General features: G+C 42.6%; 1 protein-coding gene and 1 pseudogene across 2 annotated transcripts; both read right to left on the bottom strand.

Moving 5' to 3' along the window:
- Window positions 1-95,890: 95,890 nt before the first annotated feature.
- On the bottom strand, window positions 95,891-277,206 carry runx1 (RUNX family transcription factor 1). Of its 2 annotated transcripts, XM_052013880.1 has the most exons (8): window positions 277,061-277,206; window positions 276,780-276,881; window positions 141,151-141,395; window positions 140,227-140,383; window positions 139,034-139,138; window positions 115,563-115,754; window positions 103,846-104,007; window positions 95,891-98,512 (listed from the first exon to the last, which is right to left on the bottom strand). In XM_052013880.1, exons 2-8 carry the CDS (start codon window positions 276,835-276,837, stop codon window positions 98,004-98,006), a joined length of 1,428 nt encoding a protein of 475 aa, XP_051869840.1. In that variant the 5' UTR covers window positions 276,838-276,881; window positions 277,061-277,206; the 3' UTR covers window positions 95,891-98,003. The 2 variants fall into 2 exon arrangements, with proteins under 2 accessions (XP_051869840.1, XP_051869841.1); XM_052013881.1 differs by lacking the exon at window positions 115,563-115,754.
- On the bottom strand, window positions 212,425-212,525 carry LOC127570097 (uncharacterized; annotated as a pseudogene).
- Window positions 277,207-288,358: the final 11,152 nt, after the last annotated feature.

Below are 288,358 nucleotides of genomic sequence, written 5' to 3'. Positions count from 1 at the left end.
AACTCTGAGACTCCAAGTGGACATCGCAACACTCCAAGAGACACGTCTCGCAGGATCAGACCCCTATGTGAGAGAGACTATACCTTCTTCTGGCAGGGCAAGGGCTCAGATGAGACCGGAGAGCATGGTGTCGGTTTTGCAGTGAAGAACTCACAGATGAAGATTTTGGAGCCTAGCGAGAAAGGGACAGAGCGGATTTTCTCTCTACGACTCCACACATCCGACGGGCCTGTCAACCTTGTCAGCGTCTATGCCCCGACCCTCTACTCTACACAAGACATGAAGGACAAGTTCTATGATCAGCTCTCAATGACAATACAGGAAATCCCAAGTCAGGAACAATTGCTGCTACTTGGCGACTTCAATGCCAAAGTGGGCGCCGACCACGACTCCTGGCCAAGCTGCCTGGGGCGGTATGGGTTTGGCAACATGAACGATAATGGGCAACGACTGCTCGAACTTTGCATGCTCCACGAATTGTGTGTCACTGACACCTACTTCCAGACCAAAGCTCAGCATAAAGTGTCTTGGAGACATCCCCGCTCGAAACATTGGCAGCAGCTAGACCTGATAATCACAAGATGCCGCCACCTGAGAAACGTGCTCATGACTCACTCCTTTCAGAGTGCCGACTATGACATGGACCACTCTCTGGTTTGCTGCAAGATCAGACTTCAGCCAAAGAAGATGCACTATGTCAAGCCTCCAGGCAAGCAGCGCATTGATGCTAGTAAGACCCAACACCCAGACAAAGCGGCAGAGTTCATCAAATCACTGGAGGATGCTCTCCTTGCAGACCCACCAGAAGGGGATGCTCTGCAGAGATGGGAATCTCTCAGGGAGACTATCCACAGCACTGCACTCAAGGCCTTCGGGAAGAAATGGGGCAAAACACAAGACTGGTTCGAAGCGAGCTCAAGTAAGCTCACCACTGTCATCGAGGCAAAGTGTGTTGCATTACGAGAGCACAAATGCCACCCCACCCAGGCAACAATGCAAGCGCTAAGGACAGCAAGAAACAAGGCTCAGAAAACAGCCAGACACTGTGCAAATGACTACTGACTACAACTCTGCGAAAGCATCCAGTTATCATTTGACACAGGCAACATCCATGGAATGTACGAGGGGATCAACCCAGAGCAAGTCAGTACCACTGAAAACCAAAACAGGCGAGACCATCAAAGACAAAGGAAGGCAAATGGAGAGATGGTTGGAGCATTACTCTGAACTCTCCTCCAGGGAAAACAGCATCTCGGACAGCGTGCTAGACACCTTGGAACCCCTCCCCATCATGGAGGAACTGGATGCATTGCCGACTGCCGAAGAGCTGAGTAAAGCCATTGACAGCCTGCCTACTGGAAAGGCACCTGGATTGAATGGCCATCAAGTGTGTAAAGGGTGTCCTACTAAACCACCTGCACAAACTACTCTGCCAGTGCTGGAAAGAGGGAGCAGTGCCGCAGGACATGAGAGACTGCAACATTGTCACCCTATATAAGAACAAAGGGGACAGAAGAGACTGTAACAACTACAGGGGGATCTCTTTGCTGAGCATCGTCGGGAAAGTTTTCGCCCGTGTGGTCCTGAACAGACTGCAGAAAATCGCAGAAAGGGTATATCCCGAATCTCAGTGTGGCTTCAGGTCAGAACGCTCTACAATCGACATGACCTTCTCACTTCAACAGCTACAAGAGAAATGCAGAGAGCAAAGACAACCGCTCTACCTCGCTTTCATTGACCTCATGAAGGCCTTCGACCTTGTGAGCAGAGACGGCCTGTTTACAATCCTCACCAGGATTGCTTGTCCCTCAAGGCTCCTCAGGATAGTTCAGTCATTCCACACAGACATGAAAGGCATGGTTCAGTTTGACGGCTCCTCTTCAGAGGCCTTCAACATCTGCAGCGGTGTGAAGCAGGGCTGTCTGCTTGCCCCCACCCTGTTCGGCATCTTCTTCGCAGTCATGCTGAAGCACGCCTTTGGAACATCAACAGATAGGGTCTACCTCCACACCGGATTGGACGGGAGGCTGTTCAGTCTGTCCCAGCTAAGGGCGAAAACCAAGGTTCGTGAAGTACTCATCAGGGACATGTTGTTTGCAGACGACGCGGCACTGGCAACACACTCTGAAGAGCAACTGCCAAACATAAGACAAAGAATGGTAGCATCCGTTAATCTCGCGAGACCATGGATCTGCGCATGGAGAGTCTTGCTTCAGTCGGTAGTGGTAGAGCAGCGTCTGTTGTGACTGTAGAGGCCTACACGGGAGTGACAGTCTCGGCTGCAACTCTGAAAAGCCTGCCAGGACTTTAGGTTGACCATCAGCCTGAAGAAGACGAACGTTTTGGGTCAAGATGTTGTGCACCCCCCTGCCATTACCATCAACAACTACGAGCTGGAGGTAGTCCATGAGTTCACATATCTTGGTTCCACCATCACGGACGGTCTCCCCCTAGACTCCAAGATCAACAGACGGATCAGATGAGCAGCCTTAACATTCGCCAGGTTGGCAAAGTGAGTGTCTGGGAGAACAGAAAGCTGACAACATGCACCAAGGTTGCAGTCTACAGGGCCTGCGTCCTCAGCACGCTGCTTTACGGCAGCGAGACCTGGAGGCTCTACTCCAGACAGGAGTGGCGTCTTAATGCCTTCCACCTTCATAGCCTGAGACGCATCCTGGACATCAAGTGGACTGACCGAGTCACCAACAACGAGGTCCTGACATGTGCTCAGATACCCAACCTCTTCACCCTGCTTCAACAACGTCGTCTCCGCTGGCTGGGCCATGTACATCGCATGCCAGATGGGAGGATCCCGAAAGACCTGCTGTACAAGGAGCTGGCCTCCGGCAAGAGAGCGCAAGGACGGCCCCATCTTCACTTCAAAGATGTCTGTAAGAGAGATATGAAGTCACTGAACATGAATGTCGAGAGGTGGGAAGAAATTGCAAGTGATCGCTCTCACTGGAGGCTGGAACTACACAGAGGTCTGAAATGAGGAGAAGAGAAGCTGAGACTAGCTGCTGAAGAAAAGCGCACTCGCCAGAAAAACAGCACCAAAGCAACAAAGGGGGACAGCGCCTTCAAGTGCAGTTGCTGCAGCCGAGACTGTCACTCCCGTGTAGGCCTCTACAGTCACAACAGACGCTGCTCTACCACTACCGACTGAAGCAAGACTCTCCATGCGCAGATCCATGGTCTCGCGAGATTAACGGATGCTACCATTCTTTGTCTTATGTTTGGCTGATGCAGACAAGAACATCCCATGGTCAAAGAGTCATAGATTCAAAGAGCATAGAAACAGGCCCTTCAGCCCAACTGGTCCTTGCCGACCAAGATGCCCATCCAAGCTGGTCCCATTTGCCAGCGTTTGGCCTTTAACTTTCTAAACCTTTGCTCTCCATGTACCTGTCCAATTGTCTTTTAAGAGGTGTTATAGTACCTGCCTCTACCACTTCCTCTGGCAGCTCATACTACCCTCTGTGTAAAAATGTTGCCTGTCAAGTTCCTATTAAATCTTTCCCTTCTCACCTTAAACCTATGCTCTTTAGTTCTTGATTCCCCAACACTGGGAAAAAGACTGAGTGCATTCATCCTATCTACTGTATGTCCCTCAAGATTTTATACACCTCAAGAAGATCACCCCTCAGTCTCCTACCCTCCAAGGAAGTAAGTCCCAGGCTCAAGTCCTGGCGGCATCCTTGTAAATCTTTTCTGCACTCTTTTCAGTTTAATAACACCTTTCTTATAGCAGGGTGACCAAAACTGAACACAATACTCCAAGTGTGGCCTCACCAGTGTCTTGTACAATCGCACAGTGACCTCCCAACTTCTATTCTCAATGTCCTGACTGATGAAGGCCACCTTCTTCACCACTTTGTCCACCTGTGATGTCACTTTTAAGGAACCATGTACCTGAACTCCAAGGTCCCGCTGTTCTACAGCACTCCCCAGGACCCTACTGTTCACTTTGAAAGTCCGGCCTTGATTAGACTTTCAAAAAGGCAACACCTTGCACTTACCTGAATTAAACTCCATTTGCCACTCCTCAGCCCACTTACTCAGCTGATCCCTGTAGTTTTTGATAACCTTCTTCACTCTCCACTATACTACCTACATATATTAGTATCATCTGCTAACTTACTAACCATGCCTTGTACATTCTTATCCAAATCGTTGATATAGATGACAAACAACAATGGGCCCAGCACCAACCCCTGAGGCACACCACTAGTCATGTGACATCAGTCTGAGAAACAACCTTCCACCATCACCCTCTGCTATCTACCATCAAGCCAATTGTGCATCCAATTAGCCAGCTCTCCCTGGATTCCATGCGATCTAACCTTCCAGAGCAGCCAAGTGTTAGTTTACAAACCATATCTCTTGAGCAGCCAGCCTCCTGCTGTGGACCAGTAGCCTGTGCTCTGTAGACATCTTTTAATTTCAGAACTGATTACTGCTTGTAGTTTACATTTCAATAGGTTTTTTGAGGACTGGTTGGTTCTTGTTTGTATTAATACTTGCTACCTCTGTTCTATAACCTCTAAAAGATGTCCCATGTCTGACAATTCCCTCATAGAGGCATCAGAACCACCCACAATGTAATCAGGGCAATGATTAGAATGTAATTAAGCCGCACCCACAAAACTGCTGAGGAAAACATTGATGGGTAGCCTGTCAAATGAAATAAATTAAAATAAAACTAAATTACCTAATACTTGAAATACATTCAAATTGTGATAATGCCTTATTTTTCTTCCTCACTATTGCAAGACATCAGATCGGCCTTCCTGAGAGTGAACCCATAGAAAATGAAAGGGCTGGATGGAGTCCTTGGCCATGTCCTCAGATTCTGTGTGGACCAGCTGGTGGCAGTATTCACAGACACTTTTAACCTCTTTCTACTCCAATCTGAGGTCTTTGCCTGTTTAAGGAGACGACTATCATCCTGGTACCAAAGAAAAATAAGGTAACGTGCCTTAATGACTACTGCCTGGTTGCTCTGACATCCATCATCATGAAGTGCTTCAAGAGGCTGGTCATGGTACACATCAACTCCAGCCTCCCAGACAACCTCGACCCGCTGCAATTTGCCTACTGCCGAAACAGGTCCGTGACTGATTCCATCTCTCTGACCCTAAATGCATCTCTGGTACATCTGGATAACAAAGACACCTACGTCAGACTCCTATTTATTCAATATAGTTCTGCCTTCAATACCATAATTCCAAACAAGTTCATCTGCAAACTTCTAGACCTAGGACTCTGCACCCCCCTCTGCAACTGGATCCTTGATTCCCTGATAAATCAGTAGGGATAGGCGATAACACCTCCTCCACGGTTATCCTCAACACTAGTGCCCTGCAAGGCTGCATTCTCAAATCCTTTCTATACACTAATACATTCATGACTGTATGGCCAAATTCTGCTCTAACTCCATTTATAAGTTTGCAGATGAGACCACTGTATTGGGCTGGATCTCAAACAAGAATGAGACAGAGTACAGGAAGGGGATAGGGAGCCTAGTGGTATGGTGTCAAGACAACGACCTTTCCCTCAATGTCAGCAAAATGAAGGAACTGGTCATTGACTTCAGGAAGCAGGGTGGAGTACATGCCCCTGTCTGTCTCAATGGCACTAAGGTGGAGATGATTGAGAGCTTCAAATTCCTAGGTATAAATATAGAACATTGAACATAGAACATAGAACAGTACAGCTCAGTACGGGCCCTTCAGCCCACGATGTTGTACCAACCTATATAAACCTTATCTACATTCTATCTATCTCCCTCACTACTTCACCTCCCATAACCCTCTTTCATCCATGTGCTTATCTAAGAGTCTCTTAAATGACCCTATCATATCAGCCCCTACCACCTCCCCAGATCCCGCCGGCAGTGCATTCTAGGTACTCACCACTCTCTGTGTAAAAAACCTACCTCTGACATCCCTCTTGAACTTTCCTCCATGCACCCTAAATGGGTGACCCCTAGTATTGACCATTACCGCCCTGGGGAAAAGATGCTGGCTGTCCACTCTTTCTATGCCTCTCATAATCTTATATACATCTATCAACTCTCCTCTCATCCTCCGTCTCTCCAAGGAGAAAAGCCCTAACCTGCTCAGCCTCTCCTCATAAGAATGTTCTCCAATCCAGGCAGCATTCTTGTAAACCCTCTCCAAATCCTCCACTTTCTTCTTATAATGTGGCGACCAGAACGGAACACAATATTCCAGATGTGGTCTAACCAGGGTCTTATGGAGCTGCAACATTATCTCTTGGCTCTTGCACTCAATCCTCTGGCCAATGAGGGCAGCACACCATACACCTTTTTAACCACCCTATCAACTTGCACAGCAACTTTGAGGGATCATTAAACTTTATTTATACAGCATGGTAACGGGCCCTTCTGGCCCAATGAGCCTACACTCATGTTAACCTACTAACCTGTACGTCTTTGGAATGTTGGAGGAAACTGGAGCACCCGGAGGAAACCCAATCAGTTATGGGGAGAACGTACAAATTCCTTACAGACAGCGGTGGGAATTGCACCCCGATTGCTGGTGCTGTAATAGCGTTACGTTATCTGCTACTCTACCATGCCGTGATGTACTAGAACCCTAAGATCCTTCTGTTCCTCCACACTGCTAAGAATTCTGTCATTAACCATGTACTCTGCCGTCGAGTTAGATCTTACAAAGTGTATCACTTCATACTTCTCTGGATTGAACTCCATCTGCCACTTCTCTGCCCAGCTCTGCATCCTGTCAATATCCCGTTGCAACCTATGACAACCTTCTGCACCATCTACTACACCACCAACCTTCGTGTCATCTGCAAACTTACCAACCCATCCTTCCACTTTCTTCAAGTCATTTATAAAAATCACAAAGAGCAGGGGTGTCAGAACAGATCCCTGCAGAACGCCACTAGTCACTGACCTCCAGGTTGAATACTCCCCTTCTACAACCACTCTCTGCCTTCTGTGGGCAAGCCAATTCTGAATCCACACAGCCAATTTTCCTTCCCCCTACTCCCTCCCTCCTTATCTTTTTTTGAAACTCCAACAATCTCCAACAGTTTGTCCTGGTCCAGCCACTTTGATGCTACGGTCAAGAAAGCACACTAGCACCTCTACTTCCTCAGAAGATGAATGAAATTCAGCATGTTTCCAGTGACTTTCACCAATTTTTACAGATGCACCATAGAAAACATCCTATCCAGATGCATCACAGCTCAACATAGCAACTGCTCTGCCCAAGACCACAAGAAATTTCAGAGAGTTGTGAATGTAGCTCAGTACACCATGAAAACCAACTTCCTCTCCATTGACTCTGTCTACATTTCCTGCTGCCTCGGGAAAGCAGCCAATATAATCACTCTCCCGCTCTGGTCATTCTCTCTTCCACTCCCTCCATTTGGGCAGAAGATCCAAAAGCCTGAGAGCGGGTACCACTAGACTCAAGGACAACTTCTATCCTGTCGTTATCAGACTCTTCAATGGACCTTTCATATGCTAAAGATGAATCCTTGATCTCCCAAACTACTTCGTTATGGCCCTTTCCCTTTATTTGTGTACCTGCACTGCATCTTCTTTGTAAATTTTCTTTGTACACTAAATTCTGCGTTCGGTTTTCTTTTACTATCTCAATATACTTATGTATGGCATGATCTGCCTGGTTGGCATGCAAACAAAAGTTTTTGACTGCATCTTGGCACACATGTCAATAATAAACCAATCACTAATACCAAGACCCTGGGCTTGCAGATCCTGCAGTGGATCATGACCCGACACAGATTCCCCAGTGTGAGCATTAGGGAATGATAGCAAAGTTATGCTATGCTGTTTAAGAGCACAGACACGGTGATAGATTAATTGGCTGGAACCTGTCATAAAGTTTGGGACTCTTGCATTTGGATCCAATTGCCAAAGTCTCAAACTTTGCTGTAAAACTGTCAACATTTATGACAAGATTTGGTCTAGTAAATAATTGTAAACAAGCATTCATTTCCTATTAAGACTCTAAGGATACATTCCACATGACAGCTGTTGCACAACTTAGAAACAGTCCATAGTTAACTTTAAACACTGATGATAATTACTGGGAAAAACAGAGAGATCTTCCACTTTAGTGGTGTTGTTAATGATCTCAGAATGTCTCAGAGGAGGTCTCCAGCCAATGAACTAGTTTTGAAATATAAAAACCAATGAAATATATTGGAAATGTGATATTAAGTTTACAAATAGTAAGATCCCACAATCAGATCCTATATCTGTTGCTTGAGTATTGAATTTTATCCTGGTCACCAGAAGGAATGCTCTGCTCTCCTTTGAAATGATGACTCAGAATCTTGAGAGAGTTCACAGGGCCTTGGTATGAAACCTCCACCTGAAAGATTGTACATCCCACAGTAAAGCACCCTTTTAGTACTTCACTCTGGCATCATCCTAGGCAATGGTCTCTAATCTCTGGAATGAAGCTTAAACCCACAGATGCCTTGGCTGATACTCTGCCACATTAGATCTGTACTTCCCCAGACTTTGCATACATTTGGAGTCTAATTTACTTGGGGTTGGTTGGTTGGTAGATAGGTATGTAGGTAGGTAGGTATGTAGGTAGGTAGGTATGTAGGTAGGTAGGTAGGTAGGTAGGTAGGTCGGTCGGTCGGTTGGTAGGTAGGTGGGAATTTTATTAGTCACATGTACATCGAAACACACTGTGAAATGTATCTTTTGCGTAGAGTGTTCTAGGGCAGACAGCAAGTGTCACCACGCTTCTGGCGCCAACATAGCATGCCCACAACTTCCTAACCCGTATGTCTTTGGAATGTGGGAGGAAACCGGAACACCCGGAGGAAACCCATGCTGTCACAGGGAGAACGTACAAACTCCTTACAGACAGCAGTGGCAATTGAACCTGGGTCACTGGCGCTGTAATAGTGTTATGCTAACCACTACACTACCATGCCTGCCAGCTATAAAAGAACTCTGCTCAACCCAAATACAAGCAACACCTGTCAGACAGTGGAGTCACAGCACTAAGGGGTCAACAAACTCCTTGGTAAACATTAGTGTGAGTTTGCTCAAAGTGTATGGCATAGGTAGTGAAAAGGTTAACTATTGTTTTAAGGCTTCTGGCTTTTAAAGAACAGTGTCAGGCGATTGACTGCTCTCTGGGTTGCAACTTTATTTGTAGTAACCTCCAGCACCAGTCTTAAGGAGTCATGGGTAAAAAGGCTCAGGCTTGTTGGACATCCTTAGTGAGTTTGTTCAATACTTCATACTATAACCGATCATAGAACTCATATACTACAAAATGCATAAAGACATGGGCTGTGTGTGTATTTAGATATAATGACAAACTTGCATTGCCGATAATGTTCCATTAACATTGATTAAACACACAATTATACGAGGACTATAACCTGACCCTACTCCTGTGCATCATCCAAAGCTTCTCCACTGAGACGAAAGGAACTCATGCAAAATTAGTTTGGGGAATTCTCCTTGCAACACCTAGGTGGTAGCAGCTTGTTGATCATCCATACTGATAATAGCCCTGACGAAGTTATATTACCTTACTAGTAAGGGGGTGATTTCCTACTGTTTTTAATTGTACTAAAAATGTCAAATTTTTTCCCTTTGGTTGATGTGCCTTTCATTGATCAGGACCTTATGTCAAACAGAACTGAAAAGCAGTGTGCAACCAGGAAATTCATTTCATTTGATTGTACAACATCGAACATGGAACAGTACAGCACTGAAACAGGCCCTTCGGCCCACAATGTTGTGCCGAATGAATAAAACAAGTAATTTAGTGCCTAATTAAACTAATCATTTCTGCCTCCACAATGTCCCTATCCCTGCATTCTCTGCACATTCATCTATCTTATAGCCTCATAAATGCCTCTATCATATTTGCCTCCACCACCACCCCTGGCAGCACATTCCGGGCACCCACCACTCTCTGTGTAAAAAACTTGTCCCACACATCTCCTTTGAACTTATCCCCCCTCACCTTAAATGCATGCCCCTGGTATTAAGACATTTCAACCCTGGGAGAAAGGTACTGGCTGTCTACTCTATCTATGCCTTGCATAATCTGATAAACTTCTATCAGGTCTCCCCTCAGCCTCCGCCGCTCCAGGGAAAGCAAACCAAGTTTGTCCAACCTCTCCTCAAAGCACATGCCCTCTAATCCAGGCAGCATCCTGGTAAACCTCTTCTGCACCCTTTCCAAAGCCTACACATCCACATCCTTCTTATAATGGAATGACCAGAATTAATGCAATACTCCAGATGCAGTCTAACCAGAGTTTTAAAAAGCTGCAACATAAATTCTCGACTCTTGAACTCAATGCCTCAACTAATAAAGGCAGGCATGCCATATACCTTCTTTACCATCCTATCAACCTGTGCAGCCACTTTGATGTACACAGGGACCTCAAGATCCCTCTGTACATCAACTCTGTTAAGGGTTGATAGGCTGATCCAAGAACCGGAAACCTTGTCCCCTACACCAGCTCCTCAGCCACACATTCATCTGTTCTATTTTTCTATTCCTACTCTAACACATGGCACTGGGAGTAATCCAGAAATTATTACCTTTGAGATCCTGCTTTTCAGACTCTTTCCTAACTCCCTCTATTCACTGCGCAGGACCTCATCCCCCTTTCTACCTATGTCGTTGGTGCCAATGTGCACCACGACCTCTGGTTCTCCCCCTCCCCCTTGAGAATGTTCTGCAGCTGCTCCAAGATATCCTCTACCCTGGCACTTGGGAGGCAACACACCATCCTGGCGTCTCTTGCGCAGCCGCAGAATCTCCTGCCTGAACCCCTAACCATCGAGTCTCCTATCACTATTGCTGTGCCTGACTTTGCAAAGAATGTGGAACATATTTGCTGATTAACTTTGTAAACCGTACGGACAAACCGTATGGAGAACGTGGCAGATGCGGCGAATGCACATGTGCGCATGCCGGTCAGTTGATCATCCAGCAGATCGATGGCAGTACGCATGCACGTGCCTATATGCACGTGTGTACTGGCTGGCTGATCGCTCGGCGGAGTGACGACGTTCTCTGGTGTGCGCAACTTCACTTTTGGAGCGGGACTTCGGGGACTCCCGCACGTTTAGGTCTCCACAGACCTCTTCGTGGATCTACAATTGTAATTTGCTCAGTATCTGTATTTTGATTAATATGAATCAGTAAAGACGTTTATTCTGCCGTACCATTGTTGTTCTTGCTGCGCATATGTAACAATTAAGAATGGCTTCTCTGCTTCAAGTACCCAATCCACTTTGGACCTCAACTATGGCAAAACCAATCCCAGAAACCTGGCTACAATGGAAGTAAACCTTCCAGGACTACATCGAACTTCTACCAGTTTTAACACCAATGGTGGAGCTGGAGGAAGCTACCAAACTCAAGCTGCTTCACATGCACTTGGGAGAACTCAGGCAGAAATACTTCGACGCTGTGCACTTACAGAACAAGGCTGAATTGGCCAGTGCGTTTGCGGCTTCAGACAACATTTGGGGGATGCAGGACAATGTCTTTACGGCACACTTCAGGTTCTCACAGCTGCAACAGACCCTCAATGAGAACGGAGATGATTTTATCACAAGATTAATTCTGGCTGTGCAAGAATGCAAATACAAAGACATCCAACCGAACAAATTCGAAGAAGCGATGCTTATCCAAGCGTTGATTATTGGAGTCTATGATGAGAAGACACGTGAGAACCTCCTGTCCAAAAAGCACGTCTTGTCCTGGGACAAAGTACAGGTCAGTGATCACAAGGAAAATGGTTGAAAAGAACTTGGCAGGATTTAGGAATGAGACAGTGGTATTTTGAAAGACCTTAAGGTTATGGAGGATAGAACAAGGGAGGATTCCCAAGTGAACACTGGAATAGTTCAGTCAGGAGGTAAAAAGGACTTACAACAGGGGACATGCAAAGGCAGAAGTGGAGATAGCCCATGTTGAGAAATGGAAATATGTGGCCTTAGTGATCACAAAGTGGTCCAAAGATCAACCAAGCACCATGATTGTGAACATTCAAGCTGGGTCAAATATGACAACGTCTTGTTCAGTTTGATAGATGCCAGAAAGAAGGATAGAGTCAGTGGTTAGGGAATGGTTTCAACATGGTTTTGCTGCCACACCATAATGTCCCCATTTTAATTTGTTGCACTCTAGTCTCTTTCTCTGCAAATAAACATTGATATAAATCTATATTTTTTAGAGTGAAGGCCTGGTTAACTGTTCTTCAAATGTAGGCACAATGAAGGGGGGGGGGTTGCATTATTAATAAATAATTTGATGATTAATCAACATTATGACATGAAGGCAGAAGGGCACAGTTCTCCTTTGACCTGGTGTTTATGTATTAGAATTGGAATAGGTTTGAACTTTTATGTCTGACATTGAACTTGAAAAGGATTTCAATTGTGTTCAGAAAGACTGGGGACACAGCAATTAGCTTTGGCAATTATCAGACAACATATTGACATCATTATTAGTGATGCAGTAAAACTCTGTTAATCAGGCACACTTGAGATTTTGGAGGAGTTGGACTAGCAGATTTCCTGGATTATCGGATGGCATTCTTTTTAATATTCCCAGACATTTTTAATTCATTTTTATTTTTAGATGTTACACAGTAGAATAATAGATCTTCCAGTGAACTCAGGCAGGTTTAAAGGAAGCACTGGAAACAGAGCCAGATGAGTTTCAACAGAGTGAAGAAACCAGGGTCCCAGTGAGGTTCAAAGGAGCATGTGAACTGGGGCCCCAGTGAGTTTAAAGGGAAGTGGTAATGGGGCCTCAGTTAATTTAAAGAGAGCATGGGAATCACGTCTCGGATGAATGAGGGGCCGTGCAGGAAGAAGGGCTCTTGTCAGTTTAGAGAAGTGCAGGAATCAGGGCCCCAGTATGTGGAAGGGAGCATAGGAACCCGGGCCTTGGTGAATGAAAGGGAGGTGCAGGTATTGAGACCTCAGTGTGTGAAAGGGAGTGCTGGAACCTGGGGCCTTCCATGTGGAAGGGAATGTGGGAATCAGAGCCCCAGTGTGTGGAAGAGAGTTTGGGATCTGGGGTCCTGGAGAGTTGAAGGGAGCACAGGAACTAAGGCCCCAGCGTGCCAAAGGGTGCGCTGGAATCTGGGTACAGTTTGTGAAAGGATGCACAGGAACTGGGATCCTGGTGTGCGAAAAGGGACATGGGAAGCAGCCGGTGAGCCAGATGCCAAACTGTTGGGATTTCCAAATGGTCAGATAGCCAATTATCAGAGCTTCACCATATTGGCATTCAGTGAGCCAAATGAAGAGCTTTAAACTTCCAGTGTAACATCCACCAATCTGTCTCATAAAAAGGCCTATCTGGTCCCTAGCTAATACGTAACCACTAACTTTGAAGTTCCACCTTCTATGTGGCTAAACGTGTACCATCAACATAGCTAAGTTGTTTCAGGAGTTTGAAGCCAGCTCCAGCAGATTTGTGCACTTTTCTGGGGTAAAAGATTATCTTTGACTGAAAATACTTGGGATTTCACAAGAAAGGAAATAATTGTAGAGCCAAAAGCAAAATACATTCCCGATTGTGATATCCCTTTTGTCTTGTTTTAACAAACTTTCATTAGAGTGATTGCTGTGGCTCAGAAATGTTCTGGAATCATTTCCCAATGCAGCAACTTAAGCACATAAATCTAGGCCAGCTCTTTAGTGCAAGACTGAAGGAGTGCTGTACCATCAGAGGTGCCTTTGCCTGAATGAGATTTTAAACCATGCCCCCCCTCTTCTCTTATGAAGATATTAAAGATCCAGTAGAATACTTCTGAAGAAGAGTGTGGGAGTTATCCATGACATCCTGGTCAATATTTATCTCTTACTTCACACTGCCTAAAATGAAGACTATTTGATCAATATCACATTAATGTACAAATTTACTATTGCATATTATCTATTACTTATTATGTTTCAAAAGTACTTAATTGAGAAGGGCTTTGGGAAATCCTGAAAGGGCTGTGGAAGGCTCAAACTTAGAAAGTTGAATTGAGGTGTACCATAACACCGTAAGATATTGGAGCAGAATTAGGCCATTCGGCCCATTGAGTCTGCCCTGCCTTTCACTCATGGTGGATTTTTTCAACCCCACTGTCCCTCCTTCCCCCCATAACCCTTAATCCCCTAACCAATCAAGAACCTATCAATCTCTGCCTTTGTGGGTGAATGCTTAGAAAAAGAACAATTGGCTGAATGGTCTACTGAGTGGATTCTGTCCTGTTGCTTGATTGAATCTCTGCTCTGTTCCACAGGGGTTCAATGTAGGATCATATTTATCTGCTTACATTCTCATGCTGGTCTATAGATGTGGTCTCATATAACTTCAATTGTGTAAAAGCACAATGCAGATGTAAGATCTTAATCTTCCTACACAAATGTGAGGGAAGTGACTGAAAAATTAGGAACTACTGAGGTTTTAGTAGCAGCTTCCTCTTTTTCAATTATGTATTGAAAATCAGGAATTGCTGGAAATACTCAGCTGGTCAGGTAACATCCATGGAGAGTGTAACAGGGTCAACATTTTGGGTCAATCATCTTTCACCAGAAATGGAATATGGTTTTCAATGAGCACCATGAAAGGCAAAGGTGAAAGGGAAGAATGAGCAAAAGGGAAGGCCTGAGGTACGATGATTCTGTTTCTCTCTCCAAAGACCAGCCCTTCTGGTATTTTGAGTATTTTATGGTTTGTTCTCAGATTTTCATGAACTGCAGTATCCTATTTCTATTAGCAATTTTTGAAAGAGTCTGGGAACAAAAGTAATGTTTTAATTTGGTGGTGGATGAGTAAGCAGTGGATGAGTTACAGCGATAGATAACACAAAGATCCAAGGTTGAACCACCAGTCCACAGTAGCTTGGCCGGTCTGAGATGGAGCAGTGGCATGGTTGCTACACATGAGGCTGCAGGGAAGGTTGTGCAATGGCACAAGAGAAGAGCCAATATTTGGGTTTCACAGGGAAACCAGTGTTTGCTTCACTAGTCTGAGAACTGGTTTGTTAGCTGTTAAGAAAAATATGAAAAAAATAGTTCTTTCCTCTACCTGCTGTCAATGTCAACAAAAAATATGCTTTTGGAATACTAGTCATGCAAAGCCGATTGCTACTATGCGTATTGAATAGGTGGCTCTTTGTTGCAGTTCTTAAATGTCATCAAAGATGTTTAAGGTCACAATTTATGGAATTTTTAGTTCATGCCAAATTCAGTTGTAATGATTGATTCTTCTATAATTGGAGGTGACATCAGTATTAAAAACAATTGTTAAAGTTTAAATAATGTCATCGACAATTGATGCCCTGATGGCTATGTTACTGGGCTAGTCTTTAGAGCCTGGCCTGTCAATCCTGCCATGTCAACTGAGGAATTTAAATTCAAGTAATTAGGGAATAAAAAGCCAGTATCTATAATGAGAATCATAAAACTATCAAAAAAAGCCATCTGGTTCACTACAGTCCTTCAGGTAAGGTAATCTAGCATTCTCGTAGCTTCAGGTTGCTCTTTGAAATGGCCGAGCAAGTCTTTGCAATTATCTAATTAAATTACACTGGGTATGATAGGATAGTTGCAGGGATGGTGTTTCCCTTGGTGTCTGGAATGATGGGTCACAGTCTCAGAATGAGCTTGACTGTTCAGTGCTGGCTTGAGAAGAAAATTACTCACTCAGAAGATGGTGAATATTTAGAATTCTCCACTCCTCGATGTGGTGGAGGCTAGGTTGCTGAGTAAATACAGGACAAGAGATAGGTTTTTGGATATTAAGTGAATGAAAGATTATAGGGTTAATGAAGGAAGGGGACATGAGGTAAATGATCAGCTATGATGCTACTGAATTGTGAAGCAGGTACAAGAAGTTGAATGGTCTACACCTGCTTCTATTCTTATTTTCTTAACTATGCCACTCAGTTCGAAGGCAATTAGAAATGGAGAATAAATATTGGCATTACCAATAATGTCCATTACAAGCATAGCATATGTCGTATTGGTTGGTGCCAGTTTAAGTATCATGTGACCAATTGCTGTCTATGTTGTTGCAACATTGGTTACAGTGGAGCTTGCCTGATAACCTGCCTCACCCTGCAGAAGAAAGCTCTGCTGTCTTCCATGAAGTTTTTCTCTCGTTTAACAAAATACTCTTGTTGCTTGTTGAAACTACTGGCTATTTTTCCAGTATTTTAAAAAGTGACACTGAGGTTTGATGTCTAGAGTAGAAGTGACAAAACTGAATATCAAGCACCAGACCTGATCCCTCCCAAACACGATAATATGCATGATGGGCTGAACGGCCTCTTTCTGTGCAGTATGACTCAATGATTGCACTTGGTCAAGTGTCAAGGAACCCTGTGCTGTGTGATTCAGCTGCCACAGAACAAATAGAACAAATAAAGCAACCTCAAGCTGCTGCATTTCCAGGAGAATAACCTGTCTACTTCTTCCCCAGGTTACGAATGCTTGAGTCATGTACATCCCGTACATAGGGATGAGCATTTGGGAGACTGGCGGGATGGATTTCCTAGCTACTTTGGGGCTGCAGGCATCTTCTGCCGCGTGGGAACTTGGTTCGCGGCCACATTTCCAACTTGCAAACTGTCTGGGTTATGAACAGTTCACAGACACGAACCCTGCAGTAACCTGGGGAGGGCCTGTACAGCAACAGAAACAAATGGAAGCAAGAGATCACATTGTATATCGATTGTATATAAACCAGAGGTGACCAAAGTAAAGTTGTTATTGTGTTTGATTGGTCACAATGGGAGAGAACTGTACCATATCATAAAACCCTCAAATGACACTGTAGAGAATGCATCAGATGTTTCACAAGCATATTCCAACCACCAAGAAATGAAACAGATTCCCATTACCACTTCTTTACATGTAACTAGGAGCATGGAGAGAGCTTTTCTGCTTTCAGAATCAGAATCAGAATCAAGTTTATTATCACTAACTTACATGACATGAAATTTATTGCTTTGTGGCAATGGTATGTAAAATTACTATGAATTACAAAATAAATAAACAGTGCAAAATGAAAGGAATAATGAGGAAATGATCATGGGTTCATGGACTGTTCAGAAATCTGATGCTGGGGGGGAGGAAGCTGTTCCTAAATCGTGGATTTCCAGGCTTCTGTATCTCCTTCCCAATGGTAGTAACGAGAAGAGGGCACACACCAGATGGTGGAGGATTCTCCTCACTGGAGCTCAGACTGTTAGCTGATAATTGCTCTTTCATAGACATGATGGATTCACTTTTCAAACAATGAATTATTTGTGGAATCCAAGAGATCAGCCCAAGGGAATTCTGTAGCTATTTTGTTATGATGGATATTCAATGTCCAGGCCCTGGATGCTAATTGCTAACCTCGGCATTTTAGCATAGCAGAAGCAACTGTCCAGGGTTCAAGATGCTCATCGTTAAATAGTTTAAATTTCTAACTGGTACTCTTTGCTCATTCTTTTGACCTAATCCATATCAACCTGATCCATGCAATATGAAACATTACTTGCAGATGAGTTTGTAATGAGATGATTGTTTAAAAAAAGCAACATAAATATTAGAAGGCAGCAAGGGTTGTTAGGAGTTACAGAGATGAAGATACAGAATCCACTCCTCAGCCTTGGTCCAAGAAGGATCTCTTCCCAGAGCCGTCTTTCTGTGATGGACGTCTTGTTTGTCTGCAACTCATTGGTATGTTTTTCTAGTTTATAAGAACTATACCTGTGTTTTGAAAATCCTTCTCAGAATTATAATCTCTGTTAGAACTTACTTCTCAATATAAAATGTGCTCCATTTAAAATAACTGTGTCAATCTGCCTTGTTAGCTGGAAGTATCTCCTCCTTGGTTGGGATGGGACACCCACCACTCGAAATAGTGATTCTTGACAGCTAAACCCCTTCAGAAAAGAGACTAAAGTAGTAAAGTAAATCAGTCTTTGAAATATGTTGATACAGTATAATCTCCCTAAAGTGAGGGTACTAGTAGACACATAGAACTGATAAGACTTAAGTTCTTGACTTAAGTTTAGGACTCTAGAACGGGTACACTCAAAATCATTATACTGTAAGAAAAATAATAACTGTAGAAACGCACACACTGATATGCAAAGCTGAAGAGCGAATCAAACCAGGGCAATAATGGTGGATGACTATCAGAAAGAACTACATGTAGTGAAATGTGGACTGAAAGGCTGCACAGAGAAAGTACAGCTCAAGTGCAGAAGCGTTGCAAATGTCGTCAGTGGCAACAAAAGCAGCTGAAAAAGAAATGCTATCAGAGAAAATATGCATAAAGTGGATTGAAAAATAACTATGACAACCAATGCACGATGAAGTGGACATTGAAAGCCTGTGGACTGGATAATATGAGACATGTGGAGACAGGGTCTTCTTCAGAATACCCAGATGAATACAATGTACCTGGTCTGGGTGCCAAACAAAATCAGCTTTATCTGCTCCTACTGTTGGTGCGAGGGCAAGCAGTGACATTTCAGAACAAAAACAGAAAATGTTGGAAGTGCACAGCATGTTGGGCGGCATCACTGGGGAGAGAGGCAGAGTTGACCTTTCAATTCAAGGGTCCTTCATCCAACTGGACAAAGTGAGAAGACATGCCTGTATGAAGTTGCAGAGAAGTGGAGAGAACAGTAGAAATTTACCTGACAGGATGCAGGTCAAAGCTGTCAATGTAACAACTACTTTAAAAAAACTAAACTCAAAGTGTGCGTGTGGCAAATTCCCAAACCCCAAGTCTAGGAATAGTTCTCAAAGTTCAGTTCAGCAAGTCATAAAGTGAAACGTGAGCAAATCCTTTTGCAAAACCACCGTTGACTGAAGAGAAAATGTAGAGAGAATACAGAGAGAAATTATGAAATCCACATGTTCAACAATGGAACCCACACGACACCTCAATCTCTGATGGTCTCCACTGCCTTGTTCTGAAGTATCTGCCACCCCGAAGGCATTTGATACATGGCCGCCCACAGAAATACCTGTTTTCCAGTACAGGTTAACGACAAAGTGGACTCCACTTGATTGCTCCAAAAATCCATACATGGATTGTAGTGACAGACACAGCTATTTTTCTTTATCGATACAGAGACCAGCAGTCAGTATCTCTCTCTCTCTCTTCTCATTGACTCACTGAGCAAAACTGCCAGCACGTTGTTATCGTTTTGCTGTCTTGATAACACCACACACACAAGAACACTACTCTACTGTCCAGGTGCCTTAAAGGGACATTTACCAAATAACAACCTGGCTCGTAACAGTTTGGAGACAGGAAATGAAAAAATGCATTTCACTGTGTGCTTCGATGTACATCTGACTAATAAAGATATCTTACCTTATCTTATAAATAAGAAGCAAATTGAAACAGAAAGGTGCAGCCACATTCGTGGAGAGGTAAAAAAAAGGGAATAACAGTGTTACTTAAAATTGTTAAATTCAGTATTTTGTCCCAAGAGTTAACATCCTCAGATAAAAGATGGTAAATTGGTAAGTTGGTTTATTGTTGTTACATGTACTGAGGTAGAGTGAAAAACTTGTCTTGCATACTGTCCATACAGATCATCTCATTGCACAGTGCATTAAAGTAGTACAAGGTAGAACAATACAGAATGCAAAGTGTTATAGCTACAGAAAAAGTACAGTGCAGGTAGACAATAAGGTGCAAGGTCATAATGAGGTAGATTGTGAGATCAAGAGTCCACCTTGTTGTAACAGGGACCCATTCAATAGTCTTATAACAGTGGGATAGAAGCTGTCCTTGAGCCTGGTGGTACGTGATTTCAGGCTTTTATATCTTCTGCCCGATGGGAGAGGGGAGAAGAGAGAATGTCCAGGGTGTATGGGGTCTTTGATTATGTTGTCTGCTTAACCGAGGCAGCGAGAAGTATAGACAGAACCCATGGAGGAGAGGCTTGTTTCTGAGATATGCTGAACTCTGTCCACAACTCTCTGAGGTTTCTTGTGGTCACGGGCAGAGCAGTTGTTATACCAAGCAGTGATGCATCTGGAAAGGATGCTTTCTATGGTGCATCAATAGAAATTTGGTGAGGGTCAAAGGGGACATGTCAAATTTCTTTAGCCTCCTGAGGAAGTAGAGGCACTGGTGAGCTTTCTTGGTCATGGCGTCTACATGGTTGGACCAGAACAGGTTATTGGTGATGCTCACTCCAAGGAACTTGAAGATCTCAACCCTCTTGACCTCAGCACCATTGATGTAGACAGGAGCATGTGCACTGCCCCCCCCTTCCTGAAGTCAATGACCAGATGAGGTGCTCCTGCTCAAGCTAATGCTGGCCACCATTAGAGCAAGAGGTCAAAGTAGGAGTGGAAGTGGGACAGAGAATTAAAATAACATGAGGTTGGGAGCTCAGGTTGACACTGCAAACTGAGCAGAGGTATTCTACAAAGCAGTCACCTCATCAGTCTTGACCTGCGTCCTATCGCGGTCATTTCCTTCTGTGCTCTCCATTCCTCTCTGCAACTTAAAACTAACATGTCTTCTCACTTTTCCAGTTCTGATGAAGATTCTTTCACTTGAAACATTGACTCTGTTTCTCTCCCCTCAGATGCTACATTTCTCGTTTTGTTTCAGATTTCCAGCATCCGCAGTTTTTTTTTGTTCCAGTCACATTTCAACATGATTTTGAAGCAAGTAATGTCCTCCCAAAACAAGCCATGAATCTTGGGGTGGTGCAGATAAAACTAACAAGTCTTTCGTTGATGGTGTGTACCAAGACTACATAGAAGCCTGATGGGAGATGCTCTTTGAAGGTGCTGATGTTAAAGAATCAGAAATATGGCATGGATTTCTCCATAGCAGATCAGAAGAAAATTACATGCACACTTGCAGAAGCTGGGAATTAAAAAGGTATACTATGGCAGGATTTTGCAGATTGCTTCAATGCAAAACAACTACTTCAACCACGCAACTCTTAGATGAATATGGAGATTTCTTTTCCATGGAACAAGGAAACAAGAAGTACAAAAAATGCAGGAAGCCTTGGATGCAAGCAAAAGAAGACAACATCTTCTACACTCAGAGTTGGGGGCACTTGTAAATGAAGCCCACATCAGATCATCAAACATGGGAGAGGACAGTGATAACATGCACCATGCTTCAGATCATGTGAGGTCACAACCAAGGACAGCATCCCAGAATAGAGGAGGAACAAGCACCATCTCATGAAGATTGCCATAGAAGCTTTTTTGACGGAAGCATTGATGGAGAAACTAAAGGTTGGTCATTTAACCCTGGAGCACGAAGACACCATAGACTTGACAATAGGCTCCAGGAGAACCACCACCAGGTCTGGAAGGACAGCCAGTCAATACACGTATCTGGAAATCTTTGCTTAAAAGTAAATCATATGGAGACTGAATAATTAGTTTGGACATGTTTTATTAAAGGAAGTTTTCAAATATGTGGTGTCGTGTAAAGTTGGCTGAAATCATTTTAAGAACTGTACTGCGTGAATAGCTCCCTGCATTGCTGCTGCAATGCTCAGCTGGCAATCTGCAGGAGAACCTGCCTGCCTGTGAAGAAGAAGGCCCTGTTGTTATGACATTGTAAGGTTTCAAATTACTGAACATGTTTCTAATACATTTTGTGAATAAATAAATAAAAATTCCAGCAAATTCCAGCATTAGAATATAATTGTGTTTGGAAATCTAGGAACAAATAAATGCACAGACAGTAGTTGAAAGGCATTTCTTCTGAATATTCACAATCCAAGTCATACTGTAAGGGATTAATATTACTGAGCTTTGTCAAACAATGACATCCTGGTAGGACTGCAATGACTGAAAACAGCTGATGCTGAGTTTCAGTTTACACGCTGCTTTAGTGGCAGTGGCCTGATAATCAGAAAGTTTTGGTTCTCTATCAGACAGTTAATGTGAGTCATGTGCTCACTGTAAAAGAAGCACAGATTTTTGTTTCCTGCTTGTACAATCGACCATAACATCAGCATCATGTGAAGTGAACAAATGACGTTTACCTGAACAGGCTGGCCGTAATAATATTTTGCCTATAGCTAATTAACTTTGCTGTATTTACGTGTAATTGTTTCGGCATTGGTCCAGCGATGAAGAGGCACATGATTAAACCTGGGTATTCAGAGTTTGCTCTCCAAATTGGACCACTCCAATATTAACTTAAACCACACCCTACCTCCTGCCAATACAGGAACCTGATCCATTTGTTCATTAACTGTCTAAATAACTCATCTTAGAAAGTTGCTGCATTAACTTTAAATAGAGCTGCACAATGTCCAGCTCTGCAGTTGATAGGGGGTTAGGTTTTAATTGTAGTTAACTGTACTTTAACACTGTGATAAAAGCTATTAAATTGTGCAAAATAAGCAGCCTTCTTAATAAGGTGTAAAATTTCAACTATGTAACTTCTTAGGCACTCCCTTGGGGTTAGGGATAACTTGCTTCTACTCCAGTTCTATTGGTTCAGGGATGGCTGCTGAGCCTGACGTGGACTTGGCAGGACTTGTGGGTTGAAGGTTTGGGAGACATGCACTCCTCCTGCATTGATGTCCTGCAAATTCTTTCTTCGTGTTGTGTTCACATGGCACTTCCCATGAGTTGGTAAGATTGTCCTTAAATCCTCTCCTGCTGCAATGGTGGGGCATGGAAAAGTGTGCCTACTTCAGCCATCTGATGTCCATCATGCATACAATGTGGCCTGCCCTTCAGACCCCAATGAGTGTCATTAGTGCCTCAGTGCTGGAGATGCAGGGCTGGGAGAGGAAGTGCCAACTGCATAACTGCCAGCCACAGAACAATATAATGGATACCATGAAAAACACAATGATGCTGGAGGAACTCAGCAGGCCATGCAGCATCTGTGGAGAAAAGCAGGCAGTCAACGTTTCCAGTCAGGACCCTTCTTTAGATCCCATTCTGAAGAACGGTCCTGACCCAAAACATTGACCACCTGCTTTTCTCCACGGATGCTGCCTGGCCTGCTGTGTTCCTCCAGCATCATCGTGGTTTTCATCTAGATTCCAGCATCTGCAGTCCTTTGTTTCTCTAGTATAACTGATACAATGGTAATGCAAATGAACAACAAATAGACAGGTAACTTAGCTAAAAAGGAAAGGAAAGTGGCTGTAAAAATATCCCGTTTTCTTGAAAGGCCATTAGTTTTACAGTAATTCTGCCTGCTTCCGTTCTTCTGAATACATAAGCCTGCAAATTAAAAACAGCTTCATATAATCATGGAAGCATGACCAAAACATGGAAATCATGCTCTTTTGGGGAAGTTTTTAATCTTTGACAGACCAGAAAATGAGATTTCTGTTTACTAGCCAATCGCCACTTAGAACATAGAACATTACAGCACAGTACAGGCCATTCGGCCCGTGATGTTGTGCGACCTTTAACCTACTCCAAGATCAATGTAACCCTTCCCTCCCACATACCCCTCCACTTTTCTATCATCCATGTGCCAATCTAAGAGTTTCTTAAATGTCCCTAATGTATCTGCCTCTACCAGCACCCCTGGCAGCGTGTTCCAAGTGCCCACCACTCTCAGTGTAAAAAACTTACCTCTGATATCCCCCCTGTACTTTGCTCCAATCACCTTAAAATTATGCCCCCTCGTGTTAGCCATTTCTACCCTGGGAAAAAGTCTCTGGCTGTTCACTCCATCTATGCCTCTTATCATCTTGTACACCTCTGTCAGGTCACCTCTCATCCTCCTTCTCTCCAAAAAGAAAAACCCGAGCTCGCTCAACCTATCCTCATAAGGCATGTTCTCCAATCTAGGCAGCATCCTGGTAAATATCCCACATGCTTCCTATAGTGAGGTAACCAGAACGGAATACAATATTCTAAGTGTGGTCTGACCAGGGTTTTATAGAGCTACAACATTACCTCGCGGCTCTTGAACCCAACCCCCCGACTAATGAAGGCCAACACGCCATACGCCTTCTTAACAACTCTATCAACCTGTGCAGCAACTTTGAGAGATATATTGACGACTGCATTTTACCCAGGCAGAACTCGACACTTTCATAAATTTCGCCACAATTTTCACCCTGCTCTCCAATTCACTTGGACTATCTCTGACACCTCTCTCTCCTTCCTTGATCTCTCCGTTTCCATCTCAGGAGATTCCTTATTCACTGACATCTTCTACAAACCCATGGGTGCCCACAGCTACCTCGATTACAGGTCCTTCCATCCTATTTCTCGCAAGGACGCTATCCATTTTTCTCAATTTCTCCACCTCGCCGCATCTGCTCCCATGATGAAGCTTTCCACTCCAGGACATCCGAGATGTCCAACTTCTTTTCCAACTGGGGCTTCCCCCAGACTGTGGTCGAGAGAGCTCAGTCTCACATCTCTGCCATTTCTCACCCCCACCCCTCCCAGACCCAACAGGGGTAGGGACCCCTTGTCCTCACATTTCATCCCACCAGCCTAAGTATCCAACATATCATTCTCTGCCACTTCAGCCATCTCCAACGGGACCCCACCAACAAATATATCTTCCCCTCCCCACCCCTCTCTGCCTTTTGCAGGGACCACTCTCTCCACGACTCCCTAGTTCACTCCCCCCCCCCCCCACCCCACCCATCCCGCTCCCACCCTGGGAACTTTCCATTGCTCCCGCCATAGGTGCAACACCTGCCCCGACACCACCTCCATCACCTCCATCCAGGGACCCAAACAGTCCTTTCAGGTTGGACAGAGATTCACCTGCACCTCCCTTAATATTATCTACTGCATTCGGTGCTCCAAGTGTGGCCTCCTCTACATTGGTGAGACCAAACGCAGACTAGGTGACCATTTCGCAGAACACCTGCGCTCTGACCGTAACCATGACCTGCACCTCCCCGTTGCCAGTCACTTCAACTTCCCCTCCCACTCCATCACAGATATGTCATTCCTCGGCCTCCTCCACTGCCAGGAGAATTCCAAGCACTAACTGGAGGAACAGCACCTCATTTTCCATCGTGGAACCTTGCAGCCTAACAGCATGAACATTGAATTCTCCCACTTTAGGTAATCCCCAACCCCCTTCACCACAACCCACCCCCCCACCATGCTTCTTCTCTTCTTCCCTAACCTCCCTTTTTTCCTCTCTCTCTTCTTACCTTTGACCCATCCCCTGGTGGATCTGCTCTCCCCTCCTCCCCTGCACCTGCCTATCACTATCTCTTACCTGCATCTACCTATCACCACCTTGTGCCCACCCCGCCTCCCCTCTTTTGTCCACCTATCACTGCTCTGTTTTTCCCTCCTATATATTGGGCTTCCCCTTTTCCTATCTTCAGTACTGAAGAAGGGTCCTGACCTGAAACGTTGACCGCCTGCTTTTCCCCACGGATGCTGCCTGGCCTGCTGAGTTTCTCCAGCATCATTGTATTTTTCAACCTTGAGGGATCTATGGACGTAGACCCCAAGATCCCTCTGTTCCTCCACACTGCTAAGAATCCTACCATTAACCCTGTACTGTCTTCAAATTCGACCTTCCAAAGTGAACCACTTCTTGTCACTCCAGTAATAAAACAGGTTCTGCTTGTCTGTATGACGCATTAAGTAATCTCTGCAAAAGATCTCTTACCCTTTCAAATATGAGTTTATAATTAAGCTTTAAAGTGTGGGAAGTCAGTAACTGAAGGTGTTTCACTGGCACTATGCAGCCTGGATGGAATTTCCACTTTTTTCTCATTGTTGCATGTTTAGGTAAGTCTTCAAATTTTGCTTGTATGGTTATGTCACATTGAGCTCCCATGTGGTATTATATCTTAGTATTTATCACTGAAATATCAAATAAGTGGTATGTTTACAGGAGGGAGAGAGAAGCTGAGTTGGATGTCACTGCAAAGCTGCTACTAACAAACTGTGAACTAGTTTGTTACAAGTTTGGAATGATGTAAGAAAATGCTGAAAAATAATCAGATGCAAATATTAAAGCTACAAGAAGAGAGGAGGAAATCTGAGGGAGAGCAGGAGAAGCTTTATAGTATCATACTAGGCAATAAGCTATATGAGGCTACATTTACTAGTTAGAACAAAACCAACGGCAGATATGCAAGTGTATGGAGCAATTTCATAGTAGGGAATGAAGGAACAGCAGGGCTAACAACTGGCCTCAATTTTTGCTGAGGAAATGAACATTGTATTTCTGAAACTACTTGAAGTAAATGTGAAACGGTGAAAGTTATTATGAAAGAGATGGTTGCAAGGAAGAAACTAAAACATAAATTAAGTTAACCATTGGGAGCTAATCCATTGCATCAGTCAATTTTGAGGGAAGCTAAGGAATAATATAACTGTATCTCTGGTTTTCATCTTACATCTTCTGTGGAAGAAAATAATACCAAGCATTGAAGTACAAAAAAAATGAGGTGCAAAATGTGCATCTGTCAATCTTATTTCACTTATTCTAAACTATTCTCAGGTTCAAATTATATAGTACTTTAAAAAGCATGATTTTATCGCAGCTTTCCATGGGTTTCTAAACACCTGTCATGGTTGGTTAATTTTTTCTTCAGTAAATACGAAGATATGTAAACGAAGTGATTTTTGTGGCATTTCAGAAAGCGATAAAGACTCGTAGAATTAAGAAGAGCATGATCTTATCGTTTAGGTAAAGGGTAGGGGCAATGTGAAGGGAAATTTCTTGACCTGGCAAGATAGGTGAATAGTGTTCCCGAAGACTCAGTATTGGATTGGTTCTTCTTTATTGCAGATGTAAGGGACCTGAATTACATTTATCAACTGCCTCTTCCTTATAGGTTGCTTGTCTGGTGTTGGTTTTACTCATAGTACAAACTGTGCTAATTTATAATTTGTTTCTGCTTATGATACTAAAAGATGTCTCCAGCTGCCTCTCTGGCTTCCTTTTCTCTTTTTAATTGTGCTGTGATTATTTTTAGCACCCTTTCACATCTTCCAAAAGAGGTGGCTATAAAGTCGATGGATGTTCTCTTTACATCTTTGAGAATTCCTTAAGATTTTGATGCACCTTGTGGATTGAAAGCTGGAAAATTTAACTGTTCAAGAAAGGAAGGGTGAGAGAGCAGAGGCCTGATAGCTAAGCATTGTTGGGAAAATGCCACTCAGTGGGGATGTGATTAAAGAGCACATAGAAGTTCAGGATTTAACTGTATGATTGCTTTTGTTACATTAATGGCCAAACGATCCATTTTGCTTAAGTGGAAGGATCCAATACCCCCTACTACTTTTCAATGGTTTTCTCAAACTATATCAAGTTTAAACTTGGAAAAAATTAGGAGTGGCACTGTCGATCCTTCGCTTAAACTTGAGGAAGTTTGGAGTCCATTTATTTAATATTTTCACATGATGTAGATCCCCTTATAATAACCCTTCAATTTAGAGGAACGGAGTTGACGACATAGTATTGCTCTGTTTCTACTGAGAAATTTTAGCCCAATTTTTTTTTCTTTTTTTTTGTTTGTTTTTTTTTGTAATTTTTTGTGTTTAGTTTATATTGTTTACAATTTTTCTTATTGATTTGGGTTTTTTAAAAATTTATATAATAAATCATTTTCTTTCCTTTCTTTTATATTATATTCATTTACTAAGATCGTTAGATCTACAGGTTTTTTTTATATTTTACTGTTCTTTATGATTAGCTATGCTATGATTGTTATCCTGATCTCTTTGTATTACATGTATAAATATTGATGCTATATATCAATCTGTATTAAGTTGAAAACTAATAAAAAGATTGAAAAAGGTCAGGATGGTCTGCATTTTGCAGTCAGCAGTGAAGTGAAGGCACTTGCTCCTGATCTTGTTGAAAGCTGCCAGTGAATTCTAATGAAGGGTCTCAGCCCAAAACGTCGACTGTTTATTTCCCTCCATAGATGCTGCCTGACCTGCTGAGTTCCACCAGCAGTTTTTGTGTATTGCTCCAGATTCCAGCATCTGCAGAAATTTTTGTGTCTCCGGTGAATTCTGTGGCAGGGAATTCCTCTTTTCCAACTGAATTACCATGAAGTAGCAGCTCACGGCGATCTCTGGCACTCAGCAGTCAGGAAGTCAACAAATTAATGGATAATAATTCACAGAGAGAGCAAACCAAGAAGTGAAAAACAATATTATAATTATTATTTGAGAAAAATAGGACAGAAAAGAAAATAAAGAACAGAACATACAGTAATTATTTGCATAATATAGAAACTAAAATGTTATCTTCTTAGAACAAATTTTTATCATAAAATCCATTATATTTTGATATACTTGGTGCAATGTCTGTCCACATACATAAAATTATGTGTTCAGGAAGAGAGTTTGCTGAGCAGGAATTACGGCAAACATCAGAGAATTTCACTCGTCATCGTTACAAACGCTTCATGCTTTGAATGCCAGCTTCATATCTAGAGGCACAGAGCCGTAGAAATGTACAGCAGAGAAACAGACCCTTCGGCCTGATTTATCCATGCTGACCAAGGTGTCTTTCTCAGCTAGTTCCATCTGTCTGCATTTGGCCCATATCCTTCTAAACCTTTCCTATTCATGAACCTGTCCAAAGGTCTTTCAAAAATTATAATTGTGACCACCTCTGCCACTTCTTCTGGAAGCATGTTCCATTTTCCAATACACTCTGTGTGAAAAACCTGCCCCTCAGGGCCCCTTTCATTCTTTGCTCTCTCACCTCAAACCTGCACCAACTAGTTTTAAGCAGCCCTAACCGATCAATGCCTCTCACTCACCTATGTTAAAAGTTATAATTTTGTAAACTTCTGTAAGGTCACGCTTCACCCTCCAGTAAAACAATCCCAGTCTGTCGAGTCACTCCTTAAAACAAGCCCTGCAAGACCTGCTAACTTTCTTCTGAATCTTTTCTACACCTTCTCAAGCATCATCATATCCTTCCTAAACTATGGCGGGCAGAAGAGCACACAGCATTCTGGTGCAGTCTTACCAACGACTTGTACAGCTGAAACATGACAATCCAACTTTTGTGCTCTAATAGTATAGGACAAACATATAAGGTGAGAGGGGGAAAATTCAAAGGAACTGTGCGGAGCAAGATTTTTAATGCAAGTTTTTAACCCTCAAGAAGTTTTTTTGGAAGAATAGGAAGGCAAAAATTGGTATTGGTATTGGTTTATTATTGTCACTTGTACCAAGGTACAGTGAAAAGCTTGTCTTACAAATGATTGTACAGGTCAATTCATTACACAGTGCAGTTACATTGAGTCAGTACAGAGTGCATTGATGCAGTACAGGTAAAAACAATAACAGTACAGAGTAAAGTGTCACAGCTACAGAGAAAATGCAGAGCAATAAGGTACGAGGTCACAACAAGGTAAGTCGTGAGGTCATAGTCCATCTCATTGTATAAGGGAACTGTTCAATAGTCTTATCACAGTGGGGTAGAAGCTGTCCTTAAGTCTGGTGGTACGTGCCTTCAGGCTCCTGTACCTTCTACCCGATGGAAGAGGGGAGAAGAGAGAATGTCCCGGGTGGGTGGGGTCTTTGATTATGCTGGCTGCTTCACCAAGACAACGAAAGGTAAAGACAGAGTCCAAGGAGGGGAAGCTGGTGTCTGTGATGCGCTGGGCTGTGTCCACAACTCTCTGGAGTCTCTTGCAGTCCTGGGCAGAGCAGTTGCCATACCAAGCAGTGATACATCCAGATGGGATGCTTTCTATGGTACATCTGTAAAAGTTTGTGAGAGTCAAAGGGGACAAACCAAATTTCTTAGATACCTGAGGAAGTAGAGGTGCGAGTGTGCTTTCTTGGACATGGCTTCTACATGATTTGACGAGGACAGGCTGTTGGTGATATTCACTCCCAGGAACTTGAAGGTCAATACACTCTCGACCTCAGCACCATTAAAATAACAAGAGAACAAAAGATTTCTTTGAGACTTTAATACAATGTGATACAATTGTGTCTCCTTCAACTCTTTTTACAGTGACAAGACCAGAAAGCGCAGCAGCAGAATCCAGTACCACAACAGAACCCACCACAGGAACAACTGGATCAACATCCAGTGCAACAACGGAATCCACCACAGGAACAGCTGCATCAACGTCCAGTGCAACAACTGAATCAACCACAGGAACAGATGTACCAGCATCAAGTGTAACAACAGAATCCACCACAGGAACAAAAGGATCAACATCGAGTGAAACCTCTGAATACACCACAGGAACAGCTGGATCAACACAAAGTGCAACAACTGAATCCACAACAGGAACAGATGTACTAACATCCAGTGCAACAACGGAATCCATCACAGGAGCAGCTGGGTCAACATCCAGTGCAACAACAGAATCCACAACAGGAGCAGATGGGTCAACATCCACTGCAACAACTGATTCCAACACAGGAACAGTGGGATCAACATCCAGTGCAACAACTGAAGACACAACAGGGACAGCTGTACCAACATCCAGTGCAACAACTGAATCCACCACAGGAACAGCTGGATCAACATCCAGTGCAATAACTGAAGCCACCACAGGGACAGCTGTACTAACATCCAGTGGAACAACAGAATCAACCACAGAAACAGCTGCATCAATATCCAGTGAAATATCTAAATCCACCACAGGTACAGCTGGAAAAACATCCAGGGTAACAACTGAAACCACCATAGCAACAGCTGTACCAACATCCAGTGTAACAACAGAATCCACCACAGGAACAGCTGGATCAACATCCAGTGAAACATCTGAATCCACCACAGGAACAGCTGGATCGACAAAAAGTGCAGCAACTGAATCCACCACAGGAACAGCTGGATCAACATCCAGTGAAACATCTGAATCCACCACAGGAACAGCTGGATCGACAAAAAGTGCAGCAACTGAATCCACCACAGGAACAGCTGGATCAACATCCAGTGCAACATATGAAACCACCATAGGAACAGATGTACCAACATCAAGTGCAACAACTGAGTCCACTACTGGAGCAGTGGGACCAACATCCAGTGCAACAACGGAATCAACGACAGGAACAGCAATACCAACGTCAAGTGGAACAACTGAATCCACGACAGGAACAGCTGGATCAACATCCAGTGCAACTACTGAATCCACCACAGGAGCAGTGGGATCAACATCCATCGCAATAACTGAAGCCACCACAGGGACAGTTGTACCAACATCAAATGCAACACCTGAATCCACCACACGAACAGAGGGATCAACATCCAGTGCAACAACTGAATCCACGACAGGAACAGCAGGATCAACATCCAGTGCAACAACTGAATCAACCACAGGAACAGCTCGATCAACATCCACTGCAACAACTGAATCCACCACAGGAACAGCGGGATCAACATCCAGCGCAATAACTGAAGACACCACAGGGACAGTTGTACCAACATCAAGTGCAACACCTAAATCCACCACACGAACAGAGGGATCTACATACAGTGCAACAACTGAATCCACCACAGGGACAGCTGGATCAACATCAAGTGCAACAACTGAATCCACCACAGGAACAGAGGGATCAACATCCAGTGCAACAACTGAATCCACGACAGGAACAGCAGGATCAACATCCAGTGCAACAACTGAATCAACCACAGGAACAGCTCGATCAACATCCACTGCAACAACTGAATCCACCACAGGAACAGCGGGATCAACATCCAGCGCAATAACTGAAGACACCACAGGGACAGTTGTACCAACATCAAGTGCAACACCTAAATCCACCACACAAACAGAGGGATCTACATACAGTGCAACAACTGAATCCACCACAGGGACAGCTGGATCAACATCAAGTGCAACAACTGAATCCACCACAGGAACAGCTGGATCAACATCCAGTGCAACATATGAAACCACCATAGGAACAGATGTACCAGCATCAAGTGTAACAACAGAATCCATCACAGGAACAGTAGGATCAACATCGAGTGAAACCTCTGAATACACCACAGGAACAGCTGGATCAACATCCAGTGCAACAACTGAGTCCACCACAGGAACAGCTGGATCAACACAAAGTGCAACAACTGAATCCACCGCAGGAACAGCTGGATCAACATCCAGTGCAATAACTGAAGCCACCACAGGGACAGCCGGATCAACATCAATTGCAACAACTGAATCCACTACAGGAACAGCTGGATTAACATCCAGTGCAATGACTGAATCCACCACAGGAACAGCTGGATCAACATCCAGTGAAACCATTGAATCCACCACAAGAACAGCTGGATCAACACAAAGTGCAACAACTGAATCCACCACAGGAACAGCTGGATCAACATCCAGTGCAACATATGAAACCACCATAGGAACAGCAATACCAACATCAAGTGGAACAACTGAATCCACGACAGGAACAGCTGGATCAATATCCAGTGCAACTACTGAATCCACCACAGGAAGAGCTGGATCAACATCCAGTGCAACAACGGAATCAACCACAGGAACAGCTGGATCAACATCCACTGCAACAACTGAATCCACCACAGGACCAGCTGCATCAACATCCAGTGCAACAACTGAATCCAGCACAGGAACAGCGGGATCGACATCCAGTGCAACAACGGAAACCACCACAGGGACAGCTGGATCAGCACAAAGTGCAACAACTGAATCCACCGCAGGAACAGCTGGATCAACATCCAGTGCAATAACTGAAGCCACCACAGGGACAGCCGGATCAACATCAATTGCAACAACTGAATCCACTACAGGAACAGCTGGATTAACATCCAGTGCAATGACTGAATCCACCACAGGAACAGCTGGATCAACATCCAGTGCAACATATGAAACCACCATAGGAACAGCAATACCAACATCAAGTGGAACAACTGAATCCACGACAGGAACAGCTGGATCAATATCCAGTGCAACTACTGAATCCACCACAGGAAGAGCTGGATCAACATCCAGTGCAACAACGGAATCAACCACAGGAACAGCTGGATCAACATCCACTGCAACAACTGAATCCACCACAGGACCAGCTGCATCAACATCCAGTGCAACAACTGAATCCAGCACAGGAACAGCGGGATCGACATCCAGTGCAACAACGGAAACCACCACAGGGACAGCTGTACCAACATCCAGTGCAACAACTGAATCCACCACAGGAACAGCTGGATCAACATCCACTGCAACAACTGAATCCAACACAGAAGCAGCTGGGTCAACATCCAGTGCAACAACTGAATCCTCCACAGGAACAGCTGTACCAACATCAAGTGCAACAACTGAATCCACTACAGGAACAGCTGGATCAAAATCCAGTGCAACATATGAAACCACCATAGGAACAGATGTACCAGCATCAAGTGTAACAACAGAATCCACCACAGGAACAAAAGGATCAACATTGAGTGAAACCTCTGAATACACCACAGGAACAGCTGGATCAACACAAAGTGCAACAACTGAATCCAACACAGGAACAGCTGGATCAACATCCAGTGCAATAACTGAAGCCACCACAGGGACAGCTGTACTAACATCCAGTGGAACAACAGAATCAACCACAGAAACAGCTGCATCAATATCCAGTGAAATATCTAAATCCACCACAGGTACAGCTGGAAAAACATCCAGGGTAACAACTGAAACCACCATAGCAACAGCTGTACCAACATCCAGTGTAACAACAGAATCCACCACAGGAACAGCTGGATCAACATCCAGTGAAACATCTGAATCCACCACAGGAACAGCTGGATCGACAAAAAGTGCAGCAACTGAATCCACCACAGGAACAGCTGGATCAACATCCAGTGAAACATCTGAATCCACCACAGGAACAGCTGGATCGACAAAAAGTGCAGCAACTGAATCCACCACAGGAACAGCTGGATCAACATCCAGTGCAACATATGAAACCACCATAGGAACAGATGTACCAACATCAAGTGCAACAACTGAGTCCACTACTGGAGCAGTGGGACCAACATCCAGTGCAACAACGGAATCAACGACAGGAACAGCAATACCAACGTCAAGTGGAACAACTGAATCCACGACAGGAACAGCTGGATCAACATCCAGTGCAACTACTGAATCCACCACAGGAGCAGTGGGATCAACATCCATCGCAATAACTGAAGCCACCACAGGGACAGTTGTACCAACATCAAATGCAACACCTGAATCCACCACACGAACAGAGGGATCAACATCCAGTGCAACAACTGAATCCACGACAGGAACAGCAGGATCAACATCCAGTGCAACAACTGAATCAACCACAGGAACAGCTCGATCAACATCCACTGCAACAACTGAATCCACCACAGGAACAGCGGGATCAACATCCAGCGCAATAACTGAAGACACCACAGGGACAGTTGTACCAACATCAAGTGCAACACCTAAATCCACCACACGAACAGAGGGATCTACATACAGTGCAACAACTGAATCCACCACAGGGACAGCTGGATCAACATCAAGTGCAACAACTGAATCCACCACAGGAACAGAGGGATCAACATCCAGTGCAACAACTGAATCCACGACAGGAACAGCAGGATCAACATCCAGTGCAACAACTGAATCAACCACAGGAACAGCTCGATCAACATCCACTGCAACAACTGAATCCACCACAGGAACAGCGGGATCAACATCCAGCGCAATAACTGAAGACACCACAGGGACAGTTGTACCAACATCAAGTGCAACACCTAAATCCACCACACAAACAGAGGGATCTACATACAGTGCAACAACTGAATCCACCACAGGGACAGCTGGATCAACATCAAGTGCAACAACTGAATCCACCACAGGAACAGCTGGATCAACATCCAGTGCAACATATGAAACCACCATAGGAACAGATGTACCAGCATCAAGTGTAACAACAGAATCCATCACAGGAACAGTAGGATCAACATCGAGTGAAACCTCTGAATACACCACAGGAACAGCTGGATCAACATCCAGTGCAACAACTGAGTCCACCACAGGAACAGCTGGATCAACACAAAGTGCAACAACTGAATCCACCGCAGGAACAGCTGGATCAACATCCAGTGCAATAACTGAAGCCACCACAGGGACAGCCGGATCAACATCAATTGCAACAACTGAATCCACTACAGGAACAGCTGGATTAACATCCAGTGCAATGACTGAATCCACCACAGGAACAGCTGGATCAACATCCAGTGAAACCATTGAATCCACCACAAGAACAGCTGGATCAACACAAAGTGCAACAACTGAATCCACCACAGGAACAGCTGGATCAACATCCAGTGCAACATATGAAACCACCATAGGAACAGCAATACCAACATCAAGTGGAACAACTGAATCCACGACAGGAACAGCTGGATCAATATCCAGTGCAACTACTGAATCCACCACAGGAAGAGCTGGATCAACATCCAGTGCAACAACGGAATCAACCACAGGAACAGCTGGATCAACATCCACTGCAACAACTGAATCCACCACAGGACCAGCTGCATCAACATCCAGTGCAACAACTGAATCCAGCACAGGAACAGCGGGATCGACATCCAGTGCAACAACGGAAACCACCACAGGGACAGCTGGATCAGCACAAAGTGCAACAACTGAATCCACCGCAGGAACAGCTGGATCAACATCCAGTGCAATAACTGAAGCCACCACAGGGACAGCCGGATCAACATCAATTGCAACAACTGAATCCACTACAGGAACAGCTGGATTAACATCCAGTGCAATGACTGAATCCACCACAGGAACAGCTGGATCAACATCCAGTGCAACATATGAAACCACCATAGGAACAGCAATACCAACATCAAGTGGAACAACTGAATCCACGACAGGAACAGCTGGATCAATATCCAGTGCAACTACTGAATCCACCACAGGAAGAGCTGGATCAACATCCAGTGCAACAACGGAATCAACCACAGGAACAGCTGGATCAACATCCACTGCAACAACTGAATCCACCACAGGACCAGCTGCATCAACATCCAGTGCAACAACTGAATCCAGCACAGGAACAGCGGGATCGACATCCAGTGCAACAACGGAAACCACCACAGGGACAGCTGTACCAACATCCAGTGCAACAACTGAATCCACCACAGGAACAGCTGGATCAACATCCACTGCAACAACTGAATCCAACACAGAAGCAGCTGGGTCAACATCCAGTGCAACAACTGAATCCTCCACAGGAACAGCTGTACCAACATCAAGTGCAACAACTGAATCCACTACAGGAACAGCTGGATCAAAATCCAGTGCAACATATGAAACCACCATAGGAACAGATGTACCAGCATCAAGTGTAACAACAGAATCCACCACAGGAACAAAAGGATCAACATTGAGTGAAACCTCTGAATACACCACAGGAACAGCTGGATCAACACAAAGTGCAACAACTGAATCCACCACAGGAACAGCTGGATCAACATCCAGCACAATAACTGAAGCCACCACAGGGACAGCGGTATCAACATCAATTGCAACAACTGAATCCACTACAGGAACAGCTGGATCAACATCCAGTGCAACGACTGAATCCACCACAGGAACAGCTGGATCAACATCCAGTGAAACCACTGAATCCACCACAGAAACAGCTGGATCAACATCCATTGCAATAACTGAAGCCACCACAGGGACAGCTGTAGTAATATCCAGTGCAACAACAGAATCAACCACAGAAACAGCTGCATCAATATCCAGTGAAATATCTAAATCCACCACAGGAACAGCTGGATCAACATCCAGGGTAACAACTGAAACCACCATAGCAACAGCTGTACCAACATCCAGTGTAACAACAGAATCCACCACAGGAACAGCTGGATCAACATCCAGTGAAACATCAGAATCCACCACAGGAACAGCTGGATCGACAAAAAGTGCAGCAACTGAATCCACCACAGGAACAGCTGGATCAACATCCAGTGCAACATATGAAACCACCATAGGAACAGATGTACCAACATCAAGTGCAACAACTGAGTCCACTACTGGAGCAGTGGGACCAACATCCAGTGCAACAACGGAATCAACGACAGGAACAGCAATACCAACGTCAAGTGGAACAACTGAATCCACGACAGGAACAGCTGGATCAACATCCAGTGCAACTACTGAATCCACCACAGGAGCAGCTGCATCAACAACCACTGCAACAACTGACTCCACCACAGGAACAGCGGGATCAACATCCATCGCAATAACTGAAGCCACCACAGGGACAGTTGTACCAACATCAAGTGCAACACCTGAATCCACCACACGAACAGAGGGTTCAACATCCAGTGCAACAACTGAATCCACCACAGCAACAGCAGGATCAACATCCAGTGCAACAACTGAATCCACCACAGGAACAGATGTACCAACATCCAGTGTCACAACAGAATCCACCACAGGAACAGCTGGATCAACATCCAGTACTGAATCCACCTCAGGAACAGCTGGATCAAAATCCAGTGCAATAACTGAAGCCACCACAGGGACAGCGGTATCAACATCAATTGCAACAACTGAATCCACTACAGGAACAGCTGGATCAACATCCAGTGAAACCACTGAATCCACCACAGGAACAGCTGCATCAACATCCAGTACAAGTACTGAATCCACGACAGGAACAGCTGGATCAACATCCAATGCAAAAACTGAAACCACCACAGGGCCAGCTGTAACAACATCAAGTGCAACAACTGAATCCACTACAGGAGCAGTGGGATCAACATCCAGTGCAACAACGGAATCAACGACAGGAACAGCTATACAAACATCAAGTGGAACAACTGAATCCACCACAGGAACATCTGGATCAATGTCCAGTGCAACAACTGAATCCACCACAGGAACAGATGTACCTACATCCAGTGCAACAACGGAATACACCACAGGAACAGCTGCATCAACATCCAGTGCAACAACGGAATCCACCACAGGAACAGCTGCATCAACATCCAGTGCAACAACTGAATCCACCACAGGAACAGTGGGATCGACATCCAGTGCAATAACTGAAACCACCACAGGGACAGCTGTACCAACATCAAGTGCAACAACTGAATCCACCACAGGAACAGAAGGATCAACATCGAGTGAAACCTCTGAATACGCCACAGGAACAGCTGGATCAACAACCAGTGCAACAACTGAATCCACAACAGGAACAGATGTACTAACATCCAGTGCAAGAACGGAATCCACCACAGGAGCAGCTGGGTCAACATCCAGTGAAACAACAGAATCCACGACAGGAGCAGATGGGTCAACATCCACTGCAACAACTGATTCCACCACAGGAACAGCGGGATCAACATCCAGTGCAACAACCGAAGACACAACAGGGACAGCTGTACCAACATCCAGTGCAACAACTGAATCAACCACAGGAACAGCTGCATCAATATCCAGTGAAATATCTAAATCCACCACAGGAACAGCTGGATCAACATCCAGGGTAACAACTGAAACCACCATAGCAACAGCTGTACCAACATCCAGTGTAACAACAGAATCCACCACAGGAACAACTGGATCAACATCCAGTGCAACATATGAAACCACCATAGGAACAGATGTACCAACATCAAGAGCAACAACTGAGTCCACTACTGGAGCAGTGGGATCAACATCCAGTGCAACAACGGAATCAACGACAGGAACAGCTCGATCAACATCCACTGCAACAACTGAATTCACCACAGGAACAGTGGGATCAACATCCAGCGCAATAACTGAAGCCACCACAGGGACAGTTGTACTAACATCAAGTGCAACACCTGAATCCACCACACGAACAGAGGGATCTACATACAGTGCAACAACTGAATCCACCACAGCAACAGCAGGATCAACATCCAGTGCAACAACTGAATCCACCACAGCAACAGCTGGATCAACATCAAGTGCAACAACTGAAACCACCACAGGGACAGCTGGATCAACATCCAGTGCAACAACTGAATCCACGACAGGAACAGCGGGATTAACATCAAGTGCAACATATGAAACCACCATAGGAACAGATGTACCAGCATCAAGTGCAACAACAGAATCCACCACAGGAACAGTAGGATCAACATCGAGTGAAACCTCTGAATACACCACAGGAACAGCTGGATCGACACAAAGTGCAACAACTGAATCCACCGCAGGAAGAGCTGGATCAACATCCAGTGCAATAACTGAATCAACCACACGAACAGCTGGATCAACATCCAGTGCAACAACAGAATCCACCACAGGAGCAGATGTACCAACATCCAGTGCAACAACGGAATCCAACACAGGAACAGCGGGATCGACATCCAGTGCAACAACTGAAACCACCACAGGGACAGCTGGATCAACATCCAGTGCAACAACTGAATCCACCACAGGAACAGCTGGATCAACATCAAGTGCAACAACTGAAACCACCACAGGGACAGCTGGATCAACATCCAGTGTAACAACTGAATCCACCACAGGAACAGCTGTACCAACATCAAGTGCAACAACTGAATCCACTAAAGGAACAGCTGGATCAACATCCAGTGCAACATATGAAACCACCATAGGAACAGATGTACCAGCATCAAGTGTAACAACAGAATCCACCACAGGAACAGTAGGATCAACATCGAGTGAAACCTCTGAATACACCACAGGAACAGCTGGATCAACACAAAGTGCAACAACTGAATCCACCGCAGGAACAGCTGAATCAACATCCAGTGCAATAACTGAAGCCACCACAGGGACAGCTGGATCAACATCAATTGCAACAACTGAATCCACTACAGGAACAGCTGGATTAACATCCAGTGAAACCATTGAATCCACCACAAGAACAGCTGGATCAACACAAAGTGCAACAACTGAATCCACCACAGGAACAGCTGGATCAACATCCAGTGCAACATATGAAACCACCATAGGAACAGATGTACCAACATCAAGTGCAACACCTAAATCCACCACACGAACAGAGGGATCTACATACAGTGCAACAACTGAATCCACCACAGGGACAGCTGGATCAACATCCAGTGCAACAACTGAATCCACCACAAGAACAGCTGGATCAACACAAAGTGCAACAACTGAATCCACCACAGGAACAGCTGGATCAACATCCAGTGCAACATATGAAACCACCATAGGAACAGATGTACCAACATCAAGTGCAACACCTAAATCCACCACACGAACAGAGGGATCTACATACAGTGCAACAACTGAATCCACCACAGGGACAGCTGGATCAACATCCAGTGCAACAACTGAATCCACCACAAGAACAGCTGGATCAACACAAAGTGCAACAACTGAATCCACCACAGGAACAGCTGGATCAACATCCAGTGCAACATATGAAACCACCATAGGAACAGATGTACCAACATCAAGTGCAACACCTAAATCCACCACACGAACAGAGGGATCTACATACAGTGCAACAACTGAATCCACCACAGGGACAGCTGGATCAACATCCAGTGCAACAACTGAATCCACCACAAGAACAGCTGGATCAACACAAAGTGCAACAACTGAATCCACCACAGGAACAGCTGGATCAACATCCAGTGCAACATATGAAACCACCATAGGAACAGATGTACCAACATCAAGTGCAATACCTAAATCCACCACACGAACAGAGGGATCTACATACAGTGCAACAACTGAAACCACCACAGGGACAGCTGGATCAACATCCAGTGCAACAACTGAATCCACCACAGCAACAGCTGGATCAACATCAAGTGCAACAACTGAAACCACCACAGGGACAGCTGGATCAACATCCAGTGCAACAACTGAATCCACCACAGGAACAGCTGGATCAACATCCAGTGCAACATATGAAACCACCATAGGACCAGACGTACCAACGTCAAGTGCAACAACTGAATCCACTACTGGATCAGTGGGATCAACATCCAGTGCAACAACACAATCAACGACAGGAACCGCAATACCAACATCAAGTGGAACAACTGAATCCATGACAGGAACAGCTGGATCAACATCAAGTGCAAAAACTGAAGCCACTACAGGAACAGTTCGATCAACATCCAGTGCAACAGAATCCACCACAGCAACAGATGTACCAACATCCAGAGCAACAATAGAATCCACCACAGGAACAGCTGGATCAACATCCAGTGCAACAACAGAATCCACCACAGGAACAGCTGGATCAACATCCAGTGCAACAACTGAATCCACCGCAGGAACAGCTGGATCAACATCAAGTGCAAAAACTGAAGCCACTACTGGAGCAGTGGGATCAACATCCAGTGCAACAACGGAATCAACCACAGGAACAGCAATACCAACATCAAGTGGAACAACTGAATCCATAACAGGAACTTCTGGATCAACATCCACTGCAACAACTGAATCCACCACAGGAACAGTTCGATCAACATCCAGTGCAACAGAATCCACCACAGCAACAGATGTACCAACATCCAGAGCAACAATAGAATCCACCACAGGAACAGCTGGATCAACATCTAGTGAAACCTCTGAATCCACCAAAGGAACATCTGGATCAACATCCAATGCAACATATGAAACCACCATAGGAACAGATGTATCAACATCAAGTGCAACAACTGAATCCACTACAGGAGCAGTGGGATCAACATCCAGAGCAACAACGGAATCAACGACAGGAACAGCAATACCAACATCAAGTGGAACAACTGAATTCATAACAGGAACATCTGGATCAACATCCAGTGCAACAACAGAATCCACCACAGGAGAAGATGTACCAACATCCATTGCAGCAACGGAATCCACCACAGGAACAGCTGGATCAACATCCAGTGCAATAACGGAAGCCACCACAGGGACAGCTGTACCATCATCCAGAGCAACAACAGAATCAACGACAGGAACAGGAATAGCAACATCAAGTGGAACAACTGAATCCACGACAGGAACATCTGGATCAATATCCAGTGCAACTACTGAATCCACCACAGGAACAGCTGCAGCAACATCCAGTGCAACAACAGAATCCACCACAGGAGCAGATGTACCAACATCCAGTGCAACAACGGAATCCACCACAGGAACAGCGGGATCAACATCCAGTGCAACAACTGAATCCACCACAGCAACAGCAGGATCAACATCCAGTGCAACAACTGAATCCACCACAGCAACAGCTGGATCAACATCCAGTGCAACAACTGAATCCTCCACAGGAACAGATGTACCAACATCAAGTGCAACAACTGAATCCACTACAGGAACAGCTGGATCAACATCCAGTGCAACATATGAAACCACCATAGGAATAGATGTACCAGCATCAAGTGTAACAACAGAATCCACCACAGGAACAGTAGGATCAACATCGAGTGAAACCTCTGAATACACCACAGGAACAGCTGGATCAACACAAAGTGCAACAACTGAATCCACCGCAGGAACAGCTGGATCAACATCCAGTGCAATAACTGAAGCCACCACAGGGACAGCTGGATCAACATCAATTGCAACAACTGAATCCACTACAGGAACAGCTGGATTAACATCCAGTGCAACGACTGAATCCACCACAGGAACAGCTGGATCAACATCCAGTGAAACCATTGAATCCACCACAAGAACAGCTGGATCAACACAAAGTGCAACAACTGAATCCACCACAGGAACAGCTGGATCAACATCCAGTGCAACATATGAAACCACCATAGGAACAGATGTACCAACATCAAGTGCAACACCTAAATCCACCACACGAACAGAGGGATCTACATACAGTGCAACAACTGAATCCACCACAGGGACAGCTGGATCAACATCCAGTGCAACAACTGAATCCACCACAAGAACAGCTGGATCAACACAAAGTGCAACAACTGAATCCACCACAGGAACAGCTGGATCAACATCCAGTGCAACATATGAAACCACCATAGGAACAGATGTACCAACATCAAGTGCAATACCTAAATCCACCACACGAACAGAGGGATCTACATACAGTGCAACAACTGAAACCACCACAGGGACAGCTGGATCAACATCCAGTGCAACAACTGAATCCACCACAGCAACAGCTGGATCAACATCAAGTGCAACAACTGAAACCACCACAGGGACAGCTGGATCAACATCCAGTGCAACAACTGAATCCACCACAGGAACAGCTGGATCAACATCCAGTGCAACATATGAAACCACCATAGGAACAGACGTACCAACGTCAAGTGCAACAACTGAATCCACTACTGGATCAGTGGGATCAACATCCAGTGCAACAACACAATCAACGACAGGAACCGCAATACCAACATCAAGTGGAACAACTGAATCCATGACAGGAACAGCTGGATCAACATCAAGTGCAAAAACTGAAGCCACTACAGGAACAGTTCGATCAACATCCAGTGCAACAGAATCCACCACAGCAACAGATGTACCAACATCCAGAGCAACAATAGAATCCACCACAGGAACAGCTGGATCAACATCCAGTGCAACAACAGAATCCACCACAGGAACAGCTGGATCAACATCCAGTGCAACAACTGAATCCACCGCAGGAACAGCTGGATCAACATCAAGTGCAAAAACTGAAGCCACTACTGGAGCAGTGGGATCAACATCCAGTGCAACAACGGAATCAACCACAGGAACAGCAATACCAACATCAAGTGGAACAACTGAATCCATAACAGGAACTTCTGGATCAACATCCACTGCAACAACTGAATCCACCACAGGAACAGTTCGATCAACATCCAGTGCAACAGAATCCACCACAGCAACAGATGTACCAACATCCAGAGCAACAATAGAATCCACCACAGGAACAGCTGGATCAACATCTAGTGAAACCTCTGAATCCACCAAAGGAACATCTGGATCAACATCCAATGCAACATATGAAACCACCATAGGAACAGATGTATCAACATCAAGTGCAACAACTGAATCCACTACAGGAGCAGTGGGATCAACATCCAGAGCAACAACGGAATCAACGACAGGAACAGCAATACCAACATCAAGTGGAACAACTGAATTCATAACAGGAACATCTGGATCAACATCCAGTGCAACAACAGAATCCACCACAGGAGAAGATGTACCAACATCCATTGCAGCAACGGAATCCACCACAGGAACAGCTGGATCAACATCCAGTGCAATAACGGAAGCCACCACAGGGACAGCTGTACCATCATCCAGAGCAACAACAGAATCAACGACAGGAACAGGAATAGCAACATCAAGTGGAACAACTGAATCCACGACAGGAACATCTGGATCAATATCCAGTGCAACTACTGAATCCACCACAGGAACAGCTGCAGCAACATCCAGTGCAACAACAGAATCCACCACAGGAGCAGATGTACCAACATCCAGTGCAACAACGGAATCCACAACAGGAACAGCTGGATCAACATCCAGTGCAACAACGGAATCAACCACAGGAACAGCTGGATCAACATCCAGTGCAACGTATGAAACCACCATAGGAACAGATGTACCAACATTAAGTGCAACAACTGAATCCACTTCTGGAGCAGTGGGATCAACATCCAGTGCAACAACGGAATCAACGACAGGAACAGCAATACCAACATCAAGTGCAACAACTGAATCCGTAACAGGAACATCTGGATCAATATCCAGTGCAACTACTGAATCCACAACAGGAACAGATGTACCAACATCCAGTGCAACAACAGAATCCACCACAGGAACAGCTGCATCAACATCCAGTGTAACAACTGAAGATACAACATGGGCAGCTGGATCAACATCCAGTGCAATAATGGAATCCACCACTGGAACAGCTGGATCAGCTTCCAGTGCAACAACTGACTCCACCACAGGAACAGCTGTACCAATATCCAGTCCAACAACTGAGGCCACCACAGGGTCAGCTGGATCAACATCTGGTGCAACAACTGAAACCACCACAGGAACAGCTGGACCAACAGCTAGTGCAACAACTGAATCCACCACAGGAACACATGTACCAACATCCAGTGCAACAACAGAATCCACCACAGGAACAGCTGGATCAACATCCGGTGCAATAATGGAATCCACCACTGGAACAGCTGGATCAGCTTCCAGTGCAACAACTGAATCCACCACAGGAACAGCGGGATTAACATCCAGTGCAACAACTGAAGACACAACATGGACAGCTGTACCAACATCAAGTGCAACAACTGAATTCACGACAGGAACAGCTGGATCAACATCCAGTTCAACAACTGAATCCACCACAGGTACAGCTGGATCAATATCCAGTGAAACATTTGAATCCTCCTCAGGAACATCTGGATCAACATCCAGTGCAACAACTGAATCCACCACAGGAACAGCTGGATTAATATCCAGAGCAGCTCCTGAATCTACCACCGGAACGGCTGGATCAACATCCAGTGTAACCACTGAATCCACCACATTATCAGCTATACCAACATACAGTGTAAGAACAGAATCCACCATTGGGACAACTATACCAATGTCAAGTGCAACAAATGAATCCAGCACAGGAACAGCTGTATCAACATCCAGTGCAACAACTGAGTCCACCACTGGAGCAGCTATACCAACATCCAGAGGAACAACGGAATCCACCACAGGAAGAGCTGGAAGAACACCCAGTGGAACAAATGAATCAAGCACTGGAACAGTTGGATCAACACCCAGTGCAGGAACTGACTCGACTTCTTCTTCTGCAAATGTACTTTTAACCACTGTCAGTACCAACTTGTTAACCACCCCAGCCATAACCACTATCACAGACTCTGTAAGCACTGCAACATATGTTACTTTTGCTCCTTCTACCAACACTACCACTTCTAACATCAGCAACAGAAGTACCATCACAACAGCCTCTGCTGCAAATGGTAATTCCATCACAATCTCTACATCCTCTAATACCATCAGCACACCCACCACCACTCCGACAACCACCACTCCTGCAACAACCACATCTACCACTATCTCTACAACAACCACAACCACCACCAATCCTACAACAACCACCATCACCACCACTCCTACCACAACCACCATCACCACCACTCCTACAACCATCACTCCTACCACAACCACCATCACCACCACTCCTACAACCACCACTCCTACCACAACCACCATCACCACCACTCCTACCACAACCACCATCACCACCACTCCTACAACCACCACTCCTACAACAACCACCATCACCACCACTCCTACAACCACCACCATCACCACCACTCCTACAACCACCACTCCTACCACAACCACCATCACCACCACTCCTACAACCACCACTCCTACAACAACCACCATCACCACCACTCCTACAACCACCACCATCACCACCACTCCTACAACCACCACTCCTACCACAACCACCATCACCACCACTCCTACAACCACCACTCCTACAACAACCACCATCACCACCACTCCTACAACCACCACCATCACCACCACTCCTACAACCACCACTCCTACCACAACCACCATCACCACCACTCCTACAACCACCACAACCACCACCACTCCTACAACCACCATCACAAGCGGTTCAACAACAGTCACAACCACTGCGCCAATGAAATGCGGTAAGTTGCTTGCTTATTATTGCCACCACTTCCCCAATATGTAATGACTCTTCATTATTTGCTGGGAAACTCTAACCTTGCATTAAAAGACTACATTTATATCATGGTTTGATACAACCACTGCAATTCTATATAAATACTGCAATCAGTGATGTTTTCTGGTAATAGTCATGAGAATATAGTCTAATCGATTGGGCCTTTCTGAACTTTAAGAGTGAACACATACATTAGATTTACTTTTTATGAACCATTGCCACCACTTTTAATTCATGCCAGACAGGAAATCTTATCTTCAATTTGATGTTTTAATGGCTTTTGTTGTTCTTTTAAAGAATATCAAGAAGCAATTTTAATGGTGAAACCAAGTACAATAGGATTTATGCCAAATGTGGTACCAAAATTTAATGGAGATGCACAAAAAGATAATTAACTTTAACATAGTAGGAAAATTCAGTACAATGTCTGTTCTGAATTATGTATCCAACCCATTGGTTGTTGGTTCCTTCACTCCAGATCTTCCTACCAGCAAGGTGATATGTAGAGTAATGTCAATGCATTTAAAAGAGAGTTGTTCAGGATTGGAGTGATTAAGATGATGATGCTTGATTACAAGGATGCTTTATTTTCCTCAGACCAGTTTATGCTTGAATCGGTGGGAAGTCAAACAATTGTCTTTACCTTGGTTACCAGCAATACCGCTAAACAGGCCCGTTATAATGTCAGTTTATGGAAGGACAATGAACTAATAAGTACATCTCTCAACGTGCAAAGAACAACAACCTTTACTAAACTTGAAGTTGCTACTTTTTATGTGATTAATGCATCGATATTTACTTCTGGTCAACTGGTTCAATGTCCAAGCCACATCAGGACAGGTATGTTTCACAAGTGCAATATCAATATTATGCTTCCTAGGGTATAGTAGCTGGATCAACAGGGGACAGAACACTGGTGCAATAATGTTCTGTCCCCTGAAATGCATAGTCGGTCATTTTATGTAAGTTGGTTGCTTTGGAAGTTCAAACCGAAGTGAATTCTTTGTTTAAGAATGAGGTATATATTCTACTGCCTTACACCTATTAATTGCTGCAAATTATGCTGACTGGAGTGATGCACATGATAAAGCAAGTTGAGTGAATAAGAACATAACAACAGAATATAACATGGATAAATGTGAGCTCAACCACTTTGATGAACATAGTATTTATTAAGTGGTGAGAGATTGGTATGGTGTTGATGTTCAAAGAGACCTTGATTTGCTTCTACACAAGTCACTAAAGGCAGATTAGAAGGGCAAATTATATGTTAACCTTTATTCCAAGAGGAGACACAAGAGACTGCAGATGCTGCAATCTGGAGCAACAAACAATCTGCTGGAGGAACTCAACAGGTCGAGCAGCACCTCTGGGGGTAAGGAACTGTCGACATTCGGGTCGAAACCCTGCATCGGTCCTGAGATGGTGCTTGACCCGCTGAGATGTTCCAGCAGGTTGTTTGTTGTTTTATTACAAGAGGGTTTGATTATAGACTCAGTATAATTGTATAAGGCCTTGGTGAGACCACACATATTGCGTAACATATTGGTCTTCTTAACTGAAAAAGGATGTTCTTGCCATAAAAGGAGTACAGTAAAGAATGCTTATGGCTATTGTATAAGACCTTCATGAGACCACATCTGGAATATTGTGTACAGTTTTAGCTTCTTGCCAGAGAGGGAGTACAGTGAAGATTATTAGACTGGTTCCAGGAATGGCAGGTTTTGCCATATGAGGAGAGATTGTGTAGACTGGTACTGTATTCTCTAAAGTTTAACAAAATGAGAGATCTCATGGAAGCTTCCAAAATTCTTAAATGGCTTGACAGCCTAAATACAGGGAGGATGATTTCCCTGATGGAGGAGTCTAGGAACAGGGGGCACAGTTTGAGAGTAAGGGGTAAGCTATTTAGGACTGAACTGAGGAGAAATTTCTTCATTCAAAGAGTGTTGAATCTTTGACATTTCTAACCTAGATGTCCGAAGAAACTCTTTCATATTCTGTCAAGTCACAGACTAATACATTTCTAGATATGAAGGGAATCAAGGGAAATGGGAATAAGTTTTGGAAAATGGTGCTGAGGTAGAAGACCAGCCATGAGTGGTGGCGCAGACTTTAAGGGCTTCTTAATTCATATGTTCTTCTGTATTCAAACATGGGCTGCTGAAGGAGTCGGCTTGATGGATTGAATGGCTGTTTCAGATTTTTTTTTAACATTGTTGTCTCTTATTGAAATGCAGATGAAGCTCTTATTCCAATAGCTGCCTGATTATCCTGAAACTTTCAATTCAACAACGGCATGACTTAGATGTAGTTTTATCCTTCTCCAGCATTCACATAGTTGAATTCTGTCTCAAACCATGTGCAGCAAAATTCCCACTTTCAGGTAGAGAAGGGTTACTCCCCTAAGGCTTGCAGAACTGATTTCCTCAATTGAACAGCTCAAGTTGCATTGCTTAAATTGTTATTCTGCACTAAAACCAAAGCAATATGAACAAAATTTCTGAATCATATGTCATCTCTGAGTAATTGACTTTTCTCTCCAAAGCCGGCAAGTTACTGCAAGCGAGGACAGCAATTACAAATTTCAACTACAGAGAAGCATTTCAAGACAAAAATAGCAGAGAATTCAAAGAGTTGGAACAGAACCTCACTGAGGAAGTAAGTCAGTTCATTGTGCGGTGAGACAGATGTTAGAGGACGGAGTGCTAAAGATCAAATAAACTGTGCTCTGCAGATATTCTGAGCTACTTCTGTCATGTGTATAATTTTCAGGTCTACATTAAAAGCCCTTTAATGTGCTGACGGTGAGTATTTGAATATTGGCCAGCTGCCCTCAAAATCACTCCCCCTCTTCTATTGCCTGATTACATTTCCCTTCTGCCAGCTTCAGCAAGCCAATTATTAATCCTGATCTCAGGTGCTGTCTGTGTAGGGTTTAGTCTCCCTGTGACCATATGGGTTTCCCCTTGGTTCTCCAGTTTTCTTCCACACCACAAAGGTGTGTGGGTTGGTAGGTTAATTGGCCTCTGTAAACTTCCCCTCATGTACAGGTGAGTGATAGAATCTGGGGGGATCTGATGGGAGAACAAAAATAGGATTAGTGTAAATGACTGCTTGATGGTCAGCATAGACTTGTTGGAACGAAGAATCTGTTTCTGTGCAGTCTGACTTTATATAACTGTATAGCAGCACAGTTGTAGTGGATAAATCATTGGCATTCTGGAAAATCTTCACTTTCCTCTCATAATCCACCCTCAGTTCATGTTCACTTCAATGAATGTGGAAAATCAAGTTTCAGTTAGAACATTAGGAGAGTAAGGCACAGCTAATTCTATCTGTAAAGGAAATTGAAATGATTACATACGTTGCATTTACTTTTGATTCTCTAATTCTTCTATGATGAGTGGCACGAAAGGTAATCAACTGAATTCTTCAAACATCCATCGGTTTACCCTGTCAGGACTTTGCGTTACAAAGGCCTGGAGGGAGTGAACGTACTTTAGGGAAAATGTATGGAGTATGCAGGAATGTTGTCTTTCAAGGAAGAGGGAGATGAACTCAGGTCTCCTGTAGCACAGAGCCTCAGTGACCTCCTCAACCTAGCAATATAAAGAACTTTGTGAGATATCATATATGTCTATAGCTGGAGCCCAGAATGAACTGATGGCAAAGAAATTCAGGACAAGATGTTTAGGCCCAGTCCTGTGGCTGCAGTTATGCCTGCAGCACATGGCAGATCTCTGTTTCTGAATTCTTCACAATGTGGAGTCCCCTGAAACATTGTTCCTCACTTAGGTGCATGTGTGAGAACTGATGCCTAAAAGACCTGTGGATTGGGCTTCTTGTTGAGGACATTTGTCCACCTCTAATCTCTTCAGCAAAGTTGGCCTACTTAGCTGGGTTGTTTTTCATTCCTTCTTACTAAGTTGCTACATTGGCACAGGCTTTAAAACTCCGTACTTGTTATCCACAGGGAATGGCAGAAGGCTCTGATGAATTGATCCTTAAAAGAACAAGGTTACGGGGAAGAGCTGGTGGGATGGATGCTGCTTCCAGGTGTTTATGACTTTAACGCAGTGTGTTGGTTGGATGGATGCAGACCAATTTATGTTAAAAAAGGGATAGGCACTATCGAGTGCCTTGTTTCCATACTTGCTTACGGAGCTGGTGCTTCAGCTTCCAAAGCGCTGGCCAGGTGTATGAGTAACTCTGGAACCAAAATGGAGGCACGATGTCATCGGGTGCCACTATATAAAAGAATTGCTCTTATGTAACCCAATTCCTTGGCCATACATCTTTTACTGATTCTCACGTACCCCTGAGAAATATTAGACTAATGTTTGAAATGGATTTATGTTTAATATATGTGAATTTCTGTTTGCTCTTGCAGCTGGGAAAGGGATTCAATAGAACTCTGCAGATTGCCCTGAAAAATGGAGGACTCCGAATTGAAGTTATTAAAGTTTCAAATGGGAGCCTGATTGTGGATTTCACTATTGCAGTTTCAACAAACCTAACGGTCAGTACAGCAACAGTCCAAAATGAATTTGTTGAATCCTTAAACAAGAGTCAACTGTTCGATGTAGATCTTCAAAGAACAAGTATTATAGGTAAGGAACTCCAGCACTAGCATTTCAACCACTGGTTTCACTGTGCTTTGCAAATATTTGAAAAATATATTTTGTATTGAATTAAAAACAAGACACAACTATGGTAACAGAAACAGAATGGAGTCAAACGTTGTCTATGTTTGGGTGGTGCTAGGAGGGGGTTTTAAAACCCTGGAAATGCCAAGGGCAAAGAAAAATGGAAGGAAGCAAAAAGTCCTTCAGGTTTGGATAAGAAATGATCCAAGAAGACTTGATTCAAAGAAAGTGAATTTGTGGACACGAGGGTACAAGGTTTGACTCACATTGAGTTTGGTGGCCAAATTTTTTAAAGTTCAAATGAAAAGAGCCTGATTCTCAGATGAAAACCCAATATCATAACACAGCTGCATCACTTGGATCAGATCAAAGGTTTAGCGTTGGTTGGAATGGATGGTCTGTGGCATGCAAGGCTCAAATATTCAGTTAAAAAATATCTTAAAAGGTAAAATCAGCAAGTATTATACAAGATGAAAAGTCACTATTTAAATGTAAGGTTTTATTTCATATCATACTCTCTCTGAATGCTGGCACTTTCTAACATCAGTTAATTGAATGTAAATGTCACTAAATAGGTTCTGTAAACTTTCCCTCACTTAGGGAAGTTATTTAGCACTTACTATTTTCCAAAAAGGCTGGGTATAGAGACAGATTCATACAATATGGAAACAGGCCCTTCAGACTACTGTGTCTGAACCGATCATCATCCACCCATTTACACTAATGCTACGCCAGTCCTAGGTTATACTCCCCACAGTCCCATCAACTTCTCTCAAATTCTTCCACTCACATGCACACTAGGGGTAAAGCCTCATACCTTTAGGATGTGGGAAGAAACCAGAGCACCCAGAGGAAACCCATGTGGTCACAGGGAGAATGTGCAGACCCCATGTGGACAACACGGGAGGTGTTGCTCCAGTGGTGTTCTGCAGGGGTTGATGCTGGTGCCTCTGTTGTTTGTGTTATATATAAATGACTTGGATGAAAATGTAGATGGGTGGGTTAGTAAGTTTGAAAATGACACAAAGATTGGAGGAGCTGTGGACAGTGTAGAGGGCTGTCAAAGGATACAGCAGAACATAGATCAGTTACAGATTTGCGTTGAGAAATGACAGATGGAGTTTTATCCACGCAAGTATGATGAGTTGCACGTTGGAAGGTCAACTGCAAAGGGAAAGCATGCAGTTAATGGCAGGACCCTTAAAAGCAGTGATGTACAGAGGGATCTTGGGGTCCAAGTTCATGGCTCACAAAAAGCAACCGTGCAAGTAGATAGGGTGGTAAACAAGGCATATGGCATTATTGGTAGGGGCATTGAGTATATGAATAAGGAAGTAATGTTGCTGTTTTATAAAACTTTGGTTAAGCTTCACATGGAGTATTGTGTGCACTTCCGAATGCCCCATTACAGGAAGGATGTGGAGGCTTTAGAAAGGGCGCAGAAGAGGTTTACCAGGATGTTGCCTGGATTAGAGGGTATAAGGAGAGGTTGGAAAAACTTGGGTTGTTTTCTCTGGAGTGTTAGAGACTGACGGGATATGGATCATGTACAGGGAGAAGAGATTTAGTTTAATTCGGTGTCGTGCTCAGTGCAGACATAGTGGGCTGAAGGGCCTGTTCCTATGCTGTACTGTTCTATGTTAAGTACTCAGGCAGCAGCTCAACCAACTGTGTCACTGTGCCACCTGAAAGACTGGCTTTTTGGATGCTCCACAATGCTGAAATGTGTCTTTGCCAAGTGCCATTCCAAAGAATTAATGTCACCTTTTCACACATTATTTTCATAGTTTCTCGGAATGAAAGTCCCATATTCAGATTAGCTTACCTACACAGCAACCGGAAAGTGGATTGTAACAAGAGTCATAGTCATACAGTACGGACTGCCAAAACAGATTTCCTTTTAAGGTCTTGCAACCCAAAGAGAGAGTGGAGGATCTGCTAGCCCAGAACTAAAACTCAAGGATGCAATTGCTGAAAGTGTTATGATGCTGTTTTGGCCATTTATCACCCATAACCTGAAGAAAGCCCTTGTTTTATATAACGCATTCACGTCATAAGGCTAAACTAAGATGTTTCCTTGAGTTCATTTTCTATTGTTTAGAAGACAAATGGAGTAGCTGCTGTGCACATGGAAACATCTTTCAGATGGCATTTTATTAAATGATCAGACAGTCTCTTTCATTTGTGCTGGTTGCACAGGCAACACTAAACTCCAACTCACTATTGCCTGCCTTACATAGGCTTCTGATGAAGAATAGCTCGATTCTCAAATTCTCACACTTGATTTCAAATTCCTCCGTGGCTTCACCCCTCCCTGTTTCTGCAATCTTCTCCAGTCCTACAATCCTCTGAGGTCGACGGAGCTTCTCCAGATTTGGCCCTTTGTGCACCTCTGTATTTAATTGGCCATGCTTTCAATTGCCAAGGCTCTATCCTCGGAAATCCCTCCCATTGCCCCTCCACCTTGATATCTTTCTCTAAGATGCTCCTTAAACCCTGACTCTTTGGAAAACTATAAAGCTCTGGTCTAAATGGCTCATTGTCATGTTTTATTTGAAGATGCTCCTGTCTTGAGCCATGTTTCTATGTTGCAGGTATGCTAAGCTGTTGTTGTTGCTCTGGTTCTATAACTTTCCATTCCTTCTCCCCTCATTTATTTATCTAACTTTCCTTTCAATACAATAGTATCAAGTATGAGATTTGGGATGTCCTTTCACAGCAGTACAAGACATTGGTGAGACCACATCTGGAATATTGTGTGCATTTCTGGTTGCCATACTACAGGAAGGATGTGATGAAGTTACAAAGGACACAGAAAAGATTTATAAGGATGTTGCCGGGATTGAAGAGACTGGATAGGCTGGGACTGTTTTCCCTGGAGCAAAGGAAGCTGAGGGGTGACCTTATAGAGGTTTTCAAAATCATAAGGGGCATAGATAGGGGACATAATCACAGTCTTTTTTTTTCCATGGTAGGGAAGTCTAAAAATAGAGAGTACAGGTTTAAGGTGAGAGGGAAAAGATTTAAAGGGGACCTGAGGGGCAAGTTTTTCTCCACACAGAGGGTAGTTGGAAAATGGAATGAGCTGCCAGCGGAAGTGGTAGAGATAGGTGCAATAATGACATTTAAAAAACATTTGGACACGTACAAACATAGGAAAGGGTTAGAGGGATGTGTGCCAAATGGGACAAGCTCAGGAAGGCATCTTGGTTGGCATGGATGGTCATGCTGATCGGCCTGTTTCTATGCTGTGTAACTCTATGACTCTATCTTGTGCCTTCATCTACTCTCCATGATAACATCTTCCATACTCCAACCATTCTCTGGTGCTTTCTTTAGACTGAATGCATTACTGACTATTTTGTATTTAAGACCTTTAGACTTGTTCCTGCCCCACTCCCTACCCCACCATATTTTCCCCAGCCTGGTAGAAATACTACTACATCAAATCCTTTCCTGGAAAGGACCCCAGTCTTACCTAAATGTATGAATTATTTCTGCATCCACTCTAGCAGCTCTGTATCCTTCTAACAATGAACTAATTTCTTTGCGGTACACAAGTTAACCAAAATAAGTATCCATTTTGATCTTCAGTTCTACATCACAAGAAATTACCCTGCATATTTTTTGTTGTGCATTTTTAATAACCTGGTTACTATTGCATCTCAAATATCAGCAATGACATTGGGTGACAATTTGCTCTTCTCTGAACAGTGTCATGAGATTTTTGTTTTAAATTGAAAAGGGAATTTGATTGAACCTCTTTTCTGGAAGTTTCCACCTCTGACAAATAAGCACTCCTTCCGCCCTGCACCAAAGTGTTAAACCACATAAAGTGACATAATGTGGACTCAGATACATAATCTGCTGATTCTGGGTGGGAGTCCAAATTTCAAACAGAATCCAGTTTTTAACATTTCTCTGTCCTTGTCATTACAGAGGCAGACAGCTGCCAATCTGGGCTGAATGACTGTTCAGATGATGGAATTTGTATCAGGAACAATGCAACATATATCTGCCAGTGCAATTCTGGATTCACAGACCAAAATCCCAATCTTCCAGGACGAATATGTCAAGGTAGGGCTATGACTGAGCTTAACTCCACTTTAACACTGCATGAAGGTGGCTTTTGCCCCAAATGATTGCTTTAATCTAATTCTCATTCCAGATGTGGACGAGTGTCAGACAGGCAACAACACGTGCTCTGATTTCGCTCACTGTACGAACAACCCAGGCAACTTCTCATGTAGCTGCTTCCAGGGAATTAGAGATACCAATCCAACAAACCCAGGAACACAGTGCAGAGGTAAACATCTGAATTGTTTAAACCTGGGGCCACGGGACTGGAAAGGACCAGAACCAGGATCGGTTCAAAATTATCCTTGGCAAGACAAGAGACCACATATGCTGGAATCTGGAGCACAAAACAAGCTGCTGGAGGAACTCAGTGGGTTGTTCAGCATCTGTGGAGGCAAATGGATAATTGATGTTTTGGGTTGAGACCTGCAACGCCAACTACCCCTATGCCTCCACAGATGCTGCCTGACCCATTTAATTCCTCCAGTGGTTTGTTTTTAACTCAGACTTATCCTTACCAATGTTAAGTGATAAATTTCCCTGCTCATGTACCTCACACCCCTATTCTCACCCCAGTATTATCTGTTGGAAATAAACAAATTAATAACTGCTTAAACTGCTCGAGAAATTCTAATAGCAATAAAATCTGCTAATGCACATCTCATTCTTGACAATTTTGATGTTTGTTAATGATATCAATATGAGAGACAGTTGCTTACAAATTGTTATTAATGTTGTTATGGAGTTATAGAGCAATACAGCAGGGATACAGGCCCTTCGGCTCAACAAGTCCATGCTGACCATGGTGCCCACCCAGCTAGTCCCAATTTTCAGCCCATGTCTCTCTAAACCCTGCCCCTGCATTTACCTACCCAAGTCCTTCTTAAATGATACTATTGTAGCTGCTTCAACTACTTCCTCTGGCAGCTTGTTCCATATACTCACCACCCTCTGCGTGAAGAAGTTGCCCTTCAGGTCTCTTCTAAATCTTTCCCCTCTCACCCTAAACCTATGTTCCTGAGTTTCGGACTCCCCTACCCCGGGGAAAAGACTGTTATAGTCCACCCTATCTCTGCCTCTCATAATTTTAAACTTTTCTATAAGGTCACCCCTATTTGTTCTATTCAAACGTGAAGCAGTAAGTACCAAATACTATAAAACATTACACTGGCAAGGTATAATTTTCTAATATACAGGCATGAACATTTATGAAGGTGGAAGGTTGGTTGGAGTTAAGGGAATGGGAATTTTGGAAGGGAACATCCAGAGATCTAGGTGCTGTGATGCTGTAACTTCACTGCATGGGACTTTTGACTTGATGGATTCCCTGCCCAGAAATCAGCCTGATTTATACGCTTGGCATCTTTTGGTGGAGAGAGCTCAGAATCAGAATCAGAATCAGGTTTATTATCACTGACGTATGTCATGAAAGTTGTTGTTTTGCGGCAGCAAGAATAAAAATTACTATAAGCTACAAAAATAAATAAATAGTGCAAAAGAGGAATAATGAGGTAGGTATCATGGGTATTGGTATTAGTTTATTATTGTCACTTATACGGAGGTACAGTGAAAAACTTGTCTTGCATACCAATCGTACAGGTCAATTCATTACACAGTACAGTTATATTGAGTTAGTACAGAGTGCATTGAGATAGTACAGGTAAAAACAATAACTACAGAGTAAAGTGTCATGGCTACAGAGGAAGTGCAGTGCAGGTAGACAATAAGGTGCAAGGTCACAACAAGGTAGATTGTGAGGTCAAGAGTCCATCTCATCGGGTTCATGGATTGTTCAGAAATCTGATGGCGGAGGGTAAGAAGCTGTTCCTGAAATGTTGGGTGTGGGTCTTCAGACTCCTGTACATCCTCCCCAATGGTAGTAACGTGAAGAGGGCATGTCCCGGATGGTGTGGGTCCTCGATGGTAGGGAGGGTTGTGCCCGTGATGGAGCTGGCTGACTTTGGAGAAGCTTTGGAGAAGACCTCAGAAGCAGGAAGATCCTAACAATAGCCCTGGAGAAGATAGGGGGTGGACGGTTTGAAAGAGTCTGATCCATGATCCTGGTGTACTGTGAGCAACTGTTTGGTGAATGGAGTTTGGAGGGTAAGGACGGGCAGAGAGGCAGCGATGCGGATGGAGGGGAGGTATAGTGAGGTGCATGGCTGAGGAGAACTCCTGCCCTACTGTGCCTTCCCTACAAAGTGGGCCTTGCGTCTCTTCATCCGTATATTTTTAAGAAATCCAGACACTTCAAAACTTGCAAAATTGGTTAAGTAAAAATTTGCCACCATCATTACACTCTCCAAATTGCCAGCCCTGGAGCAGGTTGGCCCTTTACCCCTTAACCCATCTCCATTAAACATTGGAAATGTTGACATCTGACCTGAATTCATCACAAAAATTTCAATTAAGATGTGATTTTTTTCTCCCCAAGAAATTCAACACATTACTGACTGAATCTCTTTCTTTCTACTTGCAGATCCAAGTAGCTGTTTCACATCTGCTGATAACTGTAACGTGTTTCAATGTCTGACGATGGAAATCAACTGCCCCTGTAAGTAATTTTACCTTCCCTGACCTTCGTTTATGATGAAGTCTAGCTATTTTGACCAGTGACCTTGGGAATATAGGACCAGTCCAGTGGTTCACTGGACAGCAATGATCCCTGCCCTCCTATACAGTATTCTTCTGAGACCTGGACTACCTACAACAGGCATTTCAAGTTTGGCTGGTCTGCTTATCCAGGGAAAGCACTATTATATTCCCTTTCTGTGTCTCTCCAGATTTACATTCAATGGCTTATTGAACTTGCAAATAACATCACAACTCCCAGCCCCTGTATGGGAAGCCATCCACCATCTTCTATGTAAAGTAGATAACTCTAGACTGCCATTTCAACCTCCCTTAGAAAGCTTATCAGGTCAAATCAAGTCAATTTTATTGTCATATGCACAAGTACATGTATGCACAGGTGTAATGAAAAAGAGTCCTGAAGAAGGGTTCTGACCTGAAACATTGACCGCCTGCTTTTCTCCACGGATGCTGCCTGACCTGCTGAGTTCCTCCAGCATCATAGTGTTTTTCATCCAGATTCCAGTATCTGAAGTCCTTTGTTTCGTTTCTTCATAATGAAAAACTTGCTTGCAGCAGCATCTCAGGCACATAGCATTAGAGACTTCTTGTAGAATGCGTGGCCTGGCCAAGGCATTATTTTTCCTGCCTGTGTCTTCTGATTCTCAACCATTATGCCAATGATTACCTCTTATTTCTGGTAATTTCTGCAAAATCTAAATACTGCAGGTGAGGGAAGTCTAAAATAAAACAGAGAATATTGTAAATGATGGGCAGGTCAGACAGCTTTTGTGGAGAGAGAAAAGGAATTAATGTTACAAGTTAGTAAATTTTCATCAGAACTCTTCATCAATTCTTTTGAAAGATTACCAACTTGAAACATTAACTCTGTTGCTGCAACACAGATGCTGAATCACCTCCTGAGCATTTCTAGGTTTATTACCTTCCTTTCTCAAATTCATGAAAAGAAGCAATCTCAGTCTGAGAGAGATTATATTTTATAATTATACTGTGAAAGCCTTTGGCCCAACAATTCAGGGTCTCCTGATAAATTCATGTATTCCAACATGTATTATGTGAAAGTGGGAAGACTAACAATTGGTTTGTCATTGTACCTACAGCTAATAAGTTATTCAAGGGGAATATAACATTAAAGTCCAAAACATTCAGCAATGAGTTAAAAAATCCTGCAAGTGAAACTTACAAGAACTTAGTAAACGAAATTAGAACTGCGGTAAGTGAAATGTCTTTTGTTTACTTGGGGAAAAGAAAACTGATCAATTAACAATTAGAGTTGGGGGAAATTTTAACCTCATCTCACCCACCCTGGGAAGCTGGAAGAAGCCCAGGGGTTAGAGTGTTAAAAATTGGTATATGAAAACCAAGCTAATGTGAATGAGGCTGTTTCCAGTTTAACTAAGAGTGTTGGAGATCAGGTTGGGAACACATTCTCATGAGCTGGGCCAATATTTAAGAGGAAGTGCTGGCAGTCTTGTGGCGCATAGAAGTGGATAAAGGCTGGTGGCCTGATCAATTGTATCCTATGACATTGTGGGAAGCAAGGGAAGAAAGTGCTGTGGCCCTAGCAGGGGTATTTTGTATCACCGGTTAGCCATGGCTGGAGTACCAGAAGACTGGAAGGTGGCTAATATTGTGCCTTCATTTAAGAAGGGCTGCAAGGACAAGCCAGGGAACTATAGGCTGGTGAGCCTAACATCAGTGGTGGGAAGGTTACTGGGGGGGGGGGGGGGGACTCTAAGAGACAGGATCTATCTTTATTTGGAAAGGAAAAGACTGATTAGGCATAGTCAATTTGGCTTTGTGTGTGGTAGACATCATCTCTATGGACTTTAGTAAGGCTGTTGACAAAGTCCCACATGGTAGGCTTGTCCGGAACGTGAGATCACATGGGACTGAGGGTAAGCTAGCCAACAGGATAAAAAAATTGGCCTGCTGGAAGAGGTCAGAGGGTAGTAAGTAGAGGGTTGTTTTTCAGATTGGAGGCCTGTGACCAGTGGTGTGCCACAGGGACTGGTGCTGGGTTCCCTGTTGTTTGTCATCTATATTAATGATTTGGATGAGAATGTAGGTAGCTTGATTAGTAAGTTTGTGGGGTGACACCAAAATGGTGTGGTGAATAGGAAAAAAGGTTGTCTAAGGTTATAACAGGATCTAAGATCAACTGGGAAACTGGGCAAACTTGGCTTCTTCTACTACTTCCTCTGGCAGATGGAATTTAACTCAGACAAGTGTGAAGTGATGCATTTTAGGAGGTTAAACCAGGGCAGAACTTACACAGTGAATGACAGGGCCCTGGGGAGTGCTGTAGAACATAAAGGTACAAGTACATAGTTCCCTGACAGTGGTGACACAGGTAGACAAGGTGGTGAAGAAGGTGCATGGCATACTTGCCCTCATCAGATAGGGCACTGATTACATGAATAGGGTCATCATGTTACAGCTGTAAAAGACACTGGTGGGACTGCCCCTGGAATATTGTTTGCCGTTCCAGTCACCATACTGTAGGAAGGATGGGATGAAGCTAGAGAAGGTGCAGAAAAGTTTCACAAGGATGTTGCCAGGACTGAAGGGCTTGAGTTATTAGGTGAGACTGGATAGACTGGGACTGTTTTCCTTGGAGTGAAGGAGGCTGAGGGGGACCTTATGGATGTTTATAAAAACATGAGGGATATTAATAAGGTGGATGGTCACTGGCTTTCTCCCAGTGCAGGGGAGTCTAAAACTAGAGGGCACAGGTTTCAGGTGAGAGGGGAAACATTTAAAGGGGACCTGAGGAGCAACGTTTTCACACAACGGGTGGTGGGTATGTGGAATGAGCTGCAGGAAGTGGTAGAGGTGGAGACAATTACAGTGTTTAAAGGACATTTGAATAGGTTCGTGGATAAGAAAGGTTTAGAGGGATATGAACCAAATGCAGGCAAGTAGGACTAGCTCAGGTAGGCACCTTGGTTGGCATGGATGAGTTGGACTTAAGGGTCTGTTTCTGTGCTGTATAACTCTATGATTCTATAACTCTATACATTTCTTTTTAGGTTGTCCCAACCGTGCAAAGAAGACTGAATAATAGCAGCTTTAACCTCACCATTGGTGGTTTTCAAAATGGAAGTGTGGTTGTACATATCTTGATTTTCCTGGACATAAACTCAAATGTCACCGCTGCCACTTTGCAAGAAGCTATCGGTGAAGCAATTAAAAGCATTGACAGTCAAAGCACTGTGAACATAGCAGGTAAGATCAGCCACACCTTGGGCAATTTAGCTATTGTTTCAAACAATGGATGAAAATTTTTAAAAAGCTGCAGATGCCAGAAATCCAGAACAATAAGATAAAATGCTGGAAACACACAGCAGGTCAGGCAGCATCCTTGGAAAAAGAAACAGTCAATATTTCAGGTCTGAGGCCCTTTGTATTTAAACAATAACACTGTTTCGTTGGTCAAACAATTTACAGGCGGAATATAGAAATTAGAACAGAACATGGGACCAATGGATTGGCTTGGTTAATGTTTAAGTTGATTCTACCAAAACAAATGAGGCAACAGCTTTGGTGGTGTTGCACGTTGGAGAGAGGGCATCTGGTGCATTCTTCATCATATGCTCTGATCTCAGCCAATGGTCTTGGGTAAGGAGGCAAACCGAATGGAGGAACATCACATTAACTTCTTCTGTGCACCCAGTGATAGCTAGTTTTGAATATGACTGTAAAATAGTTGGGTCATTTGGCTTTTCCTTTGGATACTCTATGGCATCAATAATGAGAGAGAGGTGAAGTTTCCGTTTTGCGTCATAATTTGCAGAACTTGTACCATCGGTATATCTTGCTGATTTTGTTTCATTTATATGCCATCAATCCCCAACAACAATCTAATTGAACACTGGTACTGAAATACTCTTGGTTTTTTGATTTTAATAAAATCTCATTTTATGCAGATTTAGATGCCGCACCCTCCCAGATTGTCCCAACAGAGGAGATTCCAATAGAAAACACTGGATTCAAAGTGGCGGTGATAGTGTTGGGAGTTGTACTGGGTGTGGCCCTGCTGGTGATCCTAGCAATAACTCTGGCAATGGTCTTCATTAAGAAGAGAACTGGACAGTATTTCTTTGAATCCACAAGCATACTCCAGAAGTTCAATTATTCCAACATTTAGTGTGTTGCATGAAATTTGACACTGGGCACTTTTTAACTTTTGGAATAAATATTTTTGCATAATGTAAACTTGGATGATAAGCAATATTGGAAAGCAGATGTGGATTAATTATGTTTTCAGTCTGGCACAGTTTTGTTGTAAATATCTCCATGAATGGGAAACTAAATGGGATTGTATTTATTTTACTAATTAATAAGTAAAATATTGTGATACTCATGCATCTATGATTGGGAACACAAATTTACCTCTTTAGCCAAGTTTTTGGTCATCTGCCCTCATATCCCTTTACGTAGCTCGATGTCAAATATTGATTGTTTGACACTTCTGTGCTGCAGCCTGGGTTGTTTTGCTACATTCAGGGTACTATAAAAATACCAGCTATTATAGTCAAATGGACAACCATAGACCTGCAATTGTCAATGCCCTATCTGTTGAAATGAGTAGCATTTACACTACTATCCAAAAGTTCTATGTAGACCTTATAACCAGTTCCCTTTTGCACAGTCAAATGTGGGGAAATTGAATGGAAATCTTGCTAACTGTAATTATTGAATATTTTCTATTTCATGAGAACTTTTAAAATTCCTAAAGAAACGAACAAAGAAAGACCTCGTAGTTATTTAGAACCTATTGCAACCTCAAGTGCCAAGGCAGCATTGACATGAAGGAAAATGAAGTGTGCAATGCACACGCAAAGTTCTGCAACAATATAGTCTATATTGGAGACACAATAAATTCTGCCGATGCTGGAATCTGGAACAATTCACAAAAAGTGCTGGAGGAACTCAGCAGGTCAAGCAGCATCCATGGAGGGAAATAAACAGTCGACGTTTCAGTCCGAGACCCTTCATCAGGACTGGAAAGGAAGAGGGCAGAAGCCAGAATAAGAAGATGGGGGGGGGAGGGGGAAGAGCACACACAGGCAGGGGATAGGTGAGTTCAGGTGATAGGTGAGTCCAGGTGAGAGGGGGAAGGTAGGTGGATGAGAGGGGGTAGGTAGGTGAGTGAGAGGGGGGAAGATAGGTGGGTCGGGGAGGGGGAGAAGATGTAAGAAGCTGAGAGATGATAGGTAGAAGAGGCAAAGGGCTGAAGAAGAAAGGTATTATCTGTTTTGATGTCGGTTGCACTGTTTGCAAGGTCTTGCTGATCTTTAAATCCGTACTAGAAGACAGACAGAGCCTCAATTATACCTCTGGTCTACCTGTAAGGTCCTCTCTCAGGAGTACACTGAAGGGTCAGCTTAAGTTATATGTTGAAATCTTTGGAATGGGACTTTAACGCACAATCTTCTATACTATAGTCTGAGCCAAGGCTAACCGGCCACATGTAGTCCAATATAAATGAACTCTTAAAAAGGTTCTTTAAAAGAAAGCCTTGAAACATTAGGTTTCTGTTAATTTCCTACTGTCCTGAAACATTTGATGGATGATTCTAAGCCTGATGTATTTGGAGGGACAGTTTGCAGAAACTCTGGCGCCAGGGCACTAATGCTCAATACAAGAGGGCACGGCTTTAAAACAATGGGTGGGAAGCTCAAGGGAGATATCAGAGGAAGGTTTTTTTTACCCAGAGAGTGGCTGGGATATGGAATGCGCTACCTGGGGCGGTGGTGGAGGCAGGTACATTGGTCAAATTCAAGAGATTATTAGATAAGCATATGGAGGAATTTAAAATGGGAGGAAGGGGTTAGATAGTCTTAGGCAAGGTTTAAAGGTCGGCACAACATTGTGGGCCAAAGGGCCTGTATTGTGCTGTACTGTTCTATGTTCTATATATGGGGGCATTTTATTTCTATAGGCTTGTCACCTGCACAGAAGCTAATCTATTCAGTTGCATTGTGACATGACTTCTGGGGCAGATGAAGAACAAAATCAACTCTAGGGTTTTGAGTCTCTGAATGCTGTAAAGCCTCAGGCATGTCAAGTGCAGCTGATGATTTCTAAACTGCTTAAATTTACATATTTCTCAATGCTTAGTGTCAGGGTCAAGTGAGAAGAATGGCTACAGTCTAGTGAAGTTCTGTACCTGAGCATTTTATGAACATCTCAGTATACTAATTGAACACAAATGTTACTTTGGGTTGTTCACAAACTTGTTTTTTCCACTGTATCTGATGTTCTTAATGTATTGTAAAAGCATAAGCCTGATAATGACACAAATAATTAAGTGATGAGGTTCATTAAGCTGTTGCTATTTGATTGTTGAAAGCTGCTGAAGATATCTTATTTAATAATGCATGTTGTAAATTATTATACCATTTAGTTTCTAATATATATTTTGTTTAATTTATATTTGGTACCCATTTCAGTTGGATTATAATACTGTACAAATAGATTGTCTGTGACAGGTAGAAGGGTAGAAGTTAATGACAGATGGAAAGTGATCGTGACATGAGCACGCATTCTTAACATACTTATTGACATTCAAGTTTTTAAGAAGACTCATTTTACTAGATTTGAAAACTTGTCTGCAGTCAGGAGTACAAATCTCCACTTGTGTACTCGATCTCCAGCTCCTTTGTGTGTTGCTACACAATCTCTATGCATGCTACACCTGGGAATCCAAATACCAGATGACCTGCTCCAATACCATTTGGAGTACGTGTGCCATTTTCGACTGTCACTGGTTCCGCATTACACCATACACCACAAGTTGTATTCTGCTGAATCGCTTCCTAATGCTAGTTATTTGTCTTTAAGTATTATTTTTGGTCTACACAAGTTGGCTGCTGCTCGTTTAGTGTGAAACTGTGAATCAGTCACACATAGCCCAGCAAAGTCCACACAAAGCCATCCACTGAAATGTTTTACTCAGGATTGAATTTCCTGCTTGAAGTAAGCTTATTTTCAGCAGTCAATGCATTCATGTATGCAGATCTGCACTGGTGGTTCTTTTTTGCATCAAAGCCTTCTGACGTAACAGTTTAATGGCTTAATTGCTAAACCGCTCAATCTGGTGTTTTTTTATTTGATATTACAAAAGGAAAGAAGCTGTTCTGACTCCTGGGAGACAGTTTGTCTAAAATATTCCTCAGATAATCCATCCTTCCCTTTGTTTTAGTTAAACTCAATATTCACAATTAACTTACTGGGAAATCCATTGGTCCTTGCCTGTTGAGAATCAGGAACCTCAATTTTATGGGATCATAGAACTGTTGCAACACGGGACACCATTTGATCTGTTGAAAATATGTTGGGTTCTGATAGACCAAGCTCATGGGCAACATTCCCCTACTCCTTCCTCAAAGTTCAACAAATCGTGCAGGCCCCAATGGAGTACCCAGCAGGTTACTGAAAATCTGTGCTGACCAACTGGCTGGAGTGTTCAAGGACATCTTTAAGATCTCACTGCTGCAGTTGGGAGGTTCCTACCTGGTTCAAAAGGGGATTAATCATACTGGTGCCCAAGAAGAGCAGGGTGAGCTGCCTCAATGACTATTGCGCGGTAGCACTCACATCTTCTGTGATGAAGTGTGTTGAGAGGTTGATCATGGCTAGAATTAACTCCTGCCTGAGCAAGGACCTGGACCTGTTGCAATTTTCCTACTGCCACAACAGGTCTACAGAGGACACAAATCTCACTGGCTCTCCACTCGGCTTTGGAGCGCCTAGACAACAGCAAAACATATGTCAGGCTTCTGTTTATCGACTACAGCTTGGTGTTCAACATCATCATTCCCTCAGTGCTACTTAACAAGCTTCAAAACCTGGGCCTCTGCACCTCCATCTGCAACTGGATCCTCTCCTAACTGGGAGATCACAGTCAGTATGGATCGGTAGTAACATCTCCTCCTCACTGGCAAACAACACAGGCGTACCTCAAGGATGTGTGCTTCACCCACAGCTCTAGTCTCTCTATATTCATGACTGTGTGGCTAATGTTACGGACTCAGTGAATGTCCCTTTAAGATCGAGAGTGTGTGTGTATGTGTGTGTGTGGCGTGCTTATGTCAATAGAAGATAAAGGACGTAATGACGTGGAAGAAGAAGAAGAAGAAGAAGAAGAAGAGAGAGAGAAGGGAGAGAGACACCAGTCTGCTAGTGTTCTCTATCGATGGATGAGAAACAATAACTGTGTCTGCCACTGAAATCCATGTATAGAAGTTGGAAGTAATCCGGTGGAGTTCACTTTGTTGCTGACCTGTAGAAGGAAACAGGTATTTGTGTGTGGACGACCACGATTCGGATGCTTTTCGGGGTGAGGAAGTCACTACCGAGTAAACACTGAAGTGTCGTTTGGGTTCCATCATGGAACATTTGGATTTCGTATTTACTCTCTCTATGTTTCCCTACATCTACGTCTTATCTTCTGACAACGGTGGTTGTTGAAGAAGCCCTTGCTCATGTTTCACCTTATGGCTTGCGGAACTGAACTTTAAGAACCATTCCGGAACTTGGAGTTTGGGACTTTATCACACACACACACGACGAGTTTAGTTTTGGGGTTAACGTTCGAGGTTTAACATTTTTGAATTCTAACATACTAACATTTTTACTTTTATTTTACGTATTATCATAAGTAGTAATTAATAAAATAGTTTTTAACACTGAATCATGCTCAGTGTGTTTCTTTTGTTGCTGGTTCGTGACACTAAGCACAGCTCAAACACCATCTATAAATTTGCTGATAACACCACTATTGTTGGCAGAATCTCAGATGGTGATGAGGAGGCATCAGGATGAGATAGATCAGCTGGTTGAGTGGTATTGCAACAACAACCTTGCACTCAACATCAGTGAGACCAGGGAATTGATTGTGTACTTCAAGAAGGGGAAGTTGGGAGAACACACACCAGTCTTCACTGAGGGGTCAGCGGTGGAAAGGGTGAGAAGCTTCAAGTTCCTGGGCATCAACATCTCAGAGGATCTAACTTGGGCCCAACACATTGATGCAATCACAAAGAATGCATGCCAGTGTCTCTACTTTATTAGGAGTTTGAGGAGATTTGGTATGTCACCAAAGACTCTTGCAAAATTCTACAGATGTACGGTGGAGAGCATTCTGACTGGTTGCATCACCGCTTGGTATGGAGGCTCCAATGCTTATGATCAAAAGAGGCTACAGAGGGTTATAGACTCAGCCAGCTCCATTACGGGCACAATCCTCCCAGCCATCGAGGACAACTTCAAGAGGTGGTGCCTCAAGAAGGTGGCATCTATCATTAAGGACCCTCACCATCCAGGACATGCCCTCTTCATGTTACTACCATCGGAGAGGAAATACAGAAGCCTGAAGACCCACACTCAACATTTCAGGAACAGCTTCTTTCCCTCCACCATCAGATTTCCGGATGGTCCATAAACCCATGAACACTACCTCGTTATTCCTCTTTTGCACTATTTAATTATTTGTGTAACTTATAGTAATTTTTATATCTTGCACTGTACTGCTGCTGCAAAATAATACATTTCATGACATACGTCAGTGGCAATAAACCTGATTCTGATTCTCAACTGCCTATCCAACTCCCTTTTCGAAAGCCCTGATTCATTCTGTTTCTACCATCCTTATAGGAAGTGAGTTCCAGATCATAACTCTGTACTTCCTGTATAACAATGTCTTTTTTTGCTTGCAACACATTTCTATCTTTTGGCCGAAACTTTAATTCTGTGCTTCCAAGCTCTTCAATCATCTGCTCATGAGATCACCTTCCTTCTGTTTACCCTGTATAAACCAACCATGATCCTGTTCATCTCTGTCAAATCCCCTCTCAACCTTCATTGCTCCAAAGAGAAAAACCTCAACTTTTCCAGTCAGATCATGTAGCTGAAGTCCAAGTTCATTGAAACCATTCCAGTTAACTCTTTTCTGCACCTTCTCTAGAGCCTTCACATTCTTCCTAAAGTGAGGTGTCCAAAATTGAATGCAGTTCTCAACTATGGGCTAACCAATGTTTTATACAGGTTCAACATAACCTCCCAGCTTTTGAGGTCTTTAGGACTCATTGAAATCTATCTGTTTTACCATCCACTATGTCACCATGCCTTGCTACTAAGTAATTGGGAAGCTCTTTAACGGGCCAGTATCTATGCACAACAAAGAGATACCATGTTTCTGGTAGGTCCAATAATATATGGTTAAATTCCAATAATCCACTATCTGATTGTTTGGAAATCCTAATGGCTTTGCAGCAGGCTCACATGTGCAGATGCCCACACTCCCTTCAAGACATCAGGGCCCAGGTTTCCCACATCCCCCTCAACATACTGGGGCCTGCAATTCCTACACCCCTTAAGTACACCAGGGTTTGCAGTTGCCGCACTCCCTTCAAACTCACCAGAGGCCTGTTACCGATACTCCCATGCAGCTCACCTGGTTCTGCTTCCCGTGGTCCCTTGAAACTCACTGGGGTCCTGTTTCCACTCTCTGTTGAAACTCATAGGGGCCCTGTTTCCAGGATCCATTGAAACTCACTGGGGCCCTGTTTCCAGGCTCCATTGAAACACATTGGGACCCTGTTTCCAGGCTCCATTGAAATTCACTGGGACTCTGTTTCCCATGTTCCCTTTAACACTGCATTGGCTGGAAAATTTATTCTACTCTTGTGTACCATCTAAAAAAAAGAATTGGAAGTGTGTTGGAGCATTCATTAGAACACCATGCAATAGTCCAAAGCATCTTGCTGGACTGGCACCAAAGTCTCAACCATGCTGGATTAATGGAGTTTTACTGAATCCAGCTGCTTCTTACTTCTTCTGCACCTGTGAATATGTGATATCCTTCTGATAACTTTCCATTACATGCACTTTAACTCTTAAACCTTCACTATTAATCCTTTACTATCAAAGGTTTTTTTTGTTCAGGTATCTATTACTTAAGGTTCATTTTAAAGTGACACAGTTATCAATTTTCACATGCTGCCACTCTACAAGATATATTATTCCACGGCTATTCCTTTGCATTCATTTATAGGAATGGGAGCACTGCTGGCAAGTTGGTGTCCATAGCCGCAAACTAATTGTCCTTGTGAGGGTGGTGGACAGCAGCTGCTTTCCTCCTGTGAAGATAACCCTGGAATGCTATTGTGCAGAGATTTTCAGGATATAGATGCAGCGCTGATGGGTGAATGGCAAAATATTTTAAAGTCAAGGTACATGACTTGAAGGGAAACCTGCAGGTGGTGACAGCTCCTGCCCTAGTCTTTCCTGGTGGTAGAGGTTACAGGTTTGGGAGGCATCATTGAGAGTATCTACATGAGGAACTGCCTCAAGAAGGTGGCTTCTGTCATCAAAAATCCCCACTATTTGGGTCATGCCATCTTCTCACAGCTGTCATTGGGCAGGAGGTACAGAAGCCTGAAGTCCCACCACCAGGTTCAAGAACAGCTACTTCCCTTCAACCATTCAGTTCTTGAACTAACCTGCAAAATCCTAATCATTACCTCAGTATAGCAACACGATGACCACTTTGCACTATGGTGGACTTTGTTTTTTGTTCTAATTGTGTTCTTTCTTGTATAATTTATGTTTAACATGTTTCTCTTGTGAATGTTGTGCCTCTAATACTATGTATCTGTGATGCTGCTGCAAGTAGGTTTTTCATTGCACCTGTGCATACAGGTACTGGTGCATATGACAACAAACTCAATTTGATTTGCTGTCAGGACAGCCAAACTGCAATGTTGCAGATAGTATACGTTGCAGCCACTGTGCACAGGTGGTGGAAGGAATGAATGTTTTGGATAATGGATGGAGCGCCAATCAAACGGGATGCCTTATCCTGGATACTGTTCAGCTTCTTGAGTGAAGTTGGAACAGCACTCATTCAGACAAGTGAAAGCTATTCCATTATGTTTGTGACCTGTGCTTTGCAGATGGTGGTGGGGCTTTGTGGAGACAAGAAGCAACCTAGTTGCTGCAGAACATGTGCTCTTGTGGCCACGGTTCTTATTGGCCTGTCCAGTTTCTGGTTAATGGGTGTGGATCATAGAGTACACAGTAAAATTAGTGCCATTGATGGCCATTGGTGGTTAGACTCTCTCTGGTTGGAGAGGGCCAATTTCTATCATGTGGCTGATATTAATATTAACTTGCTGTTTATCCTGAAGTTAAAGCAACTACCCATCATTTACTGTTGGACTCTACACTACTTCACCACTGATTTCAGTGGAGGAAACGACTGTGATGGATTAAGGTATTACATAATTTAAATGTAATTGTTTGAATATATTTAAATACTTAAGCATTTTAGGAGTTTTTATGTAATTAGGCCTTTTAAATTTAGTTTGTTTGTAAAACATTTTAACAGCTTTTAACAGTTTCATATAGTCTTGTATGTTCTTAAATATCAAAAATAGTTAATGTTTTTGACAACTTTGAAAGCCAACTATCCTGTTTAGATCCTTAAAGGATGACCTCACATTTGCCTGTGTTGAAATCAGTCATTCATGGCCCCGGCATTGATTAATACTCTCTACCAATGTTCTGCTTTTAATCCCCAAATCATTCTCTCTTCAGAAACAAATCAATTTCTCATAGTCATTAATACTATCTCTCTTTCTTGGAAACTTATTTCACATCCATTTTGTTTTGGTAAACATTTAACCAGTTTTCCTTCTTAATCTATTTTTCTCCACTTTAACATCCTGACAATTTGCACCTCTTGCAAAAGTGATGACAATGAATTAATTAATAATAGTAAAAACTTGCTGTAAACACTGAGCAATTCATGTAGCATCTCAGAAAATTAGTTAACATTTCCAGTTTGTAGCCATTCAAGGGATTTGTTCTGTTATGAACACTTGAAGGACCAAATCAGACTACTTCAAAGTTTACCAAGGCAGTTCTTGTAGGGCAGATATTCACCCTTATGCTTTGATTCAGACAATAGTGTTTGAAATATTCATCAGCTGTTCCAGAAGATGACAAATAGACTTCTGTGCAAACTTCACAAACCAATAAATGAACAATAAGCAACAGTATGTGGAATGCAATTACTTCCCATATTGTTAACATGTTTCAAAGCTTGAACGTTTTTGCAAAGATGCATAGAAAATCACATTAATTTATATGGCGATATGATGTTATTATTTACAACCTGGCACAATGACAAATATTTTGTTGGCAAATGTACTCTAGTTCCAATGAAAGGAAGTTAGTCAACATTTATGTAGAAGAAAACAACAAAGACAGGAGCTGTTTAAATATAAAACAGGAACTTATGCATGGAATCAAATTTCACTGTTTGTCATTTTGACAAAGGTTTGCTTTAAATAGATTATTTTCTCAAATTTTGGAGGATGCTGATGTTAGTTCTGATGCTGATATCATCTCACTGTGGGAAGGATGTGGAAGCTTTAGAGAGGGTGCAGAGGAGATTTAACAGGATGCTGCCTGGATTAGAGAGCATGTCTTATGAGGATAGGTTGAGTGAGCTAGGGCTTTTCTCTTTGGAGTGAAGGAGGATGAGAGGTCACTTGATAGAGGTATATAAGATGAGAAGAGGCATAGATCAAATGGACAGCTAACACGAGGGGCATACTTTTAAGATGATTGGAGAAAAGTACAGGGGGCGATATCAGAGGTAAGTTTTTTTCACAGAGAGTGGTGGGTGCATGGAATGTACCACCAGGGGTGCTGGTGGAGGCAAATACATTGGGGACATTTAAGAGACACTTAGATAGGCACATGGATGATGGAAAAATGGAGGGGTATGTGGGAGGGAATGGTTAGATTGATCTTACAGTAGTTTAAAAGGTTGACACAACATCATGGGCCAAAGGGCCTGTACTGTGCTGTAATGTTCTATGTTCCATGTTATAGTTGACCAGTGCCCAGAGATACCAGATGCATGTAGACCAGGTCTCAAAAGCATTGTGTTCAGTTCTGGTCGCCTCATTATAAAAAGGATGTGGAAGCTTTAGAGAGGGTGCAGATGAGATTTGCCGGAATGTTGCCTGGATTGGAGAGCATGTCTTATGAGGATAGGTTGAGCGAGCTAGGGCTTTTCTCATTGGAGAGAAGAAGGATGAGAGGGGACTTGGTAGAGGTGTACAAGGTGATAAGAGGCACAGATCGAGTGGACAGTCACAGACTTTTTCCCAGGGCCACAATGGCTAACATGAGGGGACATAGTTTTAAGGTGATTGGAGGAAGGTATAAGGGGGATGTCAGGGGTAAGTTTTTTACACAGAGAGTGGTGGGTGTGTGGAACACACTGCCTGCAGAGGTTGTGAGGGCAGATACATTAGGGATATTTAAGAGACTCTTAGATAGCCACATGAATGATAGAGCGATGGGGGCGATGTGGGAGGGAAGGGTTAGATAGATCTTAGAGCAGGATAAGATGACAGCACAACATTGTGGGCCGAAGGGCCTGTACTGTGCGGTAATGTTCTATGTTCTATAGGAGGCAGGGATCACTGCTGCTCGGTAGACCTTGAGTTTTGTGCCAGGTCTGTGATTTTGATCTTCAGACGCCCTTTTCCTCAATCAAACAAAGTTTGTGCTGCTGCATTGAAAGTGGTGAATTTGTCTGCATTGAAAGTGTGAATGGTCCACACTTCCATGGTGAACTTTAATTGTCAGAGGGCAGTGTGGTGCAGTGAGGGCAGGTTGGTAGAGGAACTTTGTATTGTGGACGTTGAGCAGAAGGCCCATCCTTTTGTCTGCTTTGGAGAACTGGACACTGATGCTTTGGAGCTCCCGCCTGCACAAATGCAAGTGTCACCTGCATACTGAAGCTCAGTGACTGAAGTTTGGATGACCTTGGTTCTGGAGTGCAGTTGCTGAATAGTTTCTCGTTAGTTCTGAAGGTTAGCTCCATTCCCTCAGAAAGTTTGTTGGAGGTAGCTGGAACAATATGCTGAGAAAGACTGAAAAGTGTTAGGGTAATGACACAGCTTGGTTTGACACCAGTTTTGAATGAGATTGATCCTGTCTAGACTGGTTGGTTAATATTGTGGATTGCCTGCCATCATGGAGCAAGGGTAAGATGGAGATGAATTTCAGTGGGCAGCCAAATTTGAGGGACAACTTCCACAGTTCCTCCCAACTGATGAAAAAGACTTCAGTCACATCAAGGGTGGCCATGTCTCGTGTCCAACAATTTTCCTTGTTGTTGTACAGTGAAGATTATGTCCACAGTGTCTGTGGACGGACGAGGCAGACCTTGGTAATAACTTTCCCTGTGGCAGACAGCAGGTACAGCCCTCTGTGATCACCATGTTGGTGTGCCTCCTTTCTTGAAGATGGTCATAATTATGGCATCGCTGAGGCCCCCTGTTACAACATCCTCTTCCCAGATGGGGGACGATGAGATTGATGATTTTTTTCTGAAGTTTTTCACTACCAACTTTTAGGATTTCAGCAGGAATGCCATCTGTTCCCAAGGCCTTATTATTTTTGAGTTGGGATATGAGCATCTCAACTGCTTATTGATCAGGAATGACTGCAAGGCTGGTCCAAATAGGCTGCTGTGGGATGGAGTCCAGGGCACTCATATCAAATTTACAGGCCCAGCTGAAGAGGTCTTCAAAGTGTTTCTTTCTGCTGCCCTTGTCTACCTCTCTGTCCTTAATGAATTCACCCTCATTCTTGGCTCTCAGAAGGGTGAATCCTTGGGTGCTTGGGTCGTAGATGGCTTTCACATCACTGAAGAACTCACAGATGCAACTCTGAGCATTCCTAATGCAGGATCGCGACCTAAAATGTCAATTATCCCTTTGCCTCCACGGATGCTGCCTGATCCATTGAGTTCCTCGAGCTGTTCATTTTTTTGCTCTAGATTCCAGCATCTGCAGTCTCTTGCGTTTCCGTGTACTCTAACCTTGTTGATCAACCTCCTGCATGGGATCTTACAAAAGCCTTCTGAAAATCTCGAGATTGCAGATGCTGGAATCTGGAGCAACACAAAAAGCACTGGAGAAACTCAGTGGGTCAGGAAGCATCTATGGAGGGAAATGGACAGTCGACATTTAGGGTCAAGGCCCTTCACCAGTACAATGAAACATCAACTGTCCATTTCCCTCCATGGATGCTGCCTGACCCGCTGAATTCCTCCAGTGCTTTTTGTGTTAAATCTAGAACATAGAACATAGAACACTACAGCACAGTACAGGCCCTTCGGCCCACAATGTTGTACCAACATTTTATCCTGCTCTAAAATCTATCTAACCCTTCCCTCCCACATAGCTCCCCATTTCTCTATCATTCATGTGGCTATCTAAGAGTCTCTTAAATGTCCCTAATGTATCTACCCCCACAACCTCTGCAGGCAGTGTGTTCCATGCACCCACCACTCTCTGTGTAAAAAACTTACCCCTGACATCCCCCTTATACCTTCCCCCAGTCACCTTAAAATTATGCCCCCTCGTGTTAGCCATTGTCGCCCTGGGAAAAAGTCTGTAACTGTCCACTCGATCTGTGCCTCTTATCATCTTGTTCACCTCTATCAAGTCCCCTCTCATCCTCCTTCTCTCCAATGAGAAAAGCCCGAGCTCACTCAACCTATATCCACTGCTTTCCCATTGTCCATTAAAACTAGTCACACACTTAAGGAGTAGTCAAACATGATTTCCTTTTGATAAATCCATGCTCTATATCCTATTATTTGTTTCTGTGTTCAGTTATCACACCCTTCATTTTCGGCTCCAGCATTTTCTTCACTGCTGGGGTTAGACTGACAGGTCGGTAGTTAACCTGTTTTCACTTTCCCTCCTTTCATTGATAACGTGGGTACATTTGTAATCTGCAGGAACTATTCCAGAATCTATAGAATTTTAAAAGATGAGAAACCAACACACCACTATCTCTGCAGCCACCTTTAATCACAGCTGACTCTATGTTGCAAGGTCATCTTTCCCATTCAGTTCCCATACATTCTGATGAAGAAAAAGATAACTAGTCAGAGCCTTGACCTTACAACATGACCAAACATCGCAGCCCTCTTCAATCTCTCTGCATAAAGAGATTTCTCCTCATCTCTGTCCTAAATGGGTAGACAAGATAAAGGGAGATGATGAGCTGAAGAGCAATAGCTGGAGGCTTCAGCTGTTGAGCCAAAAGTTCTGCAGCTGTGCGGTAAATACCTTCAACTCGCTGGAGTGGGATTGAAAGGCCCCATCTTGTTCCTTTGCTTTGCAACAGTGCGAAGAAATACATGTTTGAAATCGGAAATCAGAAGGTAATGCGATGGAGTTAATCAGCTGGCCAGTTATCAACAATGGAACCTTATTGCTTTTGATACATGACCCTTCATTGCTGCTGAAGCTGAGGGGACAGTTTTAGATATTTGGCCAGGTGTGGATGGCAGGGCATTGCCATTGCTTTATTATTGTCACGTGAAATACAATTAAAAGTTCTTGTTTGTGTTCCGTCTAGACAGATAATGCCATATGCAAGTACACTGAGGTAGTAAAAAGAAAAACAGAATGCAGAATATAGTGTTGCAGTTACAGAGAAAGTGCATTGTAGGTAGACAAATAAAGTGCAAGGGCCAAGGCAAGGTAGATTGGGAGATCAAGAGTTCGTCTTCTAGCGTATGAGAGGTCCGTTTCAAGAGCTTGATAACAGTGGGATAGAAGCTGTCCTTGAGTCTGGTGGTTCATGCTCTCAGGCTTTTGTATCTTTGCAGAGATAACATTCATGAACTGAATGCCCTCTAAATTGGTTCATAAACAACTGCAAGGGAAACAGTCTGTAATGAGAGAAATTCACAGGGGTTAAGTGCTCACACAAAAGACAGTAGGACTTCAAATTGCCCAATGCTACAACATTTCTGTTGCAACATAGCTATAGCCTGACTCCCATGATCTTCAAGAATATTGTTTTAGAATAGCTTATATTAAATGCAAAAGGGTCACACCCTATAGTGCATCTTTAGCACCAAACTTATTATTGATAATAGTGCCATCAGGCAGAAGCTCAATTGGTCTACAAAAGATCAAGTGTCTTATTTATATCAACTGCCAAAGGTTGACAAAAGTAATACATTTCTATCAGTGACGAGGTATCTAAACAATGTGCCATTGGCTGCAGAATTAACATGCCAATTGCCCTTGTTTACTTGCCTTTCTCCTGGAGATGGTGATTCAGGGTAATACTACGCCATTTCCTTTCCTCCAGTCATTAATTTTCCCTGACAGATTGTCCCTGTGGGCCTTGTTATGTACCAGCAACAAAAGAAACACACAGAGTCATGTATAAGTGTTAGAAACTATTTTATTAATAATTACTTATGATAATAAGAAAAGTAAAAATGTTAGATATTAAACATTAACCCCAAAAACTAAACCTGAAGTGTATGTGTGGCAAATTCCCAAACTCCAAGTCCAGGAATAGTTCTCAAAGTTCAGTTCAGCAAGTCATAAGGTGAAACGTGAGCAAAGGCTTTTGCAAAACCACCATTGACTGAAGAGAAAATGTAGAGAGAAAATAGAGAGAAATTATGAAATCCAAATGTTCCACAATAGAACCTATACGACACCTCAGTCACTGATGATCGTCACTGCTTTGTTCCGAAGTATCTGCCACCCCGAAAGGCATTTGAGACGTGGTCATCCACAGAAATACCTGTTTCCCTCTACAGGTTAACGACAAAGTGGACTCCACTGGATTATTCCAAAAATCCATACGTGGATTGTAGAGACAGACACGGTTATTGTTTTTCATCCATCGATCCACTCCAGCCCTCCTGCCACCCTTCCGCATTTAGAGGTGTCACCAAATTTGCTATCACTTTCTTCCTCATCAGCTTTCCTTGAAACATGCATACAACGTTCACTTCAACCATTCCTTATGGCCATATGTTCAACATTTTGATGATTTTCTGAATTGAGAAGTTTCTCCTCAATTTCCTATTGAATTTATTGGTGATTACGTTTTATTTATGACTCGTAGTTTTGACCTACCACACACGTGGAAACATCTTATCTGCATCTATCTGGTCCTACCCTTCTGTTATCTTGAAGACCCTTATAAGGTTACCCCTCACCAATCCCCTTGTAGCCATCACACCTATGCCCCACTCCTCCATTTTCCTTCCTAGAACCTGGTCATCCCTCTTAGTGCTGGTATCCCTCTGCGTAAATCTTCCTCATACATTTTCTCTCATCTCAATAACTATTCAACTATTTAATAAAATGGATTGCAGGACCAATAGCTTTACTTATGTAAAGAGTGGATATCAGATTGCCTTGGGAAGTCCAAAGAATTTCACAAGACAATTTACAGCCGAATAAATACCTCTGAACTCTGCTATCAAAATATAGTTAAAGGACTTAAAATGTTCCAAATTAAATGTCACCAAGTAAATTTTCTTGTATCCACGAACCCTGTTGCCAAAAAGCAACCATTCACAATAGTTCATAGGCTCCTCCATTACTGCAGTTTGTTCATGTGCTTAATAGACTGTAATACTCAATCCTACTTTTCCATTTACTCATTTGTTGAGACATTTTGGTTTACCTGTGGTCTCACAGTGATTTTCAGCTTTTCCCCGGAGCTTCTAAATTTAGAATTGGGGGTTTACTTTAAAGCTGGGGATTAGACCGGGCCAGTCACATTACATGTTGAGTGATTGAACATACTGACATCTTTCTTTAGCTGTAAATCACTCATTGTTCTCTGCGTGATATGAAATGCTTACACACATTTTCCTTGGAAATTAAGCTGAGCACCTTCATTGTTATATATGCAATTGATCATATCATCACCTTGCACAGTGCATATTTCTGACTGACTGAAATTGGATCAAAACATTGATTTATATGATCTTCACTTTTCACTCACAGTAAAAAGGGGAGTAAAACAGGTCAGGAAACATAAGCGATCCAAATGGTTCCTGCTGGAACATTAAGTTTGCTGACTTCCCTAAATTCATTTCCACGTGGTCCGCTTTTGCACACAGATAGCACTGAGGAAGATCTCTGCACATAGACCTCAGTGCACACTGCTGCATTCTGCGCCCCTATTGTTCCCAGTGACAGTAGCTTCATCATGGAATGGGATCCCATCAGGAGACTAGTGCACAGTTTCACCCCACTTGCTGTTCCTCCTCAGACATCCCCCCCTCCTCTGTTTCTCCCCCCTCAGCTTCATGGCAGCCTGTGCACTCACCAATGGAGAGATCATTAACAGTACTGACCTACTTCCCAGCAGGCAGTACATGCATGACACGGCAGCTACAAGTTCAGAAGAGAGCTGCCATCTGAGGACACATAGGCCATCTGCTCCACTTCTCCATATGCCTATAAATTCACAATGTGAGGATGTTGTCATTTCATGATATTTTTTCTTACCCCTGCATTAGCATGACAGGAACATGACAATATGAAAAAGGGGAATAGGCTAAAGAATTGCCATGTCCCCTTTGACCTTCAACAACTTTTATAGATGCACCAAAAAAAGCATCCTATCCGGATGCATCACAGCTCTGTTCTGCTCTGTCCAAGACCGCAAGAAACTGCAGAGAGTTGTGGACACAGCTCAGCACATCACGGAAACCAGCCTCCCCTCCATGGACTCTGTCTACACTTCTTGCTGTCTCAGTAAAGCAGCCAGCATAATAAAAGATCTCACCCACCCTGGACATTCTCTCTTCTCCCCCCTCCCATCAGGTAGAAGATACAAAAGTATGTACCACTGGGCTCAAGGACATCTTCTTCGCTGTTATAAGCCTATTGCACAGTCGCCTAGTACAATAAGATGGACTCTTGACCTTACAATCTACCCCGTTATGAACTTGCACCTTATTGTCTAGCTGCACTGCACTTTCTCTGTAGCTGTTACACTTTATTCTGCATTCTGTTATTGGTTTACCTTGTACTACCTCAATGCACTGTGTAATGAATTAACCTGTATGAACAGATTGCAAGATGAGTTTTTCATTGTACCTCGGTACATGTGACAATAATAAACCAATTTACAATAAATTCAACTAGACTTGAATTGGAAAATGCAACATTCATCTAATGTGACAGAAGTGGGTGTAATCCAATACCTTGGCTTCAGTTCCTATCTACATGTGTTGAGAGTCAAAGGCATGCTGCCAAGGCCTTTTCAAATGTGATAAACATTCCTCCAGAGACGTTACTTGGAGTTGCAGCAAACTGACTAGCAACTAGGTTTCATCAACTTCAAGTTGCTTGAACTTCAGAAAGATCTCATTCTCTCAGCACTTTGTCATTTCTTTCTGCCAAACTTTTAGTAGCAAACTCCTGCTGGCATAAGGGTCCTGGAAATGTACCTAGGCTTCAGAAGTTAGAAGGTGCCTCAGATGTTTTTGACCATGCATCAGAAGAATACAATCATCCCCCCATATCAAAGAAACACTTTCACAGATTGAGATTGTGTTTGCAGATATCATGCTGCCTTCTCTAAGAAGAGCTCTCATGTGCTGGGTCTACAAGTCATGCTATATCCGTGGCCTCCTTCGATGCTCTTGTCTCAGTTCCCTACCAATTCTGTGCTGGAGATGTATTAAAGGGATCACGAGCTGCATTGGATAAATACACAAGGCAATTAATGGCTGGTTTGCAAGGGGTTTGACTTTTCTAAATGAACTTCACAGGGAATGAATGAACAAGCACTCACATTCTGGCCTCAGGAATCAGATGCCATCAATTGGACACATGCCATTTGAAGCTTCAAAGCTACCAGCTTTTATCAACCTCAAGAATTATTAATACATCAGTGCATATCCTGTGCATTACCACAAGAACAGGTTAAATGAACCCTGTCCCAGAATCCCTGGAAGCTCTCAAGTCACTTCCATATTATGGCAGACTTGACTGCCTCATTGCTGGAAGCACTCTATTATTTTATTATTAAAGTGCTTTGCAAACAATATATTGACATTATGAAGCAAAGACAGATAGAGTCCGACAGGGTATTCAAAAAGCTAGACACAGGCACTGTGAGTGGAATGGCGTCTCCTGTGCTATTTCATTGCAGAAGACATTTCACTAACAGGATGTGTGTATCTGGAACCAGTTTTTCTACAGTTTATGCCAAATGAACAATTCAGACTGCACCAAGATAATCTGCATTGTAACAAGAATATTTGGCTGTTGATCGTCTAACCACAAGAATCTCAGCAACTGCTGAAAACCTCGTTAATTAGATTATCATTTCCAAAATGAAAACATTCAGCAGGACAGGTTGTGAAGAGAGAAATGGTTAATGTTTGGGGGTCAAAAACCCTTCATCAGCACTGGGAAAGTAGTTTTAAGTTACAGAGAAGTTAGGGGAGGGATGTATAGGAAAATGGATAGAACATTGAAAGAACAAAGGAAATATCTCTGACAGGCTGAGGTCAAGGTTGCCCTTGGAGATACACTGTTTACAAAGCTATCTGTTTGGTAGGTTAATGAGAGAAATTGACTGAGCTGCCTTCAGCCTTGTGGTTGAATTTTGTGCCCTTGGTAGTGTTTGTAAGTGAATTCTCCAGGATCAATATTCTCTATTTATTACATTCAGTCTTCTGTCTCTTCAACCAGAGCCCCCAAGCACTGGAAACTTCTAACAGGTCTGCTACTACTGTTACTGCAAATTCTGAGCCAAAGATTTAGTCTCTGGGCCATCAACAACTTCCTCCTGAACACCTCTTCTAGCCAGCTGCACTGTTGTTGAGGAGCAGACATATTTAAATGTGTGTATAGTGACACCAAATCTGTCCTATTGTGGCCAGAATGATTAATAGAAATTGTGCAGAAATCAACTCTAATAGTTCTTATCTTCAAAGGTCAAAGTTTTGTTTTATTTAATAATAAACTTAATTTAATATTGGACACATCCTAGAACATGCACACCCACTGATCCAGGGTGTTCAAGTTTTCATTGGTTACCATTCTGAAATGTTCATTGTGCACTGCAAAATAAGATGATAGCTTTATTAGTCACATGTACGTTGAAACACACCGTGAAAGGCATCTTTTGCATAGAGTGTTCTGGGGGCAGCCCGCAAGTGTTGCCATGCTTCCGACGCCAACATAGCATGCCCACAACTTCCTAACCCGTACATCTTTGGAATGTGGGAGGAAACCGGAGCACCCGAAAGAAACCCATGCAGACACGGGGAGAATGTACAAACTCCTTACAGACAGCGGCCGGAATTGAACCCAGGTTGCTGGTGCTGTAATAGCGTTACACTAACCGCTACACTACCATGCCTGCCACTGCAAGAAACCATTAAATGTTAGAATATTTGTTTTATTCTACTTATGGATGCAAGGAGCTGATCAAGATGAAACAAGAGTTCCCTCATATCACTGGGAGTGACCATATCATAGCCAGGACGCTGCTGGCAGTGAAGAACAACATTCACTGGCAGCGATGATTTGGAAAGCACTCGCCCAAAGTGACTAGTTTCCCAAATATATAAAACATCTCCTTACCAGCATTCTCTACAGGTCCAACTCCAAGCTAGAAACAACGCATCAGGCAATCAGAATGTTTCCCCTCATTATTATTTCAAGCCTCACGAGAGGTTACTACAGGCAAAAGGGCAATGTAGCCTTCAGAGGTAGAACATGTGTGACATCAGTTCAGTTATATTAAATACCTCCGGGTTTTCTCTCAGGAACTCCTTGCCTGGATACATTCCTGGCCAGGTGAATATACAGTGCATTGTTCAGCAGGAAAAGACCAGAAGAAAATAGGCTCTGAGATTTGAGCTCAGTGAAAGCGTCACTGAATTTGGACCTCTCCAAAGATGCTGCCAAGCTCCTGGCTATTCTGAGTCTGCCTTTAATATCAGTGCATTTTATCCATAGAGATGGCAAAACCAGCCATTGATCATGACCAAAAGGCCTGCTTTATCATATAACACCACCCCTTCCACCCGAAACTATGTACCACTCAACGCGTCCCCCTCCGTACACCATGAATCATCCTCCCATCTAGTGAGAAAGTTGCTGGGGCCCGGCAGAGGTTTCTGTATCATCATCAGCCATGAGTGAGGTAATGGAAGATGAGAGAGTGGTTAATGTTGTGCCTCTATTTAAGAAGGGCTGCAAGGACAAGCCAGGGAACTATAGGCTGCTGAGTCTAACATCAGTGGTGGGAAAGTTACTGGAGGGGTTTTGAGAGACAGAGTATACCTGCATTTAGAAAGGCAAGGACTGATTAGGGAGAGTCAGCATGGCTTTGTGTGTGGGAAATTGGTCTCAAAGTTTTTCTGAAGAGGTGACCAAGAGGATTGACAAGGGCAGGGTAGTAGACATTGTCTACATGGACTTTAGCAAGGCCTTTGACAAGGTGCCACATGGTAGGCTGGTCTGGAAAGTTAGATCACATGGGATCCAGGGTGAGCTACCCAATTCGATACAAAGTTGGCTTGGTGCTAGCAGTCAGAGGGTGGTAGTAGATGGTTGTTTTCAGATTGGAGGCCTGTGACCTGTGGTGTGCCATAGGAATCGGTGCTGGGTTCCCTGTTGTTTGCCATTTATATCAACAATTTGGATGAGAGCGCAGTAGGCTTGGTTAGCAAGTTTGTGGATGATGCCAAAGTTGGTGGTATAGTGGCAGTGAAGTAGTTTATCTGTGTAGAACATACTGTAGAACAGTACAGCAGAGGAACAGGCCCTTTGGCCCACAATGTCTGTGCTGAACACGATGCTGAATTAAACTGAATCTTTTCTGCCTGCACATGATCCATATCCCTCCATTCCCTGCATATTCACATGTCTACCTAACAGCCACTAATGTATCTGATGATACGATAAGATTACAACATCATCTAGTCAGGACATTATGTTGCAGATGTATAAGTCGTTGGCAAGGCCGCACTTGGAGTACTGTGTACAGTTTTGGTCACACTGTTATAGGAAAGACGTGGTTAAACTGGAAAGAGCCCAGAAAAGATTTCCGAGGATGTTGCCAGGACTAGAGGGCCCGAGTTATAGGGAGAGGTTGGCCAGGCTAGGTCCTTATTCCTTAGAACATAGCAGAATGAGGGGCGACCTTACAGAGGTGTTTAAAATTAAGAGGGGCATAGATAAGGTGGACGGTAACAGTCTTTTCCCAGGTTAGGGGAGTCCAAAACTAGGGGGCATAGGTTTAGGGTGAGAGGGGAAAGATTTAAAAGGGACCTGAGGGGCAACTTTTTCACGCAGAGGGTGGTGAGTATATGTCTGTGCGAGCCATCAAGTATCTATACTAATCCTGTTTTCCGGCAGTCAGTCTGCAGCCTTTCAAGTATGGCACTCCAAGTGCCAAATCATCCCATCAGGCAGTGAGTTCCAGGTTTCAATCACCCTCTGGCTGAAAAAAAATTCTTTCTCTGCAGCCCTATAAATCTCCTATCCCAAACATATGCACTCTGGTTATAAACACCTCTGCTGGGAGGACAAGTTTCTCACGATCCACTATATGTATGCCCTTCGTCATTCTGTACAACTCAATTAGGACTCCTCTCAGTCTCCTCCACTCCAAAGACAACAAACCACAGCCAATCCAGTCTCACTGAGATGCTCCATCCCAGAACACATGTTGGGGAATCCGCTCTGCCACCACGCCATTCCGAAAGTGTGTTGACCTGGGATTTTCCTTAATCTTGCCTGCAAATGCTACCTTGTGCCCCCTTTTGCCTTCCCAGTTACTTTTTCCTGTACACTCTTGATACTCCTGTTGGGCCACTCCTGTTTTCAGTTCTCTAAACCTGCCATAAGCCACCTTTTATTTTCTTTATCCAACCTTCGCCATTCCTTCACATCCAGGGCTGCTTGGATTTGATGGCCTCATCTTTCCCCATTGCAGGAACATGTTGGCCCTGAATGCTTGGTATTTCATTTCTTAATGACTCACAGTGGTCACATGTAGACTTGCCTGCAAGGAGCTGCTCCCAGCCAACTTTTTCTAGGACCTGCTTTATCATATTGACACCAAATTTCTCTCCAACCCAGGACCTTAATTTCCTGTCTGCCTTGGTCCTTCTCCATAACAACCTTAATACATCCAGATTTATAGTCACTTTCTCTGAAATGTTCTCCCACTAACACTCCTGCCTGGCTACATTCCTAAAGATCATGTCCCGCACCTCCCATTCGCTTGTAGGATTATCAATGTCACAGCTCAAAAACTCTCCTGGACATATTTTAGAAATGTTAATCTCCCCTAAGCCTTTCAAACTATGGTGACGCCATTTAATATTGGGGATGTTGAAACTCCCTACTATGATTACTCTATTATTTTCACACTTTTTGGCACTTTGCCTGCCTATTTGCTCCTCTGTCTCCCACTGACTGTTAGAGGCCTGGAGTATATCCTCAGCAAAGTGATGACCCTCTTTCTCTTTCTAGGGTCTTCTCATATGGCCTTCTTGGAAATCCTCCCTCCCTATTGCAGGAATGGATTCCTAGGTAAATATCTTCATGCCACCATCCGGGACATGCCCTCTTCTCATTACTACCATCGGGGAGGAGGTACAGGAGCCTGAAGACCCACACTCAACAATTCAGGAACAGCTTCTTCCCCTCCGCCGTCAGATTCCTAAATGGTCCATGAACCCATGAACACTACCCCGTTATTCCTTTTTTTTGCACTATTTATTTATTTTTGTAATTTATAGTAATTTTAGGTCTTTGGTAACCAGGTAATTTTAGGTACTGCTGCCACTAAACAACAAATTTCATGTCATCTAAGTCAGTGATAATAAATCTGGTCAGATCTGTAAGTTCTGTTGAGTTGCCAGTCCTGCCCTTCATTCAACTATGTGTCAATCAACACTATTATTGCTCTGCTTTTCCCTCCTATATATTGGGCTTCCCCTTTTCCTACCTTCAGTCCTGAGGAAGGGTCCTGACCCGAAACATTGACCGCCTGCTTTTCTCCACGGATGCTGCCTGGCCTGCTGAGTTCCTCCAGCATCATCATGTTTTTCATCTAGACTCCAGCATCTGCAGTCCTTTGTTTCTCTATTTCATCTGCCTTATTTGTCAGATTCCTTGCATCAAGAAAGATGTAATCCACCCTTGCATTCCTCCACGTGCCTTATCAGATCTATGTATGCTCTGCCTACAGGGCTGACTTACGTTTTCTTCTAAATTTCATTGTTCCCTTGTACACACCCTACTGTACTCTACTCTTATTCTGTATCCCATTCCCCTGCCAAATTAGTTTAAACCCTCCCCAACAACACAAGCAAACTCTCACTCATGAAGTTGGACGCATTCTCGTTCAGAAGCAATCCATCCCACTGGCACGGATCGTATCTTCCCCAGAAATCACTTCCTGCACTCATGACTGTGTGGCCAGATTCTGCTCTAACTCCATCTACAAGTTTGCAGATGATACCACCATAGTGGGCCGTATCTCAAATAATGATGAGTTGGAGTATGGGAAGGAGAGAGAGAGCCGAATGAAATAGTGTCATAACAACAACCTTTCCCTCAATGTCAACAAAACAAAAGAGCTGGTCATTGACTTCAGGAAAGGGGGCGGTGTACATGCACCTGTCTACATCAATGGTGCTGAGGTCAAGAGGGTTGAGAGCTTCAAGTTCCTGGGAGTGAATATCACCAAAAGCCTGTCTTGGTCCAAACACATAGATGCCATGGCCAAGGAAGCTCACTACTGCCTCTACTTCCTCAGGAGGCTAAAGAAATTTGGCATGACCCCTTTGACACTCACCAATTCTTATCAATGCACTATAAAAAGCATCCTATCTGGATGCATCACAGCTTGGTATGGCAACTGCTCTGCCCAGGACCAGAAGAAACCTCAGAGAGTTGTGGACACAGCTCAGCACATCACGCCAACCAGCCTCTCCCCCCGGGACTCCATCTATACTTCTCGCCGCCTTGGTAAAGCAGCCAACATAATCAAAGACACCACCCACCCCGGACATTCTCTCTTTCTCCCCTCTCCCATCAGGCAGAAGACACAAAAGCCTGAAAGCACGTACCACCAGGCTCAAGGACAGCTTCTATCCCGCTGATATAAGACTATTGAACAGTTCCCTAGTACAATAAGGTGGACTCTTAACCTCACAATCTACCTCGTTATGGCCTTGCACCTTATGGTCTACCTGCACTACACTTTCTCTGTAGCTGTTACACTTTATTCTGCACTCTGTTATTGTTTTACCATGTACTGCCTCAATGTACTGTGTAATAAATTAATCTGCACGAACAGTATGCAACACAAGTTTTTCACTATACCTTGGTATAAGTGACAATAATAAACCAATTCCAATTCCAAATGGTGCCAGTGATCCAAAAGTCTGAAGCCTTCCCTCCTGAACTATCTCTTCAAACATGCATTCATCTGACCTACCTTTGCTATTCCTACACTCACTAGCACTTAGCCAAGGATTACAACCTTAGAGTTCTTTCCTTTTTTAAGCCGCCACCTAACTCTTTAAATTCAAGCTACAGGACCACATCCTGCATCTTACCAATATCCATGGTATCGATGTGAACCGTGACTCTGGTTGATTACCCTCCACTTTTAGAAGACCTTGGAACCATTCTGTGACATCCTTGACCCTGACATCAGTGGGGCAACTAACATCCTGGATTCACACCCACATCGACACAAGTACCTGTCCACCCCCCTCACTATCGAGTCTCCTCACTCTACTACCCACGGACTCTTGCTCCTCCACCGACAGTTTTTAAGTGACCAGATTCTGGGAGCAGATGCTAATGTATCAAGGGTTTCCGCCCTGCCTCTGACCTTCCCTTAACTGACACTACTCCAAGGAGGAATCTATCGTGGCCAATGCTTGCTAATTGTAACATTGGCGCCATCCAGTGGCGAGAATAGAGATTAACAGAACAAAATGGATTTGAATTGGTTATCAAGCCCTCAGGTATTCTGTGTGAGACTATCACCAGGCATTGGAATTCAAAGATTCAGCATTGACAGTGAACCTGATGAGGAATCAGTTGTTCTATGGTGCCTGTAAGTAAGCTTGTTGGTAGGAATCTGAAAGTTAGATTTTATTATTGAAACTGGTCATTATACCTGCACAGAATACCATTGTGTATCTATACCAGGCACAAAGCCTTTTGCATGCTGGGTTTAAAAAAAACATTTGTTTTCCAAATTACCAATGCCATCCATTCGGTTGGAGTGGCTTGATGAGCCTGTCTGGAGACATGAGTCGCAATAAGCTCTCTGGTGTCCGCCCTTTGTAATGTGCTTCTACTTCTCCCTAGTGGATTAAGAAATATTGCAAGTAAACGTAGCTTCCCCTTAGAACATAGTCATCTTTAACAAAAACCTTTCAATCTTTAACCATGCAAAAAGGTAGCAGCGAACATCACTGGAACATTAGCAAATGAAAAAAAAATGATGCCCAACCTCATAAGGCAGAGCTAGGTTTTAATGAATGTTTTAAAGAAAGGAAGATCGAGAATGAAAGAGAGTTATGAACATTCACACTAGGAGCAGTAGGCCATCAGTCCTTTGAGCTTGCTCTGCTATTCAATAAGATCAAGGCTGATCTGACTGTAGCCTTAACTCCACACTTCCACCTTTCAATCCCCTTCCTTACCAAGGATCTATCTGCCTCTGCCTTAAAAATGTTCAGACTCTATTTCCACCTGCCATTGAGGTTTCCAAAGTCTCATAAACATCTCATTTCTATCTTTACTGGGTGACCCCTAAATCTAGAAATCCCCTCTCAGTATCCACTCTGTCAATCTCCCTCAGAATATGATGTTTCAATAAGATCATCTCTTCTTCATACATCAACCTCTTCATCCCTGTAATCAATCCTCTTTTATCTTCCTAATTAGTCGCTGTAGCTCTTTGCAAATCACACACTAAGACACCCAGATCCCTCTGCATCTCAGAGCTCATCATTCAGATAATGTGCTTCTTCTTTTATTTTTCCTATCAAATTGAACACTGTTACATTTTGCACATTATACTTCACTTTTCAGATCTTTGCCCTCTCAACATTACCTATCTATATCTCATTGTCGCCCACTTAAGTTCTTTCATAACTTACTTTCCGACGTATCTTACTAGCAAACTTAGCAACCATAATGTTTTAATCCATGTTGTTTATATAAGTTGTAAAATACTGAGGCCCCAGCACCAGGCACATCACTCCTGACATCTCACTAACCAGATGCCCACTCTCTGCTTTCTCTTACACAGTCAGTTTTGTATCTGTCCTGCACGCTACCTCCAACAGCAGGAGTTTTAATTTTCTGCAATAACCTTTGATGCGGCACCTTATCAACTGTGTTCTGGAAATCTTAGGATGTTCATGAATTCCCCTTTATCCACAATTACTTCCTCAAAGAATTCCACTGACGGAGTGTCTGGGGGAATTCCAGAGCTGGAAACTTTGGTACAGTCCCCATGGCAACTGAACAACAGCAACATACACTATAGCTGCCTCTGAGGAGAGAAGCTGCAGGAGACAGGGAAGGAGCCCTTATGTTTAAAGAGAGAGACAAGGACATTCTCATCAGTGAAATAAATGCCAAGATGGAGATCTGGTGTGCTGGGGTTGGTGGGGAGGAAGGTGTGGAGTGCAGTAAATCTGCTAGTGTCAACATGATAAGAAGGTGGCTCTAGAAGTCTCCTCTGAGTGTGAGATTCTTCATAATAAATTTCTTGTCCTCACAAAAGATGATCTGCAGATCAGTGAGAACAATTGTAGGCAAGTCATTTCAATACTTGCATCAGGGACTCATTTATTGGTGTCTTGTGACCAGGGCAGGTGGATCTGCAAAACAGCTTGTGAGGGATTGTTTGGTGTCATCCAGTTTCCCCTGCCTGACTACCACTGTGGTTGATAAGGAGTGTGGGTAACTGGGTTTGCTTTGGAGATTGCGATTTTGTAAGCCCCTGATGCGAAGGGCTTTTCTCTGCATTGAGTGCCGCTTGAAAACACTGTTGACAACACATTCTGTTATTGTACAGATGAATCAGAAAAGACTGATTGGGCAGTAATGAGCCACATTTGATTTGTTCTGCTTTAGTGAACAGGGCATATTGGATGATTTTCCACATTGCTGGGTAGATGTCAGTGCTGCAATTGTACTACAACAGCTTGGCTATAGGCCCAGCTGGTTCGAGCGAGCGGGTTTCCAGTGCTATGGTCAGGATGTTGTCAAGTCCTGTAGCCTTAGCTGTATCCAGTGCTCTCAGTGAATTGAATTGACTGAATAGCTTCTGCAATGGTGGGGAACTCAGGAGGAAGCTGAGAAGGCTCGCCTACTCATCACCTTTGGATGAGCATGGTTACACCTGCTTCAAGCATGTCTTTAGCATTCCTGTCACTAAGTGTGGGCATGGTTGTGAGTACCTCCTCTCCCCAGGAAAGATATGTGCGATGAAAAACACTAGGATGCTGGAGGAACTCAGCAGGCCAGGCAGCATCCGTGGAGAAAAGCAGGCGGTCAACGTTTCAGGTCAGGACCTTTCTAGGACTGAAGATAGGAAAAGGGGAAGCCCAATGTATAGGAGGGAAAAACAGAGCAGTGATAGGTGGACAAAAGAGGGGAGGCAGGGTGGGTACAGGGTGGTGATATGTAGATGCAGGTAAGAGATAGTGGTAGGCAGGTGCAGGGGAGGGGAGGAGAGCAGATCCACTGGGGGATGGGTCAAAGGTGAGGAGAGAAAGGAGAGAGAAAGGAAAAACAAAGGTAGAAACAAAGAGGCTAGGAAAGGGAAGAAGGGAAGAAGCATTGTGGGGGTGGGGGTGGTGGTGGGGGGTGTGGGGGTTATACTGGCTTTGGAGGCAGTACAGAGGAGGTTCACCAGGTTGATTCTGAAGATGAAGGGGTTAGCCTACGAGGAGAGATTGAGTCTTCTGGGACTATACTCGCTGGAATTCAGAAGAATGAGAGGGGATCTTATCGAAACATATAAAATTATGAAAGGGATGGATAAGATAGAGGCAGGAAGGTTGTTTCCACTGGTAGGTGAGACTAGAACTAGGGGACATAGCCTCAAGACTCGAGGGAGTAGATTTAGGATGGAGATGAGGAGAAACTGCTTTTCCCAGAGAGTAGTAGATCTGTGGAATTCTCTGCCCAGGGAAGCAGCAGAGGCTCCCTCATTACATATATTTAAGGCACAGTTGGATAGATTTTTGCATAGTAGGGGAATTAAGGGTTATGGGGGAAAGGCAGGTAGGTGGAGCTGAGTCCGCGGCCAGATCAGCCGTGATCTCATTTAATGGCGGAGCAGGCTCGATGGGCCAGATGGCCTACTTCTGCTCCTATTTCTTATGTTCTTATTAGCTGTTTAATTGTCCACCACCGTTCGCCATTAGATGTGGAGATTTCATCTGATCAGTTAGTCATGAGATTGCTTAGCTCTGTCCAATGCATGCTACTTTTGCTGTTTAAGATAAAATTCACTGAGATAAAGGGCGGTCAGTTTCATCTCCATACAAGGTGATGATGTTTATAACCATGAGGGGCAGTTCAGAGAAGGTCCACGAGGATGATCCTGGCTGTGGAGGGTTTGTCTTATGAGGAAGGGTTGAGCAAGTTGGTGTTCAAAGAACAGAGTCAGTGAAAATGCCCTTCAGCCCATCGCATCTGTGCCAGCCATCAAGTACCTATCTATACCAATCCCATTTTCCAGTACTCAGTCCTTCTCTTTCTCAATAACAACCTTAAAACATACCGAGTTACAGGCCTGAACTGATGGGTGGCAAAGTAACATTCCCACCACACAAGTTCCAGGCAATGATGATGTCCAACAAGAGGAAATCCAGCCATCACCCCCTGACATTCAGTGGCATTACCATCACTGAATCCCCCACTGTCATTATCCTGAGGGCTACCATTGATCAGAAACTGGACTTGGAGGAGCCATATACACAATGTGGCTACAACAGCAGGTCAGAGGCTGGGAATCCTGTGGTGAGTCACTCACTTCCTAGCTCCCCAAAGCCTGAACACCATCTGCAAGGCTCAAGTCCAGAGTGTGATGGAGTACTCTCCACTCGCCTGGATGAGTGCAGCTTCAATAACTCTCCAGAAGCTTGACACTGTACAGGACAAAGGAGCCCACTTGCTGGGCACCCCATCCACACCCATTCACTCGCTCCAACACCGACACACTGCAGCAGCAGTTTGTACCACCTACAGGGTGCACTGCAGCAACTCACCAAGACGACACCTTCCAAACCCAGGAGCTTTACCAGCTGGAAGGACAAGGGCAGCAAAAGCACGGGGACACCACCCCCTGGAAGTTGCCCTCCAAGCCGCACATCATCCTGGCTTGGAAATATATCGCCGTTCCTTCACCGTCTGTTGTGAGAAATCCACATGGCTGTCACGTGACAGTAACGACACTGACCCCCGCTGACCGGAGGACAGCATTGCTCCTCTGATCCGAAGTGATACTACTGTCAATCAAGGTGCGGCTTCACCCACCCCTCAGGTGCGAGAGTACCTTTTGCATCTGAACCTGCCTGACCAGTATCCTTTGTCTCTGAACCTGCCTGACCATTGGCTGTGACAGGAACCTTTGTCTTTGACTTCCACACCATTGGCTCATTTAAATCATAACAGTGAGTCTCCACCCAGCCTCCTAGCACCATAAAGAGGGCTGTCTCCCCTAGCCCTTCCTCTTTCGACGACCCCAGGAGTAGTGAGACAACGCTGCAGAGATCATTGGTAAGAGTGCATCACCACATGGTCAGGGAGCATTTCACTCAGACTCAGGGAGCGTTAAGGGCCAATGCTAGTGTGGGACGGGCATTGAAGTGTTATATCCTGAAGTTGTACATTGTTATTGTGTGCTTGTTTGTATCAGTGTGTGCGTGAGAGTATTTTACCCCAGCTGCGATTTCCCTCTTGTGTTTGTGGTATCCTGTGCGTGAGTGAGCGTGTGTCTGTTCCTATCCATTCTGTCCCGCGTTTGCCTTTGTGATTAAACTAGTTTTGGTCTACAAAGCTCGAGTCCAGAGTCCTTGATCCTTAAAGACAGTTAAAAGAACAATTTCACACAACGCCGTCGCTGGGTCAAAATCCTGGAACTCCCTCCCCACCAGCACTGTAGGGATACCCACGCCTCAGGGACTGCAGCGGTTCAAGAAGGCAGCTCACCACCACCTTCTCAACGGCATCTAGGAATGAGCAATTAAATGCTGGCACAGACTGCAAAGCCCATGTCCCTATAATGAATATATATACACAAAAAAAGCAGTTTGCATCACTATTTCTGAAACATTTTCCCACTGACACTCCCTCCACTTACCTGGCTACAATTTTAAACATTAGATCTAATATTATCCCTTCTCTAGTAGGACAATGTACTGACTCAAAAAGCTCTTCTGGATGTACTTTAAATATTCTGCAGCCCCGTAAGCCTTTCACACTGTGATCTCAGCTAATATTGGGAAAGTTAAAATCCACAACCATTATTACCCTATTATTTTTATACTTTTCTGTGATTGGTCTACATATCTGCTCCTCTATCTCCCTCTGTCTATTTGGTGATTGAAACATACAAGATTCTGAGATGAATTGCCAGGGTAATTGAGTTTTGTCCTCATGGGAGAATCCTGAACCTGGTCTCAGAAAAAAGGGGTGCCTATCAACTACTGAGATGAGGTAGATTTGCCTACCTGAGCACCAACAGATTCATTCCCATGGAGGGCAGGCAAGGTAGTGTAGTGGTTAGAGTAATGCTATTACAGTGCCAGCAAGCCGGGTTCAATTCCAGCCACCGTCTGTAAGGAGTTTGTACGTTCTCCCCGTGTCAGCGTGGGTTTCCTCCGGGTGCTCCGGTTTCCTCCCACATTCCAAAGACGTATGGGTTAGGAAGTTGTAGTCACGCTATGTTGGCACCGGAAGCATGGCGACACTTGCGGGCTGCCCCCAGAACACTCTACATAAAGAGATGCATTTCACTGTGTGTTTCAATGTACATATGACTAATAAAAATATCTTATCTTATTTATTTGCTTCTCTGAATAGATTTTGAATTTCCTTGCCTCAGAAAACTGTGAAGGCCAAGTCATTGAATATATGCAAGCTAAGTAGGATAGATTTTTAATCAGTAAAGGAATCAAGAGTTATGGGGAAGGGGCAGGGATGACACATGATGTGTGTCAGCACTGTGCCACTGCCTCGCAGCGTTGGGGTTGCACGTTCAATCCTGATCTCAGATGCTGTCTTGCCAGGTTTCTCCCTTCTTTATATGAATGTGTGGGTTTTCTCTGGCTGGTCGGATTTTCTGTCGCATCCTAACGTTGTATTCGCAGGTTAATCGGCCACTCTAAATTTCCCCTTAAATTAGGCTAACTGCAAAAAGAATCATGGCTGGGAATTGATGGGCATGTGTGCAAAATAATACGTTGCAGAGATAAGTGGAAATAAGTAAAGGTAAAATGAGATGAATGGGATTGCTCCCTGGGAGACGGCATGGACCCGACACGCCGAATGGATTCCTCCTGTGTCGTTACGAGTATAAAATGTTATTGAATATCGAGACAGGCTCCAGCTACCCAATGGAGGCGCAAGAGACTGCAGATGCTGGAATCTGGAGCAACACAAAAAGCGCTGGAGGAACTCAGCGGTTCAGGCAGCATCTGTGGAGGGAAATGGACAGACTGTCCCTTTCTCCCCACAGAATGTCGCCCGCCGGACTCAGCTACTCCAGCGCTTTTTATGCTGCTCCAGGTACCCAATGATTTACCCCTGCACCTCTTCTTATGGTCTTGTTACTAATTTGCTCCTGCGTTACAGCGAAGGAGATGTACCTGTCCTCTGTTATCACTCTGACCCGACTGGGGATAAACTTCAATCAGACAGCGATGGCGGACGTGTCTTCCCACAATGCACAAGGACGTAGAAAAAGTCCTATCGGATGGCTGGACCCGAGCGTCATTGCACGGCGAGGGATAGTCACGTGATGCTCAGGCGGGGCATTCAGTGACGACACCAATCGCGCCAACGCCATTGGCGATCACTTTCGGTGGGCGGGGTCATAACAAATGGCCACTGCGCCCTCTAGCGAAACGCCACGCAATAGGCAGCTGAATCAACATCAACAGGTTCCTGGGACACTTCAACCTGCACCTGGCTCAGAGCCATGGTCCGGGGATCAACCTTTGAGGCTGTGCACCATGTAAAGGTGAGCATCAGCATCCATCAACAGCACTGAACAGGTACTTGGACAGGTACATGGATAGGAAAGGCTTAGAGGGACGTGGGCCAAACATGGGCAAATGCAACCAGCTTAGATGGGAATCTTGGTCGGCATGGACTAGTTGGGCTGAACAGCCTGTTTCTGTGCTGACTCCATGATTCCATAACTATAAATGCTTTAAAACACTGTGCGCAGTTTCAAAGCATTTTGCAATGTTCTTCAACATTTCCACCAAATGCAATGAGATGCCACCACCAGCCACATCTTCTCCCCACCCCTTTCTGTCTTCCGCAGGGACCACTGTCTCCGTGTCTCCCTGGTTCCCTCATCCCTCCCCACCCATCCCTCCCTGACCCCTGGCACTTTCTCCTGCCCTCGCGGTAGATCTAACACTTGTCCTTGCACCTCCTCCCTCACCACCATACAGAGTCCTGAACAGTCCTTCCAGGTGAGGCAAAGGTTCATGAGCACCTCCTCCAACCTTATCTGCTGCATTCGGTGCTCCCGATGTGGCCTCCTCTACGTCGGCGAGACCAAGCATAGGCTCGGCGACCATTTTGCAGAACACCTATGCTCAGTCCCCTGTGGCCATCCCGAGCTCCCAGTTGCAGACCATTTCAATTCCCCTTCCCATTCCCACACTGACTTGTTTAGCCTCAGCCTCTTCTTCTGCCAGGATGAGGCTCGATGCAAACTGGAGGAACAACACCTCATATTCTACCTGAGCAGTCTCCAACCCACTGGCATGAACATTTGAGCTTTCCAACCTTTCCGTCTAGTGGGTTGTCTTTTTCTCTCTCTGCCCCACACCCCTCTTCTGATCCTCCTCAGTTCCTCCCATTTTTTTCCCCTTTCCCTCATAACCCCCCCCCCCAGCCCCCCTCCACCCATCTTCGTCCTCCTCCCCCCCCCCCCCCGGTTCCATCCACCCACTACGCATACACAGCTCACACAAGGCCATCCAACCCCCCCCCCCCCCCCCCAAATCTGGCTCCAACTACCGTTCACCTCTCCCCTAATGGTTCCCATTCTCACATCCTTTACTTATCCAAGTCCAGCACCGGGAGCCCTTTGTGTTCCTGCTTATCTCCCTCCGGCAGCCGTCTCCCATCTTCACACTCCCCTCCCTCCACCTGCCTCTCTGTTTTATTTCTCTCTCTCTCTCTCTCTGTCTGCCTCCAGCTATCATTCACCTGCCACTGTCTCCCAACTCCGCCACGGCTCCCCTCCCCGACCTGGCCCAACCTGCCTGTCATCTTCCACCCCTCCTCAGTCCACCAATCGCCTCGGGCTCCCGTCTCAACCACTTCCCCTTCACCTCTTTATACCGGCCATCTCCCCTCTCCACTCTCGGTCCTGATGCAGGGTTTCGACCCAAAACGTCGACAATTCCTTTCCTCCCGCAGAAGCTGCCCGAACCGCTGAGTTCTTCCAGCAAATTGCTGGTTGCTGTGCCAGTACGTTCTAGGTCTGATGTCACGGGTGGGCTTCTTGAACTGGCTTTTAAGGTGCTGCAGAACGTAGCCCACAACTGTGTTCCTCTCTATGTGAGGAGAGGGGGCTCCACAACACTCAGCAATGTACTCAATAGCAGACTGGGGACTGGAGGAGGGTAGAAACCACAGGGGGGAGTCAAAGGGAAGAGAAAGGCCGAAGGAGAGAGAGAGAGATGGAAGGGCATGAGGGGGAAGGAGACGAGGAAAGATCAAGTGCCAGAACGATAATAAACAGATGCAAGTCAATACTTGTCCAACAAACTAATTTATTAGCCAGCGACAGAACTATGAAATTGTTCAACAAACTTTGGTACAAAGAGTATGAATGTCAACACGTCCGTCAGATAACCTGCAGCAGTCCAGCCGCTCTGGGTATCATTCACCGCTGTAGTCATCTGCCGTTCTGGAAGAAAAGGCGTCTAATAGTTGGACTGCAGTGAACAGGAAGAGCTTTCTTAATGCATGTGATTCTACACCTACAACATCCAGGTACGGAAAACGAGAAAAAAAACTAGAGTTTTGCGAATGTCATTGAAAATTCTTTGACCAAAAGGTGATATTTGAAAGCGGTCTGGAGCGGAGTGATGTTTGTACACTTACTTGCCATGAGGAGCTGGAGGATTTCTTTAAAAAAAACTCTTGCTTATTTACAAATATAGGTACAATAATAAGCTTGACTCAAGAAACTGATAATATTTATAGTTCATCGGAATTGCGTAAATGATCCAGTCTTGTGTCAACACACTGCACACATGTTTAAGACAGATGACATATCTTGACGTTATAAGGTAGCAAATAGACGTAGGTGCACCTTATATATTGTTTTAAAGAATAAACAACGAATTCTTGAAAACACAAGCTTTAAATAACAAATCCAGCTAGTTTGCCGCCAGCAGCCCTACCCCTTCCCCTTTCCAATCATGTTCCACGCTTTGAAACACTGATTTAAAGTCCCGCTTTGCCATCATCTTTCTGTTGACCAGCAAATGAAACAACACTCACAATGCAAATTAAATAACATTTAACCAAATAACTATAAAAAAGCCGCGACTTTTTGGAAGTTGGCTCCGGTAACTGGGCAGAAATGCGCATGGCCCCGAGATGTCTGCCCAATGGCTGGCTTGCTGTGGTGCCTGACACATCTGGAACCGTTTGATGTTGCAGTGTTATCTGTCCATCCTTCCCCCCCCCCCCCCCCCCCCCTTCATATACACGTCTGCAAGTCGACTGTCATTCAACCAGGGGAACCATCTGGAAATGCTATTTTCTCGACTCCGCCGGCAGGGTTAGAACCATCTGTTGCATGCACAGCTCAATAACGCGCGGTGCCTCTTTGGGTGAACAACGCGGCTGAGGAAGGGTCAAAGCCACTGACGTTACCGCCATGAGATGGACCAGCGTCGGAGCTGCCGCACTTTCCATCAACACACTTACTGCCAGCTCCGCCCAAACCTGTAAACGAGCCGTGTCAGCTTTGAGACTCTCCATTCTCTCCCCTGGTGGTCTCACTTGGGTAAGTCTGCTCTGTATCGAACAGGCATGAAGCGACCCTAGGTAAAATGTGCGTGTGATTTTTCTACGCGTCGGCGAGGACTGCGCCCAGCAGGGTGCAAAGAGACTTTCGTGCGTCTCAAATCTCCGCAGGTGTTGCTCCACCTGGCCGGGCTCTCTCAGTGGGAAGTAGTCAACATTTTAATTTAGAAAGATGCTTGGAAAACATACAAAAATACACGTTTAACGTTAGTGCTCTTGGCCGTGCCAAGCGGTGGCTGTCTGTCCGAATGTGACGAGCGAGTAGAAGAAGATCACTAACTGACGTTCGGCTGTGACCCAGAAACTTGCCACAGTTCAGATTTGCTTCATTTCATTCACTGAAGTGAGTTCAGTCTGGTTTCTTCTTCTCTCTCCCCCCAAATGGTAATTTATGTTTTACTAACAAAATCTCTACGCTGCTTTTCCGTGACCGGCTGCACTGTGGTAACTATGACCGTTAGCCAAAGGCTTTACTCCGGGAGGAGAACAGACACCGGCAGGAGGGTTGGCTGAGAATTGCCTTCCGACTTGAAAACAAAGACCTCAATTTATTTCCTCGGCGCCAAATCCAAAGGGTGGGTGGGTGAGTGGGAGGGCGAATACAATTTAGGCTGAAATAAACATGAAATGTTTGCTTCAAGATAAGGTGCACGACAAAAAGATGTTTTGCCAGTAAACGAGAAACGACTCAGGGGAATATGAAAAGACAAAAAATCGTTGAGGGTGGCCAAGCAAAACGCAGTGACTTCCTTTCACAGTCAAAGCTCTCGGTGCGTCCCCAGATCCATCTGGGGATTTCGCCGATGGGGCGGGTTTTGTGGGTCGAAGGTGCTTGCTGATTTAATACGGTCTCCACACCGCTTCTTCCAATCTCGCCGTGGTGCTGATGTTCGTCGGGGAGTTGCTGTGGCTCCCATCCGCGTCCACCACGTCGCTCTGGCTGGGCAGGTTGGGGTTGAGGAGGCTGGATCCCGTGGATGCGTTGGTGCAGGCGGGGAGGATGCGGGGCGGCGACCGCTCCCCGCCGGTCATCATGGAGAACTGGTAGGAGCCAGTGGAGGTACCGTAGTAGAGATGATAAGGAGAGGAGCTGGTCTGGAAGGGTCCCGCCTGCCCCTGGGCAGAGCCTGGGTAGGGGGGAGGCAGGTAAGTGTGGTAGCGCGCTGCAGTTGTCATGGCAGACATGCCGATTCCGATGCCGGTGGTGACCGGTGTGGGCGTATATGCAAAAGCTCCCGGGTAGTGCATTCGGGGGTCTGGGAAGCGGCCGTCGGAGAGAGAAGGAAGAGCCGAGAACTGACGGTCGATCCCCATTCTTGGGTCCCCAAATGCCGTGAGATCGGAGGCTCCTGCAAGAAAGCACAGGTCCAGTTAGCTCGCTAACGCATGGACTTGGGACACTAACCTTCAGCCCGCAACAACAGGCACCTTCTCCCCAAAGTGCTCAATGTGGAAGGATGTGGAAGCTTTAGAGAGGGTGCAGAGGAGACTTACCAGCATGTTGCCTGGATTGGAGAGCATGTCTTATGAGGATTGGTTGAGTGAGCTAGGGCTGATCTCTTTGGAGAGGAGGAAGATGTACAAGATGATAAGAGGCATAGATTGAGTGGACAGTCAGAGACCTTTTCCCAGGGCGAAAATAGATAGCACAAGGGGGCATAATTTTAAGATGATTGGAGAAAGGTATAAGGGGGATGTCAGGGGTAAGTTTTTTTACACAGAGAGTGGTGGGTGCATGGAATGCACTGCCAGCAGAGGTTGTGGGGGCAGATACATTAGGGACATTTAAGAGACACTTAGATAGACACATGAATGATGGAAAAATATAGGGCTATGTGGGAGGGAAGGGTTAGATAGATCTTAGAGCAGGATAAAATGTCGGCACAACATCGTGGGCCGAAGGGCCTGTGCTGTGCTGCAGTGTTCTATGTTCTAAGGCTTGTGGCACTGGCCACCAGTCGGGGCAGTGAATACAAGGGTTGGGGGGGGGGGGGGGTGGTCATGTTACCGCTGTAGAGGACGCTGGTGAGACAAACCTTGTGTGCAGTTCTGCTTGCCTGGCTATAGGAAGGATGTGATTGAGCTGCAGAAGGCTCAGAAAAAAAATTGACAAGGGTGTTGCCAGGACTGGGAGTGGCACGAGTTACAAGGAGAGACTGGACAGTTTGGTTCTGGAGTGAAGGAGGCTGAGGGGTGAGCTTCTGGAGGTGTATAGAATCACGAGGGGTGTAGATAAAGTGGGAGGCTAAAAGTGGAGGGCATAGGTTTAAGGTGAGGGGGGTAATATTTAAAGGGGACATGAAGGGCAACCTTTAAACAAAGAAGGTGCTGCATACATGGAATAAGCCACTAGAGCAAGTGGTGGCAGTACAATTATACAGTTTTAAAGACATTTGGACAGGTGGATGGATAGGAAATGTTTAGAGGGACATGGACCAAATGCAGGCAAATGGGACTGGCTCAGAGAGGCATCTTGGTCAGCATGGACAAGTTGGGCCGAAGGGCCTGTTTCCCTCTGACCAAACAGGAAAAGGCCTTTTTTATTTTGCTTTCTCAATGTGCTGCACTCATTGCAGAGAAGTGACAGAAACCAGGCGGCTGCAGCATGCGGACAACTCAAAGCTGAATCCGGCCGAGCAGAGAACAGGGATTAACTTTTGCTCAGAACCAACCTCAGTGGAACAAAGAACTTGTACAAGAAACAGTTACGCTGCATAAGTCTGCCGATTGTTAAGTAAAGCATGTTGAAAGTATCCTTGACTGGTTGCACCTTGGCCTGGTGCAGCAATTCCAACACAGAAGAATGCAAGAGGCTGCAGAAAGGAGTGGACACAGCCCGATCTGTCATAGATACAGCCCTCCCCATCACACTGACAGAATCTACAGGAGGTGCTGCCTCAAGAAGGTGGGGAGGGCTGTATCAAGGGCCCCCGCCATCTGAGACATGCCCTCTTCTCACTGCTACTGTCAGGCAGGAGGTACAGAAGCCTGAAGTCCCACACCACCAGGTTCAGGAACAGCTTCTTTCCCACAACCATCAGGTTCTTGAACCGATCCACACAACCCTGACCCTACCTCAGCTATGGAACACTGCGGACCACCTCTTGCACCACCGTGGACTTGTCTCTGGTTGTGTCTTTTATTTTGCACTGTTTTTGCAGTCTCTCTCTCTCTCTCTCTCTCTCTCTCTCTCCTTCTCTCCCTCTCTCCCTCTCTCTCCCCCCCCCCCCCCCCCATCTTGTGTAATTTATGTTCTGTGTGTTGTTGTCTGTAGCTAGGTGCCTATGATGCTGCTGCAAGCAAGTTTTTCATTGTACCTGTACCTCACCCTACTTGTGCACATGACAATAAACTCGTCGTGGCTTGAAATGCCTCATGCAGTCCGCAAATGCACAGCCTGGGGGGGGGGGGGTGGTTTCCTCTTTGTTTATATCAAGTGGGGGGGGGGGGGTGAGAAAACAAACAGGTCGAAATTGGATTGTGTGGCATCAGTAACAATGATGTTCAGGCATTTTTTTATAGAAAGAAAGTCCCTACTTGTCTTAACAATGACGATGTGTATTTATAAAGCAGCAGCAACGTAGCAAACAAAAACCTCCAAAGTGCCTCATGACAGCTGTGTCAAACAAAGTGGCACAAGCCACCGAACAGGAAGTTGAGGTCGATGACAAGACCTGATCAGAGTGGGGAGGGGAGTTTAAGGGTGGGAGAGAGCAGTACGGGAGGCTGTAGGTAAGGCCCACTGATGATGGGGAGGTTCAATTCAAGAACAGACTGCGCAGAGCATGCCAACTGTGTATTGGGTGTTTTCCATTTGCATGCAGTCTGGGTTAGATTTCTTTTTAGGACAGAGCAATTCTGGATGGTAGTGAACTCCCTGGAGTTTTACCAGAATCAAGCAGGTTTCATAGCTATTTATCATGGTGCCAGACCAAGGATAATCAGAATTTGCTGTGGTTGTGATGGGATTTCAAATAATGAAACTCTGTGTGGCCAGTCAATGACAACCACATGAAACCACATCCCTCAGCCACAAAGTGACCACATCCATGCGGGCTGCCTGCACTATACAGAGAGGCAATTGTCAACCACAAACTGCATTCTAATGCAAACGTTGATAAACTCACAACATTTTACAAAGATCTCATTCTTTCATCGACTGCCCAGTAAACTAAAATATCCACAATCTCGTTGTTGCTTAACTTTTGCTTCAGGAACTTTCCCTCGGTCTACATGGAGTTAAAAACATGGTCTGCATGCACTTTGGTTCTTGCACAATCCACTGAAGCATACAGTGACCGAACTGGCTGACTCACTTTGTAGATTTGCCATGTTTGGGAATAACCATTTCTTTGCTGAAGATACAATGTTGAGATGATGTATTGAATAATAAAAACTAAGGAATACGGTTAGAGGGCTTTGTGTGTGTGTGTGTGTGTGTGTGTGTGTGTGTGTGTGTGTGTGTGTGTGAGAGAGAGAGAGAGAGAGAGAGAGAGAGAGAGTGTGGGTGGGTGAGAATCTTACGCTAAATACCAAACTCTGAGCCATTCTACAGCAGCTGTTATAACCTGCTCTGGGGTCGCTGTAGCCCACATTAGTGTAACTGAGACTAATGTACACTCAGTTAGTTTGTCATTGTTCATCTTGGTACATTTTCTGGGCCACATGCGTTGACTTGTTCGCATCAGCTACCAGCACTAATGACAAGCTTTGGCGTAGCGTTCAGTCCAAGTGGCATGATGAGCTTGCTTCCTATCGACATGAAACTCTCTCTGTCATTGACTGGGGTTGACCATTCAACTGGCACTGGGGGTCACCTGTGCTCTAAGCACTGAATGCCTTAGGACGCTCGAGACACTTCAGTTTTCTCATGGTGTCCCAGACCTGAAACATTAACTCTGTTCCTCTTTCCACAGATGCTGCCTGACCTGCTGAGAGTTTCCAACATTCTCTGATGTTATTTTAGATTTCCAGCAGCTGCAGTTTTTTTTTCATTTACTGTCTGCCTGAAGCTGCCAGTTAGACAGAACGTCAACGTGTCTCAAATTAAAGTGAACTGCCACAATGATGTTTTGGCAGGAAGCTGGAAATATTACACAGGTGACAAGTCATGACAACGTCTGCCAGACAAGGTGTGGCAGGTTTGTGAGAGAGACCAGACTGTGGAAACAGACACAGGATGAGGAGCCAAAGTATGACGTGCTCAGCAATATCTGGCACACCGGCATGGTCTGTAAGGAGTGTATTATTTTAGAGATAAAGGTAACAATTCTCTTCTGGGGAATGGGTGGGTGGGTAAACCTTGTTGTTTCCAACCTGTCTCGGTTTATATGGGGACAGTACAGTTGCCTCCTCTGAACGTCTTTGGGCATTCCATTTCACTAAGGTTTCCGATTTTGCAATGACTTTGCTGCCTGGGGCTTGATAAACATTTGGGGTTGGCTACACTGTGCAGGGGAAGTTCCCGCACCCTGTTCTACCCCAGCAGTGAGGGACAATGTGAAATAATTCTGCTTTTTTTTAAACTTTTGTACTACCTCGAGGTACTTGTGTAAGGAATGGTCTGTTTGGATGACACACAAACAAAAGCTTTTCACTGTATGTACTTCAGTACATGTGACAATAATAAACAAATTACCAATGTAGATGGCAACCTGCTCCAGCCCTCCAGCACCACCCCCATACTGTCTCGCTGCCACTTACTTGATGTACATACATCCTGATACCCCCATCTCTGCCTCTCTTTCTGCCTCTTTAAGCCTGTACAATGTGCTTCAGCACAACCGTCTGCATTAAAGGGACTACTGTACACAAAAGCAAACTGTTGTTTGTGCCAATTAGGATCTCACCGAAATTCCAGCTCTGGGACCTAATGTGTACAGTGCCCCAGGTTAACTCCATTAACGGTTGAATGTGTAATTCCTTAAGGACCACAGTCCCTTTATTCTCTACCCTGGACGCGCACACACTCAACATCTGATGAGAGATCCACTCCACATCCCCAAACGTGTCACTTTCCTGTAGCCTCTGCTCACACCTCACTGTGTCTCCCTTGAGCATGGGACATTCCCTGTTTAGTCTTGCTTATAATCTGGATTTTCTAAAGCAATAAGGTTCTATACACTGGAGTCTTCCACAGTCTTCTAACTGGATTGGCTTCTTCTGTTAATAAGGTGTCTGATTTTCACTGTGATAACTCGCAGAAGAAGTACATTCTCAAAAATTAGAATTCAAATGTGCATATCGGTCATGTTGCTATTAGCTCGACAAATAAGGACAAAAATGTTTTTTCTTCTCATTAAGATGGAAGTTCGTCTCCTTCAACGACTAATTTATCAGTCTATTTCAGACTTAAAGGCTATTCTGAGCTGACTCAAGTTATTTTATCTTTAAGGTACCATCCTGCCGTCATGAATTAGAGCATAAAAATTAGAATAGGAACCTATCATGTCGATTACTGCTTGTGAGAGTGGTACAAGAACTACAGTACCTCTGTGCTGTCAGAAATAAGTGTAGACTTTAATCTGGCGCGTTCTCCCGTGATAATTCCCCTTAAATATACAACCTGTAATACCCGCAGTCAGCTCCGGGGGGCAGCCTCGGCCAACTCTTTCGCAACTGCTGCTCTATTTTTTATTTCTAAAGGTCACTCCGGGCTAATCTCTTAAGATTTGTGGCTCACCTGAAAGCCTACTGGAAATTTCTGCTGTGATTGTTGGCATGCCACTTGCTCGGCTGGGGGATATGGGAGTTGCAGGGTGAACAGAGGGTGTTGTTATCTGCCCAAGGTAGGGGTAGGACTGATCGTAGGTCCATGGCGGAGAAGGCTGAACGTGCCTGGTATCTGTGAAGGAAGAGAGGATAATAGAAAATGTTGGTTTGTTTTACAACTGAATCTTTGTAAAATAAAAAAACAAGCGAACAAAACTTTGGAATGGCAGCAAGCATCAAAACAAACTCAGAGGTTTGGTGTGACATTACTTCCAGGCAGAAGATAGATCTTCCACTGAGCTATTTTTCCCTGGCTGATGCATTTCATAACAGTTCATTCACAGCAAGAGAGCTGTGGTAAACGATTTCAGCAACCATGCAAACGCCTCTCAACCCTGAAAGCCCCAATAAGCCCTGATTAGATCTATTGACCCCACCAGCAGAATTGCTGTTATGTTAAGGAAAGATGTGATTAAGAGGGTATAGAAGTAAAATTCGCAAGGATGTTGCCGGGACTGGAGGGCTTGAGTTATGAGGAGAGACTGGATAGGTTGGGACTGTTTATTCCCGGAGCGAAGGAGGCTGAGGCAATTTTTAGGGCAAATAGAGGGCAACGGGGGGGGGGGGGTGTGGGGCAATGTTTTCACACATATGGAACGAGCCGCCAGAGGAAGTGGCAGAGGTGGGTACAATTATTTTTAAAGGGCATTTGGGCAGGTACATGCAAAGGAAAACTTCAGAGGGATATGGGCCAAACGCAAGGAAATGGGACTAGCTCAGGTAGGCACCTTGGTCGGCATGGACGAGAAGGGCCGAAAGGCCCGTCTCTGTGAGGGTGCAACTCTCTGAGCCTAAAACCCAGCGACCGAGGGAGCGCTGCAGTGGGAGTGGGAGGCTTGGGGCGGCTGTGAGTCCCTCGCACAATTGTTCGTGTACATTGAATAGAAAACGCACTGCGCGTTTTTTTTAAGAGGCATCTTTAAGAGGCTTTTTTTTACACGTCTCCTGGTAGCAGTTTACACAAGTAACACCGAATGTAAAAGTCATGTTACTGAGCCCCCCCAAGTCAGAGGAATAGAGCCCCAGTCTCTCACCAGCCATGAGGCTAATGCGCGAATCCAGTGCACTAGATCTCAGAGACCTTCCTCACATTACGTGCCCCATATATCAACACACATTTGAACATAACATCAAACAGCTTGTGTTTGGGACGGGATGGAAAGAGACCAACGAGAACTTCATATATACTGTCTAAATGAAGTTCCCTGCTGGATCAGGCAACACTGACAGCCCTTGACAGCCACTGACAGAACTTCATAGACTGTATAGATGAAGTTCTCTGCTGGTTCAAACAAGGGCTGTCAGTGTTGGGGGGGGGGGGGGGAGTTGTGGGGGCAGACGTTAAGCGTTTGTAGACTGGATGTTGTGCGGTGCCGTGCAGTAGGGCTCCTCAACACCACTCTGGAGTGTGTCCGCCCTCCAGCTGTACCACGATGTGCCATTCACCAAACCCTTCGGTCCGTCCGAAGTGCATTCCTAAGATGAAAGATTGGATCGAATGCGCACTCTCTCTGCGCAAACCTGAATGAACCGAGTTAACACAGGACAGAGCATGATGAAAATTATTTCCGGATGAAATTGCGCCCAATACGACATCCACAGTTTCCCCCGACGATTCCAGCATCACACGCTCTCGTTGCACAGTTGACGTTAACAACAGAGGGGGGACTTGGTGATGCCATGCACACCATTTGCACCCTAACGGACATACCCTGCGGTCCGTTGTTGAGCAGTCACGGCGCAGCTAGGAGCTAAATCCCTGTTGCAATTATCGCCATGGAAAGGGCCAACTCTCTGTCATCAGGGGACGTGGCTGGGCGACCTCAGAGCCCGCTGCTCGGACACCCTCCGGGTCCACAACCGACAGCCAGTCATTTCTCCGGCACTTGGGTGCTGCAATACTCATTCAACGCGTGTCTTTCGGCGGTGGCACGGTGTCTGCAGGGGTTTGACTGGAGGCGTCTGTTATGGCAATGGCTGGCGAGGCAGGCCGGGTCAGAGACCACGGCGCAGGCAATGGCAAACTCCCAGGAAGCCTCGTGAGATACCACACCCTCCCTGATGAAGGATGTATTCACAGGCTTGAGTCTCCACATTCTTGTGTCTGGACACTTCTCCATGGAGGTCAAGGTCATGTTGACTCTCAGCTGCCTCCCCAAAGGTTTTTTGTTTCCAAAACAGCCGCTAATATTGTCTGTCACTTCTAACCACAGAGTTCACCGAGGCTCTCTGCTCCTGGAGAAATGATTTCACCTGCTGAGGTGACATTGTTGACTTTTCACACAGTTGCATTGACAGCACACTAGCCCACCAGGGCTCCCATTCAGAACATAGCACTTCCCGTCAACAGGAAAGGTTCCCCACTCCCTCAGTCCGGGGGGCGCACACGACACATTCATCTTCAGAGATTGGGATTGGGATTGGTTTATTATTGTCACTTGCACCAAGGTGCAGTGAAAAACTTGTCTTGCATACCGATCGTACAGGTCAATTCATTCTGCTGGAGGTTTTCTGGAGCACTCCCCAGGGGAATGGATCCTGGGGGACAAGGGCAACCCCCCCAGCTCCCTGACCCCACGCACCAAGTTGCACCCCAGCACAGCTGCTGGGCGCTGGTACAACGGGGTCCAAGTGAGTGCTTGAGTCACAGTGGAAGAGGCCATGGATTTGAAGAGGATAAGAAAGGCTCCAGACCCAAAACATTGATGGTTTCTCCCTCCACAGATGCTACCTGACCTGCCGAGTGCTTCCATCATTTTCTGCTTCGAATCTGGTGCCTGTGTCTGTCCAGGAGGGGACTGGGCAGCAAGTGCCCAGTCAGAGCAGAGACTTGTCCACTGTATAACCTGGCTCTTCTGTAGACAGCTGCTTGTGCCAGAGGAAGAGCACCTTCTAGAACCAGGACCTGAGGTTCCAGAGCTGCAGACTGAAGGGTAGCAGGAGCGAGAGTCACTTTTAGCACAGAAACAGGCCCTTCGGCCCAACTGGTCCATGCTGACCATCATGCCCATCTAAGCTAGTCCCATTTGCCCGCGTTCCGCCCATATTCCCTCTAAACCTTTCCTGTCCATGTACCTGCCCAAGTGTCTTTTAAATGTTGTTCACGTATCTGCATCAACCACTTCCTCTGGCCACTCATTCCATATATGGACCACCCCTCTGGGTGAAAAAGTTACCCCTCGGATTCCTATTAAATCTCTCCCCTCTCACCTATGCCCTCTGGTTCTCGATTCCCCAACCCTGGGGAAAAGACTGTGTGCGTTCACACTATCTATGTCCCCCCATGATTTTATATGCCTCTGTAAGATAGCCTCTCATTCTCCTACGAGAAGCAGGAGGATGAGGAAAGTCACTGGCGGGAGTCCCAGGAGGAAGGGATGGGACACACGGACAGCAAGGTGCTCCCTAAAAGAAAGACTGTTTTCTTAAGGAACCTTAATCATAATCTCCAACTCTCTCCACTCTCTCATCCGTAGCACCAATGCAGCCCACAGTAATGAGGCAAAAGACCCCCATGTGACTCATTATAATCCCCCACATCCTTGCTTGCTGGACCATCTACACTAGTTAGAACCCATCAATGAATCAATCCCTGATCCCCTTGTTGAAATGATTCACTGCAACTAGTTACAGTGGTGTGGAGGACATAACGTTTCTTTGTGCATTGCTCCAGTCACCAGCTGTTTTCTCTCTGCTGGAGACAAATGTGGTCTCTTCCTGCTGGGCCTTTCTAATGGTGGCCCTGCTGGTCTCCAAGTTTCCCAGCACACTGGACCTCCCTCCTGATATGTATCTCATTGACCAGGACTTCCATGTCCCATTGAGTGAATTTAGGAACCAACTCTCTCTCTCCTGTCTCCCCCTCCGCAGTCAGAGTGTGTGTTGCTACATCTCCCTACCAAGGCCAGTGTGTCTTTGAGGGCCCACTGCCCTTCTCAGATTGGTGAGCAGCACATTGTTGGAGTTCAATTAAGCTGGTCCCTTCTGGAACAATGCAGATCGCACTTTAGCACAAGTCACTGGGTGTAAACCGGTTTCAGTGTCTTTTTAGGGATCCAGTTGAACATTGGTGCTCCACACAATGAAGGTTCGGCATAACAAAAAAAGTGAAATCCATCTTCTAGGCTGCTTTGTGAATTGCTGACAGCCAGCACCAAGATGTTCCCCACATTTCACATCTGCAGTAAGAACCAAACCCTAGTATTTTCGAAGTATGTATTCACCGGTCCAAGCATAAGATACCAAACAGTTTAAAAACATCATCTGTTGCCAAAACGGAGATATAACTGTGCCTGGGGCAAAGTGTTTAATCTTTGTAATCCAGTAAAATACCACACCTAGATTCTGGCATTAAATAACTACAGAACAGACCCAAAGAAACATTCTCATGTACCGTGTGAGAATTTCTATGTATCTATCACTGATCCTTTCTGATGTTACTCCTTATCAGAGCTCTGCTCCTGAGTTCTGGCATGCCGGGTTACTCTGTACATTAGCTGCTAGATTGAGTTTCTGTTTGTCAAATGAAGTTCAGAATTTTGAAAGCTGACTAATGTTCTCATGTGTCCCACCAAAGGCCTGATTCGGAAAATTTTAACAGACTGGTGATAAGTAGCAGAGACTCTGTATTTGTACAGTCCATTATCAAAGGGGCTCATTTCTGGAGACCTTTCAGATAATGAGCTACAACTCAGGGGTGCAAGGTGTCCCAAGCTTGGTTGGGTGGGTTCATGTCTTAAACCATTGGTGATGCCACAATGGAAGGATTATCTCTGCCATCGTTCACTGAGGGATCCTGCGGTGACTCAGTAACTCAATCTTAGACACAGGCCCAAGCACAATAATTGCAGGTGTCTTGCTGAGGAGCTGCCTGCTGGCTGTCCTTTCCTTTCAACCCTCTTTTCAACTTTAAGGGAAAGGTATTTTTCTTCCTATTGGATGAAGTTTTAATGCACTGGTTATCTGGGGTGATGGACTAAAGGGATAACAATAGGAATGAAGATGGGGAGAGTGTTTGGTGGACGGTGGCATTTATACCACAGATTTAACACAAGTCAAAATAACCCCTGGGACTCCTATCTCCGCTCCCTTCCCTTGGGATCATTGCTCACAATGTTAGTTGTTGCCTCCTCAATTCCTTGGGTCAACACATTTACATCCAATTTCTTGGCTGGTACAGTTCACCATGTGAAGAGAATGCAGACTCACTGACTTCCTTGGGCCTGCTTAGAGTCATAGAATCATAAAGTCATAGAGTAATACAGCTTGGAAACAGGCCCTTCGGCCCAACTGGTCCATGCCAACCAAGATGTCCATCTAAGCTAGTCCCATTTGCCCATGTTTGGCTGATACCCCCTTTAAACTTTTCCTTTCCTCGTACCTGCCCAAGTGCTTCTGGATGAAGCAGCCATCAGCTGTTAGGAGATGAGGTACTCCAAGGCTTTCAGAGCTGGAGTATTTTTCATCATGTGGGGAGGGAATTCCTGGATCTTGCTTTCTGAAATTGGCTTGGGTATTTATTAGCTTTTTTAGCTCACTCAGATCACACAATTTTCGGTGAGGCGGAGAGAGTGGAACAAGCTGGACCGTCCCATTTGCCTTAACATGGTGCATTTATGGGACCTCTGCACCGCAGATGGAGGGTGGCACCAGGAAGTCCTCATCTCCGAGGCCCCGACACAAACCGAGTGGCCCGCATTGGTGCCTTACTTTCTCACCTTTACAACTAGAACTGAGCCCTGCCAGGAAGCCCCCAGGCAGGCAAATAACCCTGGGCATGTAGACTGGTAGCGCTGTTACTACCATCCAGTATCAGGGTGTGTGTGAAACGAAGGAATCTGTCTCCTCACAAGAGAAATATTACCAATTCAAAGACTGTGTGGGTTGCCTTCTGGCGCCTGTGATTCTCCAGGATGCAATTTCCAGGAAATATTAGAAATATTTTTATCTTAATTTGTGGTTAAAATTCTTTTAAAACTAATTTAACAACACCCACTATTTTAGTGAGAGACTGCGGTATACCCAAAGGGTTATTTAGTAACTGCAAAGAAATCCCTAACCCATTGCTTGAGGCACAGGAACAATCATACCTGACTCCCTGACCAGCATGGATGACAAGTCAGACGCATCTCGAGGGGAAACCCCACCAGAGACATCCTGTGGTTGGCAGCAAACAACCTGAATGTAATGTGGTCAGGTCACATGGCAATCTTGTGTTTATGACACTTCCCAGAAATTCCCGGGACCACCACACATACAGTGAATGACTCTGAAATGCAGTGACACTTGGTGACCATTTGTGCATGTCTACAAGCTGCAGTAATGAGCGGCTAAAGAACTGACTTCTGGGGTTAAGGAAGCTTGTACAGAATCATGAGCATTCGGACCAATGAACACAATGGCTAGCTACTTCTGGTGCCCAGAGAACAACTAAATGGTTTTCTAGGTTAGAACAGGCTTTCTTCACATCTCAGATTCCATGTTGAATATGAAGCAGTGTTATGAGGTTTACCTCAAAATATACTGCCAGCTACCTTAAAATTTTTCTTTTGAATCCCCTTTTTCTTTAGCTTCCAAATATGACCCCCATGACACAGGCAGCTAACAAGCTGCTCATTGTCTCAGACAGGTGTTAGGTTTGAGTTGATTCAGAGCCAAGACATGGATCTCAGCCAAATCTCTGAGCAAAAACATGTACCAGCCATCCGGTGCTGTTGCTGCAGCAAGCTGGGGAGTCGGCAGTTCAATGCTCATCTCTCTCTCTCTCTCACACACACACACACACACACACATCTCTCTCTCTCTCACACACACACACATCTCTCTCTCTCTCACACACACACACATCTCTCTCTCACACACACACACACATCTCTCTCTCTCACACACACACACCTCTCTCACACACGCAATCTCTCTCTCTCACACACACACCTCTCTCACACACACATCTCTCTCTCTCACACACACACACATCTCTCTCTCTCTCACACACACACCTCTCTCACACACACATCTCTCTCTCACACACACATCTCTCTCTCACACACACACACATCTCTCTCTCTCTCTCACACACACACACACACACCTCTCTCTCTCTCACACACACACACACCTCTCTCACACACACATCTCTCTCTCTCACACACACACATCTCTCTCTCTCACACACACACATCTCTCTCTCTCACACACACACACACATCTCTCTCTCTCACACACACACACACACACACACACACACACATCTCTCTCTCTCTCACACACACACACACATCTCTCTCTCACACACGCACCTCTCTCACACACGCAATCTCTCTCTTTCACACACACACACACATCTCTCTCTCTCTCACACACACACACATCTCTCTCTCTCACACACACACCTCTCTCACACACGCAATCTCTCTCTTTCACACACACACACACACACACATCTCTCTCTCTCACACACACACCTCTCTCACACATGCAATCTCTCTCTTTCACACACACACACACACACACACACACACACACACACACACACACACACAGAAACAGTACCAGTCAACAGCCAACTCTTGGGTTAATCTCTGCAGACTATCTGTAAAAATCAGACCATGCTTGTTTGGCTTCACCTCACCTTGCAAGTCATAGAAATGCCCCCCGAAGCCCAATAGTAAATTGCATTGATAAAAATCTCAGCATAAGGTTTACCAAAACCTCTGATTTGAAATAGTAAGGGGTAGAAATTTGTCACCACACTCAATGTGCATTGGACCACTTCTCTGAAATTTGGTTCCACTGCTGTCAGCAGCTGAATTTCTGAAGCAGAGAGCCAAATGCATACAATACGTCATGTGTTTAGTGCAGACAACAGCAAACAATTCTTTATTTGGATTAAGTTATGTTTTTGCACTGAAAATCAAAAACAGGAACATCAAACTCAATGAAGGAGCTGGCCCTATGACTTTTCAAGCCTGAGGCTCCATTCAGCAAGGTCGTGCCTGGTTTTGTATCTTGTCCATTTTCCCAGTCAATTCCCATTTCCTCTGCTACCCTTAATGTATTGATATTACCCTTGAATATACTCAAGATCAAACAATGGAGTGGGTAGGTGAGTGTGGGTTTGTGCTGCACTGTAGCCTCAATGCTTCTGTGCTGACAGGGGTTAAAAAAAATGCACTCTCCCAGTCCAGGCTGCACTCCAAACTTCTTCTGGGGAACATATGTGTGGACAGGATTAGACTCGGCTATGATGTCCTCTGTGATAAAACAGCCCGCCAACCTTCACTGATGTTTGAGAAATGACATTTGGAAGTGGTCTCTGAGGACAGTCAGAACCAGAAAACCACACCCTGGCAAAGGTCATCTCCGTTGGGAGATAAGGGGAGAAAAGAATTGGGAAGAAAACTATTTCTGAAGACAGCATGCGTTCAGATACACCCTCCTATCCTTATCTCTCGAAGAAACAATGTGCAGCATTGCAGTAAGCATTAAGATACAGTGCAATTATACACACTGCTATAAAAACTCATCAAAAGACAAACACTGTTAAACATGGATTTCCTGTAATTCTGAAGCTGTAGTGTGATTATTCTTAATCAGCAAATATACAACTTGTGGAAGTAGTTTGCATTAGTGTAGCTTGCTATTGAAGGTCCATTCATAAAAAGACAATACTGGTTTGATAACAAATCTGCTTCCATTTGTCTTTTTACATGTGATTTAAATTATCAAATTTGAAGTCAGTCCAGGGAAAAAGCTTTGCTTCAAAAACTGCTTTTCCGGTTTAAACAGAAAAGTATCCCTGCAGATAAAATCTGAATGATTTTATGAAGACATTTTTAAAATATTTTTAAAAACTCAAAACACATTGATTTTGGATAAGTCAAAGAAAAGAACGGTGTGAATATTATTTTTATTGAAATTAAAATAAGTATGTTATTTCCAAGTTTTCCCTCCTCTCCTAAAGGTGCAAAGTCTGGCTAGTTTATGATTTGATCTGGCCTTTGAGTCCCTGCCCAAATGATCATCCCTTATGGAACACGTTGACAAGATAAATATGGATGAAAAGTCAATTTTGAACATCTTAGCTTAATTAGCAACCACTCTCACTCCCAGTTCCCCATCTGTGGACGTGAATGGCCCACTAAGGTTATTTAACTAATCCTGTTCCCTCAGAGTCAATTGGATCAAAGTTAGATTAATGCCATGCTAAAGATGCACTTCCAATATGAAATATTGCAGACTAGGAATGTAAGACTGGGCCATCCAAAAACACGAGAGGAGAAGCAACAAGATGCTTGGAACATGAGTTACATGTGAGAACAAGAAGATGACTCAAAATAAAGAAGGTAGTGGATTGTGTAGAATGGAAAACACTGCAATAAGTACGTTGGATCTGAACACATTTCTTTCTAATCTCTTGCCACTACATATAACAGCTTTAATCTGTACTTAATGAAGATTCTACCATTCACAATATTCACATATGTATCAATGAATATAAACAACTAGACAGACACATGGCAACTTGTCAATGACTGGCTTTTGTAAATTTGAAATCGTCCCGACAATACCAATTATGGAATATCAACTCATTTTGGAAGTCACAACATCATTGTACAATAAAGGAAGATACACAAACAAGTGCCTGTCAAACCCAGTGATGGAGAATATATATTGCGTTGCCTTAACTTGTGGCAGCAAAACCAACACTTTGATTTTAATGCCACATACCTCGTGGAATCAGGTCTGGGGCAATTAAAATACAGAAGTGTCTTAACTGGGCTCTCTGGCACTCAATAATCTCACCTGGCTTCCCTGCACAATAAAATCAGGGCTTCAATGACATCAAATGGGTGGAAACATGTGACTTCACTCTCTGCAGAATTGGGACGGGGATCAGTTTCACAACAGGACGGAATGTCCTCAAGTTTCCCAGTCACTGCGGTATTCAACAAACCCCTCTTCAACTTTTCTTTATGAATAATGTTAAAACTGTAATCATAAGGCAGGATGGGAACCTGGTTAAGTAAGTTGAGGTTAATGAATTGTGTAGTTAGTATGTATACTATTCGGGTGGTGTTGTTTCAGTTACTGTGATAAAGATCTTTAATTTTGTAGCCACATTAGGAGATAGTGCAGAAGTGAGATAATGTGTAAATACCCCTTCATCAAAGTAGTCATTCCGTGCAGTAACTGTTAGTGCAAGCAATTGCCTGTTTGGTATTTAGAAAGATTACAAAGAAAGATGAGTCAGACCAAAATTACATGGTCATTAAGCTGGCAGAGACAAGGGGGTATGAGCAATTGTTCATGAGACTGGAGTTGTACAGGAAGAAGGGGACGGGGGCAGATATGAATGCAGCATTGGAAAAGTAGAAACTATTCAACAGAGACAGGGGAAAGCAAAGAAATGATGAACTGTCACATGAACTCCACATGAGATTTGCACCGAGTGGAATCAAGGCATCTGAGATGACAGCTTATGGTCAAGGGAACACAATAAGAAAATAACTGTTCTAGAGGAGTTTGGAAGCACAGATACAGGTGCAGAGCTTCACTGATAACTAGCGCAATTGTTAAGCATTTTCTTTCTATACTCCAGAAGAACTTAATGAACCTCAGCTTAATGTGAAATCTGAGCCTGTACCCGTAAAATCTAAATTGACAAGAACCCACATGTTCACTTGAATGGGTATGTTGATAAATTGAAGAAATATTAAACAGCCTGAGCAATGTGACACAGGGCTTCATTGGAAGGTGCCCACTTTAGTCCAGCAAAATGAGGTATCAAATTAAATCACATAATTGTGATGAAAAGAAAGTGTTTGTGTGGATCTGGAACAAAGGTGACCTTTCATCTGCCCGCTTGTGTGATGTGGTGACAACTGGGGCCAGAACCAGGTAACAACTTGTTTAGGTGACTTACTGAATGAACAGGTGCTTTCACTTCAACGGATTAGAAGAAACAAAAGGTTGGCATTTAGTGCAGGGATCATTTGCCTGAGCATGTATCAATCAAAGACTATATTTTGCATGTGAGCTTTGTCCTGTTGTTACTCCACAGTGCTTTATTAGAATAATAAAATCAATGGTTTGGTTAGACATTAACGATAAATGGTTTTGAGTTGAAAAATAAATGCTGGTTTTGAATATAGATTTCAAAACTATCAACGTTCAGACCACTGTGTTTTCCCCTCTTCTACACAGGTGCTTAATCTTATACTAAAGGCTGAATTATACACATCTATGTTAGACTGGATGTTGGACAATGAATCTGATGGTTAAGCTGTCATATGTGTGTACAAGTTGTGGAACAGAGTCTGCCCACTACAAGGACAGGTATTATCATGTATCCACTGTCTGATCATGCCTTGATATTACTGAAGGATTAAATAAACTGAAGGATATTGTTATTTGAAAACAACAACAAATTCATCTCTGATTAGTAATGGCACAGTCTAAGCCACCTTTCATGAAATATGGTAAGCTAGATACATCAAAAAAGCTGCAGATACCATAACAGATTGCAAAGCTACTTTAAAAAAAATTGTTCAACATAGTACTCAAAAGAAAATTAGCAGAGATGCTAGACTTGCCGTGCCTCCTTCTGCATAGCTCTTGTGTACCTACCTTGAATTTGGGTCTGTGCCTGAGGGTTAAAGGCGGCTGTGGGGTTCAGTGAGGGCCGTGGGTTGGGAGCGGTAGTGGGGTGATGAGGGCTGAGCCTCATGGCCGACCGACGTAGCTGCTCTAATTCACTGAGCCGTTCTGAGAAGGCCAGGCCGGCACTCTTACTCTGCTCTTCCAACTTCTGTCTATGTCCTGCAGGACACAGGAAAACATTCGGTCTTACTTCAAAGGAAAAGGAAAGAACGTCTCGATCATTTGTGCTGCAGGGTTAGAACTTCAAGTCAAGATTTTGCTGAAAAATTAGTTCTCTTTTTTCCCTTTAAACCCTTTGATTCTCTCACTTCTCACCAGAAAGGATGAGTTGACACCTGTGGATTTGTCTGAAAGAATTTGCACTAAGTACCTGCCTGATGCTTTCAAACTTAAAAGGAAGAGTTACTCCTAATTTTTTATATCAGGACATGATAAAAGCTAAATCATAACCCACGTCGCTGCAATCTTGATTGACCCCACCCCCACCACGCCCCTTTCCCACTGCTGCCTGAAACCAAGGAGACAGGCTGGTGTCACAAGATGAGAAGGGGAATGCACTGATTGATAGCCCAGACAGTTTACACAGGTGTCAGAGTTCAGGTGTTCTTCTAGACAATCACCAAATCAGAAACAAGTGAAAAAAAAACCTCTCATCAGTATTTAGTCTGGCTTGATACAAATCAACTTCAGATCTAAACATCTGGTTCCCAGTCAAGGGAGAAGTTTGTCAGATATTCTTATCTTTCCATTGCAATTTTATACAGGCCAGACTTCCATTCACTGCCAAATTTGGATGTATTCTCGGAGACACAAGAGACTGCAAATGCTGGGATCTGGAGGAAGAACAAACTGCTGGAGGAAATGAATGGGTCAATCGGCATCCATGGAGGCAAAGGGATGGTCGGAGTTTCGGGTCGGGACCCTGAAGCAGGACTGAGAGTGGAGAGTGAAGATCTCCCCTCCCCACTCAGTTCCTCTGACAGGTTGTTGTTTTGGAGTGTTTTCTCAGTGGGGAATGGTTTCTGCTTGACTCTTATTCCAGGATTGCAGCCACTTAAATTTATCAGCTGAACTGAGCAGCAAAGTCTTTTAAGGTCTCCTGGGTTGAGGGAAAAGCTGTAGTGAGAGGTTTGTACATTGTCTAGAGAAGAGTTGCTGCAGCAGGGGATGCTTGCTGCAATTCAGAAACAAAATGATGAATTATGCAGGCAAAAATGGACAATACATCCAAGGACCTATTTCTGTCACTTGCATTGCATTCCAATAGACCTGTCCATGTAGCAGAGTCTGGTATGGATCCAATCCATATCCAGTATGCCAAACCCCTCCTCCTTGTGAGACCCAGACCTCCCAACATCACACACTTTACCCTTTCCTATTCTTATTTCTCCATCTTTGGCCAACCAGTTTGGTGCAAGGTTCAGAGATGGTACCTCACTTTCACTCGAGGTACTTTTCAAATATCTCATCCAGTGTGAAGTTTAAAAGTACATCAAACTGTTGGCCTTCACTGCCTGGTGGCCTCTTGTAGGACTTCTAACAAAAATATGATAGGAAGGTAGTTGAATTTGTGATGTGTAACACTAGTAGCGCATTGGTTGAAGTCTGATGGAGAAATTGCCCTTAGGTTGCTGGTGCTAAATGCCTGTGAGAGCTTCAGTAACCATTTGTCCCCACACCTGCACATTCAGTTACACTGATGCCATCAGAGGCCACTACATGGAGATGAGTGTCTCTGAAGGCTGGTACTCTCTCTCTAACAGGTAAAGGCAGATTTCTCCTCCTCTCTGGCTCCACGTGCCAATTTATGATGAGGAACCCAGTGAACCTCAAGAGAAAAATCTGTCTCAACACACTGAGTGCGTACTTCCTGTCGATCACATTCCAATTTTGGGGTTATCCTTCAAATAACTGACAAAGATACAAAAGCAGATATACTTTTCAGAAACCACAGCCACAAACATTTGCAGCCTCTTAAATGACTTTTCCCAAAACAAGGTCAGGATCCTTATTGCCATCCTGAATTGCAACTATTCCTTCAGTCAACTCACCCAATGTCCACCCGATGTAAATTAGACTTGCTAGCCTACATCAGTGATTTGGATGAGGGGAGCAAATGAAATATACCCAAGTTTACTGAAGATACAAAGCCCGATGGGCTGTGAAAGAGGTGAAGGGTGACTTCAAGGGTAAATAGATAGGGTAAGTGAATGGGCGCAGATATGGCTGATGTGGAAACGTGAGGTAACCCACTTTGGTAGAAAAATATAAATGCAGAGTACTTTTTACATGGTGAGCATTTGAAAGGTGTTAGAGTTCAAAGCGACCGGAGTGTTGTTGTAAAGAAATTACTGGAAGTTAACTTGCATGTAGACATCCCTGTGAGACTGCATCTGAAATACTGTATACAGGTTCAATCTCCCTATCTAAAGCCTGTATAATGATAGAGGGTGTGCACCATAGGTTAACTAGATTGACTCCTGATATGATGGGTTTGTTATACACAGAAGGATTACGCAAACTGGGCTTAAACTCTCCAGAATTTAGAAGAGTGAGAGGTGATCTAATTGAAATGTGCACAATTCTTATGGGACTTGACAGGATAAATGTGTAGAGTACATTTCCCCAGGCTGGATTCTCTACAACCTGGGGTCACAGTCTCAATTTCAGGGTTCAACCATTCAGGGCAGAGATGAGAAGAATTTTCTTCATCCAGAGGGTAGTAAGCCTTCTGAATTCTTTACCCAATAAGGCTGCAGAGGCTCAGTTGCTGAGAATATTCAAGACAGACCAATAGCTTAAGGGAATCAAGGGATTTGAGGATAGCGTAGGAAAGTGGCACTGAGGTAAATGAGCAGGCATGAGACGCCAACTGGCCTACTCCTGCTTCTATTTCTTATTTTCTTATGTTCTCTTAAAGGAATACCTTAGCAACAGAATAACATTGCATAGTAGAATGCTCCTCTGTTTTGAGAGAAGAGTGATGAACATAGAACACTACAGCACAGTACAGGCCCTTTGGCCCACAGTGTTGTGCCGACATTTTATCCTGCTCTAAGATATATCTAACCCTTCCCTCCCACATAGTGCCCCATCTCTCTATCATTCACGTGTCTATCTAAGAGTCTCTTAAATGTCCTTAATGTATCTGCCCCCACAACCTCTGCAGGCAGTGCATTCCATGTATCCACCACTCTCTGTGTAAAAAACTTACCCCTGACATCCCCCTTATACCTTCCTCCAATCACCTTAAAATTATATCCCTTCATGTTAGTAGAACAAATGCTTGTGGTTGTCTGGTTGCACACAGCAGAGCATGCTGCAAATCATCTCTAAGTATAATAATTTGCAACTCAAAAAGGCAAAGAATGTCTGTGGGCAACTGCATGAACAATGAATGGACAGTACTCTTCCTTTGATGTTCTTGTTAAAATTCAAGACATCAATCTTCACAGTCAAACTGTACCCCAGAGTCATAAAATGTGATACTCCTCATTAAGCCAGGTAGTTGTGCACCAATCCTGCCCATGAAGAAATCTTCCTGCTTCATCAACAACAGATGGCGATAGCCATGGAGAATACCCTGTCTCAGGCTTATCCTCCCCTCCCAGAAGAAAGAGAAAATAAAGATCAGTGATGATAGAAACTCCACCCAAAAAGTGGAAATTCCCTAAAGGATTTTCTGCATCACTTAATCACAGGGACGCTATTTTTTACAAAGCCAGTTGGGATCATTACTTTGTGCAAGATCTGTCTTTTAGTGAGGGGTTCGTGAGTCAACAAAATCTGTGGCTCACTCTGGCGTCCAACAACGATGAACAGACTTGCCCTTCTTGCAGCTGGAATGTAAACTCTGAGGAATTAGTTGGTCCGGAAGTGAATCAGCACTACCCACTACAGTAAAATGCACATCATATGAGCAACCAGCAGAAAGTAAGCTCTTTATTGGATTCACTGATGGCCAAGTATTTAACAGAACTGCCATTTTTGCATTGGTAGGACTGAGATTTTAAACTCACTCAATATTAAAGTTGGCAGCTCAATTGCATCCAGTAAGAACCATGAGCATATTGAACATCAGTGATGTGAAACCTTTATGGGGAACATTATCTCATATCAATCTGATTTTTATTTAGGGGAATACATAATTACCTATGTTTGCTCTATCAGCCACAAGGTTTATAAGATACATTTTCCTTAACAGTTTCCTCAGTCAATCTGAATAAAATTCTGTGCAAGTTGCCTCTCATTCTGTCACACTTGAATAGGTGTTTCAGGAAAGTTTCCCAATATAACACAGATTATTGAACAAACAAGTATCAAGTTTCCTCTTTGGAAAGTCTCAATTCATTTAAATACTATCCCACAATGCTGTGAGGCTCTTAGTCTTCTCTCTAACTTTGTTATTATTGTAAATGATCCATGCCCCAAGTCTGAAACAAGCTGGTGTAAGCTTCCTAACTCTGTATTGCACCATCAGTAATAACTTTTAACCAATAGCTTGCACTTTAAGCAAGCTGCTGATGTTAAATCTTCCATAATCATTATGGTATTAATAATTATTTCGAAGCAGTTACAGGGATTAACGTGTGTTAAATATTGTTCTGTCGTTGGAGCCAACTGAAACTCTCATTTTGACAAGAAGCGCTGTGTTGATGAGGTATCCAATGTCCAGAGACTGAAGGATGGCTAGTGAATGATGGCGTAGCTAAGAGTGGGTGTGGACAGCAGAAGAGGAACAGATAAACAGAAAAGAAACAATTATGATGGAGAGAGGGAATAATGGTAAGGAATGGATGGATAACCAGGAAATGTGATGACTAGAGTGGGAATGGGGAAAAGGATCAGAAAGAAGGCACAGTAGAATATGAGAAAGGGAAAACGTGATTACACAACGTTTAGTTCCATTCACATCTTCTCAAAGAATGAAGAATTACACAGCTACAAGCAGCAAGAGCCAAACAGCATTCAGACTGGCTGATAAGTGGCAAGTAATATTTGTTCCACACAAGTGCCAAGCAAAGGTCATCTCCCACAAGACAGGGACATTCAGTGACATCATCATCACAGAGCCCCTCTTCTTGACCGTCCTGAGAGTCACCACTGACCAGAAATTTAACTGAACCAACCATATAAATACTGTGGCCATAAGAGCAGGTGAAAGGTTGGGTGACCTGTGGCGAGTGACTCACCTCTTGAGATCCCATCTACAAAGTACATCAGGAATGTGATAGAATACTCTCCACTTGCCTGTGTGAGTGCATTTTCACCTACAGTCAACAATTTTGACACCATCCAGAAAGAAGTAGTTTGCTTAGTTGCAACAAACCATTTGCCACTCTACACATTTACTATTTCCCACCAGTGCACACGGGATTCAATGTGTGCTACTTACAATTATTCACCAAGGCTTCTTCCAAAGCAGCCCCAAAACCCTCAAGTTATGTCACCAAGGAGGACATAGGCACTCAGGAACATAACCGCTTGTAGGTTGCCCTGCCAAGTTGCACAACATCCTTACTTGGGAATCAATCATCATTGCTGGGTCTATATCCTGGATCTCCCTAACCAACAATACTATGGGAGTACCTTCACCAGAAGGATTGCAGCAGTTCAAGAAGGTGGCTCATCACTCCTTCTCAAGGGCTATTAGAAGTGGGGAACAACAGCTGGCCTCACCTCCTGTAAATGGATAAATAAGAGAAAAGAAAACGACCTGGCAAGAATAAAAAGCAAAAAGAGTTAAAAATAAAAAAGAAATAAGGAGCTGAAGAACATATGAAGAGAATGAACAGCGAAATGAAAACAAATGAAAACGATTGAAGGAAGTCTCACAGTTGGTTGGTGTCAGTCCAACTTCCTTTTTCTGTTACTCATTTTCATAACCTTTGTGGGAAACACATTTGTGGGGAATGCTGTTGAAATTCATCATCAAAGAATACAAAATGAGTTTAAAATTGGTGAAGGCTAGAAGGGCTTGTGTGGACAGGCAAACCAGGTTTAGTTTCCAAGCCTGGCCTTGAGCTCGAATTCAGATCAGATTACCTCGTGTAGTTCTCTCTGCTCATGTTAGAGTGAGGGGCAGTACACAGTATGTGAGCTCTTGAATAAATTTAGAGCCAAGACTGGAAAACTGAAGAGGCAGACAATACCTACTTCAGCAATCTCCTCAACTGACACTCTAGCTTTAATGTGACGGTCCTCGACTCCATTCCACAGCACAGTATCTGCCGCAATATGAAAACAGCTGCAACCTGGCAATAGCTTGAAGAAGACATCGGGCAGATGAAAAACAATAAGGCCTTTGGAGCAGGTGAAACCTCTGCTGAGGTACTGAAGCATGGTGAAGTACTTCCAATCCAAATTTATGGCCTCACTGAAGAAGAGAAGGCCAGGAGATGTCAGACATATTGCAGTCATGACCACCGTCAAGAAAGGTGTCTCTTTGCTATTTGCCAGAAGTACAGTAATTACTAGAATCTTCTCAACTGTCTCCTCCCAGTGGGCAGAGAGGCCCTCCCCAGAGCTGCAGTGTAGATGCTTTACATGTAGGAGAACAATGGATGTGACTTTCATTGTGTAATGCTCAAGTAAAGTATGCAGGGCAGCACCAACCATAGTATTTGGCCTCACAGTATCCTTCATTAGCTGAGAAGGATAATGGAGAATCCATCACAAATACAACTTTCCTCAGAAATTCAATATCATGATGAATGATGACATCCAGCCATGATTTTAACCAGTGGGCCCACCACAGACTCAATCACAGTGCAAACTAGGATCAAGCAAGACTGTGTCATCTTACTAATCTCTTCTCAATCATCCTTATCACAATACTGCACATCACCTCCAATCACCTTTCCACTGGACTGGAGATACTCTATAGGATGAGCAAGAAGCTGTTAGGGGCTATTCCAACCTCAGTCATCGTATTACAGTGTATTGATGTTGCTTGTATACATGCACACTTGGAGACTGAGCTCCAATACGTCACTGACCCCTTCATTTGAGTGTACTAGGACTGGCTTTACAATACACATTCAGAGTGCAAAGGTCCCCTTCCAACCTGCCCATGCCAAACAACACAGCGCTGCTGACAATTAAGATCTCTGCTGTGACCCTAGGAGAGTTTTCAAGTTTCCAGAGCCACCACTTAGCAAGCACAAAAATTGATGACAAAATTCACCACTGCCTCCAACACACCAGCAAACCCTCTGGCTGACTGAAAAAATAAGTGTTCAAAGTCCAAGACCTCTTACCCATGGCTGCAGGGAGCACTGATCCTCATTTTCCTCTACCCTTCACAATTACCATCAACATTAAAGCACTGGAGAAGTGTCACCAATGCTGTCTACACGAAGTTATCCAAATCCATTGGCAGAAGAGCTGACCCAATGTCAGCTTCCTCTTCTCAGCATCGAGACTCTGATTGTGCTTAAACCAGCTTAACCAGACTGTATCATACACATGGCTAACCACATATACAAGTGCATTATTTTGAGCTCTGTCCTTGCAAGAAGTTGCCAGGAGGACAAAGAAAATGCTTCAAGAATATTTACAATAGTTTCACTGAAAGAGTGTAAGACCCTCACTGACACATGAGAATCTTTGTCCCATGGCCACTCAAAATGGGAAGGCCCAGAGCACTTTGAGTCTTTTTGACAGGAAAGTACAGAGGCCATGTACTGACAGCAGGAGTGCACAACCTCCCACCCACTCACCCACATTATCAAACACAGTCTGCAGAAAAGGTTTACGAGGATATTGCCAGGACTCAAGGGACCGAGTTATAGGGAGAGGTTGGATAGGCTAGGATTTTATTCATTGGAGTATAGGAGAATGAGGGATGACCTTAAAGGAGGTGTAGAAAATGATGAGAGGCCTAGATAGGGTGAATGCACACAGTCTTTTTCCCAGGGTTGGGGAATCAAGAACAAGCAGACATAGGTTTAAGCTCAGAGGGGGGGAGATTGAATAGGAACCTGAGGGACAAGTTTTACACCCATAGGGTGGTCTGTATATGAAATGAGCTGCTAGAGGAAATGGTTGAGGCAGGTATATCAATAACATTTAAAAGACACTTGGACAGGTACGTGGATAGGAAAGGTTTAGAGGGATATGGGCCAACTGTGGGCAAATGGGACTGGCTTAGACTGGCACCTTGGTTGGCATGGACTGGTTGTCCCAAAGGGCCTGTTTCTGTGCCCGACTCTATCCCACATAAGACTGTTCAGCTACCTCAAACCCACAGAAGTGAAGTGGAAGCAAATCATCCCCAAGGCAGTGCCTAGGAAGAAGGAGGGAACCCAGGCAACAACAAACTATTGGAATGTTTATTCACAACTACACACTGCATTGATACAATTGCAGTTCATTTTCAAAATTAACACCCGGGATATAAAGCAATAGCTAAGAACATTCCATTTTTGGAAAGAATGCCAGGGTGGTACCCCGAATATATTCTTTCCTATGTGTCACAGTAATTACTTTGTTCTGTACCAAGCACTGAACATGAGCACAGAAGTATGCAAGTATCAACACTTATGCAGACATGTCACTTACCAGTTATCCGTGATGTATGCATTGAGTGACTTGCATATAATACAACAGGAAACAACTGCATTGACATCTTCCCATCTAAGACAAACTGGAGCTTAGCAGTACATATTTGCAATAATTATGACTAGATTTGGTATTTCCTAAAACAGTAAAAAATGTTTGATTTGGGGAAGAGACTTTGGTCTCACAAATCAAACCGACTTGGTGGCCTCCTCCACATTGGTGAGACCAAATGCAGACTAGGTGACCATTTCGCAGAACACCTGCGCTCTGTCCATAACCACGACCTGCATCTCCCCATTGCCAGTCACTTCAACTCCCCCTCCCACACTATCACTGATATGACAGTCCTCGGCCTCCTCCACTCCCAGGAGAATTCCAAGCGCAAACTGGAGGCACAGTACCTTATTTTCTGTCTTGAACCTTGCAGCCTAATAGCATGAACATTGAATTCTCTCACTTGAGATAATCCCCACCCTCCTTCCCCCCAAGCCACCCATCTCCCCACTATACTTCTTCTTTTCCCTTTCCTAGCCTTTTTTTCCTCTCTTTTCTTACCTTTGACCCATGCCCGGTGGATCTGCTCTCCCCTCCTCCCCCGCACCTGCCTACCACTATCTCTTACCTGCATCTACCTATCACCAGCTTGTGCCCACCCCACCTCCCCTCTTTTATCCATCTATCACTGCTCTGCTTTTCCCTCCTATATATTGGGCTTCTGCTGAAGAAGGGTCCTGAACCGAAACGTTGACCATCTGCTTTTCTCCACGGATGCTGCCTGGCCTGCTGAGTTCCTCCAGCATCATCGTGTTTTTCATCTAGATTCCAGCATCTGCAGTCCTTTGTTTCTCCAAAATGTTTGATTTCCTCAGTTATTAAAATATTTACAATTTGCTCTTTGAGCTCCTGGGGATCAGCTGGTGAAATAAACCTTTGTTCTTAATGAAAATGAATACATTGATAGATTAACCCCTTCACACTAGGAGGGAAATAACCCACTTTTCCCTACTCGGCAAAAAGCAGTGCATGCAAGGATCTAAATGCCAGACACAAAAGATAATGTGTCCATTACACAGCCCACTGAACTGCCCAGACAGTTCAGTTAGTGAATAGAGTAAACTACATTAAGCACCTGTGCTTAATATTCTGATACATGCTCTCAGTAATTGCTGGCAGCACAAGAGCAGAAGATTATCTTAAATATTAATTTTCTTATCCTCTGGCTACCTTTGTTAAAACCTCTGAAATGCTCTTCTATGAGGTGGGTATGACTGCGGGGGACACCGTATATTTGAGCTAAGGACAGCTCATTTACATTGTTGCGGCAACGGTTATCAAAATACGGTTACACTAAAGCATCCAGTGTGAAGTTCCTCTTTTCACTATTCCAACTATGTGCTCACTATGGGTTTAAACCAAAACTGCAAGAGGAGCAATCTGTCTTAGATCAGGAGTACTAAATGTGTGTGGTGGTGTTACCCACAGGTTATACTGAGCTTCACACAGTTAGTTCCATTGAAGGCCACAGAATCAAATGTGTGGATGCTAGTGCAGCCCACAGCCAATGCTCCCCCACACACTTAGTACTACTGAGCAGCAGCAAATCTCTCTGCTGCAGACATGAACCATTGATGCACAATGCAGATTAATCCCTCAAGATATTCCTTCTGTTGAAGTAAAAGTAACAAATAAGTGACCACCAGAGGGCAGGCCAGACAATAAAGGCCAACCGCTCTACATTATTGTATTCTTTAATATTTACTGAGACCTCACAAGGTAGGAGAGTTGTAATGTGCCTAGAATAAAGTTCTTTTTCTAAAGTTTACACTGTAAACAAGATCACAGTCCTCAAGAATCATAAAGGAAGCAACATAAGAAAATTCAAGAACTTGAGGTCATTTCTGCAGTTGAGTCTGCAAACCTGTGACTCGTTCAAGAGATTAATTATAGTCTGAAATCTGAAAATTCTAAGTCACAGACATACATTGAGTTGGACAAAGATTAGGAAGTGAAAATGGGAATAGGAAGATGTAGTAAAGTGTGAGACCAAGGGAGGAAGTGGGCCGTGCTTGTAAGCAGAGCAGAGGGGGTCGGCAGATATGTGAACTGGATCCATTGACATCCAGTGAGGGAGTGGATGCCAAGTGTGAAGTCCATCTCTATCAGAGGGTTCTCTGTCTGTTGTTCTTTTCCAAGACGGGTGCATCGACTGACTGCTTTCACCACATCCTGTTTTCATATCAGACCCGGTACTTCTCCTCCCTTTTACATCATCTTTGTTATTTGCACAATCTTGCTTTTCTAATGACCTGCATTGCTTAACAGAGATGATCTTTCACATCATTTAACATGTTCCTGCTTCTCCATTAAGCTGCTTGTGGCCCACTTAACCCACTAATACCCACCCTGTGAAAGAATGAGCTCTTCTTGGTGGAAACGGTTCAGGGACAGGCATTGCTTCAGACACCAAGGGAGCTACTTAGTCTTTGAATTATGTTCTGTTATCCTTTTGAGTCTATGGAGAAACCAGGTGATTTGATGGTTTAATGCCTGATTTGAAACAAAACATCTCTGGCAATGTGTCAATCCCTCAGTACAATCCAATGATTATGCATTCAGCTATCAGGACAACTAGAATAAGAGACAGCTGCCGTAGAGAGCTCTGACGAGAATATACGTTCTTATGCATTTTGTGTAAAGACATCATGATGTCTGATACAATAACTCCCTCATCAAATAGCCTTCCAAGGACATGAGTAGTGGATGAGGTAACGAAGCATTTCTTCCCTTTTGGAACTGAAGCCTATAATAGTTCAGTTCCTTTGGGAGACTTACATAGTACTGCACAGACGGTGGCGATTCAGCCTGTTGGTTCCATACTCCCTCACAACTGACAATCCTGTCAGTCCCATTCCGTCTTTCATTTCCTCTCACTTCAACTCCCTTTCCGATTCTTTTGCACATTAGCTAGCTTGGGGTAATTTACAGTCGCCAACTAACCTACCAGCACACCTTTGGGATGTGGAGGAAAACAAAGCAGAAATTAGAAACCCACATGATCACAGGGAGCATGTACAAACTCCACACAGGCAGCACCCGAGGTGAGGATTGACCCCGGGTCCCTGGATCTATGAGGTTGCAGCACTGACTGCTGTGCCACTGTGTTGATGAGACAGATAAGGCACAGTCCTTGAGAATGTTTAAAGGGAACAGCACAAGGATATCCAAAGAGTCTGAGACCAATTCTATAGTTGCATCTGCATACCTGTGACTGACTTGTTCAAAAGATTAATAATAGTGTGAAATCTGAAGCTTCTCAGCCCCAGCGCACAGTTTCAGTTTTCAAACTTTATTTGAGTAATACTTGGTTTTGAGATTTAAATACAATTTGCACAGAGTTAATTTTGTAAAATATCCCAGGGGTGTTATGAAACAAAATTTGACACGAAGCCATATAAACAGATACCAGGACAGGTGAAAGGAGTACCTTTTAGACAGTATCTTAATGAAAAGGAAAGAGGTAGAGAGTCAGACGTACCTAGGGTGAGAATTCCAGAGGTTAGCATATATCCAGCTGAAGGTACAGCTGCCAGTGGTGGGATGATAGATGTAGTCTGGTGTTGGACAGGCAAATGACATGGCCACCATATACCAGACTCTAGACTCCTGAAACAGGCACTGTTATTCCAAGCTCTGTCATAGGAGGAGGTTACCAGGTAGATAGAGGAACATATTCAAGGATGTGCTCAAAGATTCCCTGAAGAAGTGGAATCAATGCCCCCCCAGACTTCTGGGACCCTCTGCCGTATGAGCTCTCTAAGTGAAGAAGGAGCATTCAGAAAGGTACTGAGAACCAGGAGTTGATGAATCAGGAGCACACACAGAAGGAGCAGACACCACACAAGTTACGCCAGCCTCATCAGCCACCTCCTGTGGAGGAGTCTGTGGGTCTCCTATTGGCCTCAGTGGTCAGCTCAGAACCCACAAAGTCAGAGTAGAAGCAAATCATCCCTGAAAGACTGCCTAGGAAGAGGGGATTAACATACAAACTAGGAGCATGAGTAGACTGTGTGACCTCTTCAGCCACTTCTACTGGTCCATAAGACCAAGGCTAATCTGATCTGCTCTCAACTCCTTTTTGCTTGTTCCCCATAGCCCTCGATTCCCCTACAGTCCAAAAATCGATCTTTGTTAACCTTGAATTTATTCAGTGATCTGGACTCCACAGCTCTTTGGGTTGGGGAATTCCAAAGGTTGCTGACATTCTGAGGGAAGAAATTCCTTCTTACCGCCCTCCACACTAAGTAGATGGCACAGTGGTGTGGCAGTGCCAGTGATCTGGGTTCAGTCCTGACCTCTGCTACTGTCTGTGTGGAGTTTGCACATTCTCCCTGTACACGTGAGTGTTTCTCGAGTGCTCCAGTTTCCGCTCATTTCACAAAGACGTGTGGGTTGGCAGGTTAACTGGCCACTGTGTGTTGCCCCCAAGGTGGAGGTGAGAGGTAGAATCTGAGGGAGGGGAGAAGTTGAGGGAAATGTGGGGAGTATAAAAGAACAGGATTGGTGTAGGATTAGTGTAAATGGGTGCTTGACGGTTGGCACAGACTCATTGAGCCAAAGTATGTATGATTCTCTGACTCTATAAATAGGTGACTCCTTACTCTGAAGGCCCTCCCCCTACCCCCCAGTTCTAGATTCCCCAAAGATGGTTGGAGTGCAGAGGTCCCAGAGGGCTGTTCAGATGGTGGAGGTTTTGCAGAAATAGGGAAGGGAAGGCCAAGACAGACTTGGGGGGAAAAATATGTATTTTAAAATCAAGGCATGCATGGGCCAGTGACCACTGTAAAACACTGAGCTCAAGGCTGATGGGTGAGTGAGATGTTCTGAGTCAGGACACGGGCAGAGCATTCTGCACAAGGCTGTGCATGGCTGCAGAGTGATGCTGGCTTTGTGTCAATAGCAATGTGCAGAAAAACCTGCTGGAGCCAAACATGTGTCAGTTCAGGATTTAAGTTCAGCTGTAGGACCACCTCAAGGAAGCAGTATCATATAACACAGCCTTCGCACCAGCTGTGCTGTAGCTGCAAAGCCAACCTTGAAGGATAAAACGAGAGTTCATGAAGTTCCCAGCCAGCCCACCTTTACATTGTCAATGCTAGAACTGTCCTGTTGCCACAGATGAGATTCCCTTCACTGACATCAGACAACTTGCAGTGTCCATATATGTGTCCACAGGCAAACTAGGCTACTCTCTCATGACTGGAGAGCATTGCAGATTTGTTAGTCTAACTCACTCCTTCCCAGACTCCAAAATTAGCTTGAAGCAGATGCTCAGTCCATTCCAAAGAAAGGATGGCATAGTTTGTCATTTGGATGTGGAAAATGCTGTTCAAGCTAACTGGAACACAGTCATCAATTCAGGCATAAACATACTTGCTTCGCACAACCTACGCACATAACCTACCTTAATGTCTATAATCTTCAATCCAGGCATTTGCTTTAAGTATGACAAAACTAAAGATGTGGCTTGTGTGAGAACGAAGTATGGTCACCATTGTAGTAGAGATACATTACAAGAAAGAGCTGGAAGTGTTTAAATCATGATAGAATAATGAATCTCATCAATTTAGTAAGAATGTATCATATTGCTTGGATGGACTCCAGTTGGCTTTGCAGCCAGAACCAGATGAATCTATGTCGCTGTATAATTCTCGACATTAACCTTGTGAGAACTGAGCAAGTTTGTGAGAACCAAACAAAACTGCTCATCTGTTTGTTTACCCTTTCTGCTTTCATAAACACCCACACACCACACACAGTCACGTATGCCCACACACAGACACTTACACAGAGACACAGACAGATACACACACACACACACACACACAAAGCCACACATACACAAGCACACGCACACGCACACACGCACACACACACACACACGCAAACACATGCAGCACATCTGTCGCATACTATCCCCAACCCTCACACCCCCGCACACACACAGCACATTTGTTCACACACACACACAGATACATAACCATATTCACACATCTGCTCCACACACAAACACATGCACGTCTGCATATGCTCACATCTGGTCACACACAAAAAGATTGGCACTTGAATAGGCAAGGCATAGAACGATACAGACCTAATGTGGGCAAATGGGATTAGGCAAAACAGTTGGCATGGACATGTTGGGCCGAAGGGCCAATTTCTGTGTCTACAACCCTATGGCTCTCTATGAATTTAAACACATGCATAACCAAACACACACATGCGCACACACATACACATATACACATATGACAACACAGACACACCCACACATTTATGAATATCTGTCCACACATATAGCCACACCAAATAGATCAATATATATGTACTTCCAAACACATAAATGCTTTCAATCCATGAAAAACACTAAAATTCTTTGTGTCTTTGCTGTGGAAGCATTCTTGCTGCTGAATCAGGAGATTGTGGGTTGAAGTCTGATGCCAGATATTTGAACACAAAAATGCAAGACAGCTTGAGGGAATGCTGCACTGCCGCTGCACTGCCAGAGGGGAGGTATTAAAGCGTGACACCATCAAGTAATTGTCAAAAGATCCCATGACACTGCCTCAAAATGTCGGAGGGCTACTCTCAATGACCTGGCCAACATTTATTCCTCAATCAACATCACTTAGTGTTGTTCATAGGAACTTTCTATGCATAAATTGGCTGTTATATTTCCTACATTAGAACAGAGCCTGCTCTTCAAAAAATAGTCTTTAATTGGTGATGAAGATTTTTAAGCTATTGTGAAGTGCTGTCTTTACTCTCCTACAAAACAGGTAGGATAGCTAGAAAAGAGCTCAAAGCCCCAAATAAACTACTTATGTCTGAAAGACTTTAATTCATAAGCCCTCCATATAACCAGTCATAAAGATTGTTCAGTCTGATAATGCCAAATACTCAAGCCAGCCAGGTTTCTGCCCAAGTTTTAACTGTTAAAAACTTTTGTTAGTGTTTCCATCCACATGACTCTTTCAAACCTTTTGTGCCTTAACTAGACAGAGCAAAACTAAAATACTGTAAGATTCTTGACATTATAAGTTAATTTATAATATTAGTACAAAAGTATTTAACATATCTGTAACATTGTGAACTGTACTTTTCTGGTCAAGAGGCTCGTGACGTAAGTATTCTATAATTGCAAATCTATTAATTAATGCTGCTGATACTGGCAAACAAACAGTCAAGGGTATATTTTGGCAGTGATGTTGTAAGCCATTTCTTGGTTCACTACTTTTATGGATATTTATCTATATATTTTAAATAAATGAATGTTTCTGTTGGAATGGCAAAATGATATTAGCCAGTATCGGAAATGGTATGTTTTAGGTGGTAGAATATTTCCATTGAGCTTAATATGTGTTATTCCCTAATCACTATTTTAACAGAGACCTTGCTTATTTCAAATGGTTTTATGGCAGAGACAAGTCATACAAAGGTGCTAAGTATCTGTGTGCTTATTAGAAACAGTAATTTCTTGGCTTGTGTTACCAATAGATCTACATAGAGGTAAACCAGGTCAGTCACTGTGTGGAAATTCTTCTAGGAATTTTAGCTCAGTAGATATATATTTCTCTTTGCGTGCGCACGTGTGTGTGTGTGTGTGTGTGTGTGTGTGTGTGTGTGTGTATATAATATAATCTGATTCAAACAAATCTCATTTAAAAGTGGCATTGGATTGACCAATGGCATCATTCCTGCAGAGCATACTAATACAGGCTGCCTAATATTATCTCATTCATTGATGCCTTTTTGGCAGTAATGTGCCTGACAGTTTGTACAGAAATGAATAATACTCCTGACACTATAAATATATTTGTACATTTAACTGATGTTGACTGGATTCTTCAAGTAATACACACATAGTGCAATGGTTTCAAGACAAAATGCAATGGGCCAGACACTAATATGCCAATTTCATTTGGTTACAATCACAGAATGGGTACTAAATCCAAATCCAATTTTTCCCGCAAGTTATTTGTCATTTTTTTAAAAATTGCAGAAGTCAGATGAAGGAAAAATTGCTTGGGGTTTTGAAAGCTTAGCAAAAAGATTCAATGGTGCATTTTTATTTTCCTTGCTTTCATGATATGAAGTCGACAATACTAGTGTGCAATATGTACATAATGTGGCTAACTTTGATTGTTTTAAGAGCTGGTGAAACTATTCACACTGGTAAGGGTACCTATTAGTTATATATTGTAATATAAAATGATACATTTATCCAAGATTACCATGAAATAAGCAATGTTTATTTTCACTTGCCTCCTAATCTGTGATACACTACAGTGAATTTCAGATCCAATTATATAACGAAACCTTGAGGTCTTTTTTCTGGAGATGATACACATGGTGAAGAAATAGGCAAAGTGGAACGAGAGAAATGTATTGGGGAAGGTATCTGTTCTCCACCTGGATGCTTGTGTTTAATTTGGTCTGTTTGACAACTGGTGAAGATTCAAATGAAAATACCTCCACGTCCACAGAGGCAGAGAGATACAGTATGGAAATAGGCCCATCGAATCCCCACTGACCATCACCGCCCAGTTACATTAATCCCATTTTATTCTTCCAGCATTCTCATCAACTCCTCCAAGGTTCTGCCACCCACCCAAACACTAGGGACAATTTAGAGTGGCTAATTAACATACCAACCCACATGTCTTTGGGAAGTGGGAAGAAACCAGAGCATTTGGAGGAAACCCATGTGGTCACAGGGAGAATGTGCAAACTTAACACAGATACTACTGGAGGCCAGCATTGGATCCATGTCTTTGGTACTGTGAGGCAGTGGCTCTACTAGTGGCACCCTCTTATTTAATCAAACACCCTTTTTTTTTGCTCTAATCCTATCCCAGCCCATTTACTCTCCCCACATTCCAGTCAACTCCCTGTAAATTCTACCTCTCATCCACTAGGGACAATTTACGTGGCCAATTAATCCACCAACTTGCATGTTTTTGGGATGTGGGAGGGAACCAGAGCAGCCGGGGAAACCCACGCAGTCACCGGGAGAACACACACACAGACATCACCGGAGGTTAGGATTGAACCAGGGTCACTGGAGCTGTGAGGCAGCAGCTCCACCAGCTGCACTGTGGTACTGCCCTATCTGAGTGGATTGTTGTCTGCTTGGTACTTTCGGTGCAATGATATGATCATGGGAAAGTACTTTATTTCCAGGGAATGACTTCATAATACTGAAAAAAGTAATTTTTCAAGATATTATCTAACCATTTTGTGAAACAGAATTCCTAAAAATCTGTGATGTTATAATTTTTCTACTAATAGCTAATTTTGTGGACAGAACTGTCAAATGACCTATGAAGCTCATCATCCAGTCATCATAAATAACCGTGTGCCACCAATGCATGAAACTGCTCTATAAGATAATAATAATCAGAAAACTGTCCAAAATGCAACTAACTGCTAAATACAGCAAGTCGCTACCTATCAGCATTGTGGCACCAATTCTACTGAAGAACATTCAGTTGAAAGAGTCAGTTTGCTCCAAAGATGAGACTTGTAAATAAATGTCATAAGATGCACATATCTGAGATATAAACCAATACTAATTCCATAGATGAATTTCCAGGTTTCATGGAAGAAATTGAGTGGGCACAACAAGTGGCAAAGTCAATATGGAGAATGTTCTGTCCCCAACAGAACCTTTTTTTGGGATATGGGTATTTTTTGATCATCTTTTACTGCCCTCAAACAGATAATGGTGAGAAGTTGTTTTGAAATGAAAAACACTGTGATGCTGGAGGAACTCAGCAGGCCAGGCAGCATCCATGGAGAAAAGCAGGCGGTCAATGTTTCTCGAGTCCTGAAGAAGGGTCCCGACCTGAAATGTTGACCGCCTGCTTTTCTCCAAGGATGCTGCCTGGCCTGCTGAGTTCCTCCAGCATCATTGTGTTTTTCATCTAGATTCTAGCATCTGCAGTCCCTTGTTTCTCTAGTCGTTTTGAAATGTTTGCAATCATCATAGTAAAGATTTGTTACAATGTTGTAGAGCAAAAAGACATCCGGGAATTTGATCCAGCAGTGATGAAATAACAAGCAAGTATTTCCAAGTCAGAAGTGTGTGTGACTTAGAAGGAAGATTAGAAGTGGTGATGTTTCTACACACTTGCCTTCTTTAGAGTGATGAGCTCGATGGCTATTTCTGAAGCTGGCTTAGTAGGTTGTTGCATGGCAAAATATGCTGTAGTCTTAGCATGTTAGATGCTTAAGGCAATGAATGAAGTGCTGATCAAACCAATAGCTTTTTCTGCTTTAGTGTGGAGTGTCTTTGTAATTACACACTAATAGGCAAGTGAAAAGAATTGCATTACAGATCTGATTTGAAGATAATGGAGAAGCTTCAATGAGTCAACAGGTAAACAGACCATTCATCACAGGATATCCAACCTGATCTAGAAGTAACAGCATCCCCTCATATGTTCAATGGTCACCACTCCAGAGTGTTGATAATGAGAGCAATAATAATCCCGATGAACAGTATGAGGAGTTGAACCTGCGATCCTGTCCTGAGGAACTCTGGCAGCAATGTCCTAAGACTCAGATGGCTTGCTCCAACAACTATAACTACCTGATAACAGTTCAGTAACCTGAAATATTAACTCAGTTTCCCTGTCTGCAGGTGCCTCCTGACCTGCTTAGGATTTCCAACATTCTTTTTAAATCATAAGCATTTCCCTTTGTCGCAAATATGACTCCAGCCAGTGCAGAACTTCATGCCCTCCCACTCCCAGTTCTCACTGACTTCAGGCTTACTGAAGCTGCCAAAGTGTCTTTGAAAAATTCCAAATTTTGATGTCTACACAGGTAGGGGAGAACACAGACGTGTTCAAGCTCAGCTGCAGACAAACACACTGCCAAAAACACACGCTGATAACTTACATATGTAAAGTTACCATTTGAATGAACTGCCCAAGACTAAATTAACACATAAAGCTGTGGAAATTATATATAAAATATGATAAATAGAAATTTGACAAATGGCACTTAAATAATTCACAGCATTTGAGCTAATAAATCAAATAATATCAAAAGATATAAAATAGTTTTCTAAATTTTGTCATGTGTAAGAGTGCCAAATACTGATATAGTCCTTGAATCATTTCAGATTTATACAAGCTTGTGCAGCAGAAGTACATCATCAGTAGACTCTTTGGATCTCACAATGTTCAGAATATGATAAAAATCCCAGGGATCAAGAGCTAAATATTACCAATACCAGTAATTTTAAATATTGTACTTAATACTGAATTTGGAAAAAGCTGTGGCTTAAACATCAAAATGAAAAGAAAATGCATTGCCTTTAAACTTGCTTGCAATTCTTGTGCTTCTCACATATTCCAGCTTGTCAGGTTTAAAATGAACCTATGTATTCACAGACCATAGTTACTATCCAATTTGTGTTTGAAATTGGCTTCTGCCATCAACAGGAGCAATTTTAAAAGATAACATAAGCAAAATATTATTGTTATCCTTTCAAGAGAACTTACATTTTGGAATATTTGAATCTGATTTTGATTAATATCTACATGTAGAGTTTCAACAGTAATTTCTGTTAAAATATCTAGACGCTTCGCAGTAAGATACTTATACTTGAAGCTGTGGCTTCCCACTTGCAAGTGTCATTCTTTATCACAGCACTGTGAAATCTGGCAAGGCGTAGTAAAAATTTCAGCATGTCCTGCTGTTATTGTAAGGGATTTGGTGTGATATGACCTCCTGCAAATTTCTTCACTTACCTGTATAACCATAAGCTACTCCCCAAACAAACCAATTTTACATGAAAAGACCCAAAGGCAGCAAAATGCTGGCTTCTGTGCAAATCTGAATGACATGAAGCCACTTGCCCTAACTACTCTTTATATCACTTCTGTTTTCACCGTTTTTAAAGCATTTTGTGCATAAAACAATTGTTTAGGAAGTGAAATAGTTAACAAAATGCAGTCCTACATGTAAAATTCTCTCTTGAAAATATCCTGCAATGAACATAATTTTCAAATGGAAGATCTCTTAATATAATAACAATATTAACTTATAATATTGGATATCAAATGATAATTTCCTCTGCAATCATTTATTAAGTTCTGGATAGCTGATCAGGTATGCAAACTGATGGCATATTGTTAATGAATCTATCACAGCTCCGGTATATAGAGAGCACTTTGACTCAACTCTGTGGTTTGGCGATGAAGTGAGATGAATCTTTATCTGAAATCTGTTGGTTTCTCTGATGTTTACCAAACACGAGATCAAAGGTAATTCTGTGGTTTGGACGAATGGGTGAAAGGATAATCTGCTATTCATAAATAAAAAGACTAATGCCATATCCACCCTCCAAAAAATCTGAACTGTGTTTCATATTTTATTGTAATCCCATGTAGATATAGAAACATTATATTCAGATCATGTTGAAGTACTTTTTATTCTTGAAGAGATTATTTTTAGAGTTAAGCCTGATTTATATTTTACACTACCAAATTTACACTGCAAATACAGATAATAAATTGTCATTTACTAATAATTACTACCAAGAAGAGTAACTTGAAATGTAAATATTTATATTTAAACAGTATGAAAATTAATTATTTGCATTGTAAGCAAAATTGATACTTGCTGAGAAAACTAAATCTTTTCATATTCTTTTAATCATAAAATCATCATCACTACCCACTGGATATCCAAACCACATAAATAATCTCAAAGCTTCTAGATGGCCAAGATTAAATACTTCTGACTGAATATAATGTGCTGGCAAAGAGAGATAGAATTTTTAAAAAAGTATTAAGTTTGAAGGGAAGGATCAGTGGGAATTAATAATGTCTTCTTTTTGAACCAAGGCAAAGCAAACCATTTCAAGCTTTTGTTGATTCATTTTGTTTGGTATATCTAGTGTAGCCAAAGATTGACATTAAAGTCAGAGCAAAACAAGATATTTTAAGGATTGGTATTTGTGATGGTTGAAAATACTAAATATTAATTTACCAATGTATCAGATAAGCATTTTAAAAGCAGAAACTATAAAGAAACACAGTGAAATTAATAATAAATAATACGCTTTGTATTTTAGTTAGAATCATTGTGTCAAAGCATCTCAAAAATGACCGTACTGTTTGAGCCATTGCTCTGTATTCCCTTGTAACTGTGCCATCCTTACTGTTTACTACTGCTAATCTCCTAAAACTGTCATTTGTGACCATTTTGAATGTCACATCTTTGTAAAATGCTTAGAAATAACGTTACATTAAAAGCTATAGTTTTATATCGTATATTGCAAAAAAATGTAAGCACCTACAAATAAGTTCAATAATTATTGAAATATTAAAGCAGTTATTGTGTTTAGTTTATTCTAGCATTCTACAACTAACTTTATTCATTTTTCAAATATATACTATTATATCAGTGTTAGTTTTGTTTATTCACCTTGAGTAAATACCTACTCCATGTTGCCCGTGGAAGAATCAAATGATCTTTATCAGATAAAAAACTAGGCATTTTTCGTTGATACACTGATTTGCTTGAGTACTATTGAATCTTAGCATCACGTTTCTTTAATAACAAGCATCAGTGTTTTTTGGGAGAATGATGTGTACAAATAATTCAAAATATTCTATTTATGTTATTTGTTAGATATTTATTTACCTTATCAGGTGATAATAGTTGGTATTTTTGTAAAATATTAATAGTTGTAATTGTTATTAATTCATATGTAAGAAGATACCGTTGCTATGGCCTGACAATGTTTAAAATTTGACATAATATTAATTATATGTGACTGACTTACAATGCATTTTTCAACAATTGCTATTACCTCCGAACTGAGCCAAATGAGCCAAAGGTGCTTAAAGTGAACTATACATTAGGCTGCTTGTTGTTAACAGGTCCGCGTTCCTTAATAATTTATTACTGGACCTGCTTTTACAAATGAACACAACATAGAAAATTCCCGATGCCTGCAATTTATAAAGTGCCATAAAATCTTCCGATAGACAGCCGTATTAAGGATCCCAGTGAGATGTCTTTCATTATTTTAAGGAATATAATTCCACAACAATTTTTGAGTGCTTAAATAGAAAGACCATTTGGTTTAATTTATGTGGTCATTATACATATAGCGAATGTAATGTTCTTTTAAACGGCCAATGACGTGTGAAGATGATTTAATAAATGCATGGCTTTCACTTAATTTTAAAAGTCTCGTACGATTATGTTTTACATATTAATACCATGAACATTTCTTCATAGGAATTAATGAATAAAACGTTTTTTTGACAATAGTACGTTAAACTGGCCACCAGACAGTCTCACAGAATCATGAAAATCATACTAATGGCAGGTTGAGAATCTTTCGGCGGGTAAGGAATTTCATTCATCTGATGAGGAAATTATTTAAAATACTCGATGTACGTTGGATTACGGTTTGTTAAACACATTCACTTGAACGTTATTTGTTCAACATGCGGATTTTTTTTCGCTTCCGCAACCATATACACCCCCTCTACGCACTGCAAAACTATCGGTGTGAATCAAGACCCTTTGTTGCTTTATAAAACATTTGGTTTGTCCTTAAAATAAACGGAAGTCACCTGTCTGTTGGAATCTGTCAGCTGTGCCCAAGCAGCAGATAGTTTCTGGTGCATTTGCGCAATTTAACATTTGAACGATTCATGGCGACTCAGAACATAGAAAACAGTTCTGGCATTTCCCCATCTTACAGCATCATTGTGGAAATATTGTACAGGACACAACGCTTAAATCCCGCCCGTTCGGAAAAAAGCAAGGACAATTCGGGTACTCACTCCTGGGTTCTCTGGGTCCGTCCACGGTAATCTTGATGGCCCTGTGGTAAGTGGCGACTTGAGGAGGGTTTGTAAACACTGTGATGGTCAACGTAAAACTCTTCCCTGAAACAGGGGGCACAGCAACCAATGAGCAGGTTATAGAGACATGTAGGGTTTAAAAATAATGGGAATATGTTACCCGTGTTAACAAAGATTTAAAATCAGACCGAAATCAACACTTTTACTGTTAACTCCATTGCAGATCTAAATACTTTACAGAATGATTGTCACAGCATGCCATCATCACATTTCCCGTTCTTAGTTTCTTTATATGTGTTAACTTTTTTCCCGTTAATAGAATTTAATCATTGCAAATTTTCTGTGATATTAGATTACATTTCAATTTGTAGCATAACAACAGCAAATGTTTCACTGAAGTTATTGAGTATCCTTCACCAATATGTTTTAAAAGATTGCTTAAACTCAGCTTTTGTCCATTAAAACTACTTTATTTTTAACAAGTGCAGTTCTTTTTTTTAAAAAAACAATGTTTTTATCTAGACATAGCAGTAAAGTATAGACCAGTATATCTGGCATTTTATGTGGCTTAAATTGATTTTACAATGGGTTGTAAATTCAGCTGCTAACATTGTGGTCTGATTTAGCCAGGCTAATGTGACCTGATAAGTTGGTCTAAATATTTGGAGTAACCCCGAGAGGTTTCAGGACAGTTCAGGCCACTGGTAAGTCCCAAGCGGGCATGGGGTAGAGGGTGATGGAGCCAGAGAATCGAAACGGATCTCCTGAAATTGTGACCGTGCAGATTAAATGCCCGTTTGGTTTCTGTAGAGATCCCGGTGTTCCCCCACCTCCTTCCTCACCCCACCCCGCCCACTCCAAAACCGCCTCCCCAAATAATAACAATCTCCGACCAAAATAATATCAAGACCCTCCGCAGATTGTCAACAGCCCCAGATATTGTGCAGGCAGCTCCATCTGACAATGTAGAATCAACAAAACCTGATATAATCTACATTTAGCAGAATATTTTCGAGTCTGCTTATCAGGCCCAGATGACTTTGCTACTTGATACATTCTGGGCGAGCATTTACGTTGAAGGGAGGATTATAACAACATGATCAGGGAAGCAACAGCGAAGGTCGGAGAAACTCCCGGCCCGATGAGTTTTGCTTTAGTTTTGCTTTGACTACCTCGTCCACTCCGGCCGACGAATCGCAGGTCGTTAAAGCGGGCGACTTGGTTCTTCATGACGGCCGTGGCGTTGCGCAGCTCGGCCGAGTAGTTCTCGTCGTTGCCTGCCAGGACCGTGACCAGAGTCCCATCAGGAACATCTCCCAGGGCGACCACCTGCATCCGGGAGAGGAGCACAGGTCAGGCACAGAGGGGTCAGAGCGAGAAAGGGAATCAGGCAGCACCCACTCTAAATCCTCAACCCGCTTCATCGCCAAACCTAACCCTCCAAATATCTCTTCCCCACCCCCCCCCCTTGTCTGGAAGCAAAGCTTCCCCCATGTTCTGACTCCTTCAGAACAACGTTGCACAGCTGCGCCTAACAAGTGAACTAAGGGTTATGAGTTAGAGCAGGAAAGTCCCCTTCCGAATTAACACAGCAGGCGTGAATGGCGGAACAAACACGAGGGGCCGAATGGCCTACTCTTACTTATATTTCTGATGTTCTTCTAAAAACACCCTTTTTTTTAGGGTATGCAATTTCCCTGTATGATCTCGGTCAAAACTGTGGGAAAAGGCCCGCGTGTGTGGGTGGGAAAGGGGAGGGTGTGCGGGGGAGGAAAGACCGGCGTAATTTATAATCCAATTTGTAAGAAAACTGAAGTTATCGAAGAGCCCTATAACGCTAGTCTGGGAGTACGTTCATCAGAGGGGGTCAGCCCTAAAAATAGGTCACCTTGACCTGTCACCTCTGCATATCGGTTTTAAATTGTTTGATTCACCTTTCTCCTTTTATTGATCGGCACCAGATAGTATAATTAAAATACACTGCAGCAATGCAAAGTTTTTGCTCTTGAAACTGGACTACAAGACCTATCAAAGGTTCAGTTACAGCCACTGTCGGCACCAATGGGTTTCACCGAAGTATTTCACACTGGGTTTACCTTAAATGCGATGGGAAGGGTCTTGTTACATCTCCAGTGAGTCGGCAGGACGGAGCAGAGGAAGTTTGGACTGTCAGTCCGGACCAGCTCTCCGGGATGATCGGCTAACACGTCGACCATGCTGCGATCCGCCGGCCGCAGTTTGCCCATAGCGCTGTCCGGCGGCGCCAGCGGGAGGGAGTCACCCATCTTCGCCGTGCTCAGCGTTGTCGAAGGCGGCGTGAACCGGCGGCTAGTGTTGGTATCTACAGGGATACGCATCACAACAAAGCTTAGCAATCTCAAAGACAAAAATTCTCAACACCGGGCAGCTACAGAAACTTGGCCTGTGCGAGGGTCTCTCTCTCTCTGTCTCTCTCTGTCCCCTTCCCTCAATCCACCTGCGACCCAGTGCAGACCCCGGAGTCTCTGGAGAGATGAAGCCTTCGCTCGAGTGTCTGGCGAGTTTCAGCCGCAAGCACCAGGCGTAGGTGGGGTTTGCGATCGGTTCGAGTCAGTCACGGGTTAAAGTAACGAACTGTCCACCTGTAGACGTTCTGTTGTTGAGCCCCCTTTCACTTTTCCAGTCCCACACCACGGTTCTGGTTGCCGGCTGCCCTCCCGCAGCATATCGAGAGGATGTTAGCAGAAATTGACGCCCCGATCGTGCAGAATACCGATTACACTCAAAAGCAACGAAGAGGCAACTTTCTTCTTTCTTTTTAAAAAAAGGCACGGTGATTTTATCCAGCAGTTGAAGAGACCACAGTTCGCTCTGCTCAAATAAAATAGTTCCAAGTTACTTTTTTTTCCCTTCTCTCTACGACCACAGCCACGGTTTAATTCTCGCAGCTTTCGCTTTCTAGATCTTTATTGGGGGGCAGCGTGGTTTTGCAGCTCGGTTAGACTTGTGGCTCTTCTGTGGTTTGAGACGTGCAAACACCACATATATAATCCCCTGACCAAAATTCAGAGCGCACAGAAAGAGAGAGACCTTCAGTCCAACGTGAACTTCATACAATAGACACCCGCCCTGTGGATGCCTCTGCGCCAAATAACGCAAAAAAACCTTTAAAGTTTTTTTTTAAAAGCTTAAAAAAATTAAACTGGAGAAACCTAAAGAAGAAATTGACTTCGTCACTCATAAGTAACTTGCTTCCCTTTTCTGCATGGGCATTCCTCCTCTTAAGGTGCTGTCCTTTTTTGTTGTAAAATAAAATTATTTGAACACTACGCTGGCAGGAACACTTCAGCGCTTTATGAATGAGCCTCTCTCTCTCTCTCCTTTATGATTTAAGGTGAATGTCTCGGAATTTCTGCACAAAACCCCTGGCGATTTCTTTCTGTCGGCAGGAAACCCGGGCGGATTTGCATATCCCGTGAACCGACCAATCCGCAGCGCGTTCTAGAATCCGGGCCCGGGCAGGAAGGAGGGACGAGGCGGGTCTTTTGGACGGCTTCCAGCCAATCGGAGAAGGAGCCTTTGTGCTTTCGAAAGCGCCCCGGGAGCGCGCGGTTCCGGGACGCGGCTCGCGCCGGGGACGTGCGCGCGTGCACGAGCAAGCGCCGCTTCCATCAATGGGATTCCTGCACCTCACCCTCACATCATCTCGCAATGCAAACCAATCTCGAGCGCCTTCAATCTTTTGCACCTCATTTATTTGCACAGGATTAAAAGTTATTTTCAAAATCCAAAATGTATGCACTATCCTTTGTTCCAAGTCCACCGAGCAAAGAAAGAAAGCAGAAACCTGTGAGAAACCTCTTTTATTTCACGGATTTTCTTCCAAAAAGTGCAATGTTTTAAGCGAGCAGATAACCAGAAAAAAACCCAGAAAGTATTTAGTTTATTCAGTCCCTATTGGTGACCTTTTTCTTCTTGACTGCGTTGTTTATATACTGACAACTAAATATTTACACATAAATTCGATTTGGAGTTTATATCAGTGATTTTTTAGCTCTTTTATTTCTAAATATTATGTTATTTTAGGATTTCAGGTTTTCAATGTTATCTCCACAACGTTAGCACACAAACACACATGTAGTGTCGGGAGTGAGCAGAGAGCGGACATGCCTACTGGACTCCTAAGTCTGAGCATTAGTTTACATAAGTTTATGTCCGAGATAAATATATGTTTTTGTATCTTAAAGCTGCAGAAACTATAAAATCTATGTCGACTGGAGGAAACCATAACCCATATAGTGCGAAACATGACATCAGTACACACGCCCTGCGGTAGATCGAAATAAAAGCAGCTTAAAGGTCTGGTCTACTTTTTAAAATTTAATTATAAAGTTTTAAATGTGTTCAAGCACGAGGATTAAGAAACTCTACACGAAGTTCTATGCTTTCCACTCCGATCTCCTACTGAGGATACAGCCACTTCCTGGTGCCTGTGTATTTTTGATTATGACATTAATGGTCTGGCCGCCGGCAGATAATCACACAGGTATGATTTCAATTCCACACAGTCCGTGGTTTGTGACCCTTTGGAAACCGCAGGAATCCAGCTACTGTCTGCGACACTGCGGCAAGAATGGGCGGTTAAAACAACGTGAGACGAACGGCGACCGATTCGCGAGGCAATGGGCCGAAACCTCGCTCGTTTCCTGTCATGGTGGAAAATTTAATAAATAAACCAGATGAGAGATAAAAAAACAACCCACGCATCTTTAGTTTTCTTCGATACTGCAAACTGCGGCTCGGGAGCAGCAATCCCCAATGATGAACTCCAGGGGGCAGCAATGGACCTTCAAGCGGCGCTGTTTCTCTGCACAAGTCTGGCACCCGAGCAAAAGCTGGAGTTCTGTTTTTGGCTGTTAAATTATTTTTTTGCAGGGCAAGCAATACCTCTTTTTGAAAGAAAACAGAATGTGTGTGTTAACCCCATCCACATCGTAGGCGAGTTTATCTTCTGACAGATTAAACACTACACTAACTGTATATTTTTTATTCCACGTGTCAGACATATCATGTGAGCGAACCACCCCCTGCGCGATGTCTACATGTCTTGGCAGTACATTTTAGTTTCTGTAACTAAACAGGAAGAGTCCCAATAAAGATATGAGTATTAAGAAAAATGCTGCGGCAGCCTTTTTTAAAGAAAAAAAGATTTTCCAGTCGATTTCACAGAATATAACTCTTTGAGGACTACGTTGCTGGATGTCCAAAATAACAAGACAATTAGAATTATTGATTTTATTTAACTTCGGAGATTCACATGAATTAAATTATGTTCATAAGATTGAATTATTATTTGGCAAAATGCACAAGGCGGCAGGATAAATGTCTACTGACAAAATTGTAATAGATTTTTTTGCAATGCCCAGCCAACCTTTAAAATGCAATGATTTTAAATTGAGTCTCCGGCTTATTCCTTCCCCTTTTCATCCGGCATTAACTAAAATCATCCTCTGTGTGGATTTAAACATTCTTTTCATCTAAAGCCTTGTAGGGAGCGGCGTTTGTGACTTGATTGTCATTTTTATCTCCTATTTAGAGTATCTCCAAAGGCGTTTTAATTTAAACGCGCTATTTTTCTAATGGGCGACTTGCATGTTACATTGTCTCTGTAATGCAATTGCTTCAGTGTTTCGTCCAAGTAAACATAACAGTCAAGCAATTACTTAACACACACATAGTAACGTTAAGATTTTTGTTTACCCATAGTTATACATGGAGTTGCGATTTAAATGACTGCCCAATTAATCTATCGTTTCAGCGGGTATTTAAAGGTACCCACAAAAACCACATATCAATACTCAACTACCAAATACGTTTTCTCCCGGCCTTAAAGCAAGTGTTGGTGTTACTGCTGGCTGGGTGTCATCAACACAAATGCCCTTCACTGTTATTGGTCAAGTTCAGGATAACAGGGCACCAATGTTGTTGATTTATTAAGAACTAGTCAATCCTGGGCCAAAATAATAACAATAGTAAGGCTACCAGAAACAATAGCCCGGAAGGTTACAGCCGATATCAAAAGCAAGTAGCAGCATCGCGTGAAGCCAGGGGTGTTAAATTAATTGAAACCGTAGCCAAAAATAACGAAAACAGCGAAGAACTTAAGCTTGGATAGGGGTAATCACTAGGAAACGGGGAGGTGACGTTTAATAAAGAGAATAATTTTGGGTGGTGGTTTGAGAATCAGCAGAAATAGATCCATTTTAATACACCTGAAAAGCCAAAGGGCTGTCGATATCACTGATTGGTTGCCTAATTCATCGTTTCCCTTCCAGCGTTTCCCCGAAGCTTTAAAGGTTTATTGATAACAATATACCCCGCATGACTTTAGCAATGTACCTGAATCAGTTGCACGTAGACACGTCCGGTGACAGAGACTGACCCTTCAATTCGTGTTACCTGCTCTCACAAGATGTGTGGGTTAAATGGCGTGTGTAGAATCTAAGGAACGGTTAAAATTTACCTGTGTAGGTGTGTTATTTTGGTAAACTGGACTCGTGTATATACTCACATATGTTATAGAAACTTATGATCTCGGTGGGAACTGCTTATAAACGATAATCTAGAAATGTGTTGTCAATAAATAATGTTTCTTTTAGTGATTCTGTTCTCCTCTGCACTCATGTGGATTAATGTTGCTTAAAGACAAATATTATAATACATCAAGTGCATTGCAGGAAATCATTTAGGGTGTGTAATGATTGATTTGACTAAAAACAATGTAAAAAAACACAAAATAAACTTATTTATCGTGCCTGGTGTAGAACTTTACCGCCTCTACGTGTCTCTTATGTAAATATGGTCACTAAGGCCTTGTTATCTTAATGAGGAGTCTGTTTTTCCTCGGGATTATGAAATGTTTCCAGGTCACATGGTAAATGTAAATATTTGATTAAATTGCCCGGGTCCCTCTCTCGTCTTCAGGTAGGGAGAGTGGAGGAACTACCCGACGGTCCAACTTCGCTTTATCGATTGTCAATGTCCTTCAATAATCCCATTGTCTACAATGGTTTCACATTTTTACGGAGCAGTCAAATAACAATGCGGGTAAAATCGAACGGGCAAAGCCAACATCGTTAAAAGTTCAAACCACAAACATACTCTGGAAATCTGAAAATGTATTTAAGTAGATTTTCTCATATGCAACATACCTCAGCTCCATCTTTCAAAATAGACCATCGAGTTTGCTAATTTTAAAACTATTCTCTGTTTACAATACTGACCACTCATAATTATCCTGGAACCAATGATCAGTCGAACGTACATGAAATGTAAATTTCCTCCTCCCGAACGGACAGGGCAGTTGTCAGAATGAAAAATAATTTAAATATGTTTCAATCTAAAAGGATAGACGGTGACTATTAAAGATATAGTTAACATGGAATTCCCAGTGGCTCTCGTTTGTTGAACAAGAAAATGCTTATTGCAGAGCCTTCCGAAGGTTTTCTAGTGGAACTTACAATAGGAGTTGTTTTGTTAGTACATTTGGCCGATAAATTGCAAAGGGCTCCAATCGGTTAACAGCCATAGTTACCACACCTATTACTGATGCCAACAATCCTTTTTTCATCCTGCACTCAAATCTGGAACCCTATTTCAAATGTAAAGTTGCCTTCTGCTTTCTCGTCATTAGAAATCTCGCATACCTTCCATTAGTAACTAACTGGAGTTAACCACCTTAACATTCCATTCCTGTTCTCAAGCTCCGTTTAATTTGCAATTTACCTGACCGTTACCGGCGAGATTGAAAAGATTATTACCTTTTACAACGGTTTACAAACTTTTAAACACTTAATAACTATGTTAACTGTGTAATACCGGATCACTACTGTTAAATCTTCGCAAAGCTTCTATCTGTGTGGGATGTCCAATATTTGGAAAGCGATAATCCAGCTGTTAGACAATGACATTATGCACTCTCATTTGGACAATTATAAACACGTTTTTGCGTTGAAATCTTTTGTTTTGAAATCAGTGGGAGAAAGGTGCACGTTGTATTTTAAATTTGCTTTCTGTATAATACCTGGAGACCTGTCGTGCTTCTGATTCGGGTTAGAGACCGATTTAAAGATCACAACCCTTCGCGCCCAGAAACCAGGACTCCACAAGCACCGTGAATTAAATGAACCACGTCTAAAAGAATGCTGGGTGCGATTTTCTACAACAGTAAATGGTTGGGGAAATCACTATTGTGAATGGTTTTACAAACACCTCATTGATTTTAAGGGGACACTCTTAAGGAGGAGCTTTGAACACGGCTCGCAAGAAACAATAATTATTATTATAAGAGGTTATTGCATAGCCAGCAATCGCTTCACCGCATTCCGTTAATCTCCTGCACCCAACGTTTCGCTGACCATGGTGCTTATGGTGTTTCCGCACGATGTTACCGAATCCATTAAATATATGAAGCTCGTATTTGCTTTTGAGTAGCGAATTAAATTTAACGGCATCTGGGGCGTTTGTTGGAGGGAATCACAGGACAGGGAGGATTTTCAGCTCATCGAGAGAGATACTTGGAGTGGGGATTTGTTTTATTTTTTGGGTGGCGCTCGTTGTTGGTGTAGCATGAGCCCAGAGATGAGAGTTCAACCACACAGGATGCTGTTGACCTTAGTCAAATGTACTGTCCTGGTGCAATGCATCACACCTCACTCGTGGGCCGTCTTACAACACGTGTTTCATGCTGATGGTTAGATTACTCCATTGTACCGTGTCTGTTAACGTGGGTGTGATAACATGAAGCTAATTTATCTCCTTAAAATACACAAAAAACACACAAAACGTCAGCTAATTGTACAGATACGCAACCTGATCTCTGCAATATTCGTCAATTTCCCGCAGTCACGGAAAATAAAATAATGGAAATATATGTTTGAAGGGTGACGAACATCAAATCCCTTAGGAAACATTTTTCGTTCCAGACTTCGAAAGAGGTCTTGTCCTGAATCTCCATTAGGTATATTTCTATGGTTACTAACTATAGTTATGACCACAGTTTCCGGGTTTGGACTTCGTTAGCTGTTGCATATTCTACCGATTTCTGCTTGCATACCTGAATTTTTTCCATTTGTCACCTCCCACTCTAAACCGCTTGTGTTTGTCTGAGGGTGTGCTTAAACAGTAGCTTTTTATACACCTCTTTAACATGAATACGTCACATTTGTTTTCGTACGTTTGTAGCCACCCTGTCAGTCCCAGTATAATTTCAATTAACTTCCACACATTGCTTAGTAACGGTAAGGGGAAAGGATGACTGTAGGTTGATCCAAGAAGCACAGTCACAAGCCGAGTGTAACCATAGTTTGCTCTGTCAAACAGCGCCGTTTAAATTCCTTAATCCATGCAGGCTTTCCTATTTAATTCAGTTTGCCAGTCATTGTGAGAGTTACTGTATAGCGCCATTGAGAGCTCGAGTATTCAAATAATTCCTAAACCTCACACAAATAAATAATCGATTGCCTTGCCAAAACTAGAGCTTGTGGCCGTCAGTCTGGTTACTCCTACAACCCCAAAAGCAAATATTTAATACCAATGCAAGGAAGTTGCTTTCGCAGTTTCTTCCGATATGAACTTGAGTTACACATCTTATCTTGCTCCTGAACTGCACAGTGTGGTGAAGGCATGTCCTCACCAACAGCTGCCTATTATTTCACAGTGCCTTTTGTTCCTATTGCTGGGTCTACAAGACATCACAGACGTGTCAGTACATTAGTAAACAGACTGTTTCAATACCAGAGTGCGTTGTAGTGGTACCTGCTGCAATATGTTATTTTAGTGAACAAACTATCTTGACATCTGTATTTAGCTCGCCGGGGCACCTAGAACTGCATGTGTGAAATACCGTTGTCTCATCTGATTGAACGGGGAGTCCAGATGAAGTGGAAAGGCCCTTTAACCACGACCAGCTCTGCTAAAGCATCATCACAGCCACAGTTAAAGCCACAACTTAAGCTCATAAACTCTTCTTTCCACTTAACAGGCCGATTGCAAGGCCTTTCAAGAAAATCGTTTTTGATTGTAGCCTAGCCATTGAAAGATTACAGCTGCTCTTAGATGATGATAAACTCAGTCACTTTTTGTGTGCACGCACGGAAAATATTTAAGAATAAAAAAACAATCCGCATTTCTAGAACCGAACCTGAAGTTGCTCGAGAGATACCATAAACAAAACCAACTGTTTGGCACGAAGTGACATCCCGCGCATTTCTTCACCGATGATGCGTGTGACCACTTACTTCACAAGAATCGCATAGAAAACAAGGAAAATCTAGTTTTTAAGCAGATTTGTGTTGAAGTAAATCACACTCCCGGAATTATGACAAATGCACTTTAAATCACGTTCAATAAAAATAAACTTCATGACTAAATTGTTGTACCAGGCATACATTACCAAATTTAAACAAAGTTGTTTTATGTTGTTCATGCTTTATAATTGAGAAAATCACGTGCCATTAATCTTGATAGTTAGAAATTTAAGACATGCAAAGAAAGTAGTGTGTAACACGAATGAAATTCCACGCTACCGAAGATGTTGGTTGAAGCTCTTCCGTCTCGCATCAGGTACATAGCCCAGGAGAAGGGAGGGGATAAACCAAACTGCCCCTTGTTCATTGTCAAAGTTGGCAAACGCAGAAGTGGTGAGTGGCAGTGAGGCACCAGCTGCGAATGCACGGTGCTGGGGCAAGGTGTTTGCTTTTACTTGGACTTAATCTACCCTAGAGATTATTAAATACTGGCAAATTGGAAAATGACATGCAGTCATGCTTAATAAGTTTTTCACTTACCAAACTCGCCAGAGAATTTGATTCATTTTTGCCTGAGGCATTTAAAACCCAGTAATTTCAATTAGACACTGAAATGATGTTCACCTTTTCCATCATGTTATTTAAACTTGAGTTGCAAGAAGAACTTCATTTTTGCTCACAATAAAAGAAGAACCTATTTTGAGAATTATTCCATGTTGTATAAGGATGAGTACGTTAGAATGGTGCTCATTGCTTTAACATAGATGTTAGCCCAGTTGGAATGAATGGGTTGATCCAAACAGGAATATCCTAAAATGTGCTAACGATTCACTAACTTTTACTTGAACAACAACATCTAAAATAAACCAGCAAATGCTGGAAAGAGTAGGTCAGGCAACATCTGTGGAGAAAGTGAGGGTATTAACATTTTTAAGTCAAATCATCTTTCATCAGAATCGATCTGATGATAGGTCATTGACCCGAACGTCAACTCGTTTCTCTCTCGACAGGTGCCACCTGACTTCTTCATCTTTTCAGCATTTTCTGTTTTATTACAGTTTTCCTGCAACTGCAGGACATTATCTTTGAACATTTTCTAAAATGTGATTAACAACATTGTTGATGATATAAAGGTGAAGCAGTCAAAAAATTATTGGCAATTTTTTTGAAGGGTCAGAATCTTTACAGATGATGAATTGAGGGACTAATTGGCCCGTGGGTTTTGAAAGAAGAAAAATAATTTATACATCACCTTTCACATACTCAGGCTTGGCCAAATCTGTTTATAGCTGGTAAGTAGCAATTCTTCACTACAGTCACTGTTGTAATACCGAAATCAAATTAACAAAATAAAGACAAGAAACGAGGAAAAGAAATCAGGCAGCATGCTTATCGTGTAGGAAGAAAAAAATAATTTTATTTAGAGGCAATGAGTAGTTTGGTCTCATAAAATGGACAGCACCAGGGAATATTCAGAGAGGTCCCCAGTGGATGTCTGTTTATGCGGGATTCCTCCCCCTTTACATTGGGAACCTGGGGTGGAAAGTATTGCACAGAGCAGTACCGTGTAACAGATTCTTAGGTCGGTTTACGGATTCCCCAGCTGCCTGTCATTTCTGTGGACAGGCGGTGAATCATGTACATACGGAGTGTGAGAGGTTGCAGCCTCTATTTGAGTATCTGAAGGGGCTGCTCCTCGAGTTTTGGCTGCATTCCAGCCCCATGCTCCTGATCTTTGGTCACCTGGTACAGAGGGGAGGGTGGGTCACTCGGGGGATCTCCTGGTCTGTTTGCTCCTGGGCCTGGCCAAGGTGGCCATTCACAGGTCTGGGCAGTGGGCAGTCGAGGGTTCTGCCTGAGCCAATTTCCGGCCCCTCTTCCAGGGTTACCTCCATGCCTGGGTGTCCCTGGAGAAGGAGCACGCAGTATCCACGGGTACAATGGGGGATTTCCAGGACTGGTGGGCACCTCAGGGGCTCAAGTGTGTGTTGGATCGTGTTGACCATGTTATAATTTGAAACTGTAAATAGTGTGTATCATGAAGTACTGCAATATTGTATTAATATGATCCTGTAATCACTGAATAAACCACCTTTGGAAAAGGAAATAAAAGGAATATTCAGATGGCGAGAAAAGACTGGTGATGCATAACAACCACATACTCTTTGCCCCTCAAAAAGAAATCTGGAAGAAATGGAGTCTGAAAATACAGTAGTACCATCAGGATACTACTTTTATCATTCAGACATAAAACTATTACAAAAAGGCCAAAGAAAGAGAAGAAAGGTAAATGTTACATCCCTAACCAATTGCCTTCCCCATTCTCTTGGCTGATATTGAAGTTGGGTTGCTCAGTGATTCCAGGGTTTGCCCATCTCATATTTTCTTTGGACTTGTATGGCATTGGCTGCTTTCTAACACAGAATAGGTGCAAACTTGGAGAGTAATATTTGATGTAACTGGAGGCAGAGGAGAAATTGCAATGGCTCCCCACCATTTTTCCAAGATTCTTGGCAGGAAGAGAGTCACCTTCCCTTCACCAGGTGGGAGGAAGATAGCAAACAAGCTGGGCAATAAGAATGTGCAGGAATGGCAGCCCAGGTAAGTGCCAGATATCTGACCCATCTGCCCAAGCCCTGGCAATGCCTCTCTCTCCCTAGCTACCAGCAATCTGCTCTCATTCCTGCAGCACACTTTGCTCCAGGTCTTCTTGCTCCCACTGCAGCATGTTTCATCTGCTACACTATCCCTTGCCTTCTCACGTTTTCCATCTTTAACACACTGCAATACTGTTACAGCCTGATGTGTGTGCCCAAAACTTCTAACGCTGACCCTAATCCATTCTTTGTTGCAGCGTCAGCTTTCATTTGAAGAGTGGAGAGTGAAAAGTGGAAATCTACTCATCCTCATGAAGACAACATTGTGGTCAATTGGATGGTGCTTGTCAAAGCGAGGGAACAAGTTCCCCAGGGTATTTTATCATCCTCACTTTAATCTTACCCTCACACGCTATGTGGGGTAAAAGTTGCTTACCTAAATTTCAAAATGCTAAGTCTTGTCCTGTTTTAGGTCCAGAGGTGCTACACATCTGGAGCGGTAGACAAGGGTAGCTCAGCTAAAGAGGAAGTTTCACTCAACCTTACACTTGCAGACACCAGTTCAGAGACTAACAATGAACATGGTTCATACACCACCAGAAATGTATCTCTGAAGTTAAACAGAGGAACAAGTCTGGAGGGATTGGTAGAATAGCCAGGAAGGCAGCTATGCGTTCACAGTCTACAATACCCTGGAAACCAACAATGTGGGGAAATCTCAGTGCTTTTCCCTTTGCTTGCCAACCTTCAAGGGAAGTTAACAAACTGCTAGCCTTTCATTAGTGTGGTGTAAGTGACTTGCCAAATTGCTATCTGTACAGGAAACATGTTAATGTTCCTCATGTCACCAAAAACAGTTTGGAATGAGCCAGAGGGAGTGTAGTTTAGAGCCACTGTGGCTTTTAGTGCATTGGGCCATGCAGTATGTATCCCGGTGCTGAGCTGCAGTTTTCCCTGCAGTGGGAGGGAGAATTGCAGCCTGATGCTAACTTACACACCACCTGCAGAAAAATAGTCACCGAATACACTGCTTCTCTATGCTGTCCAGGTGTGGTATAATGCTTTGGAAGGTCCCTTGTGCCCTTAACTTAATTGGAGCTCTCAGTGGTTTTTATATTGTTGCTCTTCACACTAATTTGACAGCCCTGGCAGTAACCTCAGCAAACTAATTACTGCCTAATCAGTCAACTCTCAGCCATCAGCCAAGTGGGAAAGGTGACATTGATAGTGCTATCAAGCAGCATTTACTCACAAATGCCTAGTACGGACTGTACTGGTGACAGTCAGCTCCAATCCTCATTGCAGCCTTGGTCCAAACACAAACTGAAGAGCTGAATTCCAGAGACAAGTGTGGGTGATTGCTCTTGAATTCAAAGGCAGTGGTTAATCATGTGTGGCTTTAAGGAGCCCTGGTAAAACTAAAGGCCATGGGTGCTAAGGGGAAAACACTCCAGTGGTTGGAATCCAACCTTGCACAAAGGAAGTTGGCTGTAGTTATTGGAGTCTAAACAACCCAGCACCTAGCATCACTGCAGGAGTGCCTCAAGACAATGATTTAGGTCCAAACAGATTCAATTGCTTCACCAGTGACTTTCCTTCCATTGTAAGATCAGAGGAAGGCATGTCAGTTGATGACTGCATAATGTTCAAATCCATTTAGAAAATAAAGAAGATCATGCCCACAGGCAGCAAGAGCGGGACCTCATTCAGATCAGCGCTGATAAGTAGATCCATGCCACAGAGCCTCCAGAGAATAACCACCTAACACTTAACCTTGACAGCCAATGACATTACCGCCACTGAGACCCCACATCAAAATCCCAGTGGTCACCATCAACCAGGTTCTCAACTGGACGGGATACACAAATACTATGGCTGCAAGAGCAAGTCAGAGGCTGAGTATCCTGTGGAGAGTGGCTCACCTCCTGACACCCAAAACCTTTCCAACATTTACAAGCCACAAGTCAGGAGTGTGATGGAATACTCCTCTGGAGGAGTACAGCTTCAATATCATCCAAGAAGCTCAACATTATCCAGGCCAAACAGACAGCTTGAAAGGGTCTCCATCTATGATCATAAATGTTCATTCTTTCATTACAGATGGTGCAGTGTATGCCTTCTGTGAAAAGCACTGCACTTAGTTGCCTAAATTACTCTGACGGCATTTCTCAGCCCTGTAGCCCCTAGAATCAAGGGCAGCAGGTGCGTGGCAACATCACCATCTGCATTTTCCCTTTCAAGCTGCACATTGACCTGACTTAGAAAGATATAGCTAGTCCTTCACCATTGCTGGGTCTACATCCTGGAACTCCCTCCCCAGTGGGATTACCTTCACAAGGGATACCTTAACCATTCAGTAAGGCTAGCTCAGGTAGGCCATTTGGTCGGCATGGATGAATTGGGCCGAAAGGCCTGTTTGTGTGCTGCATATCTCAAGGTGGCTCACCACCACCTTCTCAGGAGCAGCTAGAAATGGGCAATAACTACTGACCCTGCCAGCAATGCCAGCGTCACAAATAAAGAAGAAACAAAGGTCCCCCTCATATCCATTAATTGCAAGGAAGCAAATCCTGACAAAGTGTTCAGTGAAGTTTGTATGTTGCGAGAATGAGAGACATTTACAGAGAGCCTATTTCAGCACTACTTTGTTTATTTGCTGCCTCCTTACTGCCTCCAGTTCCTGCTGATGTACTGTTTATTCAAGTCTCCTATTTAGTTAGAAGTTTATTTGGAAGTGAGAATAGAAGATTAGAACCAGGATTGATAAAAGGCCATTCAGCCCATCCAGCTCACCCACTCATCTCAGGTAACATTCTGGACCGGAACAGATTATTTGATTTTCATTGCTGCCAAATTCATATCCCTTTATTGCTTGTTGAATTAGGAATATGTCCAGTTCTTGGTTCAATGCTTCATTTATTTAAATATTAATAAATATAACTAGCTATATGCCAGTTACACATAGTCAAGGCCTAGAAGTTATAGCAGCATTTATACAGAATGTATTGGATTATATTGCGTGGGTTAAAGCCTTTACACCAAGGGGAAGTTATTCTGTAGTTAGAGATTAAAGAGCAAAACAACTTTAAAGGTACAAATACTTCACAAAGCTATCTTTTAAGTGGAGCTGTTGCATATTGGGTGTGCAGTTAAAATTTGGCTAAATAAAGGGTTATGTTTATAGACTGGCCTCATTCACATGAAACAGGAATAGCATTAGAGGTTACACCATGGTGCTTACCTCATAACTTGCTTTGTGGTCAGTTTTGGGCATTTTTTTTTAAATGCTGTACTCAGTTTCGCATCTCTGAACTTTGCAGTGGTTCTGCTCCATTGGAATCTTTGCACATCAGATCTATTGCATGACGTTTGCAGTGTCCCACTCATCTGCAGCTGTGTTACCATAGCTTCTTCTGAAATGGGGCTGGTGTGAACCAATGGGAACATACTTGGGGTAGTGACAACTTGTCCACACCTTTGTCTTGGTCTACAGTGATTTGAAGGAAGATAGAACTCCTGGTTCATTTAGCCATTGTCACCTCACCACAGAATTGAGAGTAGGAGCCAACAAGTAGCAAAATCATTTCGACTAAATGTTCGTGATCAGACTCCAGTGACAACCACTGGATAAAAATATGAGCATCGAATTGGACTGAACTTCAAAGTGTGGAGAGCTTACTGGCACTTACTGCCTAGGTTTAAGACTGAGGACTAACCACTTTGGTGTCAGTCTCAGGGTTTGCTGAATCTTGGTGGTCAGTGGTGATAGTCACTTCTTGTTTAATACTTTATTGGCAGATAGGACCCCTGGAACTAAAGACAAAGTTTGCAAGTTCAGAAAGGAAACTGGGGGAAGAGGTTAAAATAAACACAAGAGGGTAATGACAAAAAAAAACAACCTACAAAAACTAAAATCAACATCTCACTTGGCTGCTCAAACCCATCATAAACAGATGACGTCCTACTCATTTACTCTTGTAATACAGCTCTTCATCCAATATTAATAGACAACTTGTACCTCACAAGTTAATTTATTAAGAAACAAGCCACACATAAATTAGAACTGCACCAAGGGAATGGCTGACTAGATGGACTAAAGGCCTTGTCTTGCCTGAAACTATTACTGTTACTGAGCAGTAACTTAATAAGCCTAGCAACAATAAGTTACAGTAGTTTGCACCCTCGTGCACAATGTTTCACAATCTTTTCCCTTTAATCTAATGGGTGAGGCAATATTATTTTGTAATGTGTGTTATTGTGACAGTTCTGCTACTGATTGTCAGCCTGATGTTTCAGCAACTTATAAACAAGGTGTTTCCTGATAAACCACAGTGATCAGTCTCAGCTGCCTTCGTTGTGTTCCAATGAGATAAAAGACTCCAGCCAGACATGATCTCCACACAAAGCCACCACTGAGAAGTAGGATAAAGTTATCATTGTGATAGTTTGACACCCACTACAACCATCACCACCTACTCTTCTCAATCCCCAGCATGCATTGCCAGTGTGTCTGCCTGTCCAGTAATTCTGATGAGGCTGCAGGGTACACAGCCTTTTTTTGCACTTTATTTGAAGGCAGAGTTTCAGATTGAAAAGCAACCTTTGTTCTGTTTAATAATTCAAATGGGAGTATTGTGTGGATACTCTTAACTGCTACTTAAAAGTAATTAATTGATTTTCTGACATATCACTTAACAATATATTGCACTGACATGAAGTTGGGATCTTCTGTTGATTGGAATGGATGATTTGATGGTTACCCAGGCATTAGTTTAGCATGGAAAGTCTAGAAAACCCTTTTACGTTGCAGCTGGAAGAACTGCTTAGTTTTCTGGAGATAAAAAAGTTTTTTCTCTGCTTGTTTTTGAAGTCAAGGATTCAGCATGTTTCTGCATCTAGAGATTAATATTCTTTATGCCACAGATGGGATAGATAGAAGATCAGTTTTAGTTCTGTATTTTCTAAAGTTCTTTTTATATTTGTGCATAAAAGCTGTAACATTTGTTTCTTGTAAAAAATTATAAGGCAGCTGGGTTGACGAGAACCAAGTTCCGTTATCACTCAGGGCATCAGTGAGTTACCATAAATTACCGCAATGTAGGGTGGGAGATTTGATCATGGGCGTGGAAGCTGAACCACTGATGAAGATTATATCTTTGAGAAATGCTGTAGTTTTATGCCTTAGACTAGATTACAAATAAAGGAAACAGGAGAGAGGAACTGACTGCTGCAGTGGATTAGGTACTAGACTTCCAACAATGTGACTTGAGTTCACAGCCCGCTGCAGGTTATGAAAGACCCTATTGTTTGCTAGTATAAACTTTCTTCAAGGGTTCTACATGAGAAAATTTTAGACAACTCTAGTTCGGTCCCTAATGAATATTTCGCTTTAGTGTTAAAACATTCCCCAAATAAATGTCACTGTTAATTGAAGATACCACAGTATGGGGATGGGACAAAATGTCAGATGAGATATCCTTTGGATTTTATTGTTTCTGTGACAGAATTTTGCTTACTTTGCCTTTGATTGGCATGTCTGGCTTTGTTTGATGCTAACATTGAGGGCCTGAAATGGAGATTGCTCAGTTACCTAACATAAACATCCAGATTTAACTGACAAAATTAGAGAAAAAGGATGCAATTCTGATAAAGCACCTGATGTACTTATCCTTTAGTTTGTCAATTTGCATTTGTGCCAAATCGTAAACCTGTTTATAAAGAATACATGTATAAATTCGCTCAGAAACCACAAGTTGTTGCACTGTATAATGACTGTGATAAAGTTCCATTTTCAGAAAAATAATTTTCTGTTGTTTTAATCAGAAGGAAATGGAATTCTTAGTTATAGGCTTCATTGGAATGTTGGGACATGACTGGCACACAATGGGTTCCCTGTCCACTCACACAGCAGATGCCATTTATTTGGGAGTGGTTCACAATGTGAAGCATTATTGTTGATGTGAACATGATTCTGCATAACTGCAAGTCTCCGTTTCTCCTTGCAAATTTAGGAAGTGTTCTTACACAATTTACTAGATGAGGGAAGTGACAGACACAGGCCTGAGCAATGGAGTCAGTTGGATGAGTTGAGCCATTATTTTAAAAGTATATCAATTGGCTTTCTCAAAAGCTGTGCAATTTGTACAACAGCAGGTTTCTTACTGGTCTATCTATGGAAGAACAATATGTCATTGACAAGTTAGTCAGATGGCAAGTTCTGCATTGATTTTGAACCTGGAAGTGTTGCTGAGATTACAATTGCCAGGAAGATGAGTGTAGGTGCTATGGTTGGTGCCAGCCAACATTTCTCTCACTTTGATCTGTGTCAAACCTAACACTGGAATAACAGGTGGGCACAAGGGAGAAGCTATAAGCAGCAGCCTAGCTAATTGATCGGTTGCCCTAGCACAATGCTATCTTGCTGTATAATCAATGTGGTCAGAAATGGAAAAAAAGGTGGTGTTCTCCTCATGATTTCCTGTTGTGTTTTAATCAAAAGGAAGTAGAATTATTAGCTATAAGCTTCATTGGAAAATGGAAGCAGTGATAAACCAATTTCTGCTGACAGCAATTTGACTTCTGAAGAAATTCACAATGATGTGGAAAAAATTCATGTTTTCGACAGAGCTTTAAAAGAAAGGCATTATACATCCATAAAAACAATGTACATAAACTAAACCCCCAAAATCTTTCATAAAATAGATTTCCAACCTGTTGCACAACAACTCCCTGAGATTTCTGGTTGGCATTTTAAATATCTGCTCATATAGAACATAAACCATTATAGCCACAGTACAGGCCCTTCGCCCACGATGTTGTGCCGACATTTTATCCTGCTCTAATATCTATCTAACCCTTCCATCCCACATAGCCCTCAATTTCTCTATCATTCACGTGTCTAATTGGATGGGAATTATTTGGAAATTATTTGGGGTTTCCTAATGCCCGGGTTTATACTTATTCCTCAAGCAGCATCAATTGAAAAAAAATTCAGTCAAAGATTGTTTGTTGGTGGTTTTGAGACTTGCTGTGCATGAATTGGTAGCTATGTTCATGCATAACAACTGTGATTGTATTTCAAAAATACTGAATTCGATGTAAGGTGCCTTTAGTTTTTATGTACTAATATGCCTATAATGGAAGTGAGTCATCCAGCAAGTTTCATACCACTGATCTCATGTCATTGCTGGGTACGATGGATGGCCTTGTGCTCTAGGACTCAGAAGTTATTCGTGCCTTTCTCTGGCTCTTTCGTGACTTAGATGAGAAAAGCCAACATTTTGTGAATGGTGAATGTGGCCAGGATGGAAGCATGATGAAGCAAATGGCAATTTGACTTATGAAGCATTTAACACTGTTGCGAGAATCAGCTCAGGCCGCCTGTGCGACGATTCTGTCATAGCAAGAAGGTGCCCAATTCCACTGCAGCTGAAAATATAGACTACGATCATCTTATCTTGTGTTGTGTCTAATGGCGCAACAGAGCTGTGCACATGAAAGGGATTCAGTGGACTGAAGCCCCTACAACCTATTATCCATTTACTTTCTTTAGATGATAAAAACCATTTAATTAGTTTGAAAGACTGACATATGGATCTGCATTTGTCAATGCACACATTGCAAGGTATTTGGGTTAAGAATAGAGCATCACTGGGAGGAAGGAAACTTGTGGTTAATAATTTACAAGCTGGTTTAGATGGAAAAAAGTATCACGGATTTGCTGAAATAATTGATTGATTTTCTGACATAACAGCTGAAGTTGCAAAGCAGTTGCTTGCAGCAAAAGTGTTGGTAATTCAAGCCATCCCATTCTTGAAAGGATTTTATCTCTTGTCTTTTCCAGTGTCTCACTACAGGGAGAAAAAAACTTGAGAACAGTGGTGAAAAACAGATTGCAAATGATAAAGTAGCATGGGCTTTATTCAACCAATGTTTTGGGATCATTTTAGCTGAATATTTTGATTTATGAATTTGGGATAGTTTAAAAAAGCCCAAGCTTTCTGTGGTTGAATAGTATTCCTGCAGAGCAAATATGAATAAAGTCCCAGTGCAGGTTATGGTACTGATGGGGGTTTAGCTCTGTGAAAATTGGATGCTGTGAATAAAGGAATGATGGGCAGCACAGTGATGCAGTAGGTAGTGCTGCCCCAGAGTTCCAGCAACCCTGGTTCAATACTGATCTCTGGTGCTATCCATGTGAAATATGCACATTTTCCATCTGAATGGTGGGTTTCCCCTAGGTGCTCCAGATTTCTCCCACATCCTGAGGATGTGCCGGTAAACTACCCCTGGTGTTGGTGAGTGGTAGGAGAATCAGGGTGATAGGCATGTAAGAGAGAATAGGTTACAGGGAAGGAACTGGGTGAATGGAATTGATGGGTTTACTCTGAGAGTGAGCATTGTCTTGATGGGCTGAATAGCCTTATTCACTGTCATGAGGAAATGTGAATTATAAAACATAAATTTTGTAGTTGCATTCACTTTGCTGGTTCTAACATGAATAATGACATTTATAAAGAAACTGTTAGATAGGTACGTGGAGCTGAGTAAAATAGAGGGCTATGGGTAAGCCTAGTAATTTCTAGGGTAGGGACATGTTTGGCACAGCTTTGTGGGCCAAAGGGCCTGAATTGTGCTGTAGGTTTTTCTATGTTTCTATAATTACTGAAAATATTTTTGGGAAAATTAGCTCAATGGATGAAATATACACGTGGCTTGAAGACATCAAAAAGATGCTAGTAATGGAGTATATGTTTTTATTATATTTCTTTTCTCAAGTTACCTGAAATGTAAACTTTGTTTCTCTCTCCACATGTACTGCTTGACCTGCTGAGTATTTTCAGCATTTTCTGTTTAATTTTAAATAAGTATAAGTGTTTTGTTCTGAAATTTCAAAGATTGCATGTTTTGGTCATGATGGAATTCTATCTGATTTTATGACTTTTTTTTTAAACAAATGGTGACAAGCAGTGTCTGCGGCAGAAGGCTCCTTTATGCTCAATAATACAATAGCCTGTTCTGACATAGAATGTCAGTACTGGCTGTTGTGTTCCTCGTAGAGTGGTTGTATGCGGTGGTTTACATTTTCATTGCTTTCTGTTTTTATGTCTATGTAATCTTTGAGAAAGGAATATTCAAAAAAGATTAACTAATCATAACTGTAACAGAATCTGGTGTAGCGAATATATTCAATAGAGGTGTTCAGTTTAAATTATGAAGAGATTTCTGAAGGTCTACAGGGAGAAACAATTTCCTCTTGATGAGGAGTCAGTAATGAGGAAGTCAGTTTGAAATTGTCAGTAAAGTGAGAAGAGAGATTAAGAGATTTTTCTTAACACAGTGGGTCATCAAAGCATGGAGTTGATAAGGAATGGTTGAGACAGAAGCTAAAGATAACTATTCGAAACAGAGAGTGATAAAGGGCTAAGAGGTGAGACTTGGATGGTGGAAGCAATTTTGGATCATTGTGACAAAGATCTGGCGCAGTTGTAGTGGCCCAAATGGCATCAGCCTGAGAGGCAACCATCAGCAGCAGCGTTACGGCTGCTTTAGGTCAAACTTGATGCTGAAACAGGAGAAAAACAGCTTAGAAATGAGTTTTTAGAAGCAATGGTTTTTGCTATATTTCAAACACAGTAATGGGAAGTTTGAGGTAAAAGGTCCCTCCAATTTCTCTTTCTGTTTAGTGTTCCTGTGTGGAAGAGGTGGATTTATTCATAATTTACACAGTGAGCTCACTGCAATAATAATAATGAATAATTAATATTCAATATTAAAATAATATTGGGTGTTGGCAAACATGCAGATTTCCTTCTGCATCCTTTTCCAGACTGCTGTCTGGATGGTAGGCTAGTCTGTGAAGATTGCACAATGTTCCCTGGAACTAAGAAAGTTTAATTGAAATGGGCAAAAACCTTATCAAGACTGATAAGACAGCTACATTTTTAACATATTCACTGGTTGCGGATGTCATTGGTAGGATTGGCATTTATTGTCCTCCCTAATTGCTGTTGAACTCTGTGGTTTGCTCGGCGATTTAAGAGGGCAGTTAAGAAATAACCCTTGTTGCCAGGTCTGGAATCACAATTATCAGTCTAGGCAAGGATGGTAGACTTTCATATTACTTAACTAATTGGGTTTTCAAGGTATTAACATGAATTTCATTTTTATTTAGTTACTTGAATTTAAATTCTCCAGCAACCATGATAGGATTCAAACTCATATCTCCAGAAAACAGTCAAGGCCTATGATCTAGTAACATGACCACTACAATTCCATTCCCTGGTGCCTTTGCTGATGTTTTTCAGTCAGGAAAACTGTCTGGCCTGGCCCAGTTAATGACTTCAGTTGGCTTGGTTGGCTCTCACCATGAAGAGGTCGTACCACCAGGAGAGGAACCAAGCAGAAGCTCTTCACCTCCACCACCCCCAACCCTCCTCAACTCCATCCCCACTGCACCCATCCTCTTTAACTCCACCTTCTCATGACAGTCAGGGATAAGCTTTGCCGATCCTCTTTAACTCCACCTTCTCATGACAGTCAGGGATAAGCTTTGCCAGGGACATCTGTAGTCCAAGAATGAATTATAATAAAATCAGTTGCATTTGCAGAAATTCAGTGTAGTCACTGCACAACCTACTAATTATGAGGCTGATCTTGCCATAGTGCACCATCCTTTCTAGAAGCTTAATTTTCCAGTGACTTCATTACTTGTTGGGCAGAGTAATTTCTTTGGATCTCTCCTTTGCCTCCATTTTCTGTCAAATCTTCACTGTGCAATGAAAATATTATAATAAATGAGCAGCTCCTTCTTCAGAAGACTTTGCACTGAATTAGAGAATGGCTAATGTGATTCCAAACTAATTACCACAGCACTAAACTCACTCTCAGCCATCCTTTTGCTGACTTTTGACTCTGTGATTCCACCTGGTACAGGACTTTCTATTCCAGGTACCCATTTGCCTGTCCCTTACTGGGAAACATAGTGTCAAATGGACTAATTTTTCCATGTGTTTACTCAAGATGTAATATGTACAGCACGCATTAACTCATTTAAAGAGCTTTTCAATTAGCTTTCTGAAATGCCCGCTGTATTTTTTTGTTGTACCTTATATTGCTTTGAAGTTATTTTCAGGTAGCAGATACCACAAAGTAAATAGCCATTGTTTAAAAAAAGTTTCCCCTTCACCTTCCTCCAATCTTTGGTCCACTGTCCTCCTTGGCCTGCAGTTAATTGCCCCCTTGCTAGTGGAAACATTCTCCCATTCAAAATACTTCAGTCCTCTCAACACCTCCATTTAATTTCCCCATGTAGCGGTTGCTACCGCGGAATAAAACAAGACTCTACTCGGAGGATTGCCAAACAGAACTGGTTTATTTTCCCGCCTTGCGCGGGCCCTTTAAGGGAGAATGTTCCCGCCCCAAAACAACCGGCAATGACGTAAGTCCTACGTCATCAGGACTTTCCCGCACGTGGGTTCTCCCCGTCGCTTGGAAAGACGAGGCCCGCCGCCATCTTGGGCCTCATCGCTCCGACGCCGCGCGACCCGACTGCCGAGCCGGTTCACCCGACTAGACGGTGAGTCGCCACACAACCCCCCCCAGAACCGGCGAGACAGTCCCCAAGGTCCGTGGGCTGTGCCAGCTGCCGCTTAGGGGGGCGGCCTCTGCGTTGCAGTGTGGCAACCTCGACAGGCTGTTGCAGATCCAAATGGGCCGGTTTGAGGTGGTCCGCCGTGAAAACCTGTTCCCTGCCTCCAATGTCCAAAATAAAAGTGGATCCGTTATTCCGTATGACTCGGAACGGTCCCTCATATGGTTGTTGCAATGGCGCCCGAGGTGTGCCCCTGCGAACGAAAACAAACTTACAGTCCCGTAGTTCCTTGGGCTGTCAGAATGGGGCTTGACCGTGCCGTGAGGTGGGAATCGGGGCCAAGGCGCCAAGCTTCTCACGCAGTCTTTGTAGGACTGCTGGGGGTTGTTCCCCTTGATCCCGAAGGGCAGGTATGAAATCCCCGGGGACAACTAGTGGCGCCCCGTATACAAGCTCAGCTGACGAAGTGCAGAGGTCTTCTTTGGGGGCAGTGCGTATGCCGAGCAGGACCCAAGGCAGCTCGTCAACCCAGTTAGGACCCTTCAGGCGGGCCATCAAGGCCGATTTCAGATGGCGGTGAAAACATTCCACCAACCCGTTGGATTGAGGATGGTAGGCCGTGGTGGTGTGCAGCTGCGTCCCTAGCAGGTTCACTAATGCAGCCCAGAGACTGGAAGTGAATTGGGTGCCTCTGTCTGAAGTGATGTGGGCCGGAACGCCAAAACGTGAGACCCAAGTTGTGAGCAGCGCCCGGGCGCAGGAATCAGTTGTGATGTCAGTCAGGGGGGTTGCCTCAGGCCACCTCGTGAACCGGTCCACGATGGTAAGGAGGTACCGGGCTCCTCTTGAAACCGGCAGAGGGCCCACGAGGTCGACGTGTATGTGGTCGAACCTCCTATGGGTAGGCTCGAACTGCTGTGGTGGGACCTTGGTGTGTCGCTGGATTTTTGACGTCTGGCAATGCGGACAAGTCCTGGCCCACTCACTGACCTGTTTGCGCAGGCCATGCCAGACAAACTTGCTGGCGACCAGTCGGACAGTAGATCTAATGGACGGGTGCGCCAACCCATGTACCGAGTCAAAAACGCGTCTCCGCCAGGCTGCAGGGACTATAGGGCGGGGCTGACCAGTCGCAACGTCGCAAAGTAGGGTCCGCTGACCTGGACCAACCAAGAAATCTCGGAGCTGCAGACCCGAGACTGCGGTTCTGTAGCTGGGCAGTTCGTTGTCGGCTTGCTGTGCGTCAGCTAGGGCCGTGTAGTCGACACCCAAGGATAGGTTGTGGATGGTTGGTCTGGAAAGTGCATCAGCAACGACATTATCCTTTCCGGAGACATGTTGGATGTCAGTTGTGAACTCGGAAATGTAGGATAAATGTCTCTGCTGACGAGCTGACCAGGGATCGGAGACTTTGGAGAAGGCAAACGACAGAGGCTTATGATCGGTGAAAGCGGTGAAAGGCCTGCCTTCTAGAAAGTATCGGAAATGCCGGACCGCCAGATACAGCGCTAGAAGTTCCCGATCAAAAGCGCTGTACTTCAGTTCGGGCGGTCTAAGGTGCTTGCTGAAAAATGCCAAGGGTTGCCAGTGGCCTTCGAGTAGCTGTTCCAGTACCCCACCCACCGCGGTGTTGGACGCGTCTACCGTGAGGGCAGTCGGGACGTCAGTCCTGGGGTGTACCAGCATCGTGGCGTCTGCCAGGGCGTCCTTGGCCTTAACGAAAGCAGCCGCAGCCTCATCAGTCCAGGTGATGTCCTTGCCCTTACCAGCCAGCAGCGAGAACAGAGGGCGCATGATACGGGTTGCTGCAGGGATGAAACGATGGTAAAAGTTGACCATCCCAAGGAATTCCTGTAGGCCTTTGACTGTGTCGGGGCGGGCAAAATGGCGGATAGCATCCACCTTGGCGGGTAGGGGTGTTGCCCCGTCGCTGGTGATTTTGTGGCCGAGGAAATCGATAGAGTCAAGTCCGAATTGGCACTTGGACGGGTTAATCGTGAGGCTGAAATCGCGGAGGCGGGAATACAGCTGGCGGAGGTGGGAAAGGTGTTCCTGGCGGTTATGGCTGGCGATCAGTATGTCGTCCAAGTAAATGAACACGAAGTCCAGGTCTCGGCCTACTGCGTCCATCAGCCGCTGGAAGGTCTGCGCGGCGTTCTTAAGGCCGAACAGCATCCGAAGGAATTCGAACAGGCCGAATGGGGTGATAATCGCAGTTTTGGGGACGTCATCCGGATGGACTGGGATTTGGTGGTATCCCCTAACGAGGTCCACTTTGGAAAAGATGCGGGCCCCGTGTAAGTTCGCTGCGAAGTCCTGGATGTGAGGGATGGAATAGCGGTCCGGGGTGGTGGTGTCATTCAGCCTGCGGTAGTCGCCGCAGGGCCTCCACCCTCCGGTGGCTTTGGGGACCATGTGCAGGGGTGAGGCCCAGGGGCTGTCTGACCTGCGAACAATCCCCAGCTCCTCCATGCGACGGAACTCTTCCTTTGCCAGGCGGAGCTTGTCTAGAGGTAATCGTCGTGCTCGGGCATGAAGGGGTGGCCCTGTGGTAATGATGTGGTATCGTACCCTGTGTGTGGGCCTAGAATTTGTAAACGAAGGTGCCAAAATCGATGGGAATTCGGCTAGGAGCTTGGCGAAATCGTCGCCAGAAAGGGAAATGGAGTCCAGGCGCGGGGCTGGTGGGCTGATTTCTCCCAGGGGATAGGTCTGGAGAGTGCTAGAGTGGACTAACTGCTTCCTTCTCAGGTCGACTAACAGGTTGTGGGCCCGAAGGAAATCGGCTCCTAGGAGTGGTTGGGCGACGGTGGCAAGGGTAAAGGTCCAGGTAAAATGGTTGCCGCCAAAGTGTAATTGAAGCGTACGGGTGCTGAAAGACCGTATCGTTGTACCATTGGCGGCATTGAGTAGAGGACCTGGTGGCCTGTCACGAGTGTCGCGGCCTGTTGGGGGCAAAATACTGACCTCTGCTCCAGTATCAACGAGGAAACGCCGTCCAGATTTCTTGTCCTGAACGAAGAGGAGGCTCTGTCGGCGGCCAGCCGCCGTAGCCATCAGTGGCGGCTGGCCCTGGCGTTTGCCTGAAACTTGCAGGGTGGGCGGCATCGACGGGCCTCCGCACCCCACCTCTGATGGTAGAAGCACAGCTGGTCACCCGTGTCGTCGTCTGCGTTCCTGGGGCGTGGCTGCTCGGTTGCTGGGGCCGGGCGAGGCGGGCGTTGGGCTCGCGGCCTGGTGATTTGACTGACGGACGAACCGCTCTCGCGCTTGGCCCTCCACAGGACATCTGCCCGGGCGGCCACCTCACGGGGGTTGCTGAAGTCGGCGTCAGCTAACAACAAGTGGATCTCATCGGGGAGCTGTTCGAGGAAGGCCTGTTCGAACATCAGGCATGGCTTGTGTCCCTCGGCCAATGCCAGCATCTCATTCATTAGGGCGGATGGGGATCTGACCCCAGGCCATCCAGATGAAGCAGGCGGGCGGTGCGCTCACGACGGGAGAGGCCGAAGGTCCGGATCAAAAGGTCTTTGAAAGCCGGGTACTTATCTTCCTCCGGAGGCGACTGGATGAAGTCTCCAACCTGGGCGGCTGTCTCCTGGTCCAGAGAGCTAACCACATGGTAGTACTTCGTGGAGTCGGAGGTGATCTGCCGAAGGTGGAATTGCACTTCGGCCTGGTCAAACCAGACGCTGGGCTGAAGTGTCCAAAAGGTGGGCAGCTTGAGGGCCACTGCGTTGGCTGCTGCGCTGTCATCCATTTCGCGGGTCCAAAAGCCGTTTGGACCGTCGGGGTCATCAATGTAGCGGTTGCTACCGCGGAATAAAACAAGACTCTACTCGGAGGATTGCCAAACAGAACTGGTTTATTTACCAGCCTTGCGCGGGCCCTTTAAGGGAGAATGTTCCCGCCCAAAACAACCGGCAATGATGTAAGTCCTACGTCATCAGGACTTTCCCGTGCGCGGGTTCTCCCCGTTGCTCGGAAAGATGAGGCCCGCCGCCATCTTGGGCCTCGTCGCTCCAACGCCGCGCGACCCGACTGCCGAGCCGGTTCGCCCGACTAGACGGTGAGTCGCCACACCCATAAGTTTCTGCGCAATGTACTTGATTGCACTAGGCCTGAACTTGCTGACCTGGTTCACCACCATCACCCCCAACCCCAACCCCCCCCCCCCCCACCAACTCTTCTCACACCTGTACTTACCTGGGTCAGATGTTGAGGGAGGATTCTACTGGTTCGAAGCATCCAGGACTTCAGTGGTGCAGTGAGAAGCCCCCCTGCTCCAGAAGGCTGCCGAAATCTTTGACTCCTGGCATTCCCACCCCTATTCTGCTGGCTGCCAACACTGTGAATGATCTTTAATAGTTCTTAAATCTGCCTGACACAGAAACACTTAAAAATAATTTAAAACTAAAATGAAATCATTTTAAAATGGTAACTTACCATTCCCTCTTAATTCTTCCCTATAAATTTCCTATCAAAATCAATAGCAAACTGGTGCAGAATCTGAGGGGTAGTTCTCCAGCATAGATGGTTCCCTTGCTTACGGGAGTAAAGGGAGACAGATTCAGCCTGACAAATCTGTCAGTAGCCTTTCCTTTCCATGCTTCGCAGCTCATGGGTGCAAGTCCTGGACTTAAACAGCCAAACACCAACAATTCTGTTCAGAACTATCAGAATTAACCAGCGAGATCCATCTCTCTTTATTCATCTCTCCACTATTGGGATTTTCCTCATCTGATGCCCAGAGCCATGGTAGTGTAGCGGTTAGCGTAATGCTATTACAGCACCAGGGACCCGGGTTCCATTCTGGCCGCTGTCTGTAAGGAGTTTATATGTTCTCCCTGCCCCAGAACACTCTCTGCAAAAGATGCATTTCACTGTGTGTTTTGATGTACATGTGACTAATAAAGAAATCTCATCTCATCTTTTAATTTAACTGATCAAATTGATCGCTCAGTTGTGGAACAACTTCATTGCTATTGTAGAATCCTGCTAGTAGAATGGTAGAAGTTGAACTGAATTGTTGTGGCTGTTTTATGTCTCGCAGTTCTTGAGTTTTAATTTTCCATGTCACACAACTTGCTCACAAGCATCTGAACTATTTTTGTTATTATAAAACAACCCTCAGAAGCCTGTGAACATTTAAAATTTCCAAGTAAAGTGGATCAACACATTGATTAATACTGGTTGTTGAATACATTCGTGTGAAATTGCACTGCCTTCTATTTTAATAGTGTCTGCTAGTCATTAAATGCTTATATGTGTAAATACTCAAGTATGAGCTTGCTTCTCAAGCATTGTAGAGAGAAAAATGTTGGGCAAGTCAGCCCTTTCCTCTCCTATATGATGTTTAACATCAACCAAGCAGCAAAAAAGCCTCAAATCATTGAAACATCCTCACCCAGAAGTCAGGAATTCCTATATAGATCAGAGGCCCATGATGCCAGGTTTGATGTGAGCTCATGTGACAGAATGGGTGCAGAATGCACCAAACTGACACTTTGACAATGAGTAGAATGTAGGAAGACAAACAAGGTGAGAGGTAAACTGCCTGAAGCACAGATAATGGTGTACCCAAAATATTTTTGTGAGTTGTTTTATCGGCATTCAGTGCCCATTCCTGAAAATGGGGTAAAAATAAAGCCTTAGTGTGGTACAAAATAGATGGCACTGACTGATTATGCAACAGTTAGAAACAAGGGTCCTGGTTAGATCCTCTAACAAGCAGTCAGTTAATGCCAGAACAAAGCAAGGTGAGGTGATAAAGCAGCCTGCAACATCATGATGGCTTCAGAAGGATTCCTCCTTGTTCTTACCTTTGGATCATAATATTGTCACTCTGATCTTATCTGCAGGGGAAAGAAGTGGGCTACCTGTTTCAATCAGGGTTTTGGTTGCTTTAACACTGGTCAGCCCCTCAGTACATCTACCGCCTTCATTTTCAGCTTCCTTCTGCTCCATAGCCTTTTGAAGTGTGTGTGTGTGTGTGAGTGTGTGTGTACGTGTGAGTGTATGTGTGTGTGTGTGTGTGAGTGTGTGTGTGTGAGTGTGTGTGTGTGTGAGTGTGTGTGTGTGAGTGTGCGTGAGTGTGCGCACGTGCACATGTTCATGTGTGTGTGCGTGTATGTGTATGTGTGTGTTTGTGTGAGAGAGTGTGCAAGTGCGTGTGTGATATTAGCAAAATAATACTAATCCACAAATGAATTGAAAAATATAAAACCAATAAAATATTTATAATTCGCACTGCATGCATTTTGAGAACTTTGCCAAGTGTTAACTATGGTACTGGTGGCTGAAGGTTAGTGTTCAAACACAGGCTGTCAGCAATTGCTTTTAGTCTGACTGTACCATATTTAAAGGAATATATGCTGCAGTTTTGTATCCACCCATAGAGGGTGCTAGTGATCAGGGACTTTAGTCTTGATTGCTCAGGTGTGGTAACAACTCCACTGTCACAGATCCAGCTAGTAGAATGATTGAACTGAATTGTCTGTGGTTATTTTGTGCCTCACAATTCTTGAGTTTCAATTTTGTCAGCAAATGCTTTCAGTCTGACTGTGGTAAATTACTGTACCATACTTAAAGGAATATAAGCTGCAGTTTTCTATGCACCCACTGGGGGTGCTAGCGATCAGAGACTTCTATCCGAGAGCTTTCATTTCCCTGATGTTATCTTTGTTCACATTAGCTCATTATTCCAGAAATTAGAATGCTATAAAATACAGAGGAACTGCTGTGTTTGTCCAGCAAGGCAGCCTGCACTGATTTTGTTACCAAATTTCACATGTTCCCACATCATGCTCAATACCTAATCTTCTATCCAGAAACCTCAATGTGATTTATTCTGCTATTATAAGCATTGATTATAATGCATACGGGGGAAAATTTCATCCAAACATACACTTGTAAATGTGTTACTGTGTTTCTGAGAGGCCGTCAATGTGTTGGGGGTTTGGTGGAAATGAAATATAAATGAGGATTTAAAGAGAGGTGTTTAAGTGTTGTGAATTGGACTCATACATACCAACAAACAGGAATAAAATCTAAGTTACTTTTAAAAATTTCGATGTCATCTGTCACAACAGAATTTCTGAAGTTTGTTACATTCTTAACCAGTATCATATAAGATAATTGCTTAACTAGGTAACATGACTGTAAAGAAAAAGTAAAACAGCGGAAAGGTTTGTGTTTCTGTAGAAGCTTTCAGCAGCAAATAAGTCAGTTTTTGAAGTGCAGTGACTACGATACTGTGGGGAAATAGTGACAGCCAATTTGTGCACAGAAAGATCCCACATATGGCACTGTGCTAATGACTGGACAATGAAAGTGTGGAAAATTTCCCTGCTGTTCCTATAGGCCATGGGTTTTGTTTTTCCATCCACCCAAAGAGAAGGGACGATATATTGAGGGGCTGACTCAGTTCAAAATCTCAATGACTGACCACCTGAAATGTTTACCCATCTTTCTGTTTACCATTCGGGCAGTAGATACAAAAGCCTGAGAGCATGAAACACCAGACTCAAGGACAGCTTCTATCACACTGTTATCAGACTCTTGAACAGATGTCTCATACACTAAAAGATGCACTCTTGATCTCCCAATCTACCTCGTCATGGCCGTGCACTTTGTCTACCAGCACTGCACTTCCTCTATAATTGCAACACGATATTCTGTACTCTGTTTTCTTTTTACTACCTCAATGTAATAATGTATGGCATGCAAAACAAAAGCTTTTCACTGTATCTCGGTACATGTGACAATAATAAACCAATACCAATACCAATACCAAAATGATTGGAGCATGTCATAGCAATCAGAGAGACAAGAACAAGAAATCAGGGCAACAGCACCAGTCCAAGCTTTGCTACCTGCTAGGTTATATGATTGTCTGAGTGAACAACTGCAAAAACATTCATATCATTTTCATCAGGTACTGATGTGTGCTGGACTGACCATGGCCTGATCTGCACTATTGTTTCCATCAGCCCGGCCACAAAACATCTGCATCAATGGAAACAATACTACAAAGGAATCAACCTGTGTTGTGAACTGAAGTCCCCCATAGTTCACGCCTGCAAAGAGATGCTTGGCTTTCCTTACCTAGGACTGGCTTGATGAGGAGCAGCAGTAGACTGAGGAATTAAGCAACCTCAGGCACAAGGTATTGCTGGATTGGAAGCTTCACCTTTCCCTAAAGGAAAAGAAACAGCTGTACCGGCACCTGAAGACAGAGGCCTAGCAGTAAACCTCAGGCCTGAAGAACAGATGGTGGATGGAGAGAGTGCAGGGACTCAGCAAATCACTGACAGCCAAGATGTGTGTGGGTTCTTCAGCGCTGTAAAATCCACCCATAACCCAAACACCTCTAAGACCCCTGACTGAGAGCCAGGAATGGGAGTGAACTCCTCAGGGACAATGCCTGCTGTGAGCAACGCTTCAAAGACCTCTTCAACAACAACCCTGTCATTTACATGAGCTCCCTTTGATTCCTTTTCTTTTTACTACCTTGATGTAATTATGTATGTCAACAAAACCAAAGCTTTTCACTGTATCTTGGTACATGTGACAATAATAAACTAATACCAATACGGTTGGAGCACGTCATAACCATCAAAGAGACAAGAACAAGATGTCAACACCACCAGTTGACACGAGCTCTCTTTGCTTCCATCCTATAAAGGTCTATTTGGGCCATCCTCTAATCCTTGAAATCTAATTGGGTGACACAATGGGATTTGAATAACTGGTGACATGTGGTCTAATAAAAGTTGTGAAGGACTTCTCCCGACTCAAAAATATCAATGCCTTGGGAGCAGACAGTATTTCCGTTGAAACCCTAAAATTCAGAGGTGAAAAGCTTCAGTCACAAATCCACAACCTCACCATCCATATGAAGGAAGAGAAGAATATTGTGTAGCAACAGCCCAGTGGCAGTCAACCTCTCCCTGCTGTTGTTAGACTTAATATAAAGGGCTTGTGTTACATGCTGCTATGTTTGTTTGTTTAAAAAGGTAACACTAGTGATTGATCCGTACACGCAAGTAAAGGTTTGCACTGTTTTATTGTTGTATATAGTTTGTTTTTTATGATGAATAAAGTTTATTTTGGAATAAAAAAAGTTTGTTTTTCTTAAAAAAAAATTACATCAGTGGGGAAGGACTACAGTTTAGGGTTCTTCTGCCACTGGAGAGGGAGGGGTGGGGTCAGGCGAGGAAGCCCCTTAAATTTTGTAAATACGGGATTGGGGTAGCGCCCCAGGGACCCACACGAGTGGCATCGGTGCTGTGTTTTATTTTATAAAATGGTAACACTAATGATTGATCTGTACACAAATGTAAAGGTTTGCACTGTTTTATTGTTGTATATAGTTTGTTTTTTTATGATGAATAAAGTTTATTTTGGAATAATAAAAAAAATTTAAAAAAAGAATGTAACAAACATGAATGTAAGAGTGTTTTGCACTGTTTCTTCCTTTGTATAGATTTTTTATTATGAATAAAGTTTATTTTTGAAACAAAAAGAATTGTGTTACCTCAATTATGTAAAGTATTGAAACTAAACTTTGCAAAAAGTCATAAAGCTCTGCTTAGACAAAGGACTGGTTGGTTATTTTGCACATCACTGAACATATTTCCCGTGGAAAGTTTTTGCTTAAATTTACATAAAATCTTTAGGGCATTATAATTTACATAGCATGATGACAGTAAAGCGATGCTAACTATGGTACTGTTCAAAGCTTTTGACTTTTTGCAAAGTCTAGTTTAAAGAATGTCATCTTCTAAAGGCAGATCTGTATTGCCTTGGTTCTGCGTGTACACTGACAGCAGCACCCTGTGTTTAGATTGGTCGTCCAAGGTTAGTATCCCAGTTCAGTTGTGGGATCAGAGACCCTTGATTTTAAAGGCAGCACTATATTAGTATCATTGTGTGCCCTCAGGGGTGATAGCAAATGAGTGAAATGTTCCTGCTTCCACAAGATGAATCTCCCTCCCTCAGCTGGGAAGTTGCATGCGAGCACCCACAAACCCACTTGGAGGGCACCAGGCGACAACGGTGGGCAACACCAGGTGGGTGGCTGAAGCATCTCCCATTGTTTTGTGGGAGAGGCCTGGGTGTTGTGAGCTGGGCCACTGGCTTCAGGTGGTGCGACCGTTCATACTGGGTGAGTGAAGAGAAGACAGTGGCAGTTGTGGGTGGGTTACCTCACTCTTGGAGAGAGTTAGCAGTTGGCTGCTGGAGCATAGGGGGAGGTTGGGGTGAGGGAGTGTTGGGTAGGAGGTCAGGGGAACAGAGAGGGCTAGGAAGAGGAAGGGGGCTAGGAGGTCAACAGTGGGAGAGAGATACTGAGGAAGGCAGTTGGCAGAAGATGGACAGAGGGAGAGGGAACTAAGGAGGGAGGGGATCAGGATGGTTATGGGGGTTCAAATTATAGGGTGTGCTGTGTAACTGTGTGTGTGTGTGTGTGTGTGTGTGTGTGTGTGTGTGTACGCGCGCGCATATACATGCGTGTCTTTGTGTGCATTTATATGTACCTCTGCTAAGTCTACCCAACAGAGCCTGGCCTGCAATCTACTTGGATGCCTGTATCATTGTATCAGGGTTCTTGCTCAATCAATACCATGTGTTAACTGGTATGAAAAGGCCTGTCAAGAGCATTCATGTACATGCATTTTTGACTGCACACAACTGTAATGGAAGCAAATCATTGTTATAGAGTCATAGAGCAACACAGCATAGATACAGGCCCTTCGGCCCAATGAATCCATGGCGACCACAGTGTCCACCCAGCTAGTCCCAATTTCCTGCTTTTGGCCCACGTCCTTCCAAGCCCTGCCTCTCATGTGCCTATCCAAGTGCTTCTTAAATGATACTATTGTACCTGCCTGAACCACTTCCTCTGGCAGCTCGTTCCATATACTCACCATTCTCTGTGTGAAAAAGTTGCCCTTCAGGTCCCTTTTAAATCTTTATCCTCTCACCCTAAACCTATGCCCCATAGTTTTGGACTCCCTTACCCTGGGGAAAAGACTGTTACGGTCCACCTTATCTCTGCCTCTCATAATTTTAAACATTTCTATAAGGTCACCCCCTCATTCTCCTACGTTCCAAGGAATAAAAACTTAGCCTGACTTCATAACTCAGGCCCTCTAGTCCTGGTGACATCCTCGTAAATCTTTTCTGCACTCTTTCCAGTTTAATCATGTCTTTCCTATAACAGGGGACCAAAACTGTACGCAGTACTCCAAGTCTGGTTTCACCCATGGGAGGTCCATGGGACTGACTAGGAAGAGAAGAAACATCTCAGTCTCGGTACTGTGACTTGCATCTGAGACACAATTAAACTAATACCTTGAACGCAGCCTAGAAAGCAAGACCTTAGTCCCTGGGATAAGACTAGTACAGTTACCTCTATTTTGAGACTAGCAACAAATCTGCACACTGAGTCTAGCTGTGCAACCACTGAACAGAAAATATCTCACTGTACCAATGTTAGTACTTCTTCATCAAAACCATTCTCCTAGTTTCTGTGGGTTAGGACTGGGGCCACCACTTCAGTCTCTACACTGGTCTGACTGATTTCTCTGACATGGAATATCATGGACTAAGAATGACATTGCATCAAACAATGATCTGTATTGTTATGGAGTAAATTATCTGCAATGTCTGGAATAAACGTGGAAATCTGTTAGTTCTTTCCACGTTAGCCTACTTGTATGCAGGGTGCATTGCAACAGTGTCTCACTGATGGTCTTGACATTGAAATACATGGATGGGTGTAAATTAGTTGTCATTAAACACAGCTGAAAATTTTAGGTCTGATATATTCAGGTGTAATTTTAACAGTATTAAAAGTCATCATTTTTACAAATATAGATTTTTGTTCCTTCAGAATTTAATTTTTGCTGGAACTTAAATTTTGTATTTCTGTTTCTTTTCCCCTTCTTTTAATTCCCCCACCTTATTATGTTTTCCATGGATGATGTCAATCTAATTTAAACTACCAAATTTATACAGCGTAGTTTCTCATCTGTATGTTGTGGATTCTTCAGCGTGATTGGTTTCCCTGTTCACAGAGGTTACACAAGTCCTGTAGAGTGTAGAGTGCACCTGCTGGTAGTTGGCATCCACTCACTGCAAAATCTTGGTTGTTGTCGGAATGTTCCCAAATTTCATTCAGGATTTTTTAGTCTATATGTAATATTTGAAATCTAATTGGGCGGTTATGATACATTGACATTTGAGGAGTTGGTGATAATTTCAGGTCCAAAGCCTAGACCAATAACATGTGGTCTAATAATTCCTTGAACTGATGTTAGTATGTCATCTATCTCTACCTTATATCAATTTTCCCAGCAAGGTGAATTATTATCAATAAACATGCAAGAAACTTGAACTTTCAAATTTTATTCACATTGAGCAAAAATTCTGTATGGTTATTGTAAGGTTTTTATTTTCACTATTCAACTTGGTGGCTATCACACAGAGGGTAGCAACTGGAGGCTATTAGTCCATAACCTGGAGTACGTTCAAGGACAGTGGAATTGTGGCAGTCCTTTGACTCTTCAATTGCATTATTTCACTTTTATAGTCCACATCTTCAGTAAAAAAAAGAGGAATGAAAGAGTTTGCATCTCTGTACTGTCTTTCATGATATCTACAACACTCCACAGTCATTGGATGTTACAGTGGTTGGTGTTATGAAGGGAACCATGACTGCTAGATTATATGTAAAAAAAATCCCCAAAATACAATTGACATAAATGACAGCATAGCTTGTTTTAATTATTTGAATCAAGTTGTTCTCTAGGATAATTCTCCTGCCCTCCTGTTTGTGCCATGGGATCTTTACAACTACCCATGAGGGCAGACAGGGCTTCATTATCAGTTTTGGATCTGCTCTAATCTACAGTCTTGAGCACATTGAGCAGGTTCAGCCTTTTGGATATAATATTAACCTACAGATGTAAAGATCCCACAGAACTATTTAAAAAGCAGAAGGTTATTCTGATGTCTGACTCAACCAGTCAAGTGATACCTCTGTCATTATGCAAACAATAAATTGCTTGTGATTATACCTGACTGGACAGAGATACCTCTATTAATTGAGTAATTTTTGCATGTTAACAGAAATCTAGTTATTTCTGTTTACAGGAATCATTATCCTTGAAGGAGATGCTCACCTTTCCCCATATAAATGGCAACTGGGAAAATATTGATGGCATTTTCCAGGATCATATAAATATGCAAGTGAAGATGAATAATCCATTGTTGGTGAGGATTGAAATCAATGAGAAAAGCCTCATGAGTAGACTAGAATTCTTCCTGAAGTATTCCAAATTTGCTATCATTTGTAAAAGGTTTGTAAAATTTGATGGAAGATGGATGGATGGAACTAAAGAAATGATAAATGATTTGTAATTAGATGGCATCTCTCACAACCTTTGGTTATTCCAAAGTTCTTCACTGCCATTGCCATTGAAATAAAAACTGAAAATATTGCAAATGATTAGCAGATTAAACAGTATCTGTGAAGTGAGAAACTGAATTAATATTTTAGATCGACGACTTTTCATTAGAACAGATTTCTGATAATTTTCCTTTGTAATACTAAGCCTTTGCAGAGCAGCAGAGTGGTGTAGCTAGTAGAACTGTATGTCACACCTCCAACATCCTCTTTTCAATCCTGACCTCCAGTACTGTCTGGGTGGAGTCTGCATTTTTTCTCTGTGGCCGTGTGGATTTCCTCTGGACATCCCAGTTTAGTCCCATATCCCAAGGAGAGGGAGAGTTGGGAGGTTAATTGGTCACTTTAATTTGCCCCTGATGTACAGGTGAGTGGTAGGATTTAGGAGGAATTGATAGGAATGTTGGTAGAATAAAACGGAAATAGTGTAAATGGTCATGAGGTCATCATGAACCTGAAGTGCCAAAGGGCTTATTTCCATGCTGTGTGACTCTATGACTCTATGTAACAATTTATAAGATTTCTGATTAACATGTTTTACTGTGAAATTGTTGATTAAGTAACTAGCATGAAAATTGGCTTGCAATAAAATTGGAAGATCATTCAAGAAGCAGGGAAATATAACCCTCCTGATCCAAGTTACCAGAAAATGGAAGAATGACTGAGGTAAAGAGTTCAGCAATGATCTTGTCTAATCAAGTATTACATACAGAAATGAAAAGTCTATTTAGAATTCTATACATTTATTTGTTATCAGCCTTGAAAGATTGAAACATCAGGGGCATTCATGCTCCATGCAAAGACACTTGTCTTCCTAGAGTGATAGGCCTGCAGCCTCCTCTCCAGCACATTGTCAAAACAAAGCCAAAATGAATGAGACAGTCAGTTGGTAGACGTATCGTGTCACACCCCATCAGTCAATTCTGACTCAGAAGACATCTCAATGTGTTTCCCTGGAAGCATCAGCTTACCTTTATTGGGATTTCATAGGAATCTCCGAGAGAAACTAAACAAACTCATTATGAATTATGTTGAAATATACCATTAACTTTTCACTTTCACGGTTCCATTTGTAAACAAGCATTTCTGAAAATGTTTCTTTTTAAGCTGTAACTTAAGTTGGGTATGGTAGGCACAGTAGTGTAGCGGTTAATGTAAAGCTTTACAGCGCCAGCGACCCGGGTTCAATTTCGGTCACTGTCTGAAAGGAGTTTGTACGCTCTCCCCGTGTCTGCGTGGGTTTCCTCTGGGTTCTCTGGTTTCCTCCCACATTCCAAAGACGTATAGGTTAGGAAGTTGTGGGCATGCTATGTTGGTGCTGGAAGCGTGGCGACACTTGTGGGCTGCCGCCAGAACACTCTATGCAAAAGGGTGCATTTCACTGTGTGTTTCGATGTACATGTGACTAATAAAGATATCTTATAAAGATACAGGAAGTCTCTCCCTTCTAAATTTTATCCCTGAATACTAGGAATTACATTGTGTTTCAGTTCCAGTTTAAGTGGAAGAGTATGTTACCCAGGAAGTTATACTCTGTACGCAGGACTGGATGGTAAGAATTGACAAATTCTTTGTTGTGCAAAGTAGGGTGGGACAGGTAGAGTGCGTGGCCTTGCAATGGAGCTCAATTCTAACCTCATTTGCTATGCAAAAGTTCCTTCAGAGACTGCAAGAAACTAACCAGCATAAGCAGCACAGTTTCAGTTTCATTTCTTTGTCCCCATATGCATTTGAGAGTATAGATTCCATACCCTTCATAGTGTAGTGACCCCACACCCTTATGAGAGTAAAGACCCAGTGCCCTTTGGTGAGTACAGACCCTGCATGCCTCAGAGATTCTGTCACAGTGCACTAAGAGTGCACAGAACTCACAACCTTTTGTGAATACAGTCCCTCGGGGAGTACAGTCTCCTGACTTTCATCCTTGCTCTGTTAACCTGGAGAGAAAGTCACTGCCACTTTCCACTCAGGTGGCCCAGTAATAATTGTAGTCAGATGTCTGTTACATCACTAGGCTCAAAGGTGGAAATATTTAAAAGGATCCTGCCTGCTTTGGGCAGAAGACCTTGTCACTTGTCCAGCTGAACAAATTGTTGCCAGAAAGTCATCTCCTAGTGGCTCCAGGGCTTCTGAAAGACCTGAGGAGTTTTGGTTGCCCACTGTCAGTTTTTGTCACATTATTAAAGGTTGTCCCAAATGTGTAATTGCTGAGACATGGTGCAAGATTCAGGTGATTGAAAGCTCAGTTAGCATTGGATTTGTGAATGTTCTGAAAGTGGACAGCAGAGACTTAAGGCGCAAGGAATCCGGTGACATTGTCATGTCTGTGTCAGCAACGTTATTCACAGCATCCAATGTGGTTGTGACAAAGGCCATCCATCCCACATTGTCCTTCTTGATTGTCCAAAGCCTTTGACATGGTTGACCACACCACCCTCCTCCAACATTTCTTGCTGTTGAGCTGGATGGAATGCCCGTAACTTGTTTCACTCCAATTACAGACAGAGAATTGCCTTCAAATTTATTTTCATTTTACATACAGCACAGAAGGAGGCCATTTGGCCCACTGAGTCTATGCCAGCTCTCAGACCATTCCTATCAGTAACATTCCCTTTTTTTATTTCTCCATAACCTATTCTCTCTTACACGTCCTTTACTTCCTGTGCACATGCACACTGACAGCACACTGACAGCACACAGCCCTGCCTTACCACCACTGGATCCTGCCACTAAAACTAAACATCATACTGTTTACTCCATTTCCAGTGCTGGATGAGCAGAAATTTCCTCCAACTAACTATTGGAAGGGCCAAAGCCAATGTTTCTGGTCTCTGTCACAAAGTCTGACTTTACTCATCACCCTGGATTCTGTCAGCAACTTAATAAGACTATTCGTGTTACATTTAACTCCAAAATGCCTTTTGCAATATAAATCTGTTTCCAGATTTGCAATAATGCCCGAGCTCAGCTCACTTGCTGCTGAAACTCTGATCTGTGTCTTTGCTTGGAGAGAGTATTGTTTACAATATCATCTAAGTGAAGCTGAGCGATCACTTACTCATCTTTCAGATTTTGGTACAATGCTAAAATAAAGTTTAAGACCAAAAAAAAATCTGCAGACTTGAGAGAGTTTTAGCAAAACTATGTCCAGATTATAAACATGCAGTGCATTGACACACACAGACAGACAGACAGACACACACACACAATTGTCAATATACACATATTTCTTTTGTTGATTTCCTTGTCATACTTAAATTTATTTTAAAGTGTAATTACTATTGATTTGCTGTTATTAGAAAAGTACTAATAATTAAAAATTATAATCATAGACAATTTGTTTAGTGGGTGTACATTGAAGAAAATCCACCAAGTTTAATCACAAAACCTCCTTCAATGTACAGATTGCAGCTGTTTAGAAGCCAGCTCCTCAAGGATATTTAGGGAAGGCTGATAAATGCTGGCTTCTCTGGCCATCCCTACATCCCATGGAGGAAAAGAGAGAAATCAGTTCTTTCCCTCTGTTTGGGGACACTACATCAGCTCAATAAAATCTCATTAGCCCATCAGAAAATCAATGACTCTAAATGTTACTAATTGTTTGTTGTGTCTACCACTCAGAAAAGCACTATTCACTATTTCAAAGTGAAACTTGTTGAGAATGTAGGCAGAGCAATGAGTTCCTAATGTCATTTATGTGACATTCTAATTAACGTATTAACGTCAGAAACAACAATTTGGGAACTTCAAAGTAACGTGATATGAGCTCTGATGTAAAAACCTGTGGTATAGTGCATCTTGAACAGAGAACACATACACAAACATTTCTGCAAACTGCAGAAGGAAAGGTCATTCAAGCAAATCCCAAAAGGTTTCAAGTCCTTCAGTTGATATGTTTCCCATCATAGATGGAAGTGTACTAATGACTAGATAGAGATGTGGTGGGACAGTTGACCACTAGACCTGAGGCCTACCAAGAAAAATATTGGCAACAGTCATTGCTTATCCATAGAGCAGCTTGGAACTGTATGAATTGACATTTTTTAAATAATGTAATTGCATTAAAAGTACTGCGTTCAGGTCATGTCAGTTTTATTGAAGTCTGTACTATGAAGTCAAATACAGTTACTACTTTGTTGGGGTTCCAAGTCAAATGATATTCAAAATACCGAAGCCAGGAGTTTCAACTTTCAGTACCACTTTTGATTTGAAATTAGCTGGAGTATTTTGGGAGGCTGGGAGGCAGTCTTGTATCTACGTGTATTTTCACGTGCAAATAATGCAGCTTTGCCTTCAAATGGATTGTTTTTCCATCTTACATTATGGACTACATTATTGACCTTAATATGAACATCACTAAATAAGTAATTTATTTCTTTTTAAAAAGGCAAACCAAAAAAATAACTACCAATATTGTCTTGTATATCAACCCTTCAATAAAACCCAACAAGGTGGAATGATTTTTTTGTTTCTCAGGAACTAGGGTAAAGCTGACACTTGGAGTTTTGGCCCAAATATCTTGATTTCTCAAATAACTTTAATTATTCTCATTCTTTGATATTCACTAGTTGAGACACAGACACTTGTTAATCCTACCCCAAACTGTAAAAGGACACTGTTCCTTCTCGTTACTACCATTGGGGAGGAGGTACAAGAGCCTGAAGACCCACCCTCAATTTTTTAGGAACAGCTTCTTCCCCTCTGCCATCAGATTTATGAATGGTCCATGAACCCATGAACACTACCTCTTTATTCTTCTTTTGCAATAGTTTATTTATTTTTTGGTAACTTACAGTAATTTTTACATCTTGCACTGCACAGCTGCTGCAAAACAACAAATTTCACATCATATGTCAGTGAGAATAAACCTGATTCTGATTCATTTGACTCACTGCTGGGAATAACCCCTTGCTCTTGTAGTTAAAACATTTTACAAATTGACACCAAAATTGTCAACATATTTTGAAGAACTACTTTAAATTAGAACTTGAAACAATTTTTGAGATGGTGCTATATGAATGTAAATATTTATTTTCTTTCCTTTGACTTATTAGAGTAAAGAGAAGCTTTGAATTATAGGATGGTGCAAAACAGAAGGAGGCCACACAGTCCATCCTACTCTATCTCCTTGAAAGATCTATCCAATTAATCCCTTGGTCCAGCTTCACTACTCTTTCTTCCATTGCCTTACACAATTTTCTCCTTCAGGTAAATTCTCTTCTGTTTATTCACAGTACATGAATGTTGCTGGTAATGTTGGCCTTTATTATCCTTCCCTCATTGTCCCTGAAATGAAAAGGCAGTTGAGACTCAACCATGTTTCTAGGTGTGGAGTCACATATACATCACACTGGGCAAAGATGGGAGAATTATTTCCTTGAAGGATGTTAGTGAATCATAAAATGATATAAGATAAGATTTCTTTATTAGTCACATGTACATCGAAACACACAGTGAAATGTATCTTTTTTTGCGTAGAGTGTTCTGGGGGCAGCCTGCAACTGTCGCCATGCTTCCGGTGCCAACATAGCATGCCCACAACTTCCTAACCCGTACGTCTTTGGAATGTGGGAGGAAACTGGAGCACCCGGAGGAAACCCACACAGACATGGGCAGAATGTACAAACTCCTTACAGACAGCAGCCGGAACTGAACCCGGGTCACTGGTGCTGTAATAGTGTTAGGCTAACCACTATGCTACTGTATCTGGACTATTTTAACTTCATTGGCTCTGGGTTATCCTTTATAGCTGTTGCTTTAACTTCCATTCAAGGCCTGGATTTGTTTGTCCTTCCTAATACAACAGCGAATATAACAGCGACCAGTGGCTCTGACATCCACCATCATGAAGTGCTTTGAGAGGTTGGTCATGGCACGCATCAACTCCAGCCTACCAGACAACCTGGACCCACTGCAATTCGCCTATCGACGAAACAGGTCTACAGCGGATGCCATCTCCCTGGCCCTACATTCAGCTCTGGAGCATCTGGACAGTAAAGGCACATATGTTAGACTATTGTTTATTGACTACAGCTCTGCCTTCAATACAATAATTCCAAGCAAGCTTGTCACCAGACTCTGAGACCTAGGACTCAACACCTCCCTCTGTAACTGGATCCTTGACTTTCTAACAAACAGACCGCAATCAGTGAGGATAGGCAGCAATACGTCCGACACAATTATTCTCAACACTGGTGCCCCACAAGGCTGCGTCCTCAGCCCTCTACTCTACTCCCTATACACTCATGACTGTGTGGCCAGATTCTGCTCTAACTCCATCTACAAGTTCGCGGATGATACCACCGTTGTAGGCCGTATCTCAAACAGCGATGAGTCGGAGTACAGGAAGGAGACAGAGAGCTTAGTGGAATGGTGTCATGACAACAACCTTTCCCTCAATGTCAACAAAACAAAAGAGCTGGTCATTGACTTCAGGAAAGGGGGCGGTGTACATGCACCTGTCTACATCAATGGTGCTGAGGTCAAGAGGGTTGAGAGCTTCAAGTTCCTGGGAGTGAACATCACCAACAGCCTGTCCTGGTCAAATCACATAGATGCCACGGCCAAGAAAGCTCACCAGCGCCTCTACTTCCTCAGGAGGCTAAAGAAATTCAGTTTGTCCCCTTTGTCTCTCACCAACTTTTACCGATGCACCATAGAAAGCACCTTATCTGGATGTATCATGGCTTGGTATGGCAACTGCTCTGCCCAAGACCACAAGAAGCTGCAGAGAGTTGTGGACACAGCCCAGCGCATCACGGACACCAACCTCCCTTCCTTGGACTCTGTCTTTACCTCTCGTTGTCTTAGTGTAGCAGCCAGCATAATCAAAGACCCCACCCACCCGGGACATTCTCTCTTCTCTCCTCTTCCATCGGGTAGAAGATACAGGTGCCTGAGGGCACGTACCACCAGACTTAAGGACAGCTTCTACCCCACTGTGATAAGACTATTGAACGGTTCCCTTATACAATGAGATGGACTATGACCTCATGATCTATCTTGTTGTGACCTTGCACCTTATTGCACTGCACTTTCTCTGTAGCTGTGACACTTTACTCTGTACTCTTATTGTTTTTATCTGTACTACTTCAATGCACTCTGCACTAACTCAATGTAATTGCACTGTGTAATGAATTGACCTGTACAATCGGTTTGTAAGACAAGCTTTTCACTGTACCTTAGTACAAGTGACAATAATAAACCAATCCCAATCCCAATATGCAGTTCATGAAATAATGGGATAAATTCAAACACTGGGCCAAAGTGTTCTGCCATCCACACTTCAGTGTTGATTTGGAGTGGGGCAGGGAGTATCGGGGGGTTTAGAACATGGGAACTTAAGATATAGAAGCAGGAGTAGGCAACTTGCCCTCGATCTTACCTCACCATTCAGTAACATCATGATTGACCTTTTACCTGAACATGACTATTGTGCACTAATTCCACATCCCTTGATATGTAAAAATATATCAATCAAATCAATCAATGTGGTCTGAAGGTTGTTAGCTGCAGTGGGGAGATCTGGCATGCTCACGAGGTCAGGCATCATTAACAAATGTGCAGGAGCTGGAATTAAAAAAAAGAAAATGCTGGTTCATCCAGCAGGTCAGGCAGCAGCTGTAGAAAGAGAAACAGAGTTAATGCTTTGGGTCAAAAACCCTCCATTAGAACTGAGATGTTAACTCTGTTCTTCTTTCCACAGATGCTGTCTGACCTGCTGAGTGTTTCTAGCATTTTGTGTTCTGGTTCCAGATTTCAGCATCCAGAGGTCTTTGATTTTCATGCGGTGCTCTACGGCTACATGGACCAAGAGAGCTGCCCAATGCAGCTTGCAATATTGAACGGAGCAGAGGCCAATCAGACCAGGGTGCACAGTTAAGGGGAAGCCTGGGGCAGGTCTACAGTTGTAAGAAGGAGGTGGCTGCAAAAGTATTGCCTCATGTTTTAATGTGGAAGCTCATTTAATTCCCAGGTAAATAAAACTTTGACATGGAAGCAATGTCTACCACCTTCTCCTATAACTCTGCTCCACCAGGTGGAAGGAGTGGAAATCTTTTCCTTGCCCAAAAAAACAGGTGGTTTTGTGTTCACAATTAATACCTTTGCAGTTTGTGTAGTTGTACAGTGGCTCAGGTGGACTTCCTTGTGTTTGGTGGCTTGATACTTGTGACACTGTTTCCTTGCGACCATCAATAAACCCTGATTATATCAATTTTAAATGTGTTATAGGCTGTGTATGCCTTTAAATTCAGTGCTTAATTGATACCTTAAAGAACTGGATGGAGGATCATCAATACAGTAAACAATGCATTCATTCATCGTTCTTCATAATGCACACAAATACATTATTAGGGATCACTTTCTTTGTAGTTTTAAGACATTCTGCAGTTGAGGCTCTTTTGAGAATACATATTTTCCACTGCATTGCAAAAGTTGTACAAATGTTTTTTTGATAATGCTCAGAGCAAAACAAAATCAATAAACTACTTCAGGAAAACCTGATCTATAATTTCCAATAATTCATCATCCTCCATCCTGTATTGCTTCTCAAATGCACTGCCTTTGAAGGTTATTAAAGAGCTGTGCTTATTGACTTTATCCCATTAATTTAGAAGAATATATGCAGATATTTTGACTTATTTTAGGTTGTTGGTTTCCGGATACATTTACATATATCTCAAATGCCACTATACAGGAAGCAATGGATATAACAAACTATATTTTAGACTTATGGACTTCATGAACCTGTTCAAATTTCCATCTTTTTAAATGTAAATCCAAGCTCCATTTCCATGATCCAATGTCTGTCTGTGCTGATTATTGATAAGTTACAGCACATAGCCTTAATCCTGATAAAATCAATGAATGGAGGAATACAATCCTCTGGTGAATTGCCTTGGTTTAAAGTAGCCTTGACTTAGTATTTTGTGAACTGAGAGATTTAACTTCAGAAAACATGCCTTTAAATTAAATGCATTTAATGGATTGTTAGGAATTATGTAAAAAATTACTATTTTTTTATATCCCAAAGCAGGGGAGGGAAAATTCCATGTCTCAGTCAAGCAAAACACTGAAATATTCATCCATCTTTCTGCCTTCATGATCAACCCCATTCCATGTTGGGTAGGTTTTCCTGAGCCTGTATCCTGACACATTGGAATCTTTGGGATTGATAAATAAAGGAAAATTGAATAGGCTGAATATCTCACCTGATTTTTCAGATCAATGGAAAGAAAATTAATTGTATTCTTTAACAGCACATGTTTCTAGCTTGCCTGATTTTCAATATTTGCAAGGCCCTGGAAATATCTCCATCCATAGCCCAGACTCAGGAACATCTCTCCATGTCTCCTGATCTCCCTCTCCCTGGCTTCAATAGCAAATCGTTATTCCACCCATTGAGGTATCTGATTATCACATAATTTACTTGCTTCTGTGCTCTCCTAAATAGTTTGAAACAAGATAATTATCTAAAGGTTATAGCATAGCTGTGAACCAAAAGATGAACATTAGCTTAGGTTTCGGATTCATTCCCACTGGAACAGATGGAAATGAAGACTGATTCTAATTCCATAGTGAGGCCACCCAAGAGGAAAGAAATTGAAAGTCCAATGAAAGAGGATACAAAGAGCAAACTGAAAACTGAAAACTTTTTAAACTGCGACATTGTTTATTAATTATCCATTTCTTATTCCTAAACTTTCAAAGAAGTGTGAATTAAGACACTTTTGATTATTTCTACTTCTAAAGTTAAATGAGCATTTTGCATCGGTCTTCACTGTGGAGAACATCAGCAATATACCGGTTAGTCAGGGGTCTCATGGAATGGAACTGAGTTCAGTTAAGATTACTAGAGAGAAGGTGCTAGGTAAACTAAATGGGCTAAAGACTGATAAGTCTCTCGGACCGGATGAGGTGGATCCCTGGGTTCTGAAGGAGGTAACTTTAGAGATAGTGGAGGCATCGGTGATAATTTTCCAGGAATCGATAGACTCCGGCATGGTTCCAGAGGACTGGAGGGTCACAAATGTAGTTCCGCTGTATAAGAAAGGTGGGAGGCAGCAGAAAGGAAATTACAGACCTATTAGTCTGACGTCAGTGGTGGGAAAGTTATTGGAATCGATCCTCAAGGATGGGGTTATGGAATACTTAGCGGTGCAAGGCAAGATAGGTCCTAGCCAACATGGTTTTGTGAAGGGAAGATCCTGCCTGACCAACGTATTGGAGTTTTTTGAAGAAATCACAGGTAGGGTGGATAAGGGAGAGGCGGTAGATGTTGTGTATTTAGACTTTCAAAAGGCCTTCGACAAGGCCTTATTAATAAGAGACTGATTAATAAGATGAGAGGTCATGGAATTACAGGTAGGATAACAGAATGGGTGGAGCATTGGCTGGTTGGCAGGAAGCAAAGGGTGGGAATAAAAGGATCTTGTTCTGGTTGGCTACCGGTTACTAGTGGTGTTCCGCAGGGGTCGGTGTTGGGGCTGCTTCTTTTTACCTTGTACATTAACAATTTGGATGATGGAGTAAATGGTTTTGTGGCTAAGTTTGCGGATGACACCAAGATAGGTGGAGGAGTAGGGAGTATTGAGGAGACAGGAAGGTTGCAGAGAGACATAGATAGTTTAGGAGAATGGCAAGGAAATGGCAGATGAGACTCAATGTTGAGAAATGTGCAGTTGTACACTTTGGAAACAGAAAATAAACGGGCAGATTATTATCTAGAAGGAGAGAAAGTTCAAAGTACAGAAGTACAAAGGGACTTGGGGGTACTCATGCAGGATACCTTAAAGGTTAACCACCAGGTCGGATCGGCGGTAAAGAAAGTGAATGCTATGTTGGCATTCATTTCTAGAGGTATAGTGTATAAAAGTAAGGAAGTGTTGATGAGGCTCTACAGGGCACTAGTGAGGCCTCATTTGAATACTGTGTACAGTTTTGGGCCCCCATATCTTAGGAAGATGTGTTGATGTGGAGAGGGTTCAGAGGAGATTACGAGGATGATTCCCGGAAATAAAGGGCTTACGAACGATGAGGGTTTGTCAGCTCTTGGACTGTACTCACTAGAGTACAGAAGAATAAGAGGGGACCTCATAGAGACATTTAAAATGTTGAAAGGACTGGACAGAGTAGATGTGGCTAGGCTGCTTCCCTTGGTGGGTGAGTTCAGGATCAGAGGGCACAATCTTAGAATTAGAGGGTACAGGTTTTAAAACAGAGATGAGGAGAAATTTCTTTAGCCAGAGGGTGGTGAATTTGTGGAATTCCTTGCCACGTACAGCAGTGGAGGCCAGATCACTGGAGGCGATTAAGGAAGATATAGATAGATATCTAAATAGTCGGGGTATCAAGGGATATGGGAATAAGGCCGGAAATTGGGGTTAGAATAGTGTTTATTTTCTCATTTCTTTTCTTTTTTCCCTTTTCCTTGGAGCAGACTCGATGGGCCACAATGGCCTACTTCTGCTCCCCTTGTCTTGTGTGATCTTGTCTTGTATGTTACTTCTTGTTACTTTGCCTGTAAGGTTGGCATGGAAGAACACAATTTGTCACGTGTTTTGTTAGGGTATAGGATCATACTTATGCTCATAGCAAAATAACTGTAAAATGAAAGTCTCAATGTAGGATTGACAGGTCAAAAACAGCTGCCAGTAAATCTGATGTCATATCATTGTCCAAATGAAAGCCCACATTTACACAAACCAATGGCAAATTTAACATGTCAGGTTGATTGGTAGTTATAAAGACACAAGAGAGACTGCAGATGCTGGAATCAGAAAACAAACTGCTGGGAGAACATGCAGAGTCTTTACCCGAAACGTTGACAATTCCTTCCTCTCAACAGATGCTGCTCGACCTGCTGAGTTCCTCCAACAGTTTGCTTTATGCTTGGGCAGTTATAGGTGTGCTTACCATCCGGTGGTGAATGTGCATGACTCTTCTACATCTGATCTTGTATTATTATACGTGTTTAAGACTTAATTTCTAACTCTGAATGAGATTTGCTTTATAATTTGCAGCTCCACAGTATTTCTGATAACGTTAAACTGAAGTGCTTTAGTCATTAAAAAAAATGCATTTCTGCATTACCTCCCTCAACTTTACAGCATCCCACAGTCCTTTACAGCCAATAGTGTAATTTTGGTGTGGACACCATTGTAGCATAAGATACGAAACAGACAATTAATTCCCAACAAGCTCCTACTGATAGCAATGTGATATTAACCAGATCTTTTCATGATGTTGGTTGAGTGACAGATATTGGCCGGCTCCCTTGCTCTTCAAAACAGGGCCCTGGGATCTTTCACATCGACCTGAGCCAGAACCTCAGCACAACATATTATTGAAATATGGCACCTCCAAAAGTACAGCACCCTTTCAATGCTGTACTGCAGCACCAACCAGATTGCAGCTTACAATTCATGATCTGTAGCTATCCAATAATAAATATATTGATGGTTGTGACCAATGACCTCTAAATTGATTCATTCACCAAAGCACATGAGAGGATGGTTCTAACATCTTCAAAAGAAAGGCAGCATAATGTCCCTACTTTTATATTCTATGCCCCAGCCTATGAAGGCAAGCATGTCATTTGCTTCTTCACTACCCTATTACCTGTGTTGCCACTTTGAGGGAACTTTGGACGAACTCCAAGGTCCTCTGTTCATCAACATTCCTTAGTGCCCTACCATTTATTGTATGTCCTACAGCTATTTGACTTCCCAAAATGTGTCACCTTGCCCTTATCAGGATAAATCCCCATCCACCAAAACTCCACTCAGCTTTTCATTTGTTCTATAAACTGCTGCGGTCTTAGATAGCTTTCCTCACTATCCACAACACCTATTTTTGTGTCATCCGTGAAATTACCAGCCTGCACCCACTGTACAACAATATCCTCTGACAACAAAGGACCATCTCTCAGCCATCTCTCAATGAAGAAGAAATAGATGATGAAATTCACCATCACCTTCAGTGCACCAGCACAACCTTTAGTTGCAAATCACGTAGATGCCAAGGCCAAGAAAGCTCACCAGCGCCTCTACTTCCTCAGGAGGCCAATGAAATTTGGTTTGTCCCTTTGACTCTCACCAACTTTACCGATGCACCATAGAAAGCATCCTCTCTGGATGTATCACGGCTTGGTATGGCAACTGCTCTGCCCAGGACCGCAAGAAAACTGCAGAGAGTTGTGGACACAACCCAGCACATCACGGACACCAGCCTCCCCTCCTGGACTCTGTCTTTACCTCTCGTTGTCTTGGTGTAGCAGCCAGCATAATCAAAGACCCACCCACCCAGGACATTCTCTCTTCTCTCCCCTTCCATCGGGTAGAAGATATAGGTGTCTGAGAGCACGTATCACCAGACTTAAGGACAGCTTCTACCCCACTGTGATAAGACTATTGAACGGTTCCCTTATACAATGAGATGGACTATGACCTCACGATCTACCTTGTTTTGACCTTGCACCTTATTACACTACACTTTCTCTGTAGCTGTGACACTTTACTCTGTACTGTTACTGTTTTTTACCTGTACTACATCAATGCACTTTGTACTAACTCAATGTAACTGCACTGTGTAATGAATGACCTGTACGATCGGTTTGTAAGACAAGCTTTTCACTGTACCTTGGTACAAGTGACAATAATAAACCAATACAAGTACAAAGTTGCTGAGGAAACGAGCATTTGAAGATTTTGACTTAAATTCACCACAGAGCTTGTGGTCTACAGGGCAGCAATGATCTCTGGCCTTCTGTTTGCCCCTGAGCCATGGAATAGTTACAGCATGCACCTCAAGCACTGGAGACATATCATTGACACTGCCTCCACAAAATCTGCCAAATGCACTGGTTGGATAACCAGTGTCCCCTTCTGGGCAAAGTCCTCAGCAATGAGGCTCTAATTATACTCAGTCTAATGGCAGGCCACATCTTTCGTATGCCTTTCTGAACTCCCAAATTAGACACTCTATTCTGTACTCTGTCATAGCATAGCATTAGCAGGCAGACAGGAGAAATGATTCAAGGGTGTTCCCAAACCTTCTAGGAAAAGTTGTAACATCTGCATCAACTTGTGGAATCTCTGGCCCACACCTGCTCAAAGTGGAGGTGGAGCATTAGGACGGTATTCTGCTTCCCAACTACTCACCTGCTCCATCAAACACCTTCTGCTACTCCTGTTGCAGAGTCTGTGGGTCTATGTTAGCTGTCTCAGAACCCATAGAATGGAACAGAAGCAAATTATCCTTGACAACATGAGACAGTTTATGGCTTAGTCCATCATTAGAAGTTCACACAGTACACAACAAAGTGCACGTTTTACATGGAAGTTTACAGTGAGAACCGTTTGTCAGTTCACAGATTTTCTCCAGAGCTTACCCTGGAGAAAGCTACAAATCATGAAAGCTGCACTCCCTTTGGAGATGCAGGGAATCAGTGATGGTGACCACTGGATTTCTGCATTGAACTGCATGTGTGCATGACCTGCAGGTTGCTGTAGTTTTCACTGTGTAATGACGGTGTATGCTGATTGTTACATCATCATTACTGTTACAACATTTGGGTAATTAATTTTCCCTCTCTGGTGAAGGTGCTTATTTTCACTGGTGTAATATTCCACTCACATCAGCATCCACCCAACTCTTCCCTGTGACCACCCTTCACAAATGATTGCAGAAGATGGGACTGAGAAACTATTTGGCAAGGTTGGCATCACAACTCAACAGCATCACGTCCTTTTGTCCTCTCTGGTGCCCATACACACACCCACATGCACACCCCCACACACATACACTCACACCCCCATGAAAACACTCTCATATACTCTGACACACAATGTCTCACACATGTAGATACATACAGAGATATACACACATACACACACATGTAAAGATGTATGTGGAAAAAACCTGCACACAAACGGAAATACACACATAGACGCTAACACACAATATCACATAGGCACACTCAGAAACATACATGCACAGATATAACACATGAACACACACACACGAACGTAGACTCTGACATACAATATCACATAGACACACACAGAAACATGCATGCACAGACATGTACACACACACACACACCACACACACACACGCAATTTGGATGGTGAAGGATTTCTCTGCTCATTTGCCGAAACTCCCGCGGCCTTGGTAGCAGTTCAAAATTTTTGAAATGAACCAGTTCAAAGAAGACTGGAAATTAAACCTAAGCCTCCAATTTTAGTAGTTAATTGTTTTCAGTTGTTACACTTTCACTTGAAGCAGGAGGATGTGTGATTAAGTCCTGCAGCAGTGACTGGAGCCCACTGCTTCAGTTCAGTCCAGTATCCAGGGAGCGCTTTGCTGTTGAGAGGTGTTGCCTGTGGGATGAGACATTAAACTGGGGCCACACTTCCCTCTCACAGGAACGTACAATACCCCAGGGCAGTACTTTGAAAGGTTCTGTTGCTCAATATTTATCTCCCAACCAATATCACCAACAACAAACTAACTGCTCCTTATTACTTGTTGGATCATTTTGTGTTCAATTTGGCTGTCTCATTTCCTGCATTACAATACTGACTACATCTACAAAGTACTTCATTGGCTGTGGGATGCCCTGTAGTTATGAAAGAAGCAAGCTTTTCTTTCTGTGACACCACTGTTCTTCATTGCTTCAGTGTTGAAAACAATGATGTAATTTTGACAGAGCACAATAATAGCAAACTGAAGTTGGTTAATGAGCTGTGAAATAAGGGAACAATAATAAAAGTTATTCTGTTGTTTATTATACCTCAAGACTCTTTAATTACACAATTTGACTTTCTTCACTCTTTTTTAATGCACTAAAACAAGGGAAAATGTTACTTGGTAAAATTCACCCCACCTCACCCTGTCATCTGGGACCTGGACCACTACCTCAAGGCACAAGAAGGATACCACTAATGTTAAAAATCCATTCATTACTACCAACAGAGTTAACCAGTAAGTATTTGGGTTGCAGACCTTTCTGCAGCACAATGTGACTATATTCAGTGTGACTATATTTCAAAGTATTCATTGGCTGTGAAGGGCATTGGGATATTGTGAGGTTGTCAAAGGTGCAGTACGAGTGCTCTAGTCCTGAGAAAGAATAAGGCAGGTCACAGTCAGTGGGAAGCTGGACATGGGCATTGGTTCCAGAAATCATGAGGAAAGCAAGATCCCATAGATCTTACTGAAGGCCAGATTCAAATGTTTGGCATTTGAGTAATTAAGATTGGGTAATTAAGATTGGTGTCTTTCTCAAAGTCTTTGGGATTGACATGAGAACAGTATCAGAGGCAGCAGCCAGCCATTGTTAGGAAACTAGCTCGGATCTATAATAAATATTGGGCATGGGGGCAGGGGCTTTCCAAACAGGGTTGGAAATAAGAGGGAGGTAAACTGTAAAAGAGAACCAAGGCATCAGCCTGTTCCTCTGGAGATTAAATATTCTTGCTTATTCCTGCTTCTTCTGGGTATTCTATTGGGTCTGGGAGGCTCCTCTGATGGTTTTGACAGTGGGCAGGCCTCTCTAAAATTTTGCTAACAATCATATTGCAGTACTGATGATGTTTATTGTCCTGTAGTTGTTACATTGAGCTGGGCTCCTGAGCCTGTGTTATAGCCAGGGTGTTTAAAACATAGTAGATAGAATCAAAAGGTTCAGTCTGATCTTAACCCCATTTCACATATCATTCTCAGTGGAAGCTGGGGAGATGGAGAGGAATGAGTTGTCATTGATGGCTATAAAACATCTTCTGAGGCAATCCCTCAGGATTGAGGATGAGTTCCTTCCACTCTAGTTTTGTGGGTCCTGAGGTGGTAACTGAGGTCAATGTGGGAAGCACAGCCGCTTCCACAGATGGAGCAGCAGGTGGCTGACGGAGTGAGCAGAGGGGCAGTTTGTGAAGTGGTGCACTCCTGCTGCCTGTGTGTGCTTTTGATGAATGGCCTTGAGGTTCTCAATACTGTCTGAATGGTCCTCTCCACTTTGGCCAGTCATGGGGAAGAGATACTGAGTGGATGTTTGAAGGCTTTGAGCACATCATTGAATCTTTTCTTCTGTCCCCCAGTAATTGCCCCACATCAGAGCTCAGAACAGATTGTCTGCTTTGTGAGTCTTGTGTAGCGTTTGCTATGATGAAGGTTGCTCAGTGTATCTGACTGAGTGTAACCAGGGCCGCAGCCTGCGGACGTTAGCCTGGGGACAGGACACTTCCATTGGTTTGCTTGTATTTACAGTGAAGACATAGAGGAGATTGCATTAGTGGTATCCTTCTAGTGCCTTGAGGTAGTGGTCCAGGTCTCAGAAGCATGTTGGAGGGCAGGGATCATCGTTGTCTGATAGGCCATGGGCTTTGTTCCAGGTCTGAGTTCCTGACCTTCAAATACCCGTTTCCTCAGGACTTACTACTCTGCCAAACTCCGTACCAGGTTAGAAGGTCCACCTACCACCTAAATCACTGGGTGAATTTTAATTATGTGGGTGTACTAAAACTAAATATTCTTCCAATCCCTACTCCCCTCCTCACATTTTCTGATTCTACAGGGGGACAGTAGCTACCTGTATATGTCTGCTAAAAGTTTCAGCATTTTGGGAATTTGCAATGGATTAGGGATTTGCGCATTGTACAGGTATTGGTCAGGAACAATAGAAAGGTTTGTTATTGAAGAGCCTGTGTGATGTTAAGTGCGTGCTGAATCCTTGGTGACTTTGATGGTTACGTGTTTTTTTCAAAACATTAGGGGAGAAAATAGAAATCTAAAAATAAACACATGTTGATATTACTCACATCCTCCTCTTGAACTCTCTTTGCATATGGTTTTGCTTTTCGTTTACCATTCTTTTCTTCTGACTAATTACGGCTGGAAAGAGAGCTTAGTTTGCCAGATCGCCAAGGGATTTATTTTTTTAAACTTCAACCCTCTTACTGTAATTTAACAATAGTGATGCAACACTCGTAATGTGCACCTTTTCCCACTGAATGTAAGGTTTTTATCTGAAATGACAAACCAGTTTATCCAGGCATTTATCTTCTGTTATTTATGGAACATTGTTATGTGCAAATTGGCTGCTGCATTTGCCTACAAAAACAAGAAAGTACACTTCAAAAGCAATGCATTGGCTATGATGCACTCTGGGAGGTCTGGAGGTCATGAAAGTTTTTATTTAAATTCAAATTAAAGTCTTCAAGTTCTTTAATGCTTTTGATTGATCTCATCCCAAATTACCAGCCTCTCATCATTGACATCAATTCCTTTTCCCTTCAGAAAAAGTATCTGACTGTTACTGAAGTGTTTTTATTGATCATTTTAATGGATAACTTATTCCAAAAGTTGTCTTTCCTTTAAGTAAAAACCTTTCGTTTGATTTCTGCCCAGTTCCCAACTTCCTGGTTTTGAACATATCCGCCCCCCAGCAGTTTAGGAACACTTCACCATCAGCTCAAACTTCTCATGAGAAAGAAAGAGGCCATTTGGCCCATTCAGTCTTTATCTGCTCAGAGCATTTCTGTCAGCGCACTCCCGCACTTTTTTTTCCCGTTATCTATTATCTCCCACATGTCCATCGATTCTAGAGGGCATAGATTTGAGGTGAGAGGGGAAAGATTTAAAAGGGACCTGCATGGCAACTTTTTCACAGAGAGGGTGGTGGGTACATGGAACGAATTGTCAGAGGAAGCGGTAGAGGCAGGTACAATTACAACATTTAAAAGACATTTAGACAGGTATGTAGATAAGAAAGGCTTAGAGGGATATGGGTCAAACGCAGGCAAATAGAACTACCTCAGGTGGACAACTTGGTCAGAATGGATGAGTTGGGTTGAAGGGCCTGCTTCAATGCTGTATAACTCTATGACCCCCCAATTCTCTTGCTATCCACCTATACTAGGGACAATTTTCAGTCGCCAACTAATCGACTAGTATGCATTTTGCAATGTGAGAGGAAACCAAAGCACCCAGGGAAATCCATGTGGTCACAGGGAGAAGGTGCACATTCCACACAGACAGCACCTGAGGTCAGGGTTTAACTCAGGTCACTGGAGCAGTGCAGTGGCACTGCTGGTTGCTGCATCTTTGTACCGTTTTGGTAATAATTTTCTGAATTTATTTTGTCATTTTTCACTATGGAATTAGAATGTCTGATAATATGAGCTTAAAGTGTCTGCTGTTTAATCATGCTTAAAGCATCAACACAAGTTTAAGAGGTCAGTTCTATTTAATTCGATTTGGGAGTCCATTAGCCAGACTAGCAACCATGTGAAATTCATTTGATATACTGCCTCCCTGGTGCCTGACTATGTGACATCAAAGAAAGGGTGCAGGATGTACTGAGGCAAGGGAGCTGGAAAGTCATGGTCTACATCAGGAGAAACAAAACAGGGGCAGGGGAGGTGGGGGTCAAAGGCTGGCGATGTGAAGTCAGCACTTCAAGGAAATTAAAATACATATTCTTGAAGTTGTTAATCATTGGCTGACCCTCAATTTCAAGAACCAAGAAAAGTATACTTCATTGTATTTACCCAGGAAGAGGACTTTGGTCAATCTCTGCAAAACAAGGTGCTTACTGGGTTATGTAAGCAGAAAATGCTGGAAATACTCAAGGGGTCAGGCAACATCTGTGGAAAAAGAAACAAGAGTTAGAGTTGAAGATTGATGACCTTCCATCAGAACTCTGTGACCTGAGTATTCCCAGCATTTTGTGCTTTTATTTCAGATTTCCAGCACTTTTGAATTTAGGTTACAGGGATAGTGAATGAAGTGAGATAAGAAGGAAGTTCTAGAAAGGAGACAGTGGGTTAAAGGACTTCAAAATTCAATCCTGATCAGTGGTGTTGAATTGAGTGGAAATGACTTCAGAGGCAGAATAACATGCATCAAAATGACTATTTAGCATATTTAGCACAATTGATTTGGGATGAATTTCAAGGCATGTAAGGGTAGAAATTGTGGAGATGTTGGTCACCATCATCCCATCATCTTTATATGCAGGTGGTGCCAGAGGATGATAAAGTTACAAATGTTACAAACTTGCTAAAGCAAGGGGAGAAGGATAATCCTGGCAATTTATAGACTGGTCAGTTCAATATCGATGTTGGGGAAGCTTCTGAAATAAGCATAGGACAAGCATAGGCCAAAACAGAAGAGCAAGACATGGTCGTGTAAAATGATTAAGGTTTTTTTTAAGATAGCAGAGGGGTGTGGATAAGCACAGCACGGTTGATGTTATGGACTTAAACTTTCAGAACCTGCTTAATAAAGGATTATGCATTAGGTCTGCTATTATTTTTGAAACAATTAATGGAACACTAAAACCATGAAGAAATGGCTAAGGGATAGTAGAAAGAGTTGTGGCGAATGACTGTTTTTTAGCCTGAAGGGAAATAAACATAGTGTTCCCCAAGGTTTGGTGCTGGGACCACTATTTTTATGCATGTATCAATGACTTTAATTTGAGCTACAGGGCCCAGTTTGAAATCTGCTAATAACACAAAACATGGAAGTGTAGTAAATAGCAAAGGAGAAACATAATAACATAGAGTGGTGGAAGGGCTAGACATATGGGAATGAAATTCTATTCAGAAATTTGTAAGATAATACGATTTTTTTGGGAAGAATGAAAAAGGGACGATGCAAAACAAAAAGAGAGATATGCAATGTTTGTATAGAAATCTTTGGAAATGACAGAGCAGGTTAACATAGCAATTAATAAAGCTTATGGGATCTTGGGCTACATAAATCGAGACAGAATCAAGACCCCAGCTAATGTATCGTGTCCAATTCTTTGCACATCCATCTCAGAGTTTAAGAGCTGCGAGACAGCCAGCGCCTCTTTCCCAGGGCACCAATGCTCAATACAAGAGGCCATGGCTTTAAAGTAATGGGTGGAAAGTTCAAGGGAGATATCAGAGGAAGGCTTTTTTACTCAGAGACTGGTTGGGGCATGGAATGCGCTGCCTGGGGCGGTGGTGGAGGCAGGTACATTGGTCAAATTCAAGAGATTGCTAGATAAGCATATGGAGGAATTTAAAATAGAGGGATATGTGGGAGGAAGGGGTTAGATAGTCTTAGGCGAGGTTTAAAGGTCGGCATAACATTGTGGGCCGAAGGGCCTGTATTGTGCTGTACTGTTCTATGATTCTATGAGAGGCATGTGAAACCTTTGGAGAGGGTACAAAAGATTCTTTGAATGATACCAGCGATGATGGGTTAGAGTTACATGGATAGGCTGGAGAAACGGTAGCGTAGCAGTAGGCGCGACGCTATTACAGTGCCAGCGATCGGGGTTCGATTCCCATTGCTGTCTGTAAGGAGTTTGTATGTTCTCCCGTGTCTGCGTGGGTTTCCTCCAGGTGCTCCGGTTTCCTTCCACATTACAAAGACGTACGGGTAGGTTAATTGGGTTTAAAATAACGGACTTGCTGGGCCGGAAGGGCCTGTTACCACGCTGTAAATAAAATTTTTTTAAAAACTGGGATTGTTTGCCCAAGGGCAAAGAAGCTAATGAAGATTTTATAGAGGTGTTTATGAAAATAAGGAGTCTCTGTTTCCAATGGCTGACAACCAAGGGTCACGGAATGGCAAAAGAACCAGAGACAAAATGAGGAAATTCATTTTATGCCATGAATGTTTCAGATTCAGAATGCATTGGGAGGCTGGAAGAAGCAGATTCAATTGAAGCTTTCAAAAAGGAAATGAATAAATATGAAAAAGGAAAATGTTGCGTGGAAGTGGGGGACTAGCAGGATGATGGGACTAATTGAATTACTCTTTGAACAGGCATAGGCTCAGTGGGCCAAAGGCCTTCTTTCTGTATTGCACTCTTCTATAATTCATTCAATTTATTTATTTAATATTCCATATTAAAGTTCCTTTTCCCCTCAGGGTTATCATGCATCATTGTCAAGCTAGAAGTGAGGGCCTTCTTCCAAACCTCTGCCACTGTCATTCTGGATAATGCGCTAGGATGCTCACGAACGGATCACAGGGAGACACATACTTTGATTTTTCCTCTTAATATCCCTAACTTTCACCTTGTCCTGTAGCCGAGAGCCGGAATTTCCCCAGACCCCTATTTATCACATCTTTTGAAAAATTGAGCTTGCTAATTTAACTGTAAAAGAAAAAGCACAACAGAGTTCCTTCCAAGCTAAATATAGAAATAGTTCAAAAAGACTTGATAAGCCACTTAATGCCAGTTAACTGTATATCCATTTACTTAGTTCCATATTTGTTTCAACTCCTATATGAAGAACACATGTTTAGTCTGGTTTAGTCTGGAAACTGATTGATTAATTTGAGATCTAACTATTTTAATTATGCTGCCTAATTACAGTTTTTATTTTCCTTTTCATTTCTCTTCCTCTATGTAATTTCTTAGTTTGATATAATCTACTTTTCGACCACTGGTTCACCATACAGGCACAGATCTGCCATGTTATAATGACAAACTTGCACTCCTAGTAAAGAAAATGGGCTTAGTCTCAACCTGCTCTTTTCCCACTTAGTTTTGGTTAGTTATGATTTACAAGGCATTTGGTGAGGGCAATTTTATCCATCAGATGGCCAGCTTGTAATGACATGTCACATCACTCTGACCAACGGCCCATGGCTATAGAAGAAGGAGGTCCTATGCAGCTGGTGAATTATACATCGCAGCTATTTTATGCTGGTCTGGAGTGCCGGCTGGTTGGTGGCAGAGAGAGGTGGGAGGGTGGGGAGTGGCCTTTGTGCTCATGGTGACAATGGTTCTGAGTATATTTGTGCAGTTTAAATGAACATCTCTCAACATACAAAAGTCAACTGAGCCGCTACTTCCTGAGACTTCTTTTGTTCTAATTATGTTTTCTTGTAAGAATAGTGTATAATTTATGTTTAATTTGTGTTTTTATTGTTAACGTTGTGTATAAGGTAAGATATTTATTTATTCGTCACATGTGCATCGAAACACAGTGAAATTCGTCTTCTTGCGTTACTGAGAATGTACAGGGGGCAGCCCACAAGTGTCGCCACTCTTCCGGCACCAACATAGCATTCCTAACCTGTACGTCTTTGGAATGTGGGAGGAAACTGGAGCACCTAGAGGAAACCCACGCAGACACGGGGAGAACATACAAACTCCTGACAGACAGCGGCAGGAATTGAATCTGGGTCACTGGTGCTGTAAAATCGTTATGCTAACCACTACACTACTGTGCCACCCATACACTACCGTGCTGCCCATCTAATGCTATGTGCCTGTGATGCTGCTACAAGTAAGTTTCTCATTGCACCTGTGCATACATGTACTTGTGCATTTGACAATAAACTCCACTTTGACTCATTGTCACTGGATCTGCTTGTTCTTCCAGTGGTGCATTGGGTGTGCTATCAAACCTACAGCAGAGGTTGTCCAACAGAGGATTGAGTCCAAATGGTGATGGAACAGAAATGGATCAGTAGGCTCACACTCTCGCACTTAGCCTCTCACCTTCCACTGGGCAGAGGGAGTTAAAATTGTGCCTTTAACTTTCCTGCCAATCAGTCCTGCCTGGCAATGAGTGTCACAGGTTCCATCTAGCAGTGATTAACAATGAGAATCTTCTCATTCCCAGCAAGGAATCTGGAGGGTCCTGTCATGGAGCTAAGCTGTTTAAGGCCTGGTCACATGCAGTAATTGGCCTCAGAGCCCTCTGGCAGGAGAGGGAAAGGGCGCTTCTGTTCCTGATCATCCCTCTCAGGTTCTGTGGGCAGGCACAGTAGTGTAGCAGTTAGCGTAATGCTTTACAGCATCAGCGACCCGTGTTCAATTCTGGCCGCTGTCTGTAAAGAGTTTGTACGTTTTCCCCATGTCTGTGTGGGTTTCCTCCAGGTGCTCCGGTTACCTCCCACATTCCAAAGACGTACAGGTTAGGAAATTGCGGGCATGCTATGTTGCGCCAGAAGCATGGCGACACTTGCGGGCTGCCCCTAGAACACTCTGCAAGAAAGATGCATTTCACTGTGTGTTTCCATGTACATGTGACTAATGATATCTGGCTGAGGACTGGACACGATGCACTCTCTCCCCTTGGTTTCACCAGCCAGCTGTGGCCCTGTGTTTGTGCAGCCAGGTGACAATATACCCCAGCAGCCTACTTTTCCTCCTGCAAGTCTCGGACGGATGTCAGGGTTGGGCTTCATTGCCACAGGCCAGGAAACGAAGATGGAGGGTGGGGCTGCCCATACCTCTCAGGGGCTCGAAGCCAGCGTGATGATGTCCTGTGATGTTATTGTGAGGCCTGAGTAGACACTGCTTCTCCCCTGGACCCAGGAAACCAAATGACCCACCAACCCCCTCCTTGGCTGTGTGAAGGCTGAACTGATGGTTAATTCGCACTCCAGGGATGACAATCTGCATGTTTAAAGGGCCAGACTCAGGCTCTGACCACCTAGCAGGGAGCCCCAGTGAGACAGGGACAGCTCATCCCTCAGTGAGGAATGGGCAGTGCCATTCCCAATATTTCCCCCCAACACATTGCACCAGGAGACCATGAACATCTCCCCCTCACTATGCGAGCTCACAAATGAAAAATAAATGCTTTGTGGAAAGGCCAGAACGACGTGTGACCACGTGGGTATGGACACCATCAGGAGAGGGTAACGACAAATATATAGAAAGTGGAGATATAAAAGACTGCAGATGTTGGGATCTGGAGCCACACACAAGATGTGGAGTTTACAGTCCATCGCTGTGGCTCTCAGTGAATATCTGTGTTTGGTTAGCGGTTCCATGTTTAGAGTGGATTCCTGAAGCTTTACATTGAGGATCACAGTTCAAACAGTGCATTGCTTAAGGAGCATTCTTGAGAACATCCTAAACTGTGAAATGGTGTGACGCATCACAGGGCATCGTCACGCCGGCTTCAAGCCCCTGACAAGTATGGAAAGCCCCACCCTCCAGCTTCATTTCCTGGCCTGTGGCAATAAAGCCCAACCCTGACATCTGTCCGAGGCTTGGAGGAGGAAAAGTAGGTTTCTCAGCCCCTCACATGGTGAGCTTCTGATCTCACACATGCTGCCCTGGATGGTTGCCCAGTGCAGACGAGGCACTTTCCCACAGGAAGGCAGGATGAAAACCCTCCAGCACCATTGCACTACAGGTCCCATGGTTTGTAACAGAGTCCTTTCAGCTGCTCTCTGGAGGGTGGGTTCTAACAACATTCCTTGTTTTCCTCCTTCGCCAGAAAGCAAGAGAAGGAGAGAGGAGCACTGATTACTGCTGACATAACACCCCACGTTCAGAGCTGGAGTCCTGGAAGACCACAAGGTATAGGAGCAGACTTAGGCCATTCAGCCCATTGAGTCTGCTCCACCATTCAATCATGGCTGATTTTCTTTCAACGCCATTCTCCTGCCTCCTCCCCGTAACCCTTAACCCTCTTACCAATCAAGAACCTGAGAGAGTCACAGGAGGTGGGCTGGCTGCTTGCAGCCTTGTTTTATGTCAGGAATTGAGTGGACTTGCTGTTACCTTTACATTTTCGGGACAGATCAATTCTCGCACGCATCCCTTTGGAAAGAGGACATTTTACTTTCTCTCTAGTAATTGGCAACATGGGACAAATCTTCTGTGTTGGATCTCCTGTTGGTTAGTGAATGACCAATGCTGACAACAGTTCCCAGCATAGCCCACTTTATCCCTCCTGGCTGGGGAAGAAAGCACAGTGATGAGTCTTTATTTGATTGAATTCTTAGTGTTTGTCTGTTTAGTAACATTCATTAAGTCTTCATTGTTATAAACTGATCTTGACCAGAGTTAAACAGTCATAAAAATGTGTGATTGCACATGCTCATGCCAACATTTCATACCAACAAATTTGCAAGACTTGCAAATTTCTACAGATGTACGGTGGAGAGCATTCTGACTGGTTGCATCACTGCCTGGTATGGAGGCTCCAATGTGCAGGATCGAAAGAGGGTGCAGAGGATTGTAGGTTCAGCCAGCTCCATCATGGGCACAGCCCTCCCCGCTATCGAGGACATCTTCAAGAGGCGGTGCCTCAAGAAGGTGGCATCCATCACTAAGGATCCTCAACACCTGGGACATGCCTTCTTCATGTTACTACCATAAAGGAGGAGGCACAGGAGCCTGAAGACCCACACTCAATGTTTCAGCAACAGCTTCTTCCCTTCTGCCATCAGATTTCAGAATGGTCCATGAACCCATGAACGCTACCTTATTATTCCTCTTTTGCACTATTTATTTATTTTTGTAACTTATAGTAATTTACGTCTTGCACTGTGCTGCTGCTGCAAAACATCAAATTTCATGTCATATGTCAGTGATAATAAACCTGATTCTGACATTTGCAATATCATTACAGATATGTGCTGTGTCAAATTTTGAGCAACATTTGAAATAGAAGCAGGAGTAGGCTATTCAGCCCCTTGTGCCTGATCCATCATTCAGTGCGATGGTTGCTAATCATTTTCCTCAGCACCACTTTCCTACACTATCCCCATATCCATTGTCTATGTTAATATCTAAAGGGCTGTGAAACTTTCTCTTGAATATACTCATTAACAGCCTCCACAGCAGTCTTGGGTTAATTCCAAAGATTCACTACCCTCTAGATGAAGATGTACATCAAAGGATGGAATTGGTGTGGGTGTTTCCTAGTTGTCCTGAGTTCCTCGGTGCCAGCTGGGCCTTCATGATCACCCAACTCCAGCCTCACATGTCAGAAGTGCCCGCACCCACCAACCTCGTCTGAGAAACATTGCGTTAAATCCACCCATATTTGCGAAGGGGTGCCATTCTGGAAAGACCCCGACAAAAGCAGTGCAGAAGAACTAAAGCAGTAAAAGGATGCTGTTCTACACACCCCACCCTGAGCTTGCTCATCCAATCAAATCCTTCTGCAGTGGCTTTAAATCAGTGGTTAGGTTTGCCACACAGTCCACTAATGTCGATACAAAAGCAGCTTTGACTTATTCTGAAATAAAGAGCAGTGGAAAAGAAATGTAGGACTGGTATATGTAATGAATTATTGTTTTGGCAGTAAGATAAAGGCCATTATTAGCAACAGGAGAGACTAGAAGATCTTTCAAAAAAAAGATGCAAGTTAACGGAAACTCATCTCCCGTCCTCACTCTCATTGCTTGCAGCTGACTGAGCTAACAGGACCCAACTGACTGAATGAACATTAAAAGGAGAGAAGTAGGAAAAGGAAATGAATGGAGCTTTATTAGAGCGTTTCTTTTCCCCCCTGCTTGACCCAATTATCAGATTTTACATTTCAGCTTAAGACAGTAGATCAAACGACAAGAGCCACTTTGTACTGCAGCCAGGAGACCATATGATGCCTCTCATAGAACATCCCCTCTGCCAAGAAATTGTGCCTTTAAGTAACTTTGCTGTATCTTGCAGCAGTAGCATGATTTGTGATGAAACTAGTGCTGTGGAAATTGTCCCAGGATTTTATTGTGCTTCGTAAACATTTTCAACAGAAGAATAAAGACATAAGAAAATAATTAAGGAAAGAAGCCCATCACGAATGCAGAAGATGATGTGTGCCAAAATATTCTGTGGTAAAACACGCAGTGTTTATATTTAAAAAAACCATACAAAATATGAAGTATGCTTACAAGCAACTTTTTCCCCCAGATTGCAGATCATTTAACTTCAAAGCTGGAAAAAATACACATATTTATATTGCACCTTATCACATTTCACAGGAATTTCCCCAAGGACTGGACCGAAAACAAATTACTTCGAAGCGCTCTTACTGTTATGCAGGCTGATACGACAGCCATTTTGCACACAGCACAGCCTTGTGAATGGCAGTGAACTGAGTGACAAAATTAGCTGTTTTTGGTGACTTTCATTAACAGAAGAGTGATGTCAGGATATCCCCGGTTCTCCTTAAATAACACCATAGAGTTTCTCATTTCCTCAACAGATTAAGTGGGCAAAAGGCAGCCTGCAGCTGTGCTACTGACACAAAGGCAGGACCCTTGGATTTAACATCCCTGGTTGGCGGGAGATAGATAAGTGGCTGGAATGAGAGAACCGAGGAACCCAAGCCCAAACCATTCCATACCCACCTTCTTAACATTGAACAAACATAAATCAGGCCAACTACAAGGTTTGAAAAGATATTTGGGTGTGATGGCTGAGACTTACATATGAGTGAATATAAGCTTGCTCTGATTCCAGCAGCTGATCCAGGAAGGGACAACAGTTTAAGGTAAATGCTTATGGCCAGGAGAACACAAGAAGAAAATAGGAGCAGGAGTAGGGCACCTGGCCCCTCAAGCTTTGTCATTCAATATGATCATGGCTGATCTACCCCAAGCCTCAATCCCTCCTCAGGCCAGTTCCCATAGCCCTCATTCCCTGCGATGCTCTCCCCCCTTTCCCAGTGACACTGATCGTTCAACGTTCAATAAGATCTTTTACCTCAGTGCTACTCTCCTGCAGTAGCCCCATATCCATTAATGATGCCTCCCAGCAGGTGAAACATTCAATTGCTAATATTCCCAATCATCAGCTGTCCCACTTGTGGCAGAGTCAGGCGTCTCAGTACCCACAGAACTGTGGTGGAAGCAAGGCATCCTTCATGTCATAGGATAGCTCAAATCAAGACAGATCCAATCCTTTTAAGGTGCAAGTATATTGGCAATTCAACCAATCACTGCTTCTCAATTTATTATATTTTATTTCTTGCTCTTTACCAATTTGATCTAATAATATCTGACCTATTAAAGACAGATTATCCTTGATTATATGCCTGAATCAACATCACAACATTAAAAAAGGCCACTTAGCCCATGGAGAGTGTAGAATCACTCTCAATGGGCTAAATGACATCCTGGTTGATTTACGCCCTGACTCTATACATCTCTTAACATCTTTAATTATAAATATATTATCAAACCCAAATTTAACATTAATCACCTAATGACCTAATTGCTCTTGTGGATCAGAATTCAAAACTTTAATGCTTTTTGTGCTAAATCTTTCCTAACCACTCTTAAAGGCCTGGGTCTCCCTTCTGGATGATGCTGCCATTTCTCAATCTCATAATTCTACCTTTCAGTTATTCTGTTATTGACACTTTAGCATTTCTTTTTGCATTTCTAATTGCATTAATATATTTGTAACATCCTGTTGTACTTTGCACCTTTCTGTTGTTTTGTGCTCGTCACTGTATTTATTGTTGTATTTATTATTATTTATACTGTTTACTCTGTGAGCTTCACACGAGCAAGGAATTTCATTGCATCCTGTGGTATATGACAGTAACCTAATCTGAATCTGAGTCCAAAAGCCACAGCACACTGTTCTAGGCTCTCCCACCAGTGGAAAGAGTTTTTTTTCTTTATCTACCTTATCTTGAAAATGTCAATCAAATCACTCTTAAACTTCTAAATTCTAGGAAAATACAAGTTTGTATAATCTTTCCTTGTAATGTAACCCTTGACTTCAGACCCCAGTATTCCCTCCAAAGCCAATACATCCTTCCTAAGTGTGCCGGCTAAACTTGCTCACAATATTCCAGCTATAGTCTAACCAGCTCTTTGTATAGTCGTAAAATGCCTTTGTACTCCAGTTCTCTTGATGCAAAGTCAATCACTCCATTGGCCATTTGATTATTTTCTGTACCTGTCCATGACATTTTTATGATTTTTCTACATGGAGCCTTATATCTCACTTGACATCTACACTTTTAGCATTTCACCATTTAGCAGATAATCTGTTTTATCCAATTTAAGTTCAAATCGGTGAAGTCACGTTCGCATTCTCTGAAATCCATTTGCTAGAGTTTTGTGTAATTGCCTAATCTATTAATATCCCATTATAATTGACTGCTTTGATCCAAGCAGAATTTCATGACCCCTGTCTTTGAATATGTAGCTTTCTATACCATCAATTAAGTTGCTTGTAAAAATAGGGGATAGCATGGCCAGGAAGCCAGACCATTAAGGGATGCCACCAGTCAATGGAATATCTCCCAATAATCCTTACTATTCTTCTGCTCAGCTGGTTTCCTAACTAGGTCAGTAATTAGCTAACAGTCTCTCATAAGATAAATTATCAAATATCTTCAGGACACCCATGTGAATAAGATACACAGAATAATACCCTGTCACTACTTGAGGCACCTCTTCATAAAATTCAATCAGATTCCTCATGCATGAGCTACATTTACAAATCCCAGCCAACTTCCATCTATAACAAAGCCATTTAAACGAGATTAATTGGTTTTGCATCTCATTGCTGTTTGTGAATCCTTACACACCGCATTTCAAAGTAATTAATTGTACATGATGCACTTTGAGATGTGATAAAGTGCTTTTTAGTTGCAATTCTTCCTTTAATGGATTTGATGGTCTACTTATAGAGAGATTAATTTGTAATATTAGTACCTTGATCTATTTAATCACATTTGTTGTCTCTGAACAAAAGCCAAATCATTTATAAATATATATGTAAAGTACTAAATTAATTACTTGGTAATCAGTTGCAGATTAATTATTGGTAAAAATATAACAGCATCATTGCTGTTTGTCTCTTTGGCTAGTGAAACCTAATAATCAATCAACCTGTTATAATTCCCAATCCAACAAAATGGGGACATCCATTCCTTTTCCATTCCCCAGTTCCTCTTTCTTCCTTTCATTCCTCAACTTACCTTGTGCAGTGACTCATAGTTAACTGTATTAATTGTCATCTCCATCTCCCTAAGTTTTGGTTCTAAGGCATCAATATTATTTCTACCTTGCACCATGATCATCCATCCTATCTTATCTAAACTTCTTTGTCCTGAAAACATAACATTGTAGCAATAGTCTTTACCTTGTCATGGCTATAATGTGCCTTGTTCCTTGACACACAAAATTATAAAGGTTTGCAGTGAATTAGTTAGAACTCATAAGATGGAAACAGCCCAACCCTATGTCGGTGCTTATGTGCCACGCAAGCCTCATCACATATTTTCTCACAGGATAATTTTGCTATCGTTCTTGTCTGTGCAAAGCATTCTTTGCTATATTGTTTTTGGTTTGGATAACAAGACTCTACAAACAATGTGGCAGATGCCTCCCTGAGTATGTCCTGTCCAATGATGGGACAATGGATGCAGGTGGGAGTGGCTCTGGGAGTCTTCAACATTGACTCCAAACCCCATGAAGTCTTGTGGCATCAGGTCAAATCTAGGTAAGCAAATCTCCTTCTAATTACCATTCTCAGCTGATAAATCAACGCTCTTCCATGTTGACCGACACTTAGAAGAAGTTCTGAAAGTAACAAGGCCACAGAAATTACTCTGGGTGGGGGACTTCTATGTCCATCAATGTGTAGCTTGGTTGCACCAGTACTGATCAAGCTGGCTGAGCCCTAAAGGACACAGCTGCCAGACCAAGCCTGAGGTAGGTGTTGAGTGAACCAACACAGGAGATAAATCTGTTCCAGTGTACCTTTGGTAGCTGCAAAAGAGACCATTGTTCAGTCCTTGTGGAGACAGAGCCTTGTCTTTGCATTGAGACTTTCCATGTTGTTTTGTGGCACTACAATTGTGCTAAACTGGATAGATTCAGAGCAGAATTCTCTATCCCACATGGTTGTGGAGGCTGGATCATTAGAAATATTTAAGCAGGAGGTAGATAAATTTTTGAAAAATCCAGGAATTGAGTGCTATGGGGATCAGGCATAGAAGAGGAGTAGAGGCCAGCATAGATTAGCCACGATCACATGGAATGGTGGGGCTGGATTGAGGGGGCAGGAGGCCTATTCCTGCTCCTTGAGTTCTCACGCTTAGATCTGGCAGCTCGAAATTGGGCATCTATGAGTAACAGTGGATCATCAGGAGCAGTGGAAATGCACAACACAACAATCTGTGATCTGGCCTGGCTTTTCCCTCGCTCTGCCATTACTGTTCAGCCAAGGGATCACTTCCAGTTTGGTGAAGAATCCAGAAGGGAATGCTGCACACAACATCAGACACAATGAAAACTGTGGCATTAACTTGGTGAAACTGCAACACAGGACTACATGTGTGCCACAACAGCATGCAATAGGTGGAGCTCAGCAATTTCATGAGCAACAGGTTAGGCCGAAGCCCAACAATCCTACCTCATCAAGGGGGTGGATAGTTAAACTAATGGGAGGAAGAGACTCCAAGAATATTCCCATCCTCAATAATGGCAGGGCCCAGCATGTGAATGTGGAAACAAGGCTGAAATTTTTGCAACCATCTTAAGCCAGAAGTGCCGAAAAGATGCTTCTTCCTTAGAACCTCACCATCACAGAAGCCAGTCTCCAACTAAGTCAAGTCACTCCACGTGATATTGAGAAATGGCTGAGACCATCAGATGTACAAAGGCTGTAATGCGAGACAATATCTGAGCTGTGGAGTTGAAGATGTGTGCTCCAGATCGAGTTGAGCCTTGAGTCAAATTGTTCCAATTACAACACTGGCCTCTGTCTGACAACAGGAAAACTGGCCAGGTATGTCCTGTTCACAAAAAGCAGGACAAATCCAATCTGGCTATTTACAGCTTAGTCAGTCTACTGTCAATGATCAGCAAAGTGATGGAATCTATCATGAACAGTCCTGTCAAATGATACTTACCGGTAACCTATGCACTACCTGCCCAGTTTGGGTTTCGCCAGGTCTGCTCAGCTCCAGACTTCATTACAGCCCTGGTCCAAACGTGGATCAAAGGGATAAATTCCAGAGGTGTGGAAAGTCTGTCCTTGACATCAAGACAGCATCTGACTTAGCATGGCTTCATGACTTCAAGGAGACGCTGAAGTCAATGGGCATCGAAGAGAAAACACTTTCGTACTTTCCACAAAGGAAGTTGGTCGATTGGTTGTGAAAGTCAATTATCCCAGCCCCAGGACATCACTGCAGCAGTTCCTCAGGACAGTACCCTAGGGCCAACTATTTTCTATTACTTCATCTGTGATCTTCCTTCCATCATGAGGTCAGAATTGGGGATGTTTGTTGACAATCGAACAATGTTTAATTCTATTGTAATTCTGAAGCAAGTGAAGCTCCCTGTGCCCTCAGCAAGACCCAGACAATATTCAAGCATGGGCAGATAAGTGGCAAGACATTTCAATGCCACAAAAGTGCCAGGTAATGACCATCTCCAACAAAAGAGCATCTAACTATTCTTCACATTCAATGGTGTTACCATCACTGAGTCCCAAGGGAAGTCCAGAAAGTCAACAGGCCAACCCTGTAAATACCATGGCTATAAGAATATGTCAAAGACTGAGTATCCTGCATCATATAATTCATTCCCTAATATCCCATGGCCTTCTCATCATCTGCAAGGCAAGTCAGAAATGTACCTTCCATTTGCCTGGATGAATGCAGAGGCAACAACTCCCAAGTGGCTCAACCCCATCCAAGACCTCATTGACCACCCTAAATATTCATTCCCTTCACACTAGCACTCAGTGGTTGCAGTGTGTGCCACATACCAAATACCCTCTGTACTTGCCTCAGAGACCGTTTCCCAAACCTGAGAACTCTGTTCCGAAGAACATGGACAGCAGGTGCATGGGAACACCATCACCAGCAGGTTCCCTTCCAAGTAGCACACTGTCCTGATTTGGAAAGGCATCACTGGTCCTGCGTCACCTCGGGGTCTAAATCCTGCAACTACCTTCCCAGCAGCACTTTATTGGAAGCTTTGCAGTGCTTCAAGAAGATGGCTCATCACCACCATCTCAAGGGCAATAAGGTATGGGTTATAAATGTTAGTGTTATCGGAGACATCCAAGTTCCAAAAAAAAATTAATTAAAAAAAAAACTCCTAAAGAGGAAGCATTAAAAATGCAGCGCTTTTGTATACATTTGGACTTCTATAAATTGGACCTTTCAAATAATTATAAACCTGTTTACTGCCTGTAGTGGTGGCATAGAAACAACTTCTGTGCAAGGTCAGATGACAGGGACACTGTTTATCAGCCAGTTTGAGATCAGTGAGGGATTTCAGGATGCCAACCAATTTCCAGTTGATCAGCCTACGGAAACAACCCATGTTGCTTTGCAAAGGGCAACAATGTGTGGGTGGATGTTGTCAATGGGCCACCACATCCCTGATGTGTGTTGACATAATGGGAGTGAAAAGGAAGTGATTTGGTCTTTTGGAATTCTCCACTTGGATCAGGTGTATGTTTATCTGGATCTGAATTTATTTATATTTTGCTACAAAAATGCTACTTTAGTCTATGAGGGGATAAAAGCATCTTTATTTTGCTTTTAGTTTGGCTCCCCAGCTGAAAAAATACCCTGTGCTTTTGCTTTTTACTTTTTTTAACAAATCCCACAATGAAATAGTGTGTGCGTGAGGGATGCATTAGAGGGGTGATATGGATAAAAAAAGATGCAGACCTTTATAGGTTGTAAACAGTCATGTCTTGAATGGGACGTGCTTTGTTGTTATATTTATTCCTATAAGAATGATGGAAAATTCTGACATTTTCCAAATTGGAATCTCAGTAATGGCTATATCCTTTTATTGAGAGTGCCCTTCTCTGGTGAAGAATTCGGTTAAATGTGGTGTCTATACTTAGTTGACTTATATTGAATGAAAATGATCCCGTGATAGCCATGCTCATGTCCATCTGGGCTTGACCACCATCCATCTGTTAAGTTTTGCTTAATTAGAAAGTGTCATAATCCCAGTGACTTTCATATTATGCTTTTTTCAGAACACACAGGAATTTATGAGATTGGAAAAGATATTATGATGCATCTTGCCAGTCCTATAATCTGGGAAACCTCATACAGGCAACCCCTGCGCTATGGCTGTTCGGGTTACATAAATTCAACCTTATGGAATTCACTACCCAAAAATTTAAGATATGGAATAAAATTCGCTCTCATGGAATTTATGTGAAAAAAGTAAAAAACACTATTTTTTCTGCTTGTGTTTCTTGATGCGTGAGCAGATGATGTGGTTTCTTGTTATGGAAAATCATGATATGCCCCTTTTTATAGGAACGCAACTGCCCTGTAATACAGGGGTTACCTGTAAACTGAAAACCTTCTCATGTGCCTCCATCAGGTCTTTTTTGCTATGGAGTACAGCACAGAAATAGGCCCTTCGGTCCACCATGTCTATGCTGACCATGGGCAAAAGTTTCCTACAAACTACCCTATCTATGCCTCTCATAATTTTGTGTAACTTATCTTCCGATCAGATCCACTGTCAGTCTGTAGTCTGATTATCATCTGTGACCAGCTTGAACTTGCCTCAGATGCTAGAGTTAATCATAGGAAAAGGGAGGTCATGCTCACTGACAACTTGCCTGATACTTCATCTCCTTCACCATCAGTGTGCTGGGAATATGATTCAGTGTGGCCAGAAATGGGTGCAGCTTTTGTTGAGGGAAATTTGTCAACATGCAGTGTGTTTTTGAGTGCTTCATGAATTTATGTGCCAGTCTTGTGCAGGGGCCATGTTAATTTTCTATGTATCATTCCAATTTTAGTATACAGTATGTGCTGCTGAATGTGAATATACCTTTAAGAACTGACTGCATCATACAATCTTACTTTTGAAGTATTGTTGTAATTGACTATTCTTAATAAAGGATGTTATTAATAAAACATCTTAATAAAGGATGTTTTGTTGGTAGCTCTACTTCTGTTATCTGCCTTAATAAACTGCAATACCAAGGGGCTACAGACACTATGATTTGTCACTTCACAATTCTAGCATTAGGGGAAAGATCAGGATACCATGATGATACTAAGATTTGACTGTCTTCTTTCCGACTTTTGAAAAATTTGGATGCTTGGTACTATTTGCTTCAGTGCTATCTGATTGAAAATGGACTTTTCTTCAAATGAAATGTGATAATGATCACTTCTGAGTCATTTTGTTTTGTTCTGGAAATTTGACGGCTGGTTTTCTTGTACAAGTTGCATTTGTGTGTCTGATGTGGTTTCTGCATCAGACACATCATTTTTTAAATTTATTCTTTTGTGGGATGTGGATATCAGTATTAGTTGATGGAGCAAGTGCAAGAGGCCAGATAACCTACTCCTGTTTCTATTTCTTCCCTTCACCCTCTCAACAACAATAAACACTAGCCTTGCCAGTCATACCTGGATCCCCAAAAATGAATTTAAAAACTTAGGATAATGATTTACTATTTATGCTATCATTGTATTGTTACCCAAGGTATTGTCCTTTCTAACTCTTGATGCCCTAACCCCATCTCAGCCGCTTTTTTTACTGTTGATATATGTGTAGAATATTTTACTATTTTGTCCTGTTCTTGATAATTTAACTTCATAATTCCCTTTTGCATTTCTAATTCTGACTTCTCTCTTAATCCCATCATATACTTTCTTTTCATGAACTCCTCCACTGTCTATGTACTTGATGCAGGCTTCGTTCATCACCCTCAATTGCTCCCTTATGTCCTTATTTATCCAGGGTGGCTCATGAGTATTTACTTTGTTTTTTCTTTCAGAGGAATATATTTTTTTCTGCTCTCTGTTCTACATCATTTTACATGTTTTCCATTGTTCTACGAGGTTGTTGCCCATTTTATCTTTCCAAGTTCCATTCTTGGCCCTTCAAAATCAGCTTTATTTCCAAATCATTAACCTTGATTTTCATCGAATCCTACTCTGTAGCCATCTTAAAGTTCATTATATTTTCAGTTAGGAGGAGAAACTGGATAGACTGGGTTTGTTTTCCTTGGAGCAGTGGACACTGAGTGGGAACCTGATAGAGGTGTACAAAGTTATAAGAGCTATAGATAGAGCAGATAGTAAGAAACTTTTCACCAGAGAAGAGGTGACTAAGGCCAGAGAGCATGGGTTAGGGTGAGGAGTAAGAGATTTAGATGGGTTCTGATGAAGAATTTCTTTCACCCAGAGGATGGCAGGAATCTGGAACACACTGCCTGGGAAGATGATGGAAGCAGATGCTCCCACAACATTTAAGAAGTATCTTGATTCAAGATGAGCACTTGAATCACCAAGGCAATGGACCAAGTTGCTGGTAAATGGGATTAGCAGATAGGTATTTAATGATCAACATGTACACGTTGGGCTGACAGACCTGTTTTGTGCTGTATGACCCTATATCATGATCACAATTGCCTAGATATTAACTACTTTTACTGCTCTTACCTACTCCACTTCATTCCCTATTATTAGATCCAGGAATAAGTCCTCTCTCCACAAGAAATATAGGTTAATTCTTTAAGCTTTCTGGAGAAAGAGTCATTTATGAAAACCTAACATGTCAGCTTAATTTTAAATCAGGGAAGAAATATTTGACATACTTGTGATTGGGTTGAATTTTAAGGTGTGGCAAAATATTAAGAACTATATTTTTTCAGTATTATTCAAGAAGCAACATTTAAAAACGACAGAAGTTTTACCTCTAATATATTCTCAGCATGAATTCCACCCCATTTTTACACTAATCTAGCTTATTTTAAATGGTTTTTCAACTGTTGAAACAATACATATATGGATTTAATGGGAATTCATCAGTTGGTGAGCTAGAAATAGTCCACATGGAAAGTTCAACCTAAAAATGCTAACAAAAATAAATAAATCTCACTTCCCTCTCCCCTCCCTGCTCACCTGACCAACATTTTTTAATAGTTCTCTTATAAAGGTGAAGGATGAGTGCTGCAAAAGGGGATACAAGGGAAGGAATGTGCTTCACTCTCACTTGTTCCTGATGGGGAGAATTGAGTAATACCTGGGAGCATCTACTCACTATTCAAGAAATTGGATTCTCCTCCAGTGTCCCAACATGCTGCCGACAAGAGACCAGTTGGAAATTTTTTTGTTCCCCTATGTTGATTGATTAGGATCATCTATTTGGATAATTTTCAAGCTGGTGGCTTTGACTAATGCAGGATTAATTTTGTTACAGCATAGAAGGAGACACTTCAAGCCATTGAATTTATGTCAGCTCCTAATACAGTCCCATTCTCTGGCTACCTCCCCACTGCCCTACAATTTTTCCTTCTTTTCCTGCACTTCACTAGTTGGTAAAGGGGAAGAAAAATTACCCTGGAATAATTTAAAATGGGGTTTGATGCACAACGCAGTAAAGCAAGGTATTTTTTTTTAAATTATGAGAGTTTGGGTAATGTTGATATTCAAAGGGATTCAGTTGTCCATCTACACATGTCACAGAAAGCCAATGTGCAGGTGCAACAAACTAAAGCTTTTGTATGCAGGGAAGATTTTCCCCTGGCTAAGGAGTCTAGAACCAGAGGAACGCAGTCTCAGAATAAATGGTAGACCGCTGAGGCGAGGAGAAATTTCTTCACATGGTGGGTAGTCAACCTTTGCAATTCTGTGGAAGCTCAGTCACTGAGTTCATTCAAAAATAAGAGATTGATAGACCTGCATATTATAGGGATAGAGGCATGAGTGCAGGAAAATAGAATCGAGTTAGATGATTAGCTTTGTCTCGATGAATGGTGGAACAGGCTTGAAGGCCAAATCGTCCATTTCTGATCCTATTTCATATGTTCTTTGTGGATAGGAATATTCAGATGGGTCAAATAATTTCCTCAAATACATCTTTCCTGTTAACCTATGTTCCTTATATATGTTCTATATAGTAATATGTTTGCAATAGGTTTATTGAATTATCATTAATTAGCTTATTAATTTTATATACATTTGATTCTCCATTTCTATTGTTGGTAAACTAATAAACAAAAGTATAATTTTGAAATATTAAACTTTTTTTATATATTCATTCAGGTGATGTGAGCTTTGCAGGCTGAGCCAGCATTTAATTGCCCATCCCTTATTGCTCTTGAGAAGGTGATGGTGAGCTGCATTCATGAACTACTGCAGTCCTTGAGGTGTGGGTATGCTCACAATGCTGTTAGGGAGAGAGTTCCGTGATACTGACCCAGCGACAGTGAAGGAACGGTGATATATTTCCATGTCAGGATGGTGTGTGGCTTGGAGGGTGGTGGTAGAGGTCGTGGGTTTGGAAGATGCTTCTAGCTGGTAGACGTTGTGGGTTTGGAAGGTGCTGTTTAAGGAGTCTTGGTGAGTTGCTGCAGTGCATCTGTACATGGTACGAACTGCTGCTACTGTGCATCAGTGATGGAGTGAGTGAATGGTTGTGGATGGGTTGTCTATCAATCAGGCTGCTATGTCCTGTATGGTATTAAGCTTGTTGAAGCTGACCTTGTCCAGGTGAGTGGAGAGTATTCCGTCGCACTCCTGACTTGAGCCTTGCAGATGGTGTTCAGGCTTTGGGGAATTAGGAAGTGAGTGACTCACCACAGGATTCCCAGCCTCTGACCTGCTGTTGTAGCCACATTGCGTATATGGCTTGTCCAGTTCAGTTTCTGGTCAATGTTAACTCCCAGGATATGGACAGTGGGGGATTCAGTGATGGTAATGCCATTGAATGTCAGGGTTTGATCACTGGATTCTCTCTTGTTGGATATAGTCATTGTTTTTTACTTTTGTGGTGCAAATGTTACTTGCCACCTATCAGCCCTGACCTGGACATCGTCAAGGTCTTGCTGCATTTGCTTGTGGATCGCTTCATTATCTGAGGAGTCTGGATTGGTGCTGAACATTACGCAATCATCAGCAAACATTCTACTTCTGACCTTACTGATTACGTGACAACATCATTTCCAATGTACACAACTTGGCCAACACTAAAGAAAATTGCTTGCAGATATAAACAAAATAAAATGTGGTATATTGAGCAATTTACCTCATAAGATAGCTGGTGTTGTTTCAATAACTTCAAAGCCAGAATATCTGATTGGAGTAAAGAAAGTTTTAGCCTTACATCCAGTTTCACATCCAGCCTACTTCAATACTTGGATTTCAACACAACAAATGCAAAAAATCTGCTTTCACAAGAGTATGTTGCAGCAAAAGGCATCATATACGTTCCTGCTTTATCTACAGCATTATTTGTTATCTCTCTTCATTTTCCACCCCTATGCACATACTGAGAATTGATATTGAGATATAATCAATTCTTTTCCTGTTCTTTAGTTTTAAGCCAGGCTAGTTTGTTTCTTGATAGTTTCTCGGCTGCAATTTTATTGCATTAACTTTATTTCTTTGCTCAAAATATTGAAAAGACACAACCCCACTGCACTTTTTCCAGCAAGTTTTGCCTTTTGCTCCTGCTTCCAGCATTTGTATCTATTATTTTCCTGTTCTATCAGGCATCAGTCCTAGGCTTCTTGATGTGGTGGGCAAAAGAATGCTGCCTGATTGAGTATCCCTAGACAAAGGAAACTGAGGCCAACGGGAATGAGCAACTCAGGCCGTTGTGTTTGGCTCCAGGTCTCAGTGAACACTGTCCCCATCTATTAATTGGCAGGCATCCTAACTGGAGAAATTAAAATACTGATTTTATTGAAAGGTACTTCCTGCATAAAAATAAACAGCCTGTCAACTTTCATTGAGCAAACTAAGATACACAACTTGATGCAAATTGGACTAGCTTAGATGGTGTCTTGGTCTGCATGGATCAGTTGGGCCGAAAGGCCTGTTTCCATGCTGAATGATTCCATGTGTTGGGAATCTGTTATTCTATCTGCACCCCTCAGCAGGCATAATACCAAAGAATTCACCATAAAAGTGCAAAACAACATTCCTTGTTGCTTCAGAGCGAATAATAGAAAAGTGGTAAGCGATCACAATGATGCCCACCAATGTTGTGAATTCATTTTAGACTTTGTCATACCCAGTAATGTCCCAGTCACCTCCTCAAACAAGAGCAATTGAAGCAATATGTGCCACATAGTTTTACTGATTTCCAAATACAGCAGGTGGAGGGATGAGGAAACAATTAAAGTTTAGCAATTAAAAAGTCAGAGTTAGCCTATTCCAGAGATTCCATGCATGGATTTAAGAGATACTGTGAGCTTTACGTTGGCAGGGAATTCAGTGTTGTACCATTGAGCTAGTAGCTATATTAATAGAGATCTGGACTCATTGTCAACTAACCAATAACCAAGGTTGTTGACAGCAGAAAGTGGGCTTTCAGCACCACTGCTAGTTCATTATTGTTATCCCTTTCCCCCTTAAACTTGCTGCGGGTCTTAACCCCCTCTACAATACAGCATGGTATAACATAAGTTCACTGAAATTATTCAAGCACATTGGAAATTGTGTAAGTTCTCAGTGCAATTTCTTATTCTACCACTTTGCTTTTGCAATATTTTGAGACCTATCACTGTCAGCCAAGTTCTCCTGCCAAATATTTTTTTTCCACAAATCCCTTGAGATGGACCATCAGGGGTCTGTGGACCGTTCCTTAGGGACCATGGTATTATGTTGCAGCCTTTTTATTGACATTGTCTGTCTAAAATATTTCAAACATGGGAAGTCTTTATCCAACTTGAACCCATTCACTTGTGTGCATAATGTGCTCAAAAAAACAGCAATGAAATGGAGAGAAAATTATCAATGAATGAGTAACATCTCAATCATATAGAGCCCAGAATACAAGTGTGCCATGAAGGCCATGCCTCAAAATCATTGCACCATTAAGAGCTTCTAGTCATGCCTTGCCACTGAAAGCTTCAGTCACCACACAAGGACTCAAGCACTACTGAATCTAACATGCACATCCCTCCATTCCCTGCTCATTCAGGAATCAGCCTTGTGAACCACAGATGCACTTCGTCAATCACAGGTGTATCCTTTCTTAAATAGGGAGACAAAGATGTGCATAATATTCCTGGTGTATTTCTACCAGGGCAGTAAGCTATCTTTAGTCTTGAACTCAAATCCTCTTGCAGCAAAGGTTAACATATCAATCACTTTCCTAACATGCAGATATGGCAAGCAGTTAACTTTCAGTGATTTGCATACAAGGACACTCAGATCTCCCATACCTTTCAATCTTACCATTTAAGAAGTATTTTGCTTTTCTATTTTTCCACATTATATGCCATCTGCCATATCCCTACCAGTTCATTTCATCTGTCTATATCCCTCTGAAACATTTCTGCATCCTTCTCACAATTTGAACCCTGACCTTGCTTTGGAACATCGGTATCACACATGATTCCTTCATCCAGGTCATTGGTAGAGATTGTAAACAATTGGCAATCTCTGCGGCACCAGCTAGTTATAACCTCCTGAAGCAAAAATAATCTGTTTGTTCTGATCTCCAGCATCCACAACCATCTTCCTTTGCACATTATACAACTCCAACTGTTGGAGAAATTTCCTCCTGATGCCTGTTAACTTCATTTTTACTAAGGATCCTTGATGCCACTCTTGGTCAGATATTGCCTGGATTTCAAGTACTGTCACCTTCACAGCTAGAATTAACCTGTTTGGTCTATGTTCCATCAGGAAGATAGACCAAGTGGATGTGACATTTGATGATGAGATGAGTAATGAGATTTTTATTTAAAACATAAAAAGCATGTATAAGAAATAAATCAATTAAACTCAAAAAGGATAAATCCCCTGATCCAGATGGATTGCTTCCATGCATTTTAAAGAATTTTTAGGGAAGAAATTACAGAGGAATGGTGATGTATATTTAATGATTCACTAGAAATGTTGTCGTGCCAGAGGACTGATAGATATCTAACATAGCACTCATATGTAAGTGCTCAAGGGATTACAGAGTATTCAACTTAGCAGTGGTGGTGGGAAATATAAAGGAAAGTATAGAAGAATTAGAAAGAAAAATTTTACTAGTGTATAGTCGGCATGGATTTCACAAAGGAAAATTTTGCTTCACCAAACATTGAATTTTTTGAAGAGGTAATAGAGAGAGCTGACAACAGTAATACAGTAGATGTATGATTAGCAGGATGGATTGCCATTTGGCTTTAAGAAGAAAGCAGAGGGTCAGAGCAAAGAGCAGCTATTCACAGTGAAAGGAGATGGAAATTGAAAAAGGAGGTTAGTGATACAAAACTATATAAACCTTGGTTAGACCACACTCAGAGTATTGGGTAGAATTCTCGTCACCATATTATGAAAACAACATAGAGGTAGGGGAGGACATCTAGAGACAATCTGCAAGGATATTACCAGAAATGTGAGGAAATACATATCAGAAAAGATGATCACAATGGGTCTCTTTTCCTTTAAAATTTTCATAGAGCCATAGTGAAAGGTTTTAACATACTGGGTATGGAGAGAATATTTCCATTTCTGGAGAAAAAGCATAACTAGAAACCATCAATATAAGGTAGTGACTGAGAAATCCAATAGGGAGTTTGTTCTTTACCCGAAGAGTGGTGAGTATGTGGGGCTCAATACCACAGGGAATAAATGAAGTGAATAATATATCATTGCATTTAAGAGGAGGCTAGGTTAGCATATGAGGGAGAGGGGAAAAGATGGTTATGCTGATAGACTTAGGCAAGAAAAAAAAAGAGGAGAAAGCTTTTGGAATATAAATGCTAGTATGAACTGGTTGAGCAAAATTGTTCTTTACCTGCATCATGTAGTCTTACTAATATTATCATAATGTAATACATATCTATGGAAGAGTTATTATTGCTTTCAGTTATGTATACATAAGGTAGAAGCAAATGTTAAGCTCAAAGGAGTGAATTCTGGGCTGTGGTATTAATGAGAAACAACTGGCCTGCAAAGGTGAAGTGCAGGTTAGAGTGGGTGGTTTCAGACTTTTTAGTGATCACTTTGTGAATTATTTCTGCCACTATTTGCATTCTAGCAGCTGTGCTTGCTGTTACTTCCTTACTGCTGAAGCTCAGGACAGCTGCAGTCGGGACCCAGACAAAACACCATGCTCATGTCTGTTACCACCTTCCATCCTGCAGGTGAGCCATTTGGTTAACTATGCACTTCTCCACAGTCTCACCACTGAGGAAGTACCTATTGGCAACCATGCTGAGTTAATCCATTAAATCACATTAAAGTGAAAAGGTCACTTTGAACTTATCTTCATTAGTTGCATACTCAGCAGTGGTTGTAGGCTGTCTGTATTGGTGCTGATCTAATTTTCGGTATCCTTTCCCACACCTATACACACATACCCTATATATGGCTTTACACAGGAATTAAAGGTATTGTTGCACTGGACTGTATAATGTTAAAGTGCTGGCCATTTAGACTGTAAACCAGAGGATAGTCTGCATTCATTTTTGGAACAATGATATTTTACATTCTGGAAACAAGAGATCTGCAGATCTTTACATCTGTCTAACATATGAAAATTAAAGAAAAACAGTGGAGTTCACGCAAGCTAACATGGAGATATGAAGGAGACAGACCAAAGACAATAATGAGAACAAAAGCCTGTCATTTGCAATATGCAGCAAGCAAGGAGTCTATGAGGCCTGGAAATCCAGAAACCTGGATTAACCATCCAGTGGTGTGAGTTCAAATACAATCACTACAACTGAGGAATTAAGGACAGAAAAATTAAATAATCTGGCGTTTTAGAAAAAGCCAGGCTTAGTAATGGTGACTATAAAATTACTGGACTGTTCTAAAAACTGATCTGGTTCAATAATGACCTTAGGGGAAGGAAATCCTATATGTGACTCCAGACCCACAATAGTGTGGTTGAGTCTTAATTGCCTTCTGAAATGGTGCAGTTATATCAAAACCACTATTTGAAAAACAACGAGAATGAAACCAGACGGACCACCCAGCACCAGATTCAATTGCAGCAAGGGTACTCCCAGCTCGCATATTCTTCCTCACATATGTCGAGGAGCTGGTGCCTAAATTTGGGGACTTGTCCTACAGATTTGACCATCCTTCCTCAGCTGATGAATTAACAGACCTCTACACTGAACAACACTTGAAAGAAGTAGTAAGGCTTCAAATGTCCCCTGGGTGGGGTCTTCAATGCTCATAAGTGACACAATAGCATCACCGTTGATTGAGCTGGCTGAATTCAAAATTCTGGAGTTTCCTACTCAACAGCAGAGTGCTATCAACAGAATGATTAGTGCTTTTGGAAGGTAGCTCACCACCAGGTTCTCAAAGGCAATTAAAAATGTGTAATGACAATTGTCCTCATCAGCAAGGCCTGCATCTCACAAGCAATATCAAAAATTACAAGAATCAAACTAAAAAATTGCAAAATGAGTCTTTATTTTAGCACAATTGGGTTGAAATGATTTTAGCTGCTTCACTTTTTTTTTAAATTAAGTAGCTTTGTTCATGGTGAAGCGACCAAGTTAATGTGAATTTAACCCTTGACAGAATTTGTGGTTGTTGTAAGATTTTATTCAACATCGGAAGCTCAAACAAGCTTCTGTTTCCAAACTTTGGCAATGCCTCTTTAAATCGTGTTATCCACCAAAATCCCTTAGGTTCCAGAATGGTTCCTTCAGACTGGAAGGCAGTAAATGTGAACCCACTACTTAAAAGAGGAAGGAGAGGGAAAATGACCAGCTAGCCTGTTATCAGTAGTGGGGAAAATGGTTGAATATTATTAGGGAAGTGGTGCAGGAGACTTAGAAAATAAAATACAATTGGGCAGAGTCAAGATGGCTTTATGAAAGGGAATTCATGTTTGACAAACTTAATTTTTTTGAGGATGTCACTGGCAGAGTAGACAAGGATAAACCAGAGAATGTTGTGTAGTTAGACTTTTGAAAGGCCTTCCATAGGGTGCCACACAAGAGGTTATTAAACAAAATTACAGCACATGGGGTGGGGTTAATATATTGGTGTGGATTAAGTGTTAGATAATAGAGAGAAACTTGAGGGTAGAAATATATGGGTCATTTTAAGGTGGAAGGCTGTTGGGTGTTACAGGGATTGTGCATCAGCTGTTCAGAGTCTTGAATAATGATTTGATGAAGTGTCCAGCTGTGATATTTCTGACTTTGTTGATACAAAGCTGGGTGTCAGTGTGAGGAGGATGCAAGCATGCTAGATAGGCTAAGTGAATGTTCAAGGATATGGCAGGTATCACTCTGTAGAAAAAAAGAACAGCAGAGAAGTTTTTAAATGGTGTGACACCGAAAGTTGTTGGTGTTCAATGGGATCTGGGTTTCCTTGAACACAAATCTTTGATAGTTAATATGCAAGTACAGCAAACAATTAAGAAAGAAAATATTCTCTGTTTATTTCAGGAGTATTTTAATACAAGAGTAAATACATTTTACTGCAATTCTATAGAACCCTGGTGAGAGTTCACCTGGAATTGTGTACGCATCTGGTTTCCCCACTGAAGGAACGATATACTTCCGATAGAGAGAGTGCAACTAAAGTTCATGAGGTTAGCCTATGAACTGTGCAGAGAAACTAAGCAGATGAGCGCTTAGAAGAATAAGAGGTGATCTTATTGAAAGATGCAATATTCTCATAGGGTTTGACAAGGTAAGTACAGGATATTTCTCTTGGCAGGAGTGCCTAGAACCAGGAGTCACAACCTTGAAATAAAGACCTGGCCATTCAGGACAGGAATTTCCTCACCCTGGGAACAGTGAATCTTTGGAATTTTCTGCCCAAGGGGTAGAGCAAGGCTCAGTTGCTGAATACATTCCAGACAGAGATCAAGTGATCTTTAAATGGGGGAATCACGGGATATGGCATTTGTACAGGAATACGGCACTTAGGCTAAAGATCAGCCATGGCCTTATTGAACTGAGAAGTGCACAATTCCATTTCCAACACTCATCTCCTTCGGGTACGATGAATGAACCAGAAACAGCTGCGTGTTCTCTGTATTCTTAGGACAGGGAATCAAGGTTCATTGCATTAACTATCTTTGATGGGTTTCTTTGTACAGAACACATGAAGATTGGGTTAATATCCAAGTGATAATTTAAACTGCCCCTATTTCACAATCGGTTCTACCAAACTTCAGGCTCTGACCCCACAAAGATGACAAATAACAAGACCTAACCCTTCATCCATATTACTGAACCAAGGTAATCCTGTCTCTCTGGAAACAAATCCCTGTGGTCCCAACCATTGTTGCCAAATTCTGACCTATTCCCAGACTGCACCAAAACCCCACTCTGACCCTATCACATTACTCAACACCAAAAGGCTGAAGTCCATTGTGAATCAGTGGTCCTGATGCATTGGATGTTACAACATTCCACCCCTGCTGTTATAAAACACAAACTCACCCTCAACAATGGCACTGGAAATCTGTATAACCTGGAGGTGCTGCTGAAATATTTGATACATGCAAACCTCTTTGTATACTTTAAAAGAAAAAATATTAGAAAAGCAAAGAAAGCCAACCATTTGGAATATAAAGAGAAATTCATCCATCATTTGAAATACAATAGCTGGCAGTTTATCAAAGGAAAATCCTCTGCAAGAATCAGGAACTTAAATTTGACTGCTTTTGGGCAGGACCCATTAAACAAACATATCACACACATAGATGTACATCCTTAATGTTGTTAATGATAAATGGGGAGTACCCAATTGCCCTGCTGACTTCACCTTATCCCTTGCATTCAGTCGTTTTATTGCTCATGTCCTAAGGAATAAAGTTTCCACAGGTAAACTGTTCCCAATAACTTGTTAATGTTAAAATATAGCAATACAGTAACTGTAAGCCTTCCTGTTACTCTTTATGCCTCGCTGCCTTGGCGAAGCAGCCAGCATAATCAAAGACCCCACCCACCTGGGTCATTCTCCCTTCTCTCCTCTTCCATCAGGTAGAAGATACAGGAGCCTGAGGGCACGTACCACCAGGCTCAAGGACAGCTTCTACCCCACTGTGATAAGACTATTGAACAGTTCCCTTATATGATGAGATGGACTCTGACCTCACAATCTACCTTGTTGTGACTTTTTACCTTATTGTCTACCTGCACTGCACTTTCTCTGTAGCTGTGACACTGTACTCTGTACTGTTATTGTTTTTACCTGTACTACCTCAATGCACTCTGTACTAACTCAGTGTAACTGCACTGTGTAATGAATTGACCTGTACGATCCGTATGCAAGACAAGTCTTTCACTGTACCTCGGTACAAGTGACAAAAATAAACCAATACCAATGCAATTTAAGGATTTCAGTCAAGTCCTAACCACTAAACAGATGTTAAGGACGAATACCAGTGAGGATATTCCAGATTTCTTTGGCCTTCTCGATCCCATTAAGGTCCATTCAGGCAAACTATAAGATGCAAGAAACATTCTCCATTGTACCAGCAAGAAATAAAGATGTGCATGCAGATGGTATGGGGTGAGTAAAGAGGAGGAAAGAAGGCAGTGAGTGAGGTGGGGTGAGAAGGAGAGAGTGAGAGGAGAAAGAGAGGCAGATGTACAGAGAGAGGAGGAGATGCAGAGAAAGCTTCACATCTCTCAGGTACAGGGTCTGGATCTGATACACAGAGTCAACTTCCTTGATTGAAAGTCAGGGCTCAGTTTGTTTTGATGCCTTTCCTCCTGCCACCAGCGTGGCTCAGCACAAGGCTTGGGGCAGTTCCTCTAAGACTGATGGAAACTACTTGGTCTCTGGGTCTGCAGCTCCAACTGGATACAAATCAATTATGTACATTCATTCATGGAATGAAGGTATTGCTGACAACATCGATATTTATTATCCATACTTAACTGCCCTGAACTAGAGTGTCAACCAGGAGTTACAGTCAGAAGTTACATACAGTCCAGACTGAGTAAGGGCAGCAGATTTTCTTGATCTGATTTGGCATTGATTCACACTCCCCACGTCGCCACATTTACTCCAGTTCATCTCAGACTGGTTCAACCACCAACACACAGAGCAAACAGAGATCAAAATTGGTCAAATCTGGACTGGACCAAGCTACACAGACTCCACACTCTTCTCCATGTGGGTTCTCTCATCGCTAACAAACAATTTCTCTTGTCTGATCTTCACAGTTATTTGATCGTGAGCCTCGCAGTCACTGGTGGTCCAAACAAAAGTCTGGATGTGCAGGAGGCTAGCATTGAAGGAATGCCAAGGTTTGAGGGTTGTGAGACCAGAGGACATTACAGAGAGAGGAAGGGGCAACATCTTAGATAAATTTAAACACAATGAAAATTTTAAATTGCATCATCAGTGGCTACAAAGGCAAAGCAATTTTCCTTGGGCCATTCATATATATTACCTTTCTATTGCACTTCGTCAGGGCAATTCAAACAGCAATTAACTTGCAGATATTTTTAATTGCACAAGCTTGATTAATTTTTTTAAATTATTCAACAGTTCGAATTTTGTTCAAAAAAGTCTGCTCTTAAACATGACTGGAAACTTCAGCAGACAAGAGAACAGTTATTGCTCAAACAGTTCAGGGGCAGGGACCATGAAACTAAGCGTTTGACTTTAACATTGGGAAACTAAGCTTCACTTACCAGCTGGGGGCAGATGTTTTGCTTTCTCGATCTTTCTACTGGTGGCTCAGTTTGTGACCTAAGCATTGCCAGATGGATGAATATTTTAATCCACTGGTTACTGCCTGAAAGTAAACTAAACAGCAGGTTAATGGATTTAATGCTGGAAAAATAGAGCATGCATAGAGTGTTTGAAGAAAATATAAAGTTGACTGCATATTTGTAGATCGTTAATTATTAGAAGAACATTGTTTCTCAGTAAGCATCCCTAAAATACAACACATTCCATTAGTTGTTGGGTATGATACAGCATTGCCTTTGCCCCAGGTATTGAAAGGAAAACTATACCAGAAATCCAATAACAGTGTCTGTAAAAACCAAGACAGACTCATGTGCCAAAAAGCTCTGTTAGGAAATTAAGGGTCAATAGTTCTGATGTGCTCTCTGAACACTGTCTGGTCTAATCATCGGATACAGTAAGAATCTGTAGAATTTTTCTAACTACCTCTCTGTCACTAAAGATTTCAGTTTCACAATTAGCCTTTCCAAACTGCTTCCATACAAATTAATAGGCAGGAAATCATCCTTTTAAGGCAACCCATTAACCTTCCAATTTATGTTACAGTTGTTCATTATGAGCTAGGCAAAGTGAGATCATCTACTTTCAATAAACACGCCAGAGTTTTTGTTACAGAAACTTGCCCCAGGGTGCCACATATTAGTTAATGGCAGATTTAGTTGCCCCAACACCTACCCCTTCATTCAATGCGTCAGAGACTGTCCCTAGTGGATAGCTGAGTCCATTCAGACCAGCATGGTTCTCATTATGATCCCTGCTCTCATAGTCATAGGGTTTGACAGCACAGAAATGGGCCTTTGGCCCACAATGCTCATGCCGATCTTTTTACTCATCTTCTAATCCCTGTGCTGTGTTCATTAGTTTCAGTCTGTATGGTGGTAATAAGGGAGCTGTAATTGGCCTCAGCAATCTGAAGAGCAAAATTTGCCAGGGTCATTGTTACTGAGTGCTCTCCAACAACTTCAGCTGGAAGCACGCAAGGGCATCTGCTTGAATGTACCTTGATTGGGAAGAATGCCAGCTGTAATGTTTGTGTTATAATGGGGGTGAAATAGTCATTGGCCAGGATTACACACAACTGATAGCCCTGCCTCAGGATAGGATGGGAAGAAAACCTTCTGGCCTCAGGCAGGATTCAAGTGCAGATGAAAATTGGTTGTGTAGCACAAGGATGAGAGGTGGTTTGCTTTAACTTTGGATCATTATCTTCAAAAGAAATGAAAGTTGGGAGACATGCAAAACAGATGACCGAATCAGAACTGCCTGCTCTACACAATCAGACAAGATCAAAATGACATACTCTGATGATCCTGCTCCATACTTGATTTGGTGTTTTTGCCAGCAGTAAAGTCTTGGCAGAAAGCAACAAGAAACAATCATCCAGAAGCAAATCACACAAGTGGAGAGAAGTACTTTTTCACATTTGCTGAACGAACTGCATTGCTGTTCAAACTTTTATTTCAGTCAATGTCACAAACATAATATTCCCTGCTATGTGTCAGGGAAATTGTAGAAATATCTGCATGAGCCACAGTCATTATTTCTTAGAGCTGAAAAATGGCTTGGGCAAGATCGGCTGTACCCACGTCAGAGTGAAAGCCATCAGGGTAAGGGAGATGAAAGGACAATGTTCAGTAATAAATTACATGCCAAAGGGACTGCTTCTGGGAACTTTTTACTAGTTGTAGCAATTACTTGAATGAATGCACCAAGGGTATGGTTGCTAAATTTGCTGAAGACGCAAAGACAGGTATGGCAAATGAAATATAATATCGGAAAATGTGAAACTATACATTGTGGCTGGAAAAATAAAAGAGATTATCTGAATGTTGAAAGATTGTGAAGCTTTGAGGGTCAGGAGGTCCAGGTGTCCTGGATTCCCAAAAGACAAGTGTTCAGGTGCAGAAAGTAATTAGGTATTGGTATTGGTTTATATTGTCGCTTGTACCGAGGTACAGTGAAAAGCGTGTCTTACAAACCGATCGTACATTATACAGTGCAGTTATGTTGAGTCAGTACAGAGTGCATTGATGTAGTACAGGTAAAATCAATAACAGTACAGAGTAAAGTGTCACAGCTACAGAGAAAGTGCAGTGCAATAAGGTGCGAGGTCACAACAAGGTAGATCGTCAGGTCATCGTCCATCTCATTGCATAAGGGAACTGTTCAATAGTCTTATCACAGTGGGGTAGAAGCTGTCCTTAAGTCTAGTGGTACGTGCCTTCAGGCTCCTGTATCTTCTACCCGATGGAAGAGGAGAGAAGAGAGAATGTCCCGGGTGGGTGGGGTCTTTGATTATGCTGGCTGGACCCCATGTGCCTTAATCTTCTGGATCAGCCTACCATGAAGGACCTTGTAGAATGCTTGACTAAAATCCATCTAAACAACAGCCACTGCTCTACCCATATCAAACTTCTTTGTCACTTACTCAAATAACTTAAACAAGTTTGTAAGACATCACCTCCCCTACACAAAGCCATGCTGACTATCCCTAATAAGTCTATTCTTTTCCAGATGCAAGTAGATCCTATCCCTAAGAATCTTCTCCAGTAATTTCCCAACCACTGATGTAAGGCTCACCAGCCTATAATTTGCTGTTTTTTCCCTCTTGTCCTTCTTAAAGAGAGGAACAACTTTGGCTATTATCCTGTCTTCTGGAACCTCACCTGTGGCTAAAGAAGATACAAAGATCTCTGTAAAGGCCTCAGCAACCAGCTCTCTCAGTAATCTAGGATAGATCCCATCAGGCCCTGGGAACCAGGTTCCTTGGAATTCCCTTCCTCAAAGGGCAGCAGAAGCGGAATCTTTGAATATATTTTAAGGCAGAGGTAGATAGTGATTTGATAACAAAGGGATGAAAAGTTATCACGGGTAGATGGGAACATGGACTTGAGGTTACTATCAGAATAACCATGATCTAATTAAATGGTGATGCATGCCTCTGGGGCCTGAATGACCCATTCCAGCAACTAAATATGTTCTTATAAACTAATTCTATGACTCAATCAGCTCATTCTATATGTAATCTCTTTGTGTTTTTAAAGGCTCCAATAAAACACCCCAATAAACTCCAAATATTTCTCAGTATTCTGGTTGTGATAATTCACTGGATGCTAATTCCATCATTGATGTCAGTCTAACCCAATTACCAGCTGAGAAACACAAATGACTGAAATGAACAAATGTTAATTGACAGATATATCCAGATGGTTACTTTGATGTCTACTGCTGTGACATACTGGGACCTTAATAAAGCTTCCTTCAAAATATATATTCAACCAAAAGGAAGCGGAAACTAACTTTGACCTATACAACAATGTGGCATGGCATTTTCCTTAACCCTTTACAAAATAAGATAACCTTGCACATGGCTTGCAGCCAGTTCTAGCATCTTTATACAAGCAAAACAATATTTTATACATGTGGTATGCTGATTTGTGGATGGAGAATGGGCCCACTTTGCTGATATTAGTATTTAACATCTATGTGTAATACCATAAATCTTGTAGGTATTATCTGATAAAACATTAGATCTTTGTATGTACCTTTGCACACTACAACAACATGGTAAACACATGCCTATCCTAACTGACAAAAAACATTGGGGGTGGGGGGGGGGTGTGTTGGTGGGAGGCAAACTGCTGAGATTGAGAAAGAGAGAAAGGAGAGAGACTGGGAGAAAGGGATTAGGAGTTCATACTTGTTCCCTCAAATGCTAGACTAAACAACTCAGATATTTGAAACATTTGGCTGAGCACCAAATTATATTTTAGTGTACAAGTTAGTACATTTAAATCTGTTTGACCACACTACCTAGACCATCTTACATGGCATAAGTATTACACTTTCTTATTCCGTATCACTTTTAGTGAATTTGCTCTTATTGTCTTCCTAAGGCATTGACTCCAACTGGCCCACAGCCTTTATCCAGGTGTTGGTACCTCATCAAAGTGGTTATTTTTTTTCAGTGAAGGGTCTTTGACCTGATACATTGACTCTGTTTCTCTTTGCACAGATGCTGCCTGATCTGCTGAGTGTTTTCCATTTTTATTTCAGATTTTCAGCATTTTGATTTTCATGGTTATTTTCATATGCAGACAAAACAAGTGGGCAGATGGATCCACAGGACTAGGGTGAATCTTCTAGCCCATTTTTACTTTCTTATCCAAGAGACACTGGGACCTATTGTTGTACTCCTGTCATTTTGGTAGACTAATTATAGAACGTAGAAAAAACTACAGTACAATTCAGGCCCTTCGGCCCACAAAGCTGTGCCGAACATGTCCCTACCCTAGAAATTACTAGGCTTACCCATAGCCCTCTATTTTATTCAGCTCCATGTACCTATCTAACAGTCTCTAGAAAGACCCTATTGTATCAGCCTTCACCATCGTTTCCGGCAGCCCATTCCACGCACTCACCACTCTGAGTAAAAAACTTACCTCTGACATCGCCTCTATATATACTCCCTAGCACCTTAAACCTATGTCCTCTTGTGGCCACCATTTCAGCCCTGGGGAAAAGCCTCTGACTATCTACCCTATCAATACCTCTCATCATCTTATACACCTCTATCAGGTTCCCCCTCATCCTCTGTCTCTCAAAGGAGAAAAGTCTGAGTTCCCTCAGCCTGCTTTCATAAGGCATGCTCTGCATTCCAGGCAGCATCCTTGTAAATCTCCTCTGTACCCTCTCTATGGCTTCCACATCTTTCCTGTAGTGAGGCGACCAGAACTGAGCACAATACTCCAAGTGGGGTCTGACCAGGGACCTATATAGCTGCAACAATACCTCTCGGATCCTAAATTCAGTTCCCGGATTGATGAAGGACAATACACCATATGCCTTCTTAACCACAGAGTCAACCTGCGCAGCCGCTTTGAGCATCCTATGGACTCGGACCCCAAGATCCCTCTGATCCTCCACATTGCCAAGAGTCCTACCATTAATACTATATTCCGCCAACATATTTGACTTACCAAAATGAACCACTTCACACTTATCTGGGTTGAACTGCATCTGCCACTTCTCAGCCCAACTCTGCATCCTATCTATGTCCCTCTGTAACCTCTGACAGCCCTCCAAACTATCCACAACACCCCCAACCTTCGCGTCATCCGCAAACTTACTAACCCACCCCTCCACTTCCTCATCCAGGTCGTTTATAAAAATCACAAAGAGCAAGGGTCCCAGTACAGACCCCTGAGGTACACCACTGGTCACCGATCTCCATTCAGAATACGACCCTGCAACAACCACTCTTTGCCTTTTGTGGGCCAGCCAGTTCTGGATCCACACTGCAATGTCCCCTTGGATCCCATGTCTCCTCACCTTCTCCATAAGCCTTGCATGGGGTACCTTATCAAACGCCTTGCTGAAATCCATATATACTACATCTACTACTCTCCCTTCATCGATGTGCTTAGTCACATCCTCAAAAAATTCAATCAGGCTCGTAAGGCAGGACCTGTCCTTGACAAAGCCATGGTGACTATTCCTAATCATATTATACATCTCCAAATGTTCATAAATCCTGCCTCTCAGGATCTTCTCCATCAGTTTACCAACCACTGAGGTAAGACTCACCGGTCTATAATTCCCTGGGTTATCCCTACTCCCCTTCTTGAATAAGGGAACAACATCCGCAACCCTCCAATCTTCTGGAACCTCTCCCGTCTCCATTGACGACTCAAAGATCATCGTCAGAGGCTCCGCAATCTGCTCCCTCGCCTCCCACAGCAAACTGGGGTACATCTCTTCCGGTCCCGGTGATTTATCTAACTTGATGCTTTCCAAAAGTTTCAGCACCACCTCTTTTCTAATATCTACATGCTCAAGCTTTTCAGGCCGCTGCATGTCCCCACTACAATCCCCTAGATCCTTTTCCGTAGTGAATACTGACGTAAAGTATTCATTAAGTACCTCTGCTATTTCTTCTAGATCTATACACACTTTCCCACTGCTGCACTTGATAGGCCCTATCCTTTCGCATTTCATCCTCTTATTCTTCACATACTTGTAGAACGCCTTGGGGTTTCCTTAATCCTGCCCGCCAAGGCCTTCTCATGTCCCCTTCTGGCTCTCCTAATCGCTTTCTTAAGTTCCTTCCTTTTAGCCTTGTACTCTTCCTTGTACTCTTCACAGCTCAAAATATAAACATAGAGAATCTGATTTTTATTGTTTATCTGTACATGATCTCCAATAACATTTTAGACTATTGACAAATACCGGGTCACACTGAAGCAGTTCCAGATTATGAAATAGGATAAGTGATTTGGTAATAGTTGTACACACAAATACTGTTTAGCTTCCCAACTCATCTTCCTGAGATTCACAATGGTTTGGATTTCCAGTTCAGTGGTGAAGGACTGCAGACCTTGAGGAAATCTGACAATAAAGCTTCATTGAACTTGAAGACATCATTTCCCTCTTTTCCAATGTCATTTGGCATCACGTATAATTTCTATGGGTCTGCCAGCATCCAACTGAGATGTCATTGAGCTGACTGAGCAGCTAATTACATTGAGGAATTCTGACTGACAGCAAATCAGGAAGTTAAAAGGAGTTATAACCTTATAAACATAATAATACAGAACAAGATAAAAATTTCAGCATAGATCTGGGACTAAGGTATTACAAATGAACATCAAAGGATATTATTTTATAATCCATGAAATTTTCAAATAATTCTGAGGAAATTGGACTCCACATATATTAAAAAAAAGCTTTTCCGTGCTAGACAGGAATTATGGGTTAATAAGATAGTAAAATATCTTATTATGGCTTAATAAGATATTAAAATCTCAGGTCTACTTCTGTCAACATAGTGTAATATTTTGTATTTTAGAGCAACAATAACGTGCAAAAATTGAAGTTTAGATCAAATCTCTGATTATGCCTTGATTGCTTTGGTGAAGCCTACAAGAATATAACCAATGCAAGAGCAATGAACCAGTAATGGCCAACTTTGGATCTTCATCTTTTCAATCCTACTCCACAGAATGCCACAAGAATTCCTCCATTATAATTGTGAGTATGGATGGCTGCTACTGTATCTCCATGGTAATGCTTGCACTTTTGTTGAAGAGCTTCAGATGTGCAAATTAATAGGCTAGTCACTGTAAATTGCTCCTAGTGTATTGGTAGTGACAGTATATGTGGGAGTTGATGGGAATGTAGGGAGAATAAAAATAGGATTAATATCAATGTAAATGCAAGCTTAATGGATGACATGGCCCCGATGGGCTGAAGGGCCTATTTCAGTGCTGTGTTATCCTATGGCTCTAACATCATTGTCTAATCCAAAACTAACATGCCATCACTTTCTGCTTTAAAACTTGATTGGTAGTCCAGCAATGGAGACTCCACCCTGTTCAAAAAATTTACTCCAGTTTCAGTGAACATAAAAATTGCTTGTGTTATACCCTGGGTAGAAAATTGCACAAGCCACATTACCCCTGTTGAGTGTTTGGAAAAGTAGTGACTGTAGAACATAGAACATTACAGCACAGTACAGGCCCTTTGGCCCACAATGTATTGGGAATAATATTGGAAAGAAGCTATTCCAGGCTTCTAAATGGCTATATATATAAATTCTAAGCTATCCACTAGATCTCATAGAGGAGGTTGAACTATGTCTTCGCTGGCAGTGAGAAAAAGGCAGCATTACATTGGTGGACGGTATTACACTTGGCCCAATTTCCTTTTCCATTAGCTGTATTGTATAGAAGATCCTGTGGAATGTAAGTGAGCTGACAATGCACCTTCACCTGTTTTGCATTAGCAAGATAACTTTCTTCCCCTAAAGCTTTAAGGAGTTGATTTAATCTAGATTCATTTTGAAAAATGAAAATCCCTCTCACAAAAGTAACACAACTATTTTGCAGTGGAATACACCACATCTTACACTGCTATTAACAACACAGATGACAGCAGTTCTTTGGCTCATAAAGCTATCTAGCCTTTGAGCGCAGCTATGCGTGACTTGATAAACAGTAGCAGACTACAAGGAGGTAAGGTCCTATCAAAAGAAGTCAGGCAATTGGAGGCATTCCAACCCTCGACAAGCCTCCAAAGCCCCCAAAGCCCCAGAGATAGATCTGGAAAAGCTGCATGTTATATAACTACTGAAAATATGTTCTTTCCTATCATTGCTTTGTAAGGCAATGAAAATCTTCAGAATTGCCAAAGTGAAATCAGTTATAACGGAACTCCTGGACAGAATGGGTCCAGTGATGGTGGCAGAGATGACATTTTACTGATGAGGTTAAATTTGAAGAATATTACAATGGAAAAATTGTTGGACAGTATGTGGAAATAAGCAAATAAAAAACAAAATGAAGGTTAGTCTGCCATCAGCATTAGTGAAAATGAAATGGGCACTTATGTTTTCATTTCTGTCCTCCACACATCCAAATTTGCACGTACCTGCAAACAGCTGCCAAAAATGCCTTTACTTCAGGTCTGATGTACATAATGGAGACACGAGATTTTGCAGATGCTGGAATCTGGAACAGCACACACAGAGAAAATGCTGAAGGAACTCAGCAGGTCAGGCAGCATCTATGAGGGAAATAAACAGTCGACGTTTCAGGTCGAGACTCTTTATCAGGACTCAATAGTCCTGATGACTCAATCAGTCCTGATGAAGGGTCTCGACCTGAAACGTTGACTGTTTATTTCCCTCCATAGATGCTACCTGGCCTGCTGAGTTCCTCCAACATTTTATCTCTGATGTACACAATATTTAGTTAAAGGTGCCCAAAGGCTTGTGAGTCTCCGATGAATTATTGTAGCCAACCCTAATTTGGCTCAACAACCACCAGCAACTTATACATTGATAAGGACCTACAGGTGGAAAGACTACCACATAGTGAGGGTTGATATGCAGGAAAGATGAAGTTCATTAAGTTGAAGGAGTAAACATTCTTAATATTTCTTTTCTATTTCTAACTGTATAAATTCACCTTCCATATATGTAAAGTGTTATCACTACTCAAGTGGATAGACTAGTCAGCCGCATGTACATTCATTTTAATCTGTGAATTGCTGCCAAGAGTTGTTTAGTGAGGAGCTAACATTTATAATCAAGTACACAGCACCTATCTTCTGGAATCAAATCCCATGCACTCTCTGGAGAGGGAAATGGATAGCCAATGTTTTAGGTTGAGTCCCTTCATCCAGTCCAGTTGAAACATCTCAGCCCGAAATGTCAACTGTCCATTTCCCTCCACAGATGCTTCCTGACTTGCTGAGTTCTTCCAGCAGTTTGATTTCTGCTCCAGATTCCAGCATCTGCAGTGTCTTGTGTCCCTGTGAACTCTCTTATTGTCCACACTGTGTCAGCCAGTTCTCCCTTTAAACTTTGCCATTTTATACTTCCTTTGTAATATCTCTGCCCACCAAAGGCTCGCTGTGAAAATGGAGATAACGTCTTAATTAATGTCTATCATACTCTTTAGGCAACATGCTTTTTGTTATGAGATGCTGTGTTTGTACCCTTTCCTTCATCTGACTAATTACTTTTCATTGCTGATTTATGGTCAATGAGCCTTTTTGTCTTTTTAATCTGGCCAAAACCACCTTTAATCTTATCACGTTTACCATTTCTGCTATTCAAGCACCTCTGTTTACTTTTTTTTTCCCCTACTGTTCCTACAGCGAACCTAATTATGCTGTGGTTATTGTTTTCCAACTTTTCCCTTACTTTTTAATTGACCCAAATCTAGCTTCTTCTTTTCTAGTCAAATGAGGAGGTAGTCCCAAATATATGGGACAGCAAACTTGCCTTTCTTACATCATTTTTGTCCCAGATTATGTTTGAAATAATTAATGATTATAGGGCAATGATTATTCTCTAATGTTCTTATTAACTTTATTTCAGAAGACCAGGAACGGACACTATGAGTTTAATGGACTTTCTGTAGTGGTCCAATTCTCAGATTCTTTAATTGTCTCTTAATTGTTTGGCAAAATGGAAACCAGGTTGTGATAGTTCATTTACCTATATTGTCCCAGATGATTTCCTTTTTTGCTGAGGGAATCCTGAATACAGATACTGGGCATAAAGCACCTGAAGACTGAATGTTTACCAGCCAAGGAGATCATCTTGCCTGTCCTGGCTTTCTGATAGAGTTATCCATTTAGGCCCTTTCCCCTCCTTTTCCAATAATCACCCAGAATATTGGACTGTTTCAAGGGTTCCCAGTGCCTCTTAACTGACTGAAATTTGTTGATTAGGAAATCTTAGTCATAGGGCTTCTTAAGTCATAAATTTGTTTCTAATTTCCTAAACCATGTCCTAAATGTGCACAGAAGTGACAGACTTTCTCCTTCATTCCTCATCCAGCCTTGAAGAGCTTTACTAATAGGCAAGATCAGAAAACAATTAGAGGAGGAGCTCTATTTTTGATGTGTATCAAGGTTCACAATATGCAGGGTACATTAGATACCATTCCCAATTCAAACATCTGCGTGCTTCACCTTGAACCCTTTCAATATTTATTGATTGCAGCTAGTCCAAAGCATCATTCACCACACTCTAAATGCTTAGATAATGGGGGTATCAGTTTGCCACCTTTTATGTATCTGTGGAATTACCAATAGAGGCTTATTAGGGCAACAATCCACCATTGTCAATGCTCTCCATCTCTGCATGCCCAATTCCACTGATTCAGATAAATACTGACAGGTGGGTATTTTCTCTCACAGCTGCCGGCAGTTAAAAGTGTGAAGCTTGGAAATAGTAGAGTTCTCTGAAATTTGAGTAACCACAGGAACAGCAGCTGGTCTAGATGTAGCACAATCTCCCATTGCTGCTACAAGCCCAAAGTGTTCAGCCTGGTTTCCAGATATTGTTAGTCTTTACATGTTTTATCCAACTGTGAGCTACTCTCACTTACCTGGACTCCCATTGAGAATTGCACTGGGCAATATGATAGCCCTGGCAACCGAAGGTCACATTGCTCGCCATCTTTTCCTTTATTGCCTTGTGGTTTTTGTTGCATTGGAGTGATTTCCCTCAGCAGGTAAACATGAAAGTTGTGCTTGTCACTGAACTCCTAGTTACTCATCCATGAGCCAGGCCAGCAGCCAATGACAGGACTTTTTAAATAAATGGCCTTTTGTGTCAGAATAATGACCACTATAGAAGTAACGATTATTTTTTTTAAAATTGAGAATGAAAATTAATTAATTGGTGTGGATGAGGAAACATAATCTGGTTTCCATGACAGATTGGCATTTCTATCCAGTAAGCAATGCTGTAAGATACACAAGTATAGACATTGCATAAAAATTGTATCCCATGAGCTATAACACTTCTTTCAATTGAACAGCCCAAAGGCACCCATGTTCTAAGTTCTAACCTGAAGAATGGCCTATGCATGAGGTGCGGAAAAGCACTGGTGCCATTTCTATGACATTCCACCATGAATCAGTGCCTTCAGGTTGAAAAACTGGAACAAAAACATCTTTTAACAATCAATTTCTTTGGTGTAGACTATCCTGACTCAGATGTGGTTAAATGACTTTATATATTGTCTCAACATGTTTGCCTCTTGAAACCGTCTTCACTGTTTCAAACACTGTAACCCTGTTATGCCCTCTCCCTTAAATGATAAATATCATATTCAAAGCCAAAAAACATTGATTTGTCTTGTTTTGATGATTTTTTAAAAACCTGTTAGTTCTGCCTGACTGGCCCTGACAATAGAAAACTAAAGCAGAAAAACGAGTGGATGCGGGTCTGCTGGAACCAGAACTATCCTGTCTTTGATGCTAATTAAGTGAAATAATGCAAGTACCATAACCTGATGTTTGTGGGATCTTGATATGAACAGATTAGCAGCCATGTATCCAACAGCGATTCCATTTCAAAAGTGTGCAATTTGCTGTAAACATCCGTGGGGAATCTTGAAATCGTGAAAGACTCTTTATAAGTGCAAGTCTTCCATTTACTTTTCTGATGAGGGATCCAATTATTGCAATACAAAGCAATAAAATGGCAGTCACCTAAACCACAGAAAGGAATTCTCCTGAAGTTTTAGTTTTTGTACATTTTTGCTGTTATCAAAAAAATAAATCCAGTACGAGCTTAAAATATCCATTCATTAGAGTGACAATTATGAACTTAACAAGTAATGGTGGCAATTGTCAACAAAATGGCCCCTACAGCCCATTTTATTGCAGCAGGTAATTGGGTGAGTAACCTTCACATCGCAAGCAATTTGAACCAATACCACATTCATATTTGTTATAGTTCAGAGATCTACTGTCATCTTTCTTCCAATTCAGACTCTATTGCTACCAGATCATACAAAAAATATGTAGGGTTCAGTGGTGTAAGATCAAATCAGTAATCATGCAATAATTGGTTTTTGAGCAGCTTTGATTTTTTTTGCCAATTCTGATTATTTGCACAAGTCTTGGCCTGTCCTTCTTGTACCTGAAATCAAAGGTTAGAAGTTGAATGTTCCTTTATTGACATATATCATAAAACTCGTGAATATTCCTACATTACTGCTCATTTCATCCACCTTAATTAATTGGTGGCCCCCAAATCCATTACATCGGTGCAGATCAATGGATTTTTAGGAAGGTAGATGCAGTTGCACCTGCCATATCACATGAAAAGTAAAGACTTGAAAGGACTATGTGAGTGAGTAAAAGTCAAACAAATGTAATTAAAGAGATCTGAAATACATTAAACAATAGAAAGTACATGCCTACTATTATTATATCCCTGCTATCACAGCCCATTAACCAAGTAACTGTAATCTGATATATTATTAATGTGTTTCTGTTAAAATTATATGTGTAATTAATATAAGGGTGAGTGAAGAACAGCTGTATTTCATAGAAAGACTTGAATTTATATATCATTTCTTTTATGACTTCAGGATGTCCCAAAGCACTTTACAGCCTATGAAGCACTTTTGAAGAGTAGTCACTGTTGTAATACAGGAAATGTGGCAGCCCATTTGCAAACAGTAAAATGATAAACACCAGATAACTTGCTTTGGTGATGTTTGCTGAGGAATAAATATTGGCCGGGACAATATCCTTGCTCTCTCCTGAATTGCATGGTGGGATCCTTTTTACGTCCACTTCAGGAGGACAGATGAGGCCACTGTTTAATGTCTCATTGGAATTGGGTAGAATTCTCTCAGAACTGAAAAATTGTTAGCCTCAAAAATGTACTCAAGCCTCTGGACTGGGTCCTCTTCCCATAATATCCTGATATGGAGGTAAGGGGCTATTAACTGAGCCATGGATTTGGATGGGTCAGTGATGTGAGAAGTTGAACATTGAAAAATATACTATTCTTTAGTCGTCCACAACTGATTATAATGGGTGCTGCTCAGTTCGTCTCACCAATTTTTGAATGCAATGTTAAAAGCTTCTGTCATCCAAGTCGCGCGTAAGAGTTCTTTGCATATTAAATACCCCTTGATATTCTCTGGGGAGCACTGACTTCACCCTATGAACTGGCCAATATATTGCACCAAAGTGACATTTATTGGTAATGTATCACACTGTGGTTGTGGGATCTTGCTGTGTGAAACAAGTGAATAGTTTGCCTACACAGCAGCAGAAACCCTACTTCAGAATAATTATTAGTTGAAGCACTTTGTTGAAAGACACAATCAGGTCACAAACAAGGGATCTTGAAAAATGTTTTTTCCTTAGCCAGTGTCACTCAAAACTGATTATTTAGTCATTCAATTATGGGACAAAGGTCTCTTGGATAATTTAATCAATAAAATGAATGGGCATATTTGGGGAAAGCTTTGAAAAAAAATTATATGCATTTCAAAATTAATTAATTGCTTGCGAAACACATTGGAATTTCTGAGCATTGAAAGGTGATATATAAACAAAGATATTTCCCTATTAATGTACCTACTGTTTAGTCCGTGCTAGGGCAGACATAAACTTCCATTACTACTGACCTTATTCCTCTCAATCTGCTCTGTATTGAGAGAGTAGAAGTTGGGGTACCTTTCTCCTGGGATTAATGCAACTGCACCTACACCTGCCAACACCCTCTGACCACCACACTCCCTCCAATCAAATGGGTGGCTGTGCACTGATGTTATGGTACGGGAGTCTTTCTACACAAATATTGAACTACATTTCTCATTCAAAATGAGACAGTTGAGAAACTAGCCTATTAACTTAACACTTCTCTGTGTGTGGCAAAGCATAGGCTCCCATGTGGGCACCATCTGTAAGTATGATGCCATGTTAAAACACTGGAAAAATCGGATGGAAAATACATCAGCAGATGGAAATCCAACACAAAATATTTAAAATACATCTAGTAATATCCCTGCATCATAAATGTAAAGGGAGATATATTTAAGAATGATAGATAAATATATAAAACAGTGTGGCAATATATCTTCCTTTTAACATTCGTCATGCAAATGTACCCGAACAGTAATGGAATCTTTTGTGAATGTTTGAGTCTCTGTGGATCTGTTGCAGTGTGCGATGATATAAATGGAATGTAATCTAGCCTCCCGGTATTCTTTCTCTGACTGAAACCCCATTCAGCAGGTGCACATAAATCTTTCTCAATTTGTCACTGCATCAGCCTTTCCACTACTGTGGTTTTGTTCATAGTGGGTGCATTCAGCTCTGTCAAAGAACATCCCCATCTGCCTCTGTACTTGTTGTTAGCTGCTTATGAGGTGACCTCAGATCACTTTCCCCAAAGTTAAAAATGTCCAGATGATCCTGGACTGTCAGCTGCTTTATAATTTCCAGCTTGAAAAGCCAAGGTTTCTAGTTTTCTTTTTCTTTTTTTTAAAATTCTGTATCTATGTGTGTGTGTGTATTGAATCGTTCACTGCAGGTGCAATTATATTAAGCTTTATTTAATGCCAACTAAAAGAAAACTTTGATCCACCTGTCCATTCTGATACATTTTCTTTCTCATCACTGCAGAAAGCTTTAGTAGACTCCAATGCGTCATAGAAACAACGCATTTAGCCCAATCAGTCATTACTAACATTTTTTGCCCTGCTTGTCCTCCTTTCTTTCCTATCTAAATCTATCAGTATATCCCCCAAGTCACTTCTCCCTCACATGTATATCTAATGTCACCTAAAATGGATTCATGTTGCTTGTTTCAACCACTCCCTGCAGTGACAACTTCCACATCCTCAGCACACTTGGATACAGAAGTTGCTTCTGAAATATCTGTTGGATTTCTTGGATCTTACATCCTTTGCATAAGTAGTTTGCTTATGTGCTCAAATAAGAACAAATGAGATTACTATTAAAAGACATACATTATGCATGCAGGGAAGTTATGTTAAATATTTTTAAGTCACTGGTTAGATCTCAGATTGTAAAGATTTAGCATGTTCATTTCTGGGCACTACACTTCAGAAAAGATATGGAGAGGGTGCTAAGGAGATTTGCTGCAATGATATCAGACTTGAAAGATTTTATTTATCTGAAGTGACTAGAGAAACTACAGTTGTGTGTACTTACAGCAGATAGGGTTAGGGGAAATTTCATAGGGGAAATATTATCAGAGGTTTTGAAAGAATAGATAAAAAGTAACTAAGTTTACTGGAAGACAGACTGTTAACCAAAGAACATTTTATTCAAAAAATTGGCCAAAAAAAACCAGCGTGAGGTGAGAAATCGTTTTACTTTGTGTATTGGTATGACCTGGACTACACTGACTGAGAGGATGGCAAGAACAGATTCAGTAGTAAATTGAGTATACAACTTGAAAAGACAAAAAAAATCCTCAAGCTCATGGGAAAATGTGAGAGTGGGACTGATCAGTAGCTTTCTCGGAGCTAGCAAGGGCAAGCCTGGCCAAAAAATCCCCCTATTCTGCCTCATGTTTCTGAGATGCATAGATTCTAAGTGCCCAGATAACTCTGTCAGAAGCAGATGAATGTTCAGCTCCCACTCCATTTCATCTGAGGTTCAGAGCAGAACCTTCTCCACTGAGATGCTACACTCATGTTGTATCTGCTGACTGAATTGGATATTAAAGAGCAAAGCACTACCCAGAGAAAAAACAGGGACTTTTCCCAATGTCCAGATAAATGTGTCTCTGCCTACAAAGAGGACATCTGGTCATTTGTCCTGTGCATGTTGGTTGGTGTATTTGTTTCCATAAATACTGCAGTCTGCAAGAGAATGCAGAAGATTCAATATAATTGAAACCTCCTTATTTATTTTACATAGTGCAATTAGTAATAATCAATAACATAAACTTTAGAGGTGGTTATAAGAAAGACCAGCTCCTGATCACAGTGGAGATAGAAAATGAGCTGGAGCAAATATGCTGTGAATGTCTTGGCTCTCAGAGAGGGAAGGATGGTGGGAGTGTTGGTTTGAATGGTGTGCATGGATTGCATCATATTAGACCAATTGATTGATTTCTGCTTTTACTTCTGCAATTATTTCAAATTGGTCCCCGGTAGAAACGAATCCAGGAAACAAAGGTTTATAGTAGTGGCTGCTGAGAAAGGATGTAGCAGAGAGGGCCAGAAAACCACAGAAACTTGTGAGTAGAAAATAATGTCAGAAGAAAGAAACTGTAACTTGTGATTCAAGCCTAGAAAGTAAGAGGAACATCATGTGTATGGCACTGTGAGAGAGAAGCTATTGGATAGTAATGCTATTGTACCTTATATCTGGTTACACAGCTACTTTACAGGACAGATATACAGGCATAGGGATAGAGAGAGTGAGAGCAAGAAGCTGCAATTTTCTCTCTGTTACAAGGTGCTTTCCCTGAGAGTTCTGAACAAGGTAGATGGCTTTGGATCTTCTGTTTTGGGGTAATTCTGAATACAAACATTTTTATTTGTGTAACACAGAGGAAGTTTGCACTGGCTTGTTTATTTTACTTTGCAACATTTTGGCAACTTATTTTGAGTAGGAACGAATGTAGAATCTGTGAAGATCATTTTGAAAGCAGACCTTATGGCATAGATGTCTTGAATAGAAGTACCATTGGATCTCATCTTTGAAATTAGACCAAGATGTGGGGTAGGTTTTCTCTTCAAGCACACGTTGATGGGAATGCCAGATCATCTACAATCCCAATGTTTGGTGTGCCAATGCTATCTGATTTGAGGATCTTGACCATATTTATCCATTGTTCACAATGGTAAATGCAACAAAATGTAGGGTTGCCAAAACGTAGGGTTCTTATATAACGTGGGCAAGCTTCTGGCAAGACAAGATCAGATCAAAAGGGAATGGAAAATCACATCTAAGCAAATGGATTGCTGATATCCAGTGAATGCAAAATTTAAAGGGATATAGTATCTGAAGAAAAAATGTCTTATATGGGGACACAGGTGTTGGTAGGTTTTAGTAAGGCTTCCAAGATGTTTCTGCATACTTTAATCTTAGCAAAGGCTGGTTTGGTAGCAATGGTGACTCACAAATTGCAGTGGTGACATAAAATATGAACTGAATCTTTGGCCAAGGTTTGAAACCTTTCATAGAATATGGAAAATTACAGCACAGTACAGGCCTTTTAGCCCATGATGTTGTGCCGACCTTTTAACCTACTCTGAGATCAATCTAACCATTCCCTCCCACATACCCCTCCATTTTTCTATCATCCATGTGTCTATCTAAGAGTCTCTCAAATGTCCCTAACTTATCTGCCTCTACCTGCATCCCAGCAGTGCGTTCCATGCACCCAACACTCTGTGTAAAAACTTTTCCTCTGATATCCCCCCTGTACTTTCCTCCATTCACCTTAAAATTATGCCCCCTCTTGTTAGCCATTTCCACCCTGGGAAAGAGTCTCTAACTGTCCACTTGATCTATGCTTCTTATCATCTTGTGCACCTCTATCAAGTCACCTCTCATCCTCCTTCGCTCCAAAGAGAAAAGCCCTAGCTCGCTCAACCTATCCTCATAAGACATGCTCTCCAATACAGGCAGCATCCTGGTAAATCTCCTCTGCACCCTCTCTAAAGTTTCCACATCCTTCCTATAGTGAGGCAACCAGAACGGAACATAATACTCCAAGTGTGGTCTAACCAGGGTTTTATAGAGCTGCAACATTGCCTCACGTCTCTTGAACTCAATACTCCAACTAATGAAGGCCAACACACCATATGCCTTCTTAACAGCTGTAACAACTTGTGCAGCAACTTTGAGGGATCTATGGACTTGGACCCCAAGATCCCTCTATTCCTCTGCACTGCTAATAATCTTGCCATTAACCCTGCACTCTGCCTTCAGATTTGACCTTCCAAAGTGAATCACTTCACACTTTTTTGGGTTGAACTCCATCTGCCACTTCTTAGCCCAGCTCTGCATCCTATCAATGTCCTGTTGTGACTTACAGCAACCTTCTACACTATCCACAACACCACCAACCTTCGTGTCATCTGCAAACTTACTAACCCACCCTTCCACTTCCTCATCCAAGTCATTTATAAAACTCACAAGAGCAGGGGTCACAGAACAGATCCCTGCAAACACCACTGGTCACCGATCTCCAGTCAGAATACACTTCATCTACAACCACTCTCTGCCTTCTATGGGCAAGCCAATTCCAAATCCACACAGCCAAGTTTCCCTGGATCCCATGCCTCCTGACCTTCTGAATGAGCCTATCACGGGGCACCTTATCAAATGTCTTACTGAAGTCCATAAACACCACATCCACTACTCTACCCTCAATGTGTTTTGTCACATCCTCAAAGAATTCAATCAGGCTCGTGAGGCATGACCTGCCCCTCACAAAGCCATGCAGACTATCCCTAATCAGACTATGCTTCTCCAAATGCTCATAAGTCCTGTCCCTAAGAATCTTTTCCAATAATTTGCCCACCACTGAAGTAAGACTCACTGGTCTATAATTCCCAGGGTTATCCCTACTCCCTTTCTTGAACAAAGGAATAATATCTGCCACCCTCCAATCATCTGGTACTATTCCTATGGCCAATGAAGACACAAAGATCATTGCCAAGGGCTCATAAATCTCTTCCCTCGCTTCCCATAGTATCCTGGGATATATCCCATTCAGCCCTGGGGACTCATCTATCGTAATGTTTTTCAAAAGTTCCAGCACATCCTCCTTCTTAACATTGACATGTTCTAGCTTATCAGCCTGTTTTATGCTGTCCTCACAAACGTCAAGGTCTCTCTCACAGGTGAATACTGAAGCAAAGTATTCATTAAGGACCTCCCCTACCTCTGATTCCAGGCACATGTTTCCTCCTCTATCCCTAATTGGTCCTACCTTCACTCTAGTCATCCTCCTGTTCTTCACATACACTAGAACACCTTGGGGTTTTCCTTAATCCTACTCACCAAGGCCTTCTTATGCCTCCTTCTAGCTCTCCTAAGTTTATTCTTAAGCTCCTTCCTGGCTACCTTGTAACTCTCTAGAGCCTTGTCTGATCCTTGCTTCCTAAACCTTAAGTAAGCTTCTTTCTTCCACATCTCTTGTCAACCATGGTTCTTTCACCCTACCATCCTTTTCTGCCTCAATAGTACAAAGGTATCCAGAACACCCTGCAAGTGATCCCTAAACAACCTCCAAATTTCCATTGTGCATTTCCCCGAGTACATCTGCTCCCAATTTACACTCCCAAGTTCCTGCCTAATAGCATCATAATTCCCTATCCCCCAATTAAATACTTTCCCATACCATTTGCTTCTATCCCTTTCCAAGGCAAGGGTAAAGGTCAGGGAGTTTTGGTCACCGTCTCCGAAATGCTCACCCACCAAGAGATCTGACACCTGATGGGTTCATGGTCTAGTACCAGGTCCAGATTGGCCTCTCCTCTAGTCGGCCTGACTACATATTGTGTCAGGAATCCTTCCTGGACACACCTAACAAATTCCGCCCCATCCAAACCTTCTGCACTAGGGAGGTGCCAATCAACATGAGGGAAGTTGAAATCACCCATGACAACAACTCTGTTATTGTTGCACCTCTCCAAAATCTGCCTCCCAATCTGCTCCTCAGTGTCTCTGTTGCTAATGGGAGGGGTCTATATAATACTCCCAATAGAGTGATTGCACTCTGTTTCTGACCTCCACCCACACTGACTCAGTAGATGATCCCTCCAGGACATCTTCCCTTTCTGCAGCTGTGATACTATCCCTGATTAGCAATGCCACTCCCCCACCTCTTTTACCTTCCTCCCTGTCCCTTTTGAATCATCTAAACTCCAGAACATCCTGTCGCCATTCCTGCCCTTGTGACAGCCAAGTCTCTGTAATGGCCACAACATCATAGTTCCATGTACTGACCCATGCTCTAAATTCATCACCCTTGTTCCTGATACTTCTTGCATTAAAATAGACACACTTCAACCTATCCAACTAACTGCAATTTTGCCCTATCAACTGCCTATCCTTCCTCACAGTCTCCCTACACGCTGCATCAATTTGTACAACTGCCCCATCCTCTGACCTATCACTCGGGTTCCCATTCCCCTGCCAAACTAGTTTAAACCCTCCGCAACAGCTCCAGCTGATCATCAGCTCACCTGATGAAATGGAGGCGATGTGAGAGGTGACAGGCTCCATGAAGCGACATGGAAGCAGTGCTAACGAGCATAGGGATGGGAAGCTGGGATAGAGATGACCATTAGTAGTGGTGCCTGTCTCGTGGAACCCGACAGTACAGCTGCAACAGATAGCAGAGCTCTGTCACTGCCACGCTGGTGATTCAGATAATTCCTCTGATTATTGCCATCCCTATTCAAACACATTCCAGTATTCTGAGGGTGTTGCCAGGAAGATGCTGATTATATCTCCAGATGAAACCAGCCTGGCTTTTATCCATTTGCTGCTTCTTCACTTGTTTTCTCCCTGGGCAAACCTATTTTGTCAATGTTATGAATATTCTGAATAAAACAGGAATATGGAAACATTAATAGGCATTCCCTCAGAATAGCTCAGTGTCAACTTTGACTTCCTGAAGTGGACTTTGACTGGCATTATAAATTACTTGTCAATTATAACTACCCAGCTAGATTCACTGATCGCATGTTGACACCAGGGAGTTGTACTGAAAGAGAATATGGAGGGGTACAGAGCATAGCATGATAAATGAAGAATATTTTAGCCTTGGAACGAATCACCATAGATTTACCAGAATGATATCTGAACCAAAGACAGTTGTATTTCCTGGAATTTATACAATTAAGAGATTATTTGATCAGGTTTGTAGATAGAGCTGATAGGACAGAAAGAAGGAAATGATTTCCTTTGGTTGGGAGGTTTAGGGGAGCATTTTCCAATTTCTTCAGAAACAGGCAATGAGTGAGGATAGGTTCAAAAATAGCATGAACATAAAATTAATCTCAGTACTTTAGTAACTCAATAATACAGTCATTAGGTTTGATTGACAGGGGAACTGCCCAATCCTCCCTTACTCCAGCTAGGAATGGTATTATCATTAAGTGCAACTTTTGTGGTATACCTTGCTTTTTTTACATTGCAACATGAATATAATTCAAAAATACTTAATTGGTTGCAAAGGAATCTGAGACATCTTAAAGTCATGAAATATGCTATATAAATCCAGTTCTGATGGAAGGTCATTAACCCGAATTGTTAACTGCTGAGCATTTTTGGTTTTGATATCAGATTTCTAAAATCCACAACTTTTTATTTGACTCTTTCATTGCAGCATTTCTTTCCTTCCTCTTTTCTCCTTTCTTTTTTCATCTTGTAAATTAAAAGATGTTTGACATTGCTGGTATTACCTGCTGCTCTCAGGGGTTTCCAGCCAGCCTTTCAGAATTTATAACATATGTAAACTCCCCTCCGGGATATTTCCCTTTGCCTGGAATACAGTTATATTTTTCTTGTCATAGATTTGTTTTTTCATCATTAGCATAATCACTCCCTCTTGCGCATGTACCAGATGGTGCTGTATTGTGTGCTGGAAGAAGATAAAGGCATCATTTAGGAGCAGTTTAAGACCCTTAGAAGTTTGATATTCTTGCAGTGGCCAGACTGCAGTGGTTAATAGATAATGAGGTGTTAAACTAACCTGCTGAATGAACAATTAAGGGATTAGCATTTGTGAAAGTGGGTACTGGGTCATTAATCTGTGGTGATGAGTGAAGTGTGAGAGTGCATGGCTACAAACACGACACGCTGAACAATCAAACTACTCAAATTCAAACTCTGAGTAGCACCAACCCCAAGCAATAGTGCCAGAAGTAAATATTCATTGACATGAAAAGTTAACTTACTCCTTTGATCCCGATCCTTCCACTGAACAATAACATGTGGTAAACTCTTGCTTTATAATATACTTCACATCACTACAGATATGATCTGCCCTGCTTGTTCACAGTGATTTGGGGACAATGGAGCTAATTTCAACCCACAGAGATTGTAACCAAACCCGTGCTTGTGTTTTGTATTAGTTACAGACATTTATTGAGAGAGGAGGAAAGATTTTCACTGTGCGGTGGGTCCAGGGAAACAACAAAAAGCTTTTGTAAAATTTGTATATCTTTGAAAGCACTTAGCTTCATAAAATTGGTGCTAAGAGTAATTACTGAATTTAGCACTTTGAATCACATCTGGGATAGCAAAATAAACTACTATTTCGAATTATTTGGAAAACTATATAAAGTATATAGGTTTCTTCTTAAAACTATTTAAGTTTCTAAAACTTAATTTTTAAAGAAAAGCTATGCAGAGATTGCTTATTACACAATGTTGAGGTGTACAACATGCAAGGTCGTGTCAGTGTTCAAATTGAAGATTGTGTGGATTGTATTAAGCAGGCAAGTGCAATCCAAAGGTTTTTCAATCATGAATGGAGTTGTAGTAAAAGGACTTAGCCATTTACGTCAAATGCAACCTGCAGTTCTGACTACTAACACCACTGAAATACTCCAGGATTGAGAACAGTACAGACATCTTGCACAAGAGTGATACCTTTTTGAGTAAGAACATTGTGTTATGAGGGAAGGCTGCCACAAGTCAGAGAGGAAGTAATTAAGAGGTGATCTTTTAGTCCTGCCTAATAACAAATGGATTTGCAGAGCACCAGTAAAGGAACTTTAGAAGTTGGGATTAATATAGATAGATACTTGATGGTTGGCACAGTCATGGTGAGCTGATGGGCCTGTTTCTGTGCTGTATGAAGGAGTCGGCCATATGAATCAGAATCAGGTTTATTATCACTGACATTTATCATGAAATTTGTTGCTTTGCGGCAGCAGTGGAGTGCAAGACATAAAGATATAAAAATTACTATAAGTTACAAAAATAAATAAATAGTGCAAAAGAGGAATAATGAGGTAGTATTCATGGGTTCATGGACTGTTCAGAAATCTGATGGTGGAGGGGAAATATCTGTTCCTGAAACATTGAGTGTGGGTCTTCAGGCTCCTGTACCTCCTCCCTAATGGCAGTAACGTGAAGAGGGCATGTCCAGGGTGGTGAGGGTCCTTAATGATGGATGCCGCCTTCTTGAGGCACTGCCTCTTGAAGATGTCCTCGATGGTGGGGAGGGTTGTGCCTGTAATGAAGCTGGCTGAGTCTACAACCCTCTGCCGCCTCTTTTGATCCTGTACATTGGAGCCTCCATACCAGGCGGTGATGCAACCAGTCAGAATGCTCTCCACCGTACGTCTGTAGAAATTTGCAAGAGACTTTGGTGACATACCATGTCTCCTCAAACTCCTAATGAAATAGAGCCACTGGCATGCTTTCTTTGTGATAGAATCAATGTGTCGGGCCCAAGATAGATCCTCAGATGTTGATGCCCAGGAACTTGAAGCTGCTGACCCTTCCCACCTACATGACTACACGATGAGGTTCTGACATTCAACAAGCTCATGGCATATCCAACCTGATCACCATAGCTCTTGGTTCCTTAAGTGTTTAGAAACCTAACAACCTTCATCCTGAATATACTTGAAGACTAAGCATCCAATTTTCCCAAGCATCCCTGAAGGCAGCAACACACATAGATAAGGTGGTTCAGGAAACCAACAAGATCCTTGCCTTCATTAGCCAGGGCATGGAATACAAGAGTTTATGGAGATTAAGAGGTTCTGGTACAACTGCATAAAACAGCTGGAGTACAGTGTGCAGTTCTGGTTACCACACTATAGGAAGGATGTGATTGCACTGAAGAGGGTGCAGAAGAGTTTCAAGAGGATGTTGCCTATGATGGAGCATTTCAGCTATGAAGATAGACTGGGTAAGCTGTGTTTGTATTCTTTGGAGTGGAGAATGCCAGTGGGGTACCTGATTAATGTGTATAAAATTGTGAGAAAAATAGATGAGATAGATTGTGAGAAATTTTCCTCCTCATTAGAAATGTCTATAACCAGAGGACATTGCTTTATGAGAAGAGGTAAGAGATTTAGAGGAGATTTGAGGAAGAATTTTTTCACTCAGAGGGTGGTTGAAATCTGGAATGCATTTCTTGAGGAGAGTGGCAGAGGCAGGTACTCTCAACTTCTGAAAGGAATTTGGAATCCCACTTGAAAGCCCATGGAATAGAAGACTACAAGCCAAGTGCTGGAAAATGGAATTAGTATAGCTCGGTACTTGATGGCTAGCATGGACACAGTGGGCCAATGGGCCTGCTTCCATGCTATATGACTTGACATGACCTACTTGAATGGTAGTACAGGCCAAAAGGGCCAAATAGCATATGCTGCTTCAAATGGTCCAATGTGTTACTGCCAGACATCTGAAACCTTTTAAGGCTCAAGTGAGAGATAATTGATTGGATCTAAAAGGCATCTTGAAAATTTCAAAAGTGAATTAAATAAAATGGATTTAAATACAATTCAAGGAAAGACATTTTATTTAGGAATCTATGTTTTGAAAATCATAAAACTCCATGGCATTAAGCTGCCTTTGATTCCACTTTTATTTAATTACTTGAATTTAAATTGCCCCAGCAGCCATGATGGGATTCAAACTCACATCTCCTGATGAATAGTTCAGGCTTTTGGATATTGGTCCATTAACATTACCACTGCTCTCCCAGCTCTATGTACTATCCATTATCTTCTTTCACCTCTCATTATCGTGGCATTAAAACTGACCACTGTAACTCAAAGCCCTCCATTTACAAAAATAATTGGGTCCAAACATTGAGAAACCGAGCAGCTAATAAACAAACAGAAAGATGGAAGTGCCACATCAAATGATAAATAATGGCAACCTGCCACTTGCCTTCACAGGTCCTAGAACTAGGTTTATGCCAATGTTTATAATAAATTTGCAGGGCCTTTAGTAGGCCCAGTATTGGGATGTGCCACTTATGGCTCCTGATTTAGAAAACTGCAATACTGGCTCCATTACTTGGTTTTGAGGAGTGAATGCCAAAACAAACTGCACAATTAGAGCACTGAAATTTGTCCATTTCAGGATTATTTGGAAATTCTGAACCTGACCAAAATTCAATCTGTTTTCTGCTCAATTTCCATTTTTTAAAAAAAATAGGCTTTGAAAATATTGGTGTTATTTCTCACTGCACATTTCCTATATCTCACTGCATAATCCAGGCTATGGTGGCCTCGTTCAGAGATTTTCAAACATACTTGCTCCCCGGCAATACATGGCAGGATGACAGAAATGACACTACCATGATTTTGCTTTGTCTATACCTGTGAGCCTTTAAGACTTGGGTCCTCACTGTTTAAGTGGCCACACATATCCAAGCTGGATTAGTGATAATAAAACACTAGACAGTAAGGCTCCAGTAATGGTAAATAATGGAACACTGCCATTAGAGCTCTGGAGTGACGGAAGAAAGTGAGCTCACTGCGTATTTCTGCTTTTCCAACACCTAGAAAACACCTTATATCTAATTTGCCTCTACATCTCTGATGTAATTTTGGGCATCCAGCCAATGTGTATCACCTCAGTTAAGAATATCTCATTGTCTGAATCTTAATAATAAAAGCCTGGTAAAAAAGTTGGTAGATATCAAGCAGTCTCCATTACTTCATTTATATTATCTGTTGGTAAGCTATGATTTGAGCATCTGATCATTTACATTCTAGCAATTTAGCTCCAGAATAAGTAAACTTCATGTAATTTAGATCACAAGATCACAAGACAACGGAGCAGAAATAGGCCATTCGGCCCACCGAGTCTGCTCCAAGGAAAAGGGAAAAAGAAAAAGAAATGAGAAACGGGGGGGGGGGGGGGGGGGGGAGAAAAAAAACATTCTAATCCCAATTTCCGGCCTTATTCCCATATCCCTTGATACCCCGACTATTTAGATATCTATCTAGCTCTTCCTTAAACGCCTCCAATGATCTGGCCTCCACTGCTGTATCTGGCAAGGAATTCCACAAATTCACCACCCTCTGGCTAAAGCAATTTCTCCTCATCTCTGTTTTAAACCTGTACCCTCTAATTCTAAGATTGTGCCCTCTGGTCCTGGACTCACCCACCAAGGGAAACAGCCTAGCCACATCTACTCTGACCAGTCCTTTCAATATTTCAAATGTCTCTATGAGATCCCCTCTCATTCTTCTGTACTCCAGAGAGTACAGTCCAAGATCCGACAAACGCTCATCATACATAAGCCCTTTCATTCTGGGAATCATCCTCATAAATCTCCTCTGAACGCTCTCCAACATCAGCATATGCTTCCTAAGATATGGGGCCCAAAATTTAGATTCACGAGTACCACTTTCTCTTTACTGATGAGTACTGTTGCCTATTATCCTCCGCAACATAATATGAAAAGATCTCTAAAGACTAATATAAGAACAGAAGATGCTGGAAACACTCAGCAAGTGAGCAACATCTGCGCAAAGAGAAACAAAATTTTATCATTTCAAGTCAAAGACCCTTCATCAGAACTGCAATGAGAAAAGGTTAACTCTGTTTCACTTTCTCACAGATGCAGCCTGACCTGCTGGGTGTTTCCAGCACTTTCTGTTTCATTTCACATTTCCAGCATTCATGATTTTTTCTTGATTTTTAAAAAATCCAAATATTAATAGCTTGTTTGAGTTGCAGGAAATAGATCCAAATTAATTTAAATTGTTACCTCTGAAATTAGTTAAGATGCTATGGATCCAATCCCCATTACAGAAGGTCTGGAAGTTTGGACAAGTGTAAAGTTGGAAGAGGCTTTTGTATTAGATGAGGCTGGTATTTTATTTAGGATGGACTTCAAGTTCTATTGTCATTTGAAAAAGTATGATCTGAAACATTTCTAATGAGATCAGTCAGTTGCAAAGGCTATTGAACTGCTTTTAAATATCTCTGGTGATCAGAAATATAGAATAGTTCAAAAGGATTTAAATTATTTTAAAAATAAAGATATTTTCAACTTTTCAATCAAGGTGAGCAACCCCTTTCAGATGAAAGGAACAGCACTATCTCAGCCACCCATGCCTTCTCAATGCATTTATGTCCTGACACTTTACTCAGTGGTGAGTTCTATAATATTGGTGTCTCTATCTCTCTCTCTGCTTCCATTTATACCAGGCCAGTAATGACCACTGCCCATGTAGAAGATCTGAGTAGGGTTTTTTGGTAAATGATAAATTCCATATTCAGTGGTAAAATACCTTTACTGTAGGTTGAAATATTACAGTAATCTTAATGTAACAGCTGACACCAGTACACCTCTTTCTCTCTACCACTCCTTGCTACCAGCTGAACTTTGCATGTACTCAAGTCCATCCTGGAATTAATCTGGCAAAGATCTGATAAGGTATGACTTCTAATCACCTTTCCCTTTTCCCTGATTGCAGCAGCTTTGTGGCCAAGAGGTCTTACTTTTCAGATCAAACTTTACTGCCATGAACAATAGAATCTGCAGATTCTGCTTTGATATGTCAGTGTTTTAACACCCACCTCCTCTCTGTCCTGAGCAGCAGTACTTCAACTCTCTGCCCTCTTCCTGCCTGGAATTTGTGTCGGCAGTTTGATACAATTTTTAATGTTACAAATTCATAATTTTGAATTATGTTCCAGGTGATTAAACATAACTTCAGCACAATGGGGTAAACTTTACTTTCAAGCAGGTTTCAGGTGTGAAGCCACTTCAAGGGAACTATATGTTCATAATAGAATACTTTAGTTGAGGGAATAAAATTGTTGAAGACTTCCCACAACTGTTCTCCACTGTTGAACCAAGCTCACCCCATCCCATGTATAAACAGACAACTTTTGCATATCAGTATTTCTAAAAGATTCTTAGGATAAAACTCAAACATTGATCAACAGTATTGTGAATCACAAACCACAGGAGCTCAGATACATGCCTCTCTCTCTCTCTCTCTCTCTCGTCACTACTCTCACAGCTTGTACATTCACAGAGCTTTAGGACAATTGCCAGAATTGGGATACACAAATTGCCTCTTACTGTACTGTTGCCTGAGCAGCCGTCCAGCCCCATTAATGTAGGTCTGGTTAGTCATTCTTACTGCAGACATTGCGAGAGCCCAGCTGTGGAGAAGGAAGTCAGATGCACCAGCATTTGACCTCCAGCTCTTCGATTGTCATTGTGCAGTGCAGAATGAAAAAGGTCACCTTTGTCCACAATTTTCTACTGAACTGCTGGCAAAAGGTGAAGATGTTCCTGGGGCCATTGTTTTCATAGTATGATCATAGATTTGCATCTTTGAAATTAATCTCCCTATGATCCAACTACAATGATCATCCAATTGTCCTGGTGAGGCTAACTCCAAACTAGATCCTTGATCCATCTCCAAAAGACCACCACAACTATGCCATTAATAATCTTTGCTCCCTATAAACAAGCTCCAACTGCTGCAATGTAGACACACTGTATGCAGCGTTTACAACAAAGAGTTAACTATCACCTGTTGTTGGAAAATGCACATGGGTGTGCCCCTTGCATCTAGCACAATAGATGCTTTTATATATGGTGCTTCTGTAAGTCTGGATCACCAGAGACTGACATCAGCACTAGTTTCCTGTATTTACATAGCTGAACCCAACTCCCTCATGTCATGGCAGAATCTCAGGCCCATATTTTCAGCAGCATAAACATGGGAACTGGAGCATGGACTTCATTCTTCTGAGATCTGAAATAGTGATAACCTAAACTGCACAATCATCAAAATTCTCCCAGGTGCCACATGTTCTTGGTAACCACATTAATTAAGTTGGAGAAACATCTTACTATTTACTGCTTGCTCTTTCTTTCTATTCAAAATGAGCAATCTGAGTGTAGTTCTTGAGAATGTTTCAACAACACAAGTGGAGGATAGGAACAGCAGTATGTCACTCAGCCACTTGATCCTGTTTGGCCATTCAGCGAGACCACAGCCAATCTGGATCCTAACTCCATCTGTTGTTTTGGACTCATTACCTTTAACACCTTACTTAGTAAAAATGGATCAATCTCAGTATCAGAATGTTCAATTCAGTTTGCCTAAGCTGCTTTTTGTTTCAAGGCAGGAAAATTTTCTCTATCCATTTGTGGATAAGTACTTGCAGAAATCACTCTTTGCAGGCCTAGCTCTAGCTTTAAGATGAGGCTCCTTCCAGTTGGAGACCCCAGCCACAGGATAGAATTCTCCCCTGTCTAACTTACTAAACATATCTATTATCTTAAAGACCTCAGCTGAATCACCCATAATATTCTGGTCTATGTTGATTTATAACTTAAATTTTGTATCCATGAACTCCTGAACACTACCTCATTATTCCTTGTTTTTCTCTATTTATTTATTTTTGTAATTTATAGAGTTTGTGTCTTTGCACTGTACTTGCTGCTGCAAAACAACAAATTTCAGGTCATATGCCAGTGAAAATAAATTTGATTCTGATTCTGTATCATATTGGAATATCTCTCTGTGGAGGGAATGCCATTGTTTGTCGGGCCAGACCACTTAAAAATGCTGAATACATTTATACAGAGATTGAACCTTGTTTATATATAATTACCTGAAACTTTGCTAAATCTGGACCAAGGCTAATTGGAGCAAATTCTCCACCATGACAACAGATTTATATTCTGAAGGGGTCTATCCAAAAAATTCCCCCATCTTTTCTTACAAATCTCAACAAGTGCTGGGTCTATATCCAACCTTGTTTAAAAGAGTTAAATCATTGGCATTAGAAAAATTATGAAAGCATTATGAAAGCAGGTTGAGGGAACTTGGCCTTTTCTCCTTGGAGAGACGGAGCATGACGGGGGACCTGATAGAGGTGTACAAGATGATGAGAGGTATTGATAGGGTAGATAGTCAGAAGTTTTTCCCCAGGGGTAAATTGGTGGCCACAAGAGGACATAGGTTTAAGGTGCTGGGGAGTAGATATAGAGGAGATGTCAGGGGTAAGTTTTTTACTCAGAGAGTGGTGAGTGCATGGGGGCTGCCAGAAATGGTGGTGGAGGCTGATGTGATAGGGTCTTTCAAGAGACTGTTAGATAGGTACATGGAGCTGAGTTAAATAGAGGGCTATGGGTAAGCCTAGTAATTTCTAGAGTAGAGACATGTTCGGCGCAGCTTTGTGGGCCGTAGGGCATGAATTGTGCTGTAGTTTTTCTATGTTCTATGTTCTATGAAAAGGTTCCATCTCAGTGAATTAATCATTGCATGTAATCGCAGGCTTTCCAAAATATATGATCTGCCCCATACAGAACCAAAATTATTCCTGATAATAACAGGTTGAATCTGGGTCAGCTTTGCATATTTTGTTTTCCAGAACCTGATTCACCAGTTAGAAATTATAGGGGAAGCACTTTGAGAATTTTACATTTCTATTGGACCACCTTATTCATATTTGGGAATTATACAATCCTGACAGGCAAGATTCCTCACGGCATCCACTCAATTTTCTCTTTTACTGTTACATTAACTGGAGTAAGAGGAGTGTATCTCAATTCTTAATGATTTAATGATTAAATCTAACCCCAGCACATGCTCAGCCATGGATCAGCAATTGCATCCTTGTCTGTACATCATAACAACTGGGGTTTCAAGTCTAACTCCAGGAATATCAGCAGAAAATCAAAGCTGATATATGCATGTGGTTGCCTTCGACTATGCCTTTAAACCTTCCTGTGCTGGACTGAAGGCCCCAGAGTGCTATTTTGTGCCCTGAAGAATGTTTACAGTTATTATCTCGGTACTATTTGTGTGACTTTGTTCCGTGCGAGATGGCTTCAATGTTTCCTGATTACAACATTGACTACAAAAGTACTGATATGGGTGTAACATATTTTGGAATACTGTGATATGCAAATCACTCTTTTTCCTTACGGATATTTGTTGACTCAGCTTTTCAGCATTTTCTGTTTCTTGTCATTTTTTTATTATATAAACTTTCAACAAAATAACTGGTTAAGTCGAGTTGAGTGATGTTGACCTCCGGAAACTTGTAGATGAAGTCTAGATGATTTGGAAGGTGTTAATGATGACTGGATCTGCAATCTGTCCGAGGAATGCTTGAGCTTGTTAATAGAAAATACAACAGCCTGCATTTCACGGATGCAAAGCTCTCAGCATTCACTGTCATCACATCACAAAATGGACAGCAACTTCTGGAGGACACACTGCACGGGTAAACCTGGAAGTCTAGAAATTGCTGTCAGTGACTTCCTGCTCCACCACAAATTTGCTGATTGCAGCCTTCTCCAGCACAATTGCTAGAAACCAGAGATCTGAAGATAATTCTGTTATTTATGAACTCTTCTCACAGTAAAAACCCTGAAAATATTATGCATATTTGCTGAGGTGTTTTAATAGTATACTTATGACTACTTCATTCCTTCTTTGGATCTAAGAAACATTTTATATGTGTAGATTGTAATTCATTCGGAAAATATTTTAAAATATAATGAACTAGAAAATAACATTCTTTTTAAAAAGTAGGTGTTGTGATGCTTTATGTGCAGCATCACTGAAGTCTTCAATTTGTTTGGCTTTTCAGCCACCACTGTTGCTGGACACCAGAGATCCTGTGGAACTGATGTCTGAAAGGACCAAGATGGGAATTGGGGGAATAGACACAATAGAGATGGTTAGATAATTGTGAACATCTTTCTTGCAGGTCATCACTTAGCCACTGACCACAAAATCCAGGCTGTTGTTGTTTCAAATGACTGACTGTTGCACTTTTACATTCGGTGAGATAGCCTGACCCCACTTGTGAACAATTACCTCCATTGTGAAGCCAAACTTTGATTCTTTTTTTGGTTCATAATTGCTTACTAAATGGAAAGAAAGAGCAACTTGTATTTAAACTGGAGCTAACTGTTGCATCAGAAATGCATTACAAAGGATTGCTATCAGAGAGCTGTTACTATTTTCTGTAGCAACATATTCAGATTCATTTACACAGAACTTGGTTAGCTGAAGCTGGGTGAAAATTGCAGTCATATCAGCGGCATATGTGGCTTTTCACTTCAGCTATAGTTGAAACCTAGAACGTTACCACAATGGGGTATTACTTCATTGATGCTCCATTTCCAGTCCATATTCCCAGTCCATCTCAAGCAGGCATGGCTTAACTAGGTGAGTTAATACATATATTTGATATGCACAGTGAGTTTTAAACTCTGGATTGGAGTAAAATTAAATACATGTGGTAATTAGAATGGGATTCAGGACAAATATTGAAACAATATTAGAATATCAAAGAAAAATTGTTTAGACTTTCATCTTAACCAGTGGTATTTTGATGGAATGACTGAAATTGTTGCATAGAAATGAGTGAATGGAAAGCAGACAGATTTTGCAAAGGTTGGACAATCCACTCATAGAACAATAGAACATAGAATATTATGGCACAGTACAGGCCCTTTGGCCCACGATGTTGTGCCGACATTTTATCCTGCTCTAATATCTATCTAACCCTTCCCTCCCACATAGCCCTCCATTTCTCTCTCATTCATATGGCTATCTAAGATTCTCTTAAATGTCCCTAATGTATCTGCCCCACAACCTCTGCCGGCAGTGCGTTCCACGCACAGACCACTTTCTGTGTAAAAAAATTACCTCTGATATCCCCCTTATATCTTCTGTTACGTCTCCTTTATGTCTCCTTGTGTTAGCCATTTTCGACCTGGTAAAAAGTCTCTGACTGTCCATTCGATCTATGCCACTTATCATCTTGTACACCTCTATCAAGTCACCTCTCATCCTCCTTCTCTCCAAAGAGAAAAGCCCCAACTCACTCAACCTTTCCTCACAAGACATGCTCTCCAATCCAGGTAGCATTCTGGTAAATCTCCTCTGCACCCTCTCTAAATATTCCACATCTTTCCGATAATGAGGCGACCAGACTGAACACAATACTCCAAGTGTGGTCTAACCAGAGTTCTATAGAGCTGCAACATTACCTCATGGTTCTTGAACTCAATACTCAAGACTAATGAAGGCCAACACACCATACGCCTTCTTAACAACCCTATTGACCAGTGTGGCAACCTTGAAGGTTCTATGGACGTGGACCCCAAGATCCCTCTGTTCCTCCACACCGCTAAGAGTCCTGCCATTAACCTTGTGTTCTGCCTTCAAATTTGATCTCCCGAAGTGTATCACTTCACACTTTTCTGGGTTGAACTCCACCTGCCACAGCCCAGCTCTGCATTATATCAATATCCTGTTGTAATCTACAGCAACCTTCTATACTATCCACAACACCATCAACCTTTGTCTCGTCAGCAAAGCAAAACTTTTCCCTGACTTCCAGGTTTTATTTTCAATGCTCTCTTCCTCTAGAAATGGTGTCTCACCCTGGATTACTCAGGCTCCTATGCATTTCATTTACCTCATCCGAAGAACCATTCCTGGACCATAAGACTATTCAATTCACATTGGTAGCCATTCCACATCAGTGGACATAAAAACGGAACCCAATGTTGCCTGTACCTGATATCCACCACATCACCAACCTCTGGATGGTGATATGGTGAAGGACCCGTGCAGGATGTTGCTTCTACTATGCAATGGAGCATTAAGCCTAACTGTAGCAACTTATTTGCACCTTGGCTGAGATGAGTGGGGAAGCTGCGGGAGGAGGGGAAGGGGGGAAGAAGTCAAACATGGGATCTTTCTGTTCTGTAGGTCATTGTCCCATCAGATCAACAATGGCTCAGGGTCAAGAAAATATTGTAGTATTTACTGTTTGTCACACTGGTCAGCACCTTTAAAAAGGTGTTTATACGAAAAGAGCAACTCTGCATGCCTCTGCCTGTGGGTGATGTGTGGAGACGGAAATTCCGCAACAGTTGCTCGGTCTCTTATCAGTTTGACACAGGTTTGTGGTTTTTATTGTCACTGCAAGCCCATTTTAACTGCCAGCCCTTGCAGCAAATGCTGTGCTCCTCTCATGTTAACAGCTTCCATGTCATTTTGTAAAAGTGTGTTCAGTTGGGCTGGACATGTTACCCTCCACGTATGGACTATTTTTGCCTCTCTTGCTTGAAGAATTACAATTTCAATGAAAATATGCACAAGGGAAGAAAATTCTTTTGCAGATATATGAATTCATGTTTCTTAAATTAGGTAGGAACGTATTTGATTAATAAGTAGCTTCCAAGAAGCACATAACTTGTCAGTTCTGTGCAATGGTTAAAGACAAGAGTATATCAAGTACCAGTTAGTAAGGAGTAAATTTTCAACAAAATTAGAGGTTAATGATATAAAATACAAACAAGAGAGCAGAAATTGCTAGAAATGGTCAGTAGTCTCCCTGGAGGAAGAAACAATTAATGTTTCGTATGATCTCTCTCTAACGCTAGCTCTGTTTGTCTCTGGGTAGATGCTAGCTGATCATATTTTGTTCATATTTCAGGGTTCCATCATCTGCAGTACTGTGTATGGTTAGGCCTTGAATCAAACTGTGCAATAAATTGGAACAGAAATGACTTGTGGAGGCAATGGATTGGAGAGACCATCTCTAGAAGCAGTTTGTTGAATTAATGTTGATTTGACAAAGTTATGACTTCCTTGTGGTTCAGAATAGGATATGTAGATAAAGGGCATTGGTAATGGGAACTCAAGGAAACCCTAAAGTTTCCTTGAGTTCCCATCACTGGTAAACTGGGGTTGAGGAATACTGATCTGGATGGGGAGATGCCCACGTAGGGTTTCAAGTGTACTCTGAACAAGCCCTGAAGATGTAGATGGGCCAATGTTTACAAAGGGTTGGGGGTAAAGGGTTGGGAAGGAGTTTCTTAAGGACATGGAAGGTAAATTAGGGTATCAGGGAAGGAAGAATTGTAGGATTGCAAATAGGCATTGTGCATATAGAGAATTGGCATGTTATGGAAAAGCAAAGTGACCTCAGGATGAGGCAGAATTCTAAGCTCTTCATAATGTTAAACCTGAGCAGATCCAATAAAGCTGAGATGGGGCTGAAGCCACACAGCAGAGACAAAAACCTAAGGTACTGGCATTTTGGACTTTACCAAAACCACAAAAATTTGTCCGATTTTTTAGGTTATGTCAAAGAGGACATCAATGATTAAAATATCTTCATGGACACACTCCTTAACTTCTTTCAGAAGCGAGCCCTCAACCTTATCTTTTGCCTTTCTGAAACCGCAACTGTTCCTCAATGCATTCTGCCTGGCTTTGCTTCATTAGTGGCAACCACGTACTTGGTCACCTGAATTGTGGAATTCACCAAAGGGAAACTCTGTACATTAAATATGTTAATTGAAGGCAAGTTATTAATGTTGTAAATCCTTAAGTATAGGACCACATCTCAGTATTTTAACACAATTGCTTGCAAAATGTCTCTTAAAGATTATTTGGATATTATAGCTTTTTAAGAAGATGAGGAAATTTATAGCTGTTAAGTTTGCAATGAATTCCTCAATCGTAATACCAAATATAAATAAGGTCATTCACAATAGGTACCATTCAATGTCTCCAGAATGCACTCAGTCACCCTAAAATCACATGGGTGAGCCATTTATTTTTAAACACGGTATGTTGCTACACGAATGAAGATTAATGACAATAAGGTATAAATGCAAGGGGTGAAAGCTGAAGGTAACTAAACCACCAGGCTGAAGAGTTTGGTTCTCTCTTCTGTAGGCGGTTTCGGTTTTGATAAACCACAATTCATCATTCTCTAATCTGCATTCTGAGCCAGTGCGCTTATGTTTATTTATTCTGGTTGTTTTCACAGATTAGACCAACAGTCTATCTTGCAATCAGCCTATCTGATATGGTAGGAGTGAGTTTAACCCTGTGCACTTGATACAAACTGGTCAATATGGCAGTTAAGATCGTCTGCAAGATTATCCATCAATGACCTTCTCTTGTCCAGTGGGGAAAGAGACCTGCTGAAAACTAGCTGGATCCTTCTTTTGAGATTCCGCAGATGCTGGAATCTGGAGCAACACACACAAAATGCTGGAGGAACTCAGCAGGTCAGGCAGCACCTATGAAGGGAAATAAACCTTCGACGTTTTGGGTCGAGACCCTTCATCAGGACTGGAAGGAAAAAGAGCAGAAGCCAGAATAAAAGGTCAGGGGAGGGGGAGGAGCACAAGCTGGCAGGTGATAGGTGAGTCCAGGTGAGAGGGGGAAGGTAGGTGGGTGGGGGAGAGGGGATGAAACGGAGTGATGTGAGAAGCTGGCAGGTGATAGGTGGAAGAGACAAATGGCTGAAGAAGGAATCTAATAGGTGAAGAAGTTTTCCCTCATTCCTGTGGTCCTCTCACCCCTTCTCTTTCCCCTCCTCCACTCTCACAACCTCCCATCGCCTCCCTCCGGTTCCCCACCACCTTCCCTTTATTCCATGGTCTACTGTCCTCTCCTATCGGATTCCTTCTTCAGCCCTCTGCCTCTTCTACCTATCACCTCCCAGCTTCTTGCATCACTCCCTCTCATCCCCCCTCCCCCACCCACCTACCCTCCCCCCCTCACCTGGACTCACCGATCACCTGCCAGCCTGTGCTCCTCCCCCGACCTTCTGATTACGGCTTCTGCCCTCTTCCTTTCCAGTCCTGATGAAGGGTCTCGACCCGAAACGTTGACTGTTTATTTCGCTCCACAGATGCTGCCTGACCTGCTGAGTTCCTCCAGCATTTTGTGTGTGTGGATCCTTCTTTTAATATGCAGATTGGTTCTGGTGACATTATTTGAGACCTGACTAATATTTAGCCAATGTTTTGAGCATTGTCTCTTTGGTATTAAGAGATAACTGAATGGATCAGGCATGGCTGGAAGAAGCAGAAGGATATATTTTGAAACTCGTTCATTGCATGATCAAGAAGATCAGAACTTTTACTTCTGACCATAAGAGAAGTTCAGGCCTCTCCTATACCTTCCTATTCAGATCATAATAGCAAGTTGCTTGCTTTGAAATGCAATTTACTGTATTCCCAACTTGACACGCAGACTATAATGTCCAGCGCATTCACAATGTTACTTCAAAAACATTCAGGGATCATTGCCTGGTTCCAGAGTGGACTGAGAGACAACATACATAATCTTTACGATATATTTAATTTGTATGTTCTTCTTAAATGTACAACTATACAGAACATGTCAAATCAATTATGTTGCACATTAAACAAGAGCTTTTAGTTGTAGCACTTTTAATGTTGTAAGATTCCCCAAGATAATTGACAGGTATGTCATCACAAAAAAATTTACACTGAGCCAAATACAGGGAAGGCTAGAAAAGGTGATGGAAAGAATTGTCAAATGTGTAGGTTGAAGGAGTGCCTTAAGTGCAAGAAGGAGATGAAGATGTGAAGAGGTTTTGTGAAGGCCTTCCACAGTTTGGTTTCCCAGTAACCACTGGCACAGCCACTAATAGTGGAACTAAAATCATTGGGGTGGTTGGAGCTGAAGCAATGCAGAATCCTTAAGAACTGGAGGCTGGAAGAGGTTTCAGAGGAGATCACGATCATTTGGGAAAAGATCAGGGTAAAAGAAGATTACATCATAATTTATATCTGCGTTCAAAACGAAAGATTGCTGCACTTGGAATTATTCAGGATGACAGAGTCACAGAGTCATACAGCATGGAAAAGGCCCTTTGCCCCACAAAGTGTGTGTCAACCATCAAGTACCCATTTACACTAATTGCATTTTATCCTCCACATAGTTCCATCAACTTCCTCCAGATTCTGCGCTCACCTACACACAAAGGGCAACTTACTTTTGGCTGATTAACCAACCAATCCACGTCTTTGGGATGTGAGAGGAAACCAGAGCATCCAGAGGAAACCCATGTGTGTCACAGGGAGAATGTGTGAACTCCGCAGTCAGGATTGAACTGGTTCACTGGAGCTGTGAGGCAGCAGTGCTACCAGCTGTGCCAATGTGCAATTCCCCCTTGTGACTATAATAATGCTATTACAGCGCCAGCAGCCCGGGTTCAATCCTGGCCACTGTCTGTAAGGAGTTTGTACGTTCTCCCCGTGTCTTCATGGGTTTCCTCCAGGTGCTCCGGTTTTCTCCCACATTCCAAAGACGTACAAGTTAGGAAGATGTGGCATGCTATGTTGGTGCCAGAAGTGTGGCAAAACTTGCCAGCTACCCCCAGAACACACTACGCAAAATATGTATTTCACTGTGTGTTTCGATGTACATGTGACTAATAAAGAAATCTTATCTAGTTCACAGATTGGTGAAGATGGAGTTTTCCCAAGACTATCAGAAGAAAGGAATTAGGAATGACTTCCATTTCTCTTCGCTATTTAGTCATTCACAACAACAAAGACACTAATGGATTTGTCAGTTCTGATGAAGGGTCTCAACCCGAAATGTCAACTGTTCATTTCTCTCCATAGATGCTGCCTGACTGCTGAGTTCCTCCAGCATTTTGTGTGTGTTGCTGATGGATTTGTTAGATAAATCACTGTTATGATCAACGTTCTGTCCAATATCTACCCCTCAATTTACATCACAAAAACCAGATGAGAATGACCTTGATATTTCTGCTCAATATGCAGTTTGGAAGGAGCCTCTGTTGATTGGGTAACGTTCATTTTGGATGAAGTTGTTTGCTTTTCTTGTTGGTGTCCATTCATTGGCAGCTACTATATTGTGTGTTTAGCCCCAGCAAAGAGATTAAACTTCTGCCCATGATCTGGGTGTTATCACATTGTACATGTAGGATCTAATAATGCATAAATTTACTGCTGTTACCCATGTTATGCCAGTGACAACTCTACAGAACTACTTCATTGAGACAAACCGAGGTCATGAAGGCATCGTGTAAACAATATTTGAAATTGATTTTTCTTCATCAGTAATCTGATTGGAGATTTCCAAAACACGACAAAAAACAGTCTTTAAAATGGAAGGTCAATTTAAACTCCTATTAATTCCATGCCCTATGCGTTAGACACCATGCTGAGTTCTTTCTCAATAAGAAGTCATTTTCTGCTGGCTGGAGTTCATAGCAACTGATTGCCCTCCAAATTCTTCAACCATTGGAAAATTAGGAGGGCTGCAAATGGCAAGTGCCTGGTTTCCACCCTCTACTTATTCACTCAGGGCAATGCTTCTCACCAAGAACACGGTGAAAAATCTTACCTCTCTGATTCAGAGCAAACGTAATCAAAGTCCATGTTTGCTGGTTCCTGGATAGCAGCAGTATATCACACCCATCTCTTGCAACACTTATGCCCACAACTCAAGCCATGATTTACCTTGTCTAGTCTGACAGGGCAAGCCCTAACAATTCTATTTAACTGTGAAACCTTCTGTTCAGACATCACTGTCTTCGACCCAGACATGGTGAATTACCACCTGTGCAAAGTACTGCTGCACCGGATCCTTGTGTCCTCAAGAGAGGTGTAATTGGAGAGGGAAATGGATTAAAGACAATTAACTTCTACTAAAGAAATGTATTATGTAGGAGTTTATAAAATCTGATTACATCAGTTGAAGGCCAACAAAACTATAGTCTCTTTCAGAGATATCACTTCTGTACTCTGTAAAGAATAGTCTTTTGACACTTGCAACTACAATAATAATGGTTGGCGCTGGGTCTGAGCAGCTGCAATGAACAGCTTGTGACACTCTGCTGGAATGGAAGCACACCCAGGAAATGGAGAAGTATGGGCCGTTATGCAATACCATCCAGCCAGCAAGTTGCATGAAAACTGACTCCTCGCAAAGGACAAAGGAATTTTTATTCACAGGATTTCATAGCCAGGGGAACAATAAAAGGAAGGTGTTTTAGTAGATGGTGTAAGGGCAGTGCAAGTACATATAAAATTTACAATAACCGCAGAGACCGGCCTTTGTATTAAGTAGTTAACACCTTTTTTAGACGAGTGGCTGAGGTAGGCTTGATGCTTTTTGAAATGGGATCTAATTGTACTACTTAGGATAAATATCTGGTAATAGTTTAGGTGGCAAAAAGTTTGAAGAAGAGTTTGGTAGTAACTGTTGGTAAACAGTAGCTGAACACTCAATGCACTTGGATCACATTCCTCTCTTAGTTTAATACAGGCACAGATGTTTACTTTCAATGGATTGGTGCCTCCACTGAAAGAGCAAAGGCACACCATTCTGTGCAACAAGCACTGCTCCAGTAATATCACCAAAGGTAACTTCTGGACTCATATGGCCAAATGCTAAACCTGGATACTGGACAGTAAAAATAATATCCATTCCTCATTTGGGTTTAACATGTGTTTTCAAACATGATGCCTTTTAATCTTAAATGCAAACATAAAAATATTGGAAACATAGAACGCCTGGTGGAGCCAAAAGTCAAAAGGAGGGTTGGAACCAGAAACTTGCCAGTTCTTTCCATAGAGACCACTTGACCTGTTGTGGATTCCTTGCCTTTACGTTGGTTGAAGACTTTCAGCCAAATGCACTGATGTACAGTCTTCCAAAAGGGACGTAAAGAAATACCTAATGTACATACATTTCCACTGACCCTTCCTATTTTCAGGGCAACCTTGGGATAGCGAGTAGTGCTGCCTCCCAGCTTCAGTGACCCAGCTTCAGTTCTGACTCCTGGAGCATGGAATTTGCACTTTCTCTCTGAGTTTCCTCTGGGTGCATCAGCTTCCTTCCCCAAAGATGTGCAGGTCCGTAGGTTAATTGCCCACTGTGAATTGCTCCTTGTGTAAGTGTAGATGAATGCTAGAATCTGAGGGTGGGAGGTTGAACGAAACGTGGGGAGAAAAAAAATGGTATTTGTGTAAACAGGTACTTGGTGGTTGGTGAAAACTCGGTGGGTTAGGGGCCTGTTTCAGTCCTGTATGACTCCAAGGTTTCACAGTAAAATAGTCACTGAATTATTGTAGGAAACACAACAGTTAATTTTATACACAGCAAGACCCCACAAACAAATGAGCTGAGGAATAAATACTGATTAGAACTTGGCAGTCTTTCTAACGAGCATCATGGGATCTTGCAACATAAACTGGGCAAACAGGTAGGGCTTTGACTTAACATCTCATCTAAAGAATGTAACCGAGTTTCAAAAATATGATGCTGCTCTCATGTAGTTTGGCACCACACACTGGAGATGAATTCCTCGGCAGAAAATACCAACAGTGCAGCCCTCCCACAGTACTACACTAGAGTTTCAGCCAGTGCATTTTGCTCAGGTCCCCCTATGACTCTGAATTCATAAACTCTTGAGGCAAGAATAGTACCAACAAGCTACAATTGATGTCGAAGTTGCAAAGAAATAACTAACTTGCCACCGGAGTAGCAGATTGGCGACCCTTATTGTAACTAACCATTCTATCAATGATATCAATGGATGTGAATGCCAAGTGGTTTCCATAAATGGCAGCCAGTTCCCAAGTCTAGTTTTACACACGGATGAAATGTCTTCTTTCAGATGCTGACAGGTCTGCAGCATCTGTCTGGTTTTCCACACTTGCAGATTCCTTTCCTTCTGGATGTGATTGAGCTTTGAAATGGAGCATGCCATGCTCACCCTGTATTACTCAGCCTCTGTATTTTTGCATAATTGAAGGAGCCTTGTATGGATTCCACTCTCATTTACATTTTGGGCAGGGATGCAAAACCAAATTTATCGCAACAGTTTTTGAATACTGGCCTCAGGAAGATCTTGATTGACAAGTTTAGAAAGGAAATGCCTTCAGTGGTGTAATAGTTAGACACAACTTCATTCTGCTCCCTCTGTATTTAAACATACTAAACTCATTGGAAACTTATTGCACACACTTATCATAAAATAACCCTTCAGTTTGAATCCCTAAATTGAAAATTTGACCCAGTCTACTCTACCAAGATCTTTCTGGATTGATTAGGATGAGTTCTTTTAAGTAAACAGTCTCTACATGCTGAGAAGGCATTTGAGTTTCAACCATTTTCATTGCTGGGATGGTGAGGTGGAAGTGTGATGTAGGATGGATAGTGTTGGATGGGCTTGATGGATGGGGGTGAAGGTAAGTTTATGCATTGTCCTCAAAGGGCTATGCAATCTGCCCCATTCACTGTGTCGGTTGTACTCAGCAGCACCAACAGCAACATTATTGGTTTGGATTCTGAAACTCAGTCCAATCCTTGTAAAGCCATCACTTTGTGGTGGCAGTTATGGTAGTGGGGACTGAATTTAAGGAGTCTACAACAAGACTTAGGTAAATAGGCAAAACAAAAGGCAAATAAAATCTCATTTGGCCAGGTGTAGACCACCAAACAGAAATTGGCAACAGGAGAAGTCTGTAAACCATGCTGAAACAGCTCAGGTTATAGTTAAAAGAGTTCTGTGGGTCTGATAATACATAGGTCTGATTATATTCTCCTGCTGGCCTGGGAAATGAATACAAAGCAAAATGGGCAGTGGAAATCTCCATCATGAAATAGGCAGAAGCTTCACAATATTGAAATGATCAAGAAATAACATCAACATAATTTTGCACAATTGTAACATCAGAAACATCACAATTATCATCAAGAGGCCTGGAGTAGTGAGGAGGAGACATGTTTAAGCCCTATTGTGTCAGCTGAGGAATTGAAAAGCACTGAAATCAATCAGTTTGGAATTATCAAACTAATATCTGCTGAGGTGCTCATGAAATTGCTGCAAAGATCCATATGTTTCGCTAATGTCCTTAAGGGAAGAAAGCCTATCATTGTTCCAACTTTTATATCACCCCATAGTAACCACAAAGCAATGGCCTGTTGACTGACCTTTGAAAAATCCTCGCAAACCTATCAGTTGCATATTGTGGGAGTGCAGTAGTTTGAAATGGTGGATCACCATCACCTTCTCAATGGCATTTAGAGTATTGTAATTAAATGCTGGTCTTGCCAGTGATACCACACTTAAAACATTAATACACATGTCATACAACATTTCAGTGTAAACTAGGTTAGTACCATGAGGAAGAAAGGACCTGAATCGTTTGATGGGTTTAGATAAAGGATGCTGCGAGGAGGCCATGAATATGGACCCATTGGGGCAAATGGTCCATTTCTGAACCTTAATACAATTAAGGCAGGTATGGCAGTGTAGCGGTTAGCGTAATGCTATTACAGTGCCAGCAACCCGGGTTCAATTCTGGCCACTGTCTATAAGGAGTTTGTACATTCTCCCCGTGTCTGCGTGGGTTTCCTCCGGGTGCTCCGGTTTCCTCCCACATTCCAAAGACGTATGGGTTAGGAAGTTGTGGGCATGCTATGTTGGCACTGGAAGTGTGGTGACACTTACAGGCTGCCCCCAGAACATTCTACGCAAAAGATGCATTTCACTGTGTGTTTTGATGTTCATGTGACTAATAAAGATATCTTAAAATAATGTTATCTAATGTAGAATAATTGAAGACATATTAGTTTGGCTTACTTGATAGCATTTTATGTCTGTGTTTAAAAGCCCTGTTCCTGGATCATGTTTTCTAAGCTGTAATTCTGATGGAATAATGGGGGTGTACAGTACTGGCAGAGCTGCTAATTTCAGCCAAGGCAATAAATTCTGGTGACTCAAGTTAATGCTAAACGTCCAAAGGTAGTGTTGAAGAAGAAACAGAAGTTTTCCAGGATTTCCATATACATCAATATCATCAGAACAGATTATCGAGCTCAAAGTTTGCTGTGTGTTCCTGCAGTTCTAAAATGAGTGCCTTCATAACAACAGTCAGTCACATCATTACTTTGAGGTGTTCCTGAAGCTGATAAAATCCAATTTTAACACAAGTCTTTCCCTCTGACTCCTGACCCCTATGAAACCATTCAAAGCACTATCAGGACCACCAGCTATAGTTTCTGTGTACTTTTGAACTTGCCCAATAAGGCTTCACATTCCAATAATCTAGTACATGAAGATAAGAGAACAGCTGAGTTGTTCATCCTGTAATGTTTAATATGACTGTAAAAGTATACACTATCCTGACCAACTCTTGCTGATGCTATGAATCTGATTTATGAATTAAAATGCTGGTTCATAGCTCAATAACAAAGGGGCATTCCCACAAGCTACACCTGAAGCTATCAGCTAGGAGAGTAAGATAAAGGCTATTTAGCCCACCTCTCCTTCTACAGAAACATACAATTGCTTTGACAGCAGTCTACAGTCAATGACTCCAGAGCTGGGCTTTCTGAGGACATTACGTTCATCTTTTTAGACAAGGAGCATCCTGATATCAGTCCTAAACCTGCTTGTAGCCTGTTTATATCCTCTTATAGGTCAATGGAAACTAGTGTAAAGAAACTAATTGCATTAGTTGCCTCTGGGAGTTTTTGCTGATGTGCTCTCATTTGTCAGGGCCCAGCATGCCTCAAGGTGAAGTACCCTAACTGCTATCCACTGGAGACGGGGACTCACTTGAGGAGGTCTGAAGAATTAATTGGTAAATATGGCTCCACTGCAGAGGAGATTACTGGGTGGCAAACTCATGTGTTACAATATTTCCTACTGGGGGCAAATAAGAGAGGGGAGGCAGGGGGGCGAGAGGGGGGGCGAGAGAGGGAGGGAGAGAGAAAGGGGGAGGGAGGGGGAGATGGAGAAAGGGGGAGATGGAGAAAGAAGGAGGGGAGGCAGGGGTGAGGGGGCTGAAATTGGTCATGGTATCATCCCATTAGCTTCCTACAGAATATTCTACAAATAGTTATAGCCACCACTTAAATTTTGCCCTGTTTCCCTTTGTTCCTGATTTTCTTTTCTTATTCTTTTTCTCTTAAGTTTCCTTTTGTTTGCCCTTCTCCTTTCTCAGTCAAGATCTTTCCTCAACTCCTGTTGTGTCCGTCCTTGCGTGTTGGGAAAAGCACAAAAAGCAGTGGGAGAAAATCAGCAGAAAACTTTCATCTGAGAGGGAAGGCAGAGCTTAGATGAAACAGAACACCGGCAGGACAGCTTGATTGTGGGAAACTGCAGCAGAGATGGAAAACTGCATGGGACCTTCACACTCCTGAGATCCAAAAGCAATATACAGTGAGGAGTATTTAACACCAGAAGGTAGTTGAGGAGACTGCCACCTTGCATAGTTCAAGGTTCCACTAATGACATTGTAACAATTACCAGTGACGTTGGTCGAAGAACGAATGCCGATTTGGATAGTAAAGAGATATTCTTTACTCTTCTTTCAAACAGTGCCATGAAATCTTTTACACCCACCAGAGGGAGAAGGGAGGTAGTGGACCCCAGTTTACCAACACATCTGAAAGACAGCACCAGCAACAGTGCAGCGCCTCCTCAGTACTGGTCTTCAGTCTAGAGTTTTGCGTTCATTCACTCTCATTCTGAATGGGTCAAGACTTTCATTCAGAATGGGAGTGCTACCCACTGAGCCACGGCTGACACCAAATTATAGACAGAGGGTGCAAGACTGTGCATTATGAGGAGAGACTGAGGGAGCTAGGGCTTTACTCTTTGGAGAGAAGGAGGATGAGAGGAGACATGATAGAGGTGTACAAAATATTAAAAGGAATAGATAGAGTGGACAGCCAGCGCCTCTTTCCCAGGGCACCAATGCTCAATACAAGAGGGCATGGCTTTAAAGTAATGGGTGGGAAGTTCAAGGGAGATATCAGAGGAAGGTTTTTTACCCAAAGTGTGTTTGGGGCATGGAATGCGCTGCCTGGGGTGGTGGTGAAGGCAGGTACATTGGTCAAATTCAAGAGATTGCTAGATAAGCATATGGAGGAATTTAAAATAGAGGGATATGTGGGAGGAGGGGGTTAGATAGTCTTAGTCGAGGTCTAAAGGTTGGCACAACATTATGGGCCGAAGGGCCTGTATTGTGCTGTACTGTTCTATGTAAGACTCCAGTTGCACAAGATGGAACCACAAGTACCTGCTTCAGGAATGAGTCATCTCCAGCTACATGCATAAAGCTTTTAAGAGTATGTTCTCTTGATTCAAATAAAGCTGCCTCAAACTTCCCTTGGGCTATCCACCTCCACATGGAATAATACAAGTTTGCACTTCTGAATTAGCATATTACTATTGGAAAACCATATGGTGGGAGAGGGTTAACAAATTACACACCATTCCTTAAATCCAGAACAGACCTCGACTGTGTTTCTATTTGGTTAAGAGTCCATGCTTTACATTCAATTCTGGAATTAGAAAACTAATATAAGCCAGTTTACATCAGCATCTGTAGTGTGCAACCACAGCCCTTCTGCACAGCCTCCTCAAGCCCTGGTGATGACAAAACACCCACATAGCAATATAGGAAATCCAAGATGCCATCACGTTGGTGCCATGTGCATATCCATAACTATAAACAGGGCTCAGATGTCGTAAGATCCTGTATGATGATGGTATGGCTATGTGGATTTAGAGGAGGTAACTCCATACAGACTGTACCCATGGCTTCAGACCCTACTTCCAAGAGCCTTGCAGAATAAGAAAACCAGCACTGTGCTGACTGCCAGAACACACAGTTGGCGCAGTTTCACAATGAAACAATTTGAAGTGCTCCTTTCGTGAGTAATCATCGTTCTCCATGATTACATGCCTTGAAGAGACTCCCAGATTTAACTTATGAAAACGTTCTGCTTCTTCAGCAATAATCGTACGTTGAGGATGGGTTTGGTCCCCCTCAGTGTGTGCAGTCATGGAGCTTACACCACTGGTGATTTTGCTGCAGGCCACACAAAGTTGTCACTTTACCCCATCTGACACTCAGAGACTAGCCAACTTGTTTACTCAGAAGGGCATGTGTTAATGTGTACAGAAGCACAGAACAGTGTCAGCAATGTTTCCAATTTAAGAGGGGATAAAATCTTACTAAATGAGCGCATTGTCTCAATTAAATATCAAACTGAGATTAGGCAACTGCTTACCACCATCCAGCTCTTAATTACAGTGTAAGCTCAACGTGTCATTATTTCTCAGAGCTGTGATGTAAAATTTTTCAATTAAATCATTTAAACATATACAATCTTGCTGATAAACAAAAGTTACGCTTGGCACATGTGGTGTTTCACTTTGTAAGTTAGGTTTTTGGCCATTGTTTTCGGCCAACATTTGTCCCTCATGTCAGCCGAAAGTCAAATTTATCAGCTTCTCATTGTGGGACCTTGCTGTGCACAAAGATGTCTGCAGTGTTTTTGCTGGTGGGGTATATTTCAAAGATTGTTCTTTAGCTACAGAGAGCTTTAGGATTTCCTGAGGTTGTGAACGGCGCTCTATAGATGCACATTTTTCCTGTCGTTACAGCATTTCTGGTGAACATTCTGTGAACATAAGAGCCCTTTATAGCACAGTTGGCCTGACGTGTGTGTGTAAACATATTTCCTGGAGGGTAACTGTTTATTATACTAATGTATTTAATGTTTCTTGAGTAAATATTGCAGAGATAGCAGTTTTGAGAAGAATTATTTTAATCCTATATTCCTCTTTTCAATTTCCTGTGCATGGGTGGTTTGCAATTTAGTAATTTTTCTGATGCCAATCTTTGGAAAATTAGTTAATTCATGAAAGGAGAAGGCAACTGCTTTTACTAATTTTGACTGGTGTTTGTGCCATGGAATTGTACAATCCCAGAGTAGTCTTTAAGTACATATGACCTTAAACCAGTCAGTCTCCCCCAGCCTAAACCTCCCCGCCTTTGCTCATTCCACAGACTGAAGTGATTCACATTATGAAATGTCTCACTGTTAGTGAAGTATCTGCATGGATCCCCTTAAGAGTGCTAGCACAGTATTTGGTCCTATCGTGAAACAGGATGGATGGTTGACGGCAGCATTTATTAAAGTCCAGGGTCTAAGTCATCACTGCCAGGAAAACTGCTCAGAAGGAGTCTTCCAGTTGATTTAACCTTGCCCTTTTAGAATCGATGGTGAAGTATTGAACAGAAGGTTTGAAACAATTGAAGCCTTTGATCCAGGTATGTATCAGCCTCTGGGCAAAATGTTGAATCCAGACCCCTTCCACCCTCGCAGTTGATTGTAGATATTCTTAGGGCATGACTTTGAACAACGGTAGCACTTTCTCCTTGCTGTCCTGCTCAATATTTGTCCGCAACTCAGAACTAATAAAACAGATTCTCTGACCTAATCAGTTTGTTGTTGGTGACACCTCACTGATCACAAATTGGCTCCTGTATTACACAACAATGAAGCTCTTCCAAAGTACTTAATTGACTGTAGAGAGCGTTGGGATGTCTTGAGGTCTGGAAGTAACTCTAGAAATTCAAAAACTTTATTGGAAGCTTGTCTGTGAAGTTTACAAACTTAAAAGTTTACAAGGTATTGGCAATGTTCTGCTTGAACACAGGGCAGCATTGAGTGAAATATTACCTGCACAATTAGATATTTACTGAATAGGATTAATGTTTAAACTCACGGTAAAGTGAAAACATCCGTCCTCTTGGGGCGCAATGTTTCATCGGAAGGTGTGACTTCAGCAGTTTCCTTGTCGGAGAGCATAAGGGATAGCCTGGTGCGGTATGATAGAAAAGACCCATATCCTTTGTGGTGTACCACACTCAATTCATGCGTCAGCTTTCTTCCAGTGTTTTCTTAGAATAGAACAATTGCTTTTTTTCTCCTTTCTCATTTTTAACACGGTATCGTGCTACAAGAGTTATGGATTTCCTTCTGAGAGAACTGCACGGCCTGATAAAGTGAAATATATGGGACGAGAAGTACTTGTTATTTCCCCGCTGCCGACAATTTGGGGCAATAAATTTCAGCAGTGTTTTTGCAGAAAAGGGATGAGAGAGGCGCCCGAGGTGTTTCTAATGACTGGTCCGTGCAAAGAGCTGGGAGAAAACTGCAGCAGAAACAAATTGCCTACAGACGTGATTATTTATCTAACTTGCATGAGTCTGGGAGGTATTCTGTTTCTGCCTCATATCTCGAAGCTGACCAGAGTCCAGTGCACAAGCAAGGGAAAAGGGGAAGCCAATCCAAGAAACAAGGTTATCACAAATACCAGTGGATTAAATATACTAGCTTCCTTCTCAACGTTATATGCATACTCAGTATGACTCCATGCCAACGCAACTTGCTTACGGTAATTATTTCTTTTTCTTCATTTAACCATCAATTGGGAAGACCAATCAATGGTAACCTAGCTGCTTTATGCTTTATCTTTTGCTTTTGCTTAGCCCCAGTGTGCTGGGTTAAAAATGGCGCCTTAACTAATGCCCATAACTCCCGACTGTTCAGCAGACCGTGCCTCAGCTGCCTGGACTCTGCAGGAGTGAAGCCGGATTATTTATACATTGGTCTTTATTACCTTATCAAACTTGCAAAAATTTCCTCTATAAGTTTTCCTGTTGATACAGTGGGAAACAAAACAAGAGAAAAAAAGGCAACCTGAGTCCAGGAAGGTCCTTCTCGTTATTCGAAGAATATTGTTTCCTCTGCTGTTAACAGCACTGAGGAAGCTGTTGCTCAGTGAATGGAGGGAGTTATTAGTAAGTTTGCACAGGGACTGTGGCCATTCGACAGAGCTGAATGATGCTGCAGGAATGCACAGATCATCCAACTACCATGAGTCGATGATAGAAAATTTCTCCCTTTCCATACAAGTTCTACTGAAAACAGTGAGAAGCTATAAAAGATTTAGCAACAATCTAGAGAAGGAACTATCTATGCTTGCTTCAGGGGAGTTGCTCATGCATCATTCACCCTGCTTTGCCAAATGATAATTTTTTTTTGTGTGAAACAGTCGACAACTGTTAGTGACTCGAAGTGACATAAGTTTCCCAACGTGTATCTTGTCCTTCTGTTTCCGTACCGGCATGGGTGACTAATTCAGTGTTTTCAAAACTGCTTAACCAAAGACTCCAGTCTTTCTTTAGTCAGCCTTAAAGAGTGCAAATTCTCCTCACACAAACCATTAGACAAGCCTTACATCATGTTGTGCAAAATGTTGCTCAAGGCAGACAAATTTATTACTTCAGCAATGCATTTTAAACTGGAGAAAATTGGGATCCACAAATAAATACTTATAAAAAATGTTAAACATCAGCTATGGACCCAATAGCTTGTCATCATGCAGCCACAAAATAACAGCATCTTTTTTGCATTTTGTTTTGGAGGACTCTTTCTCAACACTCACCGTGAACTGAATCATTCTTAAACACGGGTGCTTACCTCTCATGAAGCATTGCTGATATGAAGGAAATGACTCAAATATGCTGTTCGAAGCCATGGTGTCCAGTGAAGTTGTCCTAACGGGTAGCACAGGTCTCCCACCTTTTCAAAGCAAAACCAACAAAGTTTAGGAGTCGCACTCTCCACTGCACCGTTCATCTCTGGCAATTTCCTTTTACCTTATCACATAGCTTCTGCAGCACTGCAAACAACACGATAAGGTACTTTTTGAGGTCTGAAATGTAAAAATAGTGGATTGGTTGTGGTTAGATGATGCTTACCACTGTACGAAATGCTTGGCACTCTGTGGTTTAAATCAGAATGAGTTGCTGTTTGCTGACCAATATCCCGGACCCACTGTTGTGTGACTGGTCTGCACCCAACTTGTGGTTCTGTGGTTGTTTATGAGGCCCAAAGAGTTTCACACAACCTAAATTACAAATTTAACTGTTCCCCTTTGATAATTCAACCTAATTGGCTGTCCCTGATCATGTGTCCCGTGTGATGTCGCCTTTTTTTCTTATTGCAGATTGCCCTTCCCGCCCCACCTGCCCTCCCCCTGGTTTAGTCAGGAAATAGCAGAGGCTAGAGTTTGCAAAACTGACTCACAGCCTCTTTTTGCTTATTATGCAAATAGAATGTTATGATTTTGTACAACAGAGCCTGTGTTACTTTAAGAGCTGTTTTAATCTGTCATTTCACTGTAACTTTCATTTTCCTTATATACTCTTGAAAGAAACAGATAGCTGAGATATTGATATTCCATTTTCTTGCTATAAATATCAAGAAGAATTTCTTTATGCAGGATGAAATATATAAGATATCACTGTAAGTCTTTCTAGTCCTGTTCAGAATAAGTTGCACACTTTCAATTTAAGGGATTTTAGTACACAATTCTTTTATCCCTCAATCATAAAGGAACTGCAGATTTTTTTAATTGTTGGAATATGTGTCTTTACATTTCCAAGTACTATTTTAATTTAAACTTAAAAAATAACGAAGAATGAATCACAGGTGATACGCAGATTCTTTCCCACCCGTACTTGAGTGTGACCATTAGGTGAGGTAGATCAGGTTTGTCCACAGTGCCTCTCCACAGCTGAATCACCTGCCTGCACTTAACCCACGTGAAGAGTAGGCAAAGTAGCAGAGATATGCTGGCACTAATGGAGTTAGCACACTGGGGAAAATAAAGCTTCATACCCTTTAACCAAGTGTCCAGGCATATCAGATTAATTGATGCACTATCAAACCTACAAGTGATTTCAGAATAGAATACCTTGATATAAAAATTACTCTGTTAAATTAAGGGATTAGGCACGTTCAAGAGAGCTTCGAGACTCACCTTGAACTAGGGTACCACCGGTAACTGTAGCAGCACTTTTTCACAGCGTCCTAATCCAAGCAGTTATTTATAAAAGGAAATATATTTTGTGCTTTTATATTCTAATTGTAGTCCACAGATTTGAAAAGCAAGTCAACATTCTGAGTTGGTAAAAGGCACATTATTTTTATTACGAGCTTTCACCGCCTTTTTTTCAATCGGACAATGCAAATGTTTGCGACTCCTAATTGATAGGTTGGAGTAGGGCTGGTTGTACAACAGCTGGCTCACTGCGAGTATCCTGTGAACAAAGTTTTGAATTTCCTTAGCAGTTAACCACATCACTATTTAACCCATCCATCTGCTGCTAACTTTTCTTTTTGTTCCTACGCATGCATGTAATCTCACAAAAAAGAGAAATCGCTTAAATCTTTAACCTCTGACGATCGGCTGCTTCTTTCAACAAAGCATTTGTAGACCGTTAGTGTGATGGTTTGGATGCATGTCCATAAATAAGATCAGCATGTTTGCGAGATGTGCTCCATGAATTCTTCCTTGTATTCCCAGTCTATTATACTTTGCAAAGCCTGCTGCTCATTTCCATGCAATTGGTGCCACAGAATTTGGAATCATTTGATGTTACATTAGAAGAAATGAAAGCAAAGGAGGCGGAAAGAAAAAGGAGTGTTTGTCTCTCCTTTCTTCTTGAGTCGTGTTTCGACATAGCCATTGGCAAGGCTGAGGCAGTCGAAGAGTAGGAATCCACCCCCCTCATCCCCACAGAATATTGCTGTTAATTGTTCCCAGCCTACCACATGGCTCCATTCCATAAGGGGATGCTTCTTCGGAGGTCTGCTAGCTCCACGACATCAATGGATGAGCAGGGATGTTAAAAATCCATGCGGAGAAGCCAGAAAGAAGCAGCATGCTCTGGAGAAGCTTTGAGAGTTTAAATCTCAGTCAGCAACAATCAATCTTCATGGGACTATCCCTATTACTTCAGTCCTGGGTCCTTTCATCATGCAATGCATTTTAAATTATTCCAGAAAGGAAAGGTATGCCCCATTATTAATGGGACAGTATGCATCCAGTAATATGATATTAAATCATAAAAGGTTTTTGTCTGATCCACGCTGGTTGATGTTCCCATGAAGACAAGAAGGAGGAATCAGCTTGATATCCAGTATTCCTTCTGAGAGGGGCCTGTGACCAGATAGCCTCTGGTGAGGGGAAGAATGGCCTTTACTTAACGTCCATCCTGGTCACAGCAACCACCAGTGCTCGCTGACAGACAAAGTAGGAGTACTTAGGATGGGACACATTCCGACGCCAGCTCAGTGATACCACTGGCACCTTCTCTGTCCGCAGTTATTTAGGTTCAGGCCCTCTGCAGAAATATAATGCAAAACTGTTCTGACTGTTAAGGGTGTTGCTGTTCAGGTGAAACCCCATCTGCCTTGTTGGTTGGGAGTGGTGCAGTGAGTTATATTAATGACCTAATGACCCAATGGCACTATTTGAGGAAGAGAAGGAGGTTTCTCTGGTATTCTGACCAATACGTTTCCCTCAACCAAATTTAAAATAATCAGACTCTCTAATCATTTACTTATGTGCACAAGTTGGTTGTGTGTTTCCTTATGTTGTCATAGTGGCAATACCAAGATATAATGCTGTATAATGCGTTGAGTTATTCTGAAGATGTAAAAGGCTCTGCATTATTGGATACTAGTGTCTGTGAATTGATACAAGGCAAGAATATACATCAATAAGAAGGAAGAATACAATGAAAATGGAGTCAGTTCATTTTAAAGGATTAACCAGTTCATTTTGTTTTAACCAGATACTTAACAGTATTCCTATTATCATGGAATTCATTTATCGGGGGCTAAAACTTCATGATATCTGAGTAATTATAACTGAAGAGTCTGCCCTTCCAAAATATACAAAGTTTCACTTATCACCTTGAGTAATGTTGCATTTTAGTTGATTGTGGGAAGTCTAGCAGTCATAGGAGTTCATCTGTAAGATAACCCTATAGTTTGTGTTTTAAAATGGTAAATGTACATCCTGAGCTAAGGAATCAAAATCCTTGTTCATTTAGAAGCAATCTGTGTGATGAATGTAAGCAGAGGACAATTCAGATTTCTGTCTATTTAACAGCACCAGCTGTTGGATTCATTACATCTCAGACGCTCATGAACAGCAATCGAGCTGACTGTACTCCTGGCATCCATACAGGCTGGTGTGTCAGAGGGGACACATTCCTTGAGTTGGGAGGGGCAGTGTCTTGAAGTTGGGGTAGTTAAGTTGAAACATTCGTGGTTATTGTTTTTCTGTGTAATGTCGCTGAAATGCTAACTCACTGAAGGAATGTAAATCTTGGCTTGGTACTTGTTCAGATCAGTCACGTTTTAGAGATGCAGATGAGGACAAAGGACAATCACAACTATACATTCCCAGAAATAATTAGGAGAAAAAGTAAGAACACAGGCTTGGCAGTAATTTATATAAAACCGCTAACGTGGCAAAAAAACCCTTTCTCCCTCAAGCCTTGCTGAAAATGCTGGGGTACACTTCACATGTGTAGACCAGCACTGCACAATTCCTTGTGGAGTGAGCATGTCAGCAGGGGATCGAGAATGCAGGTCAACAGTTGAACCTGATCACAGTCTCACGACACCTCACCACAATGGCTAATCTTTGGCCTGGAAGCACAGTGGGCCCCCGCGACCAACCTGTGGAATTGGCTAAACTCAGCATCGGCTTCAAAGCTGACATCATCCCAGGCTGGTGCACTTACCAAGGTGAGGGGACTAAAAGAGTCTGCAGAGAAAAACGTTGCAGATGCTGGAAATCTGAAATAAAGATGGAGGGTGCTGGAAATACACAGCAGGTCAGGCAGCATGTGTGGAGTTTGCACTTCAAGTCAATGACCTTTCAGTTAAAACGGACCATTGGTGAACCATGGTGAAATTCACCCTTACTTCCCATTTCAGGTTAAGATCGTGTCACTTACGCCTGAAGGGCTAACAGTGGAATGCGACAACCTTGCGCTGGTGCCGGATCGTGCCCTGTGGAGGGAGAATGTGGCAGGGCTAACATGGAACTGAATGTTATGAATAATCATCAGGAGTTAATTTGCCGTTGGTTACAATGGAGGCTGCAGAACCTCCAATGCATTCCGAAATGGGACAAGATTACAATCAAAATTCTTCAAAGGTTACTGGCGAGGCAGAGTCACAACGGAGCTGGGCTCGCCGGCAGATCAAGGCATTCTTCGGCACGACGCTGGGAAGGTCTTGGCGTGCGAGTGGAGGAGAATTTCTGTCAAGTGGCGCAAACTTCTCGCACTGGACTGAAACCGAGCGGCAGATCCCAAAAACCAAATCGGCTTGGAGAAATCCTCAAATAACCACAGGGACATGTGAAACATCTTAAATTGCACATCTTACTCTAAAGTCATGTTTTAAAATGTCCTTTTATGATTTTTTCAGCTTTTTAACATTGGTGGAATAAAATAAAATTAAATGCCGATAGATAAATTTGTTTGTGTTTTCCATGTGTGTCTGATTTAGGAGGAATGTAATTACTGTGTGTAATTCTTTATATTTCAGCTATCGATCAGTCTCGTTGGGAAGAGGGACGGATTGTTCAGCCCCGGGCAGCTTTTGGGCTGAATACTGTTGGAAGGGTAGCAGTTGTGGCCACGGGACAGGTCTGACGAGTTTGCCGGCACGGTGCGCTGCTGAAGCCGTCTTGTGTCACCGGGGGACAGTAAAGTCAGCCCGATCTCAGCAGCCACCGGCTGTTTGCCCGGGAGGCTCCCCTTAACTCTTGCCATGCACTTCCCCTTCTGCTAACCCGGGTCAGTGCATTGCTTCTTAAAGCTGTTTAGAGGTTATAAAGCCAAATAGGTGAAGGGCTGGAGAGAGCATATTTTGTAGAATTATCATAGCGCCTGTGTACCTGCAGGCTGCTGCCACAATACACAGATTGTGCCCATTACAATGACCTTTGTGCACATTATGTTGTAAGATGGAGAACAGATCAGACTGACTGTGGAAATGCTTTTTACTCCTCCCGTTGCTAAAACCACGGCAAAGCCCACGGATCTCCCCACAACAAGCGCCTGTTTTACTGGGTGACCATGAGAAGATCACCGGCTGCCTGCGAAAGCCGTGGTGGTCTTCCTGCAAGGTCGAGTACTGGCAGCAAGCGGAGACCCCATTCGACAGGTTTAGTGGTCGTCTTTTTTGCAGAGCTCGGCCTAAAGCGGAGGGAATTATCACTTTCTGAGGATTAGGCTGCGTGTGTCCCTGACCCAACTTGTGAACCCGCGGCTGTTACACAGAGCCGCGGCGAGGGGGTTCTTTTCAGTTCCGAGTGTGGGTCGATCAACCTCCACGGTGGAATGTCACTGTCCGGGATCTTCTGTCCAAAGAAGTGAAGCTGGAGGAATGTTTTATTAACCCCTACCCCTCCTCTTTATGCCAGCAACCTTCCCTCTTCACCCTCAGTCCTGATGCTGGCTCTCGACCCGAAACCTTGACAGTCTGCTTACCCTTCATAGATGCTGCTCGACCCGCTGATGTCCATGAACATTGAATTCTCCCACTTTAAGTATTCCCCTCAACTCCCAACACACAACCTCCCGCAAACAACCCCCACACAACCCCCCCACAACCTCCCGCACACAACTCCCCCACACAAACCCCCCAACACAACCCTCCACATAAACCCCCCACACAACCCTCCACACAACCCCCCCCACACAACCCCTCCACACAACCCCATACAACCCCCCACATAACCCTCCACACAACCCCCCCCACACAACCCTCCATACAACCCCCTGCACACAACCCCTCCACACAACCCTCCACACAACCCCTCCACACAACACCCCACACAACCCCCCACACAACCTCTTGCACACAACCACCCCATACAACCCCCCCACATAACCCCTCCACACAACTCCCCCACACAACCCCCACACAACCCCCAACCATGCCTCTTCTTTTTTCCCCTTTCCTAGCCTCTCTCTTTTTTCTACCCCTTTTTTCCTCCTTACCTTTGACCCATCCCCCAGTGGATCTGCTCTCCCCTCCTCCCCCGCACCTGCCTACCACTATCTCTTACCTGCATCTACCTATCACCAGCATGTGCCCACCCTGCCTCCCCTCTTTTGTCCACCTATCACTGCTCTGCTTTTCCCTCCTATAGATTGGGCTTCCCCTTTTCCTATCTTCAGTCCTGAAGAAGGGTCCTGACCCGAAACGTTGACCACCTGCTTTTCTCCACGGATGCTGCCTGGCCTGCTGAGTTCCTCCAGCATCATCCTGTTTTTCACCTGGATATCCTCCAGAAGTTTGTTTTCTGTTCCATTTGGCTGGTTGTGATTGGACAAAATGTTGGGCAACAGCCTTGTCATTGGGCACTTGAACATAAAGTGCAGCAGAGGTCACTGCAATGTCAAACACAGGGTCATGAAGTCAAGTCGAGCTTATTGTCATGTGCACAAGTTTGGTGAGGTACAGGTACAACAACAGACTTGCCTGTAGCAGCATCACAGGCACATAGACACAGACAACAACACACAGAACATAAGATAGACAGTGAAGGAAAAAAACCATGCAAAACAAGACATTAATGCAAAAATAAACCACAACCAGGGGATAGAATTCTACAGCACAGTAACAGGCCCTTCAGCCCATCCTGTCCATGCTGACACTGCCCTGAAAATATTAATTCCCAAAACACCAGGAGTGAGTTCTGTTTTTACGTAAACATGGTACAATCTTTCCAGTATTCACAACGCTTCAGAATGGATTAAAGCGCAAGAATCCCACAGTAGGGAAGTTCAATTATTGGGACTGAGTTCTGCTTTACCTAATCCTCAACCAGGAGAGTTTGGGATGGGATGCCATGTGGTCACCTCCGGAGTGCCTGCCTCTGCTGTGGTGCTGTGGAGATGCCTGGACTTGATGCAGGGTGGAGAGCAGACGTCCAGTGGAAAGTCTGGTGAACTGGGCTATGGAGCTTGGGGTGGATGCCCTCACTGGAACCAAAGAGGTCACAGTCATTAACCTTAAGGCCCGTTTCTAGGGTTTGTGCTTGATTGGCCTCGCTGGGAGACATTTTCGGCACCTTAAGGCTCCAGGAACTCTCTTGGGCATGCCCCAAACTCATTGCAGGATTTATGGACCCAATAAATATCTGCATGGATCCCAACCCTGAACAATCAACGTACCTCAAGGGTTGCAAACATAGTGGACGCAGGTTTGAACTCAAATTCCTGGATCTCTCTGAGCAATTATTCAATTTCCACCCTCCCCTTCCTTAAATTTTGACAATCAATTATATCTATTTGAGAATTTGTCTGCAGGTAATAATGCATTCTCTCTGACCCATGCAGAAGCATCTCAGGTACCAGAAGACATATTAAAATGACACCATGCACAGGGTTTGAATGGGACCCCAGCCATGAATCTTTATTACACACAAGGCCCAAATTTGGGGGTGTGGTGTAGAGAGAAGTGGGTTGGGAGGTGGGCGGTTGAGGTGCAATTAGTCTTAGAGTCTGGGGGTGTCAGAGGCATCAATATGAGAGGGTTTGGGGGGTGTGGCACTTGGGGTTGAGTGTGTTGGACATGTGATTGTTCAGACAAGGGATTATGCAGGTGTTTGATTCAACTGTTTTAATTAGTTTTTTAACATGTATAGCATTTAATACACCTCAGGTGGCTGCACAAGGAATGGCCGCTTCCTGTCTTATTGGTTTGTCCATCAGGTGAATATGTGTTTTTTCATTGGTTGGTTTGACTACAAGTATCTAATAGGTTTCTTGATTGGACTATTGTTAGCTAAGGAGTACCTCTTATCTCAGGTACAAAAGGTGTCGTGTTTTGTTGATCTCTCTCTTCGCTCTCTTCCCAAACACTCCATCTACCACCCCCCCCCCCCCCAACCCCCACCCCGGCCCTAGCTCATCTTTAGTTCCTTTTGTCTCGGCTCATCTCCCAGTAGTAAAGCTAGTGCCATGTGCTCTGTGACTGTTTCTTTGTTTTAAACTTTTCCAATAAAACTTTGTGAAGCACCAAGTTGTTTTCAACTCATTCCTGGACTCCTGAAAGAACCTGCGGATTCGAAACTAACTGGATCTGACACAGGATATTGGGGAGAGCGGGTTTAGCAAGACCTTAAGGTCTTGTGCAAGACCTTAAGGAGATAATCCATAAGGTTGGACAGGAGGTTGTGAACAAAATACCAAGGAAGCTACTTCAAGGAAGATGGCTGGTTAAGGCCTGCTTGTTGGCATGATCCAATCCACTCAAATAAATTTTGTGCAGGTGAAGTTACCAAGAGTATTGGTATCACTGTGTGTGGTCCTCTGCCCACCATCTGACAAACTGATGCTACTCCTTTGACCATCAATTGCAATCCAACCACCGATTCCTCCCCATTGATTAACAACCTCCCCATCCAAGCTACTAATTGCACCCCATTGATCATTGTCCTGACCTCTGACCACTAATTCCGCTTCCTCACTACCAACCTTACTCCACAACTATTATATTTACCCCATTGACTATCAATCTCAGTTCCCCTTATTACCAACCTCTCCCTGTTGACTAATAACCTAAGCTCCTTGGCAAGTGATACCATCCTGCAATGGTCCTGGAACTGACCCCCATCCCATGCCCACAATTAGTCTTAAACCCCCTTCAGATCCCCTGCTCTTGCTTCCACCTATCCCATCCCCTCAGCATCATCAAAGCCTCTCTCCCCTTTAACTCCCTAAATCCAGCCCAGTTCAGCTCCACTCCAGATTTACCTGTATGTTCTACAGGGTTTACTTCTCAGTGCCCTTTGGCCTCAGTTTCCAAAAGGTGGGCCAAAACAAAAACGTTCTTTCACCAGCTGCAAACCAATTAATACACTGCCCAATTTCTAAGCAAATAAACAATGCTGCTGGGTCTTTTGTACCCACTTGAGAGAGCAAGTTTGGCTTCAGTTGAATACTTCTGCCAGTGCAGAGCTGCCTTGTTGGTTTGGCAATATTGTATGAGGTTAGTGGTATGAGCAAGGGATAGCTGAAGCTTCCCATTCACTCCCAAGAAGAAAACAGCTGAATGAAAAACAGTGCGGCAAGGCTGTACATGGGTTGGAATGAGAAAATATCTCAAACAACTGGGATGCATTTTTTAGCAAATAGAAAACAAAGGAAAGAAATGAAAAACTAAAACTCCAAGTGGGATTGGAGGGACCCTGCAACCCAAGCATCTTGACTTGCTATCCTTTACCAGGTGAAGGGTCATATGCCATGGGTCTGGATATCAGGGAAATGCTCCCTGATGGTGCTTTTTCATACCTGGACATTCGATTGGAGGGATCACCTTTAAAAGAAAAAAACTGAGAGCACGCAAATTTCAAATTAAAACAGAAATACGGAGATGAAAATTGGGTCAAAATCTGGGCTGTAGAACGTGGATCAGAAGCTCTGTAGATTACCCAACTCCAGTCACCTCTCACCATGTCTGAGTTGTACGTTCTTTTAATTCTATTAAGAGGTAGTAAGAGACACTTCTAAAGTCTTGTTATCTGACATCTTTTATCACCAGTGCTGAGGTGTTTGATAAGGATTGATATGTTTCAATTACTTTTCTTCTGACTGTTCTTTCTTTCAGTTGTTGGCTAGTAAGGGAAAGTGCTGAGTGAACATTTTTATGAAAGTTTTTTTAAAATCTTCCCTTTCTCAGACTGATATCCAACCCACGGACCTCGGGCTTGCCTTCTTTCTCCTTTAATTATTTTTTTTAGCACGCTTCTAGGTTTACAGACTAACTTTGAAACCATTGTGTCGTGCTCATAATTAAGCCATGAGTCAGTAGGCCACAGGCATAACCACTGGTGCCAGACATGTTCAGCCGAGCTGCTTTACCACCTGTTAACATTAGTTCCTTGTGTGGGTGGAAAGACAGTGAGGTGCAATAAGATTCACTGGAATGACATAAACACATCCCAAGGAGGCCTGAAACACACTGGAGAGAATTGTGCATTATTACTGTGTGCTGCTGATGTGTAAGGACTAGACAGTTTACCATTGGCAACTTACCAGCGCTGATCAAATTAAGATTTGCTTTTATTGTACATTTTTTCCCATACAAAGAAGTTCTTCAGTTGAAAGTCTTTTTTTTCTTTTTGAAGTCCTTAAGTTCCCTCCTCTCCCAAAGGCATTTATCTCTCTGCCATCATGAGTTCCCACAATGGCTGACTGCCCTCTAGTATTTCACTTTGGCTTCACTTTGGTGAGGTTGCAAGTGCTGGAGGGTTTTGGAACTTGGGAAACATCATCGCTCGAGTCCAATCTCAACCACATAGCAGTTGTACACTTGCACTCACTCGATCCAAGGAGGAGCCATAAAAAATGGCCAGAAGTTGGGAGCTTTTGCTGATATATAACCCCCAATGCTTATCTTAACATAGGATCACTGTGCCATCAGAGCTGGCTCGCAAAAAGGCTTCGGCTGCACAAATCCACAACAGATTCTTCCCCACAGGCATCAGGTTCTTGAACCAACGTGAAAACTGTTAACACTACCTTGGACTATATATTTTTTTCCTCTCTCTCAGTCTTGCAAAGTATCATTATGTTTATTTTGTTGTTTATTCTTGCGTTATGTATAATTTATGTCCATTTAAGTTTATGTTAACACATGTTTGTCCTCGTAATGTACTGTGCTGCCACTGTAAAAAGCTAATTTTGATGGCAATTATACCCTGTGTATGTATGCCTATGACAACAATCAACTTGAACTTGAAATCAGAGTTTCAACGCGTGCTTTGGTTCAGAATGGGGAATCCCAGAACACGTCCTAAATCAATCACCACCAGCAAAGGCAGATTAATTGATCATTTATTTCACTTGCTGTGCTGAGATCTTGTTGTGCGCAAACTACCTTGACAATGACTGTACATGAAAACCATTCTACCGGGATTGCGGAAGTGTTTGTGAAGTACTGATTGGGCTCCGAATTCCCTGGTAAAATCTATTGGCCAATTAGAAATTAAGCATTGGGGCTGCAATTAAAGGTCCTTTTCACCATGTCAGTTACCTCCTTTGTACACTCCGACAGCTCTTGCTCATTCCATGCTCTGTTCCCTCCCTCCCTCCCACCTTCTGCCCATGCCTGGCTGGTTTCCCCTGATCAGAAAGTGCACCAGGGGGAAAATTGTCAGTTTATCAATGGCA

This window comes from Pristis pectinata, chromosome 4 (genome assembly GCF_009764475.1).
Source record: "Pristis pectinata isolate sPriPec2 chromosome 4, sPriPec2.1.pri, whole genome shotgun sequence".
Taxonomy (NCBI): Eukaryota; Metazoa; Chordata; class Chondrichthyes; order Rhinopristiformes; family Pristidae; genus Pristis; species Pristis pectinata.
Note: the sequence above shows the minus strand (reverse complement) of the source record. Positions and strands in the feature narration are given on the sequence as shown.

Bases quoted from the DNA above. Each gene is read 5' to 3' on its own strand.
- runx1 (XM_052013880.1), bottom strand. From the start codon at position 276,837: ATGGCTTCGAACAGCATATTTGAGTCATTTCCTTCATATCAGCAATGC. The intron at 141,396-276,779 runs GTAAGCACCCGT...GTATCCCTGTAG, and splicing joins TCAGCAATGCTTCATGAGAG to ATACCAACACTAGCCGCCGG. The intron at 104,008-115,562 runs GTAGGTACACAA...CTTCCTTCACAG, and splicing joins GGCACAGACCCAAATTCAAG to ATACCAGGCACGTTCAGCCT.